Source organism: Xenia sp. Carnegie-2017, unplaced genomic scaffold (genome assembly GCF_021976095.1).
Source record: "Xenia sp. Carnegie-2017 unplaced genomic scaffold, XeniaSp_v1 HiC_scaffold_6, whole genome shotgun sequence".
In the NCBI taxonomy this organism is placed as follows: Eukaryota; Metazoa; Cnidaria; class Anthozoa; order Malacalcyonacea; family Xeniidae; genus Xenia; species Xenia sp. Carnegie-2017.
Genome location: NW_025813526.1, coordinates 4991263 through 5236610, shown reverse-complemented (window position 1 = coordinate 5236610; position 245348 = coordinate 4991263). Strand labels below are relative to the sequence as shown.

The window sequence follows — 245348 nt, the reverse complement described above, 5'->3', positions numbered from 1 at the left end:
ATGAAAGGAATAAAAATAAACTGTTACTTTTTTGTATGTTATATGATTGGAAAACTTTCTCCATGAAATAACCTCCAAAAACATTGATCATATTGGACATATTGTTGGATTATTTTATAAATTTTTTTATAGTTCAATATTATGGATGTTTTATCAATTCAAGTATTTGCTATTTTACTGCAAGAACATCCTGGCCATCCTTTGTTATATCCGCTGCATTTTGTATGCACCTATTTATTAAAATTGAAAAGAACTCCATTGAAAATGAAATTAATAAAAATTAAGCCAACTACCAAAAATTTGAATTGTTCAAATTTTTTAAATTTCATTCGAAAGAAGAAATTTATAAAAAATTAGATTTTATTGAAAAATTGTATGGGACATTAGGGTTTATACATTGTTGGGATTTTGAAAACTTTGAACATAATTATTTAATTTCTACTTATTAAGGGGGTAAAATTTATATGCTACGGTGGCCCACAAGGGCAACGTCAATTTCAAATCGTTACACTAAAATTAAATTCATCACACTAAATTCAAATTCATCACACTAAATTCAAATTCATTACACCGAATTCAAATTCATCACACCGAATTCTAATTCATCACACCGAATTCAAATTCATCACACCGAATTCAAATTCATCACACCAAATTCAAATTCATCACACCAAATTCAAATTCATCACACCAAATTCAAAATTTGAATTGGTGTCAGGCCCATTCGAGGGAGTACTTCATGTTGCTTATAATTTTATTGTTATTTTAAATCTCTCGTTAGTTTCAAAATGGCAAATTGTCATTCTTGCAATGCTCAAGTCGCACTTCGGGATAAATTTTGTAGTCAGTGCGGAATTAAATTGTGTTGTGAGGTTGTAGCGATCAAGTACTACTTTAAACAAGGCTATAAATACGACACGATAACAGAATTTTTGGCGAAATTTCACGATGTCCATATTTGTGTTCGAACTTTGAAGAACCGCTTGAAAACATTAGGACTCTCTCGAAAATTTAGGGAATACAATGAGTGGGAAGTAAGAGAAAGAATTAGGTGCGAACTTAGTGGACGAGGTTGTATGAGCGGATATCGGGGAATGTGGCATATTCTTAGCAGGGAAGGATTTATGATACCGAGGCAAAAAGTTCAAGAGTTGTTAAAGGAATTAGATCCTGAGGGTTGTGAAACAAGACGAGCTCATCGTTTAAGGCGGAGAGTTTATGTAAATCCGGGTCCAAATTTTTGTTGTCACTTGGATGGATATGATAAACTGAAACCGTTTGGTTTCCCCATTCATGGGTGTATCGACGGTTTCAGTCGTAAAATGTTATGGCTGCATTTGAGTAAGTCAAACAATAATCCCCAAGCGATACTTAAACTTTTCTTAAACTTAGTCATGTTGTGCCATGGCTGCCCTAAAAAGTTACGAACTGACCTGGGAACCGAAAATGGCCTTGTTGCAGCTGCACAATGTTACTTCACAAATGATGACCTGTCACGTGTGTATGGTACATCTCAACACAATCAACGAATTGAAGGGTGGTGGTCTTACTTTAGAAGAAGCCGAGCAAACTGGTGGATTAACTTTTTTAAAGACTTGATGGATCAGGAAGTTGTTTCATCTGGAAATGAACTGGAAATGGAATGCCTATGGTTTTGTTTTTCAAGTCTCATTCAACAAGACTTGAATCATGTAAAAGATCATTGGAATACACATTATATAAGAAGATCAAGGTTTGACACCGTACCAGGAAGGCCGAATGAGTTATATTACCTTCCTGAGAGGCATAATTCAGAAGATTTTCTTCAACCTGTAAGTCAGCATCAGTGTGACCAGGTTCTACAGACCAATTATCTTGATGAAAACAAAAGCAAATACGAAGAGTACTTTGTACATGTCATGGATCAAGCAGGCTTAGAGCTGCCTTTAGACTGGAGACAAGCCTTGGATCTTTACAATGAATTGATTTACATAGCAAAAGACCATTGATTTTATACCTGCTTGAACGGATTGCCTTTTCAAAGTCTGCATTTGATGACAGAATACTGCAAAACGACTGTTGTTAAACAAAAGCTGAAAATGAGCATTTCATTTTACAAAAATTGTTTTTTATGATTGTTATTTAACATCAGTAAACCTAAAGTTTGTGGAATCTTTCTGATAATAACATTGTATATAATTTTCTGTTTACTATGTCTGAATAACTGTTGTGACATCTTATAAAATTTACAAAATTTGAAGTAACAGCCGAAAGATTTGCTGTGAATTAAAACCAACATCAACTAATGTGTTATGTAAACTAAACCATACTCTTATAGTCTGTGTCAATTATACAGTTTCAAATGCTTCTCTTGTTTACAACTTAGTTTTGTAAAATTAAGAAGTTGCAAAAACACCACCTTTGCATATTGCTAGCAAAAAGAGATGCTGAAAATCACCAGTTTTGCTCATGTGTGCAACAGGGATTGTTATGGTACGGCCACAAGCTCCAACAATAGGAAAGCAGGTAGTATGATTAGGATTCCTTAATAGGCAATCATGATCAAATCTGACAGTTATTTTTAAAACATCACCATTTAATGACCGATGTTTCTGGCCTGTAAGCCAGCCTAAGATAACTGAAGGTGTCAGATTTGCCATTATGGAAATGAGTGCTTTCATCCACTTCTTCACCATCATCAGCATACTGATCAGTTTCAGCCGGTTTGGTATTCCATGCAATTTCCTCTTTGTATCCAGATATGTGATTATCTTCCAGTGCCATGAAGAAATCTTGAAAGTTATCCATGATGGTTTCTTCAAGCATTCTTCTTGAAGTACCATCATCAGAATAATCAGGGCACAGCAGAGAAAAAAGATAATTTGCATCTACATCGTGAGTTTCTTTGCCCTTCACCAAAACATTTTTGGCTACTTCTTCATTTTCTTTAACTGCTTGCAGTACACCGGAAACTTTTAGACCTTCAGCAAACTCTTTAAGAAAAAGAATTCGTTTGCCAATTATGCTCACCATTACAGTTCCTATTATGTCATCAGTGTGCAAGCCATCTATAATGCCAGTGTACCCACTCTCAATAATGAAATCTCTGTGAGTATGAACATCTTTCTTTATACTTTCCAAGAGCTCACGATCAGCTTCAGTAAAGTGCTCTTCTAATACTAAGTTACTCATATCAATATTAGGATTAAGCATCAAGTTGTAAGCACTTTCATCCAAAATGCATGGTGGGGGACCTCCTTGAGCAATGGAAGTAGCAGCCAATTGACCACAAGCTCTAAAGTTTCCATTCTGAATATTGTACACAGAGTCAATTGGTGTTCCATTGGGAAACATTGTCGAACTCATTTGCGAGATTGCTTCAGACAAAAATTCTTTCGACATGGCACCTGAGTCAATGTCATCTTCTCCCATGTATTTAACTCGAAGTACTTTGTTGGGGTCAGATCTTTTGCATTCTCGCTGCCATAATGATAAAGATCGAATAATTGAAGCACTGCGTCGCACAACAAGGAAAAACTTCCATTGTAGTCAACGTTTTTCTCAATGCCTTTCATAAATGTGGAAAGATCAACGTTGAAGATAAAGAAAAAGAAAAATCATGTGAAAAAGAAAAAATGAACAAATTGAAGAAGAAGAAAAATGAAAATTATTTTAAATATTGAAATAATGAAAATAGTGTATTCATTCAAAAATTGGTGAAAAAATTGAATACATCAAAAAAAATAAAAAGTTAATTGATTACAATATAAAAAAACATTTTATTCTTAAATGGTGAAGTTAAGGATCACATCTATCAAATATTTGTATAAAAAACAATTTCAACAATTTACCAGATTTTTTGAAACAATTTTCAAAAATATTACAATATTTGCTTAATATAGCAAAATTATCTCTAAATTCTGAGAATGATTTAGTTAGATTATTTTTGGAAAAGTTCCGTTAAGACCTTTTTCGACAGCCTTATTACCTTTAATGGAATTCACTATACAGAGATTATTTTGAACATAATTTACAAAGTAATATTTGACAACTTTTAAATTATGATTAGCTACAAATGTATGTATTATGCTTGTTCCAAATCAATATAAAAATGAGAAATCGCATTTAGGAAAAAGACCAATTTGGAAAAACAAAACGAAAAGCTTATTTATAACTTAAATCCTGATGATGATAGTATGGGGGCTGGTAAAACAAATCATCCAGTAGTGAAGCATCAAAGAGAGATCAGAAATGGCATTTTGCAAATTAAGTGCGACAACTTACAAAGTCAAATTAAGAATTGTTGTTTTGCTGTGGCTGTATTAATTGGAAAAATATTTATTAATAATGATGATAAACTATCTAATTTTAAAAACTTAAAATAAATCTCTGAAATAGTTACTGTAGACGAAGTTAAACAATTTGATAAAGAAGCTAAATTACCAGATGGAAGTGTTTTATTAACCAACTAAATATAATTTATGAAAACTATTTACAAAAGATAATTTTCATTTGGTAATTTTTTCTAAAAATAAATTAGATACAATAATTTATGATTCAAGAGTGACTAATCACAAATCCTTTCACATAAGTGATAAAATTATTTTTCATGGTTAAATGATTGTCACTATGACTTCATCTTAAATCATAAACTTTTTTCTAACTTAAAACTAGATATATTTTGCTTTAAATGCATGCATTATTTAAACTTTGATAAGGATGTGGATTCTCCTATATGTAAAAATGAAAATACATGCTTAAAGTGTTATTAGAACTGTAAGAAAGAGGCAATTTTTTCTATACAATGCGCAGAATGTAATATAATTTTAAATCAGCAGATTGTTTTCAAAACATCTGTTTAAAAATTGTTTAAAAATAAGAAAAGTATTAAGGTCACTCCATGTCAAATTTTTTTTTGTAATACATGTAATAAAAGATGTTCCAAGACTTTTCTTTGTTAAAGAAATAAGGTTGTTTGTCACGATTGTCAAAAAATATATTGTACTCATTGTAGAAAATATTTGGACAAACAGCGTAAATGTCAAACCAAAGCTTTAGACTTTAATAAGTATGAGCGTTCACCAACATTATTTGTCTTTCATTTTGAATTATATGTTAATAAAAACTTCGTTGAAAAGTTTTGGAAACCATGTGTTAGATATGGATACATATGCCAAGATTTTGATGTAATTCCTTATAAAATGACGACATTGTAGATAATTTATTTCTTAAATATATTTTTATAACTACAATATGTTTGAGTATTTTTCTTCCTATTCTTACATTTTCGTGAATAAACTTTTTTAATTCTTGGAAAAAACATTTTAGATAAACTTAACAGTTTTTTATCATTTTCTAAAGTGGAATTATGATTAATTACATTCAAAATATTAATTTTTAAACATTTTTGTAACAAAAAAAATGCCAAACACCACAAGTAGTTGTATTAATATTTTGACATCTTTAATAAGAAAATATTTCAAAATTTAATTTTTTATCAGTTTTTTATTAAGTTTTTCATCATTTAATTTTACAATGTTCTGGAGTTAAACCAAAGCTATCAAAAAAGTATAAATTTTCCCTATTTTTCCATGCTACCCAATATTGACCTGGTTTATGTCTAGTATCTGTATTCCATATCCGACCACCTCTAAAATTTATTTTTGGGTAATCAGCTGGAAAAACACCTTTGAATTTTTTTATATTATTATTATTCCCCAAATAAATTAAATTATCTGTTGTTAAAAACATTTCCAACATACGTTTTGTATCCATTTTTTATTTGACTTTCTCAATGATTTTTGTCAAGAAAATGAAGATAAGCGATATGGTGTAGTATTAAATTCAAATACAATGTAGGAATTGGCAATGTAGATGTGCCTGTAGTTGATAATGACAGAGTAGATAATTTAGGAATTTGAGAGGTTAATGATGACGAGGGTGTAGATGAAATAGATGTGTATGAACGTCTCCTTCTTTGACTACCAGTTGTATTGCTTGCATTAGAATTTATATACATTTCCTTAATTTTATTATTTTTAATATATGAAATTGGCATTCGTTTTCTTTTTAACTTAGGTAAAAAAGATCTTAATTAATGTTCTTTGAGATTTAATGTTTTTCTATTAGATATTAAATCATTTACTAAATCAAAATAGGTAAAATCAAATTTTTTCCCATTTAATTCTAAATCTTTTTTGTTTATTCCATGATTATTGAGAAATCTTGAAATTAAATTTCGATGTTGTTCTTTTGAACCACTCGTTATTATTGGTGTTTTAAAGGGAGTACCACTACCATTATATTCAAAGTATCCCCATCATCCATTATGTCATTTGCATCTACAACTTGCTCATTTTCAACCCTTCTTAAATCATCAGCTTTATTCAAAAAATTAATTAAATTTCCTTTTCTTTTTTATTTAATATAGTATATGCTTTTGTTACTTCATGTCTTTTTGTATTATTAGTTATTCCATTAATTAAATCATCTTTCTCACGTCTTCTCTTCAATTCTGCTAATAATTTATTTATTTGACTTGTGTTAACAAGACCAAATTTCTCAACACTATCGTTTACCATTACTAATAATTATGTTATAAGCATCTTCTAATAAATATCCTGTTTGAACATCTTCACATAATTAATGTTTTATATCATCACTATGTTTTTGTTTTAAACTTCTAATTAACATTTTTTTAGGATATGCATTTATTTCTTCACGTAAAATTATTTTATCATTTAAAATATTTTTAACATAAAATTTAAATTGTTAAATTAATTAAAAATAAAATTATTTTTAATTAATTTTATTCTATTTTCTACTCTAGAATTAATAATTAACTTTAAACTTGGAATAATTTTATTTTTTTCACTTTTTTTTGTTTTAAAAATTCAACTAATTTGATAATTGCTTTTAAAATCTCTTCATTTATATTTTCTTCCTCATCATCTTCATCATTATCAACATCATTATCATCGTCAGAATCAAATTTTTCTTCATCATTCAATTCTTAAAATTATTTTGAAAATCATAATATTCTCCATTATTTTTTCTTTAATTAAATTTTCTTTGTGTTTATCAATTTCTTCCACATTTTCTTTAATATTATCTTCATTTTCCATATCATATTTTCCCTCTTCATTCACATTTTCTTTATTTAATATATCATCCATTATAAATAATTAGGATTTATTACTGGATCAATGCATATAATTTGTTTTTTAAGGGGAAATCAATATCAATTACTTTTATATTTTTTCTTTTTAATTTTTTTTATTTCTTTAATTTATATAATTTTTTGTTCTTCTCATGTTGAATACACAACAATAATGAAAAATTAAAATCTATATTCGAAATATATGGGTATTTTATATCCATAATTCATTTGATTCTAAATTCTCCGAAAAATATCATCATATGTGCTGCAGTTAATGCAGTTTTTAAATTAATATCAAATCCAAAATCACCTGTATTTTGAACTGATAAAACTTTGGTGAAACTATCTTGATTAGGAGATAAATCAAATGCGATAATTACACATTCTGACTGAAACTCGGGGATAATGAAAATTCATTTTTTCATTTTTTTTATTTGAAATTTTCTTTAAATTCAAATATGCTTCTTTTCGTCCATAATACTCATTTGTTACAGCACGATTAGTACGTGCACAACAATAACCAAATTTTAATAATTTATATAAGTGACAATTGTGTTGATATGAATCATTAAATCTTGCTGTATTTTTAAAAACTATAAAAATTGTTGATGGTAGACATCATAACAGTTAATTGCATTGGATCCAATAGGAAGAGTTTTTGTAACAACTCTCACATTGTTTACAAAATAATGACACTCTTTATTTTCTTGTATCAGTTTATTATTTATAGCTTTACTCAATTGTTCATTTGGTTTAAACATTCTAGTTTTAATCTTAAAATCATTAAGATGGATATCGTAATTTTGAGGATTATCAGCAGCTAATCCCATCAAATAATTTTGTTTTTCTGCTCTTGCAATTTGAAATTTCAAATCACTAGCTGATGTAATCCAATTTGTTTTACCATATCCATTTATTAAAGTCATATCAATTTGATCTATAATTTTGCCTGTCTTATTATTTATAAGATCTACTTGCGCATTTTTTCCATTTACATCAATTTTATCATTTCCACCCAAATTTATCTACAGCATCCATTTTTCCACTTCCATCCAATATATCTAAGTTCACATTGGCTAAATCGTCATGTGAGTTATATGGTGTGTATAAAATACCTTTTAAATATGAATTCCTATTATATTGATTAGTAATATTATTTACTAAAACATTATTTATATATAAATTTATATTACACCACATGCTAGTTAATGGTCTTAGGTAAACACATATGTTTAAATCATTAAATAAAGTGCTACCAGCCATTTACTTTATTCTACCACTCATATAGAAGTCATCAGTTCTCATTAAGCCATACTCAGATTTTGACATTACACACTCAAATTTTGTTGAAGAAGGTTTGTCAAGTTCGGGGTTTAAATTAATAGGTCTAATTTGTAAAAATGTGAAATTTCGAGGGACTGGTTGAAACAAATTTAAATTATTACTTACAACATGGTCATTTTTATCAATTTCATTTTCACTAACACTCACAATATTTTATTATTTTATTAATGCAAAGTTCACACAACCAACAAAAAATATAAATGAAATCATAAATTTTTTTAATAACTTATAAATACATATAATTTACAAGAAATTCAATTTATTTCTGCAAAAAATTCAATAAATCATTGTCAATTCTCTTTATTTTTCTCTTAGGAAAATCTTTTATTCTCCTTTTCTTTTTATTTTACAGCATATTCTGATAATTGTTTTTTTAATAAAGAATTAAGTGCAGCATCAATCAAACCCGTTGGTAGACAAATTCCTTTTTTCTCGGTGATAGAATTAGATTTATATTTTATATAATTGTAATATGGGTTACAATATTTCATTGCATTACTCTCTAATACATCTCCATAATATTTATACAAATTATTTTACTTTCTTAATTGAAATTCATTTTTGTCTTCAAATTTTAAGTCCAGAAGTATATCTAGTTCTTCATCAGTGATATAGTTATTATCTGAATCATTGTAATCCAATTCAAATAATATATAATCTGAAAATAGAATCGAAGGAGCTTTTTCATATTTCATTATTTGAATTGATTGTAAATTAAAATTAGCAACGGCATATAATTTAGGTAATCCACCATTTAAATATACAAAAAGTTTTTTATGCATTAATAAAAATGAAATATTATTTAGTTTGTGATCGGAATTTCTTATACTGTTTAGTAAACAATTTTTCACATTAGTTACATCACCAAGTTCTGCGTTTTTTTGTACATTTCCACTTGTAAAATCAGTAAAATTATATGGAATTTCTGAATAAATATTTAATTCAAATCCTCCTTTTTTGAAGTTTTTTGGTTCGAACTCTATTCGATATAAAATTTTGTTATTTTTACTAATTCTGTTGAATTTAGTAAATGTACACTCAGCATTATGATATTTTGTTACTGTTATCAAGTATTACTTTAATATGACATTGCGGGCGCAGCTCTATACAATCGCTGGCTCAGTTGTACGATATATATACGTTCTTGTTGTTTTCTTAATAAACAAAACTTTTACTTATTTTCTCTCTGCAAATATTTCGTTAAACTAACAGGTTATGGGCCCAGACATTGCTAACGCTAGGCAACAGTAAGTAAAATTTAATCGTGTGCGATTTATTGTGTTGTAATGGCTCAGGAAGACAAACTGTCAATTGATAAACTCGAAGGCGCAAAAAACGGGCAAATATGGAAATACCAAATGAAAGCCATATTGGAAGCTAAGGAATTATTTGGCCATGTCGATGGATCTCTGACACGCCCTGACACATCAGAGGGTAGCTCTGGGAGGCAAACAGCCTTTGACAAAGCACAGAAAAAGACGAAAGCTCTGTTAGTTACATCGATCAACTCCGATCTTATATACCTGATAACTGGGTGTGAAACTCCAAAAGAAATATGGGACACACTGAGAGGACGATTTGAGCGTGATACTATGGCGAACAAGCTATTTCTAAAACAACGATTTTTCTCTTTAAAGATGAAAGAGTCTGATAAATTGGATGAGCACTTCCGTCGAATGAAAGTAATTACTGATCAGTTGGCACCTATTCAAGCCCCCATCCCCGAGGATGAACGTATGGTCGCTTTGCTGCTTAGTCTACCACGCTCATATAATACCGTCGTGACTGCTTTGACTGCAAGAGGAGATGATCTAAATTTGACTCAATTGCATCAAGCATTGATCAATGAGGAAGAGAAACGTAAACAAAACAACAGTAAATTGACTGGTGAAGAATTTGGTGAAGGCGAGTCTGCACTACAGCACAACAAGCCTCCTCGAAAGCATATCAAATGCTATGGATGCGGAGAAGAGAACCATATTCTTCGAAACTGCCCACGTAACAAGAGACGTCAGAATCGAAGAAATCAAGATTGTAAAACTAATGGCATGTCTTCAAGACATAATGCAGCGGCTGTGCAGGATAATTGTGGAAGAGATTCTTGTGAAAATCTATTTGCCGTTGGTCTGAACACAGTAAAAGGTGCTGACAACTGGATTATCGACTCAGGAGCCTCGCAACATATGACATCAAACCGTCAACTGCTACAGAACTATAAAGAATTCCCAGTGCCAGAACCCGTCGTTCTTGGAGATGGTCGATCTGTTGATGCTTGTGGAAGTGGAGAAATACAAATCATGATGATCCTTGGACCAAAAGAAAAGTATCAACGAAAGTCAACAATAGCAAAAGTCCTATATGTCCCCAAACTAACTGCTAATCTCTTTAGTGCCCGAGCTGTCACTGCAAAAGGAAATGTAGTACAATTTGGACACACACTTTGCTGGATAAAGAATGCTAAAGGAAAACTTATTGCTAAAGGTCGTCTTGCTGGTAATACGTATTGCCTAGACTGCAAAGTTGAGGAAGGAAGAAAGAAGGCATCGGTGGCGGAAACATCAAATCAAAAAATAAATCTATGGCATCAAAGAATGGGTCACATGAATTTACCTCAGATGAAGACAATGGTTTCAAAAGCTATTGTGACAGGTATTGACATTTCTGGGACAAACAAGCTAGACTTTTGTGAAGCCTGTGTAAAGGGAAAGTTACATCGAGCACCCTTCAAAGTAGTGGGAGAAGTTAAGTCAACAAAAAGGCTAGAGCTTGTACACAGCGATGTCGCAGGACCCATGAATACAGAAAGTTTTGGTGGTGCAAAATACTTTGTGACATTTATCGATGACTACTCAAGATGTGTAAGTGTTTACCCTATTAAATATAAATCAGAAGTACTGACAAAATTTAAAGAATGGGAATTGGCAGTAACGAATCAAGCAGACTGCCATATTAAAACATTACGAACTGATAATGGAGGTGAATACTTGTCCAACGAATTTGAAGATTATCTCAAGAAAGAGGGAATCAGACACGAAACAACCGTTCCTCATTCACTGCAACAAAATGGTGTTGCTGAACGAATGAACAGGACGCTCCAGGAAGCTGCTCTTTCGATGATCTTACATGCAGGAATTGCGAAGAGTTTCTGGGGGGAAGCAATTTCAGCTGCAGCATACATCAGAAATCGAATTGTCACAACTGCAACAGGAGTTACACCATATGAGCGATGGTATGGTGAGAAACCAGATGTCTCTAACCTTCGCGTCTTTGGTTGCATTGCATATGCTCATGTTACAGATTCACTACGTCCGAAACTGGAGCCAAAAGCTGAAAAAATGAGACTTGTTGGCTACAGTTTGAAATAAAAGGGATACAGATTGTATGACGAAAACAAACGGAAAGTCTTCATTCGTCGCGACATAATTTTTAGGGAAACAGACTTTGGTCATTCCAATGAAGTGCAGTTAGAGTTGGACCAAGAGAACGAGTTGTACCCCAAGAAAGAGGAAACAGAGAAGTCTACTATGCTGAGACGTTCAGCAAGAGAGAAGAAACCGCCAATTCATTATCATGATGAATACGCTAATGTGTCGACAACAACCCATACAGCACTCTATGTAACACAGGTTGAAGAGCCTACATCCTTGAAAATAGCTCTTGAAAGCGAACATGCTCAAAAGTGGAAGGAAGCTGCTGACTCAGAGTATGAATCACTAATGGAAAACGATACCTGGGAACTGGTACCTCTACCACCAGGTAGAAAAACGATTTCGTGTAAATGGGTGTTCAAAGTGAAACATGACGAAAACGGCAAAATTGATAGATTCAAAGGGCGTTTGGTTGCAAAAGGCTTCCTACAGAGGTATGGAATTGACTTCGAAGAAACATTTTCACCTGTTCTCAGATTCACGTCTATTCGAGCTCTCTTGGCATTTGCTGTTTCAAGAAACATGTTTATTCATCAAATGGACGTTGTCACTGCGTTTTTAAATGGGAAACTAGATGAGGATATATATATGGAACAACCAGAAGGCTTTGTTGTCCGTGGAAAAGAAAACCTTGTTCGTCACCTTAAAAAGTCTCTGTATGGATTGAAACAGAGCCCAAGATGTTGGAATTTGTCTCTAAAAGAATTCATGGTTTCTCAGGGATTTGAACAAAGCGCTGCTGATCCGTGTGTGTTTGTTCGCAAAATCAATCGTCATCTTACAATCGTTGCTGTGCATGTGGATGATCTCATATTATTGACGGAGAGTGAACATGAGATGATAAATCTGAAAGCAAGTCTGTCTGCACGATTCAAGATGAAAGATATGGGAAAGCTCCATTACTGCTTGGGAGTGAACATCAAATAAGAGAATGGCTCGCTAATGCTAAGCCAAGAACAGTATATCAACAAGATCCTGTACAAATACAAACTACAAGACTGTAAACCCGTATCCACTCCAATGGACAACAATGTGAAGTTAGTGAAAAACGACGGATGTAGCAAATCAGTTGACCCAACACAATATCAATCGATGGTAGGAAGTCTGATCTATGCAGCTATAGCAACTCGACCTGACAGCTCACGCCGTAAATACCCTGTCAAAGTTCAACTCATCTTCAACTGAAGGGCATTTAACTGCCGTTAAGCGAGTATTTCGGTATTTAAAAGGATCAATAAAATTGCACTTGCGGTATCAATCAAATGGTGAAGAAATGGAAGGATACTCGGGTGCTGATTGGGCTGCAGATTCAGAAGACCGACGATCTACGTCTTGCAATGCATTTTTATTAATGTCCAATGGTGCGATTACTTGGACAAGCAGAAAACAACCGACCGTGGCTTTATCAACCTCCGAAGCTGAGTATATCGCTCTTTGCTTGGCAACGCAAGAGTGTGTTTGGTTGCGGCAACTTCGAAAAGACCTGAAAATTAATGATCCTAATCCGACGACAATAAACGAAGACAACCAAACAGCCATTGCCATGTCAAAAAACCCTGTTTTGCATAAAAGAACAAAACATATCGATATTAAATTTCATTTTGTTCGTGAGAAAGTTGAAGATGAAACTATTCAAGTAAACCACTGTCCAACAGATGAAATGATCGCTGACATCTTTACAAAACCATTGCCACAAGGAAAATTTGAGAAACTTCGCTCTAAGCTAGGACTTACTTTAATGTAGTATGATGCTGAGTGAGTGGGAGTGTTCAATTTAGTAAATGTACACTCAGCATTATGATATTTTGTTACTGTTATCAAGTATTACTTTAATATGACATTGCGGGCGCAGCTCTATACAATCGCTGGCTCAGTTGTACGATATATATACGTTCTTGTTGTTTTCTTAATAAACAAAACTTTTACTTATTTTCTCTCTGCGAATATTTCGTTAAACTAACAAATTCCTGATAAATTAAATGGATATAATATATCTTTACTTGCTAAAAAAATATTTCGAGATAAAGCATTTTTATATTGCTGAATTTTAATAGGACGTAACTTAATTTCCATTTTTAATGAACTTGACATTGCAGCGTTATATTTCCAGAATGAAATTGTATATAATTGCCTTGATGATCCAATACTTTTTTAGTTAAGTCTGTAATAAATGAAGAAATTAATTGTGTTTTTTTATTGGTGGATTGTACACAAATAAATCAATTCCTCTTTCATTTGCATAATGTGAAGGAACAATACATAGCAATTCACTTCTTGAATCACCAACAATTTCACTATCAATTTTATCACAATATGTAAAGACTTTTTTATTCCAACTGTCTCATCAAGAAGATATGGACAATGAAATAATTTAATTTCTTTTGAAAATTTACCTTGTCTAGAATCAAATCCTAAATCAAATGTATGTTTTACTTCTTGTTTTTCTAGTCCCAACATAAAACTTAATTTTTTTGAAAAAGTGAATTTAACTTCAATTGTATAATTTCCTGTTGCATAATTGATATATTCTATTTTGTTCATTAAGGGTTTTGTCCAAATATATTTTTTAAAATCATATTTTTTACCATCTTTAAGATAAGATTCTTTCCCCTGAACATAGTAACAAGTATATTCATTTGTTAAAATTATATTATTTTTACCATTCTTATTATTAAAAAAAATTAAAATCATTTAAATTATCATTTAAAAGTGATATAACGTTTTTATTGTTATATATTCCCAACGGTATTGTAATTCTTGGTAAATTAAACTTCAAAATTGGATATAAACTTTTATCTATATTTTTAGTAGTAACGTCCATTTGAATAAAGTATTTTGAAAATTGTAATTCTAAATCACACCAGCATTCATCTTGGTTAATATTTTTTGCTGTTTTTGGATAAAAAACATTTAACACAGTTATGTATTTTTTTTATTTAATGCATCAATTTGACATTTTTTAATATATTTAAATTTTTATTCCTTTTTTTGTTTAAAATATTAGATCTTTTGATGTAATTTTTTCCTCGCTTAAATAGACATCATATGGTGAAAGATTGTCGGAAAGTAATCCACGATGAGGAGATTCGTTATATCTTTCCGCAATTAAATCTAAGTATTTTCTATAATGAAATATTTTTTCTCATTTCTTGTTTCAACAAATCAATAGTTCTTCGAATCATCTGTTTTATTGTTCGTATAAATCTTTCAGTATGAGTAGCTTTAATTTCATGACTATAAGTATTATAAATTTTAAAATTATATTTTTTTGACAATTCTTTTTGAATCCCTTGAAATTCAGTTCCTTTGTCTGATACAATTTTATTACGAAATTCATTTTCTTTCAATAGACTATCTTCAAATTTTTTCATAACATTTTTACTCGATTTATTTTGTAATAAACAAACAAATGCATATCTTGAATAAACATCAACTACACATAACAAATAACGCAAATTATCATTATATCTTGCCAAATCTTATATCGGCTGGCCAGGTAGTGTTCATGATACAAGAAGCTTGTCAAAATTCCGAAATTTTTATAATTGGGGAAGCTTGCAAACTTTTGCTTGAAGATTATCGTGTCAACGTTCGAGGGAAATTTATTCGTCCTGTTATTCTTGGAGATCCTGCTTATCCCTTAATACCTTGGATCTTAATACCATATCCAGAGAACCCAAATACAAAACGATTGGTTTTGCATGTTAGGAATATAATACTAGTATATATCAGGAATAAAATATGTAAATTAGGATTATTGGTTAGGAATATAAAATTAGTTTAATTAATTATGCATGATGCACATCACGTGATTATTATACTATAAGAGTACCATGTGCATGTTCTTAGACTCCCACTTCAATTATATTTTCCAGTACACTTTTCAATACGTAGTTTATACAATAATCTTAACAGGTTATGGACCCAGACACTTCCGAGTAGATTAATGATATATATTGTTCGTTAGAACGTGTTATAGTTTTATAATTACAGTGGAATAAGCGAAAAATATTGTAAATCAACATGACGGAAGTTATGAAAATCGAGCTATTAAATGGTGGGAATTGTCAGACGTGGAAATATAACGTGAGGTTTGTTTTGATGGAACGTGGGCTTTGGGGGATTTATAGCTAGAAATGAAGAAGTACCAGCTGATACCGCTACTTCTTCAATACAAAACGCATGTCCCCTTAGGTGTAACAAAACATACTCGCTTATATCTTTGAATGTGGAGGAAAAACGTCAAGTGCATATATCCATAACTACTGACCCAAAAACTGCTTGGGAAACTTTGAAGATACAGTTCGAGTGCGTATCCATTGCCCAGAATGTTCTTTTAACTCGAAGATTTTACGCCGCAACGATGAAAGAAGGTACAGACATTTTAGAGCACTTAACGTGCCAGACGTTTGCCACTGTATTTTTGGGCAGCTTACCCGAATCATTGCATAATTTTATTTCAAGTTTGAATTGGAAGATGGAAGAGTTAAAGTAGGAAAATGTGAAGACATTGTTATTTGAAGAGCATTGGAATAGAAAAGAAAAGTTAGCAATGCAAAGTGAACTGTCTGACCAACACCAACCATTATTTTCTAGAAGAGAGGATGGGACAGGCAATAGGAAGAATAAACCACACAAGAATCGATATGGAGATAATTCTCAACGACAAAATCATGATATGCATAGAGCAATTAAATGCTACAAATGTGGGAAACTAGGTCATATTGCACGACATTGCCACCAAAACACAGGAACACTAGTTATCAGCCACAACTTTGCAAGGGAAGATAGTAAACAGCAGCCAAGGATACATTGAAAAATGAAGGTATAGCCCTTATCTCCGCTATCAAAAAACAAAAAGTAAAATCATTTTCGTATATTGACTGCGGTGCTACCAGGCATATGACATCAGAAAAACATTCAATGACCAACTACATCAAATATCCTCAAACTACTGAAAGTTACCTTGGAGATGATAGAACAATAAAAACACTTAGGGAGGGAAAAACCACCTTGGAAGTTTATGATAGTTCAAAAGTCATCACATTAAGTCTTCATATTGTTCTGTATGCACCAGACATATCTAAGAATCTTTCATCAGTTCCTGCCAAAAAAAGGAGTCGAAGTTTTGTTTGATAAAAGCAGTTGTTTTGTCACGAAAGAAGGGAAAACATCGATGATTAGTCACCTGATCTGCAACGATTTGTATGTCCTTGATACGAAACCAGAGAATGCTAATGTTGCCTCCAGCAAAGTATCATTGGAAATATGGCATTGTCCATGTGGTTATCTCAATCACAAACATATTAATCAATTGGTCGCAAAGCAGATGGTTGATGGTATGAGCTATGTTAATAGTGAAGGAAGCCAACAATGCGAAGCATGTGCAAGAGCCAGGATGCACAGAGTACCTGTACCAAAAGTAAGTAGAAGCAAGACCAATAATCCATTACAAGTTGTGCATAGTGACATTTGTGGACGAATGACCGTGAACTCAATTGGAGGAAGTAAATAAGTATTGACCATTAAAGAAGATTACACTAAATATGTTACAGTGTACTTCCTAAAGAATAAATCTGAGGCACTAACAAAATTTCAAGAATTTGTAAGCACGGCAGCGAACGCTACAGGCTACAGATTTTAACGGTAAGAACTGATAATGGAGGGCAATATACAAGTGATCAATTCAAGTTGTTCTGCTAAAGCAAAGGAATTGTCCATCAGTACACTTAACCATACACCCTGGGATAAAATGATGTTTCAGAGAGACTAAGTAAAACACAAATAGAATCTGCTAAATCGATGTTATTTTATGCAGGATTACCACTGTACTTTTGGGCAGCGGAAGTAAATACAGCGACCTATCTACATAATCAAAGTCCTTCTACTTGCCTCAACGACACGACTCCATATGAGTGCTGGCAAATAAAAAAACCTGACGTAAGAAACGTTTGGATCAATTGTGGCAGTCTTCACTGGATGTAGCACACACAATCAAAGGATTGAAAGACTGTGGCGGATGCTTACCAAGGTGTTCTGACCTACTATCACAGTTTGTTTTACTTTCTTGAAGATGAGGGATTGCTTGACCCAATTTAATGATATTCATATTGCTGCTCTTCATCATACATATATGCATGAGATCAACAATAAACTTATTATGTGGCAGAAGGCTTGGTCAAATCACAGAATGAGATCGACCAGAACCAGCCCTCTAAGGTTATGGATTGCTGGACAAGCGAGGAATCCCATTGGAATCGATATCTCAAGTAAAGACTTGAGAGAGTATGGTTTGGAAGGTCATGTTCATCATGAAATTGCTGAAGAACACGAAGGCAGACACCTCTTTACTCCACCAATTCTTCAACTGAGTGAAAATTGTCTTGCTGAACTATCCTCACTGGAAAAATATCATAACGACTTTAGAATTGAACTATGTGCTTCCACAGTAAAGATCATTGAAAGGCACACAGAAGTTTTTCGTTATGACAGTCTTGAAAATACCCAGCTGTGAAAACATTTTGCAAACAGATGAAAAGCAGACATCATCGAAATTTCCATAAAACTTATGCAAGATGGAGTTGAACTAATTCCACATAAAGCCATTAATAAAATAATGGCCTAGTGCATTCAAAACACATTCTAATTTATATTATATATCAAACATAAACTCAACATAACATAACTTAAAATTACATATTGCTCTATGATGAAATTTTTTAAAACAATTTGACAAATATTTCTTAAAACTTTTCAGTTTAAATGCTGCCAAAATGGTTACAAGAAAATGCTTCATAATAAAGGGAAATCAAGACTTCCTCTACTGGCATTTGTAATTCTGGCCTTTGGGATGCATAATACAATGTCATGCAATTAATGCATGTGTTGGCTGTTGGCAAGGTATGATGTCGTTACTTCAGCAAAACGAATTGATGGACTTATTTTTAATCCTAATAATGGTTCTTCATCAGTTGATGTGGCAAAATGGAGAACCCACCCAAGAGTGATATCACCTCTTCTTCCAACTGCATTTACATAAATGAAAGTATTAAGAGTAATCATTGAATTCAAATTCTGAAAAAATATAAAAACAGTCCTACTTTGAGCTATCAGGACTGAATTTTGCAATCATCATCATATTTATTTTTCGAATTGTGAGGACAGATGTTTGATTCTGCTGGAAAATCTCTTTTACTTGTGGCATTTGTTGACATACCTAGTTATGAGTATGGTGCAATTGATCACATGATGGGAGGTGAAATTAATACTTATTAAACTTTTCCGTTCATTGCAAGCAGTACAGTAAAAGAAAAAAATTAAAAAGATATTTCCGACTCAATTATTTTCACCTGGAATATACCAACTCTTTTTAGTCCCTTAATCAAATTTTGTATAGGAATGGCTGGAGTTTCTGCCTCAAACATTTCGTTCAACAGATCATCTGATATAAACTGCGGAAGTTTTCCATTTTGCAGTACACTAAGACCTAGATGAATGAATTATGGTACATTAATTATCAACTAGCATAGTGTTTTTTTCTGCATTGAGAATATTCCTGTGTCGCTTAGTAAAAAGCAAAGAAAAACTAATTTGTAACATTGTCTTATCAAAGTAGGTCAAAACTAACCAATTGTAGCAATGCAGACGAAACACCTTTCACAGCTCTTTTAACATGATTTGGATATCTAACCATGCAATACAAACAATTTTATAAACTTAAGTTCTCACCCATTATTATTCCCACGCAGATGTGACGCAAGCTGTATCAAAAGGTGACGCAAGCTGTATCAAAAGGTGACGCAAGCTGTATCAAAAGGTGACGCAAGCTGTATCAAAAGGTGACGCAAGCTGTATCAAAGTATTTTTCCTTGATTTCTAACAAAATCAAACGAAAAAATTCTTTTCTTGGACCTCCTTGATCTTTTCCCAGCTAGAATTTAAAGTATATTCAAATTAAGTAAAACTAATAAATCACCAAAATATCAATTAATTGCGCCCAGCAACTGTAGAATTGCAAAAATTTTGGCATTACCTCTCCATAAAATTGGACTTCTAAAGTAAGAAATATGTCTTCTCATCCAGCAATTTCATCAATTTTTCGTCCATTTCATCCAATTTTTATCACAATACTGTAAAACATCACTCACGATACTGTTGATGTCTTGAGCAACCAGTGGATCATTTGAATTTTCATCTGCTTGCTCTTGGTCAAGCTGCTGAACATTGTCACCATCTTTAAAGTCAACCCCAGTCAAATCTATTTTTTCTTGCATGATGATATTTCTTGCATTTGGTTCACTTAAACTCATTTGTATATCATCAGGTAGATGATGTGTGTTGCTGATGTTCGGTTGTTGACTTTGTCTAAGCAAAACAGTATTACTACTAGCATCTGCTGTATCGGCTTCAGATGAGCTAGAAAGTCCAACGGTACAAGTATACAAGTGAGACCATAACTCATTCATGAGAAAGTCTTTGTTACATCCGTGGCACACTTGTTTAACATTAACCACAGTTCTGGTTTAAGAGGTTTTGTTGAAAGACTTTTTTGTATTGGTCTTACATAGATCTTAGATTGACTTCCAATGTTTGCTTTAAGTTGTTTGACCGACCACTGACATTTTATCATGGTAAAGTGTCGGCAATTTGATTCGCATTGCAGTAGCTCGAAACCACCGCTATCCCGAAGTTGAGGAAATCCGACAGTCTCCTCATCAGACAGCTTTTCTGCAGACATAATTTTTTCTGCTACTTGTTCTTTATTGTCAATAAGCTGAAATTTGATCTTTTTCAGTCCTAGCCCTGCGTTGTGAAGAGTCTGCTTAGTTGTCGTAGAGGGAATGCTACTTTGCAGTCGATCTGCCAAACAAAAAATGTTGCCAGTCCATGGCCGCATAGCGGGCTGAGATGCTTTTCTTTTTCTAGCCGTTCCCCTTGCATGCAGAGGATGAAACAATCTTGCCCTTTCTGCAGTGATTGAGGCAGAAGATGAAACAGGAGTAGAACTTGATGCTGTACTATCCCTGCAAACAGAACGAAGACGAATATGCTCTCCTATTGTAGTTACGCCAAGTCGGATTAACTCTGCATTGGTCATAGCTAAAACTACGTCAGGCTCAATCCTTTCTTCATTAAATCTCTCAAACAAACTCAAGAGACCTGCCTTTTCTAATATTTTATCCATTATATCTGGCAAAAATGACGCACGACACAAATACTATTGCCTATTGACTATTTGACTATTCAACGTGTTGAACAAATCGTTTGTTACAAATTACAAATGGTTCAATTTGAGCCTGTGTTTTAGTTAATTGAAGGTACTTCATGTTAGACATCACATAACGAAAAAATAAAAATTACCACATAATGAAATAACCACATAACAAAATTACCACATAACGAAATTAACACATAACGAAATTACCACATAACGAAATTACCACTTAACGAAATAACCACATAACGAAATAACCACATAACGAAATTACCACATAACGAAATTACCACATAACGAAATTACCACATAACGAAATTACCACATAACGAAATTACTACATAACGAAATTACTACATAACGAAATAACCACATAATGAAATAACCACATAACAAATAACCACATAATAAGTTAAGGTATAATGAAAAGTGCATTACATATAATGACAAATGGACCGCATATAAGAAAAATATCACTGCATATAATGAGGAATGGACCGCATATAATGACAGATGGACTGCATATAACGAAAGTATCACTGCAAATAATGATGGATGGACCGCATATAATGAAAAGATCACTGCATATAATGACGAATGGACCGCATTTAATGATGAATTAACAAGACGTAACAAAATATCATGGCATAAGACAGCTGTGGCATTCCATACATTTAGATATTTCTTTAACGAAAGAGGTTTATAATATAAATTGTTAGTTTAGTATGAAACATTTAAATAAATGTCTTAGTTAAACTGAGTTGAAGTCGATGTTAAATTCTCTCTTAATAATCGCTAAAAAACGGAATAATAAATCTTTAAAAAATCATTAAACATAAAATGAGCGTTATTGCTAGATAGGAAAGTTTACACTATGACCCCCGGAAAGTTTACACTATGACTGACTGACTGACTGACTGACTCTGGTGAATTTTAGCCACTCAACACAATACTACAAAGCTCCCATGCAAACTTTGCACTAAAAGTGTGAAATAACTAATAATGGAAAGTTCAGACAAAAAAACCCTGGAATCCTAGCTCACAAAACAACTATGAGACACAGATAACAAATCTTGATCATTACCGAAAGATTTTTATCAATATCACAAAGAAACACTGCATGCTCTTATCACATCTCATCAAGAACAATTAAAATTCCACTACTATGATGTGATAACAGTGGTATAACCTAAGTTTAGTATATAAGTTTGCTGTTCACATTAAATTTGTACCTGTAGAAAGAACACAATGTTCTGGCTGAAAAAATTATTTTTTCTTTTAATGAACGACTACTTAACAATATAGTAGCTTTGATTCCATAAAATCATAATACCGTAAATTATAATACATAATATCCATACATAAAAGCAAAAAGCAGAGGGAGGGGGTCCACCATTAGTTAAAGCAATTAACAGCAGACAGTTTGAATTTTGAAAGTAAGTTTGTAATTTCTTTTTCTAGGTTAGTGTCATGTTTTACAATGACGTATTTCCGACATCATGAATAACTGTTAAGCACAACGCTTAGTTATTCAGCATTGCAACTCCACAACAGTCGAGTGCACAGATCGCGCTGTTGAGCAATTTACATTAAACTCTTGAAGAGAATAAGATCTGGAATTGAAATTTCAAACTAAGAGAAGACAGTGGTATACGAATAAAAGAGCTTTCCATCGGTGAAATGTCTTCGGAAGGTCAGTATTACTGAAAGATCATGAAATGTCCTGCATTATGCTTAATATTGAACAGTGTGCCCCAACGAAAGATGTTTCTCTATTGTCTCATCAGTAAAATATATCGTTTGCGTTATAATGTTTGTACTATGCAAAACACAATTAACGAATGCATAATTCCTAGGACTATTATGAATTAAATATTCTTCTAAAGACGCTACCTGCTGTACGCATCTAGACTAGAGCAAAATGTAACTTTGAACAAAAAATGGCGATATATTTTGACGTAAGAACGAATTAAAATATCGGATATGAAACCAAAACAGCGAAGATTCATTAAATTAAAACAAGAGGCTTGATGCTTTTTAAGACCTTATAGTAATGATTCTGCAGGTCAAGAGTTTGGCGTAGTTACTTCCGTGTTGCTTACTACAAAATACAATTTATCAACGGCAAAAAGCATTAAGCCATGTTCTTTTCAGTCAATGATGCTGTTTATTTCCAAATGTATACTTTAGTATGTGTTTGCGCTGAGCAGCTTTTTTAAAGTGGTATGAGAACAATATGGGTTGAAGAATCGAAGATAGTCTCATTGCTTTTAACTCAATTTGCCGTCAAAACAAGTTTAGTTAATGTGCAAGAGTCGATTGACAAGAGTATAGTTGGACAAATCTTATTGACTTGAAATTTCTAGGAAATTGCAGAGCTTTCTTTAGAAAAAAATTAGCAATTTTTGAAAGAGTTCCGAGAAGATATATTTGTATAAGTACCAGATCTTTTTTAAGTTCTATGGAGGTCTATCACACCATAAAGTTATGCGTTCTAAGAATCAGGAGATGCTCATATTAATCTGTTCACTTTAATTCGATGAAACATAGATGAGTTCCACAGTCTTGAATTTTGTAGTTTGTTTTATGTACTTTGAAAGATGTTTCTCTACTGCTTCTGCTGTCATCTTAACAATAAAATATATCTTTGCGTTATAATATTTGTACAATGCTAGACACAAATAACGAATACATAATTCCTAGGACTATTATGAATTAAATATTCTTCTAAAGACGCTACCTGCTGTACGCATCTAGACTAGAGAAAAATGTAACTTTGAACAAATTTGACGTAAGAACGAATTAAAATATCTGATATGAAACCAAAACAGCGAAGATTCATTAAATTAAAACAAGAGGCTTGATGCTTATTAAAACCTTATAGTAATGATTTTACAGGTCAAGAGTTTGGCGTAGTTACTTCCGTTTTGCTTATTACAAAATACAATTTATCAACGGCAAAAAGCATTAAGCCATGTTCTTTTCAGTCAATGATGCTGTTTATTTCCAAATGTATACTTTAGTATGTGTTGCGCTGAGCAGCTTTTTTAAAGTGGTATGAGAACAATATGAGTTGAAGAATCGAAGATAGTCTCATTGCTTTCAACTCAATTTGCCGTCAAAACAATTTTTGTTAATGTTCAAGACTCGATTGACAAGAGTATAGTTGGACAAATCTTATTGACTTGAAATTTCTAGGGAAATTGCAGAGCTTTCTTTCGAAAAAAAATTAGCAATTTTTGAAAGAGTTCCGAGAAGATATATTTGCATAAGTACCAGATCTTTTTTAAGTTCTATGGAGGTCTATCACACCATAAAGTTATGCGTTCTAAGAGTCAGGAGATGCTCATATTAATCTGTTCACTTTAATTCGATGAAACATAGATGAGTTCCACAGTCTTGAATTTTGTAGGTTGTTTTATGTACTTTGAAAGATGTTTCTCTACTGCTTCTGCTGTCATCTCAACAATAAAATATATCTTTGCGTTATAATGTTTGTACAATGCTAGACACAAATAACGAATGCATAATTCCTAGGACTATTATAAACTAAATATTCTTCTAAAGACGCTACCTGCTGTACGCATCTAGACTAGAGAAAAATGTAACTTTGAACAAATGGAAATACTTTTTGACGTAAGAACGAATTAAAATCTCGGATATGAAACCAAAACAGCGAAGATTCATTAAATTAAAAGAAGAGGCTTGATGCTTATTAAAACCTTATAGTAATGATTCTGCAGGTCAAGAGTTTGGCGTAGTTACTTCCGTGCTGCTTACTACAAAATACAATTTATCAACGGCAAAAAGCATTAAGCCATGTTCTTTTCAGTCAATGATGCTGTTTATTTCCAAATGTATACTTTAGTATGTGTTTGCGCTGAGCAGCTTTTTTAAAAGTGGTATAAGAAAAATATGAGTTGACGGATCGAGGATACTCTCATTGCTTTCAACTCAACTGGCCGTCAAAACAAGTTTAGTTAATGTGCAAGAGTCGATTGACAAGAGTATAGTTGGACAAATCTTATTGACTTGAAATTTCTAGGGAAATTGCACAGCTTTCTTTAGACAAAAATTAGCAATTTTTGAAAGAGTTCCGAGAAGAAATATTTGTATAAGCACCAGATCTTTTTTAAGTTCTATGGAAGTCTATCACACCATAAAGTTATGCGTTCTAAGAATCAGGAGATGCTCATATTAATCTGTTCACTTTAATTCGATGAAACATAGATGAGTGCCACAGTCTTGAATTTTGTAGTTTGTTTTATGTACTTTGAAAGATGTTTCTCTACTGCTTCTGCTGTCATCTTAACAATAAAATATATCTTTGCGTTATAATATTTGTACAATGCTAGACACAAATAACGAATACATAATTCCTAGGACTATTATGAATTAAATATTCTTCTAAAGACGCTACCTGCTGTACGCATCTAGACTAGAGCAAAATGCAACTTTGAACAAATGGAAATACTTTTTGACGTAAGAACGAATTAAAATATCGGATATGAAACCAAAACAGCGAAGATTCATTAAATTAAAACAAGAGGCTTGATGCTTATTAAAACCTTATAGTAATGATTCTGCAGGTCAAGAGTTTGGCGTAGTTACTTCCGTGCTGCTTACTACAAAATACAATTTATCAACGGCAAAAAGCATTAAGCCATGTTCTTTGCAGTCAATGATGCTGTTTATTTCCAAATGTATACTTTAGTATGTGTTTGCGCTGAGCAGCTTTTTTAAAAGTGGTATAAGAAAAATATGAGTTTACGGATCGAGGATACTCTCATTGCTTTCAACTCAACTGGCCGTCAAAACATGTTTAGTTAATGTGCAAGAGTCGATTGACAAGAGTATAGTTGGACAAATCTTATTGACTTGAAATTTCTAGGGAAATTGCACAGCTTTCTTTAGAAAAAAATTGGCAATTTTTGAAAGAGTTCCGAGAAGATATATTTGTATAAGTACCAGATCTTTTTTAAGTTTCTCTACTGCTTCTGCTGTAATGTGAACAACAAAATATATCTTTTGCGTTATAATGTTTGTACTATTCAAAACACAATTAACGAATGCATAATTCCTTGGACTTTTATGAATTAAATATTCTGCTAAAGAAGCTACCTGCTGTACGCATCTAGACTAGAGCAAAATGTAACTTTGAACAAAAAATGGGGATATATTTTGACGTAAGACTTTAAAAGTAAAACTATTACTTTTTTCGGTTTCATGATGTTCTGTTTTATAATGATTTTTTTTCGATTTCAATTCAAATTAACCTCACAATAATATGGTGTGTGATCACCGTCAAAATGTAACTACCGATTTTCGATGCAGTTTCAAAATTTATGTGCATCCCTGTTTTATGAAGAGTCCGATTTTCTGTTTCGTCTGTAGTACAAAACATCTTTTTCAAGTGTATCAATCTTAGTTTGTCACAAAATAGGAAACGTAGAAAATCGGACTTCTATGTCGATTTTTTGACAAGTGCTATTTTGTGATATCTGACCGATGGCACCTATCCATTATTATACCTAACAAGTTCTATTTACCTACCGCTTTTTTGCAGGTAACATGGTGGGCGCTATTAACAATATAAACACGATTTTGATAGACACATTGTTCGGCACATAGACACATTCTATTATAGATGCATATGTTATAGCAAAGTTATAACACAACATTTATGTATATAGTAATAGTACAGCGTTCAAGCTTTTAATGTTCAAGTTTTTCTGAATTGAGTGACATGTCGTTTTCGTCCATCATTTCAGTTTGTTTGATCCTCATTCTGGCTGCCTCTGCGGCATCCCTCTTTGGACGAAACTGAGGGGCTTCTGGTTTTAGCAACTTCGGTTTTGGCGACTCTGTCGTACTATCACAATCCAGCTCGAGTGGGTATAAATATTGAACTGAACGCTCGATGACACCATTTGCGACCTTTAGCTCCACTGCTATTATAATTCCATTTCGCCCAGGGTAGGTCTTTCTCACCACTGCTAACTGCCAAGTTCCACGATTCTTGCTATCGGATTTAACAACGACAACATCACGTTCCTTTGGGTGGGGTTTACTTACTTTATGTGTTAGATTGAGCCTTTCTCTTAGAGCTGTGAGGTACTCACGTTGCCTTCTACGCCATAATCCTTCCTTGCAGGTTTTTAGAACTTTGCACGCTTTCTTAACCCAATATCTTTAATTTTTTCATTGTTTTACATGCATCTTGTTCAAGTAGTAGGTTAGTTCTTTGATGAACAAAGGATTCTGGAGTTAATGTAGGTAACTCCACATCATATTCAACATAGCTTATTGGGCGCCTGTTTATTTGCGTTTCGTTGTCGAGCATTACTTCGCTTAACTCTATCCAGGTTAAGTTTGCACCGCCAATTACTTAAAACATAGCTGATTTCACTACTGCAATGAGCTTTTCAAACTGTCCTCCCCACCACGGGGTACGACTTAAGTTTAATTTCCAAACGATCTAATACTGTTTCAATGAACCTTGAAGTTTTTCATCTCGTCCTAAATTTGAAATCCATTTTGCAGTTTTTACATGCGTTCCACCATTATCTGAATACACAACGTCTTCCACGTCTTGCGATGTATTGTTTAAAGCTGATAATAAATGTCCCATCTCCATATTTTGCACGAGATCCAGATACACAGCTCGTGAAAGGCTGCATGTGAATTTAGCTAAATAGGCCTTTTCTTCTTTTTTGAGTGCTTGCTTGTATCTTATTGGACCAGCGAAATATATGCCAACTATCTCGAATGCTGCGCCAATTGAATGATCTAAAGAGAGTTTCCCGGGAGATGGCTTCGCAAATTCTGTAACACGATACCGTTACAATTTCTACGAACTGCTTTGAATAAACTACGCAGCTTCGGGATCCAATACGTCTCGAGAATGGCTGCCATAGTCAACCCAACTCCCCCGTGGAGTGTGTCGTAATGCACTCTTTCACCAACTTCTTAGGGAACATTGCTTTTCTTGGAAGATATATTGGATACTTTCCTTGTATCCGACCATGACAGATTTCAATATTGTGCTCATTTAATTGTAAACCAAGCTCGGCCTTGACCTTTGTATAGTTCTCTTCCTTACGATGGCTTTCTTGAATTCTGTTATTCCACCAAATGCGCTCACGCTCTATTTCTTTTGTCTTGATTGGACCAAGTAACTTTAGGTTATTTCTCCAATTATGGACAAACCGCCGTATCCACACACAGACTTTCAACGCACGCCGAAGCTGAACTTGATTTACTACAAACTGCTTGTACTGCTCATTCCCTTTAATCCAATGCAATGCTGCAACCATACTACCTATCCATCCATAAAGTTGAGGTGTGGTTCCGTTGTTTAGAGCGTTATGTACGTTCACCAGCAAATTAATGGCCATGTGCGCACCTATAAATTCTAACCTAGGTATTGTCTAACCACTTTTTGCAAGACGACGTTTTGCTGCTACAAGCTGTCGGGTGGTACCCGAACGTTGTTTAATCACTGAATAAACTACCGCTCCAATTTCCTCACCAGACGCATCCCCAAAATCGTAGTTCGCCTTCTTGGATAGCTTCTTCGTATCGCACAATGGAATGCGGAATTTCGAATTCGATCAAACTTGAAGAATGTTGCTTTGCAGTGGCGCACATCATGATAATTTTGACTCACAAACATTTCGATAAATTTGTTTGCCGGTCAGTGTGAAGGGCGCAACAATTCTTACAGAATCATACATCCTGGATAGTTTTCCGAGAATTCCACGTTTCGTTTATGGAACCTTCTCGACTGGAAGAATCATGATGAACATATCTATATGCTTGCCCCGCTTAAGTCCAAGTATCTTTGACCCTTCTGCTTTAACATCGAATTGTTGCTTCGCGTACATTTGTATGTCGTTTTCTGGAACAGCACCTGCGTTTTCTCCCAACTCTGGATTGTTGGAATTCCATTTGTGAAGTTGGAATTTGGCATCCTGTAAAATGTCCATCGATTCCTGTTTGGTCCGCACTGCCTGTTCAATGGTTTGCCCTCCGCTAACCATATAATGAACATATAGGCTTTAGCGTAACCAGCCACAACTTTAGGTCGTTTCTTGTCCCACGAATCTAAGTGAGCTACTAACACACCATTCGATAAAAATGGAGAGGGCGTTAGACCAAAAAGTGCACGAGTAAACCGATATGTGATAATTTTATTTTCTTCAGTTGATATCCAATGGAGCCTCAAGGAATCCCGCTCACTCTCTTTAATTCTAATTTACAAGAACGCTTGAGGTGTAACTCCAGACACAGCAGCTGGATAGGCCCGCTGACGTATTAAAACATCCTACTAGCGGTTTCGAAGTGGTGGTCCTGGATTAAGGCATTCATTAGTGAAGGGGCGTCTGCATGTGCCCGCGCCGAGGCATCATACTATTCGCATCTTCGTAATTGCAGCTGACTCACGCACCACTGCTTTATGAGGAATGTAAAATTCCTTTCCTACGATTTCTTGCGGGGCTTTCTCGACGTTATTGTCTTCGAGTTGGTCTTGAATAATCTTACTATATGCTGGTAACTGTCCTTTAAGCTGTAATTTTTTCATTAAATTTTCAAGACGTGATAGACTTCCTTGTTTATTGTTGGTTAACTCCATTGAGTTCTATAATAACTGGAGCGGCTATCTCAAACACGGCTTTAATTAGCGGCTGACGAAAAATAATGGAGGACTTGTTCCATTAAGTATGCAACATCTGGTGTTATTTATACAAGAATGATGAAGTGCATGTACACATGTAAGAATAAGGCAATAAAACCAGATGAATTAAACACATTTTGTGTTCTTTAATGCTAGAAGCATAACAGCTTTTCAGAAATTATAGAGTTATTAAATTGTACTACCTGTATTTCATTCATATTATGAAATGAATTAAGAAGCAAAAAATCGAAGAAAAACTTGGAAAAGTCAAAACATTTCACTGGTTTAATAAAGCAGAAAATAATGCATATGGAAATGTCCATTCTGAACTTTACTAGGTAAATAAGCTTAAAATATTTTTTCAGCTAAAACTGAAATTAAGAAGAAATATATAGCACTGAGTTTTCATTACTGAATCTTTTATGTTTCAATATGGAATGCATTGCATATAAGTTAAATTCGAACAACATTCTACTAAAATAATTTAATAAAGATGTGACATGATGTTACAATTTAGTTATACAAAACACACTGCATGGATTGTACAGTTGCAGTAAGTCATCATATCTCAATATCAATATTGACATAAGCACAAACTTTATGACCTTTTTACATGACATTTCATCAAGCATCAAGACACACATAACCTTGCTATCTTTATTTGGTACTTGACCTTTACTTTCAAAGCATTCAAGGCATCTTTACTAAATCCATTATCTCCATCCATAGAATTAGTCCAAGTTCAAATAACTGTTGGACAGGGAAGTCTGTGAATCATTTACCTTTGTTTGTATTCAGCCTTAGCATTTTGCATTTAGACTCTGTCTGGTCAATAGCATCTTCTAATTGTCTTCTTAATAAAGTGATCGATGAAATAGTGGTACTACAGCATATTCCAGAAACATTTTGCTATCCGATCATCTCTTCATGTTTTCAGCAAATTGATCAGAACAAACTCTGCTCTACTTCATGGGTTCTCTTTGAGGGTGATCATTTCTTCATAGCATCTGCCCACTGAGTAAAAAGAGCACAATCTTTTTTTGCGTCAGGGAAACTGTTTTGCAAACAGATTTACGGTTTCACACATTAACAAATAAGTGGAAAAGTATGTTGTTATTTAAAAACAAAAACAGGAAAACACCAGTCGGACTTTATCGCTCAGGCTTCAAGTTCAATTGCTTTTCAATTTTTGATGAACAAAAAACAAATATCTCACCTGTGAAAGCGACATGCTCCTTTTTGTGGACACTACGATATCCAACAATTGAATGATTGAAGTGTTGGCATTTTAAAAGAAATGCCAAAAAAAGATATCGTGTTTGTTTTTGAAAAATGCTGTAAAATTAGCTATGGACATCAGGGGGAGGTCGAGAATATATTTTTTCTGCAAAGCGATCATTTCAGCGGAAATAGGTCCTTTGGCCGCCATTTTTTTGGCGTCAGGTCCCGGTCCACTTAGCCGCTCCAGTTATCATAGAACTCAATGGGTAACTTTGGGTGGTTTCCTCGCCACGGTAAACCAGTTCCATACCATCCTTCCTCATTACGAAGTAATTGCTCCTTGAATTCCTTGAACGATGGTTTGGTCGTTTTCTGACGTATCTGCAAGTCCCAATACATTTATACGGCATAATTCCTCGTAATCATATTGTGTAGTTTGTGTTAGGAGCATCGTTTGTCGAATGAACTTGGCACCAGTGCTCATTATAAATAGTAATGCAGATACGTGTCGATTCTGGGTCAAAGTGTTTACTTACTGTTAAAAGAACCAAATTTTCAGGAAAGGTAGATCAAGTCGTGTTGATAAATTTCTGATATAGTGCCTTTGCAGAAATTTAGGTTAACAAGGCAATTTATTAAAAGGACCACCTTGTGCTCATTATAAATAGTAATGCAGATACGTGTCGATTCTGGGTCAAAGTGTTTACTTACTGTTAAAAGAACCAAATTTTCAGGAAAGGTAGATCAAGTCGTGTTGATAAATTTCTGATATAGTGCCATTGCAGAAATTTAGGTTAACAAGGCGATTTATTAAAAGGACCACCTTGTACACCGGAAGTAAAAATTAAAAACTATCGTTACAGCCGTATAAGCGAAAAATAAACACGAAAATAAATACGGCACGAAACAAATTTATAATATTGTATAAGTTGTATGGTATCATAAAAAGTATAAAGTTTAATTTAAATATAAATGGTTTTCAATTTTCTCACAAAACCGGAAATAAAAGACTCAAAAGAACAATTTCGCCATCTTGCTTGTCAACGAGCACGTAAAACAGACTTTTTATAAGAATTTCCTTACTTAATGAACCTATTGCCAGAAACAAGTTAGACTTTTTCTCAATCACATCAAAATAAAAGAAATCTAGAATTAACCAAAAGTTCTCCTCTATGAAAAGTGATTGTTCTCTCTTCTCTCGACTTTTCATAACCTGTCAAACTAGAAATGGCCACCTGGACAAGTTTTTCAGGCATGAGAATCAAAGCTGTCCAGTTTCCCTGTCTCACGAAGGAATTTTACGTTTGCCATAAGAAAAGTCTGAGCTTGCAAAGTGTCTGCAGGCCCTCGATCACCACCCTAAAGGGTATTCCTCCAGCCAATAATGAAATGGCAATTTTGGACCTACCTGCTGTAGTCAAATTTTTGAAGCCTACAGAAAAGGAAGGAACATTCTCAGATTACGCTACATCTACGTTTGTCCCCTATGTGTCTGCTCATCTTCGATATGTGAAGCGTGTTGACATTGTGTGAGATGCATACATTGAGAACAGCCTGAAAGCCACAACTCGAAGTCTTCGCGGTACTGGAGTTAGACAATGCTTTGCACCGAATAACCCCCTTCCAAAAAGCTGGAAAGATTTTCTCGTGTTGACCAAAACAAGCCAGAACTGTCAACAAGTTATAAGCAATTATCAACTCTAGGAAACATCAAGTTTAGCTCCATGTAACCAAGAAGAAGCCGACGCAAGAATGTTTCTTCGGGTGCCAGATGCTATCCCGTGTGTTTTCACTAGAATCACAGAGCGCACTGTCCATACAGGTGTTCTGGCAGTATCTCTACACCACCAACTACAAGAGCTAACAAGTAATGATATTGAACTATGAGTAGCACTTGGGACAAGCATACATCTACGTTATATAGCAGCTCATGAAATAGCTAAAGTTTTCGGTTCCGATAGCGCCCTTGCTCTTCTCGCTTTTCATGCTTTCACTGGAGGCGACACTGCTTCTTGTTTCTTCGGTAAGGGCGAGAAAACTGCCTTGGATACGTGCAATATTTATAATGATGTTACTGCTTTCTTTCTAGCCAGGAGCATTGCGCCCTCAGAAGTCTTTGATGAGTGGATGTCAGTTTTGGAGTGGTATACTGTGTTGTTGTACGACCGAATGAGCGTCGCAACCACAGCCAACGAAGCTCATAAGCAGTTGCTTACTTGCAAGGGACGACAGTTTGATGCTCTCCCACCAACAAAAACAGCATTAGTTTAGCATGTTAAGCGTACAATCTACCAGGCTGGTCACGTATGGGAACAGGCGCTTGTGCAAAGTCCTTCCCCTCTACGTCCGTAAGAGTGGGAATGGATATCGGCCTTTTTGGACAAAATTGCAAGAAATAACGAAGTCATGTCAGCAGTTGGTCAGGTGAGGTTGCAAAAGTGGTTGTCATGGACGTTGTGGATGGTACGAGGACAGTTTGAGTTGTATAGCTTTCTGCAAATGTCAGAAGATTGTGACGACAGATTAAAACGATTATTTAAGCATTGTGGATTTGTCCATTGGTTGTATGCGTTTGGAAAAAACTGGAAATAATTGCAAAAGAAGAAGACACTGTAAAGACACAGAACAGTTTCAAAATTCGAATGTTCAGGATTAATATTTAATAAGAAATACGGAAAACGATTTTGTCCAGAGTTCACCTGCAGCTCAGTCATGTTCTCTTTGAGGTCAAATTAGTCAGTTAATACACTAATTGTAGTTACCTCATTGTTAATTCTAACTGCATGTAATAAAAGAATTTTTAGACAGGAACCACAGTATAGAGAACATACAATAGGCCATTGAATTTTTTCATGCCACTCATATCTTATTACGCATGTCATTACGCAGCCAGTAAATTGCAATTTATTACCAATAGGATTGACGACATGGCAAACGGCAGCCAGTAAACTAATTAAATATACAGCAGCCAGTTGCACAGCGAAGTGGCCCTACTGTATATTCCTGTACTGTGCAGGAACCAAACGTAGTATACAAGCAACTTCTAGTTTAATGAATCTAGTCAGCGCCTATTTTGTGATTAAACTAGCAATATGATTGTAATAACTAATCTGATCGATAAGCTTATGAAGGATTTGTTTGACATTTTCCAAAATGCTCTTTCATAATTTTCACCAAAATTTTTTACTTCCGGTTCAACGTGGCTGCCATTTTAAGAACATCCTCGAAAAAGTACTACACATGGAATTTTGAGATTGCACTATATCAAATTTCGATCATCACCACAAAAACTTTCTCTATACAAATTTTGGTGCTTTTAACAGAAAACGAACACTTTTAGCACATAACTGCTGCACTAAAACCAGCCTATCTTCGTAAGCTCTGCTACTGGTTCGCCGTCTTTGCCGACTCGAGGCTTGGATCGACTCTTGATTCGAGAATATTTCCCACTTCCGCTAATGACATGACTGGAAGCTGATTCTTTTCATCGCTGTCGATAGTGTCAACTTTAGCTGGATGTTCATTATCTCAGATCAGTTTGGCATAATTAAGATTATAAATCAGAAGCAGCTCAGGTTTATCCACTTTGTAGAAATTCACAGACATTTCGAAACTTCCATGTACTGATTCTGTCTAGAGTTTGTACATTGCTATTGGAACTCGCTTTGATGACATTAACATTTCTACTTGCTTTGTCTGGGTGCATACAGGTTTCACTTTCAACATGTCAACAAGCTTGGCTGAAATGTACGAACTGCTTGATCAAGAATCGATTAACGCCCGACATTTTACACCATTCACTTTACTGATTAGAGCTGGAAGTATTCTTTCTGATGAATGATTAGTTGTCAACGCTTTTTCCTTTATTTCTTTTTCTGTGAGTCGCAAATTGAGCTGTGGTGCCTTCTTCCATAATGTTGGCAAGTAGATTTACTCAGACAATCTGCCGTCCTATGACTTCCGATGGCACAATTGAAAAACAACTTTTCTTCTTTAGGATTTGTTTTCTCTCCCCAACATCGATTACCTTGCTGCAGGTTGATGCTTGGTGACTTGTATCACCACAGTAAACAAACGCATGATGTGTGAGATAAAAGGATTTTGTTGAACGATCAGATTGAGGCCTTTCTCGGCTTGGATCAACTGGATTTCGTCTTGTCCATTGTCGAACGGCTTCAGACAGCTGAGCGAAATTCCACCTTTCCCAATTAGGGTCAGTTCGGACAAGATCTCCCCTAATTGCTGGTAGCTTATCTAGCGTCATAGATACATTTCCATCGACTTGACTTATTTTCCCCGTGGTCTGCAGGGCTTACATGCAGTTATTAAGCTTTTCAGAAAATTCACCAATGTTCTTTGGGTTTGCATTTGTAATGTAAGGCAACTCCATAATCTCTTCAATATAGGACTTAACAATTTCTGATTCCTTGCCAAATCGTTCTTCTAAAATTGCTGTTTTCTGTTATACCCTTCCGAAGTGAATGGTAATGAGTCCACAACTGATTTTATCTTCGGGTCAAGTAATTCACACAGATAAGTGAACTTCGTTATTTGTGCAATATTAGTTCTGTCGATAGTTTCGGGAAATTGCCCCCAAAATTATGGCCAATCCTTATAGATTCCCATATACTTCGAAATGACCAGCTTTTGCAATTTTGCAGTAATTTGAGATTCACCCGATTCGCCCGTTTTATCAATTCTGGACCATCCTTTGACATTTTTAGCGCTAGACAATTCTTCTGATATTTCATCTTCATTTCGTGTAATTTCGCTTCACGAGTAAACTGTTCTTCTCTTAAGATCTTTTCTTCTTCTTGCTTACTTCGTTTGAGCCACTTTTGCAATCTCTCAATCTCTTTATCCGCGTCAGTTAATTTCTCATCGAATTCTTTGTTCCATTTCGTTATCTCCGCTATGTCCTCATTCGTTTTGACTTTACTCTCTTCGACAGTTAATCTTATTTCATTAACACTGTTTGTGATCGTTTTTAATGCTGTACAATGCCTCTCGATAGTCTCTCATCGGTTTGAATCAAAAATGTTGTTTGTTCTTTCCATTGTAATACGGTGTTGTGTTAATTTAACTCGCAAATTCGCCGCCATACTCACTACTTCGCAAGAATCCCGTCGGAGGTGCCAGTTGTTGGGAATTACCTTGCTTCCCTTAAGTAACTCACAACAAAACTGTTTTAACAGCAATAATAATAATGTATTTTTTCGTCAACAACAACATCTCATTCTTAGTAGCCCTACAATAACAACATGATTGACACTTTCTACCCTCCCTTTTACCCGCACATGGGTTATTTCTACCAAAAGTCTAGACTAATGGACCTCATAGGCGGAGCACGAGACACACTTACTGGGGATTATAAAATAAAAACTATGAAACGCTTGCACCGATTGGTCTGGAGCCGTGTTTGCATTACCCTGTGCAAAACACATCTGAGCTTAATCAATCAAATCAATCAAAACAATCAATCTGTCAAAGAGAATATGCAAATCGATCATGAATAAATTTTGGAGGAAAAATTAAAATTTTTATCTTTTTTTGCATTATTGTTATTTTATAAAAGAAATATAAGACGTTTTTTGTGTTTGCACTGGCTTATGCAAACTTCGGAGACGTTTGTGAGAGCTCTCGAGCATGTGCAACCCTCAACCTTCGGTCCCGGGCTTGCACTGGTCTGCTTACGAGTTCTTCCAAAGGTCTCCGTAGTTTGCAATAGCCCGTCAATGTTTCCATCTGCATGGATTTTTCTCTTGATTTTTCGCTTGTTTTACCAAATCACGCGTCACTTTAACACGTGAGTTTACGATCTACGACGCGTCTATGGAAGACGACGTACGTAAACAGGATTTTAGCGCGGTTGCGTTGCCATGTGTTCGCTGAGTTGTCATCAATCGTTCTACAACTTCAAATTATGCACATTTCTTGCTGAACATAACTTACCAATATCTTTGTCTGTAAAGATGTTAGAAATACTTAGATCACTTTTCCCACTTGAAAACACTCTTAAGAGTGTTACCCTCGGAAACAGAAAGCAACGAATGTGATAGGACAAGCCTCGGATTTCATTATTTCAAGGAAGCTGTATGTACATTGCGCTCTCGACAGTTTAGCCTTTTTATTGATGAAACAACAGATAAAAGCACAGCCAAACAGCTGCAATTCTTTCCACCTATTTTGACATAGAAAGTTTTCAGCGGAAGCAGTTTTTGCTTGACTCAAATGAAGTTGAAGATGGAACTGCAAAAGGTATCTACTCTGCAGTAAAGCAATCATTCCCTGATCTCCACACTCCAATAAACAATATCATTGGTTATTTTTAGATACGACAAATGTTTTGTTTGGACAATTTAATTCAGTTGCTCAACTATTGAAGGAAGAATATCCAGGTGTCATACTGTTAAGTGCTCGTGTCATTTGATTCATTTAGCATCTTCTCAAGCAGATCTGAAATTGCCGAATGGTTTGGAAGATTTGTGTTGTGATGTTTTCTTATATTTTAGTCGCTCATCAAAAAGACAAGAAACCTATAGGGAGTTCCAACAGGTTTTTAGTGTCGAGCCGCTCAAATTACTTTCGCCAAGTCAAACACGTTGCCTTTCTTAGGAAGCATGCGTAAATCGCATTTCGGAACAGTACGTGGCTTTAAAACACTATTTTCCACTTGTTGCAACTGAAGATCCCACACATGCTATCGATCGCATTGTACAGTCAATAAACCTTTGCTTATCTTGAATTCTTAAGTTTCCAACTTCAACGCTACAATGCTTTCAAACGTCTTTTTCGAAGCAAAAAGCCCATTTTGGAAAGACTTAAAGAAGAAGTTGAAGGACTTATCAAGTCTAGTTCAGCTGATTTATGGATGTCCAATATGTCAAAGCCACAAACCCAAAATTATTATCCAAATAATAGTGGTTTCTATGTACCGTTGCTTGGAGTATACCTTGGGGTAGCAGCCAAGACAAACATCAATGAAATCAATAAAGACATCAGCCAAGATGATGTTGATTTGTATAACTGTGTGGTCAACTGTAGGAACTTTCTCAGCGAAAGTATTGAACAGATAAAACGAAGATTAGATTTGGATAATGAAATTTATGACGTAGTACATTGTATTTTACCTAGAAAAGGAGAAGCGCGTAATCCATCTTCCCTATAGCAATGGTTATCAAGAAATTACCATACATTGAAACTCTATTAGATGCTAAAAAGCTTGACAGAAGATGGAGAGAGCATGTTTTTTAAGAAAAGCTCAACCCTGACCATACATGGGAGGAATATTTGCTGATTGTGAAAAATGCTAAGTTGTCTATCAGGGAGCCGAAATATCCAAATCTGACAAGGTCTGTGGAGATAGTAGCTTCCTTTCCCTTCTCCAAGGCAGCTGTAGAGAGGGTATTCAGTTTATTAAAAGGAATTAAACTTACCATCAGTCACGTCTTAAATCGTCATCATTGGTTTCCCTGTTACAGTGCAAGTTGGCAATGAAGAATGGCAGATTTAATACAACAACTATTACACTAACGAAGGACGCACTGGAACTGATTTCTAAAATGAAATCCAGTGCTTCTGATGAAGAAGCTAAATTTTTAAAGAAGAAATTCCTGTACTCACGATTTAGCTAGTTAGTTTTATTGTTACTTTTGTCATGTGTGATATAAATACTTCTAAATCTACGTAAATACGTAAAATCATGTTGAAGGTATTTTGTTGCGTATTTAAATATTTGTAACTTGTGAGGTGCAAGGACATTTACGGAAAAATTTAAAGATTTCTTGCAAGCATCTTTTGTTGAAAATATGGAATTCCAGAGTTCAAAACAACGATTTCATAAATTTGCTTGTGGAAACACTGGTCTCCCGCGCAAACACAGTAAAAAATATTTTATTTCTTAATTGCAAACCACCATCTATTGGTGTTTCCGAAGGTGGTAGGCAGCTCTGTTTCTACTTCATTTTGAGTGTCAGTATGACACACCTCGCGATGACTCCTTATATTTATCAAATTAAATTCATCCCCACAATGGAAGTAGTTTACTTTAGGGGCCTAAGGTACACAGCATTTAATTATTAATCACCAAGTCATACAAATTTTCACAAGGACTACATCTTGCGTGGTACAAATGTAAATACATGCAGTTAATGCAATTCATGCAGATGAGATGGCAACTCTTATTTTAAGAACAGTAATTAGATTGATATAAAATGAGCAGTGTGTCATAACAATCACTTTGATGTGTCTAAGTACGACAAACTAAACATCAAGAATTTAAAATGTCAAATCTGGTATTCTGCTTGAATAAATAAAATTTACTGGCATGCAAATAAGATGGTTACAGCCATCATAGTATTGGTTTGCTATGGTTTAATGCAGTAATTATTCATTTCAAATTATTTACCTCATCTGCTTGCACTAGTGATAAATCAAGAGACACTTGCACTGGATGGATATAAGCGAAAGCTTGACCCAATCCAGAAGAATCTCGAAGATATGGAACTAAATATCCAGTGGTTGGCACTGGTAGTAAAACTAAATTGTTGTTGGATCCATTTCTAAGAATTTCGAACCCCCTACCAAATTTTAACTTAAGATAAAAAGATTCGATAGTACTCTTTAGTTTTGAAGCACCATCATTGTTTCCAAACACGATTTTTTTCCCTCCTAACCCAGCTTATTGCAACTCAAACTTTTGTAATCGTGATGGAACAGTTTTTTGATCTGGATTTCCGAAAGAAACAAATTCATGTGACCATGTTTCCTTTACCCGATAATATGGACTAGGTCGATTTGCACGTCGTGATGTGGATGGACAAGACGCTCTTTGCCATATTGAAAAACTATAGTTCATCTATAGATGAATTGCTTAAAAAACATTGTTCCGATACGGAGCTAAAAGACTTCTAAAGTTTGCCAAAATGTCAAAGCTTTCTGTCCTCGATCTTTCGTAGTTGCACTCAATTTATGTAAATCACTACTACAATCAGCTGGTTTTCACTGTATTTGTTGTTGTGGAGCAGACACCAGTGAACTTTCATTGCCGGACAATAGATTTGAAACAAGGTCATTCCGTCGTAAATTTGATGGAGTATTTAACGATGGCTGCTCTTTTGACTCGCTTGATACACTCTCGAAAGGCAACCTTGATTGAGAAACCGAAGAAGACAGAATATCGGTTGCCTCTCGAAGCAAATTTATAGCAGTAGAAATGATCGACTAGCGTCCGCCATGTTGCTTGCAAGAAAACCTGTAGGTTGTTAAATAAGATTTGTTAGGGATAATAAAGGATAGGTGCTATCGGTCAGACATCACAAAATAAGACTTATCAAAAAATCGGCGTGGAAGTCCGATTTTTTACGTTTCCTATTTTGTGACAAACTAAAATTGATTCATTAGAAAATCGTGTTTTGTACTACAGACGCAACAGAAAATCTGACTAGTGATAAAACAGGGATGCACATAAAATTTGAAACAGCATCGACAATCGGTAGTTACATTTTGACGGGTGATCACCCACCATACAATAAAACACAAAACATTCTCTGTTCAGTTCATGTAAGCTAGTAATTTGCTATGAGTAAAATTTTCCGTGTATGGAACACTTCGCTCCTTTACTAATTGTTAAATAGATAATAACTACAAAGTACACGAACTCACGAAGTATTGAGGAATTAATTACTTTCAGGTCAAAAATTTGCGGCTCTTTTACGCTGCATGCCATTTATATTCTCAGCGTATGGCGTACGGTTAATAAAATCCATGTTTACACGTTCATGCAAGAAATTTTTGCAAAGACAACATTCGAATTTTTGTCAAAAGTTAGCTAAACTAAAATATTATTAACATAAGAATTAGTTCCTTGAAAAGGTGAGTAAACACACATTTTTGACCTTCTGCTCTCCGGACCATTATCATTGTTTAGAATCATTTCGAAATGAAAGGTTTCACATGCATTCAATCAATTGCTTCAAATACCTAGGACATTGGGTAAACTTTTCTTTTCCTTAGATTTTTAGCTAGAAATGTGTACACCGTTGAAAGAATGGATACTTTCATGAAATAACATTTTGAACACGTTTGCTTCTTTTAATATAGTTTGTCATAACGTTAGCAAGGGGATTTGGTTGTTGTTTTTCTTGCATTTAAAGCAAGTAAATGTGTTATTTTTGATATGGTATTAAATAATTGATATAATGCATCTTTTTTAGTTCCCTTTAAAAGTGGTTTTAAAACCAACGAGCTGTGGCAAGCAGTTGTTAAAGGTGATGTAAGAAAGACTGACAAATTGATCAAAACTGGTGCTGATATAACGTTCAAAAAAGAAAACAAATCGCTGTTGGTCGTGGCTCGCGAACTCGAAATGTCTAATCAGTCAAGTGGGGATATTGGAAAATTTTACAGCTACAAACAGATAAGATCTCTTGTTGAGTTGAGCTTAAATACATCGGTATGTCTATAATAAATTGATCATATTTGACAGCTAGAAGTTTTACTGCCATTGTTTTGTTTAATAAAAAGTTCCCTAGTCATTGAAAATTGACTGGTAATAGTGACTGAAATAGATTTTGAATGCAAATTCCACTATTTTTAGTTACGGAAGTTTGAAAAAGAAATGAGAATTAAAAGAGTGTGTTCAAACCAAAAAGGCGTTTAAAACATAAAAAATTGCAGTAGATTTATGATAGGTGCATATTTTCTGCTGTAATTTACTAGAAATTCTAAATTCAACTTTAATGGTTTCATGTTAGTTGAAATGTTGTAACAGAGCTAGAGATAAATAAATTTTTAGGTAATTTTTAAACTTGTTGCTAGTTCTCAATTTGCGAGGATTTTAAAATATGCTGCTTCATGTTTCTAACTTATGTTGATTTAACAGGTTTTAACAGAAGTAACAAAAGGGGACGTAAATCGTGTTCGTGCTTTGGCAGGCGCGGACGCAAATCTTTATCAAGATGGAAAACTTTTGTTTGGTGCCGCGTCTTCATCTAGTGATAATGCAGAGATTGTCACTATTCTTCTCTGCAACAATCAAATGAACGAGCAGTATGTTGAAGCAATTCAACAGGATGGCAAAACTTACATTGGAAGCTTGATTGCTGAAGCCCAACGGCACAATAACACCGAATGTATAAAAGCTTTCAAGAAACACATTAGCTATGTGCTTGTCAGGGAATCGGAAGCTGGAAACCTGCCTAGGGTTCAACATTTGTTAAAACTTGGTCAGGACTTTGTTGACTTAAGTTTTAAGCGATCTGATGGTCAAACTGCACTAATGGTGGCTGTCGATAAGAAACGTTTTGATGTTGTGAGTATTTTGATAAGTAATGGTGCTGATATCTCGCAAGTAAACTCCCAAGGTCAAACTGCTCGGGATTTATGTAAGAGAGACGTACGATTAACAGCCATGCTCGATAAAGTCGGGTTGGTAAAGGACCTACGATCTGCCATAAGAAGCAACGGCGCAAAGTTAAATCCAAATGACATTGGTAGCTACTTAGATAAAGGCGTTCAGGTAAATATTAGTATGAAGTCAAACGCAGTTTGTTGTTCAAATGAAAAATCAATTCACGTAAACTCCAGTACTAAAAATCTCTTAAGTAGATCAAACAATTTAAGCATTTGCTTTGTGTAAACATATAGCGACCAACTTGATTTCAATAATATTTAAAGAATTTGTGATCTCGCATAAGCTCGTCTATGCAAATTCATTGCATCACCAGTAAAAGTTATATCAAGTAATATATAGAAGATACTTTAGAATTTAACTAATCATTCATTTTTTCTCTTTTGGAAAAAACATTTAAGAAACGGTTAAACTAGCTCAATTTTTTTCGTGAAAACACAAGTTTTTTAGCCATTTTTTCTTTTTGAACTAATTTCATTCATGTTTTTCCAATTTAACATAAAAATATTTGCATATATCCCATAATGTTTTATCAAATACCTTCAAAGACTTTCATTACAATGGTATTGGTCATCAATTTTTTAAGATTGAAATCTTACTTGCAAGCCATGAAAATTTTAGTCTTTGTCGAGTTCTGATTCTGATCATTGAATTATGCTGGCAAAATGAGTCCAAACAAACTGCGACAAGAAAGGGCATAGCCAATCCACTTGTTTGGTCTTGCTATATAAGTCTCAAAATAATAAAATAAAAAAGTCGTATATATTACCTGATTACTTTTTACCATATTTTCTATGTTGTAGGTTAACAGTAGGGATGCTGATGGTAACAGCATTCTGTTACTTGCCGTTCAATATAAATGCTCTACTGACGTTTTGACTGACCTTATCAAGACGTATCATGCCGATCCTAATATTCTTAATAAGCGCGGACTTGGTCCGGTTGAAATGGGCCTTGTTTATGGTGATGCGGATACTTTAAAATGTTTGTTTGAAGCTGGAGTCAACATTAAACGTGGGAAAAATATGCTGCTAGAGTATGCTAAAGGTAAATATCTTGTTAAAACAGTTATAATCATTTTCTGTAGAAAAATTGATAATTGATGGAGAAGGGGGGTGGGCACGTATTTATATATTCTTATTTCACCATCCACAATCACAACCATACTGTAAAGAATTTTTAGTTATTATTGTTGAGTTATCATGAGGAATATTAGTTATGGTAATGACGCGTGCAAATACTAGATAAAGGGCATTAAATAAAATACATGTCTAAACGACAAGATCTCGTTATCTATCACATATACATGAGCAACGTAAAAAAGAGATGTCTATAATGACGAAATGTTAATATCATAGTAGTATGACGTGACAGCTTGTTCTAAGGTACTATTGCTTTTTATTTCTACAAAGCAAATGGTTTTCCGGGTGCAGTGGAACTTATCAATGAAGAGTTTGGAAAACTCTTGTGGAAAGCTGTTGATGACGAAAACTTTGAAGAAATCAAGGAAATGTTGCAGAATTGTGGTGTATCTGTTGATGAAAAATGCAAACTTGAAGGATATGAAGGTACGTTTCTATAAAATTGCAATGAGTTATATTTTGTACCTTTAATCAACTTTGTAAAGCAAGCATTATCATATCAATCAATATAATTAAGCATAATTGATATCAATTAAGCCACAAAAAGTTTTTGCATGTGAACATTTGTTACTACACAGTTAAAATACAACTTTCACAATATTACTTGAATTTAAAATGAAAAAGACGATGCCGAAAATTTTTAAATCATTTCAGGCTGGACTGCCCTATTTCTTGCTGCCCACAAAAACAACATCAAGGTGCTAAAATTACTTTGTGATTCACAAGCTGATGTTGATGCGAGGAGCGTAGATGAACAGACAGCCATTTTCGTGGCTGTACAGACAGGTAATTCAGTTGTTATGAATGCCATAAAGTGTTGAGCGATATTACAAAAAATTAAGCTGGTGTAATGTAACTTAGGCTACCAACTTTTACAAGCTTAAACTTTTGTGTATGTTAAAATATTTTTTTTAAAACAACAACGGAGAAATGCTAGCACGATGGTTGTATTAACTGCATCACATTTAAAATTTTGAGGACCATACTATAAAATACGTTTTTGGTCCTTTTTAAAAAAAGCAGCTTTGAGAGTTATTGCAAAAGATTTCACAAACTACACAATATTATGCACTTAATATTTGCTTTTGAAGGAAATAGCGAGTTCTGTTTTCCATGTGTCTCAATATTTTCCGAGGAAGTGTACATTTTGTAATATAGCTACAAAAATTATTGATTTTGACAGCTTTTCAAACAAATAGAAAATAGAAAATTTGATAATACTATTAGAGTGACCACTTCATTTTTTTCAACCTCTGAGTGTTTTCTAAATCATCATTTTCTATTAATAGATGAAATTTTAATAAGCTCAAAAAATGTTCTTTTCAGTTTTTGGCTCAATAGCTGTTTTCTTTCTATGATATTAAAATAAACAAGCAGCGATTTGTCACTTGTGTTCTAGGAGGGAAACTGCATTATTCGAAGTTAGTGTCTTTAATTAGCGTTTGTATATAATAAGTTGTCTGCCAAAATGCATAGTGTCTTAGATTTCTGCTGAATACAGTTCTTTTTAGACTTCCTAGATTATTTTTGGCCATTTACCACTGCATTTGTGCTTTTAGAAACAATATTAAACTAATTTCGTACAACTTGTCCTCGTTTGTAATATGCCAAGAAGAGAAGTACAAAGACGGTTCAGTTTGATTGTATTTGTTACGTTTCCTTCGTTTGCAAGGAGTTTTGAAAAAGGAAAAATCTAGCGATTAAAGAGAAGCAATGCATAAATTATAGCACAGAAACATCGACACAAATGATTGAAAATCCTGAAAAAATGTCTAAATTGTTTAAAATGTTTAAATTTTCGAATATTTTATGCCTAAAACCAACTTTAATCAACTAATTATAACTACTAAAAACTTTGTTATTTTTCACCATTGGCATGAAGGGAAAAATAAATCCAAAGCGTTATTGGAGTAAATTTTCGTAGTTCTATGCTATTCACACACGACGACGAGGTTTTGTTACTTACAAGATTCACTAAGTTTATACTACTTGCAGAGGCGTAAGTAGAACGTTAATTGGGGTGCATATTCATATATTCTGTTGTGCCCTACTGATTTCTTTTGAAAGTGATTTGAATTTCAAAAGAAATCAGTAAGGCACAACTGAATTTATGAATATACACCCCCTCCCCCAATTAACGTTCTAGTTTCGCCGCTGACTACTTGGCATTTATTTAAGGCAATATTATTTTTGTTTGCAGGTCGAACTGAAGCTCTTCAGTATCTTATTTCAGAAAGTGCATCGGTGAATATAATTGACACAAATGGCAATACCCCTTTGTCGTTTGCCATTAAAAATAATAATGAGCCCCAAGTGCGAATTCTTCTCCACCACGGTGCTGATCCTTATCATAAGCAAGGTGGTATTCCTATTGCACAATTTGGTCATGAATGTCCTAACAAAAACATAGCGTACCTTTTCGAGCAACTTGACTTTTTTGCTGCCATTCCGGATTGGGAAGAAGATAAGAAAGACAAGAAAGCTGGTCCCAATTTCAACTTTTTTCGCCCTCCTATTTCCTTCGATCTCAGTCCTCCAGCAAAATTGCAAATGGTGATGCAAGGCAACCCGAAGGTGAATAAAAAGTTGCTTGAAAGTGCAAAAGAAGGAAGACCTGTTCCGGTAAGACATCATTTATTGATGTAGTTATGTAATGATTACCCTCGATGTACGCGTGTTTAAGAAAATCCTGACCATAAAAAAATTTCTTGAATTGTTTCAGCTCAATTTTGCCAATTATGTGCTACCTACAGACACGATAAGACATTGAGCATTTGCAAAACATATAGATTCCCAAGAGATAGTGACAACCAATAGCAGACTTTTAGGACTTTTGTAGGACTTTTAAAATAAATCAATAGCATAACTTTAGAAAATAGACAGTCAAATAGTTGAGCTGTTTTGCCAAGTGTCAGGCATCATCAGCATGTCTAACGTTAGAGCAACTGTTTTTCGAACATAAGGAATTTCCTAATGAAATAATAATAACGTACGTATGCTGTGATTTGTCAAGACCAGTGTTTGCATCAGGCCATTAAACACGGAAATTTAAATCACTGTAGCGAAGTTTTGAATATGTCTAGAATGAAAACGACTTTTTATCCAAAATTTATCCAGAAATTTTTTTAGCACGGTATATTTGATATGAATTAAAATTGTTTCAACTTATAATACAGGGTGTATCATAAAAAAGTGCACTATTGGAAAAAGCCCTGTTAAACAAGACGCAGGCGGAATTAGTAAAAAACTTTTCTTAATTCATTTGAAATTTTAAATTAAAACGTAAAAAAATCAGGATTATCAAGATATCGCGTGCCGCAGTGTCGGATCCAGTGTACGTCAAAATAAATTAGAGCTCCTCAATTTTAAATTCAAATTACTTTCAGAAAAACACTATTGGTTTTGTAATTTCTAAAGAATATAATTTTACGAATGGATTAGCCTATAAGGTGTTTAAAAATTGAAATACACGCAAAAATGTGCTGCAGTAATTCATTTTGACGTACTCTGGATCCGCCACTGTCGCGTGGGCCAGTGCTGGCTCCAAATTGCTTGAAATTTAGATAGCTTGTACAAAACGGACCATATTTTGACTCAGGATAGTTTTTCGAATGAGTATTTTTAATGCGCAAGGCCTGTTTAATTAAAGGACTTTTAACCACGTTTTGTTCACGGGTAGAAACCGTAAATTGCTTGAGCCCAGGAGTATCGTTAGATGCAGTGGCGTAAGAAAGAGGCCACGGGGGCATGTGCCTTTCCAACTTTCAAATTCTAAATAAAAAAGTGTCCTTTTTTATAAGAAAATTATCATTTTTTACAAGAAATTTTCCCCAAAATTTTCAGCCCTCCCCAACTTTCATTTGCTAGCTACGCCTCTGGTAACAAGTTTGTAGATGTATATATCGTCCAGCTTAAGAAGTCCTGAGAAAGGCTGTTGATGGTGATACTGACTAAGGTATCGACAACCTTAGCAGTAGTCTTCTTTAGAGTCAAGTGTTGAGTAAAAGTTAGGTTTGCTGGTACAATATGTTAATTTTTGGTCAATCGCCAATTTCTAAACGCATTTTTATGCGCTTAATAACTAAATTTTAAATCCAGACCAAATACCGTCTTAAATTGGCTGCTAAATGTGAAATCCAACCATTTGTCTCCAGAAGTGCCTGGCTTTAATTAGAGTTTATTGCTTCATGTGCAATACAATTTACTAATAGGTTATGCTACTCCAATAAGAATAATTGGTTCATCCAAGTTAATATTATTAGTGCATCATACAAGATTTATAACGGTTAAGAAAAATTTTTCCATCTTTCCAATATATATCTTACCATGTACTTTTGAGTAAAGCCATGTCTGTCTGGGGCAGTGAAGCAAAACTTTACACAAACCATTTTGGATGCATGTTTGTTCTGAGGTATAGCACAAACAAACAAAATAGAACTAAGAAGTTGTATTCATTCAGTCAAAAAAATTTTAATCTAAAGATTTAGGTTCCATAATTTATTATGCTTTTAAAAGTGTTGATGTATAAGATATTCTGGTATTGATTTTGCTCTTTTAATAATTGCAGCTGAAAGAGGCAATCGCAGAGGGAGCTGACATTCGTTGTTTTGACAATAAAATGAAAAGACCTCTTGATCTTGCAAAAGAAAAGCTTCTAAAGCTAGAAAACGAACAATTAAGCAGTATTGAAATAAAGCGACAACAACAGCAAAATTTTCGATTTTATTATCGAGACATTGTTCAGTTTTTGACGCAGAAACTTCATGAGCAGTTATGGAATGCTGTGCAATCTGAGACTCTAGAACGAGTGCAAACTTTACATGAGTGTGGTGCACCCTTGGACTGGCGCGCTCCTGAACGACCTTTGGGTAAGTTAAATGCATTTTTCAAATCTTGTACTATATGACAATGATATTAACGTGGTCGTTACAACATTATGCTGTACTTCAAAAAAAATTCAAGAAACAGAATTAAAAATCGTCAATCTTTTTCAAGTTTATCGCTTATGCCAATAGCACGTATTATGAACCATTAAAGTGCTAGCCAACTAGAGTTTAAGCCTTTGTCTAATTTGTTGACAATGATACTTTCTGTTGTGTTTAGTACCACAACAATCCTTCACTCGCATAATATAATCATCAAATCATTCTTAGCTACTTATTTCATTGTAAATATACTCTTTTCACTGCCATTAAAGAATGGATAAAAATCTGTTGTAACCACTGTTGTAAACTGTCATGTTGAACGGTGAAGAAATGGTTTTCTTAGACAATTTGTTAGCGCATCTTTTTGTTGGAAAACAAGTCTCTATTGAGCTGAAAAGAAATCTTTTCACAGCTCAAAATTATTATGCAATTGTTTTATGCGATGCGTTCATAGATGGTTTATCGGTTTTAGTAGCGCATCCTCTTTGTAGCGGCGAAATTTCCGATTGTACATACAGAATAAACATTGAGCTGCGACGATTGAGTAATGTATTTGAAGAACGACTTGAGAATGTTCCAGATGAAGGCTATCGTTTCCTTTCACGCCCCAAGAGATACAATGGAAGGGGAAGGCCCATGTTCTTTATTCCTGAAAGTCAAGTAGTTGGACTTCTATTTTTAAATTTCTCAAGGAAAGAAATTGCTGCAATGTTAGGAGTTTCTACGAAAACATTGAGTCGTCGTCGTGCTGAGTCTGACAAGTCTATTTGTGCGAACAGTCATACCAGCATAACTTATGAACAACTTGATAGAACAGTGGCTGGGATACTAGCAAACTCACCAAATTCTTGGAAAGAATTGTTACTTGAGAACTACTATCCCAAAATGTACACGTACAAAGAAGTAGAATTCGTGTAATTGTCTTGCATTCGGTATTGTCCTACAATGATTGGCTTTCACTGATGTAACATCTTCAACGGCTTTTATCAATCTTTTCAACAAATATTCAGACATGTTCATATAAAAAAAACTTCGGATTCCCAACTAACAACCAATAAAAGTATGCTAACTATACTTTGCCATTCGCCATGTGCGTAGCCCGAAACGCATAAGTGGTTTAACTAGTCAGCGGTAAATTGAGCCAACGATCAGCGTATATTTCAAAGTTGGTTTATATTTTATGATTGATTTACATATTTTAAATTAAATATCATTTATCATGAACAAGTATTTTTTTCCACTATGGTGCGTCATAAAAAATAGTTTCTCCTACTTTCTAAACAATGATGCAAATTAAGTGCTACTGATATAATTTTAAATTGTTTTTAAATATTGGTAAATGATTTTAACACGCAATAATTTGTCTGACAAGCCAATTGCAGTTCAGTCTTTTTTTAGCAAAATTGTCGATAGATGTGTCACGTCTATAGCCTTTTTTACTTTTAGTAAATTTAACTGATATCTTGCGTATTAGTATTTCCAAAATCTCTTATAACCCGATCGTTGCATTTAAAACTAATTTTGCAAAATGACTGCATTAAATGTCTGGCGAGGGCCATCAAAATGACGAGACGATGTGTTCTAAAAATTTTTTTGCTAAGAGCAAGCGCCTACACAAAGAGGAAAAAACTTGGCTTATTTGAATGGTGTATGTGTTCACTACAAAAGGAAGCATGTAGCTAGATAAAAAAAGCTTTAGAGAAATTTTTAGATAAAAACCCTGAAGAATTATTGTCTGCATGTTTGTGTCATTTTTGTTATTTTCTAAAAACTAGGTTTTGAACAAATGTGGCAATACATTTCTAAAGTCATGCTAATTAAATAGTTCAAAGTTAATTACATAGCTGCTTATTCCTATTTTAGGTTTACCTGGACTTCTTGCATGCACCCAAGATAAACCAGAGATTTTGGCTTACCTTCTTCACAATTGTGCAGAAAATGTACCATTACTGAGAACTGTGGATATGAATGGTAGAAGTTTGCTTTCAATGGCAGAGAAAAACGGTTTTAAAAAGTTAAGCTCCTGGATTCGAGGAAGAATGACTTACAGCCTGCAGGTATTTATAAAGTATAATTCCAACATACACGTATATAGACCAAGAAGTGTCCCTTCTCAATTTTTTTTTAAAAATACAAGAAAAGAATAAACATTATGTTGTCTTTTCTACATATTCGTTCAACTTCAAACATATTTGATCACAAAGGTCGTATAGCGTAACCTGAGCAAAGTGGGACACTTTGTTATTCATAACAATATAGCCAAAAAAAACAAAAACGATGCAACAATTCTTAAAGTGTATAATCTTAAGGTTTATTACTTTCTCCAGTAACTGTTGCAAAGTGACACATCTCAGTAACTGGCATTTTATTCATGTTGAAAATGCACTGCATTAAGATTTTTTTATTAAAAAGTGTGTAATTCAGCTTTACTAAGTAAAACCTATCCCTGAATTTATAACTAGAAAATAGGAAATAAACCTCTGAGTAAGAGCCTTCATTGTACTCTACAACACATGAATAAATGTTTGCAAAACTAAACTGTATAACAGTATATAATACCTGCAATATTAAGTGAAATGAAATATGAAGTTCTCCCAACTGTATGTAAAATCAAAGTCATCTTCATTCACAAATAAAACAAATTTCATCAGTAGTGCACTTATCGAGGACACATATTAGACACATCAAGCCTTGTACCCAATCGGTTAAAACGTCTTTCCAAAATTATTTTGTAAAGCGCTTGGTCTATGAGCTCTTGTTTTTTTCTGTTTGTAGTACTTTTTGATTTCTTTGCTTTTAGCTCATTACCTTGAATTTCTTGGATGAGTGGCAAACTTGTGATGATTACAATTAAACTAATAAAAGCACTTTTTAAAAAATTAGCTCCGTGTTTCCTTTATTATTTGCCCTGTATTTACGATAAATAGTAGCTCTGCTCTAAATCAATCAGAATTGACAAATTAATCTCATGCCTAACTGAAATAAATTTTCACAAGGGAGAATTTATTAAAAAAAGACTGTAATTGTATAATTTCGCCATAGGGTTCCGCTCTGCATTGTCGGTTAAATTTTTAAAGAAGAGTGGAAGTCGGACGAGTCGTGAATGAGTTATTACTTAATATAAGCCAGCGTCAGTGCTACCAAAAGCAATGCTTTATTTTAAAATAAACACTAGCTTTGTTCATAAAGTTGCAATTGAAAACATATCAAAAATAACAAAACGGTATGCATGCAATTCATTGAAAATCACATTTGACGAAAATAATATTCTTTTAATTCATCACACTTTCTATCTTTATGATATTGGTCTCAAACCCAAAAAATATTCCTTGGAGAATGCTTCGACAACAGAGACAGCCACGTACTTCCGTAATGTGTAACAACTCATCAACCCACCATGCGTGTAGAAAGTAGAAAGTGTTTCGAATTTAGTTATAATGGCAATAAATAATGTCTTAACGACAAGATACAATACATATGCTCCTCTAAAATTAAAACTGAGTAAAATCAAACGATACAAAAATCTTCATTTTGTAAAATTAGAACAAAAATGTCAAAAGTAACAAAAACATTTTATGATTTATAGCAAGCTATGACTAGCAAAGACGTTGCTGCTGCTAAACACATCTTAAATCTGGGAAGTGGTCCAGAGTTAAAACGTTCAGATGGTAACTCTAACTTATGTCAAGCAGTGGAAATGGGCGATTTGGAATTAGTTAAACTGCTTGTTGATGCTGGCGCTGACTGCTCTGTTAAACATCAAGGACATACTATGATTGATATTGCACGAATAAAGGTATTCATGTTTCCTCTATTTTTTGAGAATTTTTGTTCTTGAGCGTTGACGTTCAGTAAGACGTTCGGGGTTTTTTTTCCATATTTTCATGGAAAAACTGTTTGGCATTGACATATAAGTTGCATTTAGCACTTATTTTGTGAGAAAAACGAAAGAGCTCTATCAATAGGTGTTGGAGTTCTTAAGTTAGCGTTATCACAAAGAAAGCGTAACGTTTCGTCCTTGTAATAAAATTTTCTATGACTTTTCGCAGAATGGCTTTTTAAAAGCACTTTTCTGAACTTAATATTTTTAGTTAGAATTCGATTTCCATCTGGTATTTCTCCATGCATGGTCACTATTTTGCAAAAGTCAATTTTGATGAAAATTGTACAAAGCTTTCCTTCATTAGGTAAAATAACGATCACTGACTGTGATTAAGACGCAGAAGAATGAAACGAAAAAACTGTAACAACTTTCTTGCTATTTGCTTAAACTAAGCTTTCGTGAACATTTTTTAGGGAAATGTTCAAATAACAAGGTTTATCACGCAGTCTTTGACGACTGCTAAATTATTTGATGCTGCCAATAGTGGAAACATTGAATCTATACGGAAATTACATTTACAAGGAGGAAAGGTGGATTGTCATTCTTACATGGGGATAACACCTTTAAAAGCTGCATTTGTTTCAGGCGACACCAAGGTGGGTACCTTCACATTTGATCACAAAACAGCAATATGAGAGAATAGTAATGGAGGTTTTATAGTCAAACCTGATGTTGCGCTCCCCTGAAAATTGCAATGTACATGTCAATTTAGCAATATTCATTGGTTGATTCGAAACGCAACTAGCTCTAACAAATTGCAACTTTCTTGCTCTAAAGTAGTTAAACATTTTCTTTTAGAATTAATAGAAAAAAGGTTTCAGAAAGTGTTGCCGTATTTAGGCGGACTCTATTCTTGTTTTTTTACCGAGAAACCGTTTGAATTGCTTCATGAATTAATATTGAAGATAAAAGAAGCGGTTCCGTAAATTCGAAGTTTACCAAGTGTAAAAATAAGAGTTGCATACAAAGATGTAAATCTTGGTATGTTCATCGCTTTTCCACCCAACGACAATCTGGTCATCTGCGAGGCACTTCGAAAATGTGTACGATTGTGGGGCTTGGATTTGCTATAATTTTCGAGGATATGCTCTTCGAAACTCCCAATTTGGAAGCAATGCTTTTGAATGTTTCGCCTTGCCCCCGTAGAGCTAACCCACGCTCTCGATTTGTTTCGATTTGCCTAGAAATTAGAGAAAGTATTTCATTTTTTTGTGTGAACGGCATGATGAGAGGTACCAACAGTACCGCACGGGAAAACTTCAAATTGCAATTTGAATTTTCAAACTGCAAATTGCGTTTGGAATCAGCCAATGAATGTTGCTAAATTAACAGGTATGTTACAATGTTCAGGGGAACACAACATCCGGTTTGACTGTAACATTGTCAGCACGTTAAAGTTTTATTCTGCAATGATTCTAAGAAAACCATTGATTGTTAATGGGAAATTTAATTTAATTGTTTTTATCTAATAGTCAATACATTACTTGATATCTCGTGGTGCGTCGCTTGTGAGATCAGATAAGTCCGTCAATCCAATTGGCAAACTGGAAAGTAAGCTAAAATATTTAGTTTTATAGGAGTATTCTTAAAATACAAAATAATTAGCAGCGAATGTTTTGCTGCCACCGTTTTTTCTTTTTCGCAGCAGTAGATGAACAAGCAACTACTTTGTTGCCTTATGACTCCATGAATAATTAAATTTAGAATAGAAGCAGAAATATTAAAATTATCCGTCCAAATCTTTTCAGGGCAGCGTAAAACAAATCGAAACACAATACAACAGTTATACTGAGGTGCTTATATAAGCAAAATTTACATACCTTTTTTGTTGGTTTAAATAATGTGGCATGTACATGCAAAGTCATATATTCATGACCGCTTCATATTTTGTGTTAAAATTGCTGAATTTTTCTTAAATGTTTGCACAATGTCTGTCATAGGAAGTACTAGAGTTGCAATTAGGCTGACAATGATATTTATTATTTCAAAAATTTATGATTTTGCATGAAATATATGTCTTTTAAGAAATATTGCACGTGGAAAATTATTTTTGAAGTCTAGAAGTTCAAACGTATGTCTAGCGTCTAATTATGTATAGTCAACATAAAAATTCATAGAAATGAAGTTTGCACAATACCATTTTGTTATTATTTTGATTCAATTGGGTCTGCATAGTCATGTGTACTGATGAAGGCTGACGAAATGTACAGGTTGGTTACACAATCATATACAATATTAAATTATATTTTTTACTCCTCAGGTTTTGTGTTCTTAGTGTGAGAGATTTTGTACATGAATTGCTACCTAACTTTAGTGTTAGCAAAACTGAGACCTATATATACGAAAAAAACTGTGGGCTTCATCAACAGCAAATTTTCTGAGTAATGAGTTTGAGCATATTCTAGGTTTGAATGACAATGAACCTTTGAAGAATTATATACAACGCTCAGTGGACGAACAGTTTCTTGCCACAGTCATCGAAGGTGATTCGACCAAACTAGATTTACTACTGCAACTTGGTGCTAATATTGCTTACTGTAACCCAAACTCAAAGGAGACAGCCATTTCCTTATGCATTAACTATCACAGTGTTGACATGCTTAAGTTCTTGGAAAATCGAGGCAGTGTTCTTACAAGTCCAGCAGATGCAAAAGGTATAAAGATGGCCGTCATTCTTTTTCCATGAAGTATAGGGATGTCTTAGAAAAATGCGTCGGCTAAAATTTCAATATTTAATATAAATTCTTGAAAAGCATAAATTTGTTTCCTTTGCATGCCTGCAAGACGTTTTGCTTGTCTTAAAAAAGACTGTATACACAATGAAACAAATTATTCTTGAGATTAGCATGTTCAATAAGTGTATGGAAAATTCAGTAAACTTCAGTTTTATCAGAACTACATTCTAAATACGCTTCAATTAGTCTTGTGAAATGTAAAAAAACATTTTAAATTTGAGTTTAAAAGGAGCATTTGCTTTGCATTTATAAATTGGATCAAAAATTGTTGCATTACCTTGGATGGTCACATTCACTGTCTTTTTGTAAACTTCAGTTTAGATGTGCGGGGGAAGAGAGTATTTTTTTTCATTAACAAGTAAACTTTTTTATTCAAAAGTACAATTCATATCGGCTGATAACAATAGAATTGTCAAAAATTTTCTTGAAAAATTTAATGATTGTTGTCTATGTTTCAGGAAACTATGCACTGGGAATAGCAGCAGCGAGAGGCAATACAGCAGTTGTTGAGTATTTACTTCAAGAAATTAACATTAACAAGACACTAACAAATGAGGACGGAAAAACACCTCTTCAAATTGCTGAAGCATCAGATCATCAAGAGGTTGTCAGGTAAATGAAGCTAAATAGCTGAAACAACATTTATGGTTGATTTAAATAGTTGATTAAAGATTTAGCTCAATGACATTTCTGGGATTTTGAAATACACAAATGAAAATTGGCATTTTCTTTTGAGAAAATCACACAGTCAAAACATTTGACTAGTTTATCATAAATCAGGGCTTATTTCTTGGGCATACTTTATACAAAATTTACGACAAGAGTCTGTTTCCTCATAGTGTCAAGAGGAGTTTAGTCTGAAATGGATGGACAGTGTGAAATGTTTCATAAAGACAATTATACTCAGTTCGTACAAATGTATTATCAGGGACCATTTGAGCCCTTTTAGGGAACAAAATTGCTAATTATATCCTCTGTCAATCAAACTGCAGACAAAATAAATTACTTCAAGTAAATTGTTGAGATACTGGTGAAAGCCTAAAGATAATCTTCTTTCTTTCTATCTCAATCTGCAAATAAATTTCTTTTATATCAAAGGCGATGCTCGTCGAAAATATACTTGGTCTAGAGCTTTGGGCCTGCCTGTATTGCATTCTTTAGCGATACTATTTGTGCTTTTGTAATCCAGTAGTCCATTTTGAGTGTATGGAAATATGATAAGTACCAGCTGGACTGCACGATTTTTTTCTGAAGTTTAGTTTGACAGATCCTTGACAGATAATTTGATAAAAAATAGTAATCTTGACACTTTTTGGCATGAGCATTTTCTTTTCTAGATGCTTCTCTCTCTCTCAGCCTCGACGCTATCAATCATCTTTACAGAATTTTGTCTTTTGACGGTTTTACCAATCTCTAGGACAAACAACAGAAATTTTAAATTTAGTTAACTTATCTTTCTAAAATTTTTCCTTACGTCTACGGAAAGGAAACGCAAAATGCATCTTTTTTCAAAGTTGAAAGATAATTAGAAGAGTTAAAGAATCGTTGATCATTATCCATCTAACGATCATTCGTGATTATTCACAGTTTAAAATATCAATTTAAAAAGAAGAAATGCAAGTTTCAAAACAAATTTCAATTGCAAATTTTGTGATTTTTGCTCTATCTTTTGTGTGCACCTTTAACATATAATTAATGCAAAAACATGATGACGTGTCCTTGTAATTGCTCCATTATCAAAAATTTATTATCATATGGTATTGGTGAAATGAAAGTACAACGTTTAAAATAAAATAAGCTGTGAACCACATAGTTTTCAGAGTAAGAACTTGCATCCTTTTAATATAGCCTAATAGTTTGCTACTCTTTCTTAGATTGTTAGGGGGTGAGGTGAAAGACGAAAAGGGTAAAAAAGTTTATAATCCACCAAAATACAAGCTGCAAGAATTGATTCAAGCTGTGAAAAACTGCAACATGACAATTATTAAAGAGTTCATTGAAGAAATATATTCAAGAAGAGACGAAAAAGTTTATCATTGCGTTGAAATGTGGAAAGAAAGCCAAAAAGAAAACCAAAAGGAAGTTGAAAAAAAACTGGCTCACCATTATCAAGAGTTGATTGAAGATACATCGGAACATAAGTTGACAGGTTCAGCGGAGTCTCAGGTACTGAACTTGAGAAGCATTTAATGGACTTTTTGCTCATTGTTAAAATTTTGCTTGTGCTTTTTCTTTAGATGCAGCTAAAGTTGCAGCTGCATCTAAAGGCATAGTGTCTTGTTAAAGTGCCAATAACCCGAAAAAAATTTTCGTAAAATGAAATTTAGGCATTATTTCTAGTATTTTCGCGAAAACAGAAATTGAGTTAGTAAAATTTTTCAATTTTTATCGCGATTTATATTTAGTACTTGATGGCTCATGGACGTCGTATATTGTGACGGCAAATAGACTGGCTCTAGCTTTGTTTTTGACGTCATGCAAGGGAGTTTGGAGTCGGCAATGTTTTGATGTCATTTGCGGTAGACGAGATATGATCAAATTGGACGCCTAATTCCTTTTCGATGGAATTTCGTAGTAGTCATATTCTTTATAAGTAATACAAAGTTATTGCAAAGTTCTAAGACCGACGAGTCAAACAATAACTTCATTTCGAGGAATACTATTTAATAGGCTGAAGACAACCACTACAGACAGTAGAGACTATAACAAATGGTCTAGCAGCATATGGAGCTTCGGTTAACAAAAATCAGCAGCAGGCTACAATATGCATATGAGAAAACGGCATAACACATTTAAAATGATACAAAATTGACGAATTTGTTCTGTGAACGTAAGCGACTCCGATTGGTTATAGTAATCAGCATTATACAACTAGGTCGTCTGAGTTATAAGCAATGTAGCATTTTTTCATAGTATTTTGATAGACTGACGTTAACGATGCTTTTATTTCAAACGGTCTGTATACGATTTACATTCTTCTCATCAGGCAACATTGAAAACGGCGCATGTAATCTTTTGGCTTCAAATCTGCAAAATATACACTTTAGCCTTCCAAACGGTTTAAAGACGCGTTTTGCCTTAGCAAAGTCAACTGATTTTCTTCGTCGCCTCTTTGCTTCTTGTCGCTTGTCGTTTAGGCACGCTTTATTTATCAATTTAGCATTTAGACAACTATTCGCCATCAGCAAATACAATTCTTTTTCTATCAAAGTATTGAACGCAAAAGTATGCAACGAATACTATAGACATAGACTGTAGTTAATGACTCCCTTCGATGACGTCAAAAAATTTACTCGTTCCAGGCTTCTAGCTGCCACGGACCTGAACCACTCAAAAGTCGCTTTTGCTAACTTTAAAGCGCGACAAAAATTGAACGATTTGACCAATTAAATTTTTGTTTTCGCAATAATAAGACGAACAATGCCAATATTTCATTTTTTAATGTTAAAGAGATATAAAAACGAATTCAGAAATAAATATTTTATTTAAAATCTGCTGTAGAATTCATTATAAATTACGTGTAATTGAGTTTTCTAAGAATATGGAAATGCAATGTGTTTCATACGATTTTATGATATAAAAAGTTTCAGTTATCTTGGAATTTAATGACTTAGTTAAAAGTGAGTTGTGCAGTTATACGCCGAGAGTTCCGGTATGACAAACGTTTAATTTAAACATTCTTGATTTTTTATTTGATAGGTGATTTTAACTGGATTTCTACGTAGCCTAAGTGCTCAAATCACTGGCTGTGCATTGGATCCCAACGATCCGCGAAGCTATGACATGTTTTTTCAAAATATGAACGAAAAGGTAGCTATAAAAGTTATGAATTGATATAAACAACTAAAGAAGAAAAAGCACTGCAGAATCATTCAAACTTAATCATCAATACCCTCTCGTCTATTATTTGTAGCTTATTTGAAGCATGTATTTTAAAAAATAATTTTGGAGGCTTTTAGAATGACAAGGAGTTGTTTGTAACTTAATATTAGTTTAAGATACACCTTCGATTCAGATAGCAACAGCTCTATCGAATATCCTAATCATGTCATATAAAACAAAATGGTTAAACATTTTTTTTCGTTCATTGATTTCGCAGTCATTTTGCATGCAAACAATTTGTTGCCGAAAAAGGAAATTTTTGAAATGAAAATTGACTACAAGTTTAAATTTGAATGAATTACTTACTTAATGTTTTGAGTGTTTGTTTGATAATGAAATTATTTGCTACCTAATATTTAGCAAAGCTCTTTTGCTCTATTAGTAGTAGAGTAAGCATGTCAAACATGCCAAGCAAAAGAATGTTATTTTTCTGCTGTTGTATAAGAATAGACCTTTTAAGGTTATTGCAGCCATGTTGCAGGGGGTGCAAAAACATTTTTTATACATGTGAGTCCTATGTTCTAGTAGTCAAAGAGCGGAAAGTGAAAAAAAACATTTGCTTTCTTTGAACAACTTGACCGTTGTTTGAGCGATTTTCTTGAGTTCGCAACACACGCACATGTTTACAACAAAGTCAGCAAGTATCACGAGGAACTATTCTACGGTAAACTCTTATTAGTATTTCGATTTATTTGTAAAGTGACATCGGTATTTTTATTATAATGTATGGCGACTAAACTGCCAGAAGAAGTTGACTTGGCTTCCGTACATTTGCGAACTCAAGAACATCGCTTAAACGACAGTCAAGTTGTCCGAAGAAAACTAATGTTTTATTTAACTTTCTGCTTTTTTATTACTAGAAAATTTTATGATAGAAAAATAAAATAAACTGCTTTTTAGATAAAAGGCGAATGTTAACGCTGCCTACGCCGTACTTATTTCATCAATGCTGAATTCATCTGTGTTATCATTATAAAACAAACCACTACTTCTCTTTTGACTTGATGTAGATCATTTTTGCTGAAAGCTAACATATTTTGCCCATGGAGAAGACATTAGGGAAGCTGGTTTTCACGTAAAGCCACGCTTAGCCTTTGAATGCCTGAACAGGAATAGTCACAATTTTTAAGCAGTAGCTAATTATATGATTTATAATTCCTGTTATCATAAAACGTCTACCTATTTTTACACTCTGTAGGCTGAGGAAGCTCGGAAAAAGATTCTAGTTGATGACTTGAATCAACTAAAAGAAAATTTTAAGGAAGAACTGGTTCAAGTGCAAGAAGCGTTGTCAGGTTTAAAACAGCAGAAAGAGCAGATGCATGTCAGAGATCGTGAATATTTTGAAAGAATTGCGCAAATGAAAGTTCAACTATCTGAAGAACAGTCAGCCAGGTAACAATGCCATAAAATACATATAATTAATCCGTCTTGTTTAATTATCCATATTTTTGGGAAATATATGTTGGTAAATTTATATGTAATATCTATCCGGTTATATTTGTAGTTTTTTATCTTTATCGCTGGTCATTCTCCATACTACAATTGTCCTTTACTCCAGAAAAACCTGCTTTTTTATGGTTGTGCTCACCAAACGACAAGACATGCACACACAACTAACACATGCATACATGCATACATAATCACACATGCATTTATAATTATAACAGGCTTAAATAATTACTTAACATTTTTGCATTAGACAGTTATAGATCAAATTCAAATCACATTAAATTCATAATACATTTAAATTTAAAATGTTACAACAACAACAGCTGCTTTACTAATTGTTAAGTATTTAAATTAGAAATGTATTTATAGTAATGAGCCTCAGTAGTGGAAAGGTCAAACTCAATACTTTCCATTCTGTTGGAAGTTAGATCCCTGTTCAATTAAAATTGGCGTGTAATCGGATACTGCTATAAATTTAGAATGAGTTTGTCAGCTCTCAACTGAAGCTCGTGGGTTTTTTCCGGGTGCTCCACTTTTTTCCTGGCAAAAATTATCAAGTGGTGGATGAATTTAGAAAGCAGGCAGCTATATAATTTGATGAAGTAAATACAATGTAAAAAATGTACTCTGGCTCTCTCTGGAACCGCTGTTATCATGAAACATGTTTTTCAAGACTTTAACAATCATGCAATGAAAAGCATGAAATCGAAAATTCACTCAACATATAAAATTCTTAAGATGTCGCTATATATATGTCATTTTTGGTATGGCTGACTAAGACCAAAGCATCAGTGTTTTATTTACACAAAGTTTTACTCTATAGAGCCGTCATATTGCATCATACAATCATCACGTTTCAGTAGAGACGTTATTTTGTTAGTATTAACTATTATTTTTCCATTTTTGGAGCTGCTGATACGTGCTCCAAAGGGTTTTACGACCCTTGCAACACTATAGATATGCTTAGTTACGGATTTGAAAGTTTGAAACAGCTTAAAAACATTACTGTGCAAGATTAGAAGCTATATTGTCATCAGGACATCAACGCTTTTGCCAAAAGCACCTTGTCAAGATTAATTATTGACTCAAATTTTAATGTCCAATGAAAAGAACTAGTATTTTAATTGTTTCAGAGAACGTGATCGTATCCGTAAAGAAATGATGTCTTTACAAGATGACATGAAGACGTTGCACGCTCAACAAGAAATCTTAGAAGCTCAACAGAAAAGGCAAAATATGCATTATGAAGCATCTAAGAGATTTGAAGCTACGCATATCAATCTCTTGCTGTTTTACCGAACTGTGTCTCTTGGTGTAGAAGAAATTTTTGTTGGTGCCAAGGTTAGTAAATAGCAATGCAGTGATCAATCATATGAGTGCATAGAAATGGCTGCAACAAAATTTTTTGGCAGTTTATGGCAGTTTTCTTTATTTGAGAAGCGTTTAAAACAGACGAAAAGAAATCTGGTCAACCATGTAAAGTTTTGTATGAAATAAAGACAACACAAACGCATAAAAATAGCAAAGAAAACTTTTTAAATAGCTTTTAGAACCAGCTATTTTGAACTAGTGATTATCTACCTCATCATGTAATAAGATTAGAAAATGTTCGACGAGTATATTTAATTTAATAAGGCTGTAGCACAGAATAGATCTTAACAGAAGGTCCACACGTGTCGGAACCTTTGATGTTCGTGCCCCCCCCCCCACTTCTCTGAAGCAATTTCTAAGCAGACACGCCTTCCAACAAGATACTTCAGCTAGATCACTATAGAATATATAGATTTTTTTCTAAATATATTGCTTTGCACTACAAAAGCTTGGAACCTTATCTTCTTTGCAAGATGATAACTCTTTGTAAAAATTTCGGCTAACGTTTGCTCTAAACGTAAAATTTTTGTAAAATAGCATTCGAGCAATACCATTCCATATTGATTTTGTGAAAGTATCTTGCTGGGAAGTTACGCGTGCGTAATGACAAAATACGCCACGATTTTAGCCGAGTGGGCCTTTTGTTACATGTCTATTCTGTGGCTCTAGGTAGAATGTCAATTAGGGGTTGTTTATTTACATATTAAGTTGTGCTTCATTAATTTGTTTTACAAAGAAATTCATTTTCAAAGGAAGCCGGTCGTGCACAACCAAATAAATGAATAAACACAGTTAACGTTCTACCCACGGCCATAAAATTTAATGTTAAACTGGATGTTCTAGTTCCGTTTATGGACCACGGGTATCTTGCCCAATCATGTTACTCTTAAAAAGGATACAGCACAGGAACATCCAAATGTTTATTTTGTGTGTTTCTACTACACTGAAATTTTCCTCCCCTGATTGAGCTAACTTAGTGAAAATTCTCTTATTAAGGCAGTTGCAAGTTCGATGGTAGTTTCGTCTGGTGGAAGTCTATCGACAAAGGCGTCAGTTGTCGAAGGAGTCGCAACCGGCATTTTAAGCGTATTCTCTTTTGATCCAATCGTTGGGGGTCTTACAAAGGTGTGTATTTTTTTATCGTTTTCTACAAAGATCAGTATCATTGAGTAATTGTAACGCTAATTAGTTACTTCATCTTCTGAACGTGGCGTGAACTGTAACTATGTAGGTTGTTCATTTTCTGTCAAAAACACCTTACCCATAAAGTTAACACTATGGTGACTGCATGTCCCCAAAAAATCATTCCATTTTTGGGTCAACGTTTGTTTGCTGGCATTCAATGTACCCAAAATAGAATTGTAGCCTGCACAGCAAAAAATCAATTTCTTAAGAAAATATATTCTCTTGTTTTAAGAATAATTTTCTAAAAACAAGAAAAAATTTCTTAAGAATGAATATTTCTTATTATAAGAAAAAAATTTCTTAAAAAGAGGAAGGTTTTTCTTAAGAAATACATTTTCTTAATTTAAGAAATCTGTTTTTTCTTAAGAAAATATGTTTTCTTGTGTTAAGAGTACATTTCTTAAAACAAGAAGACAATTTCTTAAGAAAAGTACATTTCTTATTATAAGAAATGTAATTTTCTCAATTTGGGAATCTGGTTTTTGTTAAGAAAATATATTTTCTTGTTATAAGAATATTTTTTTAAAAACGAGGAAAAAGTTCCTTAAGAAAAGAATTTCTTTTATTATAAATATAAAATTTCTAAAAAGAGGAAGCTATTTCTTAAGAAATACAATTTTCTTAATTCGAGAAATCTGGTTAGTTTTTTGCAAAAAAATATTTTACTGTTTTAAGAATTATTGTGTTACAAAAAAGAATATTTTCTTAACAAACGCTGTGTTATGGCATACGGCTGATGATGTATTGTAAATGTTCAGCATGTGGAGGATGTCAAATTTCGCCCTCACTAAGCGCTTTTCTTTTTACAATATATACTGGCAGTGGAACAATGAAATTCTAGCAATATCTGACGGTAGTTTGTTGTACTAGACATTTCCGTATGTTTACCATTATGTTTGCATTGTTTAACAACCTTTTGACTTTTTTGCGGCTTCCAGCTTGCGAAAAACAAAAGTTTGCAATGATTTTAATTTTTATTTATTTTATCACATTTTCAATCTTTTATTACATACAAATGCAATCAACCAACAAAACATTCTTGAATATTTGAACTCGTACAAATCTCCGGTATGAGGCGTTTTAATATTAATTATGAAACTGAGCACCCGGAGCCGGAGGACCATTCAGTCACATGACCAACGAATTTATTAATCAACACTAAATTCAAAATTTGAAACGTTTTCACAGCTTCAAGGGCTAGTCGATTCTTCTGTGATTCTGGTTTTACAAATAAAAATGTGAAATACACATTTGTGCGTACAAAAAATACGATGCATACACAAGCTACAAAGAAAGCTACGAAAGGCCGTTGAAAAGCCGATTTAGAGTTGCCTCTGTTCATGGTTAGATGTTGTGTTGCGTGTACCTTCAATCATGTTATAAATTAATGTCAGTTAATTGTAAGGAATTTGATTTTCATCGGATGCTTTCAGACTTTAATTGATATTTTTTATGATTTTAAAACCTCGTCTTCCCACGTGTCGTGAAATAAATGATAAACACAAGAAAATCATTAAAGTCTTTATTCTTTGTTTGTATGCTTGTGTTTATTGCAAGTGAAGACTCTTATAGATGCTTGTGTTTATACGTATGTTTATGTTGTTAGTGTGGATCAGGAATGAAATAAAATTAATGAATTGAGATATATATGTGTTGAAATTGCTAAGTAGAAACCGTCTAAGGTGCATTAATTAGTGTGTGTGAGTGATTTTCTTTTTTATGATAAATAGTTAATGCCATGAAATTACTGAAGACAAAAAAAGTTTAGATGCTGACAATTTTGGTAAAAGAGGCTTGTAAAAAATTACATGATGCCCACTGTATGGTATGGTAGTTCTTAGAGTTTTACTTACTTTGACTTTTTATTAGATTGCTAGAAATTATATTTTATTTATTTTTAAAATATTATTTATTTTAAAATATTATTTTATTTTTTCTATAAGAAATATTTGACATATTTTAAGACAATTGCTTCAAAATGAGAAACTTATATAGGAAAAGCATTTCTTATATTAAGAAAAAAATCTTGATATTTTCTAAGAAAAAAAAATCTTAAGAAAATTCGTGAGAAAAAATCTCAATATTTCTGAAGAAAATTTGTAAGAAATTTTTCTTATAATAAGTCCATTTTTTCTTAAAATAAGAAAGAAATTTTTGCTGTGTGCTGCAATAATACAAACATTTTGGCCATCTTAATTCCACGTTATTTTTGATTAAGATGGCAATTTGTCTTGTGTGAATGTTTGTGGAACGTAGTTAGAAAGTCGTGACTAATAAACAGTTATTGGATGAAATTGAGCATGATATCAAGAATTTTTGAGACCGAGATCAAGCTGAGGTAGATAACATTAACCGAGGTCTAAATAATTCTTTAATTCATTAATAATTTTATTATTCACCTCAATTCACTGAGATAGTATTAAAACGTATCAAAGTAGAACATTTTCAAAACCTTCGCCAATTTATCCTTCTGTCAGACGGTTTATTCAAGTTCTCGTTTGAGTATGTTGTAAATATGTTCAAAACAAGCCTCGTCACTTTTTTAGTGTTTTCTAAATCCGTTTTACTCAAAAGCTTTATGTGCTCAAAATATATATCAAGAGTGAAAGTATTTTCTCCAGTAAAAGATAGCAAATAGTTTCATATCATATAAATTTGTCGCAAATATATAACTGCTAAGTTTAACACATTTTCTATTAATAAGTCCTTGAAACAAATTGTGAGACATTGTGCACTCCCACAGCAAGAAATACTATTTTGGTGCAATTGAGTAAGAAATAGCATATAAAGTTTAATCAACACATAAACGGAGGTTTTCGAATACGCTCTCTAGAGTGAAGACTTTAGAAAACGCCGGTTTGTATTTACGTGTGGATGGATGATTTTTGGAGGTTTTTGAAAACGATGACGTCAATAATCGAGTCCAGTCTCGTGATTGAGTAAACCGAGTAGCTACTTTTTAAAATTGTGGATCACAAGTGCAATACTAGCTTACTTGAAATAATTTGAAATTTGATAGCATGCATTCATTTGCATGTTGCATTGATAAACATTCACGGGTAATATTTAAGAAAGCGGGTCAATATTACGAAGATGCAGGGTCTAAGTTATTTGCGGAGAAATAAAGATAAGAGGGAAAAGTTTGAATTTGACTAGTATTGTAAAAGAAACACAATTCAATTTTAGCCAAACACCATTTCCTATGTAAAAGTATTGCTGAAATAACCAATTCATCTATTTCTCTATGCTCAGTTATTGGGCTCTCCATATTGGCTCATAGATTACATAGTTTTTAAAAGTGCATTTTAGGTATCTATGGTGGGCTTTAGTATTTTACTCTGCAGTCATTATTCTTAATGATAAAAATTTCATGCATCAACGTAATATGATGTCATTTGTGACCTCTCAAGGTTTTATAAATTTTCTGTACAAGTCGCCCCTTTTGGCCACACATTTTTCTTATTGTTTTTTTTATGTGCTTTCTTAATTTTTACAGTCTCTCGTGAAAGTGGCGACCAAAGTTATGAAAGATGTAGACAAGTACAGGCAGAAGGAAATTGCTCAGTACATATCATGTTTAGCAACTATTGGTGAGCAGACTGACATTTGCACTGACGTGGCTTACAGATTAACCTTGTGGTATAGCGACCAAATAAAGTGTCTGGCTTCTCCAAGTAAGTATTTTATCCTGTGAATAAAAAGGCAGATATACCATTTGAAAAAACGCGTTTTTGTATCCTTAGTCTTTGGCTGACTATATTTTTTAATGAAATGAATCGTTCAATAAATGAACCCGTGCAACATCGTCTGTTTTAATCTTTCCCAATTTAGTCATGGAATCACAAAAAGATTTTTCTTTGACTAACGCTAGATCCGAAAATGCTAATCAACACAAGAAACTAGTATAATGATTTGTCTACAATTGAAAAATGTTACTCAAACTCGTGGAATCACACAAATATACACAGTAATTTGCCTTGCTTAATATAAAGTTTTAGCTAAAAACGCCTTAAATACAAAGGAGAATTTCATCTTACCACAAAATTTTAAACTTATTGTGTAAATCTTTGTAAAACAATTATGTATGTAATTAAAATTGCTACTTTGAGAAAATATTTTGAGCCATACTAGCTAATAGATTTTTAAGGAAATGTCCTTATCGCACTATAGGCGATTCAACGAAGAACTCTGAAAATCTTTCTGCTCCAGCTCGAAGAATGGCTCAAATTGCAGTTGGCATTATTTATACTTCGCTCACCGAAAAGGTTTTAGAAAACGGTAAAATTAATGATGAATTTTTGTGGTACTCTTTTGCAGTTTAAATTCGCAGCACTTAATTTCGCACACCTTTTTGAGGACTTACGCCTGTATTCTTAAAGATCACTCACACTTTAGTGCGACCTTAGTGAGACACACTGATGTGTGAGTGAAGTGTGAGTGAGAGTGGAGTATGAGTGTGAGAAGCCACTAAATGAGGAAGCACTCACACTTGAAAATATTAATTATATTTGTGTTCAATGAGATCACCCACGAGTCACTTGCTGCAGTTGAGTGAAGCGTTGAATATTAATAAGGTGTCAACAAATGAAACACAGTACCTTGTGTAATTTTCAATAGTGTTTGCATGTCGTTGCAGCATGTACAAGATCACCGAAAGTAGACAGTATTTTTCCCTTTTGAAAATGTCAAAGATAATTAACAGAACCATTGCGCAAACACAAGCATAATTTGGACAATAAAAGGAATGATTACAAAACGATACAACAAAAAAGCAGTGTGGGGGGAGCTCTACCAGAAGGGTTTCATTCCCTTTCAGGTGTGACGTGGAGAGATTTTTGACAATTGTTAGGAAAATATAAAATCCCGTTCTAAGAAGCATCTTGCAAAAGAGAAGAGACAAATTAAATTAACTGGTGCAGTTCATGCATCATACTAACAAGACGACGAAGCTACAGCTGTTTCATCGATTATTCCAGCTCAAATTGACATCTCGAATCATCCTTTAGCACATAAATTTCAAAATAGGTAATACAATTCCAGTATATTTTAGGTGATTTATAAAACGTTTAATTAAGCTTTTACAACAATGAATTAAAATTATAATAAAATCGGTGTCATAATGTATTGGCAGCATGGATAACCACTATCTATATTACCAAGCAACATGCTAGAAATATCACCACGTTTGAACTGTGCACATAGTCGATTGTTATCCAAAATCCTAGCGTCTTGGATGCCCTACCCGTCCACTGTTCATTAATATTTAACATTTCTTAATTTTGTCCAAAAACAGCTTGAACGTTGATTGAAGATTTCGAAAGAGTTCAGCATTCTCATCCCAGGGCAATTCATTTTGATGTGTGTACAATGAATTGTACCAACAACACTTGGAATTGTACAAATTCTCCGGAAAGGCTCTTTATCACAAACAGGAAATAGAATGTAAAAGTTTTTAAGCGTGTAATTGCCTCAGACATACGTTTTGTAAACCGGCTTGCTCATGACTGCGAAATTTCCAAGATATCTCTGCATGTAAGCTGAAATGTTCCATTGGCGTAGAACTGCAGCGTTACTAATCGTTAAATATTCGCTGGAATGGGTTTTCTGATTATTCCTAGTAACTTGTCAAATGCTGCCTTAATCAATCGGCAACTGTTCTGAAATTGCTCCTTGTCATATTTGCCGTAATCAAACAGATATGTTTTTGGTCTCTTCCTGTTGCTTGGCACAATATTATTCAAACATAACCAGGACAAGCAGACAATTTCAAATAATACAAAATAAAGCAAATTCCGAAGAGGGACATCTCGTTTTCTTGATATTCAAGATATTACAAGAGTTTGAAACAAAATAATGTGTAATATTTCGTCTTTATTCCAAAGACATCATCAGACTTATGGTTTACAATGCAGGCTGCGAAACTTTTATATATTTACAAGCGGAAATGGCAGTTATGTAATTAGAGAACTATAAGACTAAAATATACTAACATTAAAATAGAGATAGTTTCTTACAAGCTTTAAGACCACTATTAAGTTGTGGCATATCGCGTTTTATCAAAAGTGCTTCTAAGATGAGAAGTTGATTAGGATTATTATTTTTACAGTGATATAATATTTTGGTGTTACTAGGAATCAAGTCTCAGAACAAATAATGTTACTAGACCTCAAAATAACAAATAATGACATCGATATATTCCGTAAAACAACTCATACTGGCCAATATACACATTTTTCAAGTTTCGAACCTTTCAACCGCAAAACTACTTGGATCAATTCCCTATTTTTTCGCGCATTTAAGATTTGCTCTAACCAAACATTATTCAAAAAACAAATTCAAACACTCCAGTCTTTTATGTCATGGAATGGTTTCCCTCTTACAGTCCGGAAATTCTTGATTCACAAACTCAAAACCAAAATCATAGCTAAAAATAACCCCTCTAAACAAAATACTGAGAATGACCTTCGTAAAATTTTCATTAGAATACCATATCTAGGCAAACAGGGTGAACGTTTGGTTTTCAATCTTCTTCGTAAAATTCGCCGTAGCTTAAAAATTCCCATCAAACCTATAGTTATATATGAAACAAAAAAGACATCAATTTTCTGTCCCAAAAAGGACAAAATTCCGGAACTCTCTAAAGCCAATGTTATATATGAATTTAAATGTCCAGGCTGTGGTCATACATACATTGGCAAAACTGAACGAAACCTACACACAAGACTAACCCAACATGCTACTAATTACAATAATTCTAGTGCCATCTCACAACATTTACTCATTTGTCCAGACGCCAACTACATCTCACACCTTTTCTCACTTCCTGACGCTGATTCCGACCTCGATCTCACACACGTGCCACTCAATCCTTGTAACTTGATTCCTAGTAACACCAAAATATTATATCACTGTAAAAATAATAATCCTAATCAACTTCTCATCTTAGAAGCACTTTTGATAAAACGCGATATGCCACAACTTAATAGTGGTCTTAAAGCTTGTAAGAAACTATCTCTATTTTAATGTTAGTATATTTTAGTCTTATAGTTCTCTAATTACATAACTGCCATTTCCGCTTGTAAATATATAAAAGTTTCGCAGCCTGCATTGTAAACCATAAGTCTGATGATGTCTTTGGAATAAAGACGAAATATTACACATTATTTTGTTTCAAACTCTTGTAATATCTTGAATATCAAGAAAACGAGATGTCCCTCTTCGGAATTTGCTTTATTTTGTATTATTCAAACATTGTATCCGCTTTATCCACCGATCCGCATCTATGTCTGATTGGTATAATTGAGTGCTGCTGAAGGGACATATACCTCTGACATACACTTTACTCAAACTCTCAATTACGCTTGAGGGTGAGTGGTGTCTTTTAATTGTTGGAGTATGAGTGCAGTATTATACTATGCAAGTGTGAGTAAGCACTCATTGAGAATGCGTGTCCACATATTGAGAGTGAATGTGAGTCCACATATTGAGTGTGAATGTGAGTCCACATATTGAGTGTGAATGTGAGTCCACATATTGAGTGTGAAAGTGAGTCCACATATTGAGTGTGAATGTGAGTGAGCTTTCAGAATATGGGCGTTATTCTTGGATACTCAAATTTTAGTATTTAACTACTTTTTTATTAACTACTGTCTCTTTCATGTTACCTACACATGAAAGTGATGTAATACGAACAATGCAATTTCGACCAACATTTTAACGCGCTCGTATTTGCTCACTTTTCTTCTGTTTATGAAACTAATAATATAGTTACATGAAAAAATTTCTCAATTCTGATTGGTTTAGAGAAGTATAATTTTTCCTGAATACCAGTGCAATAATGCGAAACACCGGTGCAAAAAAGCGAAACACCAGTACTGATTTCTCTTTAAAACTGCTACTAATTGGTTAGTCAAAAAAAGAAGTAATATAAGAGCCAATCAAAATAAAACATTTCAAAGTGGGAAAGTTGCATTATTCTAAACAAAGCAATTACAATGGCTGGCGTAAGTTTTAAGTAGAGTTTCGTTGGCGAACGAGTTTGAAGTTCACACTTTTAAAAATGTTTCTGGATACAAATATGAAAATTGCTAAAGGTAGATACCTTGTTCTAGCTGTGTGTGTGGAAGCTATGGTGTTGTGAAAAGTTGTATCCGACGGAATTGAAATATAAGAGCCGGTCGATATTTAACAAATAGATAACATTTAACCGTTGTCTATACAGTATAGATACACGGGTATGACGTCAATTGTGACAGAAACTAAAAAAGGGGTCACGAGCCGCCGGGGCGAGTCACTTTTATTTATCAAATATCGAGCGGCACTTATATTTCAATTCCGTCAGATTTTTCTTTTCACAACACCATAGCTTCCATACACACCGCTAGAACAAGGTATCTACTTTTAGCAGTGTTCATATTTGTATCCAGAAGCATTTGTTAAACCGTGAACTTCAAACTCGTTCGCCAAAGAAAATCTGTATAGAAAACGGTTAAATGTTATCTATTTGCTTTATATAATAAAATCAGAAAAAAATCCCAAATTAAACGGGCAAACAGTTGGTTTTCATTGTCTCCCAACACTTGGAACATTAAAAAATTTTGATTTGCAAATATCAGCATACGTGATCTATAGGATTGAAGAAATGCTATTGGCTAGCTTAACCACGTGACAAAATGTGATTGGCTGAAAAAATAAACAAGCAATGGCTGATCAATTTTGTTGAAATTTTGTTGTCGAAGACGAAGTACAAATTAATGTTTGAAAACCGGGTTTTTTCTTTTCTTTTTTCTCAAATACGTTAACTGCCTCAACTAAGTCTTTGTAAATATCTTTATTTTCCCATTCATGAAGGCAATGCGATAAATTTTTTAATATATCCGCCATTTGGATATTCATGCTTGATTTTTGTTTTTCATACGAATCGAAATATACATGTAATGTATACAAAGCAGTTTTTGGTTGAAATAATGCATACTTCTGTACCTACTAACTTTCAGCCTTACAAGAATTACTCAGATACAACTAGATATTTTGCTAACTTCACACTCATGAGATATTACATTGAAGACATTTCCGGTCTGTATAGTAAAAATTCCTATGCATTCGAAAATGACATACTTTCGTTATAAAAACTGCGATTTTCCAATAGTGAGAAAAATTAAGTTTTACTCGATATTTGCCTAGTTTGTAAATCCTGTAATTAGAGGCTGCAAGATAGGAGTCCCACATATTGTCAAAATTAAGGCATTTGATTGATCAAATATGAATAAAATGTACCGTTAAATTCGTACCAACATGGGCTATAACATGGACGTTCTCTGTAATAAAAGATTGAAATATCTCATTAGCACTGTGTAAAATCATGATTCATATATGCATTGTGTGTTTGTTATATATCCAAACATAATCTTAATATAAGATACTCATTAATCATTGAAAGCATACCAAGCACACATTAACCATTCAAGATTAACTTGGACACAACTCTTTTAATGGTAGCTAATGAGCACGTAGTTGCTGGAGAAAAGCAAATTTCTACTCGTGCGAAAGTGCAAGTTATATTTATAATCTTACGATATCTTATAATTGATAAACCTGGTGTTTACAATTTCAATTGTACGAGAATTTTAACTGCAATGCCCTCCATACTAAAAATAATTCTTGTTATGGGTTATTTAGCATGGCTATATATTGAGGAACAATACCGATTGGTTAATTTTTAGTTGAATTAATTATCACACGTAGCCCCTCTGGTGGTTTTCCTGAAGACCTGTATGAAGTGGTCACACAAAATCCCTTATGGTGACCGCTTAATGTTGTAGTTCCCTACAAATATAAGTATATCCTGTCCCTATCCGTTGAAATTTTTACGCTCTTCACTCAAATAATATCTCATGAGTGTCGAGTTTAAAACATATCTAGTTGTATCTGAGTAATTCTTATATGGTTGACAGTTGAACAATGCATTATTTCATCCATAAGCTACTTTAAATCAAATACATATATATTTAGATATGATAATGATAAGGATTCTCTGGATTTTATTTTGAAATTTTTATTACGCTTTCAACTCGGTGCTTCGAGCCTTCGTCAGAATGTGCGAATATATTATTTACAAAGATTTTGTAGGCGTTTGGAGCGTCTGATTGGTTGGTTAGTAGTTGAGTTGATATTATTGGATGGTATAAGATGCGTTGTCATGGTTTCGGGTGTATGGATTGCGTTAATGAAATTTGAGTGTTTTATTTTAGTCGTTGTGTTATTAGTTTGTTGTCTTGGTTTTATCTTTAGTTGTGAATAGATGATGGGGATGTCAATATGTCTGTTTATTGTGTTGTTGTCTTTGCTGTACCATGCCTCTTTGAATTCTCGTGCGTGTTTTGTCTGTGCGCGTCCAAGAAGTTGTGTTTTGTCCAGTCAAATGTGTGGTTGGTATTGTAGGTATGTTCTGCTGGTAGTGATTTTGGGTCGCGTCGTTTGATGGCATTCTTGTGTTTAGTGAGTCTTGTTTCAATTTTCTTGGATGTTTGTCCTATGTACTGTTTGGGGCAATCTTTACATGGTATCATGTAGACCGCGTTGGTTGTGTCAAATGTCGTTGTTCGGTCTTTATGTTTAGTGAAGTATAATTTGAGTTTGTGTGTTGGTTTATGTGTGATGTTTATTTTGAATGGTCGGAGTAGTCTTGATTTCATTTCTCATGTTCCGTTTATATATGGAAATGTCACTATTTTTACTGGTTCGTCTGTATCTTCGTTAGGTTTTTTTAGTTTGTGGTTTGTTGTGTATTTTGTTTAATACTTTGTTGATAAAGTTTCGTGGGTAATTGTTGTTGATGAATGTAGAGTATAAGTAGTTGCGTTCATTCTTCTTGTCTTCTTCTGTATTGCAGTGTGTTTTAATCCTGTTAAAGAGAGTTCGTATGCAACTAATTTTGTGTTGTGTTGGGTGATTGCTATTAAAGTTGAGTATTTGGTCTGTGTGTGTATTTTTGCGGAATACTTGTGTGTTTAATGTGCCGTCATGTGATCTGGTAAGTAAAATATCTAGGAAGGTAAGTTGTTTGTTCTGTTCTTTGTCCATGGTGAAGGTTATGTTCTGTGTGGTGTTGTTTATTGTGTGTAGAATGTGTTCTGTTTTGTCTTTTTCGACGATAGCAAAGATGTCGTCAACAAATTTTCTCCATAGTCTGATGTGTGTGTTGTTGGTGACTGACTGCTTTTCAAGGTGTTGCATAACAGCTTCTGCAAGGAAGGTGGATAAAGGAGAACCCATTGGTGTTCCTGAGATTTGTCGGTAATATGAATTTTGGAAGGTGAATTCAGTGGAGAGGCAGAGCTCGAGCAGGTCGATGATATCATCTTGGTCTAGTTCGGTTGTGATTTTCCATGAGTTGTTGTTAGTAAGTAGTTCGTTTGTGACTGTTTTGGCTATGTTTAGTGGTATGGATGTGAAAAGTGACACTACATCGTAAGATATCATGATTTCGTCTGGTTTTAGTTTTACATTTTTAATATTGGTGAGGAAAGTTGTGGCATTTTTGATAGTGTGATGTGATGATTTGACTAGCGGGTGCAGAATATTAGAAAGATATTTTGATAGTTCATACGTGGGAGATCCAGGAAGAGATACAATTGATACTACCAAAGATTCACAAAGAAAACAACCCGCTACGACCAATTGTATCTCTTCCTGGATCTCCCACGTATGAACTATCAAAATATCTTTCTAATATTCTGCACCCGCTAGTCAAATCATCACATCACACTATCAAAAATGCCACAACTTTCCTCACCAATATTAAAAATGTAAAACTAAAACCAGACGAAATCATGATATCTTACGATGTAGTGTCACTTTTCACATCCATACCACTAAACATAGCCAAAACAGTCACAAACGAACTACTTACTAACAACAACTCATGGAAAATCACAACCGAACTAGACCAAGATGATATCATCGACCTGCTCGAGCTCTGCCTCTCCACTGAATTCACCTTCCAAAATTCATATTACCGACAAATCTCAGGAACACCAATGGGTTCTCCTTTATCCACCTTCCTTGCAGAAGCTGTTATGCAACACCTTGAAAAGCAGTCAGTCACCAACAACACACACATCAGACTATGGAGAAAATTTGTTGACGACATCTTTGCTATCGTCGAAAAAGACAAAACAGAACACATTCTACACACAATAAACAACACCACACAGAACATAACCTTCACCATGGACAAAGAACAGAACAAACAACTTACCTTCCTAGATATTTTACTTACCAGATCACATGACGGCACATTAAACACACAAGTATTCCGCAAAAATACACACACAGACCAAATACTCAACTTTAATAGCAATCACCCAACACAACACAAAATTAGTTGCATACGAACTCTCTTTAACAGGATTAAAACACACTGCAATACAGAAGAAGCCAAGAAGAATGAACGCAACTACTTATACTCTACATTCAAAAACAACAATTACCCACGAAACTTTATCAACAAAGTACTAAACAAAATACACAACAAACCACAAACTGAAAAACCTAACGAAGATACAGACGAACCAGTAAAAATAGTGACATTACCATATATAAACGGAACATCAGAAATGACATCAAGACTACTCCGACCATTCAAAATAAACATCGCACATAAACCAACACACAAACTCAAATCATACTTCACTAAACATAAAGACCGAACAACATTTGACACAACCAACGCGGTCTACATGATACCATGTAAAGATTGCCCCAAACAGTACATAGGACAAACATCCAAGAAAATTGAAACAAGACTCACTAAACACAAGAATGCCATCAAACGACGCGACCCAAAATCACTACCAGCAGAACATACCTACGATACCAACCACACATTTGACTGGACAAAAACACAACTTCTTGGACGCGCACAGACAAAACACGCACGAGAATTCAAAGAGGCATGGTACAGCAAAGACAACAACACAATAAACAGACATATTGACATCCCCATCATCTATTCACAACTAAAGATAAAACCAAGACAACAAACTAATAACACAACGACTAAAATAAAACACTCAAATTTCATTAACGCAATCCATACACCCGAAACCATGACAACGCATCTTATACCATCCAATAATATCAACTCAACTACTAACCAACCAATCAGACGCTCCAAACGCCTACAAAATCTTTGTAAATAATATATTCGCACATTCTGACGAAGGCTCGAAGCACCGAGTTGAAAGCTTAATAAAAAATTCAAAATAAAATCCAGAGATTCCTTATCATTATCATAATATGCCTGGGTTACCAATTTTCAAATATATATTTAGATATATATAAAAAACACTAATCATGAACGTTCTAAGCGCTAGAGGCATATTTTAATGTTAACACTAAAAGAACGTTCACACCAAGAGCACATTCATTCAAGTTATGCATACATAAATATAAAGACTTTCCAAGAACGCCTGATTAACTTCTTTCTGACTTTTTTATGTTTTCTATGCAAAATAAAGTTTTTTAAGCCCGCGAAATACTAGCAGCTACAGGTAACTTTTTACACGCGACCGGCGAAAGTTAGAAATATTTTTAATATGCCTTAGTATATATGTATGAGAGTTCACTTGTCTTTAATTAATCTTCTTTAAGTTGGTCGCATCTCTTGCATTGTATGACAGACTAACATCTCAATTTTTCTAGCGGAAAGTAAAGTATCTCAGTTTTCTACTCTTGGTGAAAAGTTAGCATGGTGTGTGGTTACGCAGAAACCGAAGAATGGTACAATTTCTAAGCTGCAAAAACGTGCCACGGAGTTTTGTGAGACCATTTGGAAAAAGAGTGGTTACTTTGGGAGCAAAGTGCCACCGAATTTTATCAAGGTAACATATTTTGTAGTGATTTCTCGTTATCAACAAAATCTACACAAAAAAATCCGGTGAAATTTGTAAAAAAAACATTTCTCTTATTACGATTGCGGAACTGTTTACAAGTCAATACTTTTTGTAACATATAAGCTCGACTAAATATTTTGGAATCAATGAATTTGGACTATCATATCAAGGTAGTCTGTTGGCAATTATTTTTGGGGTTACATCCTGCTCATGTACTACTATTGATTCATAGATTCATATTAATCGTTTCATATTAATCCAAATTTCTATATCATTTCTATTAAATTTCTAAGATCTATGGCTATAGGAAAGAAGAGTTAATTTAAAAACGCACTTGCTTTTTTCGTGCGCTCCAAGTTACGGGATTTGAAGTTAGTGAACGTTGTCGGTTGATATAAATGTTACTTATGGATACGTGTTATCTTGCAGTCATTGGAGTAGCCAGCCTGCAAATTTCGTTACGCAATGTAAATTTTTCTGTGTTAACTCACTGTAAAAACAATGGATTTCTTAAGAACTGAATAATGACTGATGATCTACAATGTCATTTATAAAGAAATAGCCAAATGTTGCAACCTGTTGACCATGAGAGCTTATCGATCACCACACATTTCAACACATGCATATCTTACTAACGCAATGGGTCGTAACTCCCCTATTAGGCGTATTTGCTATTTGCAACAAATCACGTTTTACTGTTTCAAAGCAACGTTTTTTAAAGTATATCTCACATCAATTAGAAAATTTACATTTCCAACATGTGTTGTTCGGGGATTTTTTTGTGAATTTTTGCACAAAATTGCAAGTTTTGTACGTACTGAAACTTAGGCATGTTAACTTTACATGAGCCAAGCGTATTTAAAACAAAAGGTAATGAGGACACTCCTCTCATTTTCTTTTGTCTTTAATGCGTTTGATGCATGTAAACTTCGACGTTTGAAACATTCCAAGTTGCCAATAAAATGCAGCTAAATTTGACGCGTGGTTACTTTTTTTACTTGTTATGGGAATCGCCTATTCCCTAATTTTTCAATGCTTTCCACTTAATAGAACCTGTTACTATATCCCCACTTGCTTTCACTATGATCTCTAAGCTTTAAATTTTTTTTAGGTGGAATTAGACGAAGAATTTCAGACAGATAGCCAAAAGACATGGATGCTCTGCGATATTTTTCACAAGACTGGTATCATTGACCGTGATGGTAACATTTATAAGGCAAATCATTGTGATCCGAAAATTTATAAATTTTGCTATGGAACTGAAATGGCAGCTACGGAGCTTGGTTTTGCGCGTTTGGATGTGAAAATGACTGCACCACAGGGTATGTCATGCAACGTAGCTTTGTTTGATTTTGTAAAATGCTCCAAAATTTTTTGAAGTTTATGTAGTTTCCTACAATTGTGACACTTCAAATCAGAAGGCAACTATGAGCTTCAACAAAATTATGCAGTTAATGATACTAGTAAAAAGCACGATAGGTAAACATCAATCTTATTGGACAGTAAGCTTAACTTTTTTAACAACTACAGTAAATTTTTTTAGCAATTATAATTCTACAAATTACCTCATTACACTTCAAAAATTTGCAAAAAAATGTACTTCAGTATTTAAAAAGCTTTAGCAAATTGAACTACAGCATGCTCTTTATTGATTAAACGATTATTAATTTTACTATGTTCATTTTGGCGTTAATATCAAATTCAACAAAAATTATCAATAAAGCTAGGTAGGTGAATATGAAAGTAAATGGAAAAAATTTGATTAATCTTTAAAACCTAATGACACAAGCTAGCCTATTCACTTCACTAGCCAAGAAGTATCTCAGTAACGAAAATTATTTCGCAACAACCAAGATTACAGTCGTTATCACAATGATTCTACCTGTCTTGTCTTTAACTGTTGCTTGTCCAGCATACGTTCGATTGACACAATCATTGCTATATTCTCCGGTGTCAGCATTTACTCTAACAGTTTGGATTTTATTGATTTTTCCTTTTGTACACAAAAGGACTTTTAACATTATTCAAATAAATCATTAGATTCATTGTACAAATTTTGACATGTGTCATGCGCTTAGATTCATTGCAATTATGCTTTTATTACGCATAATAAGCTTAAGTGCCGCAAACGTGCAAGCATGTTAAAATTGCACGTTTAATGATTGCAAGCACAAAATTTGGCTTTGCTCACTATTGTTTTGGAGTGAATTTTATAAAATAACACATGAAAAACGCGTGATGTGATTGGTCGATGCCCGTTTTCGGATCAGGCCTGTCCAAACACGGTAATTTAATATGCTGTCGTAAAAATTTCAAACATAAAGACGACTTTCAAGCCTATGTTTTTTGCTGCAGTGCATTTCTGGCTGAGTAAAAAATGTGAACTTAAAGTAACATTTGTGACTTTTCTAAACTTTTAGACAGGGACGCCGGAACGGCAAAAAGGAAAGCCTTTGTGGAAGGGCACATTAGTGAAATTTACTAAAAACAATCTAATAGTTATAAACAGCAAAGAGATGTGCTACATGCAATACACTGTACAGAAGCACATGTCCGCAGTGTTGGTCGACTAATATTAACGATAGTATAGCTAGCAAACGATGTAACGTCACTAATTTACAATTTGTCATCACTCATGTATTGTATTTTCCAAAGTATCTAATTCTTCTTTCATTTCTCTGTGAAAACTCTTTGGCAATTACGTCTATTTCCACCATATCCATGTGTTGCTTCTGAATGTTGGCGAACATAATATCATTCAGATGATTTCCTTCACTGTTTGACCGCAGCCATGTTTTGAGACGACGCATTACGCTGAATGTGCGTTCGCACGAGGCAGATGAGAGTGGCAATGTGTAGTATAGTATAATTAGATTGTGGATCTCTGAGCACCTTTTCTTTGCTGACGGCATGGCATTGAATACTCTGCTATTGTTGAAATACGCGTGACTTCTGTTATTTTTTCTTCTTATCCACGTTGTAAAGCCCAAGACTGTTTTCTGTTATCAATATTTCTTCATTATTCATCCATCTTGGAACTTTTCTTAGTGTACTGCCAGTGACAAATTTTTCACCTGATTCCAGTGGAAACTACATCATAACACGAAAAACTTTCTTGGCGTCATCAAGTGTACGCTCGAACTCTTCTTTCCTTCTCATCTCATGAAGACGTTGCAGGACATGTCTTATTGAAAATATTGAACATAGAGCATACTCAGCTGAAATACCAACGGCTTGGAGCTCTTTATAAAGCTTCTCGAGTAAAGCCAATAGCTTTCTTGTCGCGTTTAAATTGAAGATGACGATGAAGACACCTACGATTGCATACAGGGATTGGCATAAATCCAGTGATGTAGACAACAAATTAGATTGCTTAGCTGCATCCTGTATAATAAGTTCATTGCAGTGACTGAAACAATGAACATAAATTGCGTTTGGTGCAATATCTTCCTTGAGCTTTCTTGCGAGGGATTTCATTGCTGAAGCCCCATCAAAGCCCTTGGGTGCCATTTTGTAACCTTCCATGCCACATCTGAGAAGATTGTCTTTGGTGTAGTACAGCAATGCATTAGATGAAATTCCTTGCAAACATTCATAAATTCCAATAAAATCTTCCGATACTTCGTAATTATCATCACAGGTCCTTACGGAAAAAGACAACTGTTCCTTCTTAGATACGTCTGATGATTTGTCAGCTAGAATTGAAAATGATTCTCTCACTAGAATTTTATCAATGAAATGTCTTCGAGCATTTAATACAATAATCTGTTTCTGCTCGTCCAGGATGTCGTGTGCAGTTACTTATCGGTTCTCGTCAAGTAAAAGTTTTAGTGCCTTGTCGTTAATCGCTTTATCAAGATTGAACTGATGAATATTAGATTCAGAATCCGTTCTGCCTCTAATCGCTATACCTTGGCGTAAGAGTGTTTTTAATGTTTGAAGATGTGAAATTAACTCTTTCTGCCTTAACTGCTGTGCTTCAAGAGCAAGCGAACTGCAGGCAGTGCTAAGAGACAATTGCCCTTTGTCTAATGTGGCACAAGCTTCTTTATGAGCATAACTGTTTTCATGTTCGTTGAATTTCTCACAGCCTTTTTTCCAGTTATCAAATCCAACTTCATAACTGCCAAACACTCCCTTTATCTTAGAGTGAGTAGAACAAATTTCACGAAAAGCCTTATTTTTTTTCTCGATTGTACCCTAACCACTCATAATTTCGTAACCATTGACCTTGGAAATATCGACCATGCTTCACACTACTTTCCTTGTCTTCACTTGTAAATTCTTTCTCATGTTTTACCCATGTCGTTTTCATGCATATCTTTTCTGTTTCACCAATCAGACTTTTTGGTATGGACGATTCACAGTCTGAGGCTTTTTCAGTATTGACAGTTATTAAAGTGTCAATTCCGCTTGTTAAAGCAGAATCAAAATCATAGCTTGTGTTTCCTTTTGCAAACAGCGATGTTATTTTTCATTGAACCGGCTTAGCAGCTGCTTTTGCTAATGCTTACATCTTTCTGCTCCTGACATTGCAGAAAAAGCGATAAGATGCAAAAAATATTCCTTTCAAAGTCATCAATGTTTAGTTGACTGAGACATTTATGCCAGTAGATGTTTACCATTAAAAATATCTTTGGTATACCTCATGTTACTGGCACCTTTTTGGATTTAATAATAATGAAAGGAATTTGCTAAGGTAGTGTGATTTTTAGTTGTTTACATGTAAAAATTGGCCTTTGCCCCCCTTTCCCCCAGTTCCGGCGTCCCTGCACTTGAGAGTGTTGCTTGAGTTTGGAAAGCGGTGCAAAATACTCTCCTTCGGCTCGTGTTTTTCGCACTGTTCTTAACTCTCACTTAATTCTTGCGTGTTTGTATCAGGCAATCCAAATATAGAAACCATTAAGTTGTTGCTTAGTAGCTAAGTTTTGCAAATTATGTTACATTGATATCTACAAAAAGCAGATTGTTAGTGATCAGTCATGCAAAATTTGGTACATGATAACACACTTATTGACTGAAATATGGGAAAACTGTGTGTTTTGTTGACCCTTGACCGGTAGTCCTAGTTGAACGAAACATATATACACTGTTTCCCTCGATTTCGATTTCTACAAGCAAATGATTTTTATGGGTGGGTAATGGTTAACTTATACAACATTTTATATTTTTACGACGTCGCTTGAATTGTCATTTAATAAATGTTTTCCTTTTGTGGATTATTATAATGAATTTATTATTTAGATGCACTCTTTATAGATGATTTGTTTGTTGGTGAAGATGTTATCAGTGTTTCTGGTACCGGAGGGACAAAAGGGAATTTTGTAATTGCTCCTGGAAAGATCGATGAACGCATTCAAAAGATTTTAGAAGAGGAAAAACTTGACCGATCTAGCATGGAAAATGCTTGGAAAGAAGATATTCGAGAAGTTCAGGAAGAAACAATTCGCAAAACAGATGAAGTGAGTTACTTGCATATGACAAAGATATTTTTATGAATATGTACTTCATTGCACTGTTATAGGTAAGGGATAGTACTCGATTAGATCCAGATTTTTTTATGCTTAGATTTAAGCATAATAGTCTTACTTGAGTGAAAAGCAGCAAAATAAGTCAAAGCTAAAAATGATTTATTAACTTAGGCTCACTTTACTTATAACAAGCAACCCTTTTTAAAACCAGGGTATCGACCTTTTGATCATTTACAAAAGATAAAATTGACCGATTAGGCCACATCAATGTGGCCACCCACATAAGCAGTCACAACAGTCTTTTCTCTCTTCAAATAAACAGAACAAGCCATTGAATCTGAGATTGGTGCGTTTTACTGCTGTTATAAATATGCATAGCCTTTAAACATATAAATAATGTCATGCCACTCTTGAATGATAACAGTTACAACTTATATGTGTATCATTTGTTTCATAAGACTTAATCCATCGTAATGATTTCAACATGTTGTTTGTCTTTAAAAGATGGACGTGAGTTGCTTGACTTAATTGCCCTATTTGGATAAACCTGGCTGTCCACTCCTTATTTATATTGTTAATTATTGAATACAGTTGAACATCTACTTACGGGCACTTCTCAAAAGCAAACACCCACCGTAAGCACAAACTTTTGAGTCCTTGCAGTTGACATACTATCTCTTAACACAGCTCATAATAGGGCACCTTCCCAAGAGTGACCGCAGAGGAAGGTTCTACTGTAAATAACAAATAGATTACATTTAAACGTTTTCTGTCGCAAAATTATTTTAATATTTCTTTTGTTTTTTTGCATTGAGTATTTGTGTTTGCTTTGTTGATTTACTGCAATATTTATTGAAAAAATTTGATTCATACATGAGCTAGAATGTGATTTACTTACAGAATAAACTAGCGATGACTGGTTAATTTTTCTATATAAGAAATATCGAAGACCAAATATTAAGTACGTGAGTTGCTTAAACAGGGTTTTGTAAATCAGGGATAAATTAAAAAATTATCTCTGACGTCATTCCGTGCATCTGTCTTCTTGGAATTCTTATCGTTATTGTATCAATAATAGTGTGAGATCATACTGGTGATTTCATAATACAAGACAAACTGTGATTGACTTTACTTTACATTTACATGACATGAGTTATAACGAAAATATTTATTACTTGCAAATGGTATAAAGTGCACAATCTATTTGCTAAAAAAAGTATTAGCTACGAGTCCTTATGTACAAGTAAAGTCTCTTCAAGTTTAAAGAGAGTGGAAAGTATTGGAAACATCTAAGATTGTTAAAAAGAAAGTGTGTGTTGGAAATGCAGTTACGATTTTATAACTGTCCAAAAAGTTCAAAATAATAACGCAATAGTTCTTAAAAGAGCTGTTTAAAACCAGAACACTAACCCATTAGTTGTAAAAGAACTGTTTTTGAAGCTGAAATAAACTTTCCATTTCGGCAGACTACTTATCAGGTTTCAACGTCTACTAAATGAGAACTTCAAAATCATGCAATATTCATAATGGCCAGAAAATTTAACATCATCTCTATAAATTGGGGGATGACGCATAAAACAAAGACAAATTAAACACGTAATCCTGTTGTCGAGGAAAGACAGGATTAGTCAACTTAATTTGTACAGACTCCATGACGCGTAACTGAAATAGCGAGCGACAATTTTCAATAACTCTAAATTATGGTCGGAATAGGATTTAGTACAGTGAGCGTTACTCAAAATTTGTTTTCCAATCCCTGGGAATCATTTTGACCATTCAACACGGCATTTGCTTTTTTTAAAACAATTTTTAAATTTGTTACCCAGCAAATTCTCTATTTTACTGTCTATAAAGTGAAGCCAGGTAAAATAAGAAGCGAAATGTTCAAAAAACGACTTTTGGAACAAATAATTTTTGTAGTAGCTTCGTTTTAGCTTGGGATATTTTTAGTAATTTTCCATATTGAAATTGTTAATTTTACATGAATCATGAATCCAACAGGATTTTAACCTAAATAAATGAGAAATGGACGGGAATTAAGAAAAAAGTTTACAAGTAATGTGTGTTCAGATATTTACAACTTTTAGTATTTGTTTTTTGAGTCAAAAACGTATATTTACATTTTTTAGCTTGAAGAAAGACAGAATTTTCTGGAAACAGAGTTGCGTGATCAGATTATTAAGATTGAAGAAGTAGCTGAAGAAAAAACGAAACTGCATGAAAATAATTTTGCCAAATATCAAAGCCAACTATTGACGAAGTTTAATGAGTTGAAACAAAAAATGGATGATCACTTTCAGTCAGTCATCAAGAAAATGCAAGCAGATATGAGAAAAGAATTTGATTCCATGCAAAAAAGATTCAAGAAAAAGGAAGAAGAGCTGGATGCTGCGTTTCAAACTTGTATGTGTTAAATTTATTTTTATTTGCACATGCATGAGCTATTCAATATCAAAGCAGAGCTGAACACAAGGTTTGATTGCATTTTACAGAAGGAAAGTACCCAACCTTCTTCTCTCCAGTGACGTCAATCCTACGTTAATTGAGGGGGGACCAATTAAATATTTTGTGCTATGCCAGGCTGAATTCTTTCAAAGGTGACATTCTTACAATTAACAAAGGATTGACGCCAATTCTTGTGCAAACATACGACATGGGCATGTTATTCCTCACACACCGACAGGCCATGTTATTATATGTTTGTCGATGTAGATCGTCCAGGTTATTATTGTCCTGAAAAGGACTGTTGTTGTTGTTGACTGACGTTTCGACAATCTTAGCGGTAGTCATCTTTGGAGTCAAATGAGGAGTAAACTACAGGTTAGCCGTATTTATTATCTGGTTATTACGTCATTGTATTGTGTGTACAGGAAATGTGCGGGTGTCAATGTGTATTGTCATTGTGAATTAGTGTGAAGTGTAATGTTTGTAGTTGATAGTTTGTTTGTATTGTGAATAAGTTGATTGTAAGGTGCCGGTAATTGCTGTGATCTGTTCAAGGGGATTCGTTCGAAGTTGGTATACCATAGCAGTTGGTATGTCAGTCGGTGATGTTCGGCAATGTGATTAGTTGTGTTTTGTTTCTTTGTAGCTCGTTTGTGTTCACTAAGTGTTATGTTTAAGCTCCTGCCAGTTTCCCCCTATATAGGAGGGGGGGGGGGCAGTTGGAGCAGTTTATTTTGTAAACTGTACCTTGTTGTTCGATGGACAAATCATATGTGATTCACGAGACGCTCTACACAACGAAAACAACGAAACGAACAACTCAGTGACAACAGCAACGATACCTTACATCAAAGGTACGTCTGAGACTATCTCACGTATCTGACAACCATACAACATACGTGTCGCACATAAACCAATCACAACGTTACGACAAGTACTAACGAACATAAAGGACAAAGAACAACCCAATGAACGACAAGTTGCAGTTTAAACTAAACTGCTCCGACTGCCACGCTTCTTATATCGGAGAAACTGGCAGGAACCTAAACATACGACTTACTGAACACAAACGAGCTACTAAGAAACAAGACAAACTTATCACATTGCAGAACATCACCGACTCACAAAGCACAACATTGACTGGGACTCGGCAAATTGCATTACTTACAGCACTGTGACTATAGACTTACATTAGAAAGTTGTTATACCAACTTGGAACAAACCCCCCTGAACAGATAAAAGCAATTACCGGCATCTTACAAACGACTTATTCATAATACAAACAAACAATCAACTAAAAATATTACACTTCCGTCAGTCAACAACAACAGACAAAAACAACAAAAACTGTCCTTGTCAGGGCTGTACTAACCTAGATGATCTACATCTACAAACATGTAACGATACTCCCGGGTTCAAACCATTTACTTTATCATCAGTTTATGTCGTATTCTGATGATTTTACTTCCACTCTTTTTGGGCACACTCCTGAGTTGTTAGCTGTTTTTTGAACGTCCCTTATCGATATAAAATCATTTTGCTGGTATGCTCCTTTGCAGTTTCTCTTATAGACTTCCTAAAAGTATATAAGGAAAATGCTTCAATCAATGAAGTAATTAACGCTTGCCTTCACTTTATTTTCATCAAATGATTTAGCTCAGCAAAACTTGAATGCTCATTATGCTGCGACAGAAAAACGCCTTGAAAAAGAAAAAAAGAAACAAGTAGACGAACTCTCTAAAAAAAGTGAAGAGTTCTCAGAAGCACTTCGGAAAGAAAACGTCAAAAATTTTCAGTTTGCAAAAGAGCAAGTGGAGCAGTTTTGCCGTGACAAAATAAAGGAAATCAAGAAAATTGAAGAAGCTGCCGTGCTTCAGTTTGAAGAGCAATGTTTGGCATATAAGAAAGATTCCGATGCTAAAACCGCTTTAGCGAGGCAAGAATTAATTAATATAATGGAAAGTAAAACGGAAAGATATTATAAAGAAATCAAAGATGAATGCTCAAAGAACCTGAGTACAATGGAAGAAGCTAACACCAAACTGAAGAAGCAAGTGGAATCCTTGGAAAAATTGGTGAGCATTACTGTAATCTTAGAGCAGTGTGTAAAACATGTCAGATACAAACTATACATTCATTGGAAGTCTTTATTTCGTGTGGGGATGTTAATATTGCAGAAATTAGACGTTTCTGGTTTGTGATGAATCAACCTTTGCCAGTAGCTACCAGAACATGTAATTTAAAAAGCCAGAATTGTCAACCATTACTATTTCAAAACAAATTACTTCTTTTTTCATTTTGTTTGAACTAAATTGGCATGCGTTGTACTAATATAATGAATCGGTAATAGTTTTAATGGTTTGAATTAGTTTGATTTGATTAAACATTTTTAATTAATGGATTTGATGAATTTTTCTGCTCTACTCTTGAATATTTTAATTATTAGGTCTCTTTTTAAGGTGGACTTATGCAACCATACAGGGTGTATAAAAAAGTTGGAAAATGTTAAATTGTAGGAAAACTAACATTTCATCAAAATTTCACATAAATGTGTCAAAGTCTGTGTATTTCAGCATCGTTTGATCTAAAATGAAAAACAATCAGAAAAATTAATCTCGAAAGTTGGAGAGGAATTCGTAAAAGCTCAAGTTTAACTGTTTGCAAAAGGAAATAAAAAGTTTGAAATCTAATTAAATAGATGAGGTGAAACGTTGAACTCTGCTGTGCATTGTATAAAAATTTTAGAAAATTCAATAAACATTAAGCACACCGTGTAACGTGTGTAACGTCCAAGATGGACTGGTTGCGGGATGAACTCAATGTCTGTCAAATTTTGTATATTTTTATAAATGGTTTGAACCCGGATTATCGTTACATGTTTGTAAATGTAGATCGTCCAATTTGGTATAGCCCTGAGAAGGACTGTTTTGTTGTTCTTGACTGACGTTTCGACAACCTTAGCGGTAGTCATCTTCAGAGTAAAAAAAAACTCTGAAGATGACTACCGCTAAGTTTGTATAATTTTGATACAATGCACAACACAGTTTAAAATTTAACCTCCTTTTTTGAATTAAAGTATTGAAGGCCTGATTTTCTTTTGTGCAAACTGTTAAAATTGAGGCTTTTAATAACTGCCCTCCCGCTTTTCGACATTCATTTTTCTGATCAGTGGTTTTTATTCTTACAATAACCGGAAATGCCGAAATCTAATTAGAGCTAGATATAGAGCTAGATATATTTTTTAGAAATTTTCATACAATAATAGTTTTCCAAACGTTATTAAATTTTCTAACATTTTTGATGTATCTTGTATAAGCGAAAAATTTACAATACTGTTCTTATTTCAGGTCATGACCCTTGAAATTGGCGAAAAAGACTTGAAAGAATCTAAAGACTCCAAGGTCTCAAAAGACTCGAAAAAGCGCTGATCATTACTATTTTAGTGAATCCTACTGTTGAAAACCACTTTGAAAAGAACTTCACAAAAATTCATTTCATTGCAGGGACAGTACGTTAAAGATATTTTTGCAGTTAAAAAAGACTGCGTCGATGTAATCAAAGTTTTCAAACTAGTTGATAATTTCATTTATTGAACCATTATCGTTGCATTTATTTACTTCAGAATAGAAACTAAGTATTTAAACTTAAAAATTAATATGGATAGGCTATTATAAAGCAGTCACCCAGGCGCGGATTCAGACCGGAACTTTTGAGATTACATTTTATCAAGAAGATTAGAAATTTTGTTGTATTTATATGAAATACAGCAAAATTGCTCAAAAATATGTCTTTAATTAATCAATTAGATTTAAATTTTTCATAATTTACTGTCTTTTTGATATAATTTTTGAAAAAAGCACAAAAACTTCGAAATAAACCTCTTGCCTATTAATAAAACTATCCAGTTAAACGATGAGCTGTTAAACTGCAGAAAGCATGCCAAATTTTACCAAATTTGTTCGGAAAACGTTCGTATATTCGAAGCTGCGACCACAACTTCAATTTGCCACGGTCAGCTTGCAGAAAATTGCACAAATAACTAAATTTATTTCCAAACTTTGTCATTTCGTGCGAACTTTTTTCCCGCCATGTTTGTTCGCTGTGACGTACAAACGAGTACCGCCCCCTAAATACTTTATAGTATTTATTATAAAGTAAATGGTTTGAACCCGGGAGTATCGTTACATGTTTGTAAATGTAGATCGTCCAGGTTGGTATAGTCCTGAAAAGGACTGTTTTTGTTGTTGTTGACTGACGTTTCGACAACCTTAGTGGTAGTCATCTTCAGAGTCAAATGAGGAGTAAACGTCAGGTTAGCCGTATTTGTTATCTGGTTCTTACGTCATTGTATTGTGTGTACAGGGAATGTGTATTGTCATTGTGAATTAGCGTGAAGTGTAATGTTTTTAGTTGATCGTTTGTTTGTATTGTGAATAAGTCGTTTGTAAGGTGCCGGTAGTTGCTGTGATCTGTTCAGGGGGTTTGTTCTGAGCTGGTATACCAACTTTCTAGTGTAAGCCGTTGTATATAGTCAGTACTGTAAGTAATGCATTTTGCCGAGTCCCAGTCAATGTTGTGCTTTGTGATTCGGTGATGTTCGGCAATGTGATAAGTTTGTCTTGTTTCTTAGTAGTGATTTCACATCAAAAGACACTAGTATATAGTTGTCCTGTATTTGTATAGTGCAAAGTTTTTTAATGAAAGTTTCAGTGGATTGTAGCTTGTGTTTTGATTTGTTTGTAAGTGGTTGCAGTATGTCAGTCAAGTACTTTGAAAGTTTGTATGTAGGCGAACCACAGAATGATACAATTGGTCGCATGGGTATTTGTGGTTTGTGAAGTTTTGGTAGTCCGTATAGTCTGGGTGGTCGTGGAACTGAACATCTGAGTCTACGGTAAATACGTTCAAATATAATGATAGATTTTCTCATAGAGAAGATCTTGCTGTTAAGTTTGCGTACTAGTGATGGTGTTGGGTCTCGTTTGAGTTGTTCGTACATTTGTCTGTCGTTAACAAGGGTGTCCATTTTGTTGAAGTAATCATTCCTGTCCATGACCACAGTCACACGTCCTTTGTCTGCTGGTAAAATAACGATGTTGTTGTCGTGTTTTAGTCGTTTGAGTGCTTGTTGTTCGTCCTTTGTCAAGTTTTTGTCACGTAGAGAGGACGATTTTAAAGTGGAGGCTATCCTGCTTCTGATCTCGTCTTTGGTTATCTCTGACAAGTCTCTTTGATACGCTAGGACAGCCTCGACACTTGATACCATCGTCTCAGTCGAGATTCGTCTAGGTGTTATGGAATGTTTTGGTCCGTAAGATAGTAGTTGTGTTTCAGTTTGGTTTAATGTGCGGGAAGAAATATTCCTCACCCAATTATCGTCATGTTTATGCCTTGTACGTGTTTTAGTGCGTTTTAAACGTTCAAGTTTTTGTTGTTGTTTGATTTGGTGTTGTGTCTCTGTCTTGTTTGCTCGTTTCTCTGCAATAGTTTTATCGTAGAAAGTAAAGTCTCACTTACTGTCGTTGGTATGACTTCCTTCAGTTTGTTCAGTCTTTTTTCTTGTTGCTTGATGTAATAGTTGATTCGTTTGTGACAGTCGTTAATCCGTGCTCGTATCAGTCGTCTACTGGTGGATTTGACAATCTGAATAGCCTTGGACTTGCAGCGGTGGTTAAACCGGAGTTGTTGGCGTATGCGTCTTGTTCTAACTTAGAACAAACCCCCTGAACAGATCACAGCAACTACCGGCACCTTACAAACGACTTATTCACAATACAAACAACCGATCAACTACAAACATTACACTTCACGCTAATTCACAATGACAATACACAATTGACACCCACACATTACAACTAAAAACATCACACCTAAATCACACATCACAACTATAAAGATTTCACTTCACACTAATTCACAATGACCATACACAATTGACACCCACACATTTCCTGTGCACACAATACAATGACGTAAGAACCAGATAACAAATACGGCTAATCTGACGTTTACTCCTCATTTGGCTCTGAAGATGACTACCGCTAAGGTTGTCGAAACGTCAGTCAACAACAACATAAACAGTCCTTCTCAGGACTATACCAACTGGACGATCTACATTTACAAACATGTAACGATACTCCCAGGTTCAAACCATTTACTTTAATATGCCATATTGACATAAATCGTATCACATACTCGCATAAATTGACTTTGATAATTTACATTCATGCATACACTTCATTTGTCCTTTTCTTACCATTTTGAATGTAAATTTCTGCCGAGAAAACTCAAAGCAATGTTGGCTTGCTTTTGAACATCAATGACTGAAATGTGGCTCGCGAGATCGTCTTTGCCAAACATTGACAATTCATCCATAAATTTTTCACCCTCTTGAAAAAATTTAGAGTTTGGACAGCAGCATTCATGTCAATATGAATTTGTAAAAGATTTCCACAAATTCCATCTGATTGTAGTCTAGTTTCTTCCATGCTTTTAAAAATTTCGATGAAATGATCAAACATTCAATTCAGACAGTGAGCTTGACTATGTTAGTTCAGTTGGCTATCAGTCGAAATCGGTCAAACCAATCACACTAAGACAAAAATTTTAAACAAACCAATTACACAATAGCAATTGGACTCCCTTATCGGTCCGGCCACCCCGAATATTGGTCGAGATTATTCCACATCGTCCACTGATCTGGCTATTGACCAACGGAATGGCTTAAATAAGCGCTCTTGAACTCCGTTTCGGTCGAACCAGTCGAGCCACCCCGATTATTAGTCAGCCAGTTAATATAATTCTTGATATGTTTTTATCTACGTTTATGTTTTTATCTACTAAGGTGGTATTTGTATAAGTTTTCATACATAAAACAGAATTTTGACGATGAAATTCGAACGATTACAGAACGAAAATTAATGATCACAAAAATTGTAATCGTTAGATTTGATAAATAATTTTTGAACTATAAACATCAGTTGCGTGACTGGTTTGACATATCCTAGATCCGCCCCTGACATTATTGACAAATGTAGATGTGGCGTAATCTAAGAGTGTTCCTTCCTTTACTTTCGGCTTCAAAAATTTGACTACGTTCAAAATTTTGACTTCATTATTGGCTGGAGGAATATTCTTTTGGGGGTTTTGAGAGCCTGTAGACAATTTGCTAGCTCAGACTTTTGTCGTGGCAAACGTAAGCTTTCTTTGTCAGACAGGCGAGTGGACAGATTTGATTCTCATGCCTAAAAAACTCGTCCAGGTCTCCATTTCTTGTTTGGCAGGTTATGAAAAGTTGGGAGAAGAGAGAACAATCACTTTTCATGGAGGAGAGCTTTTGATTCATCTTAGATTTCTTTTTTTTTATGTGATTAAGAAGTCGAGATTGGTAATACGTTCATCAAGTTGCAATCTCCTTTCTATTAAGCGCTCTTGAACGAATGTGTCGAAATGCTATCAAGCTCTTATAGTTTTTGCATTCTCAATACTCCTTCCTTTTTTGCAACAACTTTAGAATCCAATACGATAAGGTTTACGCTTTTGTCATCAAACGGATTGCCAAACTTTCAAAAACCTGCACAAGAGATTTGACATCTTAGTGAAATTCAATTTTTAATTCTTTGTTTGTTGGTGGTGACCATCTTCATTGCAAGCTCTAAAATTCACACAAGTGTTGACCTCGTGGACTATTCGTGCCATTTCTGGACCAAAGAGCATCCATCAGCGAAGAGCATCTGGATTTTTGTTAAGCTCACAGCTCCTCCTTTGCCTTTGACCGTAGCATTGTTCTTCTCATGTGCATGGTTAATAGCAATTGCAGAAAATCTTTGAGGTGTCTTGTTTACCAAAAAGAGGCCTTGTTTAAATGCTTCTACTACACACATGATGCGAACATGTATAAAAGCCAACAGGCATAGTTTGGATGGTTTGGAGCAAAGATTCACGGAAGCATTTTGAACACTGCATCCACATACATTTCAAAGTCAGCAAAGGATTTGAGAAAGACAAACAGAATGTGCTCTAATTGCAGGGCAGTGTACTAGTACTGAAACTGCGGTATTTCAGATGTCTTGCTTTTTCATCATGCATCAAAGGAGAGAACGTCTTCAGTCATCTCATCCACATACATATTGGACAGTGGCGTGCGGTGACCGAATTTAGTAGGCAAGCGCTGTGGGTGAGGCAAGCCGCGAACCTATCTAGGGGTCTGGGGGCATGCTCCCCCAGAAAATTTTTGGATTTTGAAGGCTACTGCAGCGCATTTCCCGCGATTTCTGGGAGTACTTTGTCGAAAAAAATATATCTGTCATGACTGAAACAGTATTGAAAAAATCTAAAAAATTCAAAAACTTTTATAGAGTATATATCACAATTACTGTTTAAAAGTATTACATGTGGTATTGTGATATAAAGTCGTTTTAAGTAAATGGCTACGCGTGAATTTCTATTGTAGTGAAGAAGTAACAGAACGAAATAGTCCAAAATCCTACAACAGATTTACTTAAATGTAAATTCCATCCGTCTTTCCTTTGCGCAAAACTCCTTTATAACGTCCTCATAAAATCGTGGCTTCCCCTGCAAACTTACCAACATCTCTTCGATTGAAATTGTAGCCAATGCAGAAAGTCGCTCTTGCCCTTGTGTACTGCGAAGATACGTTTTGATACGCTTGAGAGCCGAAAATGATCTTTCTGCAGAGGAGGACGTACTTGGCATAGTAAGAATGAGCTGACACAATCGGTACACCTCTGGAAAACAGGCTTTCAAGTCAAGTTCGATTATTTTTGATATCATATCAAAAACAGGTTTCGATTTGAGCTCGGCAGATGCGTATAGAACGATTAGTTCACTTTTTAGTGCTTGAAGATTAAAGAATGTTCCATATGAATCTTGCAACGATTGCAGCTCTCGTTCGGGAAAATTCCGGCTGTACAATTCGTGCTTTGAATGATCCAACGAAGAAACGAATGCTCTGCTGTTAAGACTTTCGAATCTAGAGTCAATCTGCACGACAATGGTATCGACTACACAGAAAAACATTTGACGGAAGGACGCCTTTACATCCTCTTCACTTTGCCCGCGTTTCAGTGCTACTTTGACGATACTTGACGTAAAATTCCAATAATCTACGAATTTTGTTCGTTGTTCTTGAATCTTATCTTTCGTCTCGCGAACTTTCGTGACATAGAAGACAATATCGAACTGCTTACTCTGAATGATATTATACAAAACATCCGTAAGACCAAATATTTCTGAAAATATTTTAAGGCAGAACACAAACTGGAAATCTGCAAGAACTTGTCGGTAGCCCCTCGCTTCGTTTAACGTCGTACCGTCAAACTCGTCATCATTTTCGATGATGTATTCGAAAACTTCGAGCAGCTTTGCTCTTGTCTCCAGTACAGCATGGATTAACCTGCTCTGATAGTGCCATCGAACAGCTGTTCCAGTGGGAATGCGTCTGCCGACAACTTTTTCCAACAGGTATGTTCTCTTGGACGAGGCGTGAAAAAAGGATGAAAGACCAGTGACGGTTTTAAAAAATATACGACACTCTTTAGTTGACGAGACAGCTTGAACAAGGACCAAATTTAATGCGTGTCCGCAACAGTGGATAAAAAGAGCATGTGGATAGTCTTCTCTTACTCGTGTTTGCAAACCGGACAGTTCTCCTGACATCACACTCGCACCGTCATACGTTTGGGCAATCAGTTTTCGCCGCATCCGTACTCGTTCAGGGTTTTACCGACTTCTTGTTTCAGTCTAGCCGCAGTTCTATCCTCACTTACATCGGTAAATCCAAGAAAGCGCTCCACAGCTTTACCATCTGGGTTGACATAGCGAACTATAGTTGTTAGCTGCGATAAGGTCTTAACGTCGGGGTTTCATCCAGGGAAATAGCGACAAATGGGCTCCTCATCACTTCATCTTTTATTGCTTTCAACATAACGTCCTTGACAGCAACAATCAAATCGTTCTGGATACGATTAGAAAGTCCAGAAAACACGGTTGCTGTATGAAGATGCTGTTCAAGCGTGGGGTCATATGCACTTAGCAGTTTTATCAATTCGACGTAATTGCCCCTGTTGGCAGACTCCTCCAGCTCCACCCGACCTCTGAAAGAAAGTTCCTGTTTGCCAAGAAAGCAAACAACATCAATGAAACGGCGAAGTACTTCTCTATTCTTGTGCACCATCAAGTTGTCAGCTGAGATGTGTTGACGGGCCTGTTCGTCTAGCTGCATGTCGATGCGTGTACGCCCAAAACTGGCATTCATTAGGCAACTGGACAAGTGTGTCTTCGTTTTCTCGTGTCTGTTGACGGCATTACACAGGTTGGCCAAATCATCGTATCCCTTCTTGCACCAGACTGTCTTGTCTGTTGAGTTGAACAAAAGACACGGCCAGCAAAATAACTTATTCAATTTTGAGGAGCCAGCCAGCCATTTGTACTTGTCGTAATTTGACGTCTGAAAACTTCGAATAAAGACTTTACCACTTCGCTTGGATGTTGTATGTAGTCCTTGCAACTCAGGAGTGGGACGGCCACCTTCGACGATCTCTCGTTTCTCGGAAAAAGGTCTCAATCCAAATGAGCGGGATAACAGTGATTCCACAATGCATTCAGTCATGTTGTACAGGTGTCGTGAAAATACCGAATGTAGAAGTAGAACATAAAAGGATGAAAATTCCTATGCTATATATTTTATAGGAACATCAATCTTATTTATACCTTACATCAGTTACATGATATCTACCGGATGCAAAAGGAAGCTCTTGTCAATATCATAATCTTGTATTACATGCTACAGATAATATCTTCTACATACATAAATTGCAAGACAATAGGCGCGAAATGTATTGTAGCAGTCGTGATTATAACAATTAAGAACAGCCAGTTTCGCGCACAAAATTGGCACGGTGTGTTACAAACTGAGGCCATGGCGTTGTTTAATGTTTATATTTTGGTATAATGACGTCATGGCAACGTGTTCTCCCGTTCTTCAAAATGTGTCTGGCACTGACTCGTACGTTTCAGAATATCGGAGAGTCGTGTTTATTATTTAGTATCTTGTACCTTTTATTTTTAGTCAATTAATACGAATTTAACGACACAAGACTGACAAGAGCATAGTGTTTTGGTCATAATGCTAGTCATACGTTACCACAACACACGTTTGCGTGCATTTCGATATCTCTGCAGACTGCGGCCCCTGCTTGTTTACGCACATTGTGCGCAGAAAATAATAAAATAACCAGTAAAGCACCTACTACTTTGAATTAGAAATCATAACATTACCTTTCGCTCTCAGTCATCTTTTAATAAACGATAACATTAACGGCGTGAATAATTCGGATGTCCAATGTGTTGAATATACGAATATTATTCGTGCGCTGATATGTGTTTAAAATTGCGAGCGTACAAGACTGTTGACCAATCACTATCAAGCGGCGTCCTTAGAAGCGCCGCTTGCCTTTTCTCGATATTCCTCGAATAAGAAGCCTCCAAATCTAGATTAACGGATGCGCAAATGTTCAAATTGATCTCTGAAGGCAAGCGCGCTTGCCTTGGTTAATAAATAAGAAATTTTTAAGGTGTATTTAATCCACTTGACTCATCTTACAAGTGTAGCAAAGTGAAACCGAAAACCACGACAGTAAATCGCCTATAAATAGCAAGCATTTCAACTGTAAAGACACTTTAGACAAAAGATTACATTGACATTGTTTAGAACAGAAAAATTTAAACTGATTTTGCTCAGAGATTGATCCAAAAAAATTTTGTTCGATAAAATGCTTAGGCAAGCGGCGCTTGCCTACGCTTGCATGACCGCACGCCACTGATATTGGATGCCTTCTGAAGCTAAATATAATATGTGTTTGCCGTAATTTAATGAGCTCTGGGTCTGCGTGTGATGCTTGAAACTTTAAAAATGAATCTGCTTTTTCTAGTGTTGCCAAATTCGCATCCACAAAGGGTGCAGTCCATCCGCTATCTTGAAGCCACTGTCCATCCACTTTCAAAAATGCCTGCTCCACATGAAGACCACCAAACATGATGACGAACTTATCTTCTGGATCTTTTTGTCAGTAGCATACGGGGGCTGATCTAAAGCGATGACTGGAAATTGATCAGGGTTTAAATGATTTACTGAAGTCTTATCACGTCTATGGCATACTTAATTATAAACACTAATTTGGTCTGGTCCGAAAATAATGGTTGAAGTGCTGAAATTGCCATGGATTCTGGTGGTGTACAAGATGGTTGGTGTGGGTGGACGGCAGCCGAAGAAATAATAGCTTATTATCATTTAAAGTTTCCCTGTTATTTACTGCAGCACTGGATTCTTCCAGCCATTTGAATTCTTTATAAATGCCTCTATTTAAGGAGGATCCATTTGATTTGATATCTGCTGTTGTGGCTGGAATCCCAGCTTTTCCAATTGTAGCTGATACGGGTAAGATGTCTGTGTCCATGGAAGTTTGTCAATTAATTTAGTGAGATTTTTTGGCAAAATATAGGTGGTTGCTCTAAACCAGGATTATGTACAGATGGGTGTTGAAACAATGATGTGACAGTGCCATAGAATGAATCTTTTGCTGTCGTCGAGCTCGGGTTATGATTGATATTGTCCCCTGCACGTGTTGTAAACAGTCCCAACCGTAAACATGAAAGGCATACTTCCATCTCCCAATATCGTCGACAAACTTTGTTACCAAGATCTGTGGAAATGCTTAATACTCTGTCGTACGAAATAGAGATTCCTAATGGATGCAGTGTCGCCACAGTATCACGGCTTTGAGTTTTGGAATGCAGAGATACCCCTGTGTAGATTGAAAGAGGAGCTTCACGTGATTTGTTTCTTTGTTTCCGCTTAAATTCTTCATGTCGGTGACGGTGATACGTATTAAACTGCACCAGTTGTGCAATAGTCAAAGCTGCTTGCTCATTGCATGATTTTTTGTCCTGGTTAGCTATGTTTGGACCATAAAGAATCATATTAACAAGGCATAAAAAGGATTTTGGGACAAAATGCACTTGGCAATTTCACTCAAAAGTACTCAATGGCGAAAATAACTTCACGGATAATTGACGCTGTTTTCATTTTATGCATGGCCTCGTAATCGAGTTTCGTCTTGTGAATTTTATATAGTGTACTCCAAACATTTTCTGAAAAAGTAAGAAATACATGGCATCCTTTAGCATACGTAAGAAAGTTAGGAATCTGACATAATAAACGTACATTTAGTCGCGCTTTGAAGCTGACTCATAACCGAGATGCTGCAAGTAGTCTGCATAGATCCTTCCAGGTCAGCAAGTTTAAATGTAGGCAGCTCTTCACTATTTCATCGCTTTCTTCAATGAATGTGACAAGCTCTGCCAGGCATTGACCTCCAGATGACTTGTCATTTTTTTACGCAGCGTTTTGACTTTCCTGGCGTGCTCTGCATTCCTGTATAGCACAGAATGAAACTCAGCATAATATCGTGGCTCCACAGCAATCAGATATCCCCCGCTAAGCCTAGTTAAAAGCATTTCATCATTTAATAACAATTTACACTCCCGTACTTGAGCATTCAATCGAAATGTTGAGACGCCATTTAACACAGGATCATCCGAGTTGCACAGGAAACAAGACAGACTTGACTCTTTGGTATATGCACAAGAATTTTAGCAAGTGAACTTTCCACTACCACCAAGTGGATGGTTTTCGTGTTACCTCTTTTTAGCTCTTTTCAGCATGGTCAAAATGGAAAGAGCATATTAACTTCTATGCTAACAGGCTTTAGGTTTTATTAACGTTTCAGCAATCCCGCCACTTTACTTTAAATGGGATAGATTTATTTGCTTGGGCATACATCTCAAATCAGGAAACTTTTCCACGTTTTCAGCAAAGTAAAGTATGTTTTTAGGACGTCACTACCTTCAGCATTATATACATGGAGCCGTTCAACAGAGCATAAATATGCGAAAAAGTATTTTATTCATGACAAATTCAAGATCAATTGAAGAAAAAATTTTGCCGTGCATAGCATCAGATAATCATAATACACTTATAGCCTTTGGGTCACTTGATTAGACTTGCAAAAGAATGGAAGATATTTTGATTTTTTAATTATAAAAAATTACTTTCGAGTATTGAACCAACAGCAAGTGTCTTATTTTTCATGTATAGCTATCGTAGTTTTGTTTACAATTTGACTAATACGATAAAAATTCTTTTTCAGAATCAAAAAAATCTCTTCCCAACTAAAATCAAGCTAAAAATATATCAATACAGAAAACCTATAAAAATAAAAAACCAAACGTATTTCACAAACAAGCAACATTAGTATTGTCAATCATGAAAAATCTTGAAAAGTCATTTATCGTTACATACATTATGTTATGATTAGCATCTCTTTTCTTATTGACAACAGTGAAAGTTGAATGAATCGACGTCAATGTGGGGAAATTCTCATAAAAGCCTGTTTTACGTGCTCTTTAATAAGCAAAATGGCGAAATTGTTCTTCCAAGTCTTTTATTTCCGGCTCTGTGGGAAAATTAAAAACAATTATATTTATTCATCTATACATTTTATGCTACCATGCAACTTATACATGGTTAGAAATTTGTTTCGTGTTGTTAAAAATCTTTCTAATCAAATTAGTTCGTTACTACGGCAGTAATGTAGTTTTTAATTTTTACTTCCGCTGTATAAGCCGGTCATTTTAATAAATTGCCTTGTTAACCTAAATTTCTGCAATGGCACTATATCAGAAATTCACCAACACGACTTGATTTCCCTTTCCTGAAAATTTGGTGCTTTTGAAAATGAACACTTTGACCCAGAATCGGCACATATCTGCACTACTAGCAGGCATGCTCTTATTAAGAAGATTGCTCATGAAGCAAATCTGAGCAGAGTTAAAGTAAAGGTAAGTGAATTAATCAAATTCATAGTAAACTAAATTTAAAAATTGTCAGATGAAATTATTGTATTTCTGCCGTTCAGATTTGATTTAAATTCAGTAAATGCATTGCCTATTAGTGGTAAATACCAGTTAATGGAGAAACAATTGCAGGAAACTCCATTATGTAAATCTTGACAAGATTTGTCAATATTTATAGAATTTAAAAACGTGAATTTAAAGATATGCATAATTTGAACAATACATTGTGTGATGTTGTTAATATTCTTAGACTGCATTTAATCAAAAGAAAAGTCTTAAACTATTGCAACCAGGGGCGGATCTAGGATTTTCCAAACGTCAGTCCTAAACCGGCGAACGCCGGAGGCGTTTGCCCGTAAGAGGTCTGAGGGCATCCCCCCCTGGAAAATTTTGAAGCCTAGGGTCCCAGAAATGCGATTTCCAGCGTTTTGGAATAGCTTTACAACAAATTTTCAAAGTGAATGAAATCGCAGTTTTTCATTTTTTTCTTACAAAATATCGAGGACAAACACGCTAAGACCGTTTCGCCCAATGTCAGGGCTCTTCAGCATGCCTAGGAAACACATAGTGCAAAGCAACAATGTGATTCCGGACATGGACAGTCTTTGATTTAGCAGCAACGGCGCATTAAGCAGCCAGTTGCACTGTCTTACATTTCTGCAGCAACGGCGCATTAAGCAGCCAGTTGCACTGTCTTACATTTTTGCAGCAACGGCGCATTAAGCAGCCAGTTGTGCTGTAAGACATTTCTGCAGCAACGGCGCATTAAGCAGCCTGTTGTGCTGTCTTAAATTTTTGCAGCAACGGCGCATTAAGCAGCCAGTTGTGCTGTAAGACATTTCTGCAGCAACGGCGCATTAAGCAGCCAGTTGCAAAGTCATTAATATTTCTACAGTAACGTAGCCATAACACATTAAGCAAATTTCAAACGTGTATTACCTTCAGCAAACGTATTGATCACTCTTTCTATGTCAGGAATAATTTCTGGGTGAATTTGAATTAAAGCCAGGCCATTTAAACGTTCCTCTACCATAGTGCTCCTTTGGTAGGTTTTTAGATTCCTCAGTGCTGAAATTGATCTCTCACATTCACATGAGGTGATTGGTAGTGTACCTAAAATGCGAAGAATAACTTTAATATTTTCAAATCCTGGAAATGTTACATGCTTCAGTGTTTTGACGATGTTTTCTGGCAAAGGCCCATTGTGCGTTTCCCAGTATAAACGCCATTGCCTTAATTCAGCATCTAAACCAAGGGGGTTGGGCAAGTCATCATGATAGAATTTTGCAACACTTTTAAACTGTTCTTTCCAATCAATTCCTTTGTCCGACAGAGTCATCATTTTGACAGGAACGATAGATAATCCGCGGTACACATTAACACTATCCAAGTTAAACCTAGTTCTCAAAGATGTTTGAAGATGGTCTAATAAAGGAATAGTGATGGTTAGTTTATAATGTTCTTTGAATGATTGACTGGGGATTAGATCGCATAGTTTGTCTTCCAGCAATTCGCTTTTTGTTTCTTGAACGTTGACCTCTTCAGCAAGTTTTAAAGCCTCTTCATACCAAGTGTTATGATAAAAATAATGCTTTTCCTCATGTTGGCTACATCATTCTTCAAAGTGGTTATCAAATGAAAACCATCCATAACATCAATAGTTTTCCCTGCAACAATTGCGTGACTGGAAGAGTAGCATCAAGAATATTTCTTGTAATAACTAGCGCAACAATAAAATGAAATTGAGTAACTAATGAAAGTAACTGGGAAGCATCAGCAGCAAGGGAAGGCTTCACCTCGCCGCTTACATTGTTTATCATGTCCTGAAGAGTGTCGATTAAAGGGATAAACAACTGTTGAAACGTGTCAAGACTGTCAACTCGCTCAACCCATCTGGTTTTACAAAGACTTACCAGTTTTGCCTTCTTGGTCTGAACATCTGACTTTTTAACGTGCTCAGCAAAGGGTATGTTGCGTGTCTGTGATATGTTGATAAAATTGGCAGCTTGAGAAACAACAGATAACATGTTATTAATTTCAACGTTAGAAAGAGTGTCACAGACAGACAAATTTAGTCGATGACTGTAACAGTGAGTGTAAAGAGCTTTAGGATTAGTTCTTAAAATGTGGGCTGCTAAACCATTTATATGCCCAGAAACAGCCCCTGCACCATCATAACCTTGTCCCCTGCAATCCATAATGGGTAAGGCAAATTTCTCTAGAGTTTCTAAAATAAGCTTTGAAAGTTGTTGACCACTCAACCCCCATTTGCAATGCAGGAAACACATGAACTCTTCTTTAACATTCATTGAAGAGTCAACAAACTGTAGAACAAGGGACAATTGCTCTTTGTGAGAAGAATCAGCAGCTTCATCTGCAACGATAGAATAATATCTATTTTTTTTATCTCGTTTATAATATCTTCTGATATTACCTGACCAATACAGTTGATGATTTTGTTTTGGCTGGTCTTGGAAATATAACTTTTATTCTTGCCACATTTGAGCAAATGATTTTCCAAAGTTTGATCACCAGCTCTAACTCTAAAATTTAAAGTTCAACAAAATTACCAACATTGCCATTGACTGAATAGCAACCGACCTCTGGGTGAAATTGAGCATCGTCACGATGACCTCGTAATCCAATGCCAAGCCTTCCACAAAAAAGAACTGTATCAACAATTTGTTTAAGAATTTTCCTATTTTGCTCAATTTCAAGTTTTATGTTAGTATCTAAGATATTTTCAATGGGTTGAGCTACACCTGACATTTGAGAGCATATATTATTCAAAATTGGAGAAGTAGATGCATGTAGTCCCATTTTTTCCCCCTTACAATTTCCAGCATGTCGCCTAAATGTACCTACAGCATCATTCCAATGACGAAAAGGTGAACGAAATAGATTGTTTATTCTCGAGCATTTACTGGGGAATTGATGTCCAAAAGAACACATGATAAGCAATAAGCACCATCTTCTTTGGTGAATAACACAGCCAGTTAAAATCTTTGAGCCATTCATATTTAAAAGACCTTTTATTGTTCTCACTCAAAGGAGGAAAAGTGTAATTTTCATCAGGTTTAAAAACATTTTAATAAGCAAACAAATATCAGACATTTTCAAACCTTTAGCTCTTTTGTAGTAGGTAGCTACATCAAAATTGTGAATAAAGTTAGGCTTTACCTGTAAATCTTCAATGGTTTGTTCAGTAACCGTAGTACAAGAAACCTCACTTGTAATGATTTCTGGTTTTTCCATTTTGAAAAAACTTACTGATATTCCCAGACTTTTTTCAGCTTTTGCTTTTTGAAGGCACTGGGCATGTTGGACCAGAAATTGTCCTTTAGTTTTGCTAGGAAAAAAACTAGAGGACAAAATGATTAGGTTGGAAACATTGATCTGGTTTAACTATCCCTTTATAACAAAACAAAAGATGAATTGCATCGGCTGATTCTTTAACTATTCTTCTTGGACAAACAAGAGAGTTGAATATTGATTTAGGCCTTCTCTCTCCACAATCTGGGTAGTAAGTAAAAATTTTTGTCTCCAACACAGAAGAAAGAGCTAAAATGCATAGAAACGATGACCACTTTTGGTCATGACAATTCAAAAAGGCCTCCTTTTTGACAAGATCAACACCTACAAAACCAGAATCTAGACAGTCTTGAGATACTGTCAAAGGTAAAATATTCTTTGAGGTGTTGTTGAATTCTTTATGCTGTTCAACAATTGAGGAAAATAAAGGATGTTGGCAGTAAAAAGTAGCATTCAAAACAGCTCAAGTGATGTTAACTGCCTCAAAATATGCAATAAACTGTTATCACCTGCCAAAAGCAATGACACTGAACTGTAGAGACAGTTGCCAGATACTTCTGATCTAAATTGAATAAAAAAGTCGTGTTCCTATAAGTCCTCCAACAAAAATTTAACTAACTGGCCAGGAAATATCTAACATAGCAACGTAGTTACATGTAGAAGATAATTTAAAGTTCAAATATAAATTCACTATTCGCTGAATTTATGCCAATATTTATAATAAAATTAAAAGCCCAAGCCGTAGATCTTTAGTATACACTGCACAAAATGAAATCTGCTTCATTAAAATTTACAGTCAATAGACATAAACTACAACAGTCAATAGACATAAACCAAATCTCATAGTCGTATAAATTGATATTAATGGTTAGGATACCTTAAAGCCATGCATACATTTCCTTTGTCCTCGTGTTGCTTACGTACGATTTTGGGGATGTTAATTTCTGCTGAGAACTCTCTGCTCAATGATGTTTTGTCTTTCAAAAGCAATGATAAGAATTCCTCTCTCGACATTTTAGTCGCCCCACAATATTCCTCAATCAAACGCAATTTCAATTCATTCAGAGATTTATCATTCTCTTGCGAAATTGCAGTCTGAGCAGCAGCATACATATCAATATTTAACATTGTAGTTTGTAAACGATTTTCCAAATAAATGCAATGAAACCAGGGTTATTAGGCTTCAGCACTCGTTTGTAGCCAAATATGGTTTGAAAAGTGGCCAAATGGCAACAAAAGAGGCCAAACTTGTTTTCTGAGCCCGCACTGTTTATGGCATGCGGTTTTAATAAGTTTTTCTAATTGCTTCTTATAGTCTATATGGATTTATCATAAATATATACCATACATTGCAAATCTAGCGATGCCAACGCCTAATGTTCACATCAAAGGACATATGGGAAGAGGTGAATACAGAACGTATAGTCCAGCTGTTAATGACAAAATTCTTCACTTTGATGATACAAGTATGAAACTTTCTCACATTCTTACTATGCCTAGTAACACAAAATTTTGATATAGGGCCAGCCCATATTTTACATTTATAACGAGTTCTGCGAATGTCGTGTTTGATGACGTCATCGGTAGTAAAAAAAATAAAGTTCAGAGAAATCTGCAATTTCCCTGTATATTCTTATACAACAGCTAAAGATGATAAAAAAACTATATTACAACTTTGAGCCACAAGATGATGGTTATCTACTGTGTTAGTACAGTGGGCTATCAATCGAAATCGTTCAAACCAATCACAGTAAGACAGAAATTTAAATGACCCAACTACACGATAGGATTTGGACTCCCTTATCGGTCCGGCCACCCCGCTTATCAGTCGAGAATATTCCAGATCGTCCACTGACCTGGCTATTGACCAATGGAATGGCTTACATAGGCGTACTTGAACTCCGTTATCGGTCAAACCATTTGAAGTCATCGTTTTTTTTATCGTTGTATCTATCAATTTGCGTCCCTTGTTGTCCACCTTATGTCTAAATTTGTGTATTTTTTGTAGTCTACCAATTTGTGTCTTCCTTTCTGTCCGTTTTTTCAAGTTTGTGTATCTTGTTGTGTAACTTTGTGCCTACACTTAAGTTAACTCTATTACCTACCTTTTCTATAGAAGTTGACGTTTAAAACATTTCATAGGAGGCGACATCTAAAACAGTCGTCCTTTCCATAATTTGTGTTTATTTTCATGTGTATTTTTTTGTTTATCTTTTTATCTGTCTTTTTGTGTAACTTTGTGTCTACATTTAAGTCACTTTTTTGTCTATCTTTTCTATAGAAGTCGGAGTTCAAAATATTTTATAGGAGACGACTTTTGAAAAGTCGTCAAGTACAAATATTACCTGTGTAACAGAATAAAATGTCATTTTTTTCTTCAAAGCATACTGAACATCTAAGAGGATTGTGACAAAAGTTATCACTCTTCCATTTAAAACTAACAAGTTGTACATGTAACACATGCAAGCGAGGTTCAAAGACAACGCAGTGTTACGTTATAGCTTTTAAGATGAGCTTGCAGCGTGGCTTGCTGATTGATCATATCACAAATTTCAATGCAAACACTGAAACACATGAAGTGTCTATGTAGCCAAAGAGCTTTGCTTTATCTATTTCATGTTATTTTTTCTGCGTTTTTTTGGACTGAAGTTTTATTTTGTTGTACAACGCAAAATTCATGTTCAGTTTCAGCTTTTGAAAATCAAATTTCCTGTTCGTAGTTTTGTATTACCATTTCTGCACGAAAAAATATACTTCAAATTTAAAGCTGAAACTACGCTTTATGTGTGTTTAAAGCTGAATATCTGTATACACCACATTTACTGATACAAACAATTTCTACATAGTACATCCAAAACGTTTCTCAAAACCACGTATTTTACGTGTTTATTAATTATTATTCAATATTATTAAAGATAATAATCTAAATGAGATCTTCCTAAAACAAGCCATTTGCTAAATTATAACTATACCACATTTACATCAATGAAATAAGATAAGTATAAATACATTTTATACGAATTTATAAGGACACTATTTTTGAATTGTTAGCTATGGAAGCATGTTGTGATCGCAGTAGTTAAAGAAATAATGAGACTAAAGTAAAAGATATAATCAAATACAAACCACCACTTATATGTACAATATGACGGGGAGGGTTGAATAAAAGTGAAAGGATAACAACCATTTGTCTTTGATATCGATCAAAAATAAAGAAATGTTGAAAGCTAAAATCGTATAAGAATCATTTTTTGAAGTTAAAAAAATCGCAGCTCTTTGTCAAAGATACCATGAAAAAAAAATTCGACGCACTTTTAAGTGAAATGTTGATGATTGTCATGAATTCATTAGTTGGAGGAAAACCGTCTAAAGTTATTACTTCCATACCTATAGCCCAATATTTTACCACTGCTTCCTTTGCGTATATTAAATGAAAATAAAAACAGCTGGAGAAAAATTTAGGCTGCGTCTAACATGTTGATTTCATATCTACTTATATTAGTGATCTGATCTATTAAAATTATACAATGATATACAACATATTGTTGTTTAAAGCAATTTTATCATAAATTCTTTTGAGCATTTGCTGCTAACGTTTTGATGCGCAAGAAACAAACCTGCCCACCTTGCAATCCGACACAAGCAGTTCCATTTTTTGCACAGGCAATCGCAAGAACATAATGTTCAAAATGGAACTCCTCTAACAATTGTCCATTTTTCAAATTCCACATTTTCAGCGTTTTGTCGCGTGAGCCAGAAAGCAAAAACTCTCCTCCGGGAATGAAAGCCAAGGCACGAATATCATGGGAGTGACCATGCATGCGATGAATAATTTTCCCAGTTTTTAGTTCCCAATGCAAGATTGAGTGATGCGATCCCTTCGAAACAATGCGCTCAATGCAAGTACCTGATAGTTGCCCATGACTAACAGTGTCTTCAAGTGCAAGATATGCACGTGACACCTGCTCTCTACCAGCTCCACCATGAACCTTTTTCACAAGTTCTCCGTCACTAAGACGCCATTTTACTACACTAAATCCACGTATGTAAGCAGCCACAAGCATCTCTTCCACGACACGCAGCGCTGCAATCCCATAACTTTTGTAACTGTACGTGCGGACGACGCCAATGGAGTTTATCCGGACCACAAAGTTATCATAAGAACCGCATACAACGTCTTCTGCTCCATGCACGAAAGCCAAAGCTGTTATTGGATACTGGTGAACATGATCGTGTGACCAGATTTCGATCAGTTCTGGAGAAGTAGATTTTGTAACAAACCAAAGTTTTACTGATCCAAATTGTGTTCCGGCGACAAAATAAAGATATTCTTTATTTGGGTGACCTTGAACTTGGGTCACGGATTCTTTAAAAGCAAATTTTCTATATTCAGTGAGAGTGTTCTTTTGATGATGAAAGAACAACAAAATTCCGTTTTCACAACCAAACAGCATGTATTGCAAGCCAAGAGGTGCCACGCAGTTAACGTTTGCTACAGGTTGACCTATAGATTTAAATTAAAAACCATAACCACAATTAGCACGATTTCTTCAAAAAATTTTTACAATTTCCAATACATTAAAGTTTTTTTGCACTCTAAAGCTTATTGATACCATACAGACCAGTTAAAAGGACATGAAACAAAATTGAGGCAACGAAACAAAGAGAAGAACGAAACAGACCGATAATATATTTCTATTCTGCACATCAAAAAAATTGCCAGTTGCTACTCGTGGTGTAGCTATAACCGTTCTGCATGTCCAGGGCCGGATTTAGGGTAAGTCAAGTAAGTAAAGCGACTTACGCACAATTTTCAGAGAATTCAAGCACAATTTTTCAAATGAATTTCGAAATTTTATCGTTAATGTTCAAAAAGGCTACCCACTCTAGCAGGCTTTTCTGTTATCGTGCAAGTTTAGTTTTCTACGATTTTGGTTCAAATTCAAGTTTTGTCGTAAAAAAAACGATAAAATTCTAACAGTAGGGTAGATCTTACCGAATCGTGTGCTTTGACTTATAATCGGGGTAGCCTGACTTACTCAAGCTTCTTAATAGAGTCCAAAAGGCATATTAACCAATCACAAACAAATGGCTTGACTTATAAGCGGGGTAACCTGACTTGCTTTAATTTCTTAAGGAAGTCCAAATGGCCCTTTGATCAATCACAGAGACACAGCTAGACTTATAAGTGGGGTGGCCAAACTTACTTCCAAACTTAAACGGAGTCCACTAAGTAAATTTATCAATTTCGAGATCAGTGCGGGAATACTGAAATAGTTTGAGTATATAGTCCAATAAGGGAAGGAAAGTATTTTATAATTTGCATTATGCTTTTGTTTGAGAAATTTTTTTAAAAATTTGAAAAATATTAATGCTCTAAGTTATGCTCAAAATAACATTGTAAGTGGCGAATTACACTTCGTGGATCTTTAATTTTGTCTACAATGAGTCGGACTGCGATCTTATAATTATTGAGCAATTACAACTATAAGCAATTGTTATTGTTATGACAATTGTTGTTGTCTTGGCAATTGCTAATTATCTTGTACATTCTTTTTATCTTAAGTCATGTCATATTCAACATGACTTACTTTTCTTACGATCGACATTTCTCTGAAGCTAATGCTTTAACGCGTAAAAAAGTTTTACAAAAGGCTCTTTGAAAAACAGAATCGACTCTATGGGTTTAAGCCAGAAATAGTGATTATAAATAGACTTTTTAATGGCCACCAATATACATTACACCAACGTTAAAAATTCGCGCTCTAAGCTTTATTCTGATATCTATAGGTTATTACGGAGAAGCTTTTAAACAGATTGTTTTCTTAAGTGACTAATTGCTAGCAAGCAAAAAGGTCTTATAATTATCTCAAAAATGTATTCATCGGTTGATCTAGTGACATGTATGAGAATTTCTTTAGAATCGACTTACGAAAATGAGCTGCATGTCAATGTATAGACCTTTTCCACTCTTGTTATAGTGCCTTAAAACTGATTTTATGTAGTTGTTGTTCATAGTTTGCATGAATGTCTTGCGCGAATACGTTAGTTTAAGATACATCAAATACTTCATCCAGAACTTTTAACCGAGTTCCTTATTTAAAGAAACGATGCTAGCTATTGTATAGTTTGCAAGTGGCTGCAGTAATAGAGAGCAGAACTTATAATAAAGATTTTGTGTGCGTACCACGTGTATTTGCAGATTTTTTAAAAGCATTTTAACCCTTAATTGCAAAAAAAACAAATGTTATTCCTATTAAACATTTCAAAACTTTTAATAATGTGTTTGCTTTGCAGCTATCTAAACAAAATAATAATTTTTCGTCTACTGTATATATATATATTACTTTACCGTGCTCGAACAAAAATGAGGAAATGCTACAGTAAGCTAAACAACTGAAATATGTCTGATCATTAAGTGAACAAACCTAGTGGCACTTTTTCACTGCTGTTGCTGAAGTTTCTTAGTTCCACTCGATTTTCCTCGTCAACTATGATAAAATTGAGATCATTTGGCAACATGCTAATCAAACGTACACCTTCACCAGACTCCGTGTTATTAAACTTCTGCACCACTTTAGAGGTTCCAAGATTCACCAGTGAAATAGTACCTAAACTACTTCCTGTCAAAGCAAATTTTCCATCACTGGTAATATCAATTGCTGTGATGATGGAATCTTGAGGATGGTCAGCTTTGTATCGGATTTCACGCCAAGACGATAACTCCCAGTATATAAACACACTGTCTGTGACAATGCCAGCAAGAATGGCTTCACCTTTGGGTAAAACGACCATTTTCATACAACTTGGGTTAGGACCTTGACTGACAGGAGTTACATTAAGTGAGTCAAGATCGATTTTGCAAACTTCGTTGTTTCTGCTACAGGTATAAGCCATGTTATACTGAAATGCAATCTCCATGGTCGTGTATGATGGCAGCGTTAGGCGTTTAGGCTGATCATGATTTTGCCAGTCCCAAAGAAATATATGATTATCTTTGCAGCCAATAAGAACAAGCTCGTCGTTGTAATTAAAACGCACCAAACGTGATTGCTTATCGCCACTAATTCCATAAATTTCTCTGCCCTTGAGCAAGCTCCAAACCTAAAAGACGGAATGAATATATCAACCAATTTTATATATAAAAAAAACAAGAGAGAAAACGTAATGAAAAAAATTTAATTAAAACATTTTTGGAGCTCGTGAGCAAGAAGTCACAGCATAAAATTCTTTTAATTCTAAAATATTTGATGATTAGAATTGAATCAAGGTAGATGGCGGCATATCATCTTCCTCTTGAAAACTTGGCTTCATAAAAACAATTAAAAAATCAAACATTCATTTGAATTTCGTTTTTTCTACAGCCCTGACATAGCTTGCATTGCAATATTGCCAGCTCAAGAAATGAAATCAATGAATAATATTCATAAGTCAATGATATATAACATAACTTTAGTCATACCTTAATTACACTACAAACCATTCGAACAGAAGTTTTAGCAAAATTTTGCGCATTTATATACAGTGATTGATAATGTAGTATACGTAACGTAACCTCCCGGAGCTCCTAAGATGTCATCAAATTACAAAGAAAAGTTTACTTTCAAATCAGAAGCACTTCATTATCATAATCTACATTTCGCACATTATGCATAGGATAAGCACTGTTTTTTGAACTCCTTTAAATTTAAAGATGCAGAAAACTCTTCACGTGGAAACTTCCCTTGCTTTTTTGTCACATTTATTTACATGTTTGTAGCATTAAACAAACTTAATAACCATCGTAAAGTTCCTACTGACAACTTAATGAGCCAAAACATCTTTTAAAAGCAATGAGCTAAATCTGATTTTTTACTGGTCAAATTAGGTCTTACATGTTACAATACCGTCACACAACAACGGCAAATATTCTCATTGTTTCCGTGTTTTACCTTTTTTCCTGGTGTGATAATTCTAGAACTGTGCAAGCAACGTAACCATACTATAATTTATAACCATTACCTTGATCAAAGAGTCCTTTCCAAGCGAAACAACATGACGGCTATCATTTGAGATTGAAACATTTATTACTCTTTTGGTATGGCCTGCAAGATATGAAAAAGCAAGAAGTCAAATATTAAAACTTTTTAATGTTCATTTTTCGGCAAACATTCAACAGCGTTGACATATACTTTCATTAGAACTGTTGTGGAAAAAAATTTTAAAGCAAAAAACTTTTTAATAATGTACACATCGTGTTCATGTCAAGTCCACATCATGTCCAAATTTTAAGAAGAAATATTAGACGTGTTCTAATCCTGCTTTTACATCAACTAAGAGACAAAATTAAATATCAGCGAATGGAATTATAACGATTAACTTTTCTTGATAGAAGAAACAATAATTAGTACTTCTGCTGAGGCAACTAATAAAGCACCATCATTTGAAGGCGAGCTTTTCATGAAAAATGATCACTACATCGTGTTCATGTAATAATGTACACGAATACACATCAATTAATAATGTACATCGTGCGTGAAGTCTCATAATAAGAAGCACCATCATTTGAAGGCGAGCTTTTCATGAAAAATGATCACTACAGTACTGATTATGTATAATATACTGGAATACCCACTTGAAATTTACAAGAGTGCTCAAAGCAACATGATTTCAAACAATTAATATGCTTAATTATATATTTGATGCACGTAGACCTTTATAGAAAATAGTGAAAGAAGTATCTATCCATGAAACCTATTATATGATCGGGAAAATTTGAGGCTTCCAAAACGTTTATTTCCTTAGTTGATTATTTCCATGCGTTATTCGATTTTTGCTCTCACAAGGATGGCAAAAATGCCTGTAGAGGTTTGAGTGTTCTGCCTGTAGCAGCAGCAAAGCCAGCCCATTACTAATCCTATACATTGCTAACATGGGTGCATTCAATCGCAGAAAAACGCTGAATCGATTTGATTTTCCGAAGAAATAAATAATAATTTTGCCGACAAATTTGCATTGTTGGAGTAAAAGATCGGACAGGCAAGAGTTCACCAAAGGAAGCGCGCCCCTCAACCACGACTTTGGTGTTTAGACTTCCGTTGTGCCAACGCAATTTTCTTTTACAAATTTGAGAATTGTGGTTGAAAACTAGCTCAAAAAGGCTGGAAACTCCAAGCAGAAACTTATGTTAGTATTTTTAGCGCATGACGTACACTTAAAAGGTTCAACCCGTATTCAAACAACGATAATATAATTCTTTATTCATGCAATTACTAGATTGTATCACAAAACGAATTTTAAGAAATTGGATATAGGAAACAGGGGTAATTCACACACCTCTCAAAGTAAAACGCTCCTCAGCTTCAATACATTTCCAGATTTTCATTGTTCCATCCATAGATGACGAAACACAGTTCAAGCCATCTTGTGTGACTGCAATGTCCATTACATCTTCACAATGACCACGAAACGAATTGTCGTTGATATGTTTATTTGTATCCAGGTCCCACATGCAAAACGTCTTATCTTGACTGCCAGTTAGCGCCTTTCTACCATTCGAAATTATAAGAACAGATCTAAAATAAAATAATCTCAATCATTGTCGTGTTATTTAAGTAAATATTACTATAGTTATAGGATAATAACAGACTAAGCTATTTTGTTAAGCGTTTGCACGAAGTTACTAATTATAATGCTGACAACAGTAATTTGAATAGTTTTATCTGAAATGTTAAAACTTAACGTCTAAAAAATAATGGTACTTTATGAAAACATTGTAGATACATGTCACGGTCAAAGCAAGTTCTACAAATGATTACCTAATAGATTGGCTGTGTCCTTTAAAACAAAAAAGAGATTTTCCAGTTTGAAAGCACCATAACCTTACGTGCATATCCTGTCCTCCAGAAACTATATATTTCGAGTCACTGCTTACAGCGACACTGTATATTTCTCCTTGATGTCCCTTTAATGTTCGCAACTCCCGAAATGACTGCAAATTCCAGATCTTTAAAGTTTTATCACCAGAGGCAGAAACAATCATTTTACTATCGTAAGTAGCTGCTACGGCATAAACGGTGTCTGTATGTCCTTTTAATGTCGCCACGTGAATCAATGTAGAAGCATCCCATAATTTGATTGTAAAATCAAGTGATCCTGTCGCTATCATACGGCCATCTCTGGTGGTACATAAGCCTCGAATATGTATATTCGTTTTATGTGTTGCTATTGCAGATAATAATTTGCCATTAGCTACATCCCATACTCGCAAATTACCTATCAAAAAATTAACAATTCTAATTCAGGTTGAATTGCTTTGATTTGAAATTTGGCTTCATCCAACGAATATATAAAATTTTATATTGGATTAATTTGACCAATATATTTAAGAAATAGAACACATTTTCCTAGTTTCTATACAGAGCTTTATAAACACGCATGAAAATTTGGGAGAGACGAGAAATTACGTGGCTAGCACGAGCAAGAGTTGAGAGTGCTTTCAAGGAATTTCCAGTTTGTCCCAGACATTCACAAACAAGTGTTTATTCGTAGTTTTCATGTGTGTCTCAAGGGAATAACCAACAAAAAAGGGCATCCACAATGTCGACCAAAAACAATAAAATCAAATGATATTCTTTTGTAAGAGTCCACCAGCATATCGCACATGAAAACCACCAATATAAGTCCATAGAAACACGTCAATGTGTTTTCTATTTCGTTTCTTAAATAGCCTTTAAAACAATGTATTGATTTTATGGTATGTTGTTTGTATTTTCGCTCTTAAAATTTCCTGCACAAATCAAGCAATCTGTGAGATTCTTGCGAAATTGAAGATTTGTGCATTATTAAGTTATATCAACACACTTTTTTCGAGCATTTAACCAATCAGCGCCCGTGCTTTTGAAAGGTTATTTTATAAAACCAATAAAGAAGGAAACCAAAGACAAAACTAGTTAAGGTGTCCAAACTTGAAATATCTTACAATGTCAAAATTTTACAAAATTAAGCACTAAGTGCAGTGTGGGCTGATTAATTAATTAATTAACATACCATCGTTTGAACCAGTAAAAAGACGTTTGTCATCAATGCTAAAATCCAGTGCATTGACAAATCCTCCTTCAGCTTCCATGGTAAATAGCAATTTATAAGTGTCTAAGTTCCAAATTCTGGTCGTAGAATCATAAGAACCCGACGCAAGCTTTGTTCCACAGTGCGACAACGCGAGGCAGTAAACTGCCATTGTATGACCTCGGAGCACTTCTAACTCCATACCAGTCTCCAGTTCATGCACTTTGATTAGGCAGTCTTTGGATGCTGAGATCACAATTAATCCAGAAGGACCTACAGTGGTAACCAACGCTAAAACTTTGTCACGGTGTTTTCTGAATATCTTTATTAACGGGCCTGTGGGGTCTGATAAACATGAAAACAGCGGAACGAGATGGCAAGTGGTGGAGCAAATTTCATTGGCACGACCTAAAAGCATTTTTACTCCTGGAAACTGCTCTGCATGAGAAAGCAGCCTTCCTATATAGTAAAACAAAACGTCATGTAAAAAAATGTACATATTTTAGATTTACTAAAAAAATTGTCTTTACAAGTCCAATTACTCAGTCATTCTAAAGCTTTTTGCTCTCACAAAATGCATATAACATTTGCAATTCGTTACGCATTCAACTGTATTTACTAACCAAGCACTATGAATATTAGGATTGAAGACATGAGAGTAAACATTTAACCATTTCCAAAAAGAGCCGTGCATATAAGAGGGTGTAGGGTGGTGTCACACACCCAAAATTTTATTTGAAAATGCATTCGGTAGAAGTACTATATTAGTCGGTAGAAAAGATGTTTGACGACTAAACAACACATTACCGATGATTTTTATGAAGCGCAAATAAGAGTTGAGAGACTAAAATTTTGATATAGAAACTTAAGAGTAGGACAACAATGCATGATAGTTTATGACTAACTTAATAATATTCCTTTAGTGCATTAACGATACTGCGTGATTATGTTGAGATTAGTGCAATATCATGCAATTTATAAATTAAGATATTTAAGGGACGTCATTTAGTTGACCTTGAAAATTATCGAGGATTTGTTCTATATTGTATTTAGTACAAGTTATTCGGCCAGTCGGTGGAAAAGATTACACCCACTCTCAGATAAACTTTCCTAGGAAGACCCTAGCTGTTGCATTGTAAAGTAAAATTTCCGACTCAATATTATATCTTTTGCACGTTGTCAAATTAAGTCAAAATTTAACTGCTGTTTCACATTTGAAGTGCATATATAGCATTATGTTGTTTTAAATTTATTGACAATAGCAGCTTGAAAATACGAGCTTTCACTCTATTTAAAATCGATGATGTATAAAGAAAACATTGCGCCTTATTGCTCTAATACATTTATTACTCAATGACACGGACTGAAAGAATTAGTGTTCTTTGTTTGGGTTTTTCCTTGGCAAACAAAGTCAGGAGTATTTTACTATTTTTGCAACTTTTAAATGTATAAGCCCAATTTAGCCCACTTACATATGCATTATTTCTAACCAACAAACAATCAGGCTTGGATAAACAAAACACAGTGCTTCCATTTATCACAACAATATTTATTACCAAGCAATTGAGTACCAAGTGAATTTGGACTGCTTTCGATCACATCAGCGGACAGCATTAACGACGATTTAAGGAGTTTGATTTCGTACGAGGGGTGTTCAAGAAATCGAAAATCGGATATCAAAGATGGCAGATTAGTTTCTTTTGCTTTTTGTTGCAGCCAATGGAAGTTGAAGAATAGCTGTTGGAGCTCTTCATACTGCTTTGACGAATGAAGATGGTATGGTAAATATCTGAAAAAATAGTCTCTTTTACCATTAAAGCGCGGCCATTCGCGGTTCGTGCATTGTTCACGTAGGGCGTCAAGGAACTTACATTGAACATCTACCACCGATTTTCGCTTTGAAGGATCTTCACTTCGTAGTTTTTCGCGAGCATAATCCAGCACTAAATCATGGACACGATAGCTAGTTTTCTCCTCCATTACAGGTCCTGTAATTAATGTTGAATTTACAAATTTTCTACACAGAGACCAAATGAACAGTTAATGGTACATACAAAAGGGTTAAAGGTCAACATTAAAAAAATAAATTATCAGGGTTTACTCCCACAAGCTAAACAATAAAACATAAATTTTCCTTTTCCCATGAAAAAGTCTTTCAGGACTCCTTTTTGCAGCAATATTGTCTTTGCTCTTGTGGAGATCTAATCTATTTTCAGGCAATTTTGCTTGTTTGATTCACAGAAAAATTCCACTAATCAAGGTATATGTATTGTTTGCAAATTACTCATACGACTTATACAATATCACAAATAAGTTCTTTTTGGATGGTGAAGTTCTGACCTTTTTGCAAGAGTGATTTTCTTTCAAGCAAACGCAATATGTTTCTTGTTTCTTTGGCACTACATGCATTTCGCCCTGGAATGTTCTCAGATGACCAAAAGAGTTCAAGAATGTCTGATGGGATGTCGGTATCCTCTGGAAAAATGGCGAGATCGAAAAACTTTTCTTCATATTCTGGTTTCTTTTGGCTGAGTCGTTTTAAACTGACATCAATGGCAGCCGAGACATTTGTATATTGATATTCACCATGTAAGAGATCCTCTTCAGACTTAATACTTAGTTGTTGTAAGTTTGCACTTTTAAGTTCATCTAAAGTGTCTTGCCAATCCTGCTCAGCGCGAGTACCTATTAAAGTGCCACCGATAATCGACAAGGCAAGTGGGAGTCCACGGCATTGCTCTAACAATTCTTCTACTATTCTTTGTAATTTGACAGAAAGCGTCGATTGTTCATCAGTAGAAACCTGCGCACCATTGTACAAAAGCTGGCGAGATTGATCTTTCGGCATTACTTGGAGTTCGTAGATTTCTATACCTAATAGAATTTTTTCATTAAAGTTGCTTTATTATTGATCATAAGCATTTTAAACGACTACATTTGCTTGATATATTGCATAAAAGAACGTTGTCTGGTTGTAAAAGTATGCATAAACTAGGGATCCAAGGATAGTGCAAAGTTTCTTAGAAAAAATCTTCCTAAACATAGCAAATAAAATTAGTTTTAAGAGAGCTTAGTATTGAACCTTGGCGTTTCAAAAAATGCTATCCTGAAATTTTTTCGTAAGTGCTTTTCAATAGCTACACTGACTTGCTCCAAGATTTCGTAAATAAACGTTAATTTGTACGCGCACTTACGTTGCAGATACATAATTAAGGACATTTGGCGCGCCACAATCATACGTTAGTCATTCATGCATCACATTCTTTTTTCCTACTACGAAGTATAAAACATATAAATTACGAAATCACTCATGATTTACTTTCTTTGTTTCGGTTGTGTTGTATTTTTTATTCTTCTGGCACATATGTCAAGCTCATGTTCAGGGCGGATCAAGGGTGTGTCAAAAGAGTCATGCGACTCACGTATACTCTTTTAAAAAAATAATTATGCTATGTTGAGTACTAAAGTCACCAAAATGATGAGTAATAACGTATTTTCCTTTTTACAAAGTCCAAGTTGCAGTTTAGTTTTGTCTGAAGTTAGTATCTGAAAAGCATTTTTGTTTACGGAGGCAGCGGTTAAGCACACAAATCTCGAACCATCTGGTGACTATATCCATTTATTTAATTGGCCAAAGCGTATTTTAATTATTCTTGACTCCTCTCGCGACTCATTTGCTGCGGACTACTTTGGCACTATATTTTCTATTAGTTAATGATGCCTTGACTCGCATGGATTGTTCACGACCAGGGGGATCGTCGATTTGAAAGTCAAGCGAATTGTGTTTATTAGCAAAATTTGTTTTGGATTTGGTGGACTATAATTTTGTAGAATAGTCGGACTATTCTACAAATTTACTACCACTATGGTCGAAATCATTAAATGTGGAATTTTGAATAAAGACAGAGTTATTCTGAGACTGCAGAAATAGAAATTTTCCAGGGGATCTTGCCCTTGGACCCCCTAAATTGCGAACGCCTCCGGCGTCCGCTTCTTGACTCACGTTTGAAAAATTCTAGATCCACCACTGCTCATGTTTTCAGAAGAACAAAATGCTTTGTTTGGGATATTTTTTAGCCTTAAACTCCACCTATTTAAATAATAAGGAACCGAGTAGTAAAATGCAATGATGTTCGATAAATATTTACGTAGTACACTTTGCATCAGTTGATGAACAAGTCCAGTTTCTGGCAAGTTTGCGTGAATCAACATTCATTTCGTATTTCTTTTTCATAGCGATTACATGAAAGTCAACAAAGTCATACAGTCGTACATGACTTTTTTGTATTGTTCTAAAGTAATCCACACCTAATGCTTTCTTCAAGGACAGTAATAGTACACTATATTTCTTGTAAAATGTTCTTTACCGAGGCAGATGTGAGCGCAACTTTCAATTTTACTGTCGTATGTTTAAGACAAATTCACAAACACGTGGTGTATGAGTGTAGTTAGACCAAGTACTTGGCAAAACGGGAATACGGCAAATTAAATACCAACATTCTTCACATTCTATATAAACTCGAGCTTACAAAATCTTTGAAATATTTGTCAACAGTGCCAACATTAACGAAAAGCGGTATAGTTTAAGAAAAATTTCTTGCATATCGGAATATTCTATTATATTCTATTCTATTCTATTATATTATATTATAGTATATATTATATTATATTATATTATATTATATTATATTATAGTATATATTATATTATATTATATTATATTATATTATATTATAGTATATATTATATTATATTTATTATATTATATTATATTATATTCTCTTTTAATAATCGCTGAAAGACTGATAATAAATCTCTAAAAAATAATTAAACATAAAATGAGCGTTGTTGCTAGATACCTTCCGGAAAATTTACACTATGACTGACTGACTGACTGACTGACTGACTGACTGACTGATTGACGGACTGACGGACTGACTGACTGACTGATTGACTGATTGACTGACTGACTGAATGACTGACTGACTGACTGACTGACTGATTGACTGATTGACTGACTGACTGAATGACTGACTGACTGATTGACTGACTGACTGACTGACTCGTGTGAATTTTCGCCACTCACTAGATACCTTCCGGAAAATTTACACTATGACTGACTGATTGACTAACTGACTGACTGACTGACTGACTGACTTTGACTGACTGATGACTGCCTACTGATGATTGATGACTGATTAAATTGACTGACTGACTGACTGACTGACTGACTGACTGACTGACTGACTGACTGACTGACTGACTGACTGACTGACTGACTGACTGATTGACGGACTGACGGACTGACGGACTGACTGATGACTGATTGACTGACTGACTGAATGACTGACTGACTGACTGACTGATTGACTGACTGACTGACTGATTGACTGACTGATGACTGACTGACTGACTGACTGACTGATTGACTGACTGACTGACTGATTGACTGACTGACTGACTGATTGACTGACTGACTGACTGATTGACTGACTGACTGACTGACTCGTGTGAATTTTCGCCACTCACCACAATACTACAAAGTTCCCATGCAAACTTTGCACTAAAAGTTGGTGATAATCAAACATTGTATTGCGTCGCAGTAGAATTTACTTGTATGTTAAATTTGTAAAGAGTATATTTTTATTCGTACAGTGAAATCAAACCTTTTACGCTACGAACAACATCTGCGTCTCGTGTCGTAATCAGCAGCTGACAACTCTCAGATAAGCAATCAAACAAACTAGCGTGTTTTATATTCCATACGTCATCAAGAACAAGAAAGCAATCTTTGTCAATCGTATTTTCTCTCAACCAAGATTGCGCGTCACTTTCGTTACTATAAGTTACTGCTCCACCTAGTTCTTGGATAAGTATATTTAGAAGACTTAAGCAGTCTGGATTTTGTCCAATATCAAGCCAAATTACATGATGCTGCTTTGACTGATTCCAAGCAACAGCCTGAGCTAATACAGTTTTTCCAAGTCCTCCCATACCGCGAATACTCAGTATGTCTCTTCTACGAACGCCTACAAGTCCCACCTTATTACTTTTCGACTTCAATTTCTTTATAATGTCATTCACAACTAATGGCCGCTGAACCATATCACTGGGCAATTCACGTAAGCCAAATGGAACTAAAAACATGAATTTGGGGTTAAAACAATTTTATATGTGTAACACTGTACAATATTCTCTTGAAAAATTAAAAAAAAAACATTTCTAAGATTGAGAATGCAAATCCAGAATTTTGGTAGGTTGTCTGTGTGGGGAGTGGAATAGTTACACTTGAATTGGCGAAATTTAATACATACAAAAACTCTTTGACGCCGCCAATACAACCCATACCAGAGTCGGTGTCTTTTATTCATATTTTAAAATTATGTTTCAATGAAATAATATCGATTGGTCAAATCCGTTGCAATACACAACAATTCAAAACTTTTCTTGTTCTGTCTTCAACGAGGGCAAGTTTCATCCTCTATCTCATTGTGATCTTGTATAAGAAATAACTTGCCCTCGATATAGAAAAACCTATAAAATGTCGTGATATTAAGATGTCTGGCTGCACGTCTAAAAGAACATGCGACAACTTTCCTGTGGCGCAGTTGGCACATTTTTCTGCATGTAAAAATGACCCTCCACAAAACCAGTTCACACAATTGAAGCAAATTCTTCTACCTTCAGAAAGCTTTTCTACTTTTAAAAAATCTCGTTTTCAAAAACTGCAGAACACTATTGCCTTTTTAAAATCCTTATAATCAAATGCAACAAACCTTTTTTTGATTAACCAAGTTTGACAAAGTACAAAAACTGAGAACATGATAGATTATCATTATAAATCAAGAGATGTAACTTAGATTTTCTGATGAAATTGAAACTACAAAGTTCCAAAAAGATTTGGGTGTTATATGCTTTAAGGTCTTTAACTGAAGCATTTAAAGTGAGTGCGCAGCTTAAACTCCCAGATATTTCACTCTATGTTATTAAGTATTTTTAGTATTTTTTGCCTTACTTATATTCAATACTGCGAAACTTTTCAATCTGTAAACCTAACGACTAGTGACATAAATAAGATATAAAAGTGAGCAATTGAATCTCAATGAAATGTTTGAGTTGACAATTCTCGCTTGTCTAAAAACTCTTCTGCCTTCATGGCAAAGTTCTGAAAGAGACTGACTGTCAGGTGTTTTGAAACCAGATTGCTCATTTCAGCTTTACACAAGAGTAAATGAGCCGTAGGCTCAAGCTAGAGCACAGGCTCACATATCTTAATGATGTATATTGTGTTTGTAGCTCATTTTTTCACGTAAGAAAATCATACTCATTTAAAATACACGACAAATTTTTTAGAGCAAACATGTTTCGGCATACTTTATGCCATCTTCAGCCACACGAAGAATATACAACCACAGACAAAAACTCATACATATTCAGACAATTACTCTCGTCACTACACTGCAGAAACAATTATACACAATCCTGCTTCCGTATCTTAGAAACCACTCACACTCCTTACGCTCTTAAACCCGAAGAAGCCCTTATATCAAGAAACGTAAACGTAACCTCAACAAACAAATACATCATAAAGTAAATGGTTTGAGCCAGGGAGTATCGTTACATGTTTGTAAATGTAGATCGTCCAGGTTGGTATAGTCCTAAGAAGGACTGTTTTCGTTGTTGTTGACTGACGTTTCGACAACCTTAGCGATAGTCATCTTCAGAGTCAAATGAAGAGTAAACGTCAAGTTAGCCGTATTTGTTATCTGGTTCTTACATCATTGTATTGTGTGTACAGGAAATTTGTGGATGTCAATTGTGTATTGTCATTGTGAATTAGTGTGAAGTGTAATGTTTTTAGTTGTGATGTGTGATTTAGGTGTGATATTTTTAGTTCTAATGTGTGGGTGTCAATTGTGTATTGTAATTGTGAATTAGTGTAAAGTGTAATATTTTTAGTTGATCGTTTGTTTGTATTGTAAATAAGTTGTTTGTAAAGTGCCGGTAGTTGCTGTGATCTGTTCAGGGCGGTTTGTTTCAAGTTGGTATACCAACTTTCTAAAGGTAAGCCGTTGTCTATAGTAAGTACTGTAAGTAATGCATTTTGGCGAGTCCCAGTCAATGTTGTGCTTTGTGATTCGGTGATGTTCGGCAATGTGATTAGTTTTGTCTTGTTTCTTTGTAGCTCATTTGTGTTCAGTAAGTCTTATGTTTAAGTTCCTGCCAGTTTCCCCGATGTAGGAGGCGTGGCAGTCGGAGCAGTTTATTTTGTAAACTGCAACTTGTCGTTCGTTGGCTTGTTCTTTGTCCTTTATGTTCGTTAGTACTTGTCGTAACGTTGGGATTGGTTTATGTGCGACACGTATGTTGTATGGTCGTAAGATACGCGAGATAGTCTCAGACGTACCTTTGATGTAAGGTATCAATTCTGTTGTCACTAAGTTGTTCGTTTCGTTGGGTTCGTTGGGTTTGTAAGTGTTGCGTTTGATAAAATCAGAGTTATAGTTATTTTTCTCAAAAACACGTTTGAGATGTTTTAGTTCGTTTTAGTACGCACTAAAACACGTACAAGACATAAACATGACGATAACTGGGTGAGGCATATTTCTTCCCACTCATTAAACGCAACTGAAACACGACTACTATCTTATGGAGTAAAACATTCCATAACACCTAGACGAATCCCGACTGAGACGATAATATCAAGTGTCGAGGCTGTCCTGGCGTATCAAAGAGACTTGTCAGAGACAACCAAAGACGAGATCAGAAGCAGGGTAGCCTCCACTTTACAATCGTCTTCAATACGTGACAACAACTTGACAAAGAACGAACAGCAAGCACTCAAACGACTAAAACACGACACCAACATCGTCATTTTACCAGCAGACAAAGGACGCGTGACTGTGGTCATGGACAGGAATGATTACTTCAACAAAATGGACACCCTTGTTAACGACAGACAAACGTACAAACAATTCAAACGACACCCAACACCATCACTAGTACACAAACTTAACAGCAAGGTCTTCTCTATGAGAAAATCTAACATTATATCTGAACGTATTTACTATCGACTTAGATGTTCAGTACCAAGACCAACCAGACTATACGGACTACCAAAACTTCACAAACCACAAATACCCATGCGACCAATTGTATCATTCTGTGGTTCGCCTACTTACGAAATCTCAAAGTACTTGACAGACATACTGCAACCACTTACAAGCAAATCAAAACAGAAGCTACAATCCACTGAAACTTTCATTAAAAAACTTTGCACTATACAAATACCGGACAACTATATACTAGTGTCTTTTGATGTGAAATCACTGTTCACCAGTATTCCACTAAATCTGGCACTTACTTGTACAAAAATCCTCATTACAAACACCACGGACGTACTGTCATTACTGACAGAAGACATTATGGAGCTACTGAAGCTCTGCCTCACCTCGACTTACTTCCAGTAAAAAAGATAGACTACAAACAATTACATGGGACAGAAATGGGCTCACCCGTTTCTGTTGTAGTTGCTGAAATTCTGATGCAATCTATGGAGAAACGGGCACTCACGACTTACAAACATGCACTACCTTTTTGGTTCCTCTACGTAGATGACACAATCACAGCACTACATGCAGACGAGATTGATGACTTTCACACTCACATCAACAAACAGAACAGCCACATACAATTTACCAAAGATGTCGAAGAAAACGGAACTCTTCCTTTTCTCGACTGTTTGGTGAAACATGACAATTAAAAACTACGAACAACAGTTTATCGCAAGCCAGTGAGCGCCCGTTTCTCTATAGATTGCATTAGAATTTCAGCAACTACAACAGAAACGGGTGAGCACATTTCTGTCCCATGTAATTGTTTGTAGTGTGTACCTTTGTACTGGAAGTAAGTCGAGGTGAGGCAGAGCTCCAGTAGCTCCATAATGTCTTCTCTCGGTAATGGCAGTACGTCCGTGGTGCTAATGAGGGTTTTTTTACAAGTAAGTGCTAGATTAAGTGGAATACTGGTGAACAGTGATTTGGGCTCACCCGTTTCTGTTGTAACTGCTGAAATTGTAATGCAATCTTTAGAGGAACGGGCGCTCATGACATGCAAACATGCACTACCTCTATGGTTCTGCTACGTAGATGACACAATCACAGCACTACATGCAGACGAAATTGATGACTTTCACAGTCACATCAACAAACAGATCAGCCACATACAGTTTACCAAAGATGTCGAAGAAAACGGAACTCTTCCTTTTCTCGACTGTTTGGTGAAACATGACAATCAAAAACTACGAACAACAGTTTATCGCAAGCCAACACATACTGACCGACTACTACACCAATCATCTTACAACCCTACATCACACAAAGCCACAACAATGAGAACATTAACAAGACGTGCATAAATCATATGTGATTCACCGGACGCTCTACACACGAAAACAACAACCTCAAACGTGTTTTTGACAACAAAAAAACGATAGCTCTGACTTTATCAAACGCAACACTTACAAACCCATCGAACCCAACGAAACGAGCAACTCAGTGACAACCACAACGATACCTTACATCAAAGCTACGTCTGAGACTATCTCGCGTATCTTACGACCATACAACATACGTGTCGCACAAAAACCAATCACAACGTAACAAGTACTAACGAACATAAAGGACAAAGAACAACCCAACGAACGACAAGGTGCAGTTTACAAAATAAACTGCTCCGACTGCCAAGCCTCCTATATCGGGGAAACTGGCAGGAACGTAAACGTAAGACTTACTGAACACAAACGAAACACTACAAAGAAACAAGACAAAACATTGCCGAAAATCACCGAATCACAAAGCACAACATTGACTGCGACTCGACAAAATGCATTACTTACAGTACTGACTATAGACAACGGCTTACATTAGAAAGTTGGTAAACCAACTTGGAACAAACCCCTCTTAACAGATCACAGCAATTACAGGCACCTTACAAAGGACTTATTCACAATACAAACAAACGATCAACTAAAAACATTACACTTCACACTAATTCACAATGACAATACACAATTGACACCCACACATTACAACTAAAAACATCACACCTAAATCACACATCACAACTAAAAACATTTCACTTTACACTAATTCACAATGACAATACACAATTGACACCCACACATTTCCTGTACACACAATACAATGACGTAAGAACCAGATAACAAATACGGCTAACCTGACGTTTACTCCTCGTTTGACTCTGGAGATGACTACCGCTAAGATTGTCGAAACGTCAGTCAACAACAACAAAAAAAATTCCTTCTCAGGACTATACCAACCTGGACGATCTACATCTACAAACATGTAACAAATACATCATCTTAACACTATTTTCGACCTGTAAATAGCAATTATTACTTAATCATTTTTATCCATTTTCTATGTAGTTTTTTCTTTTCCTTTATAATACCTAACACACACATTATATAACACCTTAATCAAATGTAAATAATCATTTATAAATATTCGATACTTCCGCTTTATTGCTATAGACATTTTATCATGTAAACTTCCTATATTGATTCACTTAACACAGAAGATGACATAAAGTATGCCGAAACATGTTTGATCTAAACAAATTTGTAATGTATTTCAAAGGTTTTATGACTATTGTGCTCTTACAAAATTATGAAAATCATACTCATTGGGAAAATGTATGTTGTTACTTGACAAGAACCGATACGTAACTGCACACGACATCCTGGACGAGCAGAAACAGATTATTGTATTAAATGCTCGAAGACATTTGATTAATAAAATTCTAGTGGGAGAATCATTTTTAATTCTAGCTGACGAATCATCAGACGTATCTAAGAAGGAACAGTTGTCTTTTTCCGTAAGGACTTGTGATGATAATTACGAAGTATCGGAAGATTTTGTTGGAATTTATGAATGTTCGCAAGGACTTTCATCTGATGCATTACTGCACTACACGAAAGATATCTTTCTCAGATGTGGCATGGATGGTCACAAAAATGGCAGCTATTGGCTTTGATGGGGCTTCAGCAATGAAATCCCTGGCAAGAAAGCTCAAGGAAGATATTGCACCAAACGCAATTTATGTTCATTGTTTCAGTCACTGCAATGAACTTATTATACAGGATGCAGCTAAGCAATCTAATTTATTGTCCACATCACTGGATTTATGCCAATCCCTGTATGCAATCGTAGGTGCCCATCTAAAACGTATTTTATTGTTCGAAGAAATACAAGCAGATTTGAGAAATGAAACAGGAATGAAGGATTACAAATTTCTACGACTCCAAAGTCTTTCTACAACGAGATGGACAACAAGAGTAAAGGATGCTGACGTCATCTTCGAGAAATCGGCTGAACTACATGCAACCCTTGAAAAATTGCAGGAAGATCCTACCATTTCGGCAGACACAAAAGCAAAGATAGGAGGAATATTAAGGCGACAACTGTCTTCCTTAATCGTCATCTTTAATTTAAACGCGACAAGAAAGCTATTGGCTTTACTCGTGAAGCTTTCTAAAGAGCTCCAAGCGGTTGATATTTCAGCTGTGTACGCTCTATTTTCAATAAGACATGTCCTGCAACGTCTTGATGAGATGAGAAGCGAAGAAGAGTTTGAGCGTACAATTGATGACGCTAAGAAAGTTTTTCGTGTTATGATGTCGTTTCCACTGGAATCTAGTGAAAATTTTGGCAATGGCACTAGACTAAGAAAAGTTCCAAGATGGATGAATAATGAAGAAATGTTAATAACAGAAAGCCTTCACGTCACAGATGCCTCAGTGCGAATATAACGCTAATGCGAAGCTCGTACTACCAAGCCATTGATGCAATCATCTCAGGTCTAGGATCGCGATTTGAACAACACGATCTTTTCCAGATCAAATGTATAGAAGAACTGTTACTTAACTCTATGAAAGAAAGATGAGTATCTTTAGATGGATTGAGCAATTCTTTGGTTGATAAAGATGTTCTAGGAATGCAGCTTGATGATCTTCCTACCAGTCTTGGGCTTTACAATGCAGATCAGAAGAAAAAAATAACAGAAGTCACGCGTATTTCGACAATAGCAGAGATACTCAATGCCATCCACAAACTAATTATATTATATTATATAGTGCCACTCTCATCTGCCTCGTGCGAGCGCACATTCAGCTTAATGCGTCGTCTCAAAACATGGCTGCGGTCAAACACTGAAAGAAATCATCTGAATGATATTATGTTCTCTAACATTCAGAAGCAACACATGGATATGGTGGAAATAGACGTAATTGCCAAAGAGTTTTCACAGAGAAATGAAAGAAGAATTAAATACTTTGGAAAATACAATACATGAGTGATGTCAAATTGAAAATTAGTGACGTTACATCGCTTGATAGTTATATTATCGTTAATATTCATCGACAACACTGCGGACATATGCTTCTGTACAGTGTATTGCATGTAGCACATCTCTTTGCTGTTTATCACTATTAGATTATTTTTAGTATATTTCACTAATGTGCCCTTCCACAAAGGCTTGTCCCTCCTGCCCTTTTGCCGTTCCGGCGTCCCTGTCCACAAACATGATTTAATCTGGCTCTATCTCACAAGAACAAATTACAAACTTCTATTAGCTAACACTCAATTACTTTAAATCCTTTTTCAGTTTTTACACAAATTGTAACAAATGGATTGGTTCATTAAAAGTCTGCTATATACGCTCACCTGCAACACCACAGTTGTGACAATAGTTGGTTTCACTGCGCACTTTTCGTCCACATGAATTGCAGCGCAATTTAAAGGAAATAGTTTTGACAATTACATACTCATACATAAAATGTGAATTTTATTGTTTGAGAGAACAATAGCTAAATTTCTTTTTCACATACTTTTACATAAAGCATCTAATGCAATGGAAACACTCCCGAACGGGCAAAAACTTGAATTTAAAATTTGAATAAATGCAAGGTGTAAATTTGCATTCACAGGGCAAATTTGAATTTGAAATACAATTTGAACAGCAGATTTGTTACCCCACTCCCTCTCTCACACAAAAGCTAAATTTTTAAACATGGTCTGTTCTTTTACCAAAAAAGACTATACCTTTTGTTTTTCTCTGGCTGACCTGATTCGGGCCTTCCTTTTCTTTTACTACATAGAAAAGAAAAAAATACGCATAAATTTTAGTCTGGCAACGAATATCCTCAACCGAGCACTGTTGCACTATCAACTATTATAAAAATTTTGAATCTTAATATACGATGAAAAAGAAAGTTTTAAAACGACCCAAAAACTGAAACCTTATTATACTTACTAAAAATTACAAAACAGTATTTTCTATTAGTACACAACAAGTGAGAGGAAAAATTTACAAGCCGACGTTCTTATACCATAAATAAAAATGTGATATTTATTATAATGACTTATTACAACTGTTAATGACAATAACACCCGCCATGCATAGCTTATGTTACCATGGCAACTTAAGACAAATGATATTTTTCTTTAAATACACTATTTTAATTTCAGGTATAATGTGTTCATCTATATTGCCAAATGGCGACGAAAGAAACAAACTTGACGTAATTTTGTCTTTAAAATAGCAAGTTTTAATATTTTCATTCTTTTACTAAATAGTGGATGGAGTATATGCTTTGCTAAAACCTATTTAAATTTTTGCTTTTATTAATTTTAAAACTGTAAACATCAGCTTAAGATTTCCATGGGTCTGATGATTAGCTGGTTGATGCTGCGTCTTTCTTCATAGGTCTGTATAATAGAACAATCGTACATTCGAAATACATTGTTAAATCTCACCTAGCAAGCATTACCTTCGCGCAATTTTTCTGCAACATCTAGACGGCCAATAGCAATTAAGGCATCAGCCAATTTTCTTGTAGTAGCATCCCTTCTTTTTTCTTTTTTCCATTGTAACAACATTTGAGAGGACTTCTCCTTCACAGTTGAAAAATCTTCATCTATCCTCTCCAATTCCAAAGTTCGTATTTCCAACTTTATACCCAACCTTTTCCAATCCTTAGCAATCTCATCAGTAATATCCATTACTAAACAATTCAACCGTTATTTCAATAAGTATTTATTATAAGATATCCATAGCAAGTTTGTTGTTATATCACTATTTCAATACCCTAAAATAGCCGAGTGTGCTTGTCGAAGAAATGACACAACGCCATCAAACTTTGTCAGCGAGACAAATAGCACAAATATCATGATACATTGACAAAGTGTATGTTTGCAGCGAAAATTATTTAATAATATATTACGATATTTTATGGATGTTATGTCTCACAATAATCATACATATGATAACTCTGATCATACATATCACTACATTACCATCAAGCTGTTGGCGACCCCCTTTTTCAATTCTTTCGCGTTCGTCTAAAATATTACAGGAAAAGATTAAATTCATCAAGAAGAGCCATAAGATTTTGAATTATTTATGTATATTGCAAGCTAAAATAATTGTCTCCAATGTGTCAATCAAGCTTTGTTTTTGTTTTTGAATATGTAGTTCTACGACTATCCCTCCTGTTTTTTTGACATGACACGTGAATTTACATTTTAAGCGAGCGTAAAAGATGCCAACCTTAATCAACAATATAACCCATCGATAATAGAAAGTTTTAGTATTGGTCTATTCCAGGCTCATAGTATCTTACATTCTAATTTCATGCACTTTTGATGAGCTAATCTTTAAGTCGGTGAATTCCATCAAGCAATGCCCATATGTACTTTAATTCCCGATGTAAATTAGATGGTAAACAAATCAGTTTTATTGAGTGTATTAAATAGCGAAATCAAAACGTTACATAGCTCACAATGTGTGTATAATAACCTGAGATGTTTCATCAACCACTGTTTTATGAGTAAACAATAATTTAGTGTAAAAAGAATAGAGTCTCTTATTCATTTAATATGAGCAGTGTATCTTTTAAATTTTGGCTAACTAATCAGCCAGTTAGAACAAATTACATAACCCATGAATTATAAAACTGGAAAGTGAATGAAAGTAAGATATTAATTATTAAGTCTTTTTGTGTATCAGTCAATTTAAGTCTGTTTTTGAGATATCTAAAGTTCCACATTTGTTAAAATTCCAGTTAGGCGAGCAACTTTGTCAGCTTTTCCTAGGTCATTTTTAACAGTTTTATTATACACATAAAAACGCTAATAGATGTATTTCGCACAAAACAATACATGATAATAAATATGAAAATACACAGCAACAAATCATTTTCTTTTTTCAAGAAGAAAAACGTAATTTAAGAAAATGGTAATCAACATATTAAATAAAGGAGAGAGCATATATACAGATGAAAATAAAAATGAGTATATGCTATGAAAACGATATGGTTGACAGAATGCATAAACGTTCGATAAGTGTTCGATAATGCATAAACAGATTCATTTTCTCTACCTAAAAGGTATGGGGAAGTTTGTATGAGTGAAAAACAGTCTGTTGAAAAGCAACTACGATTTTCTCCAGGTTTGCTCACATTCTCAAGCAAAACGTTAATGCTACCTTGTATATTTTCCCCAACATCTCGACGGCCAATGTCGGTTAATTTACCAGCTAACTTTTGGACGGTAGCATTTTTTCCTTTGTTTCTCTTCCACGTTAAAAGCATTTCATTCGCCATTTCCACGACTCTATTATGGTCATGGTTGATATTGCTTAATATTGCTTCTGGTATCTCCAACTTTCTACCAAGATCTTTCCATTGAGGACCTATCTTTTCAGCAATATCCCAAAGAAGACTATCATTCGGAACAATACTCACTACTGTAGCATGGCGGCTTCCTAGATATGAGTCAAGCCCGATTTAGTTATCTTTTTTAATAGATAATCAGTTACTAACGCTGACCATATAATATCAAGGCTTTAATTTTGACTGATTAAAATATTACGAATTTCGATAAGTATAATTATTTATATACGAAAGTTCCCACAATTATCACAAATGCAGTATATGATGAGAGTTGATAGATGATTACTTAAAAAATTGATACTTCTTAACTCACTTGCCATTCTGATCACCCACAGTGCTGTATGATCAGAAACGAGTTGAGGACATTCGCCATTGGTAAGCTAATCATTATACAATGGCTTTAATACATACTGAAAATAAAAAAAATAAAAAAATTGCCCTACAAAGAGTAATACGAGCTCTATCATTAATTAATTTCACTTTAAAGAGTTGTGGTCCTGAGAATAGAGTTTTTCATTCGAAGAGCTTTTTGTTTCTATAATCTTAATATACCCCCCCCCCCTTTTGGGGGATATTCCTGTTATTTTTATGGCAAACGTCCGACTGGAGAGAATTACGACTGTTAAGAATGGTCCCCATATAGAACGTTTAGAACGGAGATTCAAAACACAACACTAAAAGTAACATTTATACGAGACGCGTGATCTTTGAGAAATATTCGCGCGCAAAATTGAAAGGGGAACATGTATTTCACAATAGGATTGTTCTCTTAATGCCACAAAAATTAAAAATTACAAACGTTTGTTTGTGTAAAACATTCTTTTCCTGAAACTTCGATTGTTTAGTTTTATATCTAGTTTATTTTTTATGTGTGATAAACATTGAACGTTGCTACAAAATTTGGTTTGATTTACATTAGCATGAGAGCAAACGCTTTCTTGAACATGCATTCCCCCAACCCTCCGTAAAGTAGTTTCGGAGACAAATTAATGACAAATTTGTTTAATTTTGCGTTTTGAGCGGGATCGGGGTTTTTCTCTTACTACTAACGCTAATCTTTTCAATTTTTCCATTTGAACTTAACAACTTTGAATAGCTTAGCAGAACCAGAAGCTCAGGAAGTCAGGGAAGCGTTTAATCAAGCAAGGAAGCGACGACAATTCCCAATTCGACACTTGGCGGAAATCTTGACAAAATGTCAGTCTCAAAAATATCTCAGATAAAAGACACTGCACTGCATCCAGACATAAAGAAACTGGGACAAAATGTCTATTTGTCATCATTAATCATGAAAATGTTCAAAAATCAGCGAATTCTTGCAAGACTCGACAAAAAAGCCTAAAAGATGGCAAAATATGGCTGAAAACGTTTTTTGCATCCTATTTCAACAAAATAAGGTCAACCGCTTTCAAATAACGAATGATTATAGTGAGTAAAGTGTTCTTTTTCGTCTCGTGTGATTTTTCCTTCTAAAATATATAAAAATTCCATCTGCCAAGAATATTTCTTAGCTCATGCAAAATTGATATTTTACCAGAGATGAGGCATGGTAATTTCATCAGTAAATATTGCTCTTATGCAAATTTTTTCTTCCTATGACCACCTCTAAAAAGAAGCTTCTAGACACGTTAAACATTTCAGAAATTTTATTTTTTTAGTTTTTGGAAAATAGATCAATGTTGGCTTTTCCATTTCGGCAGGCATTCATTTTCAGGAGTTTCGTCATTACTAAGGAAACTGACTTAATTGCAGCTAAATCAAGAGATCAGAGATTAGCGACTAAAGACAGGAATTGCACATGGCAAAAACTGATGCCTGAACCTAACACAAACCCTAACCAAATATTTTGTATTATTTAAAAAATTAAATTGATTTCGTAAGGAAAACATTCTACCTCCGAGACGAGCAAATGATATTGTTTTATTGGAAACGTTACCGGAAGTTAAAAATTCAATATGTAAACGAGACATATGCCATGTTTTTCGTCGTGGTCATTTTAGTCAAAAACAGTTGATATAATGATATTACTTCCGATAAATGAATGGCATACAATCTCTTATTTTTACACAGGTCCTTGACTAGTGGTCGTGAGTGTACGTATGATTTGATGAGTTTAGTACGACTCCGTAGAGAATAAATTTAGTACGACTCCGCATTTAACACTCTATGGGGAAATAAAGTAGAAAATGCGGAGTGGTGAGCGTGTGATTCGAGGAGTAGAATATTTTTAATATGACTCCGTCTTTTCCACTCTATATGAACATAAAGTAAAAAATTCAACGTCTGTATTAGAAGTATCCATATTTGGATGAGGAGAGACTCCACTCTCCGCTACGCACTCCAACTCCACACTCCGCATTTTCCGATATGTCTGACAGTCTGGTGTTATATTACAGCTTCGTGTCTAGAACTTTCGATTGCTTGGTTGACTCATTCAACTAGATATTTTCATGCATCTTTAACCTTTCCACTTACTTTGTACAGGCAATATCATTCGCAATTTAAAAAAACTAATGAATAGTAACAATGTAATCAATATATACGAGAAAATGCAGATACTGTACAATCATGCACAACAATAGTCATTTTATCAAAGTGTTATACGCGAGTGTTTATTATAATTAGTCGCTCGGTCACAAGACAATTATTTTGCTTCATTAAATTAGTTGTACACATTTGGTATTTTAAAGTGTTCAAATTGGTATGAACGGAATGAAAGAATGTATTGAGCAATGGCTACCAGGTAAATCTGGCAATGTTATAAATGTATTTAAGTGTGCATAATGTTGGGCCGTTCAAGGGGCCGTCTGCTTTGGCGAAGTTCATTTGACTCCTAATTTTACAAAATAATAATTTTTCATCTTACCTTATAGTACGCTTTTTTCGGATTGATCATAGACAGCCAAGAATTCTGTTGTTGTTTCGTATCGGCGGGCCAGATTTAGGAAAATGAAGTTAAGTGTGCATAATGTTGGGCCGTTCTAGGGGCCGTCTGCTTTGGCGAAGTTCATTTGACTCCTAATGTGTCAGATGACAGTTAAGCTGAAATACCCAACATTCTTGCAATTTCTTTGTTTTATTTTTGTGCAGCGTGGTGCATTGAAACGTTAATGGAACAACAAACTTGTAAATTATTTGCTTTTAACAAACGTCAAACTAAAATGTAAATCTATCGATAACGGCCCGTATTCTGACTCACTCTCACTGAGAGCGACTTATAAATTGCACTCGCTCAAAGTCATTTTTAATCAATGTCTGGTTCTTGTTAAAAATATTTCAAATCAGGAAATCACTGTTGTAAAAATCTCGTTTTAGAATTACTATGAGGTCATTTCAATACGTATGAGGTCAATGATGAGTGTGTACGCCTTAGCATACGGGCGAACTGCGCAAATGTACAATGGCTATTTCTAACACCAGGAACGGAGAATCCGGAACGGAAGGTATAGAGTTATATCGGGGACAAAATCCAGTATATGTTTTCAAACGGCGTGCTCGGATGTTGTAGCTTAATTTTTATATGTACGCGACCCGTGCATATATATTCGCGCGACGCGTGTTGCATGTTATAGCGTGGCGAGTATGGCTTGCCGTGGTTTGCAAGTTATGGTGATGACGTCTGCAGTGAATATGGTCAGCGTCTTGGTTTTGGTGTCGCACATTACGTTATTAAACTTGTTATGAAATGTAGATGCACATGGATCAACTATGGCGGAGAAAGATCCAAGGATACGGTTAAAGAAGTTGTTTCAATTTTGAAAACGGCCCTCGAACGGTAGACGTGGTCGTGCACAAAATATTACACGTTGAATGTAACTATGTAACAATGCAAGACAATAGCGCAAGTTTGAATTTGGACCCTGAAGCTAACTCCGTTATACCACGGTCTCAACAACCAAAAGAAAATCTGCCACATCAACGTTCATTCAGTGATGCTGTTAGAAGGGATTTTAGCAGGGTTGTTAGTTTGGCCTTTTTGAGGCCAAATAACTCGATTTTGGCCTTTTTTTTCTTTCTTTGGCCTCGAAATTTTTTTTGGCTATTTGACTACTTTTTGGCCTCTTTTTACTCAAACAATTTTTTTTTAATTTTTATTGAGCTTTATTTGTAAAAATCTCTTAAATGTACAAAATGCGATGGAAATACAACTAAAAATGATCATAAGGATCAAATTGAGCATTGAATTGTTTTCATCCAATCACAGCTAAGTATAATTCAGCCAATTGTCATGCAATTTAACCAGCTAATCACAAGCAAGCACACAGCTTTGTCTTCGTAGACGTCCGACATCTAGCTATAAATAGCACGTTCGACCACTACTAACACTAGTTAAGACTGATAAAAACGTTATTCGTTGCAATATCATGGCATCAAAATGGAAAGGAGCGTATGATAGCGGAAGAAAATATAACAAGTCTTGGGAAAGTAAATTTAGCTGGCTCACAAAAGCTTCAGACGGAAGTGAAGATGCTTTTTGTAAATTGTGCCGTGCCACAATCAGACCCAAACAAGCAAACTTAACCAAACACGAAAAAACTGATAAACACATCAAACACATTAAAGTATCTACTACTACAAGGCCCATCCAAGTCGTACGTGTCCCAAAAGTTGCAGAAGAAGTAAAGGTCGCCGAGATCGAGCTAGCTGTTACAATGGCTTGCCATTCGGCAATCTTGACCATGGATCATCTCGGAGGGATAATAGCCCGAAATGCTCATGGAAGCAAACTTGAGAACATTAAAATGCATAGAAACAAATGCTCAAAACTATTGACCAAAGTTATAAGTCCAGCGTTGAAGGAACAACTGATTGCTGATGTCCAGGGTAAGAAGTTTTCGTTAATTGTGGATGAATCTACTGATATTTCCAGATCGAAGCAGGTCTGCATTATCGTAAGGTATTTCAGCGAAGTTGAAAATAAGATCGTTACAGCGTTTGTTGACCTGGTTCCTGTTGTCCACACTTCAGCAGATGATCTTTTTAATGCAATCAAAGATTGCCTTGTCACAATTAAACTTGATTTAGTGAATTGTGTTGGCTATGCCAGTGACGGTGCTTCAGTGATGGTTGGGGAACACAATTCGCTGTGGACAAGAATAGCTGCTGTCGCTCCTCATTGCATCAAGATGACGTGTATTTGCCATTCGTTGTCCCTTTGTGTTCAGCATGCATTTGAGAAACTTCCGTCGAGTGTAGGATTTCTGCTGGCAGAAATTCCGAAATGGTTTTCAAAGAGCGCTATTAGAAGAGAAGCATACAAGACGCTCTACGAAGTGATGAATCCAGATGATGTGCAAGATGCACCGTTTGAGAAGTACTCAACTACGAGGTAGCTTGTGAGAGGAAAAGTTATATTTCGCATTCTCACAAATTGGTTTGAGCTGCAAGCTTACTTCAGAACAGCACAACCAGAGACGACGCAGGCAGCAAGATTCAAGGCTCGTATTCTTCTGGACATGCTCAATGATCCAGTCCTATATCTTTATTTCCATTTCGTTTCTCCCCTGGTCACAGAATTCAACAGGGTGAATGCCTTCTTCCAGGCAACTGATGGTGATCCAGAAGAAATGTTCACGGAACTAAATGTACACCATAAAAGTTTATATGGTAGAGTTTTCGATAACCAAGGAAAATATCTAGCCATTTATGAAGTTGACTTTGGTGGAAAGTTCTTGTCAGAAGCAAAGAAATACATTTCTTCCCAACAAGACAAACGACGTGCTGAAGCTGAAGTTTCTGAAGTGAAAAATAGGTGTCTAGAATTTCTTGTGGAAGCTGTAAATCAAGTAGAGAAACGTTTACCAGCTGTCCGGAATATTTTTTAAGGTTTAAGCGCCCTGCATCCAAGCAAAGTTCTTGATGTAACAACGAGAGCCGATTTTGAGCAACTGCCGCTTCCTAATCTACGAAAGGATCAAGATTATGCAATTGAGGAGCAGTACAGGAAGATCGTCCACCGAAATTGGAAAGAGGAACAAATTTTTAACGGCATCATACCTGATACAGCAGTTGCATTTTGGTCAAAGATAGTTCAGTTCCAAACTTCTCTTGGGGTCAAACCATTCAAGGAATTGGCAACTTACGCCTTAAGCTGCCTGACAAATCCTGTAAGCAATGCAGTGGTTGAAAGAACCTTTTCCTTGGTGACATCAGTGAAGACCAAACAACGCAATAGGATGAGCTTAGAACTGCTAAATGCCATTATTCGTATTCGTTCCAGCCTACACTTTGCCGGGAACTGCTGCATTAACTTTAAGGTAACTAAGCGAATGCTTGAGCTGTTTGCCACTAAACACATGTATGAATGTGAGTAGAATAAACATTATAAGAACTATGCATAAATATTTATATAAATCTGTATATATGAGAGCAGTAAAATGACAACTATGCACGTCGAGATCTTATAGAAAGACAGATAAAATAGTTTATTCACTTTGTATTTTGACATCGCCTTTTAAGCTTGTAATGCTTATCAAGAAATTTTTGGACGTGTAGTTCATTTTTTCTCTTCATTTCGTCAACAAGCACCTTATATTTTTGCAACAGCGAATAAATTTTCAGTCTTACGTTCTGTATTCACCTCTTCCCATATGTCCTTTGATGTGAACATTAGGCGTTGGCATCGCTAGATTTGCAATGTATGGTATATATTTATGATAAATCCATATAGACTATAAGAAGCAATTAGGAAAACTTATTAAAACCGCATGCCATAAACAGTGCGGGCTCAGAAAACAAGTTTGGCCTCTTTGGTTGCCATTTGGCCACTTTTCAAACCGTATTTGGCTACAAACGAGCGCTGGAGCCTAACAACCCTGGATTTTAGGTATTCCGTAATAATAATTTAAAAAATGTGCGTTAATAATGTCATAGAGTATCGAACGGTAATGAAAAGGTTTAATCACATGTTGCTAGTGTAGACGTGGTCGTGCACAAAATATTACACGTTGAATGTAACTACGTAAATTTTAAAAGAATTTCCCCAGTTCTTTTAATAGTATTTTAGTTCAATGACTCTCTCCCATGGTTGCATGTAAAAAGCAAAATTTTTACCTCCCTACAATATAGTTATCAGCTATTTTATTTTTCATCTTATCGCTTCCAAGTATTGGAGGTGGTGGAAAGAGAATTCCTCTTACAAATTCCACTCGTGAAACAAAGAGGGCTAAAGTGATGTTCCAAGCCAGAAAATCTTGGAACCATGATTTCTGCTTGTTATCAGACCCAAATTGTTATGTTACTTCATCTGTTCAGAAGCTGGCAAAACTCAAAGAAGCAGGATTAGGTAGGAAGCGCATTGTTTTCCCTGATAAGAAAGCAGTATTTCTAAAAATGAAGCAAATCCTTCAAACAGAATACCCAAAGCTCAACACTCAAGATGGTGCATTTGAATTTTTGCGAGCAGAAAGTGGGGGTAACCACAGACCATTGATTCTGATCCCGATACCCTCTGCAGGCTACAGCATCTCATATATTAAAGAAATGGTTGGCCCAGGAACTTTGATCTATATAAGACCAATGAAAACTGCCATATCATTAGAAAAACAAGCCAACACCAGCACATCTGATTCACCAACCACTGAATGTATTAAATGTAACAATATTATACCCATTTCGAATCTTTGTCAGCATAGCTTAGTATACACCACTTTTAATGGTGCTGCAAATGTTAGCTGTGCTGATGATGGTTCATCCATGGCTAGTACCTCTGGTGGGGCAACAAGCAATGATATTTGCTCTAAGGAAGTGGTAACATTGTCTGATGATGATGCTGGTCCCTCAAAAGTAACCTGGTCAACACAACTAAAACAGATATTCCCTGAAGCCAAGCAAGAGGATTTAGAGGATGCTGCTCTACTCTCATCATCAATGGATGAAGCAGCTAGTCTTATCATGGAGAAAACAATTACAGAAAAAGAAAAAAGTGTTTTTGAGTCAGTTGAAAATGTTATTGATGTCCTCATTAAAAAGAATTCCTCCGAAAATTACTAGGAGGAGTATCTTACCATTGATAGAAATTCCATCTGGATGGATGCCATAAGATTTTACAAGAAAACTCTTTCAAAACCATCCCTTCTAAAAAACGATTTAAAAACATATATTAACTTGCTCCGTGGTCGTGAAGATGTACAAAATTACCTATAATTGGAGATCTTGCTTATCTCCTTACAAAATTTTGTTTGATAGAGTACCAAACATGTTCAAACAATGGCCAAATAATGTTCAACAACTTACTTCAATCAGCCAGAAACCAAGTCGAGCGTGCGCATGGACATCGCTAATGGTATGTGTGTGTGTGGGGGGGGGGTATAACATCCCCCCCAAAAGCAAATTAAAACAAAAAACAGGTAAAAATAAGATAAAAATTAGGTTAAAATCAGGTGCTAAAGTATCGCAATACTGACATAAACATAATCTTTATCATCAACTTAGATAATTAAATATTAGAAAAATATGCAGTACGATAACGAGCACGAATTTTCCTTGCTTTCCTCCAATTCATTTTTTCTTACGATGTAAGTTTATAGAGTGATCAGTGATCCCAAAAGTCAAAAAAAGTAATACGTTTTATTATACGTAACATTAAGCTGCTGTGCATGCGTTTGTTGCCATTCTTAAATTACTGGCATGTATCTGGTATGACAAAGCAATTATTTGATGCTAGTTAAAAATCATCATGCAAGATTAATCTTTAATAATAAAATACGCAAAGAAACAATAGAGTACAACACTGACTGTGATATGTTATACTTTGCTCTATGCTTACTCAGTATAAATACATAAACAGTTAATACTTTGTAGAAAGTAGACACAAAGTAAACAAAACATTCAATCATTTCTACGTTTTGACGACTACACCTAAGTCATCTTTAGTGATGAAAATAAATATCTCTTTCCACAATGTTTTTTTATGGGAGTATCTATAACTGTTAGACGTCATTCTTCTATTTTCCGTGAATGCACGGCTAGCCCCATTAATTTCCCGACATAGTGGCTAGCTAAGGTTTTGAAGTCATCAATTGTTTGCAAAATTTGGCGAAATGCATATCAGGAGAACAGTAAAATTTCAGGTAAATTTGGAAATATCTTCCGGCAAATAATTGTTACACCTCTCCCCCAATTTAAGGTCTTTGCGACGTCCCTGAATGTGCGTTTGGGCGACTAAAATATCGATGGGTGTTTCTTAGGGATCAAATTTAATTCAATCTCAATAATTGTTTGCGGTTGTTTCGTTTTGAACAATTATTGTGAACAGAATAAGGGTAATGGTTTGGATGCAGAAGTATTAAATGCCAAAATGCAATAGCACCTATTAGTTGTCCTGCTTAAACGGGTCAATTCGCTTAGCCGAGACGAGATAAAAATTGCAATTACATGAAAGGTTTTGACCCGCACGGGAGAGCAATTTTTGGAATGAATAAATTAGTTGGGTAGCTTTTTTGTTTATGAATTGTAAAGATAAATGGATGCATGTCTGTTTCGTCGACTTTGCTGGACAAATGTATCATTTTGATACTTGTGAACTAACAGTCGATATAATGCTTCACAGCAATTGTTTATCCGCTTTAAACTTAGGAGTTAAACTCGATAAAAGTTTTGTATTTTAATAACGCACCCAGAAAATCTTTTATTATTTTGCTATCTCAATTAAACTTCTGGGTGACAATTTTCCCTTTGAATTTTGGGAACTTGTAGCTGCTGTTTGAACAAACAAACAAGTATACATGGCTCTAACGTCTATCTCTATTTAAACCATTGAACTAAAATCCATCTGGAACGATAACTCCTATAGTTTTGTCTCGTGAATCGTTGGAGCCAAAATACATCTAAAATTTATCAACTCCCCCAACCGAATCTGCCACACGTTTTTTGCATACCAAGTTCGAAAGGCTTGTGACCTAGGTGCCATTTACACGAGCCCGGGTTGACTGTTGACCCGGGCTAGCTCATCAACCCGGGTCAACCCATCTACTAATAAATCATTACTAGCATTTACACGACCGCCGGGTTAGCACGCCAACCCGGGGCACCCTTTGGAAGACCAGGGTTGACCCGGGTTGGCAAAGTATTGAAGCGTGAAAAATTTGTGAAATACTCGTGTAAAGTAGGGTTGAAATTGACCCGGGCTCGTATAAACTGACGATATATCTGAATTTGTCACGTGTCCAATGTTATATTTCTTTAACGCGCGAAGCTGGCATATAAACGACTACACGTGTTACATTCAAATTTGTTTACAAGCTTTGGCGAAACGAACGTATTTTATGATCGTAATAAATGATTACGTAAAATATGGCAGGAAAGTCGAAAGTAAACTTTCAGTGGTCATCAGAGATGGTCGAGCAGTTGATCATTATTATAAAAGATTATAAAACGCAAATGGATTATAAAAATATTGATTTCAATGCTGATGTTGTGGCGTTGTATTCGAATGTTCGCGAACAAATGGCCTCAGTATTTGACCAAGAATTTTTTGGGCCAATAGATGTGCCTGATGCACCAAAAGAAAAAATGACCAATGAAAAAGAAAAAGCGTTCAAGTATCAATGGCCAAGTCGCAAATAAAGAAAGGTTACAACAGAATTAAAGAAAAAATCCGTGCTATTAGGAAGGCTTACAATAAAGCTGTTATCAATGGCACTAGATCTGGTTCTGGAAAAGTTGTCCAAGAACACTATGATCAATTGGCTGAAATTTGGAAAGGAAGTCCGGCTACCGAAAAACTTCGTTTTGGCATAAGTTCCAACAGCTGTGAAAGTCTTGGACCAGAAACATCATCCTCTGGATCATTAGGAAATGACAGTTTCAATGATGAATTGAATGCCACGCTCGATACGGATCATGATGAAGAGGAAGATGAAGACAATGATAATGAGCAAGAACAAGGTAGCAACTTATTTATCTTTGTATCAATTATGTAAATATTCTGCAACACATGCATTATTTTATATAGATGTAAATAATTCCAAAAAGAGACCATTGTGCACCAGAAAAATTATTGACAACAAGAGAAAACATCTGGAAAAACCCCTTTCAGCTGCCAAAAGAGATGAAGTTCTACTGCGGGCAGCAAGGGAGGATATAGAACTAAAAAAAAAAGCAGATGGAACATATGCAGGAAAGTCAGAAGGCTTTAGTAGACATGGCCAAATCTATGTCAGCATCCCTTGACAGCTTGGGGAAAAGTGTCAGTGATGGTCTTGGTATGTTGGCTATGGCTCTTAATACACACACACACACACCTCCACCTATGCCGGGATTCTATCAGCCACCTCATGGTATTGGATCAACTATTGCTCAACCTCATGGTCTATATCCCAATCATACCACAGGTTTTCCTCATAGAGGTTACTGTGACACAAATGATGTTCAAAGTTATGGCTCATTTATTGAACATGAAAGGTGTGGCTCAAGTGACTCAAATGGCTCCACAAATTTTGGAAAAAATTAAGAAACAATTATAATTGTAAAGAACAATGACATGACTGTTATTTACACACTTTATTTTCTTTTTATATTGTTTCCACTTAACTTTAAATTACTAGTCGGTTACCTCTTTTGATCCCTAATTACACATATGTTCTTTAAAATAGTTTGTTATGGTTGTGCGTATTGCAGAACCTATTGCTGTATTGTATGTTAGTGACCTATCAGGAGTGGCATGGTGCAAACAACATTGGTCAACAACATTCAACTGTATTTGATGTTCAACTCCTTCACCAATTATCTTAGCTCCTTTTACTTCACAAAAATTGTGCAATACAAAACAAGCATGAATTAAAGATGGTACATCACTTAACTTTACATTTATTGGTCGATTTAGAATTTGCCATCTTGCTTTTAGCCGACCAAATGCACACTCAATTTGATTGCGTCCACCTCTCAATATTTGGTTGAATATAGCTTTTTCATTGAAGACATCTTCAGCATATTCCTTCATTACATTGGGCAAAAGGGGGTATGCAGGGTCCCCAAGGACAAGTGGAGGGATTCGATCTGTGCCAGGAAGAACTGCACGGTACACCATAGGTAGGGTCTTCTCAACAAACATCTTGTTTAAGTTAGAGTTTGCAAGCACTCGAGCATCATGAACACTTCCTGGCCAGTTAATATCCACATCAAGAAATAAACCTCTGTAGTCACAAAGGGCTTGGATATTGAGACTATATTTCATCTTGTAACAAAAATAGTCTTGACTATTTTCTGTTGGTTGTCGTAAAGGAATATGGGTGCCATCTAAACAGCCAAATGCTTGGGAAGCCCAAAACGTGTTTCAAACTTTGAGATGAGTGTTTTCATTTCATCAACTGTTGATGGTAATCTCAGATACTTCAGGGCAACTACTTTGTTTATATAGAAACAAACTGCTTTCACAGTTCTTGACAAGCAAGGCAGTGACACACCAAAATTGTTGCAGGTCATTCGGTACAATCCTTGATCTTTCAGGTAATACAATGTCATGGCAACCTTTTTCGACACAAATAACATCTGCACGAAAATTTCCTTGTTTTACCTCTAGATAGGGCCTTAACATCTCAACTAGTTCCATAAACTGCTCTCTGTTCATTCGTAAATTCAAATTCCATTCGTCTTCTATTAGTCGTCCACTCCACAAATTTTCCCACCAGCGATCTGTTCTGCCAGGATTAACCCATCTACGACGTCTTCTCCGAATAGTTCTTTTCTTTAAGTGCTTTAACAGGCGTACACTTTTCATCGTATCAAATAAAATCATGTTTTGAGAAGCAGCTATTTGCTGCTGCTGAAGAATAATGAATAATAACATGACCCCATACATTCTTACTATAGCTGACAGCAGAAGTAAAACAACAAAGGTGGATATTATTATTTTTTTCCGTCGCTCATTTGGATCCATGCTGTGATTGTTTCCTCCTTGATCAATCTCGCTTCGCGCCAAATAAATATGAATAAAATAAGCATAAATTACAGCATCAACCCGGGTTGGCAAAAGCTGACCCGGGTTGGCTAAAATTGTCCTCAACCCGAGTCCATGTAAACGCACTCGTAAAATCATTCCCTCTTGCGCATTGACCCGGGTTGCTTGTCAACCCGGGCTCGTGTAAATGGCGCCCTAGGCGGTTTTATATTGTCGTTTTTTTGCCGTATTTTATGAATTGAAAGTATGATTTACTTTGCTAAGCTTATCTTAAATGAAGATAGTCTTGCGGAAAAGCTAGATCGGCAAGCGAAGAAGATGAAGCGAGAAGCAATTTTACAAAAACAAACAGACGGGAATTGTCTTGAATAAATTTAATAATGTTTGAAAAATGAAAATATACGGTATTTTACTGTGTTCGTTCTACAAAACGGCTATGAAACAATGTGAGTACTATTATATTTGATTTATAAAATCTGAGTTGACGATATAGTTTAAATTCATTGATTTCTGAACAAAATTAGTTTAGTCAACCGATGTCTCTCGCTTGGCTTTCCTCCTTGAATAACAGATTTACTATGTCGCTTCCCGTATGTAAAAAGCGAAGGGTAAAGTATCTGTCTTCCGTTTGTTTCATTAATTGAACTCTGTGGTCATCATTTATATCATTCATTCCTTTGTTTGATTGGAAAAAATGGTTGATCGGGATGATTTATCTTCGAAGAAGTGATTCCTGACTTCCAAAATCATTTTGCTTTGAAATTGATCGCCAGAAGTGATTTGTCGTCCATCCTTACCCACACAAGCTTTGAACACAATCTCAGCGTACATGAGTATGGAAAAAACCGATGTAGATGGAGTCGTTAATCTAACCTTATTGATAAACTGCGTGTAGGCGGATGCACGTTGGCAATCAAATCTTGAACCTTCATAATCATGATCAGTCACCTGATGACTTAAAAGAGAACGTTAGATCAGGTAATTTTTACAAGCTATACAGGTAACTGATTTTATTAGCTTCGTCACAACAAAACCACCAATGTAGAACAGAACGTTTTCAACAAATTTAGAATGCTCCTTTTCTTCTAACTGTTGAGCTGACAGTTGTTCAGATGGGGTGAAACCATGATTTGCAATTAATGTGTTTTCTTCAAGCAATGGTGCAGTGTATTTTTGTCAATGAAAATTAGAATAATGCCTACAGAAGCATCAGAAAATTCAATGCAGTGGAGTTGACGCTGCCCAGTGACGTTTGCGGACCATTCATCGCGTTGCTAAGTTGGTCATATTTTCATTTTACGGAGTTGTCTGACTAGGTATCTCTAGAAATATTTCTTAACAAATATTTTTGATAGTTTTTTAGCCATTGCGGCTGCCGCTTGGAAACAGCATTTCTATTTTGCCCAAAATGTGGACGAAGGATCAATGCAGAATTTTCTAGCACGGCGCAAGTAGCGCTACTGTGGACACAATGGACCCTGCCGCCAGTACTTCATCTCCTACCACATCTACCTCTACCAGCAAGCCTCTAATATTCAATTTTGAAACGTTCAAGAAGGTTAAAGATCAGAACGATGGTCGCGTTTTGAGCCCAAAGCAAAGCGAAAGAAGAATGAGACAGAAAGAAAGGGAGATGTCTGGGATTAATGGAGTTAAAGAGCGGAGAATATAGACGTGTATTTGGTAAAACGTTTCCGGTTAAACTTACCAAGGATGTGGAGTATGAAGAAGCTCTTTAGCGGTCAAAAAAAAAGAAGAAAAATGAATGTATCTATTGTTAGCATGTTGACAAGAGATGATGATGAGATTGATAGTACTGGATGAGACGATGGTTTTCAAAGTGTTGATGACATAAATGATATTGAAAATGCTGTTAGAGCTGAGAAAGTCACAAATGAACAGCTTCATTTGGCAAACAATGATTTTGTTCCATTTGTGGTTACAGATTTTCTGTAACTCCATTAAGTATTTGTTATGTTTACTACTTATGTATTTTGAATGTTTTATTGCCGAACGAATATGTTCAGAGATTAACCTTTAATAGACAAAAATATATATTCTACTTATTAGACCTGTTGGAATGGATGAAAATTATGCAGTCAGAAGGGCATTTGAAAATAGCTTGCACAAAATTCAACATGTTGAGGAAGATACGATGGAAAGAAATGATTGTCCAACAAACGTTCTTACACAGCATTGGATAAATTTGATTAAAGAATCTACTGACAAGAGTGTTACCGGCGATCAACGCAGCATTGTGGTTAGCCAACTTATTATCTGATCGACTGCACAATCATATTTTAGGAAGAGCGGATTCTTGAAGAAACTTGGCTTATTGAATGTGACGTTTGCATCATTTGAGAATGTGGAGGATACCGCTGATCTGGGTGGACCCAGAAGAATTTTTTTATCTTCTTTTAGGTGGTATTGCACAAGACAGTGGAGCTCTAATGAGCTAAAGATGCTTATTTATTATTTAAAATGATAGTTTACGCAAAATGTATAGATGATTTCGAGGAACATGATCTTAAAATATATAGATTACTGTGTGTGGCCATATTCTACGTTGCAATGTTGGTGCATCTCTTTATATTTAGACATTACATGCAAACAAACCAGCTAGTATTGTTAAACAAGATTTTGCGCCCTTGGTCATCATACAAAAGCCTCTCAATAAATTGTAATGTCAAAGCTTATTGGGTTTTTAAAGGCTGCAGAAGGCAAGTTGTAAAAATGTCCAAACCAATATCCCTAGGTGCTAATTTAGTAGCTATACTTTGGAATGCTAAGTGTAGATTTAAAATTTTGATCAGATGTTTCTGGGTTTTTCTTAGAAAATACGTTAACAGAAAACCTTGGAGATGATGGGATTCAGTTAACCCAGCTGGAACAAGACTTATATAAGACACATTTACCCTTGTCACGTACTGTTGTATACAACGGGAGCTACCAACCTGCCAACAATTGGATTCCACCCAATGCCAACAATAACCTTTGTGCATGGTGAAACCAAAACGATCCCTTCAGCAAAGACATGTTCTAATACATTGTTCTTGTATGCCAAGATGAAAACGGTGGAAAAAAGCATTTTGCTGACAGCTCTGATGAATGGTGGAATTTTTAGTAAATTATAAGATCAAGGTAGCAAGAAGACGGCACTTCTAGTGTCTAAGATGTATTTGTTTTGTTATATTTAGACAAATTTGATTAAGACCAGCTTTAAGTAAGACCCTATGTTAATAAAGTAAATGGTTTGAACCCGGGGTATCGTTACATGTTTGAAGATGTAGATCGTCCAGGTTGGTATAGTCTTGAGAAGGACTGTTTTTGTTGTTGTTAACTGACGTTTCGACAACCTTAGCGGTAGTCATCTTCAGAGTCAAATGAGGAGTAAACGTCAGGTTAGCCGTATTTGTTTATCTGGTTCATACGTCATTGTATTGTGTGTACAGGAAATGTGTGGGTGTCAATTGTGTATTGTCATTGTGAATTAGTGTGAAGTGTAATGTTTTAAGTTCATCGTTTGTTTGTATTGTGAATAAGTCGTTTGTAAGGTGCCGGTAATTGCTGTGATCTGTTCAGAGGGGTTTGTTCCAAGTTGGTATACAAACTTTCTAATGTAAGCTATAGTAAGTACTGTAAGTAATGCATTTTGCCGAGTCACAGTCAATGTTTTGCTTTGTGATTCGGTGATGTTCGGCAATGTGATTAGTTTTGTCTTGTAGATCTTTTCTTTGTAGGTCGTTTGTGTTCAGTAAGTCTTACGTTGAAGTTCCTGCTAGTTTCCCCGATATAGGAGGCGTGGCAGTCGGAGCAGTTTATTTTGTAAACTGTACCTTGTCGTTCGTTGGGTTGTTATTTGTGCTTTAGTACTTGTTGTAACGTTGTGATTGGTTTATGTGCGACACGTATGTTGTATGGTCGTAAGATACGCGAGATAGTCTCAGACGTACCTTTGATGTAAGGTATCGTTGCTGTTGTCACTGAGTTGTTCGTTTCGTTGGGTTCGTTGGGTTTGTAAGTGTTGCGTTTGATAAAATCAAAGTTATAGTTGTTTTTGCCAAAAACACGTTTGAGATAGTTCTTTTCGTTATGTAGACCGTCCGGTGAATCCCATTTGATTTGTACACGTCTTGTTAATGTTCTGATTGTAATGGCTTAGAGGTAGTGCACGTTTGCATGTCATGAGGGCCCGTTCCTCTAAATTTACAATTTCAGCAACTACAACAGAAACGGGTGAGCCCAAATCACTGTTCACCAGTATTCCACTTAATCTAGCACTTAATTGTAAAAAACCCTCATTAGCACCACGCACGTACTGCCATTACCGAGAGAAGACATTATGGAGCTACTGGAGCTCTGCCTCACCTCGACCTACTTCCAGTACAAAGGTACACACTACAAACAATTACATGGATTACTTACAGTACTGACTATAGACAACGGCTTACATTAGAAAGTTGGTATCCCAACTTGGAACAAACCTCCCTGAACAGATCACGGCAATTACCGGCACCTTACAAACGACTTATTCACAATACAAACAAACGATCAGCTAAAAACATTACAATTCATACTAATTCACAATGACAATACACAATTGACATCCACACATTACAACTAAAAACATCACACCTAAATCACACATCACAACTAAAAACATTTCACTTCACACTAATTCACAATGACCATACACAATTGACACCCACACATTTCCTGTGCACACAATACAATGACATAAGAACCAGATAACAAATACGGCTAACCTAACGTTTACTCCTCAATTGACTCTGAAGATGACTACCGCTAAGGTTGTCGAAACGTCAGTCAACAACAACAAAAACAGTTCTTCTCAGGACTATACCAGCCTGGACGATCTACATTTACAAACATGTAACCCTATGTTAATGTTAAGTGAAATGCCAAATTTATATTTCAAGATGTAATGTGCCATGGTTCATCTTTCTATTGAACATAAATTTCTGAACAATTCCAAAGCATTTCTTCAGTTAGTGGGAGTAGGCAAATTCACTTGTTGCATGATGGATTGAAAATATTCTTGAAACATATTGTCCTCTTCACAATCATAGCAGTATTGCTGAATTTCTTTCAAACTGTCATCATTAAGCTGTTTAATGTAATCAACTGTGCCAGAGCATTCCGGGAGAAAGTATAGTTCATCAGGTTTTCCTGCTATAGTATTGAATCTCGATTTCCTAATATAATCGCTGTTCCAGTGGGTTTTTACACAGTTCAAATCTTCTTTCAAAATTCTTGAAAAAGGAGAATCTCAAGCACTGCAATATAGTTGCAGACGTATTCAAATCCCCTAATTCTATTAGGTCTATGAAAAAATTAGTCCACCAATTTGGAAAGTTTGTCCTCAAAAAAGCCCACCACGATTCAGTACTTGGATTTCATAGGTATGATCCATACGTATGAGCTTTATCACCAGCAAAATCATCAAGCCCCTGGCTACGTAAATTTGCCTGCATAGCTGCAATTGTGACATTCTCGGTGCCCTTTTGTAAAACGTAGTAGCGTTGGTCAACCAATTAATGGCATTTTAAAAAAGTTTTCCTATCACATCTGGGTCATTGTTTGTTCTAGAAACAAGCCAGATGAATTTTCGGCTATAACCAACCATGCAACCATGCATGAGAAAACCATAAAGTTTGAGTTCCTCATATCCATTAGCATGACAGACAGCATTTGGACCAGGTGAGTGATTTTCGTGAGTGATCAAAGTTGTTGCGCGTCTCTCTTCAATATCTACTGGATCGAGTTCTTTCATAATAACTCTTATAGTTTTTCTTGATACTTGGTAACCTTCCAATGCCACATTGAGGCTGCGTTTACACTATACCAGATTCGCTGATCACGACATCTTCATTTGCTTTCAAGGGATAACTGCATGTACGGCGTAAAGCTTATTAAGCTGATAGATTTAGAGCATTTTATTGTATTTCTGACGTTGAACAATTTCACTGCCTTTTAATATAAAAAATTTTCAAGCTGCTACGATAGCAATCTGGTATAGTGTAAACGGGGCCTGTGCGATATCCAGAAGAACCTCCGGGACCACCCAGTTTTGTTTGAAAGCGCTGTCGCACTTCGCTCAAATTGATTTGGTTATTTCTTCTTCGCAAACCATGTAAACGGAGCTTTGCGTGAAGGGTACGCAATGACATTTTGATATTATGATATTGGAAAGAAATAACAAGATTTTATTGCATGCACATCCTCTTCCAAAATAATGAGTAATTAGCTCGTCACACATCCCACCTTCCCCATCCTAAACATTTCCAGCTTCCATTGTGTGAACAATAGTGCTACTTTTTGCCGTGCTACAAACTTCTGCATTGATTCTTCGTCCACATTTAGGGCAAAATAGAAATGCTGTTTCCAAGCACCCTGCTACAGTAGTGCATTACGCATTGAGTTTGTTATAAAATGGAACACTTGTTTTGTGTCAGAGATGCCGCTTGGACGACAATTAAATATAGTAGATTTTGTTAAAGGTAAATGAATATATAATACAATGTGGGCACTATGGTATATGTCTCGTCTTGATTTGTTAGTGAGAAGTTCACACAACCAACAAAAAATATAAATGAAATCATAAAATGTTTTTAATAACTTATAAATATATATTATTTACAAAAAATTCAATTTATTTCTGCAAAAAATTACATAAATCATCGTCTATTCTCTTTCTTTTTCTCTTCAGAAAATCTTTTTTATTTTCCTTTTCTTTCTCTTTTACAGCATAATCTGATAAGTGTTTTTTTAATAAAGAATTAAGTGCAGTATCAGTTAAACTCATAGGTGGACAAATTCCTTTTTCTTCAGTGATACAATTAGATTTATATTTTATATAATTATAATATGGATTAAAATATTTCATTCCATTGCTCTCTAATACATCTCCACAATATTTATAAAAATTATTTTTACTTTCTTCATTGAAATTCATCATTTTCTTCAAATTTTAAGTCCAGAAGTATATCTAGTTCTTCGTTAGTGATATAGATATTAACTAAATCATCGTACTCCAATTCAAATAATATATAATTTGAAAATAGAATCGAAGGAGCTTTTTCATATTCCATTATTTGCATTGATTGTAAATTAAAATTAGCAACAGCAATAAATTTAGATGATCCACCAATTAAAATATAAAAAAGTTTTTTATGCAATAATAAAAAAATTAAATATTATTTGGTTCGCTATCAGAATTTCTTATACAGTTTGATAAACAATTTTGCACATTAGTTACATGAACAAGTTCTGGGGTTTTTGTACATTTCCACTTGAAAAATGAACAAAACTATATGGAATTGCTGAATAAATATTTAATTTAAAACCTCCTTTTTTAAGTTTTTTGGTTTTAAACTCTTTATTCGATATAAAATTTTACTATTTTTACTAATTCCTGTTAAATTAAATGGATATAATATATCCTTATCTGTCCTAAAAAAATTTCGAGATAAAGCATCGTTGTATTGCAGTATTTTAATAGGTCGTAATTTAATTTCCATTTTTTAATCAATTTGACATTCCAACGATATATTTCCAGAATCAAATGGAATATAAATGCCTTGATGATCCAATACTTTTATACTTAACTCTTTAATATATGAAGAAATTAATTGTTTTTTCATGATTGGAGGATTGTACACAAATAAATCATCTCCACTTTCATTTGCATAATGTAAAGGAACAATACATAATAATTCACTTCTCGAATCACCAACAATTTCACTATCAATTTTATCACAATATATAAATATTTTATTTATTCCAACTGTCTCATCAGGGAGATATGGACAATGAAATAATTTAATTTCTTTTAAAAATTTACGTTGTCTAGAATCAAATACAAAATCAAATGTATGTGTTATTTCTTTATCTAATCCCAACATAAAACTTAATTTGAAAAGGTTAATTTACATTCCATTATATTATTTCCTGTAGCATAATCAATATATTCTATTTTGTTCATTAAGGGTTTTGTCCAATTATAATTTTTAAAATCTTATTTTTTACCCTCTTTAGAATAAGGTTCTTTCCCCCTGAATATAGCAACAAGTATATTCATTTGTTAAAATTATATTATTTTACCATTTTTATTATTAAAAAAAATATTAAAATCATTTAAATAATCATTTAAAAGCGATATAACTTTTTTATTGTTATACATTCCCAAAGGTATTTTAATTCTTTGTAAATTAAACTTCAAAATTGGATATAAACTTTTATCTATATTTTTTATTGGAAACACCCATTTGAATAAAGTATTTTGGAAATTTTAATTCTAAATCACACCAGCACTCATCTTCATTAATATTTTTTGCTGTTTTTGGATAAAAAACATTTAACACAGATATGTATTTTTTATTATTTAATGCATCAATTTGACTAGGTAATGTTGCAGTAAAATTATTAATATAATTTTTTCGCCATTTTTATTAACATTACTAATTAATGTAATATTTTTCATTTTTAAACCGTTTTTAATTCTTCACGACAAAATTTCCCTTGAATTTCTTCACCGTTGTTATCACTAAGCTTATAAGTAATAGGATCCGTCAACAAAACTTTATTTATATAAAAATTCTCATTAACCTACTGTCTTAAACTTTCCTTTTTAAAATTGTTATTTTTATTTCTTGAAATTTGCACTTTATCATTTTTTTAATATATTCAAATTTTGTCCCTTTTTTTCGTTTGAAATATTAGATAAACTTTTGATCTAATTTATTTTTTTCCACCTAAGTAGACATCATATGGTGAAAGATTATTAGAAAGTAATCCACGATGAGGAGATTCGTTATATCTTTCCACAATTAAATGTAAGTATTCTTTATAATTAAATTTTTTTTCTCATTTCTTGTTTGCAACAAGTCAATATTTCTTTTAATCATCTGTTTTATTGTTTGTATAAATCTTCCAGCATGAGTAGCTTTAATTTCACGATTATAAGTATTATAAATTGTAAAATTATATCTTTTTGACAATTCTTTTCAAATCCCTTTAAATTAAGTTCCTCCATCTAATACTATTTTTTTAGGAAATTCATTTTCTTTCAATAAAATATCTTCAAATTTTTTCATAAAGTTTATTTTGTAATAAACAAACAAATCCATATCTTGAATAAACATCAACTACACATAACAAATAACGCAAATTATCATAAAATCTTTCCAAATCTTTCATTTCACCTAAATAAATACTCCATAAATCATTTTTTCCCATACATTTATATGTAAACGATTATATTTTTATCTTTATTTTGATACAAATTATATATATTTTGTTCATTGTTTTCTAATGTTCACTTTTTAATAATCTTGCAGCTTTTTTTATAAAATCATGGTTAAGTAAATTAGTCTTCTTCTTCTTCATTCTCTTCATCATCATTCACAATCATTGGAGGAGGAGGAAGAAAATCAAGCACTGAAAGAAAAATGTTATATATTCTTTCAATTTTATCATTTTTATATTTTTTATAAAATTCTATAAAATCATATTTCTTTCCAATTTTTTCCTCTAAAATTTAATTCAAAATTCAACATGATAAGCAATGCAATTGTATATTGAAATATTCAATTTATTAGAAAACTCTTTCAATACATAATTAGCTTCAATGTCATTACCATTTTCAATATATTTTTTTCTTTTTTTACTTGGTAGAGTTTTTGGCATTTCATTTTTACTTTTTTTTCCTTAAACTCCTTTGCTTTGCTTTGTTTTTTCTTTCCTTCTTCACTTTTTACTAAATCATTACAAAATCCAACAAATTGTCACAATTTTTGTGATATAGTATTTAAATCGTCATCATTTCTGAAATATACTTTGTAAAATTCATCCGTCCAACCATCAAAATATCATTTAGATCAGCGGGTTAGAAACATTCATCCCACTCCTCATCATCATCATTAACATAAACAGATCCACTTTCATCCACAACACGAGATGCTTTTTGTGTTTTTAAAATTAATCTATTTCCTGAATCATGTTCCAAATAACGTGTTTCTCATTAGATGAAAACAAAACTTCATACAAATTTTCATTTTATCTTTATTTTCAATTTTATTCATTACATTTGCCAACTTTTCACATGCTTGCAAATTAATTTGCAACTCATCTTTACAACACAACCCATCATTGTATGGAGAGTAAACAGATTTTGAAAAAAAACATAGCTTACTAAAGTGATTAAAACTGCATACTTTATTTGAAACGATTAATTTTCCATTAGAATAACTTTGTAAAACTGTTACCAAATCTCTAAAATTTTTTATGTAAATGGTACTCTTGAGCCATTTGTTTTATCTTTTATTTAAAAACTTATATCGATGTGTTGTCTGAAAGTATATGAAAGCAAATGATACAAAACATGAAAAAATAAGATGAATATATACCCTACAATTTTTCATTTTTACAAAAAATCAACAATTTTTTTTATTTTTACAAAAAATCATCAATTTTTTATTTTTACAAAAAATCAACAATTTTTTTTATTATTCCCATTCCATTTTTGTTATACAAACAAATGATCCCTTTAAAAAAGTATAATTGTTTACAAATATTTTTTCTATATACTTTTGTTCATTTATATTCATTTTATATTTTTTGAGGTATGATTTATATTTTAAAATAAAATTATAATTTTTTTTGATCAGTAATTGTCAGATATAAGTAAAAGACAAAAGTAGGAATCATCCATTTCTCTCTTCATATTGTTCAACATCATTATATATACACCCAAACAACAATTAAAATAATAAAAATAATAATAGATATACTCAAAAAAAAAATTAAAAATAGCATCAACATAATCATGATTATTTTCCCTTTTCATTCAATAATTTTTTCTGCTTCTTCTATCAATTTCTTTAATTCAATTATTTTTGTTTCTTGATCTTTTATTATAATATTTTGTTCTTTTATCTTGTGGTTAAGAGTTTTAATTTCTACATTTAATTTCTCAAAATCTAATTTTATGGCAATCACTTCCTCAATTCGATTGAAAAAAAGCAAAATATAATCCCTATAAATTTTTTCCTTATTCGCTGCCATCAATTGATCAATAGTTATAAAATTTTTATTAGGAAATTTTTTCCAAATGAACTCTCGAAAAAAATGTTCATTTTCCAAAACATCAATTCTTACTTTATATGCTTGATTTAAAGCGAATAATTCATAAATTTCTTTTTGTAATTCTTTAAATCTTGAGACTTTAAATCCACATGTTCCTGCATCATGTTCATAATCTTGAATATAATGCAATTTTTGTCTTAAAATTTTATTTTCATTTTGAATATCTTTACATAATTTTTTTATTCATCAAATGTAAAACTTTCGTTAACATCACCCATCTCAAATAAAAAATTATAATAAAATTTTCTATATAGTTATGAGTAAATATATTAGTTAACTACCAAGATATCACCTTTTTCTTCAAGTTTTTTTACCAATATTTTATTTAAAACAATCAATTCATTGTATCCTTCACGTAAAGATTCATTTAATTTCTTCATTGTTTTCATTTCTTCTAGCTTTTTATTGTTGTCTTCGATAGTCTGTAATAATGTTTTTTCTCATTCCACAAAATTTTTATTTTTTTCTTCAGCAATTTGAAGTCTTTCTTATAATTTCTTGACCGTTTTTTCTGTGATCAATTTTTCCAATCTGTAATTTGTGATTTTAATTTGATTACTATAATTTTCAAACATTGCAGCTAACATATTTTTATATTTTTCTCTATCTTTAACAGCTTCAAAATATACATCAAAAAAGTGTTGTGTAGTGTTACGAGAATAATCGAAAAAATTATTCATATACTGTATAAAAGTCTCTCCCTTATCCATATTTAAAATATTTTTATCTTCTCTAAAAATTTGTTTACTGTATTTACACCTTCCTTTTTTTGTTTACAAATCCAAGTATTCTCTTTATATCTAGTACTGTCTATAGATTACATAGATATTTTAAAATAATCATAATTTTCATCATTTTTATGATAAATTCTATAAAAATAGGGTCCTGCAAAAACAGTGTCTACAAGTAAAAAAAGTTCTCATCCATTCTTGTTTATGTCTTCATTTGTTAATTCATCTTTATACATGGAATCAGGATGACCAAAATGTAGATAAATTTGATTTTTATCATTTTTCTTGAGAGTATTCACATACAGTTGAGGATAATTTGCAACAATATCAGAATGTTTTGAATCCTCACCATGCCATTTTTTTAAATCATCATATAAATCAGAAGAAACTAACAAATCGTTTAACAAGTCAATATATCCATGAACTAATAAAATTAAAGTAACATGTTCTTCTAACACCAATGTTTCCAAATTAAATTTTCTCTTCATTTCTTGTTCCGCGTAAGCTTTATTAATTTTTCCAAAGTTTCATGAGGGATAGATGCAATTGATATCTTTATATCCAATATACAAACCAAAACTTCAAGCAACGACAATATTGAAAAAACTGAATAATAATTTCACAACAAATGTTTATAACAGCAACCATCCAAGTAAATAAATACTTTGTTATTCACATTTTTCTTAAAAAACAAATCGCGTTCATTTTCTTCATATTTATTTAAATCGAAAAACACCTCAAAACCACCTTTTTTTTCTTCATTATGCCATAAGGCATTTCTTAAATCATTGTACAATTGCTCATTCTTCAAAATATATCTCATAACCTGAATATATATATGAATAGAAAAAGTCAATTTCTCATTACAAATAATCATATCTTTTATAAAAAATTTTCTTTTTTTTTCTGGTATTTTTTTCCCATTAAGAAAGATATGCTTCTGCTCCTTTTAAATTTTGTTCCATTCTAAATCAATAGAGTTAAGAGAAGCAGCAAAAGAAACACTTAAACAGGTTAAACCTTGTATCATTTATTATTTCACTTATGCTGAAGATGACATCATGAGATGTCGAAACATGTCTATTTTAAAAAAACTTGTGTATATTAAATGTGCATTAGCAATAGTGCTTTTACGAAATTATGACAACAAATTACATTATAAATATTCTTTTAATTGTTCATTCTGAGGAAGTAATGAAATTAAGTTAATTTGTTTTGGTGAGGTACCATTATCAAACAAAGATGCTATCAACTATAATGCAGAGTTTTGCTGTAAAGGAATGAAAAATTAGTTGTTTCAATTTTAAATGTTTTGCATAGTTATTAGATCAGAGTATAGTGAAAATCCGTTTGTATTTAAAGATAATTACAAGTGGAAAAATATACGGGTAGTTGGGCTATATATTGGCAAGCCTGTCCTCCAAAATTCACTTTGACCTGCAACTTTGTTTTTATTTTTTGAGTTAATATACATGAGGATAGTTTTTTCCAGTTTTAGTAACATGCTCTCTTTCAGCTCACTCTTTATATTTGTGGCAAAAATAATCAACATGTTCAATAATTCTGCTACAAGTCACAAATGACAAAAACTTGGAAAATTTTACCACACATTTGAGTACGCTGCCACTAATGACATTTTGCTTAGCAGAAAGCTCTAGGCTTCTGGCGTGTGTGCCAGGCTTCAGTGAAAAGCCTGTTGAAAATATTTCTCTTTTTCCGATAACACATTTTAAAACAGATTTCAAATAATACCACACAATTAAGAAATAGAAAATGTTTCCTGTGTTTGCATAGTTTTATGCAAACCGAAGAGAACTTTTAGGAAAACTTGAGAGCAGATCAGTGCAAGTCTGAGAACAAAGGCATTGGGTTTACATACATGAAAAACATCTCTTATATCTTTTATAAACTAACAATAATGCAAAACAGATAAATTTAAAACATTCTGATATTGTTGCAAATTATTCTCAATTGTATGTGAATATGCTCAAGAAAATGATAAACTAAATTTATTTACCTTTTGGTTATTCTGATTTCACATATAAAGATGAATGGACAAATGAAAAAAATTAACAGTTAAAGAATGACAACTTTTTTGAAAATAGACATGTTTCGACATCTCATGATGCCAACTTCAGTATAAGTGAAATCAGGGGCGTAACTGTTGGGGGGGTGTGGGGGGGTGTGACACCCCCCAATTGCTGAAAACAGTGTTTTTGCAGGGCATATTGCCGTCAAGTGGCAGGGCAGTGTTCAGGAAGTAGAAAAATTGCCATACCATCGAAAACAACTAAATGATTACTAAGTGGAAATAACAAACTTTCATTTTTGACAATTTTGGTTTAATTCTACAGGCTGAAACAGCGTGGTTACTAAGCTTGTAGAGTAGTCGCGTCAGCTAGTCGCTTTGAAAGTTCAACATGTTGAACTTTTGACATTGGTCGCTTCAGTTGCTTTACACTGATTGGCCAATGGATACATTTTAACTTCCTAAATGCATATCATATTCCCTGTCATATGCATCATACGAAATTTATAGATTATACCTTGGAAAACGAAGGCAATATATAGTGAATTCACACTGGAATCTTTCAGTTTTTACATGCACAACCTAAATGCACAGGATAAGATTATCCACGATATACGCGTAATGGGCTATGATCATATTGCCGTGTTTTAACTGCCTTGTTCTCTTTTCTCCAGATAGTAGTTTGTACTGAGTAAATATTCATATATTAGTAGCTATAATAAAGGCCCAAATGTGATGTCTGTGTCTGTAACAAACAGAAATCTTCGCCATGTTCAATAGACGCCACATTAAATGTTGCTATGGTCGCTGCATGTGTGTTTCTGTGATATACAGTTATCTGTAATATCTCTATTTGTTGGTGTTAGTCAATATATACTAAAGAAGATAGATGGCTACATCACAAAATCTAACAGATACAATGATTGCAAATGTAAAAACATGCTAATGCTAATTTTTGCATTGTCGAGAGCCGTGAAGCGAGCTTCAATCCAATAATTTCATCAAATTCTATGCGGTTTTGTATATTTGGGCGAGAAAGACTATGTTGAGTCATGCTCATAAACCACAAAAACATGTTAAGGAAATAGTATGTGCGTAGTTTAGTTTATCAATGTATCCGTTCCCACACGGCTAAGAGCCAAGGAACAGTTATTGACGTTAGTTAAATTTCCTTATGTACCATATATAGCTTAAACAGAGGAACTACTCCAACCAATAATAATATTTGTTATTTGTAATAAAGAGTATAAATACTGCTCTGTAAAATAATAAAATCACTTCGATCATTAAGTTCACTCGTGGTCGTTACTGAAGGTATAGAGTATACTAAGAAAGAGATATGGCGAGTAACTCGAACACAACAGACTACTTTTCAATGGAAGGTAAGTTATATTTACCGAAGTAACATGGCCATACGTTTACAAAGCAATTGTGAGGATATTGTCCAAGCAATTTGCACTGAGAAATTTCAAATTGGTGTTTTGGAAGAAGAAAATGATCTTGGGCTGCTGCTTTATCCCGCCGACCCTCCAAAACTGTTAACTGATCTTCAGAAGAAAAAAATAATTGAGAATGGCCCATACCAACCAAAGCTCAATCGTTACCCTGAGAACAGTAACATTGCGCTACACAAACAACGTATGTTTTCATCAATTTGGTACAAAGAATATCCCCATTTAGAGTACAGTATAAAGGCGGACTATGCATCCTGTTTTGTTTGTGCTCTTTTTCCGAGTGGACCAGGAAGAAAGAAAGCGTCAGATGCCTGGGTTACTGGAGTTCGATCATGGGATAAGATGAGAAGCGTGGGTAAAGATGAAAAAGGAAAGATGCAACAGCATTTCTCTTCCGAATCCCACAAAATTGCTTTGAGTGATTTGGCACACTTTACCTGCAATATGAAAAACGTCGATGTAATGTTGGAAAAGAAGTTAAGAGAAGTAAGAATACAAGAAGAAGAAAACAATTTGCGAAACCAAGAAGCCATAAAGATCCTTTTAGACATCGCAAGAACATTCGCACGACAACAGCTAGCTTTTAGAGGGCATAATGAAAAGCACGAGGGAAACTTTATCAAAATATCAAATCTTGTTGCCAGACATAACCCTAGACTTCAGTCATGGCTGTCAGACAAGAACATGAAACCTTATTTAGTAAAATACCTATCACCTATTTCACAAAATGAGTTTATTAGCCTTTTGACTGAAGATGTAAGGAATCGCATCGTAAAAGATATCATTTCATCTGAAATATACTCAGTCATGGCCGACACGTCTCCTGACACTTCAAATACGGACCGCCTCGTAGTGGCAGTGCGCTACGTTGACGAAAACAACGTGCCAAACGAGAGAATACTGGAGATGAAAGAAACAAGGAATAAAACAGGTGAAGGCCAAGCAAAAGATATTCTTGATTCCCTTAAATCACGATTACCTATTTGTCACGATGGGTTAGTGTATCAGTCTTACGACTACACAGCTTCAATGTCTGGGACTTTTAATGGAGTTCAACAACATTTGCAGGAAATGGTTGGACGCAACATTCCATACATCCCTTGTCAAGGCCATAGGTATGTGTCAAATGCACAGCATTAAACATTGCCGTATAAATTACTTAGGCATTAACTATATCTTTTTAAATATTTTTAAGACTAGTCTCTGCGTTGAATAATTTTTCAATTATATGTTTTTAGATCAAACACATTCAATGAGCATTGCTCAAAGGCCTCTACATTTGTTGAGATGTATAGCTTGCTCGAAGAGCTGTATGTTTTTTTCAGCAGAAGTTATAAACGAGACTCTATGTTGCAAGAACATATGGTAAAAATTGAAAATGCTCTTAAATTGCGCAATCTCTCAAAGACGAGATGGGTGTATAGAAGTGAATCAATTGAAGCGGTATGGAGATCTCTTGAAGCGATACGAAATGCCTTAGCGGACATAGCAAAAATTGACAACAACTCATTAACCAGAACCAAAGCAACCTCGCTCTGTAAGAAAATGGTAAAATTTGAGTTTGTTTTTGCAGTTATGTTTATGAGGTTTATCATGAGGAAGACCAAGATCCTGACAGTACAGATGCAGAAGCCAGAGCTCAATATCCTTGATGGTCTTCAACTGATTGATGAAACTGTTAGATCACTGGAAAGAATATGGAACACTGAAACGGAATTGAATGACCAAATAGATGCGAGTGTTGAGTTTGCGAAGACTCTAGGCTCCGATCCCGAGGAAGAGTTTGCTAGAAAGAGTAATAAAAGATCAAGTAGACGTTTAGATGACAACCCTGAGACTTTGGCAATTATGTCACTAAAAACTAACTATCGAAAATGCATGATTGAGGTCCTCGATTCCCTCATCAGAGAATATAGAGATAACATAAAAAGTTGTTTGCAAAAAATAAAACCCGTAGCTGCTATCCTTCAGCCTCCACTGACTAAACCAAATTTTGAACAAGTTGAAAAGGTCACCGAACTTTTTCCTCCATCAATAAGCGTAGATTGTATGTCACTGTATGCAGAACTTGAGATTTTTGTTAACTTTGTAAATGAGACAGAGAAAGAATGTAAGACAGTCCACGACGCCGGAAACACTGCTTTCAAAAATAAAAAAATTTTCCCAAATGTTTATAAATGTTACAAACTTCTGTTTACTGCTCCAGTAAGTGTGACTGATATTGAAAGATCATTTAGCAAAATGAAAATTGTCAAGAACTATTTGCGCTCAACAATGAAAGGTGAAAGGCTGGAAGAACTCATTGTCCTCTCAACCGAGAAGGATTTAACAGATACAATTCATCTGGATGTAGTACTAAAATCTTGGGCAGCCAGAAAAAACCGTAAACTCAGAATAAAATTTAAGTAAAAAGCAACATCTCAAGAGTACGTTGAGAGGATTCTCACTTAAGACTCTTGATATGAGAACAAATATACATTGTTTTACTGTTATGTCCGAAACGGTTAAGGTTTATATTTGAAAAACAGCTTTTGTAATAATGTATGTGTTAGAAACCTAATCTTCAATAACGTTTACTAATAAACAACGTATGCAATAATAGAAATGATTATAATTTGCTAGCCATAATGATTTAAGGGGTTTTTGTGAGCAACGCCCTTTTGCAGGGCAAATTTTCTCCACACCCCCCCATTACTTCAAGTCTAGTTACGCCCCTGAGTGAAATAATAGGTGATACAGGGTTTATATAAAAGTAATATGATACATAAATTACAACAATAAAAAGGAAATAAGATAAATTAATGAGGAGCGTCCGAGCGTATTATAAACTAAATATTGTATTGAATTTAAAAACTTGAACATTGAGGTCAGGGTTAGTTTTGTTGATGTGGAGTGCTTCTTTGATTTTAAGGATGAATGAGGTGTCGGCAGTGTCGATGATTTTGAAACAAGAGGGTGAATAGTTGGTTTTGCATGAGGGAGATTTAAGAAGGTGTCGGTAGATATGAGAGTTTTTTGTCTGTTGTGGTATGTTCACTGATTCTGGTGGATAAATGGCGCGAAGTTTCGCCAATGTATCGGGAATTACATCCCGCGCAATTGAATTCATATACCACCATAGATTTAATTGAATCAGGGATTGGGTCTTTAAATGAGAAAAGGTTTTTGATTTTGAATGATGTGAAAATTAGTCGAATGTCAATATCTGTACAGAAACGTTTCATACTGTTTGTAAGTCTGCGTTGTGTGTGTCGTGAGTAATGTCCGATGTATGGTAGTTTGAAGTATAGAGCTGTTATTTTGGAATTTTCATTTGTGTTGGTTGTGATCGTCGTGTCCGGAGTTTCGGTGTCTAGGTTGAGGTTGTTGCTATATTTGTTGTCGAGAAATCGTTTTACGGTTCTATTAATAAAGTGAAGTGGGAAAGAGTTTCGTAAAAGAGTGGATGTGATGTTTTTTATGTCTCGTTGAAAGCCATTGTTCGTATTGTTAAGTTTGTATGCTCTGTCGATTAGTGTGCGTATACGTCCGGTTTTGTATGAAATTGGTGTGAAACTAAAATAGTTCGTCAGAAGTCCTGTGTACGTTGGTTTGTGGTATGTAGATGTTGTACAGCTGTCGTGAGATTTTGTTAGTAAAATGTCAAGAAATGGCATTTATCTTATTTCCTTTTTATTGTTGTAATTTATGTATCATATTACTTTTATATAAACCCTGTATCACCTATTATTTCACTTATACTGAAGATGGCATCATGAGAAGATGTCGAAACATGTCTATTTTCAAAAAAGTTGTCGTTTATATTAAATGTGTATTGGCAATAGTGCTTTTACGAAATTAGTTAAAGAATGGATGAGAATTTTTTACTTGTAGACACTGTTTAAGCAGCACCGTACTTTTATAGAATTTATCATAAAAATTGTGAAAATATGATTATTTTAAAATATGTATGGCATCTATAGACGGTACTAGATACAAAGAGAATTATTAGAGAAGATAAAAATATTTTAAATATGGATTAGGGAGAGAGTTTTTTGAGGTATATGAATAATTTTTTTGATTTGTCTCTTGACACTACACAATACTTTTGTGATGGATATTTTGAAGCTGTTAAAGATAGAGAAAATTAGAAAAACATGTTAGCTAAAATAATGATGGAAAATTATTGTAACCCAATTAAAATCACATATTATACATTGGAAAAAGTGATAACAGAAAAAATGGTAAAGCAATTGGAAGGAAAACTTCAAATTACTGAAGAAAAGAATAACTCCTCAAATGAGGAGTAAACATCAGGTTAGCCATGTTTGTTATCTGGTTCTTGTATGCACATTGTATTGTGCATACAAGAAATGTGTGGGTGTCAATTATGTATTGTAATTGTCAATTAGTGTGAAGTGTAATGTTTTTAGTTTATTCTTTGTTTGTATTGTGAATGAGTCGTTTGCAAGGTGCCGGTAATTGCTTTGATCTCTTCAGGGGGTTTGTTCAATGTTGGTATGCCAACTTTCTAATGTAAGCCCTTGTCAGTGCTGTAAGCAATGCATTTTGCCGAGTCCCAGTCAATGTTGTGCTTTGTGATTCAGTTATGTCCAGCAACGTGATTAGTTTTGTCTTGCTTCTTTGCAGCTCATTTGTGTTAAGTAAGTCTTATGTTTAAGCTCCTGCCAGTTTCCCCGATATAGCAGGCGTGGCAGTTGGAGCAATTTATTTTGTAAACTGCACCTTGTCGTTCGTTGGGTTGTTCTTTGTCCTTTATGTTCGTTAGTACTTGTTACGTTGTGATTGGTTTTTGTGCGACACGTATTTGTATGGTCATAAGATACGCAAGATAGTCGCGGACATACCTTTGATGTAAGGTATCGTTGCTGTTGTCACTGAGTTGGTTTGTAACCTAACGAACCACAAGGTGCAGTTTAGTACAAAAATGAAAACAGAAAAATTCGTAAAAGAATTGGAAGAAAAACTTTGTTGTTGAAGAAAGAATGAAATTTTCTGGAAAAAGAAAAAATATTATTACAAGAAATGGAATACTGGAAAAAAATGAGAAGAAATGAATTAAATGAAGAAATTAATGTTACATTGTTAAAGGGAAAGAATATTATTCTAATCAGGGTAAAAAATATGATTGTAAAAGTTATATTTGGACAAAACTCACAATGAACAATAGCGAAAATATTGATTATGCTACAGGAAAAAATACAATGGAATTTAAAATAACTTTTTCAACGAAATTAAGTTTCATATTGGAGTTAGACAAAGAAAAAATAAAACATACGTTTAATTCTGGATTTGATTCTACAAAACGTGAATTTTTAAAAAAAGAAAAATTATTTCATTGTCCATATCTTCCTGATGAGACAGTTGGAATAAATAAAAAGTTTATATTTAATTTTAAAATTGATAGAGAAATTGTTGGTGATTCAAAAAGTGAATTGTTATGTATTGTTCCTTTACATTATGCAAATGAGCATATGATAATTTAATTTGAAAATGAAAATTGAATTTCTTGTAAATAATATACATTTATAAGTTATTAAAAATTATTTATGATTTCATTTATATTTTTTTATTGATTTTGTAAACTTCTCACTAATAAAATAATAAAATATGGCAAGTGTTAGTGAAAATGAAATTGATAAAACTGATCATGTTGTAATTAATATTTTTTGTAATATGTTTTAACCAATTCCTCAAAATTTCACATTTTAAGAATTTACACCTATTAATTTAAGCCCAAAACCTGATGAACCTTACGCAAAAAAATTTGAATGTCAAATGTCAAAATCTGAATATGGTTTAATGAGAACTGATGGCTTTGATATGAGTGGTAGAATAAAATTAATAGCCGGTAGCACTTTATTTAATAATTTAAACATATGCATTTATCCAAGACTTTTAACTAGTATGTGATGTAATATAAATTATTCATTAATTATGTTTTAGCAAATAATAATTCCATATAATTCACATGACGATTTAGCCAATGTGAACTTAGATATGATATATTGGATGGAGCTGGAAAAATAGATGTAGATAAAATTGCTTCAAATACAAATGACGATGAGGAAGGTGATTCAAATGGAAAAAATGCATGAGTAAACATTATAAATAATAAAGGTTGCAAAATTATAGATCAGCTTGATATGACTTTAAAAAATGGTTATGGTAAAACAGGTGGGAATACATCAGGTAGTGATTTGCAATTTGATGGGTTTAGCTGCTGATAATCCTCAAATCAAGATATCCATTTTAGTGATTTTAAGATTAAAACTAGAATGTTTAAACCAAATGATCAATTGAGTAAAGCTATAAATTGACAAACTTATACAAGAAAATAAAGTGTCATTATTTTGTAAACAATATAAGAGTTGTTACAAAAACCATTCTTATTAGATCCAAAGCAATTAACTGTTATGTTGTATACACATATTAAATTTTACTTATTGTTGTGTATGTACCAATCGTGCTGTAACCCATGAGTATTAAGGACAAAAAGAAGCATATTTGAGTTTAAAGAAAATTTTAAATGAAAAAATGAAAAAATGGATTTCGATTATCCCCGATTTAAGGCTGAAAGTGGAGTATTTCATTTGATTTATCTCTTAATGAAGACAGTTTTACCAAAGTTTTATCGGGTCAAAATACAGGTGATTTTGGATTTGATATTAACTTAAAAAAGCAATAACTGCATCACATACACTTATATATTTTCAGAAAACTTAAAAATTAAATGAATTATAGATATCAATGTATAAATATCAAATTATAAATATATTTCGAGTCTCGATTTTAAATTTTTCATAATTGTTGTGTATTCAACATGAGAAGAACAAAAAAATATATAAATTGAAAAGAAAAAAAAGAAAAGTAATTGATATTGATTTTCCCTTAAAAAAACAAAATTATACACATTGATCCGGTAATAAATCCTAATTATCTATAATGAATGATATATTAAATAAAGAAATTGAAAATGAAGAAGGAAAATATAATATGGAAAATGAAGAGAATGTTAAAGAAAATATAAAAGAAATTGATAGAGATAGAAAGAATTTAATTAAAGACGAAAACAATGTGGAATTTTGTGATTTTCAAAATAATTTTAACAAATTGAAAGATGAAGAAAAATTTGATACTGATGATGATGAGGTAGAAAATATTAAATGAAGAGGTTTTACAAGCAATTATCAAATTAGTTGAATTTTCAAAACAAAAAAAAAGTGAAAAAAATAAAATTATTCTAAGTTTAAAGTTATTTATTAATTCTAGAGTAGAAAATAGAATAAAATTAATTAAAAATAAAAATATATTCACCAATTTGATTTGATTTTAAAAAATATTTTAAATTATAACATAATTTTACATGAAGAAATAAATCCATATCATTAAATTAGATATGGAAATGTTAATTAGAAGTTTAAAACAAAAATATAGTGACGATAAAAAGTATTTATTATTTGAAGATGTTCGATAGTCTTGAGAAATTGGTCTTGTCGACACAAGTCAAATAAATAAATTATTTGCAGAATTGAAGAAAAGAAGTGAAGAAGATGATTTGATTAATAAAATAACTAATAATACAAAAATATATTAAGTAATAAAAGTGTATAGTATATTGCAAAAATTTTAAAAAAATAAAAAAAAAGAGAATTTAATTAATTTCTTGAATAAAGTGGATGATCTAAGAAGGGCTGAAAACAAGGAAGTTGTAAATACAAATGATATAAAGGATGATAGGTATAGAAATAAATGGGAAAAAAATTAATTTTACCTACTTTCATTTAGTAAATGATTTAATATCTAATAGAAAAACATCAAATCTCAGAGAACATGAAATAAAATCTATTTTACTTGAGTTAAAAAGAAAAGGAATGCCAATTTCATATATTAAAAATAATAAAATTAAGGAAATGTATATAAATTCTAATACAAGCAATACAACTGGTAGTCAAAGAAGTTCATACACACCTATTATATCTACACAATTGTCATCATTAACCTCACGAATACCTAGATTATCTACTTTGTCATTATCAAATACACTTACATCTGTTAACAAGTGATAACTTTCCAGCGTAAAATTTGCTAGCAGGTCGTTGATTGGGTGATGATGTAATTTAATTATGTTAATTATTTAGAGGTGATATAAGCACATTGGCATTGTTGATTTATAGATGCAGAAGCACATATATTTTACTTTTGTATATTGTTCATTAAACGTTTAAACATATATCGCTTTCGTTTGCTCGGTGGGTGAATGTTTAATAGGTTATGGGCCCAGGACGTGTATGATTGAATAAAACGCGTGTGTTTGTCCTGTTGACGAATATTTAAACCAAATACATCGAGATCGATAACGAGGATTGATAAACTGAAAGGCAGTAACTATCAATCATGGAAATACAATGTAAAACTGGTGCTTTTGGAACGTGGCTTATGCGGATTTACGAAAGAGGGAAAAGAGATACTTCCAAATGAAGACGCGACAGACGTCGTTAAAAACGCATTCCAATTACGGTCTGATAAAGCTTACTCTTTAATAGCTCTGAACGTCGAGAAGCATCTACAAATTCACATATCAAGTATGATGGATCCTTTGATAGCCTGGGACAACCTCCGCAAGCAATTTGAGTTTTTGTCCATAACACAAGTCGTTCGACTCAACCGGAAGTTTTATGCCGCATCAATGGAAGAAGATGGTGATTTGATGAAACATTTAACCAATATGACGGCACTAGCTGAGCAGCTGCGAGAGATGCAAGAAGATATTTCCAGTAAGAAATTCGCCATCGTTGTCTTGGGAAGTTTGCCAGAGTCATATGACAACTTTCTAACAAGCTTGAACGCGAGGAAAGCTGATGAATTGGAATGGGATAGTATCAAGGCTCTGCTGGTTGAAGAATATTTGAAAAGGAAAGATAAGAAGCAGCAAAACACGAGCAACAATGCGCTATTTGTTAAGAGAGAATCACATAATGGAAGAGGAAGATTTCACAATGATAAAAAGAGGGAAAATATAATCTGTTTCAAGTGCAACAAACCTGGGCATATTGCCAAGAATTGTCCACTAAATAAAGGTACAAGTAACAACAGAGAGGAACATTCGAAACACATGACTAAATGTAAGGACTCCTTCATTAACTATACAAAGTTTGAAACCCCAACAAGTATTTACCTTGGTGATGATAAATGCATAAAAGCATCGGGTCAAGGGATGTTGAAGTTGTTCCCGAAAGGTGATAATTCATATTATTTGAAATTACATAAAGTTCTGTATGTGCAAAAGTTGGCTAAGAATTTATTGTCTGTACCAGCGATGACTTTGATTGGGGCTCAAGTGTCTTTTGACAAAGAAAAGTGTATTGTCTCTAAAGATGGCAAAGAATTTGAGATTGGAAAACTGGCTAAGGGAATGTTGTATACTGTTGAAAATATTGAATATGCCAACTCTACAAGCGAATCATCAGATATATGGCATGAAAGGTTTGGTCATTTGAACAGTAATTATATCAGTAAACTAGTGAAGGATCATATGGTCAATGGGATAAAATGTGATGTAACTAAAGAAGCTCAGAAAGAATGTAGAGGTTGCTCATCGGGAAAAATGCACAAGTTATCATTTCCTAAAACAAGTAAGCACAGAGCAGAAGATGTCTATGAAATTGTACAGAGTGACCTATGTGGACCAATGCAGGTGAAATCGATGGGAGGAAGTTCTTACATGATCACATTCAGAGATGACTACTCTCGGTATACTGTGGCATACTTCATGAAAAGCAAAGATGAAGCACTGACAAAATTCAAAGAATTTGTGTCCCATGCTGAAAATCAAAAGGGTCGTAAGTTAAAAATTTTGAGAAGTGATAACAGGGGTGAATATAGGTCGAAGGAGTTCACCAAGTTTTGCGCTGACAAAGGTATAATACAGCAATTTCATGTCCTTATACACCCGAGCAGAGTGGTGTAGCCGAGCGCCTAAAACGTACACTCATAGAATCAGCTCGATTAATGATATACCACGCAAATCTACCATTACACTTTTAGGCTGAGGCATGTAGTACTGCAGTGTACATCCACAATGGAAGTCCCACAATGAAGTTGAAGAATAAAACACCTTTCGAGTGTTTGTTTGGAGAAAAACCAAATGTTTCCAACCTTTGGATGCATTTGTCACGTTTTCATTGCTGACAGCAAGAGAAGAAAGTTTGACCCAAAGTCCTATGAGGCTATTTTCATAGGCTATCCTTCAAACACGAAGGGTTACAAGGTGTATGATCCAAAACAAAAGAAATTTGTAGTTAGTCGCGATGTAAAGTTTTCAGAGAAGAGATTCTTTCGTTTTGAGCGATCAGGGGACGAGAATGAAAGAATGACTAACGACACGGAGAATAATCTACACAACCCAGTCTCTTCCTCAAATTAACTCTATATGCTAATTGTGAAAATACCCTCAAATTGACTCTATAAGTCAATTTGAAACGTCCATTCAAACAACAGGCCTGGTGACATGCCTGCCTGGTCGCAACCCATCATTTACCGCAATCTACTATCCCGCGAAGTTTTGGATATCCTCAATCGTTTATTGTAAAGTGTATGCTCTTCTGATTGAATTTTTTTTTAAAATTCAATTTAAACTTTAATATTAAGTTGTGTGGTTCGCATTATTGCTGAAATGGAAGAAAACAATGGTAGTGGTAAGTAATTTTACACATTACACTTAAGTTATAAAATTATAAATACTGAAATACATTAGTCGATCCAGTGGCTAATTTATGTATTGAAGGCTATGTTAGCTTTTAGGAGACCTATACTTTGCTTGCTTTTTGAAAAGATAAACAAGAGTGCTTATCCATTCTCTTCTTGGTCATAAATGCATCTTAATGAGCAAACATCAACTCTAGTACACTATTTTACAGATAGAAATTACTATACAAAACTAACAATAGCATGCACATATGAGTGATATGATTTAGCTTATGAATGTTTTTATGCAGTGAAATACATTCATAACATTCATTTCACAAGAAAACATGATTTAGCTTAGTTAGCTACACACGACTGACAGGATCAGTCCACAAGTTAAGGTAACCTTGAACGAATATTGATTGTATAAAACAAATAAGCTTCAAGATTACAATGTTTTAAATACTAAGTAACTTAAGTTTGTCCAAAAGACTTATATTTTGAAAAAGAAAGTTCTTTCAAGTTAACTTGAATAGCTGCCAGTATCATATTGCTGTGATCACCTGCAAAATACATGTCAATCTGATGCTGTACATATTTTTTCTTTGACAAGTTAATTTATAACAATTTACATATGTAAGTGTGTACAAGACTTTCCATCTGGCAAGTTAAACTGTAAACTGTTTACCATCAAAAAGAAGGGTATTTTCATGTTCAATGTAAAAATTATATAGTTGGACTAAAACCTTTGGCATGGTTACCTTGCTGTTCCTCAGTATGTTTTTCTCAATATCACATGCTCATTTATTTGTAAAGTTTGTTAATTAGTAATTACAATATTTTAATTTTTAAACATTATTTTTTATAGGTTTTGATGTACTAGAATTAAATGATACAGAATATGTTGATGTATCTTCCAAAAAATTTGTAGGTTCATCAAATATTTATTGCAAATGAAATACGAGAAGTGTTATAGCATCCTAGAGTCATAATGATTGTGCCCAACAGTGATATAGCAATCTCAATAGTTTGGGGAGCTGGTATTCATTTGAGTGCTTGTTTTGACATGCTAAGTTCTTAAAATAATTGTTTCTTCTGGATTGAAACATGCATTAATTTTTTACTTCATTGTTGGCCAAGGTTTCTTAGAGCTTAAATATATAGAAACACAAAACAGCTCAGCAATATAAATAGCTTGTGCACCAACTTTCATTGATGCTTTCAACATGCTTAATTTTGCAGTGAGACTAAAAGTGGAATACCCAGCTTGTAAGTTGTGATCCTGCTCCATAAATTTTAGAGCATCATTATTTCATTTCTATAGAGATCTATTGTTTTAACAGTAAATGAGAACAAAGGAGTCAACATAACTGGACTTAAGACGTGGGGTGAATACACCAGTGATTTTTATGTAAATTTGCTGTATGTATGCAGCATATCCACTGTGTAATGAATAGATTTCAAAAGAAATGGATATTGATAAGGTTTGGAAATTTACATTGCAAGAGTAAAACTTGCAAGCTTGTTATGCTATGCTACCTCTGCTAGCATTTGATTTGATGGTTATCAGTGCCATCCTGGACATTAATGAGGGTGCTGATTTATTCATACATTCACTTGTGCCCAAGTGGTTTCTTTGAAAGCAATTCATTTGTAGAATTAAGCATTTTACTGTAAAAAAAACGTTCAGGCACAACTGAACTTATGAATAGTACACATTCCAACCAATTTGCATTGTCGAGACAATTCTGATGATTGCAATTTTGGAAAATATGCATCTGTGAGTCATTCTATTTGAAAATTAATCAGCATATTAATTTCACAAAAGAACAAATTAAAACAGTATATGATAGTTTCCTTGATGTTTGAACAGTTTCATGCACAATTGACTTTTTCATCTAAGGTGTGTATAAAAAAGGGAATTTGCAATTTGCAGTAGCATCAATATATATGTATGTATTATTGTATTGACTTTCAGGTTTTTGAGAATCAGCTACTGCTGAATCATACAAATTCTATATGTCAGCGGATTATAAAAATAAGCAGTTTTTTTATACACCCTATATATACCCATTGCTTTCATTCAAATATGCATGAATCTAATTTTTTAAGTAAAGAACTGATATTTAAGAATTATGTTAAAACTAAAGGAAATTGAAATGATGACCTGTTGTTGTAGTTAAGAAATTAAAAGCAATTACTTTGTTCAGCAACTCAACAAGAAAACATATAAATTAGTTAGTATAATGCAGGGAATACTGTTTATTAGGTAACAGCGCGTTCAGACTGAGTGCTCCGGTACGGTGCTCAGGCACGGGCACCAATGTGAACACAACATTTTGATGGTGCCTGAGTCAAAGTGCCCGGGTTTGGGCACCCCCATATTAGGTAGTACCCGAGTACGGTGCTCAGGCACGGGCACCAATGTGAACGCAAAGAATGGCATCACAACAGAGATGGCGGGTGCTAAATGGACGAACGAGGAAACAGTTGCTCTTTTGAACGCTTATAACTCGGAAACTGTGCAAAACAACATTGATAGTATGAGCTCAAATAAAGAATTGTTTAACAATATACAAAGAATCATGAAAGAAGAGTCGCATACAGAAAGGACTGTTGATCAAATTAAGACAAAGCTGAAGAAGCTGCGAAGTGCATATGTAAAATTGAAGGACAGAATGAAAACATCTGGATCCGAACACCCATAATTCTCAAGCGCTCTTAGCAGCGTGGAAAAAATGGCTTTAAAGCACTGGGACTTGCTGGATGGAATTCTCGGTAAGATAGCATTATCACAGCTCTACCTAAAATCTTTGTTTTTCTACCAGTTATATGTTGTTTTTGAAAATACTGAAAACAATTGATGTAAACATAATTATTGATTAAATATGAAGGTACTAGGCGGTTAATGATCCTCCTGAGGATCAGTTGTTTCAAAGTGAAAGTGTGGTACAGACAGAAGACTCTGGACAGGATTGTACTGGTCAATTGGTCACTGGTGTACATGCTACTAATCATCATGCTGCTGATCTCGATGTTGCTGATCATGATGCTGCTGGTCACGATGCTGCTGTACAAAATACAAGAAAAGAGCTGGAAAATCAATTCAAAGACGATCCAATAAAAGAGCTAGACTAGTTGATGTGGTCAAGAGTTCTAATGATCAATTTGAAGAATTACAGAAGACATTGTCAAACAGTGTTTTAACTCCAGAAATGCGCGAGGTTGAACGTCAAGAAGACAGAGAATTTTTTAAGGAAATATTTTCTAATCTCTGTAACACAATGGTTGGAATGACTCAAATGTTGACACAGGCCTGTCATGGTGCGTCACAGCACGTACCTTTCGGCAATCCAATATACACACAAAATACTCAATTTTCTCATCACATGACCCATGGTTTTCAATCTCATGTTTTATCAATAAGCTCATCGCCATATAGTAGCAGTCCTTCGGATAGAGTGACACCATCACCTCACACTTCATCAAGTGAAGATATTGATTTAGATCAATATGCACAGCATGACTAAAATTCTCACGAGGATAACATACTTTACATGTCAGCATATAATGTGAAGGTCAGACTATATAGATTGTTAAGTTTAAGTTAAGTGATCAACTGTTGCATTGATTGGATTCTTGAATGCTTTGCATATTAATTAAAAGGTGCAATGGTAAACAGTTTTGTTTCTAAATACAAGTGATGGTAATTCATTTTTTATGTTGAAAAAAGCTTAGTTAGCCTTAATAGTGTTATTGTTCAATTATTGTGCAATTATAGACATTTTATCAGAAATGTAAAAAATAAAATGACTGACCATGTCTTTTTCTTAAGTGTATTTTTTGCTTCATGCATTCAATTGAGAGGTTGAAAAATAAATAAGCTGTTCTTTCAAATCTTTGGAGTCTCTTCCTCATCTTTAATGAACTCTGCTTAATTTGATGATTCCTTGACTCAACTAACAATGTATTCTTTTGTTCAGTATTTATTTTTCTATTGAAGAGCCTTCCAAATTCTCAATAGATATGTGGGTATAAAGATAAGGGCATTAAACTAGGCTGTTATGGACTGGAGTGTGAGCAAGAATGACAAGTGTTATTGATTGTTTTGTCCCTACACCTAAGAAACCAGGTAACATGATGAATTTAAACAGGAACAACTCTTTGATAAAGTAAAATGCTTAGCTTGTACATGTATAATCTGTCTATATTTTAATAAAGTTGCAGGTTTCTTTTTTGTCTTTTGTGAGCCAAGTAGGTAAATTTTTCAATTTCCTAAACTATGCTGCTTAAATGCTGCTTAAATGGAACTACAACAGGTAGTCCAACATCAGGTCAGTCACTCTGGTTGATTTTTCTCCAATTTACTGTTTTTCTTCAACAAGAATGTTTATTTGTGAAAGTCTGCAATAAAAACACTTCTTGGCTATCTTTAAGCATCAAAAAATTTCAAAGTACTTGATTGAATTTTCATTTTAGCTGTTGCCATCAATAATGAGAGACATACTGAGTTAGTACTTTTCTAATATCTTCAGCATTTTCAACAGTTTCATTTTCCGCTCTTTTTGAACTTGATTCTGAATGGTAAATCCAAATCATCATTATTCCTGTCATCCCATTCTTGAAGATACTCAGCATTACCTTCCTGACATATATTGTGCAAAATGCAGGCGGCAGTAACATGGAGTGAAACCTTCTCAATGTCACATTCTAAAGGATGTAGAAGGCATCGCCACCGACCTTTCAAAAGGCCAAATGCTCTCTCAATTTGAATGCGTGCACGGTTTAACCTATAATTGAAATATACCTTCTCATGTCCCAAATTAGCACCAGCATAGTTTTTCATTAGGTGTTTCAGTAAAGGATAAGCAGGATCGCCGATAACAAACGGTTCAATGTTTTTTCCATTAATTTGTTTGGTTAAAGTACCACCCTGGATTAAATTCCCATTAATGGTTCTTTGTCCAATGTTTGAACAGCTGAAAACACGTGCGTCATGGGATTTGCCAGGCCAGCCAACAAAAATGTCTGTAAAGTGGCATTCACTGTCACAAACAGCTTGCAAAATTACAGAATGAAAAAATTTTCTGTTGAAGTAATCAGCATGATGCATTACAGGAGCCCTAATAGGGATGTGGGTGCCATCTACTGCGCCTAAACACTGGGGGGATATTCCACTTTTTGGCAAAGCCATCTACTATTTCTTTTAAATTTCTACGCTCTTGTAAACGATTCAACATATATTTTTTTGTACGTATCAAAAATCTCAGAGCTTCGTTGACTTTTGTACAAGCTGTTGACGCTCCTACTACGAATTTGTCTCCGATTTCTCGATAATCAAGACCCTTTCCTAGCCTTTTTAACATCATTGCTACAATGATGTTAACTGGTATAGCAGGTCGCAGCCTTGTGGATTGTCGACCAAGTAAACGCAACGAATTTACTAGTTGCAGAAATAGGCGCTTTGGTAAACGATAACTCTCCAGCCATCTTTTTTCGCTCAAGCCAGTGAATTCACTGTCCAAAATGTTTTTCATGCAAGGAAAGGCCCATACACGTCCACAACGATTATGATGTTTTGATTCAATAATATTATGAATTAAAGATCTTGTCTTGCAAAATACTTTTGTCACATGTAAAACTAAAGCACGATGACCCTGCAATCTTCTGCTGGACTCTGCTTTATTATGGTGAAACATTACAATAGATACGGCCGCCATCAAACATACCATAACCAGAGTGAAATGTACGCAGAGGCACGTATTGCACATGGTTTTAAAACTTGTTAACTATGGAAGAAATCAAAATAAACATAGACGAAACTAGTAAGTACTTCGTAGTGTGAACAGCCTGCAGATCTGTGCCCGAACCCGGGTATCGTTCTCCGGCACTCAGTCTGAACGCGGCCTAAGGCTCAACGACACACATATAATTAATGTTCTTGTGCTATTCTGCCCCCTCATCATTATCATGTAGCAAAAGTTTATCATATATCAAACGTCTGAAGCGTACACTGTGTATTAAAACTGTGTTTTGAATTGTTGCTTTTATTGTGTTTAAATAGTGTTTTCAATTGTATGCGTGTTGCTGAAACTGGGGATTAAAAATCCACAGTTTTCTTCCACTTAAAGGTTACGTAAATAATGTGATTAGTTTCATGTTTGAAGATGTAGATCGTCCAGGTCAGTAGAGTTATGCGAAGGACTGTTTTGTTGTTGTTGACTGACGTTTCGACAACCTTAGAGGTAGTCATCTTCAGTCCTTCTAAGGTTGACAACATCAACAGGTTAAGATGCCCCCTTGTTCAAACCATTTACTTTATTACGATGATTAGTTTCCGTGGTAAAGGAACCACACGACTTGTTACTGCTTGTCTTGTATCTTCACGTCTGTAGTATTACTTTTTGTATTATTCGTGTATAAATGCAATTATTGCTTCCTATGAAATACATCCAATTGCCTGAAAGGTTTGTACAGTAATTTTCTGGAAAAAATAATTTTTACTTCTGTGTTATAGAGGACTAAAATTTTTTTAGACAACTTCTCGAAAGAAAATATGTAGTAATTGCTCTACTGCGGTGGGCAATGCATGTAAGCGATGTTCCAACTGTGGACAGCTCATTCCAAAGAGGCCCTCTTCCCTCTCAATACCAAAATATTCGACCAAGACAAGACAGAAAATGCTGCTGATGAAAAGGGTTAAATTCGTGTTCTTTAATGTACCTTAGGGTATTGGAGCAGATGTTAAAATATCAATGTATAATTTGATTGGTTTCGGAATTGGACTTTTTTTGTAGGCTCAGACTCTTCATCAGAACCACGGCTATCATGTGGTGGTAATGTATTATCACCCATCAACCACTGGAGGTCCAACCGTCTGGGATTATGCTGCTACTCCTGGCTTGGCGACAGATTTTATTAGCAGCAGTGGTGTAGTTGGAAAATCAGCCAGAAACTTGTTTCAAACCGGGATGAAGAAGTTATGGCAAGATAGAAATGAAGATAGTCAATCTACAGATCTTTCATCTACCAATACTATCCCTGCCTCTACCTCCCCTTCCGTGTCGTTTTCTGTTTCCCCTTCTATTTCTGCATCTTCATCTGTAACTCTGTGTAGCTCTGTTACAACCTCTCTTCCAGTTAGTAGCGCTGTTTCAACATTCATTCCTATACGCAAAGATCTTCATTTTAATACGATTTCTGCGACTTTCGAATCTTCCTTCCTCTCTGCTGCTACAAATACCAATACAAATGTCGTCACTGATTCTTTTAGCACTAATCCCACTCTGGCCTCTTCCAGAGGATGTACCTCTATCGGCAATTCTTCATCTGTTTCAACCTCTTCTTCCTCTTCTTCAAGCTCCTTCGTCGCAACAACATCTGTGTCTACCATACCTAAAACGACTGCTCCATCTGTCCCTACAGTAAATTTTACCACAGGTCAGGAATAGTGTACATAGGTGTTAGCATTAGAATGGTTGATTTTTTAGTTTCTTAGAAGTTTTTAGGTTGTCGCAAAACAAGTTCGATCTTTTGTTGATTAATTTTGTCATCAACATGGAACACATTTCACAACAATAAGCATGTCCAAACACACATGACTACTTTCAGCTTTAAAATGTTAAAACTTGATTTGGTTCTTTGGCAGCTACGTACATGCCGATGATGCGTAGCAATATTTCTTCTGTCATAAATAGTGATCAACGAAGCAAATGGCTATGTCTTGAATTTAAATTGTTTCATGTATACTTAGGAACTGCTGTAGCATATACTTAGGAACTGCTGTAGCATTGGCCAACGAGAATGGTGTAGTGTGTGGTTTTGGATGTGTCTCAGGAATGTCGAAGGTGCATTATCGGCCCGTGACTCCCGGCTACCTATCTGTCTTTTTTACTAGTGTGGTACCGGGGAAAACAGTTTCTCCACCATTTCCTGGTCCATTCGACGAAGATGTCGTAAGACCTGGCGACTCTTACATTTGGCCAGTTGACAGAATGTTTGTTGCTGGACCAGATGATTTTACTCAAAATACATAACTACGTAAATCTTCCGCATTTTTTTTCTTTATGGATTTTATTGTTTTCGTAAAGAAACTCCCTTGTATATGTATATTATAGTAAATTTTCTATTTTTGTGCCTGATCTTCGAGTGGAAATATTTTTGTTTAATATCATTGTATTATAAAAAGAACAGATTTTATATTATGCGCGTCATATCACGTAAGAAGTCCAAATAGAAAATTTCCGAGTCGTAAAATAAGACATTTATAACTACTTTGAACTTCACACTTTATGTACTGCAGAGGAATTTCTTGTAAGTTATTTCTTAAAGTTTTCACACGGTATATCAATGAATGGAAAATGGTGATTTTGATGGAATAAAAGTGTAGGGTAAGGCAGCGTGCTAAAACGTTTATGCATGTTTTACAACAGTGGAATGAACATGAGCAAAAAGACTTTAGTTTCTCTTACTAAAATGTTTACAAAAACAAAGACATCGTGGAATTTTTATTCAATTCTTCATTTGTTCTTTGAGTTAAATATTTTTTAAATATTTTTTGTCATGTCCTTTAGAAATCAGCCAATAGCAAAATATTTAATGCCTGATGATATTGTTGTGCAGATTTCACTGTTACAATTTACATTAAATTTCCAAAAACAATAACTTCAATGTTAGTTGCAACATAGATATATAGTGTATAACCAAATGAAATGAGATGCACTTTCTCACGTAAAAATTGTCGTATGAAAAATATCTGTAGTCGCAGCCTAATGACAAAGCATGAGAAAATACAACAATAGATTAAATGCTAAATATATGTTCTACTTCATAGATCATACACTCATTCTTTCATAATTGCATTAAAAATATTCCAAAATAAATAGATTAGAAAATAAAATTTGCGATATGTCTTAGAACAACTAGAGCTCATTTATTATAGGCTATACACACTATATACACTATATAGGCTATACACACTATATACACTATATAGGCTATGCACACTATATACACTATATAGGCTATACACACTATATACGCTATATAGGCTATACACACTATATACACTATATAGGCTATATACACAATGCATAGGCTGTAAACAGTAAGTATTTTCACCAACGTCACTACGACGTCACAACGACGTCACAATTTTTTATTGTCCGCTATTATATAGACGGAGTGTAACACAAAAGAAGAAACAATGGAAACATAAAAGTTATATTATAACGTATAGTAAGAATATTGTGTTTATTATACAGTTTATAACATACATCAAACGACTTTTTCTGCATATGGCATTCCTACATCATACCTTGACGTTCTATAAAGCAATTGGTGACGTATTACTTGCCATTCATCGTAGAAAAACCCGTTAAGGCTGCTTTCATGGAGTTAAGTACCAATTGCACAATTTACTAACCAAATTTAAAACAGAAATGTCTACAATCTTGATGAAACATGTTTTCAATCACTTTTGTTAACAAACAACTTATAACAGCTGCAAAACGTGAATGGCTTCATTACATCCAGGGTGTCTGAGATATAGATATGTACGTAGTAACCATTTTCTTGAGAAGTATGTACTGGAATTGAACCAGTATACCAGCTAGTGGCTGGTAGCCATTTATAGCTTTTTTGGTTATGTGAGTGAGAATGAGCGACTGTTAAATCATTAAATCTATCACAGAGGAATCAGAAATCTAAATATCAAGGAAAAAGACAATTTGTGTTGCGAAAAAGGGCAATTTGTAGATCACAGATTGTTCCAAAATAGGCCGTTTGCACTGAACAAATAGAAATGCGTGTATCTTCTTAGATGTATATACTTGCGAGTGTATGTGCATACATTTTATTTACAAAAAGAGCAAAATGCAAAAATTTTCTATTTATAAAAAGTGCACACAAAAATAATGATAGCACAGCTTTCAGCAACAAAATGCTACGAATTATATGCATCTTCTTCTCCAACATCTTCATGAACGTCATCTTCATTGATACAGTCTGATTCACTGTCACTATCGTATACGTTGACTATGGACTGTTCTAAGTCGTGAAAGTATTGAAAACCTTTTTTCAACTGCACTCTAGCAAATGCAATTCCGCAGTTTGTGATGGCAAGACGACCATGCAGAGTCTTCATTGTGTCTTTTCGCACACAATAGCGATGTTTATATTCATCTAGATAAAGCTCTATAAAACAAACGTAATCATGTCAATAAGTATGTTCGTATTTTAAAAGATTGGTGTCATTTTCACTACTTATCTGACCTCAAGGAAAGAATAGTCATCAGATTCATCAACATTATTTGTAAATACTAAAAAAATAATTGCAAAATATGTTAAACGCATGTACATTACATTCCACAGTATATAAATACGCAACCTTTAAGCAAATGGACGTCAAAACCGCATTCCTCAACGGAGAGATGGATCATAATATTTATATGGCACAACCCGAAGTACTCATCGATCCAGAAAGACCTAACCATTTGTGCAAACTGAATAGAAGCATTTACGGCTTGAAGCAGTCGGCCCGCTGCTGGAATAAAACCCTGAATAAGTTTTAAATAACAAGTCACGAGGATACCGAAGATCCAACGCAGATGGATGTATCTACATGAAATCAAAGAAGCAGAACGAACTCATTAAGTTTGTGATAGTTGGTGTCTACGTAGATGACATCGCTCCTATCTCGAACGACATCACCATGTTAAAGCAAGAAAAGGAAGCAATCAGCAAAGGATTCAAGATGGAAGATAAAGGCAATGTTCATTTTCTACTGAGTATGTTGATCCGACGTAACCGAGAAGCTAAGGTTATCACAATTAGCCAGCACAACTACATCGAGAAGATTTTGGATAAATTCGGGATGCAGGATTGTAAACCTATAAGTACACCATTCGAACCTTCAAAGAAGTTTTTTGAATGCTCGTATGATGAAGAGAAGTTTGACACGCAAACTTATCAACAAGCAATTGGATGTCTCACATACCTTTCAGTAATTTTGCGACCAGATATATCAGTTGCAGTGGGAGTCTTATCCCAGTTCATGGCAAAGCCAAGTAAGGAGCACTGGAGTGGTGTGAAGCATATATTACGATACCTAAAGGGAACAACAGATCACGGATTAAAGTTTTTGGCCAAAGGAAACCCTGACCTTTTAGGGTTTTCTGATGCAGATTGGGCTGGAGACATTAATACATGCAAATCAACATCAGGTTACATTTTTCAAATTGGTAATAGCACAGTCAGCTGGTCAAGTAGAAAACAAAGAACGGTTGCAAAGAGCACAACTGAAGCAGAATATGTAGCATTAAGTTACACCACGCAGGAAGCAATTTGGATTCAAAGATTACTTATGGACATTGGATTTGGAATGGAAGGACCAATTACAATCTTTGAGGATAATGAAGGAGCGATTGAACTTGCAAAGAATGCTAAGTACCACAACCGTACTAAGCATATTGACATTAGTCATCATTTTGTCCGGGAATGAGTTCAGTTGAAAGAAGTCAATACTGTTCACTGCTCAACTGATGAAATGAAAGCCGATATTCTAACGAAAGGATTACCAAAATTTAACTTTGAGAAATTGAGATCTTTGATAGGAGTCACCACAACATGAACAGTATAGTTTAACGATTTACAACTTTTCATTATTTTATTTCGGTTAAGAGCTATCAAGTGAGAGTGTTAACAAGTGATAACTTTCCCGCGTAAAGTTTGCTAGCAGGTCGTTGATTGGGTGATGATGTAATTTAATTGTGTTCATTATTATTTAGAGGTGATATAAGCACATTGGCATTGTTGATTTATAGATGTAGAAGCACATATATTTTACTTTTGAATATTGTTCATTAAACGTTTAAACATATATCGCTTTCGTTTACTCGGTGGGTGATTGTTTAATAACATCTAGACTGTCAACTCCTACATCATATTTAAATTTAAGTACTACGCCATATTGTTTATCATCTTCATTTGCTCGACAAAAATCATTGATAAAGTAAAATGAAAAATGGATATAAATTATACGTTAGAAAAGTTTTTAACAATTGATAATTTAACTTATTTGGAAAGTAATAACAACAATATAAAAAAAATTTTAAGGTGCTTTTCCAGCTAATTTTTACCTAAAAATAAATTTTAGAGGTGGTAGAATATGGAATACAGATACTGGTGAGAAACCAGGTCAACATTGGGTAGCAGCGTGGAAAAAATAGATAAAATTTATACTTTTTTAATAGTTTTGGTTTAACGACAGAACATTATACAAATAAGAAATTTCCTACTGATAAAAGTTTTGAAATATTTTCTTATAAAAGACGTCAATATATTAATACAACTACTTGTGCTGTTTGGAATTTGTTTTTTTGTTACAAAATGTTTAAAAATGAACATTTTGAATGTAATTAATCATAATTTGACTTTAGAAAATGATAAAAAAGTTTATGAACGAAAAAGCAAGAATGAGAAGAAAAATACTCAAATATGTTGTAGTTACAAAAATATCTTTAAAAAATAAATTATCAAAAACATGCAAACATTCTATCAGGATATTCATCAATATTATTAGTTATGTACTCATATGTGACACATAATTTCCAAAATTCTTTAAGAAATTCTCAAATATATAATTCATTATATTTCTCCAAATGAAAAAATTTGTGTTCATCGTATGTATAATCATTTAAGATAAACCATGTCCTTCATATTCAAGAATACGTTTACATCCAAAGTAAAACTTGTTTTTCCATACGCTTTCTTCTAAAATGTTACTATGACAGACATCTATTTTCGTTTTCTTCTTCTTCAAAGTCTTTTTATGAAACACAAAATTCAGCAACTCGTAAATCACGCTTGATTAGAACTTCAGAAAAAAATGAATAGTTAAGAAAGTAGTTCCAAACTTTCATGACAAAATTTTCAATAATATATACCTCTTCATCCTTTTCATTAATAAATTGTACTTCTGCATTTTCTTTTCCTATTTTATTTAGTATGTCTTTAAATACAACAAATTCACAGGAACATTGAATATTGGAATGGAATTGTTACATTCAAAAAAAGTTACAATCATTTTGTTTTTGTTAGAAGTATCATATTAAAATTGAAAATTTACTCTCTATTTATGAAAGTCATATGTAGAGAAAAGAATTCTATTTATATAATAAAAAGTATATTTCAGAAATAAAATTAAATATTTACATCATATATTGTTGTCAATTCATAGGGAAAAGGTCTTCTAATTCTTACATTATGTTTACTTTTTACATGATTGTCAAAAACAATATAACCATAATCATTCTCATTCATGTCATCTATTAAACATTCCATAAAATTTTTTGATAATCCTGTATTAAACAATGATGTTTTTAAATTTCTGTTATCTCCTACATTATTGAATACAATAATGTATTGACTATTTGTTCTAGCTGTTCTTAATTTTGTATTTCCGTAATTTAAATTTTGACAAGTGAATATGATAAAAAAATCCTCATGATGACAACCTTGTTTCGTAATTTCATCCAATCTTTTCGTATTGTCTTTATTATCAATTGCATTAATCATTGAATTCCCTTACGAAAATTATCAATAGGATCTACCAATAGGAATATAAGACTTCCAATAGGAATATAAGATTCCTGTAGGAAATCCTATAGGAAGGCAGAGTGAATTCATTTTTATTCCGATTCCGATAGGAAATATATTAAGATAATGGCGGCAATTTTAAAGCCTACAGGAATATTTAAATTCCTGTAGAAAATCCTATAGGAATCCATAATGGTGATTTGTTTTGCAATTCCGACTGGAAATCCTTTAAAAAAATAGTGGGAATTAAAAACCTTTATGAATATTAAAATTCCTATAGGAATTCTCCTGGAAATGTTATTGGAAAAACATATATAGCAATCGAAACATATAGGAAATGTTATCTATTTTTTCCCCAAATTTACAACTATGGTAGATTCTTTAGAAATCTAATGCATGAAATAAACGAAGCATTGTGGTATGGAGTTGGAGGTTGTGTAAAAGACAATGATAATGTCATCTCTTGAATCAAAGGCTGCTGATGTTTGAATTCTTTACCAGAATTTAAACAACAGCTTTACGACCTGACATTGATTAAACTCCTCAAAGCAGAGCAACAAAACATGTCGAAATTTAGTCATTAGATAATGAGTTTTCAGAACCATTACGAACACCAACAGCATGCAATTGAAGAGGAATTGATTTTCGATTTCGCCACCATTGAATTAAGTTGTTTGCTTTGTTATAGTTGGTATGCGATTCCTTCAGGGATTCCTATTACAATGTGAAATCTCATAGAAAAAGAAAATTCTTATAAGAAGTGCTTTAGAAAAATTCACAGGAATTTGCAAACTTATAGAAAAATATATTTTCAAATTCTTATACAAAAAGCTATGGGAAAAATGTAAAAATAACAAACTCAAATCATCCTTGAATTAGCTAAAAAAAATTATTGTGAGATGAAGTTGGATTTTTTCATTTGTAATAAAAAAATCGTTTTTGGAATGTTAGGCCGTATTCTGTGTCGAATTATCGTGCAGTTCTGTTGCCATCGGTCGGGCACTAAGTTTAATTTAAATAAATCTATACATTTTCATATGCTGAATAAGAATTTACTTGTTGTCACGCATATAAACCTGCAGTTTGTGAGCATTTTGCCATCAAACATCAATAATTTTTGTTGCTTTGAAACTTGATCGCGCCATTGTTTCCTTGTGTACTTCATGTAATAAATAGCTATTGTACTAGTTCTAGTCTCTTAAATGGCTCATATTGGCACTGCTTCTGATTTGCTTTGAACTAAAATAGGCAATTAAATGTGTATCTGTGTTTGTTCGAAGCGATAAAACCGAAAAAAACGAAAGGATGGCATCTTTGCCCTTGAAATGTTTAATTCACTTTAAAGGAGAGAGTGGGCAACTTACAAATTTTACCGAAGTTTCTTTTAAAAAGTTTATGAAATGCAGACAAATTTGGGTGACTCTTGATGGTGATCAGAGGGAAATTGCAGAGAGAACGGCGTTTATTGAAGAAAATGAACCAAGCCTAGCTTATCACAGAAGATGCTATTCTAAGTTTACCAATAAAACGTTTATAAATCGAGCGCAGACTCGTTGTGAGAAAGAGAGGGAAAGACAGGACACTAATGCGACTGCAGACAATTTATTACCTGCTGGTGGCGAAAGTATAACAGGCACATCGGCAAAAAAACTACTTAGATCTACACTGAAGAAACAAGCCATTGCACCAAAATCAAAACATGTACTTCCGCCTACATGTATCATTTGTAAAAAAGAAAAGTCTTTTGTGACTGAAGTGGTAAGTGACACATTTTTATTGTATTTTTCTTTTTATCGAAAGCTTTTACATCCTACATTAAAAGCTCGCTTATATATTTTTTCCGCATTGAAAAGAAATTTTTTTACGTGAGAAACAATCTTTGTCTTCTTGATAAGTAATAATTTCACCAAAAAATGTTCACTTATGACTAATAGGGCACTCGAAAGCGAAAGCTAGATCGACTGGTTATGGCAGAGACAAAGGATGGGGGTAAATTAAGAGAAGCAGCTAGGAGAAATTCAGATGAAAGTATACTTGTAAATATTGCTGATAAAGATTGTGTAGCTTTAGAGGTTAGGTATCATAGACGGTGTTACGAACGATACACTAGCTTTTTAAGACGCAGCAATGTAATAGATGAAGTTTATGATTCTGAAAACTATGACAGATACGCATGCAAATACGAAAAGTCCTTTGATGTTTTTTGTGAAAGATTTGTAAAGAAAAGACTGCTGATGAACGAAGAAATTTTTTTTATGAAGAGAATGAAAGCTGAGTTTGTTAAGACAGTTTCAGAAATTGAAGGCACAGATGCGTCAAATTATAGAAATTTTCGATTAAAAGAGAGATTGCGAGAGAGATTCCCTCAAATTGTTTTCTTTTCACCAAAAGAACGGAACAAAAGTGAAATTGTATACGTTGAAGGTCTTTGTCAAGGAACTGTGGCAGAAAATTATTTAAATGAAGACACACAGAAACTTCGCAAAGTGAGATGGACACAGAAGATGAATTTTTCAACAATGACGTTCCAAAAGGCAGCTGCAATAAAACGATGACCCTTAATGAAGTATTTAACGTAGCGCTAACATTACGGGGCAATCTACATGCTAGTACAAAATCAATATGGTTCGAAAACTGGCCGCCCCTTGCTTCTGACATAAATAATGAGAGTGTTAGGAAAATTGTTTCGCCAACTCTGTTTAATTTCCTCGCATGGATGCTTGGTTTTTCAGACGACCCGGACTTGTCGGAATATGTTGAAGTAGGGGAGAAGAACGCTATTAAACTTTATTCATTATGTCAAGATCTGATCAACGTTAGCAGTAAAGGAAAAATGCAAACGCCTAAATCCTTAGCCTTGGCAACAGCTGTTAGACAAATTTCTGGCTGTTCAAGCCTGATCAGCCTTTTGAACGGTCTTGGACACTGTGTCTCCTTGTCATCCACAATGGCGTATGATTCTGCCCTTGCCCAAACAACTATTGATACATCTAATATTGTTCCCAAAGAGTTTGTAGAGAAAGAGTATGTTAACCTGATTTACGACAACATTGATTTTGGCGAGGACATAAAAAAACAAACCCATGTCACAAACGGAATTAGAACAAGCAGACAATTTCAAATAATACAAAATAAAGCATGATGATGCAAGTCTGATGATGTCTTTGGAATAAAGACGAAATATTACACATTATTTTGTTTCAAACTCTTGTAATATCTTGAATATCAAGAAAACGAGATGTCCCTCTTTGGAATTTGCTTTATTTTGTATTATTTCAAACGGAATTATAACGCAGAAATTGTCTGGCCAGCAACACATAACAATGCAAAATTCCAGCATCCTCAAAAAGTCACAGCGAACTGTTAAGATGCCGAATACCAACATAGCAGAATATAGTATTGGGGCAAAAAAGACTCCAATATTTTTTGATATCAATGAAGTCGCCCGTTCAATGCTCATTGATAGGAACCGTGAGTTAAATGAAGCAGCTCACAAGCTTGATTTAGCATATGTTTTAACGAAAATGGTTCATGTCACTGATGAAACAGCACTGCCTGGATGGACTGGCTTTAACACCATGCTTATTGAAGAAATACCTGAGGTATCGAGAGTGGGTTACCTGCCAGTTATAAACGCGCCACCAACTGAATATTCTACAATTAATGAAATTCTTAAAAGAAGCAAGAATATCGCAGAGAATTGGTCGTACAAATAAACTGGTCGTACGTCTTGGAGAATTTCATACTGTCATGTCTTTTCTATCTGCAGTGTCAAAGCTCTTTGAAGATGGAGGACTTAAGATGCGAATTCATATCTTAATTTTCACATATAAAACTTGTACAAGAAATAAGTGGCAATTAGATAAATACGTTTTTAAAAGTAATGATTCCGCAAAACGTTCTTTAGGATCTGTTAATTGAGTCGGGTGTTGTGAGCGAAGGATCCGTAAAGAGCGTCCTTTCTGGAAAGAATTACAATAGATCGATGTCATGCCATAAAATTTTGTACGAAGCACTGCAACGTTTAAGGTTTGAAGCATACCTGGATGATTTAGAAGAAGAAAAAGATGGAAGAATAATGGCATTCCTATGTGAAATGTCAAATTCGTTTCCAGATAAAGGTTTCGATTGTATTGAAAGTGAACTGTTTGAGGAAATATGCGAAGAGTACGAAAACTTCATACAAAATGCATCCTCAAAATCAAGAACGTTTGCTTTCTGGAGTATGTACATCAAAATGATAGGTAAATAACAATAAACCCTCTCATTTATTTTCTAGGTTGTAACAAGGTCAAATCTACAGGATATACACTTTGAATTTATCAATTTTAGATATACTTCCTACTTTTTAGATATTTTGTTGATGTTTATCAGAGCTACAAGGGAGATAAACTGGAAACTACATTTGACAACCTTTAGAGTAATGTTGCCATGGTTTTTCGCCTGTGATCGGATAAACTATGCAAGATATAGTCTGCATATTGGCTTGTGATGGTTGCTTTGGATCAGACACATCCAGGTTTGATTTGGTCATTGTGTCATTTAAAGCCCGCCGCACACTAGCGTACTTGCCGCGCGTACTTGTTATTCGTGACAAGTTGGATCGACAAAAATTCCTAGTGTGCGCGGAAGTTTCGAACAACATTTGTCATTCGTGACAAATATTCCAAATATCAAACATGTTTGATATTTTTTGTCACGAGTAACAAAAATCCCAAGTGTGCGGCCGACGAAAAGCAAGTCCTCCTACAATGATGACACTACGCATGCGCATATTAAATTAATGTTAACACAATATGGCGGATAGCATTGGCACGTTAAATCAGAACGAATGTAGTGAAATTGTTACGGAAGCTATCTTAGAAGACCAGTTGGTTGATATCGGGCCTGATTATCGGTGTTTATACGATGTGCGATCGTCCGACTTCAAGAACCGTGATGCACGAGAGAAAGCTTATCAAAATATTGCAGAAAAGTTAGGACAAACTGGTAAGTTATGAATCTTTGCCATGTGCTGTATTCCCCCTTATATTATATCATCTGTATATTGCAGTTGAATGGGTAAAAGCTAAGCTGAAGTCCCTCAGGAACAGTTATACAAGGGCTAAAAACATTGCTCCAAGTGGAAGTGCACGGAAAAATCCGACAAAGAGAGGAACCTGGTTGTTGGAAAAGCTGCAGTTTCTGGCACCTTACATTGCAACAAGAGTCCCTATATCCAATATGGATTCTGTAAGTAGCATCCGTGCAAACATTAAATTAGACACATCAAATTGTTTGGTTACATGTTGCCAAATTTTCTCATTGATACTATATGGCATATATTTTTGTGCTAGAAAATCTGTAAAAAGGAAAGTAGAAAAATTTATGGATCATCAACATGTAAATCAGATACATGAATTTATGTATTAGTGCATATTGTTCCTGTTTATGTGCATTTAGATGTTGATGAGAAACAGGAGAGGTGAAAAGTTTTATTTTAATATCATGAAATATTTCAGTACAAGACTATTGCTCCTTTTCAATTTTCATGAGGCAAGATAGCAGTTAATTGTTTTAAAATATAATTTAGTCTTAGTTATCTTCTAAATTGAAATGCATTGTTTAGCAGTTCAGTTAATCAGTAAGGTAATTTAACAATAACCAATATTAACCTGGGATGCATTAAAAAGTCTGCATCTAAACTGTTCATTTGATCATAAGATCCTGCCATGGGACTGAGCCATTGCCATTAAAGAATGTGGTCAGATACTCACGTTGTGTTTTAGCATTTCTTGATGGGTTCCTATCTGAATTAAATTTGTTTAAACTAGCTAAGCATGGATCACCTCTCCATGGCCCATTTGAAATGCTATGGTCTCTGTTTTCAACATCTGCAGCTGCTGTGTATGTTGATTTTTGTTTTTCCACTAAGTAGTTGTGCAAACAGCAGGCTGCTAAAATCAACTGTGTAACCTTCTTTGGACTTAATCGAAATGTTGTAAGAAACACACGCCACCTATGAGCAAAAATTCCAAAAGCATTTTCCACCACTCGCCTTGCTCTCGAAAGACGGTAGTTAAAAACTCGTTTCTCTCTGTCTAAATGTCTATGAGGATAGGGCTTCATTAATGCTTTGCTCATGAAAAAAGCATCATCTGTAACAATATGATAATGTACTTTACATACTGAATTTGGTTGAAGAGGAGCAGGTAGTGGCAGATCTAGAATGTTCTGATCCAATGCTTTTTTCAGAGTTGATTCGTTGTACACACCACTATCTCCAGCCTGCCCTGAGGCACCAACACTCACGTATAAAAACTTATAGTTAGCATCAACAAGAGCCACTAGCAATACACTAAAGAAATGTTTGTAGTTAAAAAATTCTGAACCACTTGAAACAGGCTGTTGTATGGCAATATGCTTCCCATCAAGCGCCCCAATACAAAACGGATAGTTCCACTTCCTTTTAAAATCTTTCGATATTTCTAACCATTCATTAGCAGAAGTTGGAGTCTAAAATAACATTTAAATTATATTTTCATAAAACATTTTAGGAGCACTGTGACTCTCCATCAGATACTAGCATAATTGATCAACCTGATGAAGAAAGTGTTGCTGATGATAACATGTCTTATCAAGCTAATATAGAAACACCAAGTCCAACTCCTTTGGAGGGAGATGAGATTGACATTCCCTTAACAAGATCAACTAAAGAGCCATTTCAGTTAAAAAATAGTAGAAAGAAGCAAGCAGAAGAAGAATACCATCTCATCAAAGGACTGGCTAAGTCAATGTCAGAAAAAAAAAATAAGAAACTAAAAACTGACAATAAACAAAAGAACCAAACGGATACTTTTGGTCGATATGTATCCTACACATTAGCAGAACTAGAACCCAAAGTACGTTTTGTGGCTCAACATCACATCAATAACATTTTGTTCCAAGCACAAAGTGGAGAGCTTTTGACTAGGCAGACTTTTGGAATGGTAACACCTACTTGTTCACAAGATCAAACTTTTTGGCCATTAAACCACCCAACAAATAGATCCAAAGTTGATGATATAGTTTCAAGATTTCAATCTCAACTGAATAATCAACATTACAGTCTCCCATTCCAAAGACAGCACACTGGATTCCATCCAACTCTACAAGTTGCAGACAACACTAGGCAGTTTCAGTTTTCTTCTCCTTCTATTCAGTCTCCATCCAATGTACATGAACATTGAACAACACAACACTTGACAACCATTTGTAAACATATTTGTATCATGAAATTTTGTATTATCTTAACATAACTTGTCTAAAGTTTATTTCAAAGTGACATGTTCAATATATTGCCTATTAAAACTTTTATTACCTTCAAATATTGTTGTTTTAGAGACATATACAGAGCTTGGCATGTCTCTACCACAATTTCAGAAATTGTTCGTTCACCGATCTGAAACTGGAATGACAAACTCGAATGTTTCTCCTAAGTTAAAATAACATAAATAATAAGTTGCTCATGTACAGGAATGAATTGAACAAAAAGATAATATATTTCCTCAGTTCGAACCTGTGGCGAGGAAACGCAAAGTTACGGATAGACGCTCGCAAGGTTTCACTGCTGGTCTCAAGTGTGTATCCATCTTAGTAATGTAAGGCAGAACCAATTGTAAGATATTATCAAAGCAATCCCGATCAAGTTGATGGAATTGTCGAAATTTCTCTGGATCCTCTGCATTTAATTCTCGAACGAGATTGTTAAATACTCCTTGCGATTGTCTTCTTTGGATCCATCGCTTTGTCCACAACTTACGATGTACAGCTCTCAAACGTCTCCGTCGCTTTCTCAACAACAAAATCAATAGCAAAACTTTTTCGTCTTCTGAGGAACTATCATTATTGCTATCTGTGTTGGTGTCACTGATATTAGTGTCACTGCTATTAGTGTCACTGCCATCACTGCTATCCGCCATATTGTGTTTACATTAATTTAATGTGTGCATGCGTAGTGTCATCATTGTAGGAGGACTTGCTTTTCGTCGGCCGCACACTTGGGATTTTTGTTACTCGTGACAAAAAATATCAAACATGTTTGATATTTGGAATATCTGTCACGAATGACAAATGTTGTTCTTCGAAACTTCCGCGCACACGAGGAATTTTTGTCGATCCAACTTGTCACGAATAACAAGTACGCGCGGCAAGTACGCTAGTGTGCGGCGGGCTTAATTAAAGTCTTGCTTATTACGACAAACAATTGTGATATATCTTTATTATATAGGAATCTTGTCTGAAATATCATGTAACTTTGCTGTACAACGTCAAAACAACTATGGTTTTTCTGCTCTGGCATGTGATCAAACAATTGAGCAAACTGTAAACCGCGATTCGAAGACGAAGGGTGGTTTGACTGGAATTTCTATGAATCCGGGAGCGGTGCAAAGATGGATGCTATCACAATCGCAGAGAGCAGCCATAACAAGAAAGTGTAATTACATGGCGGGGTTGGAATATAAGCCAAGTTGAATTTGATTCGCATATTCTGCTATGAAGCTTATGGTTAGGACGGGTTGTTTCGTGTAAATAAATTTATAATTCCCTTAATGTTGGAGACATCCTCTTTTCATGCATTTCAGAAAGCGTAAAGACCTTCATTACTCCAAGTGCAAACGCTATGAGCAATGTGTTCAAGACGTACTAACTTCTATATCCCAAATGGCACATCCTTTTGATGTTGATCAAGAACATTTGATAAATTTGGCAAGTGGAGTAGAGTTAGAAACCACTGTGGCAGATCGACTTCTATCTGCAGAGCAACTGGGTGAGCGGCAGTTCTCAGAATTTTCTAAAAACAACTTGTTTTCCGACAATCCGGATATTTTCACAAAATTGGAGCGGAACAGCATTGAAACGTTCTCTGGAAGGAGGAAACAAGTACAGAGTGGCCAAAAAGGGAAGGAAAAAAGCATCAAAATGAACGAATTTTTGCCAAGCTTTTAGTCATAGCAAAAATCGTGAGGTCAATTTGAAGGAGGTATTATCATACAGTCTCGGATCGTTTCCTCTTTCACTTGCAACACCAAATGGAGGACTCGTAAAAACTGCAAAGTCTAAACTGCTTGAAATTTTGGAGAGAGAAGCAGACAATCCAGAAGTCGATATTCGCAGCTTTCACAACAATGCTCTTATAGTAGATGCAATGGCTGTCTTGCAAGTTATGAAAGGTAAATGTTAAAGACACGTTGCATGCACAGACCTTCTTTTATATATGCAAACACGACATATTCTCTTGAATTTAATAACGTAGACTTGTCTTTCTGTGTTGTAACTTGACATAAAGTGTTCTGTTAATTCTTTGCGCAATTCAGAGGCCTCTCATTTTAATTGCTTATTTAAGGAAAGTGGAAGACCTTCGGTGAATTATTTGACTCGATATTTCAATTTCTTCTGAAAGTCGCATTTCAATGTAATGCTACAAGATTGGACTTCGTCACAGATCAATATCCAAAATTGAGTATCAAGAACGCTGAAAGAAAGAGACGGGCCGAGAAAGGAGTTCAACGAATTCAAATTTTTGGTAAAGATCAGCCCGTTCCAAAGCAGTGGAAAAAATTCTTAAGTTGTGGAGAAAACAAGGAGTCCCTTATGATTTTTTTGTTTGAACATTGGAAAGGGTATAAATCATCTCAACTGACGCAAGTTGAAAATTTATATATTACTACAAAAGAAAAATGCTATGTACTTTCTTGTTCAGCTTTTGACGAGGACCCGGTTTTATGTTGTGAATGGAGTGTGCTAGAAAGCAATCATGAGGAAGCCGACACCCGTATGCTTTTACACGCCAAGCATGCAATGGGCACTAACGTTAATGTTATTATTAGGAGTCCAGATACAGATGTCTTCATTCTTTGTGTAGCAATGCAAAAAAACCTGGGTTCAAAGGATTTGTTTTTTATGACTGGTACTGGAAACAAATCTCGCACAGTACATATAAATGCAGTTACTGTCGCCATGAACGAAGAATTTTGTCGCTGCTTGCCAGGCTTTCACACGTTTTCAGGTTAGCATTTCAATGTAGGTATTTTCATGGGGGTGGTCAGAGAAATGGCTCCTTCTAATCATTGCATCATTTTCTTATTTTTTGCATATATTTTCACTGATATTATACTTCTACCAAGTTCTAAAATATGAGGGTAACTAATACTAAAGTATTGACGTTTGCTTTACATTTAGGAAGTGACTGCACGAGCTCGTTTTACGGAAAAGGGAAGGTCAAAGCATGGAAAACGCTAATTGCTCATCCTTGCTTTGTTGAGACATTTTCTCTCCTTGGTTATAACTTTCCTCCTGCCAACGTCCTTGTACGCGATCTGAACAAGTTCACTTGTCTACTGTATGGCGACAATACATCAAAGAATGCCGATGAATGCCGATACACAAGTTTAAAGGTGGAAAATGTTCGGATGAAGTATTGCCACCAACATGTGACAGCCTTCTTAGACACATTGAAAGAGTAAATTACCAGGCGGGTGTGTGGTGTCAGTCTCTTTTACCCCAAATGACTCTTCCTTCACCAATTGGTAACGGTTGGCAGTTTTCAGACGGAGACATTGATATCGTATGGATGACGCGTCCTCCAGCTCCAGACTCCCTTCTTGATTTCGTAGACTGTCATTGTAAGACTGGGTGTTCAAGCATGCGATGTTCATGTAGAAAAGCTAACCTAGTCTGCACAGACTTATGTTCATGTGTTAACTGCGAAAATACATCAGGCGAATGCGACGAAGACAATTCAATAGATGATTCAGACAGCGAAAGTACTGATGGGGATTTAGACGACATTGACCAATTTTAAATGCGGAATATTATACTTATCAAATAGTCTTTAATGCGATGTATGAAATTTTATATTTTTAACTGAAATTTGTGATATTTCCCACAAAAAACATTGATAAAAGTTACCAACTATGCATAAGAAGTTGTTGACGTCCGAGCAAAAATAAGCCTGATAGGAAACTGGAACTAGTAATATCACAGTAAATTAAATGAAGTATTAGGAAACAATGGCTGCGATCAAGTTTCAAAGCAGCAAAATTTGTTGATGTTTGATGGCAAAATGCTCATAAACTGCAGGTTTATACGCGTGACAACAAGTAAATTCTTATTCAGCAAATGAAAATTTATAGATTTATTTAAATTAAACTTAGTGCCCGAACGATGGCAACGGAATTGTTTTTCTAAGCGACTTTCGGTGGCAAAGAATACGGCCTATGTCTTGTTGACTGTTCCGACAGTGATGTGCAATTTACATATTTTTCTGTATGATATGAATAAAACAACACATTCCAAAAGAGCTATAGTACAAATTAATGATTATAAACAATTTAAAACATATGTAGTGGCATGCATTATAAGCAAAGCTTTGTACGATATACAAGAAGTTATCTGTTTTGAGTTACGCGCCATATATACAACATGCAACAAATACTGTGTATCTAAAATATCTGTCCAGTCGAGTATTCTCAAACTGGCAAAAAATGAAAGACAACAGCATACAGACCAAGTCTCACGCTTTTGGCGTGAGACTCACGCTTTTCGACGCAATCTCACGCAACCACGCCATTCAGACAAAATATCACTCTTTTTTTTAAATATTACAACCAGCCCATGTTTTTGAACCACCAAAGTCTATGCTAAAGAAAGCCAAAACTGCAACATGGGATTATAACAAGCTCCATGCTAAGAAGTGATGTTTTGCTTCACAAAACTTCTACTGTTGAGAAAACAAAACATGTTGATTGAACCCTTATTTCAATTACGTTGATGAAAACCAAAGTAGGTCGATGAATTTTTATTCATATTTTAGTTCTAGAAGTTCGGCCATCCGGGCCTCACTATTGCCCCTTCGGGGTGATTACATTTCTCACTCCATACAAACCAAAAACCTTGGCATCTATGCAACAGCAATCCTTTCTATTTTGAGTTAATCGCCGTGAAACTTACATGGCAATTCAAAAAAAAAGTCTCGGTTTCGTAGTTTTAAGTGTACGCCTTTGTCTTTAATTTGGTCAGGTTTGAGAGCCACAATTTGGTCTCTGTTTGTATACTCTCTAACGAAATGTGAAGTAACACCACATTCTTTGTTGGAAAATAGTGGTCTTCCTCCACACAAATCAAGTTTTTTCACAATCACAATATAACATACTTCGCACTGGCATGCCAGTAATTCAGCAGTGCTGCATTGACAGTCTGGCTGTACACGGTAAAGCCGAACAACGATACCATACTTGGTAGTTGAGCTGTCGATTTGCACATAATAATCATGGTGTCTTTGGGATCTTGTATAACTTTCCGAAGTGTATAGCCATGATTTACAATAAATCTGTTATAAAAAGTAGCTGATCGATTGGCAACGTCTCTGTTAATTATTTTTGCCACGGAAATGGTCTCAGATGGTGTGAGACGAACAGCTTGTCCATTTCCAAGTCCAGTAACAGCTCTAGTAAGAGCCCGTTCACTATTTGTAGGAATTTTGTCTTTGGAAAGTTTATTGAACAAGTGCCTTACTCTTGGACATGCGTCATTCACGAATACACTCTTTCCCAATACCTGGTAGTTTCTGCGACAGTATAAAAGTATCGCAAACATGTTGTGGAACATATTGGGTACCATTAAACATTTTCAGCAAAAAGTGGTTGTTGGCTTCGAATGCAAAGGCAGAAGTAGCCCAAAGTGGCCCGCAGTTCCTTACGCCTTCCGCTAAATGCGTCATAACGTGTACATTGAATGTACAGTTAGTCAAACCGTACAACTTTTCCATATTAGTTGCAAATTTAACAAGGCATGCGTTGGCTCGTGATAACATTTCATCACTAATTCTATTACCAAGTAATGTATGTACATCATGTACTAGCAAAAACAAATGCTCTAAATATTCACGAGGAAGCAAGGCATTTAGAACCACAAGGCCATAAAAAAGAAATGCTCGCCACTCCAACGCTTTCCAAAATTTTCGCTCTTTTATTGATCTAGGGGCTCTAGTTATTTCAGAAGGCGGGCATATTACAGACAAACATTCATCTAATAGCTCGACGTTTCTTCCCAAATAAAAGTTCTTTTCGTGGTTTCTCGAATGAAGCCAAAGATTGCACAGTTGACGGACTACTCCTTGGCACACAGAATGCATATACTCCGGTGTAAAGCCTCTTACTGTATCAAATGTGGGAAGAATGTCGATACGCAAAAGCCCTTTTACTCCATTAACTGCTTCTTTTCTCATTTCAGCTTCGAAAGCATATTCTGCTTGATTCTGTGACGTTCTTGAGCTTTGATGACCACGCTGTGGATAGTATCGAGTTGGGGGACCTCTATTACGGAGAACAGACACAACTTCATGTTCACACCAATCGCACCCGTACTTACCATTAAACTGCTTGCAGTTTCTCAACATTGCACGAGCTGGGCTGTCGCTGGAGCATATTAATGCGAAAACTTTGCGAGGTATAATTTCTTCACGCAAAAGAAATCCCTTTTTTTCCAAATCATGGCATTCGTTCACAAATGCTTCAAGAAAAGTGTTCATCTGTGGTTTCGTCGCACCAAACCACAAACCTGTAAGTAGAATATTCTTGGAACGAAGGTGAGGAGGTAACTCGTTTATCATACACTGAATAGGCCAAATAGAGTATTGTGATGACTTAAAAACAGGCATGCCATCTGCATTCCAAGTTAAAGAAATGTCATTTTTCGCCATAGCTTTATCCCTTATCAGGCTCTTATATAGTTTACCTGTAGTTACGTCTGATATAACAGTTGATTCAGTCAAAACTTCCAAATTCCTGTTGGTTAAATATTCATAAAGAATGGGATCAGACAGGAGTTGCTTAAGTTGTTCTTTTAGTGGAATATGAAGGAAAAAGGTGCCGTTCTTCATGCTGTTTTCGCGATTGAAAGGTGTATCACATTCATCACACTTTGTGCTTTCTGCGCTTGTTCCAATGTACGACAAACATGACTCGCAATAAAAATGAGCCTGCACAGTATAACAATTAATTTTTCAGGGAGGGATATAAACTGTAATTCCGTAACGTTATTTGGCGCTAGTTCTAATCCAGTTCGATCATTTTCATCCAGAATACAAGCCCGAAATATGCAGAATTCGAATAGTTTCACCACGTTTCTTCTTTAAATTGCACAAAATCAAGTTGAATTTTAAGATATTAAATGCACGAAGCTAACTACGTATTCCAGTCGAAAGTCGTTATAAAGAAAACCATATTAGAAAAAATTCAAGATAGTTTTCTTTTTACCTGAGATTCCTCCACTTGAATTGCTTTGTAGAACTTATACTTGCTGGATGGAAACGTGCTCGGCAAAATCAAACTCAAAATGTCGAGTAGATCAGTCAAAGCTGCATCTGTTAAATTGTTCTTTAATAAAAATGCGACGAGCAGGAGAACACTTTGAGACTTTGTTATAAGAGCACCAGGATATATTTCTTCATCACCATTTTCGATGTTTAAAACCTAAATACAAATTCTGAGTGTAAATCGGAATGTAGTAGCTATTATGGGAGGTGGGGGGGAGTTCATGTTCATATATTCATGTACTATAATCAATAATTAAAATGGATTTCAAAAGAAATTGATAAAATAGAACACACAAAAAAAATGAATATTAGCTCTCTTTCCCAATCCTTGATCTTCTGCCTACCCTGGTTCTACGTACTGTATGATGTTTCACATTCACCTGCAGTGCTTCATGTCCAAGGCCATTATTATTAAGCTGGAAATCAACATCAATTTTTCCATTCTCCTGAAATGCCTGTGCCTGTGTCTCTTGATCATGTTGATGAAATTGAATCTAATTTTTTAAATATATGTTCCATTGATTAAAGCGTTAATGAAACAAAATTTTGCCAGACTGTTTTCTAAATACATTACAATAACTATTCAAGCTCATCTAGCATCTTACAAACTATTTTTGTTGAGAAATAAAAGATGTTTACTGTGTTTGCATAGTCTTATCCAATCAAGGAGACCTTTGGGAGAACTCGGGTGGTTAGCACTATTTTCCACCCAGCAAACCGCCCTTTACTTTACACAATCGGAAATAAATTAAAGATGGCGGCTAATGGGAAAGAACCAAAAGCTAAAAGGAAAGCATGCATGCACTGGTGCTAGGTCGTTTTGAGATGGCGAGTAATTTTATATTTTTATAATACAGTTTTTAATATCAACATATGAAAATATTTACAGATAAATGTTGCAGTATAAATTTTCATGCAACCACCTTAAGTTATAAACTTATAATCCAGGCTGGAAAATATGTCGTTTTTCGACGATTGTGTAAAATATTATAAAAAATATTATATTGTGTATAATATTAGATTGTGTAAAAGATTATATTGTGTAAATTATTATATTTCAAAGTAAAGGGCGGTTTGCTGGGTGGAAAATAGTGCTAACCAACTCGGGTGCAGATCAGTGCAAGCCCGAGACAGAACGTTGAGGGTTGCACCTGCTCGAAAGTTCTCACAAACGTCTCCGAGGTTTGCATAAGCCAGTGCAAACATGAAAAACATCTTTTATTTCTTTTACAAAATAACAATAATGCGAAACAGACAAAACGTTCTAATATTCTTTTAACATGTATTCATGATCGACTTGCAAATTCTTTTAGATTGATTGATTGATTTGATTGGTTGAGCGCAGATTGTTTTTCAAAGGCTAATGCAAAGCAGCTCTGGACCAATCAGCAGACACGTTTCATTATGTTTATTTTATAATTATCTTTGTTACGCTGATATTGAAATTTTTTCATTATGCAAATTTTCTGGTAATGAAACACTTTGCATAACTAACGTTTGATTTGCAAATATTTTGAAGTGCATCAAATTTTCACACTCCTATCTGTCACGTATTGATTATTTTCTTGTACTAGTCAATAAATCTTTTAATTGTGTTGAGAACTGATGCAGTCTAAATATGACTATGCAATGTAATGTCACAAGATGATATAGGTATTTGCATAGAAAAGGAAGGTAGAAACATCTTTTATACCATTCACTGGCACAAGCTAGCTAACATGAAAATTAAGACATTTTAAGAGGTCAATGAAATGCAGTTTGCAATGCTTTATAAACACTTTGATCATTGTCTGTAATGTTATGTAACCTCATAGATTGTTGAAAGAGATAATGTATATTTATCAGATATAATGTATATAATGAAAGATATACTGTATGTGTATGAACACATGCACTTATAGGCTTATACACCATTGATAGACTGACTTGGACAATAGCAATAATTATAATATCTTTTTTATCTACATGAATTGAGCACACTGTAATACACGCAAGTCGACTTGAAGCACCTAGTTGAAAGCTCAACAAAATGAATAGTGTCAATACAGAGAAATGTCTAATCTAATATCGTTATCTATGTATATTTATTTTAAATCTATTTGCATCCAAATTGAATAATACAATCTGTACAACAAACAAAATTGCATGACTCGCCATTACATACAATGAGTATCAAAAAATTTAAATCAAAATTATATAGACAATCATGCATTTGACACATTGTGCTTTAAGGTTATATTTGAATACAGCAAGCTAGCAAGGCCCTTCACCTTTCCAGTTAATGAACTCCTCGAATAACAACTTCATGTTAAAATTAAATTTTTCACCACTGGGAATTAAATAGAATACAATCATTCTCAAGCATACAGTGTGCGAATTAACGGTGTGCAATGTGCAATTTGCACATCGTTTTAGCTAAAATGAAAACAATTGCACATCACTTTTTCAAACGATATGCAAAAAACTTCTTTATTGATTACTATCACATAAATTGAAGTAAGTTATTCTCTTTTCACTTTTGTCTTTCTTGCCATTTTTGTCGAAAGGTTGTAGCTACCAGCAAAGTTAATACAGTAAAAAAATAATTAAAGTCTTTCATGTGTTTCAATTCGAGTGCATCATTAATACAGTGAACAAAATAGATGGAAACATCAAATGCTGACTCGTTTGATTACTAGGATGATGGTCAAGTGGTGAATGTATTGCGCTGTAAAGTTTGCACAAAAAAAGAGGAGAGAATATCATACATTTTATACTGGGTCAGCGGTTGTAACGAAAAACACTGTCGTAAATCATATGAATTTGTTCACGTTTAAGAATATTAATTTAGCAATTAGCGCTATATAATAATTAACGTAACATCGATTTGATTATGCCTCTAAAGAAACACTTTTGTCAAAAAAATTGCACATCGTTTTTTCTGAACTAATTCGCACACTGCAAGCATATGATACAACACATGGAAAACCCCTGTTTAGTTTTTGGCTTCATTGAATTTGGTTTTGGTTAATTGGCAGGGAAACTTTATTTTAAATGCACTCAATTGCTAAAAGTGTAAAAATGCAATTTCAACATGCAAATTTTATTTGACAAGTACTTTCGCATCATTTTTGATTGTATGAATTCATTAATAGACATAATTATAACTGGACATTAAAGGAGCTCCTGTTTCTTGCTGCAAGTTTGCACAAAAGTAAAATTACAAAGCACAATGTCTACTGCAAAATTACTGACAAAAGTTCCATTTTTATTTTTTGAAGCACAGATATAAGTGTATCATGTAATACAATTAAAATTAATACTTCAATGTATTAATGCCAATTATGTTAGGAAAGGCAAGAGGTATGTTACACAAATGTCTGAACATATGCGAATGGAAACACGTCTAATTGTATAGTGTGGATAAAGTATGGGATAAAATTTTCAAACACTAACAAAACAATATTACCAGAAATAATATCTAAATGAAATTTTCCATACCATATCAGATGAAGTTGCTTGATCTATCTCCATCGTAGCACGCAACTGCTTTTGTCGTCTATATTTTGTTCTTCTTGGAAGATCAACAGTGGAATCAACTGCATATCGTTTGTATTGCCCTCTTGAGCCCATAAGAAAAACTTAAATTACAAAACCGCGAATACAAGTTTTATCAAAACGCTAAATTTTGACAAATTTTGAAGAATATTCATGACAAACTGCTCACGACGAAAGCACCAAGCGTTTGTTCAAGTCAGCGGTGAAATTACTACAATTAATACTTACCGCCATTACCACAGTAACATCAATGTTGATCTGACATTACCAAGGTGACAAAGCAAATTTCTTTGCCACTCAAGTAATCAAGTTCAAGTTGTTCTCAGCGTTTTGCAGCTCGCTGTTGTGAAAAGGTGACCAAGTGTGAAAGTTAAGAATGAAGTTTGCGATTTTCAATTTTGGAGACAATACTTTTGATATTGGCCAAACATGGATACAAGATGAAAATTCTACAACATTTGACAACGAATCCTGGCTCTTTACCCACGAAATAATTGTCAAGTGGCCCATAGACTTCAATGCAGCGAAACGAAAAATGCGAAAAAAATTGATGTAGATACAATCAAAACGGAAAGCGAAAGATATCCAGCAAGAATTTTAAAATTTGGAGGTTGGCGTTTGATTTTGATTTTTGAAATGCCACTGCAAAAATATAAATTTAAAATGTATAAATATTTCGAATAATCGTTTCTGTATAAACTAAATTTATAAAAAATGAAAGTGACAATATGGCGGACTATTAGATGACTTTGACACCATGGATTCATGCTTAGAGATGTATCTGAAAAGTGGAAAAACTTCAACTCCTAAAAGAGGAAAAGGTCAAAGAATCTCACAAAAGAATTATAAATACCATTCCGACTCCGATAAGGAGGATTATGAAGTCCAGTTTGGTTCACATATAAGTAAAAAAGTATGTTTTTTATCGTGATTGGAGATTACAATCTTTTTGGTATCACTTTTGGATTCCAGCTTTTGTAGAAACTGCTAAATATTGTACTAAAAAGGCGTTACTGTCTATATGATTGTTTTTATTTAGCCTCCTTCAAAGAAAAGAAAAGTCCAGAAAGATAGTTCAAAGAAAAACTCCTTATATTCCATGGTTAAAGAAAAGTATAAACAAACAGAGGTATTCATATTGTATTAATTACTTGATGCTTCATTAGTATTAATATGTCCCACAGAGTAAAAGATCATTGACCGGTTGTTTTTTAAAGGGACATATCTTAATGTTAAAAACTAACTTAGGGTTTGATTTGTTAAAATAGGGTTGCTAATCCTGTGTTAAAATTTTGTTTATTAAAGTAGAGTTCAAGCACTGGTCTAACTATGACTTAAGACATTTAACCTTGAGTTAAAAAGCGCGCGACTCCAAAAAGATCAATTAACAATGTGTGTTCAATCAAATCAACCAATCACAGACGAGAAGCCAGCTGCCAAAAAAAGTTGTTTTTCCTTTTTTATCCATTAAGTACTTTCTCGATAATGGAGCATGGCCATTTTTGGCTGTGATTCTTAAGTCTGTTTACAGCCAACGATAGTTAGAAGTAATGAGTTTTGAAATATTTTCGTGTTTCATAAGCTTTTGTCAATTAATCACAGCTAATGTGCGTTCTTCTCATGTTCAAATATGTTATTTTAGTTAGGCAAGCATTGTATGAGTACTCGTAATGCACTTTTTTGGATAAATTCATACGCTGAGTGAGAATATATATTTAAACATTGAAATAAAATAAGTTAAACAAAAGTATATGTTGTCGCTACTCGTTTCACAGCGCAGGGCAATCTTCTCGGGAATCTTAAGCATTTTGATTAATATAAATGTTTGACTGATTTTTTAAAAGTTTGAAACAGTGCAAAATGAAGAAGACAACTTAAACGAGAATCGTTCCGTAAGTATATAAACTATTTGCAGTTCTTAGCAGTTGATGTTGCCCAGATAGAGTAAGTTTTGCTTTCTTATTTAACGTATTCGAGATTTGCCTGGTGAAAGGGTATTGTTATTATAAATGCCCTAAATTATTGTTTCTACAATGCTTTGTTTACAGGACAGTACATCCTTTTTACAGCTAAAAAAAATTGAAAATCGTTTAAAAGAACTTTCCGAAGAATGTTGAAACTTAAAGATACAGACGAAAATTTAGCTGCGTTGATGAATTCTGTGAAAGGTAAATGTTGGATTAGTAACAAGAACTAGCAATGTTTTCAACAATTGAAATGTAAGTTCTTTCATTTTCAGAATTACCCATTGTTGTCAAAAGCCTGGAAACTTCAATTAATGAACTCCAGTCAAGCAGTACTCATTCAGTCTTGCCACCTGTCAACACTGATTTACCAAAACACCTGTCCCCTTTATGCCTTAAAAGCTCTTGCGATGCACCTACGATTGAGGAAAATGATAATGCTGGCGACGGAGTGGAAGAGATGGTAAGAATAGTGCCTTCTTAGTTAAAATAGAAGTCGTCTATATGCACAATGCCTCAGCACAGTTCCGTAAAAAAAAGGTGTATATCTATAATGTCCAGCTAATATCATTATATGCAGTATTGGAAATTTAAGAATATGAATATAGCTACAGGGTGTATAAAAAACGGAGCAGTTATGAAAACGCTGCTAAAGTTGTAAGTGTGAAAAATTTGCAAAAGCACTTGGTCAAAATAGTAAATAAGACTTTATATCTGAAGGTAAAGTTTTGGTAAATAATAGAATTTTTAGAATAAAAATTGTGTTACCAAAGCTTTTTTGATCTTGCGGATGATTTCTTAAGCGACAATTTCCTAACTGTTCAGTTTTTTTGGTAGCTACACCCGTATAGCAATCAACATATCGGTATTTTTGTGCGTAGTCAGAGATGCCTTTTTTCCTTATATACTACTCAAACTATTTTTTAATTGTCTTTTACACACTCATCAAATCAAAAAATATTTCCCTTTTCCCATCTTCCTTTAAAGAGTATCCTTTCAAATGCATTATTTCATTACTTTTATTTGTTTTATAAGAATACGTTTTTGGTCTTGAAGAACAAAATGATACAATACATTTGTCGTTCTCTAATTCATTAGTAACGTCACCTAGATAGTTACCCGTTATAATATCATTATTTCCATCAACACTAATGTAAATTATCAAATCAGTATTATAATATAAAACTTTATTGTTTAACTTATGTAATACTACTTAATAGCTCTAATATTGCATAACTTATTACAAACGAAGCTATAACAACATTACGATTAGGTAAAATTGACAAACATGTTTCATTTTTTTTACCTTGATTTTTATAATGGTAAATTTCATATATTTTAATCATTCTATAACCACATTCAGTAGCTTTATTTATCTCAACACTAGTTCATGTAGCCCTTAGTGCGCTTTTGTGATCATTATGATTACATTGTTTATTTTTTTCCCTAGCACAAGTGTAACACAATGTAAATATCAATTTATTATTAATGCGTAAGGGTAAAACAGAAATAGAAATGTGTTAGGGGGCAATATACAGCATTTAATTAATCCAAACATACAAGTAACATCAATATTTAAACATTCTTCCTCTAAATATATTTCTGGATGATTAAGAGGATATTCATTTATTTTTAAAACATATCGGTGTAATGATGTAAAGTCAATATATTTAATCGTTTCATTTTCCTTCACTTCATAATATAAACATGAAAGTGATGTTCTATCACCATAAAATGCATCATGTGGATGTAACAGTAACACATTAAAAAATTCCTCTTTCCTATATTTTATTTCACTAATATTTTTATCTTTTAAATATTTACATTCCCATATTTCGACTACATTATAATTATTATTAATTGCTTTGAAAATTGTATTGTTTTGTTTGCATTCTTAAAAAATACATTTTTTCTTTTTTCAGTGTATTATAATCATCATTATTAAAACATTTACTGGTATGTGACGAATAGTAACTGAATATTTCATCAGCCTCATCTTGAATCTCTGTATTGTTGGAGGAAGTTGGTCTAATATGTTCGAGCCAAGCAGAGGAACCAAGGGTTTATGATCAGTTTCTATCACAAAATCCATTCCTAAAAAATAATCATTAAATTTCTCACAAGCCTAAGTTGTTGCCAATGCTTCCTTTTCAATCTGAGCATATCGTTCTTCGGTAGTTGTCATTGATCTTGACGCATAAGCGACTGCTTTCTTTTCTCCTTTCTTATTTAATTGCCAAAGAACTGCTCCTATACCATACGACAATGCGTCGGCTGCCAAAACAGTTCGCTTCGTTGGGTCATAATAGGCTAAAACTGGTACTTAATCCAGTTTTCATCTCTTCAAAAGCTTTTTGTTGAGCACCTCTCCACTGAAATTCATTCTTTGTACTCAATAGATCTCTAATAGGTTTTGTTTTTTCGGACAAATTTGGAATGAATTTCCCCCATTGATTACCCAGTCCCAAAAATCTTCGCACATCACTCACATTTTGTGGCACTTCCATACCTTGTACTGCTTCAATCTTTTCTGGGTCTACTTGAATTCCATCTTCACTCACTATATTACCAGAAAAGTTTGCCATCTTCTTAGCAAACTCACACTTCTCAAGATTTAGTGTTACTCCAGCATTGTCAAATTTTTTCAGCACAGCTTTCAGTCTACTCTCTCGTTCATTCTTCATCTTTCCATGAACAAGTACATCGTCAATTATTACTTGACCATCTTCTTTCTCCAGCATCTGTTTCATCCTTTTCTGAAAATGCTCAGGTGCAGATTTAATACCAAAAGGCATTCTGTTGAAACAGAATCTTCCAAACGGAGTAATAAATGTAGTTAACAAACGAGAGTTTTGTTCTAGTTTTTCTTGCCAGAAACCAGAGTTAAAATGTAGCTTCGAAAAATATTTTGATCCTCTTATTTCTGCCAAAAGACTTTCGATCTTCGGAAGTGGATAAATTTCTCACAAGACCCACTCATTTAACTTTGTGAAATCACAGATCCTTATTTTACCATCTGCTTTTGGAACAACAACCATACCAGCGCACCAATCGGTAGGAATATTAACCTTTGAAATAACGCAAAGTTTTTCCATGCGCATCAATTCATCATGAACTTTCTTTGTCATCGTTAAAGGTATTCTTCTAGGTGTGGTTAACGCAAATGGGATAACACCAGGTTTTAATTCGATGTTGTATTCTCCATCTAATTCACCCAGACCTTTAAACAAGTTTGGATAAGTAGCCTTTATTTCTTCTTCCATATCACTTGCATCATTTGACTGAATCGCTTCGACTGTCGCTATTAGATTAAGGGCATTGATAGCTGGACGTCCCAACAATGGCTCTTTCAAATTTTTCACAATATAAATGTCTTGCTCTGTTGTTTTTGAAGTAGCAGTTCTCAATGTTGCTCGAAATTTTCCCGTTCCCTTTACCATTTTAGACAGAATCCCATCACTGCCACCATGTAGAGTTTTTATTAGTGCTCCTCCTATCTAAATGTCCTCTATATATATACATACATTATAAGCGTAAGTAATATTCAGCAGGAAGTGATGTCTACACATTACCAATTTTAATGAACCCAATTGTTGGATTCAAAACGTTTCCGGTTCTTTTAATTGAATATGTAAATGATAATTATAGTTTATTAACCCAATTGGATGTCAGATGGGAGCCGATGGACATTTTGGCGTCAAACTGTTGTCTGAATAATATCAAATGAACTTCTCTGCCAAGTAACGCTGTAAATTCTGTAAGTAGTTAGATGAGTTTATTCCTATTTTTTGCATTTGTTAGAATTATTTGTAATTATTTAGTTGAACCGTACTTAATAAAGAAATGTGCATCTCGAAGTATCAGAAACTTGCCAGAGAATTGTAGAGCCCTGTCAAATTCTACAAAAAGTTCAAAGAATTTATCCCTATCAACTGTTATAACAATGAAGCAAGGAGCGTAATGAGTAATGAACAAACAAGGCAAACCAGCCCCGCTCTCACCAGGGAAGAACCTTTCTGAACAACTACGAAGAAAACGATCTGCTGGAAAAGGGGCAGTTACAAAAAAGATGGAGTTAACTGAATCAAAATTGAGCTTTCAAAGCTTGAGCGAAGCAAACATTAAAGCACAAGAATTCAACGAAGTTGTAAATAGAATTTTACAACACCTACACCTTATCATGCAACAATAGAAGATGATTATGATCACCAAAACTCAAACGAATACCTTCAAATTAAACAAAGAATTGAAAATTTTCAAAGGACTTTAAACGAATGGCTCAGAGAGTTTACAGAACAAACATCGATGTCAGAAGTTGAGATAAAGCCAATTGACTCCGCTGTCGGACAAAAGAGCCGTGTTAGATCACGTAGTTCAATCACAAGTTTATCTCTAGATCCAAAGTCTGGTCAAATACCCCAAGTGGAAAAGTAATGGTGGCAGCATAGAAAGCAGCTTTGATAGTTGAAGCAACTGCTTTGGAGGAACATCAATCGATAGACGAACAAGAGCTTCATTTAAAATACAAAGAGTTGAATCACTGACAACGACAGGAAGAAGAAATGCGCCTGAAACAAAGGAGACACAAACTACAGATGAAGGCTGAAATAGCGAAAGTTAAAGCAGAAGTGGCTTACAGTGTAGCTGAAATTCGTGGAGCTTTTGCCCGATTGTTTTCACGAGTAAATCAAACAGATTCTCATAAAATAGGGCAGAATTTTCAACAAGGGAGGATGCGAAAAGAAAACATTGAATACAATAAAGTTCCATGTTGGCAAGCAAATGGCGACAACCACACCCAACCATTACTGCTAACTTCTCAACCACTCCCTCATGATGCTGGTGTAAATGCGCCAACACAAGTTGAAACTCATAAAGGACCTCATGTTTCGCAGGAACAACCAACATCTGTTGTAAGGCAAAAGCCTTTTAAAAGGGTCACGAATTACACGCATCAAAGATTGGAAGTTTGGATGATTCAGAACTAGCAAAAAATTTCTTGTACAATATGTTGAATATGCAAAATCAACAGCAGCAGCAAAGTCAATGGATATTGAAAATGTAACAGGCTGGGGACAATGATTTCTAGAAGATGCTTGGTCAACACCAACAATGGGCTCTTTCAATGTCACTACCTAACGCTCAAGGACCAACATTTGGTGGAAATTCTATTGAATATTGTCATTTTATACGATTGTTTAAAAATCCTATTGAAGCGAAAACAACTAGCAGTAATACACATTTATATTATTTAGTTCAATACACATCTGGTGAGGTTCTGGAGCTTATGCGAAGTTGCTTGTCAATGGTCTTGAAGAAGGATATCTGGTTGCAAGGAAACTTTTGAAGGTGCACTTATCGTCAAAATTATAGAATAACTGCGGCCTACTTACATCGAATAATTGAGGTACACCTAATCAGAGCTGAAGATGGCAAAGCACTTTGAAGACTCTCTGTATTGCTTATCAGCTGCAAAAACACACTTAAAGAAGTAGGTTACCTCCACAAACTTGACAATTTGGATAGTTAGCAAAATATTATCAGTAAATTTCCTTATTCTATGAGACAAAAATGACATGACATAGCAGACGATAAAATAAGTAATAAGAATAGAGAGGTAACTTTCGAAGACATCGCAAGATTTTGTTGAGGTGAAAGCTAGAGCATTAAATCATCCTATTTTCATCAAGATTTATAAAGATTCAAAAGATAGAATTGCTTAAAAGGGAAGTCAGACCCCAAAAAAACTTTTTATCAAATGAAAGATTTTATTTTTACAAACCATATTCCAAAGTTTGAAAGCTCCAATCAAAATTATACCGGAGATATGAAACCACAAAATTATGAAATTTTGCTGTAAAAGCTGCAGCCATTGTATACATGCGAGCGAAGCCGCGATCGAGCAGCGGCTTCCGTTCTTGACGTCACTGCGCGGTAAGGAACTTTCAATCAACATCACATAACACATAATCATTTGTGAAAGCTCTCTGTATTTATTATTTTAAACTTGCTTAATAAATAACGTGATGGATACGAATGATTCATACGAATTTTCAAGTGATCACTCTGTTGTGAGTGATACATTTCCGGAAAATGAGCAAATCATGGCGTACGAAAACATGATTCAGCCTTACTCATATGAACCGGTTGAAACCAACTTGCGCGAGAAGACGATTCGCAAGGAACGAGTGCGGAGTCTTCAATTGAATCTGGCTCAAATAGACTTCAAGATAAGTACTGGTAATAGTTATCTACAAATATTTGATTTTTTTTTTCATTAAGTGTACGGAATATACGCCAAAGTCAAATCCGTAAATGACTTTCTTCTTTCAAGGTGTACATGCGGTCATTGTCAAATAATGGACAGACATGAAGAATGTATATGTTGCAAAGAGATTGCTGCTTGCAGGGATATTAATGAAGAGTCAGCTGAATTCGAGGGTATTGATGTTCCAGAATTTATCACTGACAACCCTGTATTCCAAAATTTATGTTTAAATTACTGGGTATTGAGATTGGCGTGGAGTCAATACAAGCAGCAGTATGGGAAAAGTGCTTTTGAAGGACCAGAGCATAAGAGGCAAAGGCATGTTGCTTACAGACAATTTGTAAGATGGTGTTGGGGAATTTTGGGAAAAGAAATAAGGAATCCTTTGCCATCTTGTGCTGTTTGTTGTATTCGGGCACATTTCCCTCCACCTAGTCTAGAAGAAGATTTTGTATTTAAAGGTTTTGAATTTGCTGATGAGTGATGCAGGTATAGTTTCATTATTTTTTCTTGCCCATCCTTGACCTATGAGCATATATCACTTCCTCTTTACTTGGCTTGGGTACATTAACAATGTTTTTGGGAATGTTACTTAACCTTGCTGTTAGAATTTGATGGTCATATGAGGCAACATTTTCCATTAGGCTTTGCACAAAGGAAAATGATTTGTTCTCTGTTATTGGTTTGGCTATCCATTTATTACGGCCTTTTGGAAAAACTATTTTGTATCTGGAATTGCCATTTTTCAACTGAGCTTGTTTTCTTTCAGTGTTTGAATTATGATCAATCACAGCCAATTGGGTTCTTGCAACCATGCCATTGTATGAAAAATGAAGGCGTTTTGGAACATATTTCAATAGTAATGAATGGTACACTTCCAGGTTGCCAGTGTGATGGAATTCTGTAAGTTTTGTTATGTCTTTCAACAATTTCTTGTTCAAAACGACATCTTCTAAGGCAATGTAGTCTGCAAACCCTGGTGTTAACCATTTTGTCTTTCTTTCTCTCCTCCTAGAAAGCTTCTCGTGTGAACACTTCCTAAAATACTTACCACTTTTCCATCGGTGTATGTTTATAACATGATTCAAAATAGACACCCACTTTTCACATAGAATATCAGCGTTTCCTTCACATGTTTGCGCACACCACCACAGATGGTTCGACACTGACTGAATCCACTTTTGAAGGGAAGCATGTTTTTTTGCTTTTTTGGTAAGCTTTTTTGTTATCCATTTAGATAAATGCCATACATCATATTGGTGAATAATATGAGGATATTTTTTCTGCAGCTCTGATGTTATTTGGATGTGGCGATCTGTGGTCAATGATCTAATTTGGATTTTTTCACCCATGACATTATTCAAAGATCTCTGGCAACCTTCATTCTCCATTGCATTGGAAGAAGACACTTCAGATACCTGTATCAAAGAAAAATCAACAATTTTCCCACTGTTTTCTTCCATCAGCGTGTATGTGCCATACTTTGCATTGTGACCTGGACTATCACATCTTCCATCACCACATAAATCTATTGGTATGTCTGCCTTGGTATATTTTTCTATTATAGTTTTTTGCTGTTTTCTATAGGTGCTATTAATCACTGGAAAGACAATTTCATCCTGCATATTATAGAACTGGTCCTTGTTCACAAAACCTAAGTTCAAAGCATTTGCAAATTGCTTCAATGGCTCATATGTTGAACCAATAAAGATTGTTGCTGCTGGTATCAAAACATTTCCAGCTGGTTTATTGTGCAACATAGGCTGTGACTTCCACTTGAAGATATGATTTTTGTGGCAAATTGCCTTGTACATCACCATGCTACCCACTGTAGATTTTTCAATCTCACATATGGAAGAACAAAATTTGCATGATATGAACAACTCATCTAGCTTTCTTTCAAAAACAATGAATTTTCTCTCTGTGTTTTGCTTATCATCATCCGATTCATTGCTGGAACTTGGGGAAGAACACACATAATCTTCATCACTACCATCTGACAGATCACTTTCAGTTGAGCTTTTATCTATGGTATTCACAGTCTCCTCATGCTCTGAACAATTATCTTCCCCACATGATGCATTCTCAATCTGGGTGATGTCATGCATGATTGGTGGTATAACAACAGAAGCTAATGGTAGGTTTGACATTGAATGTGCACTATTGTTCATGGGACTAGAGGTTTTTGAAAAGTTACTGTATTTTATTTTCCTTCTTGGCTTTTTCCTCTGTGCCAGTGTCTGAACTGCAATACTGCGTGTTGAAATCTTTTCACACTGTGTTTCAGCATCAACACTACTTGGAGTATCACTATCACATAGTACTGCCACACTTCTTCCAGCAGAAGTATCTATTTCTGGCTCTATCTCAGTCATGGTCATGGACAATGTGAGTGAAGAGTCTTCAGCATCACTGGGTTGTTCAAGCATACTGGCTAATTCCTGCACATTGTGGAATTTAGATTCATTTAATTAAAAAATGTTTCAAGTGTAATGTTCAAAAGAAAATTTTAATATAATGATCTCACTTATATATATCAATACATACTTATTCATGCTCAAGATAAATAATATCAAAAATTATTCTGTAAAAATAACATTAATGGGCTACCTCTTGCATCGCTTTTCTTTTCTGCCTCTTGAGGATTCCCGCTCTGGTTTACGCTTTAGAAAGGGGAATATTGAAGGGACACTACCGGGTTTTAATGCTTTTTTTGCTTTCATTCCAAATAAATCTTTCAGGGAACCTTCAAAACAATCTGGCGTGAAATGCGCTGCACACATAGCATGAATTAGGTTTAGGCAAATTATCACGTCGAATTCGCCCTAGCCACATTTTACGAATATATTGATCATTTGGCAAGCGATGGTAAGATATTTCACTTCCTTTGGTTTTTGAACAATTAGTGCAACCGGTACCATACAGTAAGGCATATTTATAAAGAAAGGAAAATAAATATCGAGAGAAATACGCATCGAAGACTTTGTGTTTGTTTTGTATATGAAATTTTGAGCGCTATCGCGCTCACCGCGCAGTGACGTCAAGAACGGAAGCCGCTGCTCGATCGCGGCTTCGCTCGCATGTATACAATGGCTGCAGCTTTTACAGCAAAATTTCATGATTTTGTGGTTTCATATCTCCAGTATAATTTTGATTGGAGCTTTCAAACTTTGGAATATGGTTTGTAAAAATAAAATCTTTCATTTAATAAAAAGTTTTTTTGGGGTCTGACTTCCCCTTTAAGATCCTAAAGGTCCTCGAGGTAGGTATGCTTTCTGAACAATTGGAAAGTACGCTGGAAACGATCAATCAAATATGCTTGAACTCGAAACTGGAGCTGAAAATTTTCTTAGATGTCCAATGTGTCATGGTAATCATCGGTTATCTCGATGTGATATGTTCAAGAAAGAAACTTTTGAGAACAGAAAAGGAATAGTGCAAAAAAAAGGGTCTGTGCGATAATTGTTTCCTATAAGGTAATATTGCTAGAACTATCCCAAAAGATATTTCCTATAAGGTAATATTGCTATAAGGTAATATTTCCTATAAGGTGTACTAGCAATATTTCCTATAAGGTAATATTGCTAGAACTTGCCCAAACTTGTTTTAAAGGCAGTGGAGAAGGTATGTTGTAGAAGTAAAGGCGGTGTAGTAGAAGAACAGGCATGGTGGTGGGATCAACGAGTCAGCGAAGTGATTGGCGCGAAGAAGTTGGCATTTAAAAGGTGGAGAAAGTCGCGGACTGAAGCAGATAGGATCGATTACATCCGGTTCAAGAAAAAGGCGCGAAAGGAGGTGGCTAAAGCGATAGAAAGGCATCAGAAAGAGCTCGTAAAAATGCTGGAGAATGGACGAAAAGCGTTGTTTAGAACTGCTAGAAGAAGCAAGAACGAGAGGAACGATATTTTGGGTGCTCCCAGCGTGCAGAACCACGATGGGGAGTTGAAGGTGTTATTGGAAGACAGGTTAGAAGTGTGGAGGGCGTACTGTGACCGTTTGATGAATGTAGAGAATGAGTGGAATGGAGAAGTTGAAGCGGATGAAGTTTGGGGCCGTGGAAATAGTGACTGTTGATGAGGTGGCGGAAAGATGAAGAAAGGAAAGGCGAGGACCGAGTGAAGTGGGTAGCGAAATGTTGGACAATGAACTATGTGTGAGAGTTGTGTAATGTAGCGAACGAGGTTTTGAGGGGCTCAAAGATGCCGAGTACATGGAGAAAGAGTCTAGTGGTCCCGCTGTACAAAGGAAAAGAGCAGCGCGGTATGTGGGAATTACAGGACTATTAAGGTGATGGAGCATGCGTTGAAGATAGTAGAAAGAGTGTTTGAAAGAAGGTTGAGGAAGTTGTTCGGATGGGGAAGAGCAGTATGGATTCCTACGGGGAGAGGAACGACGGATGCGTGTTTTGTGTTGAGGCAGCTGCAGGAGAATTTTGGAGAAGGACAGAGAATTGTATATGGTGTTTGTAGATTTGGAGAAGGCGTTTGATAGAGTTCCGAAAAGTGATCGAGTACGCGCTGCGTAAGAAAGGTGTGACAGAGAATATGGTTCGGGCAGTTATGGAGACTTATGAAGGTGTAGAGGCGGTGGTTACGGAGGAAGGTGTTATATCTGGTGTTTTTGAGGTAAAAGTTGGTGTTCATCAAGGTTCAGTCTTGTCGCCGTTACTGTTTGCTTGTGTGATGGATGTACTGACAGAGGAAGTGAGAAGAAAAGGGATGCTGGTGTTTGTTGTATGCAGATGACATTGTCTTGGTGGCGGAGTCGAAGCAGAAAGTGATGGAATGGTACCGAGAATGGAAAACGGCAATAGAAGTCAAGGGACTGAAAGTGAATGAGGCAAAGACGAAGGGCATGAGATGCTCGAGGCAGGTGGAGGTGAAGGACAGTGATAAATGGCCATGTGTGTGTGGGGGAAAAGAGGAATTCGATAATGTGTGGAAATGCAGTAAGTGGGTTCATGGAAGATGTTCAGGTGTCCGTGGTGCATTGACAAGAGTAATTGATTTTGAGTGCGGGACGTGTCGAAGTGGTGGACGAGTCGCGATTGAACGGTTTGAACTGGGTGACGTGAGTTTGGAAGGTGTATCGGAGTTTAAATATCTGGGCGATGTGTTAAATGATGGTGGAGGGTGCGAGCAAGCGGTGAGGAACAGAGTTCAAGCAGCGTGGTGGAGTTTTAGAGAGTTGTCGGGAATGTTGTGCGGAAAGTCGACTTCGTTGAAGCAGAAGGGAGAATTGTATAAGGCATGTGTTAGAAGTGTTTTGGGATATGGAGCAGAGTGTTGGGCGCGAAAGCAGAGGACCTGAGAAGATTGGCGTCGACGGAAAGGAGAATGCTTAGGATGATGTGTGGTGCGTTGATGGATAGGATTCGAAGTGAAGAGATTAGAGAAAGAGTTGGTGTTGAGTGTATCGAGAATTGGGTAAGACGCCAGCGTTTGAGGTGGTTTGGGCATGTGGAAAGGAGGGAAGAAAGTGCTGAAATTCGTAGAACGTTGCATATGAATGTTGATGGAGTCCGCAAACGAGGTAGACCGAGAAAGAGATGGATGGATGCTGTGAACAGTGATATGAAGGCGATGGGTATAACGAGAGATATGGCGAGAGATAGAGACGTTTGGCGTGGAAAAATTCATGGACCGGTCAACCCCCCTGGCGGGGATTAATACTGGCCGGTATACAAATGTTGTTTGTTTTCTTTGTTTGTTGCCCAAAAGAGCTTTTGCAAGTATTTGGGATGTCAAGAGAAGCATTCGCATCCTATAGTTGAGAACTTTGCTGTGGAGAGCCCTTCATTACATAAGGCTGTTCATTACATATGGAAAGAACACTAGCTATTAAGCCCATTAATGTAGACAAAATGATCTTTGCGGAAAAGGAGATAGTGAGATACGTTCAATCTACAAGTTTTCAAGAAGAGCTATCTAGTCTTGGCAAATCAGTTGTAACGGCTAATGCCAACTTACTGTATCAAACAAAGACGATCTCTATCAAGAAGTCAAGCAGGATTTACAAACTTGACCCGCAAATAGATGATGATTTGTTGTGTGTTGGTGGACGACTCAGAAATGCACCTCTTTCAAAGGAAGCTAAGAACCCTTAGATTCTACCAAAGAGCCATCACATTTCAATATTGAAAGTCCACCATTACCACCTTATATCGGGGCATTCTGGTTTGGAACACGTTCCCTCCCTCGTTCGAGAAAGATTTTGGATCATTGGAGCAAGGGAACCTTGAGAAGAATTTTATACAGATGTGTCAGTATCAAGAAGCGACAAGCACTAGTCAAAAGTGGCAGACCTCCCAATTCATTGAGTAACACAAGATCGTCCAACTTACACCTTTGTTGGTGTAGATTGTTTTGGTCCCGTAACTATAAAGCGTGCAAGAAGTTTGGTGAAAAGGTACGGAGTATTATTTATGTGTATGACAATACGCGCGATCCATCTGGAAGTTGCGTATAGCTTTGACACTGATTCCTTCTTCCAAGCCATGCACCAGTTCATCTCTCGAAGAATTTTGTCAGTGGTGAGAAAGAACTTTGCATTGCGATATTGGCTTGGACAAATACACCAATTTCTTGTACAACGTAATGTGAAATCCATTTTGTTCTTGTGCAAAGCCATTTGTGATTGCCCTATTAATAGTTTTATTTGTAATTTTTTAGCTTATAAAATATATTTTTACACACCTGCTATTCGTCAATCTGATCTTCTTAATTCAGACTCAAAAATTTCACTGTAATGTACTCTTTTTAACCCAAAGTTCTCATCAGACCTTTTTTGTCCAAGAAAAATTCCATGATAAGCCATTTCTTTAGAATATTGGTCTCTGAATAAACTAAGTAGCCTCATGCAATATTGCTTGTCGCTCAACATTATTCACAAAATCTGGTGAGGTCAACATACTGTCGGTGACTCCGGCAGGTAATTCTGCTTCATCCTTGCTCTATTCATCTTGAGAAAGATATGCTGAAGATTGATCTTTGTAAATAGGCATTATTGTGCCATAACTAACTTCATGGACAAAATCATGTAAACTGCAAAGCCAATTTACATCTACAAAAATTCCTTCATCTTGATACAAAGCACTGTTGTTTACTAACCAACAAGCAGCTTGCATTACTTTGTTTGGTCTAACATTCAAAGATAAAGCAGAACTTTTATTCTGTAATCGTCATTTCAACTGAACTTTTATTGTTCCGGTATCATCTGAAAGTCTTGGTAGCATTTACACAGTATTGTTCACATCAGCTGACATGTTAACTACATCTCCCATTATCTTAAGTTAACCACCTCATGGAGCTTGTAATATCTTCTGAAAGGCCAAAAGAGGAACAATGAGTCGAGACTCGAGTTCAAGTGAGATTTTCTGGGATTTTCATTCCGTTTGCAATGGCGCAAGGTGGAACACTGTACTTTTTGAAATGGTTTCAACAGGTGTTTGAGAACAACTGCCGAAATGCATAGTGTTTCTTTCTAGCTGTAAATAACGGTTCCTTTGAATTGTTGGGTTAGTTTTCTGGTTAAAACAGTTATTTTAAGAACTATTACATTGTTATTATCAACATTCACCATGGTATTTGCTATTTTGAAATCCATCTTTAAGTTTGTCAACACGACAAAGTCTCTGTTTCATTATTTAAGAAAGCGCTATAGTGGTGATCAGGTTCGTGACCTGAATATATTGGTGAGACTTATGCCCGGCGCACACTAGAGCTCTCAGCTGAGCTGAACGTCACTTGTAGCTCTTGGCGTAAGCCGTTTCCTCAAGTGTGCTGTGTCGTTTTTTGTGATTCTGGTCACACGTGCTGGCGGCGTCGGATATTCAACATGTTGAATATTTTTGGCAGGAGTGAACATTGCCTCACAGTGTGCGCGCAATCTGAGTTGGCAGCTCAGCACTTAACAGCTAATGCACATGCGCAGTTTGCGTTGTTTTTATTATTACACTACTAACATGGCGAATAAACGAAACAAACGACAGCACCATGGCAAGCACTAGTAGTAGTAATGAAAGCCATGATTCGAGTTCAAGCTCGTCTGAAGACGAAGAGGCTTTGCTTTGCTTATTATTGCTGCGAAGAAAACGAAGACGCTTAAGAGCAGCCTGTCGAAAGACCTGGGTAAAACCTTGGATTTTGCGCAGGCAAACACAAGGAGCAAGTGAGAATATTGTTCGTGAATTGAACTGCGAAGATCCAGAAAAATTCAGGCAATATCACCGACTTGACAGAGACACGTTTGAAGAGGTTTTGACGATAATATGTCCTTTAATTGAGAAGAAAGACACCCACCTTCGGAGCGCTTTAAAGCCTATCGAAAGACTGTCCGTGACATTACGTTTTTTAGCAACAGGTTTGTCCTTTTTGAATTTGTGTTACTAGGCCGTATAATTTGTCCTTTATTAGTTGATGAATTTGTATAAAGTGAAATAATATCTATAGGTGAAACATTCAGAAGTCTTTCTTTCCAATATCGAATCGGTGAGAGAACAATATCTGGAATTGTGGAAGAAACCTGTCAAGCTTTGTACGAAGTTCTAAAGGGCAAATATTTAAAGGTATAATATTGATTTTGTTACATGAACAACTATAACACTGAAAAAAATACTTTTACACTGTTGGGCTTGACATAAAAAAGTTTCGACAAAATTGTTTGTCTACAGAGATCATTTAGTAGTTATCATCTCTGTAAGATGCACTGTTCTCCCCATAAATTGAAGGTGGTGGGCTTGTCAACATACCGGGTTGCATGACGGGGTGGAAGTAGTTTCTCTGGGGTTGTGTCACTGTTTGGGTTAGGGAAGGTGGCATCATTGTTTCTAGGGATAGTAATCCAGCTTGTGCTTGGAAAATAATGTTGCTTATTTTGTGCTGTGCTAAGTGGCCTGTTCGACTGTCTAATTCAGACAATGCTTGTGCAACATAATTTCCAAAAGCTTCAAAAATTGTATTATTCTTTTTTTTTCCTTCTCGTCGTCTTTTATTCTTGTTTTCAATTGACTGTGACAAATTTTGTAGCAAGTGAAACTCTTCTTCAGCCTGTTTTCTTTTGGATGAGGTTTGTTTTCTAAGTGGTTCATTTGTAGATGTTGCAGGCATTAGGTCATTACCTACTTCCTCTGTTATGTTTGTTGGGCTACCAGGAGGTGACGGGTGAAGTGATTCAGCTTCACATTCATTGTCATCAGCATTAAAACTCATTTCTGATATTGGAGTATTACCTCGTGATTCCTGAAAAAAAATATTTTATTTTTAGACACCCAGCAATAAACAAGATTGGCTACAAATTGCATCAGATTTTAATAGCAAGTGGAATTATCCATGCTGTTTAGGGGCCATAGATGGAAAGCATATTGCTATTCAACAACCAGCAGATACAGGCTCAGAGTTTTTCAACTATAAGCATTTTTTTAGTGTGATCTTATTGGCCATGGTTGATGCTAATTATAGATTTGTTTATGTTGATGTTGGGGCAGCTGGTAGAGCAGGAGATGCTAGAGTTTTTTCTGAATCAGCTCTGAAAAAAGCACTAACAACAAACTCATTACATCTTCCTGATTCAATAGAATTACAAGGGATATCAACTACGATATCATATCATGTTGTAGGAGATGATGCCTTTCCTTTAAATGCTCGGTTGATGAAACCATACCCATATCGCAATTTGGAGAAAGACAAGCGTATATTTAACTACAGGTTATCACGAGCTCGTAGAGTTGTTGAAAATGCCTTTGGCATTTTTGCTCATCGGTGGAGAGTATTCTTAACAACCATTAAACTATCTCCTGAGAAGGTCACAGACATAATTTTTGCTGCCTGCTGCCTACATAATTTAATGGTTGATAAAAACAAAGCCAGGTACACATCAGCTGTGGACCAAGAAAAAGCAGATCATACATTGTTGAGAGGAGCCTGGAGAAATGAAAAAGCTTTAAGTAGCATACAACCGACCACCCTCCACAATGCACCAAGGGATGCCAAATTACAAAGAGATCTTTTGGCAAATTACTTTAATGGCTATGGATCTGTTCCTTGGCAACACAATATGGTTGTTTAGCCATACTTTCATACGTGTGATGTTCATAATAAAGTGTAAATTATTTCTTTTTAAACTGTTGTATTATTTAACTGTCCAAAACTTCAATACAAACTTACCAAATCAATACTTGAAACTGAAGCTCGCGTTGCAATGTGAGGTGTTAAAAACTGAAGCTTTTCCAGTAGCCATTGAGTTCGTTTTGTCTGGTTTTTTCTTGCACTCCCACTTGGTGGAGGCTTCTTTGCTTTACTAAAGCTATTTCTTAGTGCTCTGATTTTAGCTTTCACCCATTCACCTAACATGAATTTGAAAAATGTTTAGTAACTTGTTATATCCAGATGGTGCTACGCATACCAGTCACATCACCTGCTCAAGAAACATGAAATGACAAATATATATTTTAAAATACCTATATTTTATTTTGGATAGAACAATTTCGATATTTCTCTTACTTGTAGTTGCAAGTTTTTCGGCCAGTTCTTGGAAGGCTTTGTCACGCAATTCTCGATTTTTAAATTCTGGGCAGCGTACATCATAAAGGCAAGGATAATCGGGCCAAAAATCTGCCAATTTATCTTCCAGCATTGCTTCAGCTATTATTGAGCTGTTTGCCGCCATGTTAGTAGTGTAATAATAAAAACAACGCAAACTGCGCATGTGCATTAGCTGTTAAGTGCTGAGCTGCCAACTCAGATTGCGCGCACACTGTGAGGCAATGTTCACTCCTGCCAAAAATATTCAACATGTTGAATATCCGACGCCGCCAGCACGTGTGACCAGAATCACAAAAAACGACACAGCACACTTGAGGAAACGGCTTACGCCAAGAGCTACAAGTGACGTTCAGCTCAGCTGAGAGCTCTAGTGTGCGCCGGGCATTAGGGGTAAGGTTCGCTCGGTTGAGAGCAGAGTTTCTTTTCTAGTCGGTTGTTTAAATACAGGGGTCGTTCCTAATGATGTGACTACTAGGATAGCAAGGAGTAGGGCAAGGCATAGTTTATATATGGAAAGGGCTTTTCTGATAGATGATATTAATAGGGAGAAATGCAAATGTGATTATTTAAAGAGTTGTCTTGTGAGACAAATGGTGGTTGTTAAGGGTTTTCTGTCAAAGTATGATTACATATGGTATTGTGTGTATTTAGGAGATATTAGATTAAAAAAATGGACTGTTGAACTGGCTAACGAAGAGAAATTGAAGCGGCTAACACGCGACAGATACGATCACATCGATGCTGCTGCATCACATGTAACAAATATTTTGTCGTATCAACTCTCTGCAGTCGAATTAGATGTACTATCTAGAGGTCCTAAGTTTGGAATTCCCCCCAGTATGTTAAATAAAGAGGATATATTTTCTGAGTTTGAAATGTTTTGGTCGCAGTTGGGAAAGTTTAGACAAATGATAGCGAAGCAGTGCCGGGCTTTAAGAGTAAACTATCAAGTCTAGCACACGTTTATTCTGAATGCAAGGTTGATTCTAAAGAATTTTCTGTTACAAAAGAGCACATGATCGCACTATCTAATTTGAAAAAGAATAAGAACATTGTTATATGTAAACCAGATAAAGGCTCTCATGTAGTAATTCTAGATGGACAAGATTACAACAGCAAAATGCTAAATATTTTGAAAGACAACAACAAGTTCTGCGGGCTTGGAAAATTGCCAGAGTGCGATAAAACTAGTACATTAGAAAGCATATTGCAAACACTTCTTCTAAACTTGAAAAAATCAAACCAAATTAATGAAACATTTTATAATTTAGTCTGCCCAACGGGGGCAGAGAGACCACATATGTATGGTTTGCCAAAAACTCACAAGGAAGGCGTTCCACTTCGACCAATTCTAGCCAGACAACTGTCAGTGGTACTTTCATCTGTTTTGGAGAGGTTTTCAACATACGCTTTAAAAGACTCTTTTACTTTTACTGATGAGCTTAAACAACAAAATTTTTCAATGTATTCTAATCTAACGATGTGTTCTTTCGATGTAACTAGTCTCTTCACTAATGTGCCCTTAGAAGAAACCATTGAAATTTGTGCTCAAAATCTTTTTTATTCGGACATGACTTTGCCGGACATGTCTGAGAATGCCATTAGAGAACTAATGATGGCTGCCACAAAGGGTATGGAGTTTAGTTCTGATGACAACATGTATAAACAAATTGACTGGGTGGCTATGGGTTCTTCACTTGGACCGGTTCTTGCGAATATTTTTGTTGGCTATCATGAATGCAAAATGCTTGCATCTTCAGATTGTCCGGATGTGCTGTGGTATAAGCGTTATGTGGATGACACCTTTTCCTTGTTTCACAACGATAAAAATCGTGAACTTTTTCTTAATAAACTTTGCTCTCTTCACCCTGCACTAAATTACACCTCTGAACTAGAGTCAAACAATTAGCCTTTTTAGATGTTCTTGTACACAAACGCAATGGTGAGTTATTAACAAGCATTCATCGCAAAGCAACTTTCACTGGTTTGTACACACGCTTTGACTCTTTCTCTTCGCATGGAGAAAAGATTTCTTTAGTGAAGTGTTTGATAAAGCGAACGCATAGATTGTCCTAAAGAGAGTTTATTGATAGTGATCTTATCTCACTGAAGAATATTTTTGTGTTAAATGGATATCCGGAGAAGTTGCTAGACAAACTTTTCTTATCCACTAATAGTGAACAGAATAAACTTTTCGGACCGGCCAAGTGCCCTGTTTTCCTTAAACTTCCCTGGATGGGTAAGGCCTCTAATGACATCGAGAAGGAAACTAAAAATGTCACTGAGAGTTTGTTTTTTGGATGCAATGTGGTCTTTATATTCTCAAAAAGAACTATTCTTCCACCCACTCCCAAAGAGTCTCTTCCTGCTCAAATATCAAGCAATGTAGTCAACGAGTTTAAATGTAAGATGATGCTCGCTATGTAGGTAGGACTTCCCAAAGGTTGAGTGAAAGAATAAAACAGCATGTACCAGCTTCTGTCAGAAATAAAACTGTTCCTTAAACTACCAAAACGGGGATAAAACTACCAAAACGTGGGTGTAAAAGTGAAAATCCGATTCTATGTGATTCAGCGATTGGAAAACATCTTTTAAGCAACACTCGCTGTGCCAATGCTTATTCTGATGAAAACTTTAAAATTATTAAAAAATGTCGCTCGTTATTCCAGCTAGGCGTCATGGAGTCGGTATTAATTAAATTGACTAATCCTGTCCATTGCCGACAAAGGGTTATGTATTTAATCTGTCTCTGTTTTAAGTGTCATCTCTAAAAATAGGGATGACATTGACCTTTTGGAACATTATAAATATAGAACATTTGGAGGTTCTCATTTAGCAGATGTTGATACCTGACGAGTAATATGCCGAAATCCATAGTGTCTCTTTCTAGCTGTAAATAACGATTCCTTTGAATTCTTGGGTTAGTGTTATGGTTAAAACAGCTCTTTTAAGAACTATTACATTGTTATTATCACCATTCGCCATGGTATTTGCTATTTTGAAATATGATATTTAAAATAGACAACAAATTTCTTTATAGCTAACATTTTCAGCATACTTTCTGCCATCTTCAGGGCGAACGGAATAAATATAGGAAGTTTACATGATATGTTATAGTGATAAAGCGGAAGTATTGAACAGTTATGAAAATTATTTAAAGTTGAATAAGGTGTTATAAAATGTATGTGTTAGGTTTTATCAAAGAAAAAACTCACAAAGAAAATGAATAATATCTGATAAAGTAGTAATTGCTATTTACAGGTCAAAGATAGTGTTAAGATGTTGTATTTGTTTGTTGAGGTTAGGTTTACGCTTCTTGATAAAAAGAGCTTCTCTGAGTTTAAGGGCAAAAGTGTGAGCTGTGTCTAAGATAAGGAAACAGGATTGTGTGTAATTGTTTTTGCAGTGTTGTGACGAGAATAAGTGTCTGAATATGTCCGTGGTTTCTGTGTTCTTTAATCTGTGTGGAAAGGTGGCTTGTGGTCTTCCCAATGTAACTGGAATCACACCCAGCACAAGAAAATTTATAAACCACATTGGATTTTAAAAGAGTGGGAATAGGATCTTTGAAGTTTTAAAGTGAGTTTTGAATTTGAAAGATGAAAAAACTAGTTTGATGTCTGTGCAGTAGCGTTTTATTCATCATCATCATCATCATCATCAGCCGTTCACGCCACTGCTGGCAGATGGCCTCCACAACTTCTTCCACTCGATTCGGTCTGTAGCTCTCCTCATCCAGGTCTTTCCAGTTTCCTCTTCGATCTCGTCTCTCCATCTTCTCTTTGGCTTTCCTCTTCCTCTGGTGCAGTTTCTTGGGTACCATTCTGTTGTCAATTTGGCCCATCTGTTGTTTTCCATTCTTGCCACATGGCCTGCCCATCTGCCTTTCATTTCTTTTGCTGTTTGGATGACATCTTTCACCCTGGTTCTCTCTCTGATTACTTCATTCCTGATCTTGTCTTTTAGCCTGATATTTAGTATGCTCCTCTCCATGCTCCTTTGTGTGACTGCCAGCTTCCTTGATTGGTGTTTTGTGCCCATGTTTCTGCTCCAGATGTCATAGATGGTAAAATAACAGTGTCCATTATTTTCCTCTTCAAACTGTTTGGGATGTTCTTCTCCTTTAGAAAGTGACTGTATTGCCCGAATCTTCTCCATCCGACATTGATTCTTTGATTGACCTCAACACTGATTTCATTTCTTGGTGTTAACATTTTTCCAAGGTATTTGTACTCCTCCACCTCCTCCAACTTCTCTCCATCAACTGTGATCCCTCTTCTTTGCTTCCTCCTTGCGATGTCATTGCACATGATCTTGGTTTTTTTCTTATTCATTTTCATACCATCTTTCTTTCCTTCTTCATTCAGTTTCTTCAAAAGTTCTTGGAGATCTTCCTCTATGTTTTCAAACAAGATGATGTCATCTGCGAATCTTAAGTTGTTCATTACTCTTCCGTTGATGTTGATCCCTTTTTCCAATGGTATTCTTTTGAAGATCTCTTCAATGGCAGCTGTGAACATGATAGGTGACAGTGTATCTCCTTGGCGGACACCTTTCTTTATCTTGATCTTTTCGCTCAGCTTTTCTGTTCTTATTTGTGCTGTGCCTTCTCTGTATGTTTCCTTTATGCTGTTTATGATCTTTCCTGGTACTCCGTGTTTCTCAAGTGATTGGAATACTGGGGCATGCTTGATGGAATCGAATGCCTTTTCGTAATCTACAAATGCCATGAACAGTGGTTGTTGGTACTCGTTGGTTTTCTCGAGTATTTGTCCTGTAGCATGCAGGTGGTCTGCAGTGGAGAATCCTTTCCTGTATGCTGCTTACTCTGGGGGTTGATATTCATCCAGAGTGCCACTGATTCTGTTCTTGATGATTTTCATGAACAACTTGTAGATGTGGGATAGCAAACTGATGGGGCGGTAGTTTGCAAGATCTTTCTTGTCTCCCTTCTTGAAGAGTAGAATAATGATGGTGTTCTTCCACTCTTTTGGCACTTTTCCCGTCTCAATGGCTTTGTTGTAAAGATGCTGAAGTTTTTCCATTAGGATGTCACCTTCGGCCTTTATCATCTCTATCACCACAAGATCTTCACCGGTGATTTTCCGTTTTTCATCTGATGGATTGCTTTCTCCACTTCACATTTCATGATTACTGGAGTCTCTTCTGCTGGTCTCAACTGAATGTTTTGGGAGGGATCTTCGTACAGTGCCTGATAGAATTCTGCACATCTCTCGAGGATTCTTTTTCTGTCTGTTGTTACCTTTCCATCCTTCTCCTTCAGTGCTTGAATCAGAGCCTTCTTTCCATCTCCTGTTGTGCTCTTTTTCAACCCTTTGCCACTTTCAACTGCTTCTCTGATTCTCTTGGTGTTTGCTTCTCTCAGATTTTGTCTTGTTTTCTTCCTGATTGTCTTGCACAGTTCTGAACATTCTATCTTTTCTCTTGTTGTCACTCTTTTCATTTCTTAAGCAAGGCTTTGGTATCTGACTTCAGCTTTTCCTCTTTCCTGTTCATCACTTTTCCTGCAACCTTCTCTGCGCATCGCTTGATGGTATTGCTTAGTTGCGCGGCGCTTTCCTCAACGTTGTCAATCTCGTTTCCTAGAATTTCAAAATGGTTGCTTAATTCAATTTGAAATTCTTCCCTCTTCTGAAGCAGTCCTTTGATGTTGATTACGTGAATAGAAATTCAAAGCTATGAAGCTGCCAGAATTAAAAAGTTACCTGCAAAGTAGAGGAATAACCGTAAGTAGTTATCTGAAGCCAGGACTTGTAGCCATTGCATGAGCAGTGGAAAAAATGAACATTCCATTGATCCCACAAGTCAGTAAAGCCAAACAGCAAGTAATTTTAAGATGTCATTTGACCATCCATGACGTTGAGATGCATTTACAATTGTTTTAAATGATTTGAAAAATTCTCCCCTGTTCAGCTTGTTTGATATATTTAATCATCTTTTATATCATTCATCAGAATATGACAAGCAGGGTCTTGCAGCCTATAAGTTGTTCCAGAACTATCGTTTGTTTTACGATGGATAAGTCTTTGCTAACAGCATACAGGCAAGATGTTGGGGTCCATGTTTATGTAGGCAATGTCAAGCCTACAATTAAAGAAATGACTAAAGATGGTAAAGACGTTTACGATTTATGGTTTATATTGGTGGTAGAGATGGTGGATGTAAGCATGTATCACCTTGTATTCTCTTGACGACCTGCTACATTCTAGAGGAGAGAATAGAGTTACAAGTAAGGAGCGTAAATGGATTCAAAAATCAAGGCCTGATACAGCATCGTTCAAGCTAGAAGATCTTCAAATAAAAAAGTGGGACTTAAAGATCAAGAATAGAAAAGAAAAAAGATGAAGCATATACGTACAAGCAACACATTGACTATGACCCACGTCCATTTATGGATAGGGGACCCTGTTCACATGAACAACTTGTTAGTGTAATAAATTCCAAGGATGAAATAAAGAAGAAACCACCTATACTATCAATTTTGAAGAAATAACTGTATGGCATGGATAAAATTCTGGAAGAACATAAAGAATTACATAAACAATCATCCAAGCATGGAATAATGGAAAAAAAGGTAATGCAACACCTGAAAAGCAATCACCAAGTAAATGCAGACGGCTTTTTAGAAAGTATAATAAGTCTTTATAACTGTCTCGAAAGCTAAAAATATTTACACAAGGTAGACTTCTACTGAGAAACTTCAGACAGATGTATCTGCTCTCTTAAAATTGCTCACAGAACAAAAAGATGTTCCAACAAAGAGAAAACATTTGGCAGGTGATCCTAAAAATCCACTCGATTGAGGACTGAAACATGAGCAAAGTGCTGGGAGAGCTTACTATAGTGTTCAAGCAAATAAACATAAACAACTTAGTTTAATTTCAAAAGGCTTCATGATTTCAAAAGATACACCTTTTCTTGGTCCCAAAGAGACATTCCTGCAGCCTAAGATTGGTGGTAGATGGGAAAATGGCAAATTTTTTCTGCAAGAAAAGTCTCGTTACTTTTACAAAATTCAAGTGCTCATGCATGTTGCTGGACTGAAAGTGTGATTTACCAGTATGGACAGCAAGAGAAACTTTCTGCCACCAAGTGATATATGCTCCAATGTTTTTTGAAAAGATTTGTCTTAAGCTTAAACGATTTTGGCTTACCAAGGTTGTGCCACACATGTTCAAAAAATTGTGCATTTTGAAGAAGGTATCTTCTGAATGTACAAACGGTAAGCATTTAATTTAAGTGTTAAATTTGCAAATTTACTTGAAGCTAATTTGCATTAATGTTGCTTATGATAGGTTCCATAAGGATAAAGTATGGTCATAAACAAAATCCTGTGATCAAAGATGAAAAAAAGGGTAAAAAAACCTTTTTTTTTATGCAAAACAGGTATCACATATCAAGTATCGCGTGGTTTATTAAGAACCAGGCCGTTTTGACACGCTCCTCAATTTTTTCGTTAATATCTTTAGATGATAAAGTAACCATCTTGGAAAAAGAAAACAATGATCTGCTGATGAAGTCTGTCATCTTATTTGGGTTTGGTGTGTGAGAAGAAGACATCGACAGTCTACAACAAAAGGGATTTATCACAGACACAATCTTCTCTATATTAATGAGGTATATTCTTTATATCCAAGATTGATTGATTTTAAAATAGAAAATAGGATGATTACACTACCAAAGTAAATTTACTAATCCAGGTAATAAATAAATGGTTTGCAACCGGGAGTATTTTAACATTTTTCTAGATGTAGATTGTCCTAGATGACCGGGAGTATCGTCCAACCATTTACTTTATTACCTGGACGACCTACATCTACAAACATGTAACGATACTCTCGCGTTCAAACCATTTACTTTAAATTTACTAATGGTAATGAACTGTATAATTTCAATTCTAGTGATCATTGCTGTGAATACCCCATAGTACACACTTTATTCTATTCTGTTCTTGTGGGAGATCAAGAACTGAAAGTGAGAACATCAAGCAGTTTAAGTAACTGACAATGATTTTGCCCTTATCTTTCAAATATTCTACTTTTATACATTGTATTTAATGTTTATAGAGTAGAAAGAATCCAAGCAGCAGAACAATTTTTTAGTGCAAAGTTACTTGAAAAAGATTATGTGTTAGTGCCAATCAACAGAACGTGAAAATGCTTTAGACAACAAATGCAGCATGTTTTGCAAAAAAAATGTACAAAAATTTTTTATTCCATTAATTTACCCTACCCTGGTTTTTAGCCATCATTTCACCATGGTAGGAAAAGCAACATTTGCTATATTTCATGTGTTCCTTTAAAGCATATAATGTTACAATAGTAACCAATTTCATGTTTAGGCATATTCTTGTTCTGGACCCTTTAACCTGGGATAAAGCAGATAAGAAATCTACATTTAAACATATTTCACAGTAATTTTTTTCCATTGCACTATGCCTATGTCATTGCTAAGTTACTGTTGGATTAGAATTTTTACTTTTTCATTCAGAAGATATTTGGACTACACATTTGAAAATCACAACATCAAAAGAAAGCATCGTTCTTATCATAAGTTAAAGGTGAGCGCTTAAACCTTATCATGCCACCAATAAAATATATTGTGCAAATAAATCTTGCAATATGCATATTTGGTAGATCTCAAAGCAGGAAATCTCTTCAAATCTCTGCGCTGTTTTTGTATCATTTTTTATTAAATACTTTTTGAAGGTATTTATGGAAACTACATGTTTCTTCAAATTAGAGCTTAATACTGGCATTCTGGAATTCTGCGGAAAAAAAACGTGAATTCCGTGGAATTTTTGAAATCAGTTCCGCAGCTATAAATCCAAATTCCGTGACCAAAATAACAAATTCTGCGGGATATAATAAAACAAACAAAACTATTCTTTATCAAATTGCTAGTGTGTAAAACTGGTCTATTTTTAAACAGTGCCATGTGGTAAAATTTACATTACTTATACGTAACTATGTTTAACCGTAACAAGCACCAAAAGTTGTAAATGAAGCACTAAAAGTGATAATGTCCCCTACTGTCTGTAACAGGGCATTTTAAAATTTCTACAATATCAACAATATTAATCCAGCACTCGTCGTCGATTTCCGCCAAATAAAATAGAATGCGTTGCCAGAAGCCTTTACCTCCTTCAAAAAACGAACCTCGATTTCTTCTAGTTCTTGGTCTATATTCAGTATAATCCCACAGAATATCTTTGAACCGCTAGCTCTTGATGATGTAAACCTTACACGAACATACATTCCGATTGTAATATTGGAAAGTTTAATTGGCCCAATGCCCTGTTCATCTCTGCTTGCACCAGACGAAATTTCCTTTATTTTGTCCATACTAGTGCACTTATGTTCACTTCTTTTCTCTTTGCTGGTACCTACATTGAGATTCTTCAACTTTCTTTTGTTGCTGATTTTTTGTTTTGACTTACTCTGAATACCACTTCCGGCATTGCAAAGTTTACAGTTATGAAGTACACTACTTGATGTTTCCTGAATGGAACAATAGGATGGAAAGGTGCAAATAACTCTTCTGCATTCACTGCATTGGTGTCCATATGAGACCTCTTTCTGACAAAGATAACAATATTTCAATTCATCACCTGACTTCTGTTTTAGTGCGTTTTTAAGAGACATGCGTTTTGTTGCACCGCTGGAACTAGAAGCAATGGAATGGGGTGTATCTTTCTCTTGAGAACTGACTGACTTAATCTGCAAACTTTCATTGCCGGAACTGGAAGCAATGTTATGGGCGGTACCTTTGTCTTGATAACTATTGGGGCTTGTCGATTTTGTGGCAAGGTGCCAAGAAACTTTCTTGACATGTGTTTGTTGAGGACTTTCATTTTCCTCGTTAATGGAATTTTTCACCCTCAAATTCCAGTTAAGGAAATGTAATGCTTTGAGAGTTTGCTCATTTAAATTCCTTCTCTTCTGATCAAGAATGGAATTATATGTGCTGAATGACCTTTCAACATCGTATGATCCCAATGTTCCAGTGCAATAGTGGGAAGCAAGCTTGTAAAGTTCTGGAAGTTCATGTGCATGGGATTTCCAAAACAGCTTCAGGTCTACCTTACCTTGTGGACTTTCTGACACAGCAGCAGGTCCGAATATATCAACATACTTATGCCATTCTTCATCGGAGACACTTTCTTTGAATCCAGGAATATTGGTGTATGAACTGTGTAGCTTTGATGAAGAGACTATGTTGCGTGGTTCAAGTACTTTGATTTCCTTGATACTTTGATTTCCTTGATTCCCTAATAACTTTGATAATGGTTGTCCTCCATTAACAATATACTTCTCGAGTTTTGCTTCTGCTTGCTTGAAAGCACTTACAAACTGTTTCTTCAAATCATCCTGGTGATCTATCTCCAAATCATAAAACGATTTTGAAAGATCATTAGAATCCACTGTAATATTTTGCCTCAAGTAGTCCAGTAGCTGATTCATTTTTACATAGGACTGAGTAATGTGAGGAATCTTCATTTGAAAGTAATCAAGATATATAAGCAAAGATGGTGCTTTCATCTTAATGAAGTCAAACTGAGCTTTCAGTTTCAATAAGTATGTCTCATCTTCGTATATTTCTCCCAATCTTATCAAAGAATTGGATGGTTGATCCGAGACTTCAAGCTCTGCTGATATGAAGCTACTATAGTGCAAAAACGGTTTGCGTGATATAGCACAGAGTCTAACCAAGCACTCCAGCTTTTTGTTGTTGGGTTAGGAGGCATACAGACAGACTCCTCTTCAGTAGAGACTTTTTTCAAAAAGTTTAGAAACCTACTTTTTCTGCCACTTGGAATGTAAAACAAATTTCTGAAACATTTAACAAACTCAGTTATTTCAGAAAATTTTTTCTTGAAGTCTGAAACAACGAGATTAACAACGTGTCTATGGCAAGTAATGTGCACACAATTTGGAAAAATAACCGAAAGTGTGGACAGAAATGCTTTCTTCATGTATGCCACGTTATCAGAATTAAAAATGAGCACATTATAAAACGAAATATCATACTCATTTACGACTTTGAGCACTGTCTGGGACACTGTCACATTGTTGGTGCTGGTCAAAAAATGTGTATCCAGTAAATAAGCTCAAGTATTGCCATGAGGAGATAGTTCATCAAAATCAAGAATAACAGCCAGGACATCCATTACATAGCGTCCCTCATCATCGCTCAGCTGATCAGTCAATATAGCGACTTTTTTACCGTTAAATTTTTGCTTCAATTCCTCTTTCTCTACAACATATACATGAAGAAGATACTCATCTCGCAGTTGAGAGGATCCAGGAATAGCACCGCCATTTTTTACCCTTGTGGTCAAGAACTCTCTTAGATATGCGTTATCAGATTTTAATAGCGGAATATTTGCCGCAGTGCATGCATATATCCATTCTTGACAAACCTTGATTTTCTCTGCCTTTGCATTGTTAGAGAATTTCAGTGCTGTTTTGACAGACTGCTGCTTTCCAAAAGAGTTTGCTTTGGCATGACTCTTTGATTTTAGGTGGTCATCGACAGTGGATTTCCTTACATGATCAATTACGACATTGCACTTTGAACAGAACAACAGACCATCATCCACATAAAAAGTTCCTGACGGATATTTACTTGCTCGCTGTTTTGCATCTATATTCACAGAAAGGTGTGACTTTGTCTTTGGATGAGGAACTTGGTACAATTTCTGTACAACAAATTTATCCATCCGCAAAGCTTACATTGAGTGATCTTCGCTCGTATAAACTGCCGCCATTTTTTCCTCGTATTTAATTTAAATAAACTACGTGAACGGAAGTGAAACGGAACGGAAGTACTTCCATTTTGTTTAAAATTTTACAGACATAGCAACTAGCAAAGGCAACGCACTAGTGTTGTTTCGCTCCAGACTTCATTTAGAAGACCATATAATTTGTAAGTTCAGGGAATAATTTTTAAAAAAACGTGTAAAAATTAAAATTCCGCGATATTCTGCGAATTTTGATCGATTCTGCGAAATCGCGGCACCGCGGAATTCCAGAATGTCTGTTAATAATAGGAAAGATATACTCAATGCAATGACATAGGGAAGAGTGCTTACTTTTTAATCTTACAGAATTTTTTAGGATATTAAAAAAGAATGAGAAATGTAACAATGATTTCATTGTCATGAACATAAATAGTTCAGTAACAAGGATGCCACAAGGGAAAGAAATAAATGGCACAGAACTTTGCACACATTGTTTACTCTGCATTAATCTAAATTTATGTCTTACACATTGGAATATTTTGTTATATATATGTTTTAAACTTCTATATACAATGTTTTTATGTGATGCAATAATCTGTGGTTGCAAATTAACCAATGCTGCACAGACAAACAACAGAATCAATATATGGTTTCATTGTTAATGGGATTACACATTGAAATATACCAAATGACTCTAGTCGTTGAATAATTCTTTCAATGAGAATCCTCTTTGTAGCCACTTTCCTTGTCATTGTTGTTGCACCAGTGCCAAGAGCCAACATTACATTTATGCATATTTGGAGGTGAAATTAAACGGACATGTTGAAGGGCAAGTAAATCCTGGATATTGAATCCTTTGTCAGCCATGACTTCCCTGCAGCTAGCTCTTCCAAAAATTCACATGTCTTGGTGATTTCGTTGTCGCTTATCTAACCACTGAACAAAGTAGAGATATAGTTGATATGTAGAAGAGGTGACATGGAAATAAATAGGTGTTTCTGCCCTTGAAGTTATTATGTGTCCGACGTTGACTTGAAGGAAGAAAAGGTTTTTGCCACACATCAGCATAGATATGAGGCATAAACAACGTAATACAGTAGATAGTAAAATTGAGTGATCACAGACATCAATTATACATATCTCATTTGGCGACAAAACACATGGAAGTCAGTTCGATCGATTCATATTGTTTATTTTGCACTCTCTATGGTCACAGTGCTCCGGTGAGAGAAATGTTATGTAAACATGTATTTATTTTCTTTCGAGCTTTTATAGGCCCGTTTACAAGGTAATCAATTTTGGCAGGGTACTCCAAATTTTACATACGCGAACCTGTTTTCTTGAGTGCAGCTCTCCTAATTTTTCTCGTGTAAACGGATAGCAGGCATAAAATTTAAGGGCCGGGTGCCTTGAAATTTTAGCGTGCCGGTACCTCCGAAAGAGGTAGTCTCGGCCCGTTAAAAAAGCGGCACCGTGCCGAGTTTTTGGCTTTCTCAGCAAAATGAGCATTAATAAGCGCGAAAAGGAAATGGCGGGAATTAAAATAAACAAAGATGGCGGCGACACCAAAATGCATGAAATGGAGTGATGAAAAAACAAGAAGTCTAATAACTCTTTGGTGCGACGAAAATATACGAATTGCATTGGGTAATTCGAAAGGATCCAAAGATAAAAGCAAGGTTTACAAGTCCTTACTGGTAAGCCATTTTATCGTGATATCAGACATATTGTATTAGCTTCGACTGTGAATCGACTTGTATAGATTTCACATATGCTGTGCACTGGCGTTAGTGGAACGTTAATTGGCGGACCATATTCATGTATTCTGCTATGCTAAGCTCTTTTTTTTTGAAAGTTGTATCCTATTCAAAAGAAATTAGCTAGGCATAGTAGAACATATGAATACTGCACCTTTTAATAGTTCATTGATGCCATTGAGGCTGTACGTTTACGTATCAATAACCTTTATTTATTGACAGTGCGTGTTATTGTAAGTTGTTCATTTACAACTTATATTTCCTACATAGTAGGAATTAGTTGCCACGAACGCATTACTATTTTGCTTGGTTCAATGCATTATTGTTATTTAAAAAGGTGCAATATGTTATTCACTTTAAAGGAGCAATTACAAGAAAGAGGCTATGAAGATATTACACTAAAAGAAGTAATTAATAAAATTAAGAAATTGAAGCAAAAATATAAAAGTGAAAAAGACAATGCTAAGAAGAGTGGGAATGGGAGAAAAAAGCCATGGAAATACTTTCAACAGTTGGATAGATTTTTATCCCAAAGACCTAATGTTACTCCAGTGGTTTTACTTGATATCATGGCTCAGGCTAATAGTCAAAAAAATAGTCAGTCGGACATGCTGAGAGATGATGTTGATGATGAAAATGATGACATCATTAATGGTATTATTTTAAAATGAAATGTTTTCACATTTTGCTCAATGATGATAATATGATCTTGTCACAAAACATTTTTCTTTTAATCTTAAAGATATTGTCAGTAAGTATGGTAGAGGTGATAAATCCATCAAAAATACCAGACATGTGATTATGAAAAAGTTATCTATAGTGATGGAGTCCACACAACAGAGAATGGATGTATGATGGTATACTGTGAAGAACAATTTTCTTGCCCAAATTGTGACAGTTCAAATGAAACATGTAATATTTGTATGGAAGACAATTTCTGTTTGTTATTTTATCAAAACAAGATATGTGCTCCAGCTATTTACTAATTGTTTTTCAAATTAATTAAACTTTAGTTAATGTGGAAGTAAATCAACAAACTGTAGCTGAGAATTGAGCTATTGAATATGATAAAGGGAATGACAAACCAAAGCCAGACTTAGGAGAAAGAGTTTCGGAAACACTTACATACTAGGAAAGAAACAAAAGAAAAAAAGGAGTTCTATTGAAAAGAGCATGGATGCTGTCCTGGAACAATTCAGGGCAATGTCAATTGATGATTTTGAAAGGTATATTCACCTTCTTTAAATATTGCTTGTACGTTTTGTATTTTTGGTAAAAAATACCAGAAACTTTTGATTTGGACATCTATCCCAGATGTATTCAGCTTTGACCATGTCTGTCACAATCATTATTTGATTATAATTTTCTAGGTATAAAAAGCTTGAAGAGTTTAAATTGGAAAAAGAGCAGCACTTTCAATTAGAGCAAATGCGACTCGAGAATGAACGAAGAAACCAGGAAAGAGAGCATGAGCTAAAGATTTTCCAATTTTTATTTGGTAACCAGGCTACCCAGAACATGCAATCTACTGGCAGCTCATCACTAATGTTTGCCCAACCATATGTAAGTTTTCAACAACATACATTTGGAAATGGCTGCACCAGTATCCAAACTCCAGGCTGTAGCTTCGTAGACAGCAATGATGAAGAAAAAACATATTTCAGGTTATGATTTAAAGTATTTGAAAAGTATTTATTTTTAAGTACTTATGCTCACTTGAGTCTTTTAGTTCTGTTTTGAAGTTATATTTGTGGAACTGTTTAATACTATCTGAACATTAAATACAATCTTTGTACACTCATGAATCTTATGTTGTATGTTGCAATAATTAATGTAATTAAACGTTTTGAATAATTCATTGTGAGTCAAAATAGTCAGCTAATACTTCTCGAATGTCTTCACCTTCGTTCTCAATTACATCACTGGTTGGTACCACAAGTTCTTGATCAACGTTTTCTTCCCATTGCAGCAGAAAGTTGTTATTTTGCACTTCACAAATATTATGCAAAATGCAAGATGCCAACACAAGAATCACCAAATTCTTCACATTCATATCGACCCGCTTACTAAATATGATAAAGCGGCCTTTCCATCTGCCAAATGTGTTTTCGACTGTCATTCGCGCTCTGCTTATACGATAGTTGAAGACTCTTTGTTTTCTAGTTAAAACACCTGTAAGAGGATAACCTTTTAAGAGCCATGGCAGCAATGGGTACGCAGGATCCGTCAATATGACTGGGGATAATTCTTCTCTGTTTATTTCTTTCTTAAGATCAGGGGGGAACAGTTTACCTTAGTTGCCTTGCTTGGAAATAGCAGAATTTGAGAAAACCTGTGCGTCATGAACGCTACCAGGCCATCCAATGACAACAACACGAAACAAACAATTACAATCAACACAAGCTTGCATGATTATACTGTGAAAACCTTTTCTATTCATGTAATCTTCATGGCTCTCAGCGGGTGCAATTATTGGAATGTGAGTACCGTCTATTGCCCCAACACACATAGGAAAACCCCATTTTCGGTAGTATCCATCAATAACTTGATGTATGCCTTGTCCACGTGGAAATGTAATAAACTTTGACATTTGTTTTGTAATAGCACGACTTACATCTGATGCATATGCACACAAACGATCCAGAAACTCCAAATAAGTTTGCTATTGTTTTATATTCCGCTGTGGACGCAAGGTAGTACAACGTAAGCGCAAGTTGTCTCTTCGCCGTTATTGCTAATCGTATGGGAGTATTTTTGTGCAGTATGTTATACCTAACTTCATTTAAAAGAAAATTGAATGTTTCTTTTGTTACTCTGAAATTTGTATACCAAAGGTCATCGTCAAAATCCGAATCAACCATATCAAACCAAGCAAGTGATCGTGGGTGCATCCATAATGCCCTCGTTCGAAGACTGTTAATAGCTATCAAAATCGCATTCATGAAAAAAAGTAGAGATTTACTCCTTGCATCAGTCCATGACTTGCTTTTCAGGAGTTTTTTCCTGTCCTTTTTTTCTTGAAATTTGTATGCTTGCGGATATAAATCAACCATACCAAATATTTATTCATTTTATTTAGATTATTGAAAGGCACCATTTTGAATAAACCGCCAAATTGACGTCATTTACAGCAAAATGACCCGCTAACAATTGGAGTACCCTGAGGAAATTTACGGCCTGTCAAACAGAAAATTTGCTCGTGTAAACTCAAATCAAGTGCTGTAAAAATGAGTTTGCGTGCCTAAATTTTGGAGTACCGTGTCAAAATTGATTACCATGTAAACGGGCCTTATGATTACAAAAAAATCGGTGTGGATTAAACAAAACATCCAAAATCACAAAGAATTCATTAAAACGCAGGTGCGAGTTTAATCAAAAATACCATTAAACGTTTGCTCTTTGCGATGACTCCGCATTCAAAGATTAAACAACATTTAATCGAAGTCACACAGAATTGTTGGCAATAAGATCCTATGAAAATGTTATAAAGGAAATAGTGGAAACAAAACTACAGTTATAGAATATTGTCTGTTTCTACATATGTTTCTACATAGTCGCTGCTGATGCTTTCAAATCGAGCTACACTTGAAATCAATTTTATGGCGATGTATTGGCGTATTCTTCAATTTTTTTCTGACAAACTATAGTCACAATGATTTATTTCATAAATAGTTCAAAAAAGTTGATGCAACCTCCGCGATTTGCTAATAATTGGGAGATATTAACTTGGACCACATATTTTCTAATACAACGCCATATTGATTCTCACTACTTTGGGGCTCCGGAAGTAAATTTGCCCGGCTTCAACTTTTATGTCAGTTGCACTATCTAGTGTATTATTAGATCTGTGACGCCAATGATGACGTTAAATACATCAAGGTGGTTGAGAAGGTGTTGGTGCAGCTAAGCGCAGTGCAGCCTTCACCAAAGCAGCAGTTGCAGGAAAACCCCTGATCATTCAGAATGATAAAAGCAAGAATGCTATCACAAAGAGAAAGAAGAAAGCCTGTAGAACAAGGTGGCTGTCTACTGATATGGCAATTAAAGGAGTGTTCGAAGACTTTTTGCCTTTGATACAAACCCTCAAACTCTACAAAGAACTGGAAAACGACAGTACAGCCATTGGCCTACTCAAGCAAACAGCAAATATCCAGTTTCTGTCTGCTGTCTATCTTTTACACACGGTCCTACCTGCCCTTTCCCATCTGAGCAAAGCTTTTCAGCGAGGAAACGTATCATTTTCAGCCATCCATTGATTACACGCTCCATCAACTTTCTGAGATTGCTGCCAAGAAACCTTTGATTTGAGAAAAATACAAATGGACTTGAGTGATTACTTTGACAGCTACAATAGAGTCTTACTTAGAAAATCTTACAGTGAAATGTGTAGACTCTCTGAAATATGTAGTGCAGTACGAAAAAAAATCAGATTTGTCTTTCAAACATATGGGATTGCAGAAATCAAAATATTAGCCTCTTATTTTTATCAGGAAGTTGATGCAGATCAACGTGATAAAGCCGAAGAGCTAAAATGCTAATGGAAGAAATTCAAGTACAACTTGCTTCAACTCAAAAGTGAGATACCCCACCACATTCTACATCTTCCTAACAATAGAAATCTGTCTTTTGCAACTCCAACAGAGTGGGCTCTTCATCAAATGTTGTCTTAGCGAGCAATGTACGCGCACTTTATGTCATCACTGCTACAGATTGTACATGTTTGTTTGTCTCTTCCTGTGTTCAATGCCTGGCCAGAAAGAGGTGCTTGGGCTCTTAAACAGATAAAAACTTGTCTGAGGCGTTGATGCAAGCAGGGGTGGATCCAGGCTGGTGCAACTGATGCAAGTGCATCAGTTATAAAATTGAATAGTTAATATTTCACAACATTATAACTTACAATCAATACAAGCAAAATGCAAGAAATATATCAGATTGGAATGCTTATAGTTTCTAAATGCTTTAAATACCTTAATGCTGACAATATATCGACAACAGATGTACATTGATGATTAAAGGACATTGGCAACGAAAATTTTTATGGCATAGTTTTGAACCTTTGTGATGTCTAACAACTAAAATAGAAAAAATTTTTCTCAAAAATATTTTGTTGCTGAGATATTTTCAGCAAAAGTTTTATAAATTGCGCCATCTTGGATGAAATTTTGATAAAATTATCTCGAGCGGTAGTGACGTCATTGGCTGGCGAGCAGTCAAAACAACAATACAATATACTTTGTGATTGACTGCGTTACAACACATTTAAAGCGTATTTTACGGGGTTTTTTTGCTGTAATGGATGGCATACACGAAAATCAACCGGGTGAGGTTCTGCCCTATCAATATGAACCTGAAGTGAAGACCGAAACTAGTGAAGAAAGCGGTTCCGAACAGGAGAGCGAGCAGAGCGACTTGTCCTCGTCGGAGGATGAAATACATGCTGAATTTGAGAAAGCAAATGCTTAGCGCCTTCAAACTCTTAGTTGGTGTAAGTGTGGACATTGTACTTTGTCAAAAAAGGCAATCGAGTGTTTTTGTTGCCGCGAAAAAGCGCTTGAATACGATGAGTATGAGGCTTTGCTAGGCCAAACAGAACCTCAAGGGTTGCTTGACAACACACCAAGAATTTAGGGACAATATGCTGTCAGAAAGTGTGTTAAAGATAGACGTGTGTCGGCATCTTGAAGAAAACTGGCCCCTGTCTGATGAGGATCTAGAGAGAATACACAAGCTGTATCGATTAGTTGCCTATCAAAGATGTTCTAGGTGGATTTTTCAAATTTGGGGGAAGAAACATCGAAGACCATTTCCTGCTTGTGTTTATGCTAGCATACGAAAACGCTTCGCGTCACCAGACGGACTTTATACACATTTTAAAAACGCATGTTATCACGAAAGACCGTAAATTCAGTCTTAGACAGATGCTCTTTGATGTTCTTTGTTATGATCTGCAATTGCGATGCCATATCATTGTCAAAGGATTGTCACGAACTGCGCAAAAGCAAAATGCATGAGTGATCCACCCAAAACTTGTATTCATTCATAAGTTATAAAGTTAATCGAAAAGTGTACTTGTACATTGTGCACGCAAACATGCACGTAAAACATTACGGATAAACGAAACTCTACAGTCTAGAACAAAACATAGCGGCTTAGAGCTTATCACCTATATAAAACTACATAATCTTTCAAAGACTCTTATGTCTACAAATAATAAATTAAACGTATAACTCATTTGTTGGTCACAGGTTTGTAATATGGGAAAATGAAATATTTCTATTGCACGAAACGTTCAGTGTATAAAACACGCTTGTTGTTGTCTGGGCTTACATTTGGTATGTCGGCAAAACCTAGTTGTTAGATCTGCTAAAATAAACGTTTCTACGTCTTATAACGACTAAATATTGGAAAAGTATATAAGCGTGATAAACTACACAACTTTTGTTAATCTTAACAACCGCCGACTGTTGTTTTTGTTTTAAAATTCCAGTGAACAAATGTGCTATATATTATTATAATACTATTATTTTATATTGTGTCATTCAGTGGATACCAGCCAATGACGTCAGTAATGTATTCTGGCATAATTTAGCATAAGGCTTTTTTTTCAAAATGGCGGATAAGGATTCAACTTTATGTCAAATTTTCTCAACAGCAAAATTCAAAAGAGACACGAAAACACGAAATTAAGTATTCCATAGCTATCTATGATAAACGTATGAAAAAAAAATTGTCGTTGCCAATGTCCTTTAAGAAATATTGTTTAAACCCTTCGTAGATTGTTTACATGTGAGTATCATTTTGATTATAGCCGCATTATTAAAAAATGCGTCGCTAAATATGGCGTTTTTAAGTGTCGAAGTTTTTAGCGAAAATTTGTTTCATCATCCAGCTACACTGAGCTGAATTTGTAATACTGCGTCACGGTGGGGAAAAAGTGCATCAGTTGGTGCAACAGTCCCGAGTCTCTTTGGCCGAGTGAACCACCTAAACGTCACGAATTTCATTGTTTTTTAGCCTAAGTCCTGGTGGGAAATCTCTGCTGACTGTTGCACTAAGCCCACGAGCACTAAAATTTCATTCTGACTGATGCACTTGAGCCAGCGTTATAAATCTTCAAACCTTTAAAATTATAATTACATGACTATGGCATTTGGCTTATTTATATCTTGAAGTCATCAAGGCTGAAAGTAGGCATATATACGATCTTGGCTCATTGATTCAAGAGAGTAAAACCAGCGAAATTTCTTCTGTAAGAAAAGATTATGAAGCAAGAGTCTCTGCTGCCATTCCGACTAAAACAGACCTGTTTCGAATAGGAAAGCTGGCAGGCAATCTTGACACAGAGTTGCTTATCTCCAGGGATGAATTAAAGAAGGTGTTTTTGAAAATTTTTTTTCTTCATTCTTTAATTCAATTAAAGACAATTAAAGAAAACTTTTCGAGAAAACCATTAAAACTTTAACAAAATTTCAAACTAAGTAAATGGATAACGAAGGACCCCAATAACAAAACATCTCAAAATGTTCCAAATTTAAATGTCCTCTTTACACAAGTGTTTTTTACTTTAACTAGATAAGATTCTTAGTGCCTTGCTATACCTCTAATCTTCCAAAATAACTTCTTCGTCTGAGTCGTACTCGTCGTACATTTCCTTGACCATCACATCTGACATCTGAAGGGTGTTAGTTTTAATATATACCAGTTTCCGAACTTTCTCGGGACCAAGACGATTTCTTAATTTGGAATGGATGAATCCAAAGGTGGAAAAATTCCGCTCTGAGGCAGCAGTGATGCTGCCATAGAAAAACATGCACTGCTAGGTTTTGCAGTAATGCCCAATCTGTGCCGTCTGCTAACCACCACTGGAGTACTGACTTTGCTTTGCCAATGATTTTGTAGCGGAATGTTTTCTGATGTCTTTTGCTAAGTGCCTCAATTCGAAAGGCAGTATACTCTTGTGCCATTTGGTTCATCCGTTCCTCACTTGTTGTGCCATCCTTTTTTGGAAACTTAAAAATGTAATCTTCAATCTCATTTTGAAGAGTGCACAGCATTCCATTACCCAGGTATCTTGGATCTAGAAGATATGCCACCCCATGCGCATCTCCATACATAAAATTAAACCGGTTATGCACCAATTCTACCAAGTAAGCCTTCTTGTCAGCATCAACATTCTTCAGGCTGCGCATCTTTTCCTCTAGCTCAATAAATGCCTTGTACACATCAGAGCTGGGGACTGCATCATTTTGGAAGAACTTTATGTACTTATCGATTGGTGCCAGTATTGTTATGCATTTTTCAAGCTTGACTACAAAATTGGGATCTGTGATCACTGCTTTAATTGCCACACGCTTTTCTCTTTGTTTGGCATTTCCCTTGGTAACGAAATCACGCTGAGATACCAAACCATTGAGGATATTGTCAGCCCTTTGCAACGATTTTAAGCAGCCATCCAATGTGCCCCAACGTGTTGGTACAGGCTGTACCAAACCACTCGACTTAGCTGCAGCCAATGCTCTCTTTAGCTTTGCTTTAGGGACATGATGATTATGGAAAAAAGAAACAAATCCTTACCCTCGACGGTAAACTGGAGCAGGTCTTCAAATGGGTAACCAGCTGGATACTCTGAAGGACCACCATCAGGGGCATCCTTCTTTTTGACTGCAAAGATGTCTTTTACTAGAAGGTGTAGCCCATGGGCCACACAGCCATGGAAAAAAGGGTAGGGTATTGCTTTTCCAATTTACTCCATGCCTTTTTGTTGGCTGCTGTATTATCTGTAACTGCACCAACTACATTGTCTCCGAGACTATCTATTACCTGACCTAGGTCTGTGAAAAGCCATTCAGTTGTATGGCTTTGCCCTTCTGTGTGCACTGCTTCCAAGAATAATGATTTTGTTGCACAAATGGCCATATAATTGACAACAGGGTCATTCGCTACATTCGACCATGCATCACTTGTAATGCATACAAAGAGATCATCAGTGGAAACCACGGTAGTGACCTCTTCCTTTACCCTCTGGTAACATTCATCAATATATTGGACGATGGTACAATGTTGAAATGCTGTCGTCGACAAATCAGACATTTAAAACACGAGTTAGAGCAGGAATGGTGTCATCGATGAATGGTCATTAACATCCTTAAATGTAACCTTGGTCAAGAAGGAATAAACAGGGGGTGTTTATTCCCTGTTGAATTTATTTAAATTTCAAAGCATCCTGACCTGCATCAACGTATTAAATCGAAATTTACTGTATTTTATATTACAATATCAATTTTCAAACTCCATGTCTAATATTGTTGGCTCAATGAAATTTAGCCAGTAGTATAATGCAATGCTTTGGATTTATGCCATAACTAGTGTGCACATAATTATACTTGTTATTGTGCCAAGTTTATAAAGTTGTCATGTAACATAAGATCACAAAACATTTTATTCACAACTATATGTTTGAATTTGGGTAATCCTGCCATATTTATACTGGAGATTTCTTGGTATTAAGGTCACTGGTAGAAGTCTCCACATACTTCCTGGAGAAATCTCCACTCATATTGTGATTTCAAAGTTACTAATATACATAAAATTATAAGAGCTAATAGTTTAATATTACAATACATCAGGATATTTCATATAATATATTGTAATATGTGCTCAATGTGACAGACATAGAGGGCACATTTTTCACACATTTTGCTTGTCTATAAATACTAACTTTCAGAGCTATGCAATGTGTTGAATGTAAGAGCTATGCTGGAACAACCATGTTATTCATTAGAGTTTTTCTTTTTCAAATTGCATATCTAATATTGTCAATTCCCTGAAATTTAGCAAAGCAAACTGTAATTACATATTATTTCTGCCACAACAATTCCTTATTTCTTCCACACCTAGCTTGATAATGATTTTCATATGAAGTTGAAATATTTCTTTGAATCTTCTCAGTTACTGTTATAACTGGAATCTTGAGTTTACAAGATGATGTTTTTTTGAGTGTATGCTCTCATTTACAATCATTCACGGTGTTCAAAACTTCTAAATTTGCCATAAAGCATTATGATCACAAAAGGGTGGGTACACAGCAAAGCATTTCATTTTCGTAGATATGATGTTACTATATGGTCTTTACATAATTATTATGATCTCAAAATTACCCACTTTACATAAACATATTAGAGCAAACAGTTCTATATTGTAATACTTTAACATATTTCATTGTATATTACATCACCATATTTTATTTCTGCATATGTGCATATGTGCATCCTGATCCTTATGTTCAGGAGTCATCACCATTGCACTTTGACTATAGCTAGGAGGGCACATAGTGCATTAGCTATTAGGTATGTACTTATACTCCCCTTGAAAGCTGGTCTCATGAATTTGGTTGGCAAAGTATAGCACTGGCATTACCATGCTTAGATTCAATCATCTAAAAAAATATTAATGGATTGTTAAAGGCACCCCAAAAAATTACACTTTAAGGCTTGATGAATGTTCACCTAAATTGCTTTTCTTTGTCAGCATTGAGTCAATAGTGATTTTATTCAAGACGTTCTAATTTTTCTTGCTTGTGTAGAACTAGAGGTGATGGTAACTGCTTATATAGAGCATGCTCTAAGGTGCTGTCTGGTAAGGAAGACTTGCAGTCTTTGTTGCATGGTCTCACAAGCATTGAACTGCTCAGCTACCCACAGTTTTATTCATTCCATCCATATTTAAAGAAAAAAGCTGATATGTTTGAAAGTAATAACATGGTTTTCTCTGCAGCAGCATCTGATTTTGAACTGGGTGATGGTTATGACCAATATGATAAAACCTCTTGGTCACAGGTTGTTACTCGCGAAGCTATAAGAAATGCAAGTAACTGTTGCTACTCCTCCTTACTATGCATGTTTGCTCTTTCATCTGTTACTGGTATGAAAGTACGCTCAGTTTACCTTGACACCCTGGGAGAGACAAGAAAATATGCAAAATTTTTGAATGGTCAGATTCTTCCTCGAGTTGAGCATTCTTTATTTGTACATGCTGGTGCTAAACAAACCCAAGAACCTGGTCTTTCTTTGGTCAGAATATGGTGCATATTCTCTGCCAGGACTGGAAACGTCTTTCAAAGTAAATCATTTTGTGCCTTTGATACCAGTTTATTTAAAAGAATCCGTGGAAGAATTAATAAAATCAAAGGCTCCAAATAAGAAAGTTAAGCCTGGCGCACACTAGCGCCATCGGCTGAGCCGAGAGTTACTCGTGACTGTTGGCGCACGCCATTTCCTCAAGTGAGCGGTCAAGTTTTCAGCAATATTCGCCTTGCGCACCATCGGCGCCGATTATTCAACATGTTGAATAAAATGGTGCACGAGTGAACATTGGCTCCAATGTGCGCGCGTGCTGAGCTATTATCTCAACACGTGAAGAAAATGCGCATGCGTTCTTTCCACAGTCATTTCAACATGGACTCTGGTAGTGTCGTTGTAGCAGAAGCTTTGTTGGAAGGTCATTTGGCTGACATTTGGCCAGATTTTCCCTGTCTTTATGACGTGCGATGTCCCGAGTTTAAAAATCGGGATTTACGTGAAAATGCGTTCGAAGAAATCGCTGAAAAACTCGGAAAAACAGGTAACGTACAGGCGAACCAGGCTGGGAAAGTATGTCGTTTTTCGACGAGATCTCCGGTGCGTACTATGAAATAACTGGTGTGCTGGTGTGCAAAATATATTTTATGGTGCTCTGGTGCGCATATGACGATCAAAGCATAA

At 34.9% G+C, this 245348-nt stretch overlaps 13 protein-coding genes and 4 long non-coding RNA genes across 22 annotated transcripts; 5 read left to right on the top strand and 12 right to left on the bottom strand.

Annotated features, from left to right (window-relative positions):
* Positions 1-22301: 22301 nt before the first annotated feature.
* On the bottom strand, positions 22302-41134 carry LOC124458521. The gene is made up of 4 exons (XR_006953246.1): positions 41061-41134; positions 37666-37674; positions 28000-28003; positions 22302-22313 (listed from the first exon to the last, which is right to left on the bottom strand). It is a non-coding gene; the product is annotated as an uncharacterized LOC124458521 (long non-coding RNA).
* Positions 22608-88601, top strand: LOC124458519. Of its 3 annotated transcripts, none has more exons than XM_047008513.1 (28): positions 22608-22817; positions 41237-41475; positions 41905-42540; positions 43236-43479; positions 43845-44000; positions 44229-44360; positions 45775-46196; positions 48142-48442; positions 50363-50556; positions 52086-52295; positions 52796-52978; positions 53855-53933; positions 54788-55036; positions 55576-55729; positions 56992-57283; positions 58817-58927; positions 60198-60394; positions 61585-61792; positions 62819-62947; positions 66504-66681; positions 66839-66881; positions 67179-67285; positions 76712-76890; positions 78014-78224; positions 82162-82364; positions 84503-84776; positions 86475-86893; positions 88166-88601. In XM_047008513.1, exons 1-28 carry the CDS (start codon positions 22805-22807, stop codon positions 88244-88246), a joined length of 5844 nt encoding a protein of 1947 aa, XP_046864469.1. In that variant the 5' UTR covers positions 22608-22804; the 3' UTR covers positions 88247-88601. The 3 variants fall into 3 exon arrangements, with proteins under 3 accessions (XP_046864469.1, XP_046864467.1, XP_046864470.1); XM_047008511.1 differs by having other exon boundaries at positions 82147-82364; XM_047008514.1 differs by lacking the exon at positions 66839-66881 and having other exon boundaries at positions 67178-67285; positions 82147-82364.
* LOC124458522 lies at positions 84766-85127 on the bottom strand. Its single transcript, XR_006953247.1, has 2 exons — positions 85024-85127; positions 84766-84835 (listed from the first exon to the last, which is right to left on the bottom strand). It is a non-coding gene; the product is annotated as an uncharacterized LOC124458522 (long non-coding RNA).
* Positions 87010-90592, bottom strand: LOC124458520. Its single transcript, XR_006953245.1, has 2 exons — positions 90336-90592; positions 87010-87402 (listed from the first exon to the last, which is right to left on the bottom strand). It is a non-coding gene; the product is annotated as an uncharacterized LOC124458520 (long non-coding RNA).
* A 2722-nt stretch (positions 90593-93314) lies between these two features.
* LOC124456968 (zinc finger MYM-type protein 1-like) lies at positions 93315-94541 on the bottom strand. The gene has a single exon (XM_047007269.1). The coding sequence runs from the start codon at positions 94539-94541 to the stop codon at positions 93315-93317; it is 1227 nt and encodes a 408-aa protein (XP_046863225.1).
* A 130-nt stretch (positions 94542-94671) lies between these two features.
* LOC124456967 (zinc finger MYM-type protein 1-like) lies at positions 94672-95448 on the bottom strand. The gene has a single exon (XM_047007268.1). It carries the CDS (start codon positions 95446-95448, stop codon positions 94672-94674), a length of 777 nt encoding a protein of 258 aa, XP_046863224.1.
* A 5281-nt stretch (positions 95449-100729) lies between these two features.
* On the bottom strand, positions 100730-102300 carry LOC124457589 (zinc finger MYM-type protein 1-like). Of its 2 annotated transcripts, XR_006952674.1 has the most exons (3): positions 102187-102300; positions 101666-101757; positions 100731-100865 (listed from the first exon to the last, which is right to left on the bottom strand). XR_006952674.1 is itself a non-coding variant. In XM_047007813.1 (2 exons), exons 1-2 carry the CDS (start codon positions 102059-102061, stop codon positions 100815-100817), a joined length of 447 nt encoding a protein of 148 aa, XP_046863769.1. In that variant the 5' UTR covers positions 102062-102084; the 3' UTR covers positions 100730-100814. The 2 variants fall into 2 exon arrangements, 1 of the variants encoding a protein (XP_046863769.1); XM_047007813.1 differs by lacking the exon at positions 102187-102300 and having other exon boundaries at positions 100730-100865; positions 101666-102084.
* A 3623-nt stretch (positions 102301-105923) lies between these two features.
* LOC124457659 (uncharacterized WD repeat-containing protein alr2800-like) lies at positions 105924-133793 on the bottom strand. 2 transcript variants are annotated; one of them, XM_047007872.1, is made up of 15 exons: positions 133730-133793; positions 131177-131273; positions 130677-130955; positions 129488-129532; positions 128962-129195; positions 128234-128281; positions 119777-120247; positions 116451-116984; positions 115667-116098; positions 114093-114569; positions 112862-113318; positions 112380-112618; positions 111066-111148; positions 109493-110168; positions 105924-107568 (listed from the first exon to the last, which is right to left on the bottom strand). In XM_047007872.1, the coding sequence occupies exons 2-15, from the start codon at positions 131181-131183 to the stop codon at positions 106628-106630; spliced, it is 4923 nt and encodes a 1640-aa protein (XP_046863828.1). In that variant the 5' UTR covers positions 131184-131273; positions 133730-133793; the 3' UTR covers positions 105924-106627. The 2 variants fall into 2 exon arrangements, with proteins under 2 accessions (XP_046863828.1, XP_046863829.1); XM_047007873.1 differs by having other exon boundaries at positions 114093-114383.
* An 8636-nt stretch (positions 133794-142429) lies between these two features.
* On the bottom strand, positions 142430-143038 carry LOC124456966 (putative nuclease HARBI1). Its single transcript, XM_047007267.1, has one exon. The coding sequence runs from the start codon at positions 143036-143038 to the stop codon at positions 142430-142432; it is 609 nt and encodes a 202-aa protein (XP_046863223.1).
* A 45356-nt stretch (positions 143039-188394) lies between these two features.
* Positions 188395-190631, top strand: LOC124456965. The gene is made up of 2 exons (XM_047007266.1): positions 188395-188655; positions 189960-190631. The coding sequence occupies exons 1-2, from the start codon at positions 188647-188649 to the stop codon at positions 190629-190631; spliced, it is 681 nt and encodes a 226-aa protein (XP_046863222.1). The 5' UTR covers positions 188395-188646.
* Positions 190632-195826: 5195 nt separating this feature from the next.
* LOC124456964 lies at positions 195827-201529 on the bottom strand. The gene is made up of 4 exons (XM_047007265.1): positions 201239-201529; positions 198139-198252; positions 197700-197915; positions 195827-197422 (listed from the first exon to the last, which is right to left on the bottom strand). The coding sequence occupies exons 1-4, from the start codon at positions 201368-201370 to the stop codon at positions 195971-195973; spliced, it is 1914 nt and encodes a 637-aa protein (XP_046863221.1). The 5' UTR covers positions 201371-201529; the 3' UTR covers positions 195827-195970.
* Positions 201495-203710, top strand: LOC124458265. The gene is made up of 5 exons (XM_047008316.1): positions 201495-202208; positions 202335-202424; positions 203140-203187; positions 203344-203463; positions 203535-203710. The coding sequence occupies exons 1-4, from the start codon at positions 202053-202055 to the stop codon at positions 203410-203412; spliced, it is 363 nt and encodes a 120-aa protein (XP_046864272.1). The 5' UTR covers positions 201495-202052; the 3' UTR covers positions 203413-203463; positions 203535-203710.
* Positions 203711-210848: 7138 nt separating this feature from the next.
* Positions 210849-212295, bottom strand: LOC124456963. Its single transcript, XM_047007264.1, has 2 exons — positions 210906-212295; positions 210849-210856 (listed from the first exon to the last, which is right to left on the bottom strand). Exons 1-2 carry the CDS (start codon positions 211954-211956, stop codon positions 210849-210851), a joined length of 1059 nt encoding a protein of 352 aa, XP_046863220.1. The 5' UTR covers positions 211957-212295.
* Positions 212296-218205: 5910 nt separating this feature from the next.
* Positions 218206-220002, bottom strand: LOC124456962. Its single transcript, XM_047007263.1, has 2 exons — positions 219691-220002; positions 218206-218766 (listed from the first exon to the last, which is right to left on the bottom strand). The coding sequence occupies exons 1-2, from the start codon at positions 219874-219876 to the stop codon at positions 218206-218208; spliced, it is 747 nt and encodes a 248-aa protein (XP_046863219.1). The 5' UTR covers positions 219877-220002.
* A 656-nt stretch (positions 220003-220658) lies between these two features.
* LOC124456960 lies at positions 220659-221977 on the top strand. Its single transcript, XM_047007262.1, has 2 exons — positions 220659-221006; positions 221048-221977. The coding sequence occupies exons 1-2, from the start codon at positions 220659-220661 to the stop codon at positions 221975-221977; spliced, it is 1278 nt and encodes a 425-aa protein (XP_046863218.1).
* Positions 221978-225145: 3168 nt separating this feature from the next.
* LOC124456959 lies at positions 225146-225532 on the bottom strand. The gene has a single exon (XM_047007261.1). It carries the CDS (start codon positions 225530-225532, stop codon positions 225146-225148), a length of 387 nt encoding a protein of 128 aa, XP_046863217.1.
* A 7955-nt stretch (positions 225533-233487) lies between these two features.
* Positions 233488-235447, top strand: LOC124458006. 2 transcript variants are annotated; one of them, XR_006952943.1, is made up of 3 exons: positions 233488-233529; positions 233952-234815; positions 234960-235447. It is a non-coding gene; the product is annotated as an uncharacterized LOC124458006 (long non-coding RNA). The 2 variants fall into 2 exon arrangements; XR_006952944.1 differs by lacking the exon at positions 233488-233529 and having other exon boundaries at positions 233635-234243; positions 234332-234815.
* Positions 235448-245348: the final 9901 nt, after the last annotated feature.

Excerpts from the sequence above, each read along its gene's own strand:
- LOC124456966 (XM_047007267.1), bottom strand. The coding sequence starts at position 143,038 with ATGAAATATAGTCTCAATATCCAAGCCCTTTGTGACTACAGAGGTTTA.
- LOC124456967 (XM_047007268.1), bottom strand. The coding sequence starts at position 95,448 with ATGACTGAATGCATTGTGGAATCACTGTTATCCCGCTCATTTGGATTG.
- LOC124456968 (XM_047007269.1), bottom strand. The coding sequence starts at position 94,541 with ATGCGGCGAAAACTGATTGCCCAAACGTATGACGGTGCGAGTGTGATG.
- LOC124456962 (XM_047007263.1), bottom strand. The coding sequence starts at position 219,876 with ATGTTAGGTGAATGGGTGAAAGCTAAAATCAGAGCACTAAGAAATAGC. Across the intron at positions 218,767-219,690 it reads CAGTTTCAAGTATTGATTTG|GAATCACGAGGTAATACTCC; the intron begins GTAAGTTTGTAT and ends ATTTTTTTTCAG.
- LOC124458265 (XM_047008316.1), top strand. The coding sequence starts at position 202,053 with ATGGATTCATGCTTAGAGATGTATCTGAAAAGTGGAAAAACTTCAACT. Across the intron at positions 202,209-202,334 it reads GTTCACATATAAGTAAAAAA|CCTCCTTCAAAGAAAAGAAA; the intron begins GTATGTTTTTTA and ends GTTTTTATTTAG. Across the intron at positions 202,425-203,139 it reads AAAAGTATAAACAAACAGAG|TTTGAAACAGTGCAAAATGA; the intron begins GTATTCATATTG and ends ATTTTTTAAAAG.
- LOC124456959 (XM_047007261.1), bottom strand. The coding sequence starts at position 225,532 with ATGAAAAGAGTGACAACAAGAGAAAAGATAGAATGTTCAGAACTGTGC.
- LOC124456964 (XM_047007265.1), bottom strand. The coding sequence starts at position 201,370 with ATGGGCTCAAGAGGGCAATACAAACGATATGCAGTTGATTCCACTGTT. Across the intron at positions 197,916-198,138 it reads TTGGACATGAAGCACTGCAG|GTTTTAAACATCGAAAATGG; the intron begins GTGAATGTGAAA and ends ATTTGTATTTAG. Across the intron at positions 197,423-197,699 it reads TTCAAGTGGAGGAATCTCAG|GCTCATTTTTATTGCGAGTC; the intron begins GTAAAAAGAAAA and ends TATACTGTGCAG.
- LOC124457589 (XM_047007813.1), bottom strand. The coding sequence starts at position 102,061 with ATGAATGTTAAAGAAGAGTTCATGTGTTTCCTGCATTGCAAATGGGGG. Across the intron at positions 100,866-101,665 it reads AGACCAAGAAGGCAAAACTG|GTACACTACCAATCACCTCA; the intron begins GTAAGTCTTTGT and ends TTCGCATTTTAG.
- LOC124456963 (XM_047007264.1), bottom strand. The coding sequence starts at position 211,956 with ATGCTTGAACAACCCAGTGATGCTGAAGACTCTTCACTCACATTGTCC.
- LOC124458519 (XM_047008511.1), top strand. Across the intron at positions 48,443-50,362 it reads CGCTCCTGAACGACCTTTGG|GTTTACCTGGACTTCTTGCA; the intron begins GTAAGTTAAATG and ends TTCCTATTTTAG. Across the intron at positions 57,284-58,816 it reads CAGGTTCAGCGGAGTCTCAG|GTGATTTTAACTGGATTTCT; the intron begins GTACTGAACTTG and ends TTTATTTGATAG.
- LOC124456960 (XM_047007262.1), top strand. The coding sequence starts at position 220,659 with ATGGTGGTTGTTAAGGGTTTTCTGTCAAAGTATGATTACATATGGTAT. Across the intron at positions 221,007-221,047 it reads AGCAGTGCCGGGCTTTAAGA|GTTGATTCTAAAGAATTTTC; the intron begins GTAAACTATCAA and ends TCTGAATGCAAG.
- LOC124457659 (XM_047007872.1), bottom strand. Across the intron at positions 114,570-115,666 it reads ACTTGGTACTCAATTGCTTG|GAAGGCTGCTTTCTCATGCA; the intron begins GTAATAAATATT and ends TTTACTATATAG. Across the intron at positions 111,149-112,379 it reads GGAGCGTTTTACTTTGAGAG|GCCATACCAAAAGAGTAATA; the intron begins GTGTGTGAATTA and ends CATATCTTGCAG.